This window comes from Panthera leo, chromosome C1 (assembly GCF_018350215.1).
Source record: "Panthera leo isolate Ple1 chromosome C1, P.leo_Ple1_pat1.1, whole genome shotgun sequence".
NCBI lineage: Eukaryota > Metazoa > Chordata > Mammalia > Carnivora > Felidae > Panthera > Panthera leo.
In genome coordinates this window covers 75530987-75819344 of record NC_056686.1, presented here as the reverse complement: position 1 = coordinate 75819344, position 288358 = coordinate 75530987, and the positions used below count along the sequence as shown (strand labels likewise).

The 288358-nt window shown below is 41.8% G+C and overlaps 3 protein-coding genes and 2 pseudogenes across 8 annotated transcripts; 2 read left to right on the top strand and 3 right to left on the bottom strand.

Annotated features, from left to right (window-relative positions):
- Positions 1–18271: 18271 nt before the first annotated feature.
- On the bottom strand, positions 18272–53418 carry ZNF326 (zinc finger protein 326). Of its 5 annotated transcripts, none has more exons than XM_042952729.1 (12): positions 53266–53418; positions 50691–50735; positions 42240–42275; positions 42033–42144; positions 39481–39886; positions 36909–37107; positions 31271–31382; positions 27426–27573; positions 26021–26120; positions 23472–23602; positions 21331–21426; positions 18272–19426 (listed from the first exon to the last, which is right to left on the bottom strand). In XM_042952729.1, exons 1-12 carry the CDS (start codon positions 53279–53281, stop codon positions 19058–19060), a joined length of 1770 nt encoding a protein of 589 aa, XP_042808663.1. In that variant the 5' UTR covers positions 53282–53418; the 3' UTR covers positions 18272–19057. The 5 variants fall into 5 exon arrangements, with proteins under 5 accessions (XP_042808663.1, XP_042808664.1, XP_042808665.1 ...); XM_042952730.1 differs by having other exon boundaries at positions 39481–39622; XM_042952731.1 differs by lacking the exons at positions 50691–50735; positions 53266–53418 and having other exon boundaries at positions 39481–39597; positions 39726–39886.
- Positions 53419–55616: 2198 nt separating this feature from the next.
- On the bottom strand, positions 55617–55985 carry LOC122228665 (thioredoxin-like). Its single transcript, XM_042953836.1, has one exon. The coding sequence runs from the start codon at positions 55983–55985 to the stop codon at positions 55668–55670; it is 318 nt and encodes a 105-aa protein (XP_042809770.1). The 3' UTR covers positions 55617–55667.
- A 7569-nt stretch (positions 55986–63554) lies between these two features.
- Positions 63555–64279, top strand: LOC122225917 (annotated as a pseudogene).
- A 25381-nt stretch (positions 64280–89660) lies between these two features.
- On the top strand, positions 89661–89895 carry LOC122228875 (annotated as a pseudogene).
- A 20530-nt stretch (positions 89896–110425) lies between these two features.
- On the bottom strand, positions 110426–234068 carry LRRC8D (leucine rich repeat containing 8 VRAC subunit D). 2 transcript variants are annotated; one of them, XM_042952727.1, is made up of 3 exons: positions 233712–234068; positions 211552–211703; positions 110426–113371 (listed from the first exon to the last, which is right to left on the bottom strand). In XM_042952727.1, exon 3 carries the CDS (start codon positions 113367–113369, stop codon positions 110793–110795), a length of 2577 nt encoding a protein of 858 aa, XP_042808661.1. In that variant the 5' UTR covers positions 113370–113371; positions 211552–211703; positions 233712–234068; the 3' UTR covers positions 110426–110792. The 2 variants fall into 2 exon arrangements, with proteins under 2 accessions (XP_042808661.1, XP_042808662.1); XM_042952728.1 differs by lacking the exon at positions 233712–234068 and adding an exon at positions 211870–211887.
- Positions 234069–288358: the final 54290 nt, after the last annotated feature.

Genomic DNA, 288358 nt, shown 5'->3' with positions numbered 1-288358 from the left:
CGGGGACTGCCTGCCCCTCCACCCCTTCTTCCTGCCTTAAATGTAGATATATTACTTGAGGCTGTAGCAGCATCTTGAGATGATGAGGGAAGGCCAGAAGAAGCAAGATGCTGACTCAGATGACACTGAGCAGCTGTACCAACATCAGCAGTTAGATCTGACCCCAAAATCCATGGTAGGTAGTGGATTTCCCTGCCCTTTGACTTTGGTCTTGGCCACATGTCTTGCTTTAATCAATGACATGTTTGAGAACATAACAAAAGCAGAAGTTTGAAATATGCTAGCATGATTGGGCTTGCCTTTTTGCACATCTTCTTTTCATCATGAACATGATTCAGGCAGTCACTGATCTAAAGAAAGTGAGAATTTGGAACAGACCTGATCAAATCTGCAGTTTGATCTCAAACCTTGCCAAGCCCAACTAAGATCATCAGCCCAATCCCAGCAAAACTGCAGGTGCACGATTGAGAAAAAACAAACAAATATACATATATAGCTATATGCCACTGAGATTATGCAGCATTAATATAAAAATGGCCAAAACTGTATCTCCAAAACTCTGTAAGAAACAGGTGCACAAGTTTCCCTGCTTTGGATCTCTCTAAAAAGTAGTTTCCAACTGGAAGCGATTTTGCCCTTAGGCAAACATGTCTAGAGACACTTCTGGTTGTCTTAAATTGGGGAGGGGAATTACTGGCATCTAGTGGGCAGAGGCCAGGGATGCTGCTAAACATCCTACAGTTCACAGAACCGACCCCAACAACAATGAGTTATCCTGTCCAAAATGACAATGATGTCAAAGTTGAGAAATTTTGTCCTAATACAATATGATATAAATAGGAGTATCTGGGTGGCTATCGGTTGAACGGCTGACTTCAGCTCAGGTTCTGATCTCATGGTTTGAGTTAAAGCCCCACATTGTGCTCACTGCTGTCAGTGCAAAGCCTGCTTCGGATCCTCTATCCCCCACCTCTCCCCCACTCATGCTCTCTCTCAACAAATAAACATTAAAAATTAAAAATAATGTTTTTTAAAAATATAAGACAAATAAGGATGAGATATTTTTTTCCCATTTTGCCACATACCTCTGCTCAGCCATTTATCACATCGATTGATTGATTAATTAGGTCAGTAAGTATTTACTGAGTGCCCACCACCATTCTATGCACCAAGGATCCAGTGCTGAATTAAAAGAAAATATTCCTGTTCTCACAGGGCTTCTATTCTAGTAAAGGAGACCAGTGATAAACAGATAAATATAATGATTTTAGATGGGGTGGGTAGTAAAAGAGTAATACAGCATAGAGAATGACTACGTGGGAAGTCATGTCTGAGAAAGTTGCACTTTAATGTAGCTGAATGATGGAAGAGACCCAGTCACACAGCAGTTTGGGAAAAGAACATTCTGGGCACACAGACAGAAGCAAGTATAATGTACGAGAGGAGAAGAAAGAAGGCCGTTCTACCTGTGGCACAACGAGTAAAGTAGGAGAGGAGGTCAAAAGATATCTGCAGGATCACATATGGTAATCTTGGTATGGTACCAACTGTAGACTCAAGTGAAGTTTTTAGAGATGTCATGCAGGGGGGGACGTCAGCGTCTGGCAGAGACCACATGCAGTACAAGCAAATATTCATGAACACATGTGAGACACTCCTTAGTGCATGTGGAAAGCTGGAGTGGGGAGGGTGGGAAACTTTACAGGAAAACTAAGAATAAGTTAGTGAGCAGATTTGAACTATTTTTGTTACTATGTCCCATCAGCACCTACAGAGACAGCTGACTGATCCTAATCAAATGTAGGGATACATTTGTAACTAGAGGAGAAAGAAAGCTATTCAACACTTTTTTTTTTCCCCACTCAAAATCTTGTGCTTTCTTGGAATGTTGCCTCTCTAGGCTCCTGGCAGGAGACCGGGAAAAGGTTTGTTAGGAAGACACCCGTTGAAAACCAGCATTACTTCCTAATGATAATCCCACCACAGTTGACCCCAAATTTCCCCCTCTGGTGTTCTAGAACATGGGAAAAGCTATAAAGCAGAATTTAGGCTCTCTGAATCAGAAGGGAGAGCCCGGCAGCCTACAGGCCATGATCCCACTGTGCCATGTATCTACAGGAGGTTTCCAGGCCCCACATAATTTTGACCTGAATGAGCAGGTCATTCCTGGATCGTAACTGTCCCTTAACCATCTGTAAGACTCCAAAGGACAAGGATCCTGTCTGTTTTGTTCATAACTGTATCCTCAGCTCCTAGTGTCTGGCACATAGTAAGCCCTCAATAAATATTAGGTGAATAAATAATGATTCATGAAAATAAAGTCTCACAGGCTTGGAACAATCAAAGAGATAACACAAAGCAAAATAAAATAGCTAGACACATCTATTTTTTTCTTAAAGGTCTGTCATTTTATAGATATATACTTCCAAGAGAAAAATAACTATAACATCCATTCATCCATCCAGTTCATTTTTTGGGCATCTAACATGTGCCATCCACTGTGCTAGAAGCTGGAGGTAGGAAAAAAAGAGGAAGATACAGACCTTTCTGGAAGCAAAGGCCTATGGCATAGAGTGGAGAAAGAAACACCTACAGCACATTTTACTGGTGAAGAGAGGGGAAAAAAGTCAAGAAAGCCCAGAAATACTTCCTAAAACAGTTGAATTGAAGGCAGCTTTTTTTTTTTAATCCTAATATTATCAAGCAGATCATTTAGAGTTCAAATTCCACACCCAACTGCTTTTAATATATGTAGACTAGTGGTTTTCAACTGAGGGAGATTTTGCCTCTCAGGGACATTTGCCAATGTCTAGAAACATTCTAGAAGAATTAGGAAGAGCCATGAAAATAAAGACACGAGTACAGCTGACCCTTGAACAACACAGGGATTAGGACTGCCAATCCCGGGGAGCCTGGGTGGCTCAGTCGATTGAGTGTCCGACTTCGGCTCAGGTCACGATCTCGCAGTCCGTGAGTTCAAGCCCCGCGTTGGGCTCTGGGCTGATGGCTCAGAGCCTGGAGCCTGCTTCAGATTCTGTGTCTCCCTCTCTCTCTGCCCCTCCCCTGTTCATGCTCTGTCTCTGTCTGTCTCAAAAATAAATAAATGTTAAAAAAAAAAAAAAAAAGGACTGCCAATCCCCCATGCAGTCGAAACTCTGCATAACTTTTGATGCCCCCCCAAATTAACTATGATAGCCTATGGCTGACCAGTCAATTAACACAAATTGACACAGTCATCTAAAATGTATGTTGTGTGTTATATTATATACTGTATTCTTATAGTAAAGTAAGCTACAGAAAAAAAAATGTTGACAAAGTAATAGGGAAAATACATTCACAATACCGTAAAAAGTCTGTAAGTGGACCCGCACAATTCAAACCCGTGTTGTTCGAGTTCAGCTGTGTACCATTTAGGCAAGTTTTTTCTAATGCAATTAAAATCATAATAAGAATCATTTAATTGCTGCCTCAACGGTAGGTCAACAAAGTACAAATAGTAATACAATCAATTTTTGTGATGACTATGAATAAAAACCTTAACTCTGATGCACAAAGGTGTATATTAATCAGTCATGTTCTTAGCATTACAGATCAGATGCAGGGTCTCAGCAACACACTGCCTCATTAGAATTCCAAATTGAAGAATGGCATACTTACATAGGAATTTGGTTTCTTTTATAGTTTTTAGCTCTAGGATAGAAAAGGCTTAGCCCATTCCCTTTCAGTTTAAAATTAGTCATATGTTCAGCATCCTTTAGCTGGATACGTTTGTTCCCTATAGGAAGTTTATAACTTGTAAAAGGAGTTTTATGCAGAATACAAATTGGGAGTATTACATGACGACCTCTTGAGGACACTGAGTTGTGCAAACAACATCACTTTATCTGACGTAGCAGCTTGGGATTGGTCTATCTGCCCACCCCTGGGCTGTCTGGAATTATAGATCAGGGACATCACTGTCATACCCCAGCTGCTGCAGAAAGCTACTGGAAGAAAGGAGATTTATGAGTATTTTGGTTGTACTGAACCAAGGATACAGGAGCTATACAACAGGGAGCCTGGTGGCTCTAAATTGTAGGCATTATGCAAAAAGAAAATGCAGACTTTGGTGTCAAGGGAGTCCTCCAGGAGCAATAGGACATCTTTGTAAAATCTCTAAAGAATAAATTTAACAGTTATTAAAGAACACCACCCTGTTGTTGCAGACACTGAACTTTATATGACAAGAAGAGATATGAGGGATTTTCAGGAAAACATCTGTCATTTAACAGTGATAGTGACCTCAGCACTGACAAGCAATTCAAATCCCAGTTGAGGAGAGTTATTTACCTCTTTACAATGGCTGAGTTTGGAGCTCTTATATTAGCAGGTTATTTAATATCCTGGTCAGTTAAGCACCTCTGATGCTGAAGGAGAAAGTTGTTTGGGATAACCATGATTATTAGTTCTGTATATGAGACACTCATGAATTACTTCCCTTCAATTATATTAAATTATCAAGTGATTTTGTTAATTTTGACCAAAGGACTGTGCAAACCTATGGAGAAGCGTAGATGTAATCTTCAAAACACATCACGAAAGATCAAAACTATGTTAAAATGAATGTGGAAAAAAAAAAACAAACCCTAAATTTCTGTATTAATTTTGCCATGGACTTACCCAGCCAGTACTTCCACTTCTCTTTTATCGCTACTTAAAAATAAATAAGTGTGCAGTGATATTTAGGTAACAATAAGAAAAATAAAACTTCAATGCTGAGAGCTAACTAAGCGCTCCAGACGATGGTAGGTGTTTTACTTATACTCATTCGATTTTTACAACAGTCATGAAGGTAACAAACATTACCTTCATTTTATAGATGAGAAAACAGAAGCTTTTTTTCATTTAAATGTTTTTCCCTGAAATGGACAAATGGACTGAACTAGAAAATGATACAGCGGGGGTAAGGGGAGGGCAACAGCAGGAGAGGAAGATCTATTGAATTCCAGGGCTAATAAGCTGTGTTACACTATGCTGCCACAAGAAATGACATTTTTATTTGTGTCAGACACATGAATATTAAAACCCATCACTTGAAAGAGAAAGCATTAATACTCTAAGTTGATCACTGAGCTCCCCTGGCCCCCATACCCATATATCCAATTGCTTGCTTGATATCACCGTATCAGTGCCCTACAGGCAATGCCAACTAAACATGCCCCCACATTGATTTACCTAAAACCTGACATTCCTGTTTCTCTTACCTCAAGGAACAGTGTCAACAACTACGGAGTTGCAACGAAAAATGGAATAGAAAGAAATACACAAAAACTGCTAATGGTACTATTACTTGGATGGTCGTATTCTAGGTGTTTTTTATTTTATTCTTTATACTTCCCTGGGTTTTCCAGATTCTTCTTAAACATTTACATTATAAACGTGACACACAATTACATCCTTGTTTAAAAATCAAAGGAAGGGGGCGCCTGGGTGGCTCAGTCGGTTAAGCGGCCGACTTCGGCCCAGGTCACGATCTCGCGGTCCGTGAGTTCGAGCCCCGAGTCGGGCTCTGTGCCGACAGCTCAGAGCCTGGAGCCTGTTTCAGATTCTGTGTCTCCCTCTCTCTGACCCTCCCCCATTAATGCTTTGTCTCTCTCTGTCTCAAAAATAAATAAACGCTAAAAAACAAAAAAAAAAATTTTTTTTAAATCAAAGGAAAAAAACAGAAATAAGCAGTTAAAAAAACACATCACATTCCCAGTGCAACTTCCCTCCTCACATGTAAACACTATGTATCATTTCCCACTTTTCTTCTATGTAAATATATTACTTTTATTTTTATGCATTTCTCTACAAATATATAGTTTGGAACTTATATAGTTCCTCCAAGTAAAACTCTAATGCATATATTATAACTCTTTTTTTCTTCTGAGCAATATATCTTGATGTCAAAACATAGATCTCTTACTGTTTCCAATGGCCAGAGTATTCGATTGTCGTAACAATCAACCTTTACCACGTTTTATTCATTCCCTTATTGCTGAATATTTAGGTTCCCAATCTCTCATCATTACAAATAATGCTGCAAAGACTATTCTTTTAGATACACTGTTTCAGCATTTCTTAGACACACTCTCCCCACCCCCACCCCCATTTTATCATCTCTCAGGCTAGAATGCATCTTACAGTCGATGGCATCTTACCATTGCTATCAGCCAGGTGGTATTTGTTGTGTTAAAAACCCTTCCTGACACCTTCTGGTAAAAGCAAAAAAGTTATTAGCCTCAATACATTTTAGATAAGGTGAAATGTTATCTTGGAACTCAAGCACATTTCAGGCATTTGTGATTTCAGACAAATGAAGAGCTATTTATAGGTTGGATGGCTGGACCAAATAGTACGTGCATTTTAAATTTTGCTAGTTACTTCCCAATTGCCCTCCAAATAAGATGAAACAGTTTATGCAGCCATCAATCATATGAAAAAGGGACTTTTTTTTTCACCAATAGTGGCTATTGTTAGGTCTCTGAATGTCTATTAACATAATGGTTGATAAACTGGATCTCTTTATTGACTGACCTAATCTTTGGTCTCTTGTACATATTGCAAACATTTTCTCCCCTTCAACCACTCTTCTTTCAACTTGAGTGTCTTTCACCCTATGGTAGTTTATGTACCATATTTGTCAATATTTTCCCCTATGTCTGCTGGAAGTTGTAACTTACTGAGAAAAAATTGTGTCCAAAATTACAAATAAGTTTCTTAGATTTTAATACATGTGGAGGGGGTTTTACCTTTATCTCTTTAATCCACTTGAAATTTACTTTTGTGCATAGTGTGACTTGGGTAGGTCTTTTCCCAGTGTAACTATTCTGTCTCCAAATCATTCATGGGCTACTTTTATCTTTTACCCATGATTCAAAATTATACCTTTATCTGTACTATATCTACATAATATTCACAGTTTCTTCAGTGTTTTACTTATCTACTCATATTTGATATATTGTTTTGTTACGCATTTCTAGTAAGAAACATAAGCTAAATTTTCGTTGTTTTTTAAATATTTTTCTTATTTGCATATGAACTTCTCAATCAGTTTAAATGGCATATACTGCTAGTAGCACCCTAATATCCATTATCCCCTTTCCCCAAATAGAACCCCTGCTTTTCAGCTGGAAAGATGGCCACATAGAATAAATACAATTCCCTGCCTTCTTGGCAGGTACGTTCCCATGACTGTTGTAAGCAATGGAAATAATGTAGAAACGTAAGTGCCATCTTCTGGTACCTCTTCCTAATGAGAAGTTGTGTCACTTTCTTCTCTTCTTCCTCTCCACTGACTGAAATATAGACAGGAAGACTGAAGATGAGGTGTTTTGAAGATGGTGGACTATACAGGGAGCTTCAGTTTCTGATACCTGGAAGGGTACCACCAACCCTGCATTACTTACCTGAACTTTTATATGAAAGACTTCAATCCTAAGTGGCTGTTATTATTTTTTAATTTTTTAAAAAATTTTTTATTTTTGAGAGGCAGAGAGAGACAGAGCATGAGCAGGGATGGGAGAGAGAGAGGGAGATACAGAATCCAAAGCAGGCTCCAGGCTCTGAGGTGTCAAGCCCAACGTGGGGCTTGAACCCATGAACGAACTGAAGTTGGCTGCTTAAGCGACTGAGCCACCCAGGCACCCCAATTGCTGTTATTTTTAACTTTCTCTTACAGGCGACATTAATTCTAAGTAACAAAATCCTATTGGAATTTTAATTAATTTGATGAATTTGTTCGAGGATAATTAACATCTGGACAATGTTAAGTTTTTACAAACAGGAATATAGAATGCTTACTATTTATTCAGGCATTTTATGCCCTTTATTAAAATGTGTAGTTTTCCTCATATAGATCTTATACTTTTCCCATTAAGGTTTATACCTAGATAATAGTTCAGATTTTTATTGCAAATAAGGGTTTTTTTTAACATCTTATTTTATTTTTTGAGAAACAGAAAGAGACAGATCGCAAGCAGGGGGAGGGGCAGAGAGAGGAGACACAGAATTTGAAGCAGGCTCCAGACTCTGAGCTGTCAGCACAGAGCCCAACACGGGGCTCAAACCCACAAACGCAAGATCATGAGCTGAGCCGCAGTTGGCAGCTCAACCCACTAAGCCACCCAGGCACCCCACAAATAAGGTTTTTCAAAATTACATTTCAAATTGGCCATACTAGTCTATAGAAAGCTACAGGTTTTTATATGTTGACTATTAAATGAAAGTACATTATTTGTTTTTCAATTAATCCTCTTCAATTAATCCACTATCTCCGTATCACATTGCCTGAAATAATGACTGTGTTCTCTCTCCCTGGTATTTCTATTTCTTGTCAGTAAGTGATTGTACAGCCAGTAGGCTTGATCCTGTCTCAAATGTGGATGTTTGATGAAGGCTTCTGTTGATGTCCTCAGCCAAGTTAAAAAGTTTTCTATTCCTAGCCTGACAAGATTTAAATCTGGATTGAGCGTTAAATTTCAGGGAATGTTTTTCCAGCATCTGTTGAGATTATGTGACTTTTTCTCGTTTCATCTGCCTTTTTTTTTTTTTTTTTTAAGTTACAATAATAGACTTCCTAATGTATTGAGTTACATTAATAGATGATGCTCTATGCTTTGGATAAACCCTACTTTGCCATGACACATTTTCTTGGATTTAATTTGCTAATGTTTTTTCAATGATTCTATTTTCTCCTAAGTGAGATTGGTCTATAGTTATCTTTGCTGGACATTATGGAATAAGCGTTCTGCCAGTCTCAGAGACCAAATCGAGAGGTATTTCAGATTTCTGTATAATCTGGAAAGGCTTAAAGAAATTCTTCCTTAAAGTTTTGTATGGTTTTGTTTCATTTTAAATGCAAGCATTTGGAGGACCATGTGTTCTGACTAGATTTTATTAATTGATTGCTACCCATAATTTCTAGCTTATTGCACTGTGATAGCAGGACAGAGCCTGTACATAATTTCTTGTGGCCTGCTTCATGGTCATTTCTCACAGTATTTGAAAAGAAGTTCTCTGTAACTATTGAAGTTTCTGAATTATATAGTTCAAAACCTGTGTCCTCAATTTTAAACTCTTCAGTCAATAATTTCTAAAAGAGTTGTGTTCAAATACCTCGTTCTAACTGCAAATTTGTCAGTTTCTCACCAACAGTTTTTCATTATAATTTGAAATCATGTTGTTGTGCATAGTTTTGAGTTAATTTCTGAATCCTTCCATGTTCTTAATTTTTTTTAATGTCTTTATTGTGCCCTCTCTCTTAAAATGACAGTTTAGCTCAAGATAGAATTCTAAATTCAAGGTAATTTTCCCACACAACTTTAATGTTTATTTTTGAGAGGGGGAGGAGCAGAGAAAGAGGGAGACACAGAATCTGAAGCAGGCTCCAGGCTCCGTACTGTCAGCACAGAGCCCAATGCAGGGCCTGAACTCACAAACTGCAAAATCATGACCTGAGCCAAAGTCGGATGCTTAACCAATTGAGCCACCCAGGACCCCATTCCCACACAATTTTAAAAATTAACAGTTGTCTTCTAGCACGCCAACATACAGATGACAAACCTGAGACCAATGTGATCCTTTCCCTTTACAGGTATATTGTTTCTCTTTAGAAATTTTGAGATTGTTCTCATAATCCTAGGATTACACAAATTTAGTCGGAATATGTTTTAAGTGTTCGTCTCCTTTTTAATTATTTTTCCTCAGTACGTAAAGCTTTTAATATATGGCCAGTCTTTTATCAGAAAAACATTTTTTTCCTATTATTTCTTTTCTTTACTTTTTCTGTTATCGACTTCTGAACCTCCTATACATATACATATATTCAATCATTCAAAAGTATTTACTGAGCATTTCATGCACCTGGTACTGTGATAACATGCAGGATTTTCAACGCTAAACTTCCTACACATATGGCTCCAGACCTCATGAAGTTTCATTTTATCTTTTTTAAACATTTATTTATTTTGAGAGAGACAGCACACGTGCAAGTGGAGGAGGGGCAGAGAGAGGGAGAGAGAATCCCAAGCAGGCTCCTTGCTGTCAGCACAAAGCCCAATGTAGAACTTGACCCCAGGAACTGTGACATCATGGCCTGAGTCAGAGTCAGACACTCAACCGTGTGAGACCCACAGGCGCCCCCATGAAATCTCTTGAAATGACTCTTGAAATCAAGAGTCAGACACTCAACTGTGTGAGACCCACAGGCGCCCCCATGAAATTTCATTTTAAATGGATGGTGTTTATCTGAATCTTCTACATCTCAACTTTTCTCATAATTTCCACCTATTTGACCTATTCTTATATGAGTCTGGAAGTATCCCTCAGCTTAAAATTCTAGCTCAGTAATTTGATTTTCAGCCATGTTTATTCAACTACTTGGCCTAAAATAGATTTTTATTTCAGCAGTTATTTTTTATTTCCAAGATATTTCTTTCTCATAGCAGTTTGCATTTTTTTAAACTAGTGCAATAACCTCTAAAATTTCTTTGGAGAGTATAATGATATGTAACACTGTATCTAAGAATTATATAGAAAACTTATACTTATTGCTATTTTTACATATAATACTAAATTTACTTTAGTATGTACTAAAATATTTTAAAGTTTTGTTTTCCCTGAATTGTATCCTCAGGATTATTTCTGCTTATTAAGTATACTACCTATTTTTCATGTTGCTTTCTTCCTTAAACGTCTGTTGCTTCTGTGTTGTCTATTATTGATAAATGAGAAACAAGGGGTCAGCAACTTTTCTGTAAAGGGCCAGTTAATAGTATTTTAGCCTTTTAAGGCCGTATTAGATGTCTGTCACATATTGTTGTTTCCACAACCCTTTAAAAATGTAAAATCCACACAACAACAGGCAGTAGGAGGCTTACAGATGGTAGTCTGTGAAACTACTAGATTTTTCAGTTTTAATACCTGGAGTTTATTCTCTCAATTTGAGTGAAATACCCTGGCAGATTTTGATTACAAGTAACCTGGCATTTTAATTGTATGAGAGAGGAGGGAGGGGCAGTCAGTAAGAAAATGGGAAATGGACAGCCACCAAGTTTTTCTGTTTGTCTGTTTTCTAAGTATGAGGAATCAGAGCTCTTTGTGGGATCCACAAAACACCTAGGGCACTACCACACTTTGATGGCTGCTGTATATATGCTCTGGGAGTCTACTACATCAGAAGTTACGCTCTGATGGGCAAACAGCAAGCTGTGCTATGACTTTATCTTGGAAGAATATCCTAGACTAAGGCTTCTGAGCCAGGGACTAGCGTAACTATTCAAGTCCTTTAATAACATGGCTTACCATGCTACAGCCAGCCACTCTCACAGCTACCTCTAAAACATGGAGGCACTCACTTCCTTAACTTTCATCTCGATGTGACTGTGCCTCTCTGTTTCACCAAGATCTGGTTCCTTCTTTTATATCTTGTAGAAATGCTTCGCAGCAACCTTGTTGTCTTTCCATTGTGGTTATGAACTTACTGTTATTACTTGCATTTTTTATCATTGTCTGTTCTGTAATTTTAATAGAACTTCAGAAGATAATGACTTGATTCCAGTATGCCATTTTAATCTGGACCTCTCCCCAAATTCATAAATTATATTCCTCTAATAACTAAGCAGCTTATAGTTGTTCCCTTACACACTCTTAGTCACCAAGAAAGCCATCTCTTATCACCATTAACTCTGCCTCACCCCTACCTCTAACAGTCTTTTAAAAAATTTTTTTCTAAGGCAATCCCTATCAAAATAATGCCAGCATTCTTCACAGAGCTAGAACAATCCTAAATTTGTATGGAGTCAAAAAAAAAAAAAAGAAAAAGAAAAAAAAAAACCCGAATAGCCAAAGCAGTCTTAAAAAAGAAAACCAAAGCAGGAGGCATCACAATCCCAGACTTCAAGCTATACTACAAAGCTGTAATCATCAAGACAGCATGGTACTGGCACAAAAACAGACACTCAGATCAATGGAACAGAATAGAGAACCCAGAAAAGGACCCACAAACGTATGGCCAACTAATCTTTGACAAAGCAGTAAAGAATATCCAATGGAATAAGGACCGTCTCTTCAGCAAATGGTGATGGGAAAACTGGACAGCGACATGCAGAAAGATGAACCTGGACCACACACAGGTTCTTATACCATACACAAAAATAAACTCAAAATGGATGAAAGACCTAAATGTAAGACAGGAAGCCATCAAAATCCTAGAGAAGCAAGCAGGCAAAAACCTCTTTCACTGCAGCTGCAACAACTTCTTACTCAACACATCTCTGGAGGCAAGGGAAACAAAAGCAAAATTGAACTATTGGGACCTCATCAAAATAAAAAGTCTGCACAGCAAATGAAACAATCGGCAAAACTAAAAGGCAGCCAATGGAATGGGAAAAGATATTTGCAAATGACAGATAAAGGGTTAGTATCTAAAATTTATAAAGAACTTATCAAACTCAAGACCCAAAAAATCCAGTGAAGAAACGGGCAAAAGACACGAAGACACTTCTTCAAAGACGACATCCAGATGGCCAACCGACACATGAAAAAATGTTCAACATCACTCATCATCAGGAAAATACAAAATACAAATCAAAACCACAATGAGATACCACCTCACACCTGTCAGAATGGCTAACATTAACAACTCAGGAAACAACAGATGCCGAGGATGTGGAGAGAAAGAGGAACCCTTGTGCACTGCCAGTGGGAATGCAAACTGATGCAGCCACGCTGGAAAACAGCATGGAGGTTCCTCAAAAAATTAAAAATAGAGGGGCGACTGGGTGGCTCAGTCGGTTGAGCATCTGACTTCGGCTCAGGTCATGATCTCACGGTGTGTGAGTTCGAGCCCCGCGTTGGGCTCTGTGCTGACAGCTCAGAGCCTGGAGCCTGCTTCGGACTCTGCGTCCCCCCCTCTCTCCATCCCACCCCTGCTTGTGCTCTGTCTCTGTCTTTCAAAAATGAATAAACATAAAAAAAAAAAATTAAAAATAGAACTACCCTACAACCCAGCAACTGCACTACAAGGTATTTATCCAAAGGATACAGGTGAGCTGTTTGGAAGGGGCACTTGCAGCCCAATGTTTATAGCAGCGCTATTGCCAATAGTCAAAGTATGGAAAGAACCCAAATGTCCATCAATGGATGAATGGATAAAGAAGATGTGGTATATATATGTATGTGGAGTATATATATATATATATACAATGGAGTATTTCTCGGCCAATCAAAAGGAATGAAATCTTGCCACGTGCAACAATGTGGATGGAACCAGAGTGTATTATGCTAAGCAAAATTAGTAAGAGAAAGACAAATATCATATGACTCACTCATATAAGGAATTTAAGATACAAAACAGATGAACATAAGGGAAGGAAAGCAAAACTAATATAAAAACAGGGAGGGGGCAAAACATAAGAGACTCTTAAATACGGAGAACAAAGAGGATTGCTGGAGGGGTTGTGGGAGGGGGAATGAGCTAAATGGGTAGGGGGCATTAAGGAATCTACTCCTGAAATCATTGTTGCACTGTATGCTAATTTGGATGTAAATTAAAAAATAAATTTAAAAAATAAATAATAAACATTTGAAAATAATAATTTAAAAAAATTTTTTTTAATTTAAGAAAAATTAGGAAAATCAGATGGGGAAAGGAAGGCAGAAAGAGACTACCATAACTGCTTCTGAGGAGGTCCAAACTGATGGCAGCAGGGACTGAATTTACCACACCCAAGGGTCTGCCCTCCAGCCTTGCAGTCCCCCTTGATTTTATTTGCGTATCAAATAGAGAAGTTATCAGGGTAAGGACTATCTACCAAATAAAGTCACATTGTTAATTTATAATATGAACTATTAACTGTCACATGAGCTAAAATACTTCTGGCCGGCATGACTACTCCATTTTCTGTCCATCAGCAGAACTACAAGGGATTCCAAATGTGAATCAAAAGTTTGTTGGGGGACCTGGGTAGCTCAGTGGGTTAGGCATCTAGCTCTTGATTTCATGGGATCAAGCCCCGAGTTGGGCTCTGTGCTTACCGTGTGGAGCCTGCTTAGGATTCTCTCTCACTCTTTCCGCCCCTTCCCCACTTGTGCGCTCACCCATGCTCTCTCAAAACAAATGTTTCTTTTAAAAAGTTTGTCAATGGGGTGCCTGGGTGGCTCAGTCGGTTAAGTGTCTGACTTCCACTCAGGTCATGATCTCCTGGTCTGTGAGTTCGAGTCCCACCTGGAGCTCTGTGCTGACAGCTCAGAACCTGGAGCCTGCTTCCAATTCTGTCTCCTCCTCTGCCTCTCCCCCACTAACACTCAGTCTCTCTCTCAAAAATAATTAAACATTAACAAATATTTTTTTAAAAATAAATAGTTTGTCATTAAAGCCTCTGAAATGTACACTCAAAAATGGTTGAAAGTGGTAAGTTTTAAGTTTTGTGTATTTTAAATACATATAAAGTTTGTATTCACAGTAAGGACAATTTGGTAGGCAAAGTAAATGTCAAATAATATAAGCCTGATAATAAGATAACCTGATACTATGTATCTCTAAATAAGAACAACCTTGCCAATAAAAAGTGAATTCTCAGATACTTTTTAACATGCATAACCAACATTTGCCTTTGTAGTTCTTTTTTCTGTATGTCCATGATTTTTGGTACACAAATTTCTGCAGATATTTTCATCTCATTCTTCGGATTAATGCTTTTTTTTTTTTAGATATATTACATAATATACTATTATAAAATATAATACATATATTTGAAAATATAAGTATATTTTATAATAAGCTATAGTATTATGAAATATAAATATAACATCTAGATGCTATAACACAGATTGTAGTTAAATCTTGGCAATTCTAGGATCCACTCTGCCTCCTGATGCAGGATCATAAATTCAAATGTTTACAGGCACAGGCAGTTAATATAAATAAGTCAAGACTGACATACAAGGTTAGAGAAGCAGGCAAGGTACAAAACATAGAGAACCACAGATGTCACACTAAAAGGATCTCTGGATGTTACACTGACATGTATAAAAAGCCACTGAAGGATTTCAAGTAGGGGAATGATGCAACAGAGAGCTGCTTGTTATATGGAAAAACTGTTAGTCCTACTATTAGAATTTTTTTTTCCTACTATTAGAATTTCATGGGGGCACCTGGGTGGCTCAATTGGTTAAGCATCTGACTTTGGCTTTGTTGGTTCGTGAGTCTGAGCCCCACATCGGGCTGTCTGCTGTCAGCACAAAGCCCGCTTAGGATCCTGTGTCTCCCTCTGCCTTTCCCCTGCTCACTCATTTTCTCTCTCTCTCTCAAAAATAAACAAACATTAAAAAAAAAAAAAAAAAAAAAAAAAAAAAAAAAAAACTTCACATACTTGTGTAAGAATTACATAATCCAACGGGAGAAAAAGAACAAAAACAAGAACAAGACCCGGTTTTCTCACTCCTAGAGATTTGAAACAGGCCATTCTAATGCTTTTGTAAAATATTATGGAGAGAGGTGCCTGCATGGCTCAGTCCACTGAGTGCTGGACTCTTGGTTTTGGTTCAGGTCGTGATCTCACGGTTCGTGGGGTCAAGCCCCACATTCAGCTCCACCTGACAGCACTGAGCCTGCTTGGGATTCTCTCTCTCCCTCTCCCTGTGCCCCTCCCCCACTTATGCTCTCTCGTTCAAAATACATTTTTAAAAATGAATTTTTTTAAACAGAAGACAACCGTGGCTGGAGAGAAGAATAGCATGATATAAAGCAGGAATGCTAGGCCAGGCCTGATTGCTATAAGGAGTTTAAATTGTACAGATACAAAAAGAAGCAGGAGACTAGTATTACCTGAATTCTATTTTTAGAAAATTACACTTGTGTGTGGAAAACTGAATCTAGCAGGGCAAGAGTGGAAACGAGATTAGTTAATAAACTATTTTAATAATCCGGGTAAGAGATGATGGGGACTCGAACTGGGAATGGTAGTCAGATAAAATTTGGAAGTAGAAAACACAGACTTTCCAGTAGCCTGGAGGTAGGAGGTGATAAAAAGGGAAGAATATAGGACAATCCCTAGGCATCTGGCTTAACCAACTGTGTAAATCATATATAAATTTCTTTGGCTATTGTAATTACATGCTTTCTTTTTCTTTAATGTTTATTTATTTTGAGAGAGAGCATGTGCATTCACATGAGCGGGGGAGGGCATCTCACATACTATGAGATCATGACCTGAGCTAAAATCAAGAGTCCAACACTTAAAACAACAGAGCCACCCAGGCGCCCCACGTTTTGTTTTTTAATAAACACACAAGTAACACTTGGATAACAGAAGTTGAAAGTTAAAAGATATCATACAAATCCTTATCAGAAAAGTATTGAAAATATAAACTTTAAGGATCACAAAAATCAATCTGCCTGCAAATTAAATTGCCTAACTACAGGGGTGCCTGAGTGGCTCAGTCGGTTAAGGTCCCACTTCAGCTCAGGTCATGATCTTGCGATCCAGGAGTTCGAGCCCCACATTGGGCTCTGTGCTAACAGCTCAGAGCCTGGAGCCTGCTTCAGATTCTGTGTCCCCCCCTCTCTCTGCCCTTCTCCCACTCACACTCTGTCTCTGTCTCAAAAATAAACATTAAAAACATTTAAAAAATGAAATAAATTGCCTAACTACAAATTATCTAACAGGATATACATAAATTTGAATTTCTAAATTAAGTACAATTAACAAAATATACTTTATTAATAATACTTTGCAAATAAGCTAGTCTGAATGAAGGTTTTTGTATGTTTCCCACAAGTATTGCTACCCACATGTTCTTTCTCTCTTACTCTACATTTATAGGTGACCTGGCTGGCTCAGTAGGTGGAGCAGGCTACTCTTGACCTCAGGGATCGAGCCCTACACTGGGTGTAGAGATTACTTTAAAATCTTTAAAAAACAAATAAAACTGGGGCACCTGGGTAGCTCAATTGGTTAAGTGTCTAACTGTTGATTTTGGCACAGGTCCTGATGTCGTGGTTTGTGGGATTGAGCCCCGAGTCGGATTCTTCACTGACAGTATGGTATATGCTTGAGATTCTCTCTCCCTTTATGCCCTTCCTGCACACACATGCACACTCTCTAAATAAACATTTTTAAAAATTAGTAAAATTAAATTTAAATTAAAATAAAACATTTACTTAGAAGTTGTTATACAGATTCTTGTTATTCAGGATTCTTTCCAAATGTTTAAAACCTCAAATTGCTAGGGACATTCTTTTTTTAAAAAAACACCCACTTAGTGCCAAGAGAACCCACTAATTATACCTCAGAGGGATCTGTTCTCTTTTTACCTTACCCTTCCACAAGTATTTTTAAATAAAGTAGAAACCAAATAAATGAGAAACAGAAGGTCGATCAAGTCCTATTATCCTTAAAATTTTAACTCCTGAGCGCAAAAGCTTTCTGAAGCCTATTTAGGTAAATACAGACTCTTAGATAGGATCCCAATTTTCTCCAGTCGTATTTGGCTCTAAATCCCTGTAAATGGATACAAATGACTTAAAGCTTAAAGATAAGCAAATCTAGCCCACAACACAGCCTCCAAAAATGTAATTTTAAAAGTTTTGTTGTATGCAAAAAAGTGAAATTCTACAAATGCCTATATATTCACACACTCAATGCCTTAAGATTACTTAATATTCCTATATACTCATCCATTCAATGCCTCAGTATTTTGAGAAGCTATTTTATTTCACTGAGTCCCCCTCCAGAGTAAAGATTCAAAGAAATAAGAGCACTATTTTTCAGTGACATAGATGGTCATTTGAAAATAGGCTATCTGGGGGCAGCTGGGTGGCTCAGTCGGTTGAGCTTCCAACTTTGGCTCAGGTTATGAGTTCGAGCCCCACGTGGGCTCTGTGCTGACAGCTCAGAGCCTGGAACCTGATTCAGATTCTGTGTCTCCCTCTCTCTCTGCTCCTCCCCTGCCCTCACTCTCTTAAAATAAATAAACATTAAAAAAAAAAAAAAAAGTTAAAGAAAATAGACCATCTGTCAGTCTCATCTCTTCTTCAGTATGTAAGCTGAAAGAAGTTTTTTTAAACTATAAAAAGTTTTTTTTTTTAAAGGAGAGAAATATTCAGGAAAGAAATACTTGTTTTTTAGAAAAGTGATTACTTTTGCTTCTTGGTTCTTCAGCTACAAACAGACATGACAAAAGAACTAACACAACTATAAAAAATCATTTGTATTCAAATGTATTTTCAAGATTTCAAGATCTGACATAGGCACAAAGAAAAGAAAGGAATTAAAACAAGTATAAACAAGTCAGTTATGGACTGACCTCAACTTGAAATATGTTAAAAAATATTTTAGTAGTACTTTTAAAATGATGGAAGTAAATTTCTTCTTCAACTCGTCTCAATCATCTCGAAATATCAGTGAGCTAAACTCCTACATTAAGGCAAAATCTCATTTTAAATACTAATTTAATTGATGAATCATTTCATTTAAAATTGCTAATCCAGGGAAAGAGTTTTTGTAAAAAACGTTTTATTGCTACAAAGGGAAACATGGTCACAAAAAGCCTTTAAGCGTATCTTAACGCAAATTACTATTCAATGTCCAATGCAGTAAAAAAATACACAGTCAGAGCACAAAATACTTGCCCAATTTATCTCTTCTAGGGTAAGTATTGAAAACATTAATGCACACTTGAATATATACTCCCAACAGCAGCATTTAAGTTCAAATGATTAGAATAGATATACTAACAATACACATCTGTTATCCTTAACACCAATTAAAGTAATAAAAATTAAGCTTAAAAATTATACAAACAATTTATCTAATCTAAGTTGGTAACTATAAAAACTAAACTAAAATAGTCTTACCCTCATTTTATTAAACAAATGCCAAACATTTAGAAATTATATAAAACAAATCTGAATGTGTGGAATGCATGCAATATGGGTGTTAACTCTCATATTTTAAACTATTAAAATTCTTACCCTTTTCCACATTACAAGAGAAATTTAAAGCTTCTTTTAAATCTGACTAATACCTTCTATTTAATTTTCTTCAGGTTGGTCAACAGGGAAGTCAACAGGCTTTTCCTTTGCTGCTTCTTCCTCTACTTCCTCTCCTTTCCCCACTCCTCCCTCCCCCACTGCTTCTCCCTCCCCGGCTGCCTCTCCTTCCCCCACTGCCTCCTGGTCCCCTGCTTCCTCTGTGTCTCCAGCTCCCTCCACTCCTCCTCCTTCTCCCACTTCTTCTGCTTCCTCCACTTCTTCTACTTCCTCTACTTCCCCCACTTCCTCCACTTCCTCCTCCTCCTCCTCCTCTTCTTCAATAGGTTCATCAATCTTTTCTTCCTCCTCCTCATCTCCTTCTATTTGTTGATCTTGAGAATGATCTTGAATTTCAAAAGGATTCTCACCCTAAAAACATGAGGAAAAACAGCTTTTAAAATCAGCATATTCATTTTTGTTACCAGTGCAATTTTTATTTGCTGTAACATCAAAAATAAATACACTCTGAAGCTTTTTAACTTATGACAAATCATGACATATTTGTTCAGTACCTATTTCATACCAAAGTGGATAAATAAATTACTGAAGTCATTTCTTTATATTCCATAAACTGGAACGCTTAAAGGCCACATTTTCCTAACCTAATTTCTAAAATCATATGCATATGACAAAAGCAAATATGTGGGTTCTGGTAGAAACAGATAGAGATTTATGTCCTACTCAATTACACCAGGATTCAATGTACTTCTGTGGTAGGATCTCTGAAAACAGGTTAAGAGTGGAAAAGCTTTGGGGCATCTGGGTGGCTAAGTCGCTTAAGCGTCTGATTTCGGCTCAGGTCATGATCTCACGGTTCATGGGTTCGAGCCCCCGCGTCGGGGTCTATGCTGACAGCTCAGAGCCTGGAGCCTGCTTCGGATTCTGTGTCTCCCTCTCTCTCTGCCCCTCCCCTGCTCATGCTCTATCAAAAATAAGTAAACATTCAAAAAAAATTTTAAAGAAAAAAAATGGAAAAGCTTTGAAACAGTCACTGTAGGAAGCACATTACATCGGTTGGTAATGCGCAAAATCACTGTGAACTGCAGCGAAAACCTGGCAAACACAGCAATGGTACAATTCCATAATACTTGCAGTGAAGACAGTCTAACCACAGAGGGCATAGTGCTGGGAACTGGTAAGTGGTGGAAGAATGAGTGAGGACTTTTGGAATGGCAGCACTGCATTGTTGGAAGGACTGACCATGAGTATCCAGGCGAGGGGGTGAAGTAGAAGCAGTTGAAGAAATGGGATAAATTGATGAACTGATTATATCTTCATAGGACAAAGATTTAAAAAGATATTCTGTCAGACTGAGAGCACTTGAAAGTTGAAAGAGTTTTTAAGACATGACCAGAGCTGACCATGGGCAGAGGATGTTCTGGGGAATAACATCAGGGAACACAGCAGACAGGAAAGCTGAACAAAGGGATACCATTGAGTAACTCGACACCAGTGCTTCTTGAATTTTAACATGTTTCTGAATCAATTGGGATCTTGCTCAAATGCAACTCTCCATTTCTAATGAACTCCCAGGAAATACCAATATTGCTGGTCCACGGATCACATTCATAGTAAAAAATTCTAGAAGAGTTCTCCTTAGTTTAGGTACTTTCTACATAATATGCACATGTGGTAAGCTAAGGAAGCCTACTGCTGTCTGGCTGAACCAGTTAACAGAAGCTGGGGAGATAAAAGTTTATCTAATTTGGAAGTGAAATACAGGGAGCACCCGGGTGACTGAGTCAGTTAAGCATCTGATTCTTGGTTTCGGCTCAGGTCATGATCTCACAGTTCGTGGATTTGAGCCCCATTATCAGGCTCCACAGCTGGCAACTCAGAGCCTGCTTGGGATGCTCTCTCTCTCTCCCTCTCCCTCTCTGCCCCTCCCCCACTCACACCAGCTCTCTCTCTCTCTCTCTCTCTCAAAATAAAATAAACTTAAGGTCCACAGTAACTACACATGTTAAGACATATCCCTCAAGTCCTCCTTTGTTTAAAAATCAAGAATAAAGCTAACATTATGATCTGCTATCAGACTCCTGAATCTCTCTCAAATGATCCACGGTGAGAAAGAAATGAGAGAGGAATGACTTCTTGTTCCCTCTCCCAACAAATCCCAACAATTAGGAAAAACAATGTTTTTACCTATATGCAAGATATTAAGTAAAAGTCTTCCTAATGTTGCACTATATTTTAATATCAGTTACTATGTCATCATTTGATTATAAAGATATTACAATGTAACCTAAAAAGGTTTTGCCCTAAAGTCTTACCTTAACGAAACGTTCATATCGCGCCTTCACTATTGGATTATTTAAAATGCTTGTAGCAGTCAAGACACTCTCTCTTTTTATTTGTTCTTTATAAGCCTATGAAAAATAGAACACAGTGAGGTACCTGAAAACCATGCCATGAATATTTCTATAATTAAAACAACATTGTATGCTCAAATTCCTAGATTTAAATTATTTCTCTCCTGGCAAATTAAGCTATAAAGCAACAACTACTGTGACACAATCTAAACCATCCATGATTAACATAATGAAGATTCAATAAGCCAATCAGACTCATTCACTCAGTTACTACATATGACACATCTAGGTCTACTAAACAGTTGCTCTCCTTTCTACTATACATGCACTTTCCCCCACCCTAACTATTCTAACTACTAATTTTCATGCTATCAAAAGAGAAAGAACAATTTTTCATACTGCTAGAATAGTCTTCCTCTGGGCTATAGTTAGCCTAAGACTGCATTATACAAAGGAGGACAGGTTAATATGAAATGTCTAGTTGCCAGGGCGCCTGGGTGGCTCAGTCAGTTAAGCATCCGACTTCAGCTCAGGTCATGATCTTGTGTTCCATGAGTTCAAGCCCTGCGTCGGGCTCTGTGCTGACACTTCAGAGCCTGGAGCCTGCTTCAGATTCTGTGTCTTCCTCCCTCTCTGCCCCTCCCCCACTCACGCTCTGTCTCTGTCTCTCAAAAATGAATAAATGTTAAAAAAAAAAAAAAAATGTCTGGGGGCGCCTGGGTGGCTCAGTCGGTTAAGCGGCCAACTTCGGCTCAGGTCTTGATCTCCTGGTTCGTGAGTTCAAGCCCCGTGTCAGGCTCTGTGCTGACAGCTCAGAGTCTGAAGCCTGTTTTAGATTCTGTGTCTCCCTCTCTCTGACCCTCCCCTGTTCATGCTCTGACTCTCCCTGTCTCAAAAATAAATAAAACGTTAAAAAAAAAAATTTTAAAAAAAAATGTCTAGTTGCCAAAAAAGTGTCAAGGGAATGCCAAAAGAGAAGAGAAAGGACGAAGATTTTTAAGAGATTATATGTGCTCAAAGTGACTAACAAAGTCTAAGTTAAATGAAAATCACATCAATACAAAATATGAATTTAAGACCCAAGTATGCTCTATTTAAAACTTAAGCCTGTAATATTTGAATTTTTAAGTTTGCTTCTCAAACAAGCTAGTTTCTCACAATATAAACATTTGAAATAAACTGGACTAAATAAAACCAACCAATTTAGAAGCAGAAATATGCCAATCAAAAAGAAAACAGTACTTTTTTCCTAGAATATTTTAGTAAATTCTACTAAAAAATGTAACAGTAGATAGTAACTGGTAATGCTAGTTTTTTTTTATTTTTCCCAGCCATCAGAAAAATGTAGGTTATGATTAAATCTTTCCGTTTTGTTCTAAAACACACACTCTCTCTCATAAAACTGTTTTGAACCAACTTAAAAAAGTGTTAATGAAAAAAACAGTTCAATAGCTATGATTTCCTGAATGCTTACACTATGTGTCAGGCACTATTTTTTTTTTTTTTTTAATTTTTTTTTTCAACGTTTTTTATTTATTTTTGGGACAGAGAGAGAGAGAGCATGAACGGGGGAGGGGCAGAGAGAGAGGGAGACACAGAATCAGAAACAGGCTCCAGGCTCCGAGCCATCAGCCCAGAGCCTGACGCGGGGCTCGAACTCACGGACCGCGAGATTGCGACCTGGCTGAAGTCGGACGCTTAACCGACTGCGCCACCCAGGCGCCCCTGTCAGGCACTATTTTAAGTGTCTTTTCTATTGTAACTAACTTAATCTTTAAACAGTCATGCAAGAGTAGAATGATTATCTATCCCCATTTTACAAATAAGGAAACTTGGACAAAGAAAAGCTAATTTACTTGCTTAACACATCACGTACTGGACCAGGATTCAACCCAGGACTTCTTGCTCCAGAGCCCAATCTTAACCACCATGTTTAACTAAACTACTATGCTACACTGCCTCTCTAGTTATCTTTACAGTTTTTCACACATGAGATTAATAGGACTGTATGTAAGCGGGTAGGTGTGAAACAACAGACGTTAAAGGACAATAAAGGATTAATGAACATTTCAATGACTTCATCAAGACAGGTCAAAACTTACCTGCTTCCCTTTGATATGATCAGGAGATTTTAAGTGCTGCTGCACTGAACTATGCAAAGCAGGGATATACACACTGCATGCACTGCAGTGAACAGTCTCCACTTTCATCATGTGATCATCTGCAGTAACACCTACAAAAGAAAGCAAGTTATTAATAAGTAATGATTCATATATTCTTATTTTTGACAAAACGAGTTTTTATTATTTCGTTTCTATGGTTATTTATACCCCCTTCTTCCAAAAAGAAGATCAAGATATGTAGGTTGAGTTTTTCTACTACGTTTCATAAATCTGCATATATAGATTAAAACTATGGATAACAGATTAAAATTATAAAGCAGAATTACATTATATTTCCTTGCATATTCTACAATCCTGCTCTGAGTCCCAGGAGTCTGTCCCCCAAATATATAATATGAAAGAAGACAAATGTTGATTTTTGTACTAAAAAAAAGAATTTCCATAAAAATGAATATGGGTAGGCAAGGATAGGGAAAAAGAGGTCAAAATTGGGATTCACAAAAAACAAAATATATGTTGGACCTTGAAAACTGTGATCAAGATTTATTACAAGCGAAGTTATAATGTATGCAAGGGAAAGGTGAGAGAAAATGGCACTTTGTGGGAGTTCCAAGTAATTCAATATAGCTGGGGCACTGAGAATAAAGAAGGGACAAAAGAGACAAAAAGAGCAGGGCCTATATCATGGAGAACTTTGCATGCCAGGCATAGGAATTTGAAGTTTATCCTATAGAGGATGGAGACCCAGTTAAACTTCTTGAAGTACTACAGTCATGTAGTAGACTTAAGAGATAAGACTGAAAGTAAGGGCACTAGTTGGGAAAATAATACAACTGCCAAGAGAACGATAAAGACTTGAACAGATGCAATATTTAAAGAGGTAAAGAAGCAGACTTGGAAGATATTTAAAAGACAGAACCAATAAGATACAATGTTATAGATATAATAAAGTAAAATTACTTAGGACTAACTTCATACTTGTGGCTTAGATGGTGGGGCTACCTTCCAAGGAAAATGAAAGACCAGTCTTCTGAGTTTTTGTTTTCTTAATGGGGTGGAATAAGCCCAAAGAGCACACAAAATTTTTTTGATACGTTCCTTTTGTAAGACTGCTGAAGAGAAAGGCCAATAAGCATCTCGATGTTCAAGAGAAGAGTTCAGAAGATAGATCTGTGTTAGAGACAGAAGTATGTAAGTAATCAACACAGAGGAGATAGTTTTAAGCTCTGAGATTAGATGAATCATAAGGAAGGAATATAAAAAGAGAAGATCATGGAACTGAAAACAGAATACTGGGAAATATCAACTTCTAAAAGCTTCATAGAGAGGGGCACCTGGATGCCTCAGTTGGTTGAGCATCTGATTTTTGATTTCAGCTCAGTTCATGATCTCAGTTCAAGCCAAGTCAGACTCGGTGTGGAAAGCACAGAGCCTGTTGGGGATTCTCTCTTCACCCCTCCCCTGCTTGCTCTCTCTGTCTCAAAAATAAATAAATTCTTAAAAAAATAATAAAAATAAAATAAAATAAAATAAAATAAAATAAAATAAAATAAAATAAAATAAAATAAAAACACAATGAGTAAGAAAAGGAATAAAGAACCTCAGGACAGTGAGCTACCACAGAAACTAGGGGTGGAAACAGATTCACAAAAAATAGTGGAAAATGTTAGAGAAGTAAAATAATGATTCAGAAGAACCTACTGAATCACCCTACTGGTATCGGGAATCTCTGTCAGAGCAGTTTTGGTAGACCACTGGTAACATCAAGTGGTCTACTGTGGCGAAGTAGTAATGGGTAGTGAAGACAAAGATCAGTATGGACTATGCTTTAAAGAAGAATGGTTGTTTAATAGGAAAGCAAGTTTTAGGGGAACTAGTATCTGTTTTTCTTTTCTTTTTTAAAGATGGAGATTTTGGGGGGCACCTGGGTAGCTCAGTCAATTGAGCGTCTGACTTCAGCTCAGATCATGATCTTGCAGTTGATGAGTTCGAGCCTTGTGTCTGGCTCAGTGCTGACAGCTGGGAGCCTGGAGCCTGCTTCAGACTGTGTGTGTGTGTCTCTCTCTCTCTGCCCCACCCCCGCTCGTGCTCTGTCTGTCTCTGTCTCAAAAATAAAATAAAATAAAATAAATTTTTTTAAAAGATGCAGTTTTTTTTTTTCTTTTTTAAAGATGAAAGCATAGGCTTCAGGGACAGAATCAAGAGGAATAAAAAGACAGAAAAACAGAAGAGTTCACTATTTGAGCAAAAGTCCTTAAAGAGATGAGAAGTGAGAAGGCAGAATGTAAGAATTCACTTCCACCTAGAGGAAAAGCTGATTTTTCTTGTAAAACTGAAGTGAGAAACATAATGGTAGGTAGTGATAAATTCGTAAACATGAGAAGAGGAAAAGGAGGTCACCTCTGATGACCTACTCACGGCTACCACATATGATTCGATCACACTAGTGGGCAGCATCTACACTGAAATAGATTATGGTAAGTAAAATATATGTGTTAATTTCTAATACACTTTGTTTAAATACTTACCTTCCATAACATCTTTTTCAATTATTTTAACTACTTCTGTTTGATTATTTGTCTGCTGTTTACGAATAGATGTTTTCTTGAATTTATTCACCATACATTCCTATAAAACAAAATAGGAAGAAACACAAAAAGTTTTCACTGAGCTTAGCATCAAACTCAGCCTATGGAAGATAACATCTGTTATATAAGAACTAATATCTGTCCTCAAGGAGTTTATAATTCAGTTGAAAAAGACTATCGTTAAATACAAATACAAATAAATTACTGGGATACTTACAAAAAATATTCACTTTCAAAGTGTATTTTAGGCATAAAGAACAAGAGAAATCAAACAGAGCTGGAAGAGTTAAGAGAGGTCTTCTCAGGGCAGGTGGTACATTAAAGTCCTAAATGACAGGAACCAGTTAAGGAATGAAATTAACAGAAAGAAATTTCTGTAAAGGTACACAATTCTGCATGGATGGGGAAGAATGAATGATCACTGTGTTTCTAACCTCCTAACAATTCCATGTCTTTTGCCCAAACTAACTATATGTACAATTAGCAGTCCAGCTCTAGCCTCTTCCTTAAACATCCCTGGCCCCAACTATCCTCACCTTTTCCAAACCCCCCTGCCTACACCCTCACTCCTGGCCCTCCGACTTAACTGTGTCATCTGTGTATAAATGAGTGTGTTCTTTCCAATTACTCTGAGTTCACTAAGGGTGGTATCTGTGTCTTCAGTCCTTGCATAGCACCTTTTGTTAAACAGTCAAGAAAAACTGTTGAACTAGTGACCACACACTGATAATAGAAAGGACACTAAACAGACATCAGCTCTCTAGCTCTGAATTCAGACTGCCACTTAACTGGAAGAGTCACTACACTGCTCTGAGCATGATCTTTCATGATAAAAAAGAACTGTGATGACGCTCAAATGAAATAATGAATGAAAGTACCCAGCACAACACTAGGTACACAGTAGACTCTCAACTTATGATAGCTGATTCTGCATCAATAATCAGGTGTTAAAGGAATTCTTTTTCCTGACACCTCTGCCATAAACTACTGTAAAAACATAAAATATTCTTTCAAATTACAAATCTAAAATCTTTACAGAGGAATTCACATCTAGTTTTTTTTTAAAAAACTCTCTAAGTGACTCTTAAAAACTGAGAACAAACTGAGGGGTGATGGGGGGTGGGAAGGAGGGTAGGGTAGATGATGGGCATTGAAGAGGGCATCTTTTGGGATGAGCACTGGGTGTTGTTTGGAAACCAATTTGACAATAAATTTCATATATTAAAAAAAAACTCTCTAAGTAGTCAATTAAATTTTTAGAAACTTGGAAGAGAGGTGGGAAACTGAAAAACTAAGAAATTAAAATACAAATAAAGTGCCTCTTGATTTAAAAACAGCTACTTACATGCAAAAACTCCATAACTACTTTATCAAATTTGGTTTGTTTCTGAATATGATCCAATGTTTCCTGGTGTGAAGAACTTTCCAGATGTAGCTCAATATCTTTTTCTTCAAACGTTCGGAATTTACAAAATGAACATGTGAATGCCATTCTATAAAGAAAAAAAAGTTTTCCTTAAATATTGCCTTATTTACTGAGAGTTCATAAGACCATGCCAATAAAACTAATTTTACCAAAATAAATGATTTCCTTTATACCATCTTATGGTTGATCTAAATTTAGCTGAAGTCAGAAAAAACAGTATTTCTTTAAATATTTGGCCAACACTGCTATTATATACCACGTTGCAAATAATGGAATCAGTGGATCTATTTAATCTAGTCCTAAGCTATCCACTTCAAGTTTAGAGTTATAAAGCCAAAGCAAACTTCCAAAAATACCAAGTTCCGAAGTTCCACTACTTATTTTTATACTCTGTTCCACTCTCAAGCTTGCAGTCCACTAAGGTAATAACCAACAAAGCCAGGTGAACATCAGACAACCATAATTCACTCCTTTGGAGCTGTTGGGTGACCAAAAACCCTACCTTCTAAGGACCACTTCAGGATGACTGACAAGGCTAGATAAATTTAGAAGCTCAGAAGCCACTCCAATATGAATTTCCCTTTGTTCTCCTATAAAGTGTTCCTATCTTATGTATTCCTTTTATTTCCTTTTCCTTGAATTATAACAATAGTTTCTTCATTGGTTTGTCTCTAGTCTCCATTTTCCAATTCTTTTTTTTCTTAATGTTTGTTTATTTTTGAGAGAGAGAGAGCGAGTGCACGCAAAAGCCAGGGAGGGGCAGACCGACGGAGACATAGAATCTGAAGCAAGCTCCAGGCTCTGAACTGTCAGCACGGAGCCCAATGCGGGGTTCAAACTCACCAACCGCAAGATCACGACCTGAGCTGAAGTCAGATGCTTAACCAACTGAGCCACCCAGTTGCCCCTCTAATTAATTCCTTATATCACTATTATATTAATTTTCCTAGTTAAAACTTTGGGATCTGGAGCCTACTGCTGGGTTTATATCAGAGCCCCCTTGTGAGACACTGGGCAAATTACTTGACTTCTCTGGATCACAGTTTTCTTATCTTAATGCAATGAGAACCCTTACAGAAGTATCATTGAGGATGGAAAAAAAAATGTATATAAAGCCCTTAGAACAGTTCCCGCCACACAGTAATAATTCAATTAATTAGTCACTTCCTAAAAGAGACAACAGCACTTTACTGGCTTCACTGACTTAAGCATCATAAAACAAAGTCAAAACACTTTTAGCTGCCCTTAAAAAAAGTTTTTAATCTCTCCTATATCTTGTTGGCTTTACCCACTAAATACTTTTATTTTTTTTTAAGTTATTTATTTTGAGAGAGAGAGAGAGAACACAAGCGAGCACAAGAAGGGAAGGGCAGAGAGAGAGGGAAGGAAAATCCCAAACAGGCTCCACACTGTCAGCACAGAGCCTAAAGTGGGACTCGATCTCACAAACCGTGAGATCATGACCTGAGCCAAAATCAAGAGTCAGACATTTAACCAACTGAGCCACCCAGGTGCTCCCCTACTAAATATTTATAAAGAAAATTTTTTTAAGGTTTATTTACCTTTGAGAGAGATGGAGAGACAGAGGGGCAGAGAGAGAGGGACACACAGAATCCGAAGCAGGCTCCAGGCTCTGAGCTGCCAGCACAGAGACCGATGCGGGGCTCCAACTCACAAACCAAGAGATCACAACCTAAGCCGAGGTTGGACACTCAACCAACTGGGCCACCCAGGTGCCCCATCCCCCTACTGAATGCTTTTAACAGTATCTGGCACACAGTATGTCTTCGTTAAATATTCAAATTAAATCACACTTGCCAACCCCCACTAGAGCCCTGTTCAATCTACACAGCTTTCCATATCCAGAATATGAATGAAAGGTCCCTGTTTCCTTGCTGTAACCTCGAGCCATGCCCTCTACCAGGGCTGCCTAACAGCTCCTACCATTTATTTTATTTATCCTACCATTCCCAAGTCAGTTCAAATACTGCCTCCATCCATTTCCCTGATTTTCCTGCACTCCTACTGAGAAGTCACCTCCTGTAAGATCATTTTGTACTTCTCTTCTGGCACTCTTCCCTTTATACTATTGTTTGTTTATAGCTCTCACACCCCTGTCCCCTCCCCCCCGCTCCCTCTACTCCATTATATTGAAAGCATTCAAATATCCAAAAAGAATGTATCGCAAGAATAGTTATTTATTGTCAGTCTCTTACCTTCCTAACTCAAAGCAAAACTGCTCTGATAAATTATGATAATTTTAGACTATTGTAAAGGATTCTTATTCTAAAATGACAATTTAATTGAACTGACATACTTTAGCTTATATGAGATTTATATTTACAGCTAAATGAAAGTTCAGTTCTTTCATTTTCTCCAATTCACACGTGTATATTAACACAGATATATCATATCCAAAGCTTTAGTTTTTTTAAACTTTTTTTTAATGTTTATTTTTGATAGAGAGAGAGAGAGAGAGAGCACATGCGCGTGTGCAGCGGAGGGTCAGACAGAAGGGAAACAGGATCTGTAAAGGGCATCTTTTTAGATTAAACTCTTCTACTTTTACATTATCTTCCTGGAGAGATCATGCACTATAAAAAAATTCAAGACATTTTTAAGGACTGTTAAACTGCTTCCCAGTAAGTAGTTAAAACCATATTATTTGGTTACCAGCAATTATAAGTGTGTGCTTTGATTGTATCCATGTTAGTCAATCAATGTTTCTTTTCTCCTAATAAAATGCCATGCTATTATTTAAATTCCCAGTTTATCTTACAATGAGTTTCAGCGTTTCCCCTAAAACTATTAACTAGCTATTGTTCCTTCACCCAATCATATATTAGGCATCTTGTTTTTACTTTTTAAAACATACTGGTTGGGTGATATTTACCTTAGATATTAATCATTCTTGTGTTTATAATATTTTCCAAGTCTGTCTGTTTTCAAGGTGTAAAGTTTTATTGAAACTAATGTGGTCATTATTTCCTTTGTAATTTAATCTACCACTTTTAAGCTTAGAAAAAAGACTTCTGCAGCAATTAAAATATTCTATTTTATTTTCCTGTTATTTTCCATTTTGTAGGTTCTTTAATCCAATGGATTCATCTTCACTGGTGTAAGAAAGGGTCTAAACTATTTTTCTTATTGTTCAGTTGTTCAAGCAACCCCCCCCCCCTTTTTAAGCAATTCTCCTTTTGTTTGCAACATCTGTATTATATATTACATTCTTACATATAACACATGTATTTAGAGGTTAATAATCCTATTATACTAATAGCCTTTTTTTAGTGCCACATATTTTTAACTATTACAGCTTTCAAATGTTTCGATTATCTAGAAAAGCTAGTACTTACTCATCTACTCTTCTTTTACAGAATCTTCTTTGGAATCAAGATTGATGACACTTGTTACATTTCTACTATTTAGTTTTTCTATCCAAGAATATCACTATGTCTCCATGTAGTCAAATCTCAAGACTTTGTGGTTTTCTTCATGTCATGATGCATATTTCTTTTTTAAGAATACTGTATTTCTAGGTATTTTTTATTTTTAAATTACCATTAGGGATGGAACTCTTTTTTCTTATTTTTCTCAGTGGTGACTGCACATAAATACCAAGAATCAAAAATATTCCTATGTATCTTTGATCAAGCCTCTTCATTTGACCCCATAAATTTTCTCACATTCCAACTGATGTATTTGCATTTCCTAGGAAACTGTTTTTTAATAAGACCAATTTTCAGACTCTACTAAGCACAAACCTGTATCCATCTCCATATTTCTCACTGTTTTTTTCTCTTCTGCGCCTTTGTTTTTCTCGCCGAGCCTCAATACGTCGCTTTTCTTCTTCTTCATTTTTAGGATCAGTTTTTGCTAGGATATCAACAAGAGTCAAAATTAAATATCATTTTTCCATCCTCCCTTTTCAGTTCCCACTTCATAAACCATTAAACATGCAAGGTATATTTGGTGATCACAATCTAAATTGAACTCACCAGAAAAATCAGTTTGAGATTAACCAGTATTTCTTAAACTTCTTTCATTTGAATATCATTACCATGGCTTCAGTGTTTTGGTTTTTTTTTTTAATTTTTTTAATGTTTGTTTATTTTTGAGAGAGAGAGAGAGAGAGAGAGAGCGAGCCCAAGCTGGGGAGGGGCAGAGAGAGAAAGATGAAGACACAGAATCTGAAGCAGGTTCCAGGCTCCGAGCTGTCAGCACAGAGCCCAACGTGGGGCTTGAACCCAAGAGCCATTAGACCATGACCTGAGTCAAAGTCGGACGCTTAACCGACTGAGCCACCCAGGCACCCCTATGGCTTCAGTGCTTTTAAATACGTTTCTCATGTTCATGACAAACTGCATAGTAATTACAACTGTAGAAATTAGATCCTTTGAATCACCTAGTGTAGTCACTAATCACTCATAAACATCAAAATTACCCAGAGACACTTTTTAAAAATGCACATGCCCTGGTCTACCCCTCTTCCCTAAATCCTTATTTAGGATGGAGTCAGATCATCTATATGTTTTAAAAGGCTTCTCACATGATTTTGATTCAAAGTTTTGTCTTGGATATTACATTTATTTTTGGAAGGTACTGTTGAGGATGTAGTATTATCATATTACACAGAATCCCCTTTATGAGGACAAAGGGAAGAAATTTTTCATGGTTTTTGGTACCAGGAAAAGGTGTATTTCTTCTGGAAATTTAATTTGCTTTTAATCTTGTGGACTGACAATTAGAGACAGTCACATTTTCCATCTGTACATTGTTAAAAAATTGAGAGGCAAACTGAAAATGAAATTAAGAAAACCATTTCATTCATATTAGCATCAACAAAACTAAATAGGAATAAATTTAACAAAGGAAATGTAAAACTTACACAGTACTTAAAAACTACAAAACAGGGGTCCCCGGCTGACTCAGTTGGAAGAACATGAGACTCTTGATCTCAGAGTTGTGAGTTTGAGCCCCATGTTATGTGTAGAGATTATATACATAAGAAGATAGGTAGATAGACATATAGGATGAACTTACCAAAAAAAAAAAAAAAAAACCACAAAACATTGTTGAAAAGAGGTTAAAGAAGATGGAAATAAATGGTTCAGAGATTAGAAGACTTAACGTTGTTAAAATGGTTGTACTCCCCAAACTGATCTACAGATTTAATGCAATCCCTATCAGAATTCTAACTGATTTCATTGCAAACATTGACAAGTTGATTCTAAAGCTCATAAGGAAGGGATCTAAAGTAGTGACAACAATCCTAAAAAGAAAAACAAAATAGAAAGACTCACCCTTCATGATTTCCAAACTTACTACAAAGCTATGATAATCAAGATACTGTGTTACTGGCACAAGGACAGACCTATAGATTAGCAGAACAGAATTGAGAGTCCAGAAATAAACTCATAAAACTCTGGTCAACTGGTTTTTAGCAAGGATGCCAAAATTATTCTGTTGGGAGAGAACAGTCTTTGCAACAAATGGTGCTGGGCAACTGGACAGCCACATGCAAACGCTAAAATACAAGACCTAAATGCAAGAACTGTAGCTAGAAAACTCTTCCAAGAAAACACAGGAGTATATCTTTATGACTTTGGAATTTGGCAAGGAATTCTTAGAACTGGGCAGCCAAAGAAAAATAGATAAATTAGACTTTATCAAAATTAAAAGCTTTTGTGCTTCCACACCCCTCTTCCCCCAACCTTTCTTTTAATGGAGGAAAGACGAAGAATATGGCAGATCTTACTCTAGACTCTCAATGTCTTCTATAACTTACCTGGACCTAATATTCAGGAAAATAGTGACTGTTGAGAATGAATTTGGGAAAATACAAAGACACAATTAGATGGTCAGAGTTTAGATTGTCTAAGCAGAATTAGGGACTTAGAAACTATTTCTGGTCTTCCAGAGAACACACATTCCTAGTTATTCAGTATTTTTATCTTAACGACATGTCTATGTCTAGTTCTTTTTCTCTTAAGTAAGTAATGCACTGCACCATCAGCGCAGAGCCTGACGCAGGGCTTGAACTCACAAACCATGAGATCATGACCTGAACCGAAATTAAGAGATGCTTAACCAACTGAGCCACACAGGTGCCCCACATAATATTTATTATTTGAATTTGCTTTTGTTGTCACATGTACAATAAAACACGGTGTTATCATTCTGTCATTGAAACTTTTTGAAATTAAGTTCTGTACTATTTTACCTTGTAAATTTTTACTTTCGATGTGTCATGTCTGTGATTTATATTGTTTATATCTGTCACTGAAGTTGGCATTTCCTGATTTTCAACTTTTAAAGAAATATTTTGAAGTAGCTTTGGCAGTTTGACCTCTTGTTTCTAAAGTGCTTTCAAAGAGATCATTTTTAATAAATACTAGTTAAGGGGCACATGGGTGGCTCAGTCAAATGAGCATCTGACCCTTGGTTTTGGCCCAGGGCATGGTCCCAAGGTCGTGGGATCAAGCCGCACATCAGGCTCTGAGCTGAGCATGGAGCCTGCTTGGGGTATTCATTCTTTCTTTCCTTTCTTTTTCCTTCCTTCTTCCTATCTATCGATATTTTCTCCCTCTCTCTCTCTCTCTCTCTCTGCCTTGCCCTCCCTCTCCCATTGCCCCTCTCCCCCACACACATGCTCTCTCTCACAAGAAAACAACAAAAACTAGGTGAGTAAATGAGCTAAATCCTTTTTTCAACATTGCATATAATTTTCTTAAAGCAAAAGTTTATTAAAATTCATCATCAATGATCAAAACAAACAGAATTAAATCAGAGTACCTGACAATAGCCTGACAGTATTTAATTTTATCCTTTTTGTTCTTATTGTCTAAGTTTTAAATTTTTGTTTCATGTAAAGGTTGACTGGGTTTTTTTGTGTTTTTTTTTTTAATATGAAATTTATTGTCAAATTGGTTTGCAAACAACACTCAGTGATCATCCCAACAGGTGCCCTCCTCAATGCCCATCACCCACTTTCCCCTCCCTCCCACTCCCCCATCAATAAAGGTTGAATGTTTAAGTCTGTGTTTTTATCTCTATAAGTGAGATAGAGATGACTAGAATATATAAAGAATATTTTCAACTCAATAAAAAGACAAATAGCCCAACTAATAAGTGAGCAGAACATCTAAACGTGCATTTTCCCAAGAAAGGTATATGAAGAGCCAATAAGCACGAGAAAAAATGCCCACCCATTAGTTATTAGGGAAATGTAAATCAAGACCACAATGAGATACCATTGCATACCACCTGGATGGTTTGAATCAAATAGATAACAAGCCATAGCAAGGATATAGAAAAATCAGAACTCTCATCTACTGCTAGTGGGAATGTAAAATGGTGCAGATGCTTTGGAAAACAGGTGGTTCCTCAAATGATTATACTATATGATCCAGCACTTCTCCTACATATATATCTAAGAGAAATGAAAACACATGCTCACACAAAAACTTATACACAGATGTTTACAGCACTATTCAAAGTACCCAAAAGGTAGATACAACCCAAATACCCATCAGTGAATGAATAAAGAAAATGTGATTTGTTCATACGGTGGAATATTTCCAGCCATAAAATGGAATGAAGTACTAATACCTGCTGTAACTTGAATGAACCCTGAAAAGATTATGCTAAGTGAAAGAAGCCCATTACAGAAGTCCACATTTTATACAATTTTTTTTTTCATATGTAAGTTTAGAATACAGGTATCTATAAAGATAGAAAGTAAGTTAGTAGTTGCTCTGGTCTGTGGGGTATGTTGGGGGTAATGACTAAAGGGTACCAGGTCTCTGCGAGGAGATGAAAATGTTCTCAAATAGATTAGTGATATTTGCACGTATCTGTGAATACACTAAAAACCAATGACTGGCACGCTTTAAATGGATGAATTACAAGGTGTGTGAATTATATCTCAATAAAGCTTTTTTTATTAAAAAAAAAGTTCAGAGCCAAATTACTGTTACTTATCTATGCTGTTTTATTTTTATTTTTTAACTTTGTAACATATCTCTACACGAAATCAAGTACACTTGACTAAACTAGATGACAGTCAAGGATGTACCTAAATAAAAGCTAACAAAAGGTCTTCTTCAGACTTCTTTGTGAAAACACATAACAGCAAAATAATATACACCAAATATTTTGTCTATTTTTACATGTACACTGAATTACTTTTTGTTTTTTTTATATTTATTTTTGCCTTGATGACTGAGAAGTGTTGAGTCTTTCCAAGTAAGGTGAAGTGTAAATCTTTCTATTTTGTTTCACTTTTTTAGGACTGTTTTCACTATTTTAGATCCCTTGCAACTCCTTATGAGCTTTAGAATCAACTTGTCAATTTTTGCAAAGAAGTCAGGTGGAATTCTAACAGGGATTGTGCTAATAAATCTGTAGATCAGTTTGGGGAATATAACCATCTTAACATTAAATCTTCTGATCTTTGAACCATTTATTTAGTTTTTCCATTTATTTAGATCTTCTTAAACTTCTTTCAACAATGTTTTGTAGGTTTTGAATACTGTTTTAAGTTTTATACTACTTTTGCTAAATTTACCTGAGTATTTAGTCTTCTTGATGCTAATATGAATGAAATGGTTTTCTTCATTTCATTTTCAGATTGGCTCTCAATTTTTTAACAATGTACAGATGGAAAATGTGACTGTCTCTAAGAGTCGTCAGTCCACAAAATTAAAAGCAAATTAAATTTCCAGAAGAAACACACCTTTTCCTGGTACCAAGAACCATGAAAAATTTCTTCCCTTTGTCCTCATAAAGGGGAATCTGTATAATGTGAGAATACTACATCCTCAGCAGTACCTTCCAACAACAAATATAACACCCAAGATAAAACTTTGAATCAAAATCATGTGAGAAGCCTTTTAACACATATAGACGATCTGACTCCATCCTAAATAAGGACTCAGGGAAGAGGGGTGGACCAGGGCATGTGCATTTTTAAAAAGTGTCTCTGGGGGGGCGCCTGGGTGGCGCAGTCGGTTAAGCGTCCGACTTCAGCCAGGTCACGATCTCGCGGTCTGTGAGTTCGAGCCCCGCGTCAGGCTCTGGGCTGATGGCTCGGAGCCTGGAGCCTGTTTCCGATTCTGTGTCTCCCTCTCTCTCTGCCCCTCCCCCGTTCATGCTCTGTCTCTCTCTGTCCCAAAAATAAATAAAAAACGTTGAAAAAAAAAAATTTTTAAAAAGTGTCTCTGGGTAATTTTGATGTGTATGAGTGATTAGTGACTACACTAGGTGATTCAATGGATCTAATTTCTACAGTTGAAACTACTATGCAGTTTGTCATATGAACATGAAAAAATTATCTAAAGCATTAATTTTTTTAAAAACTAGAAGTACCATAAGCCATAGCAATTATGTTTTCTCACTTACTGGGTGATTTGCTGAGGCTCATCTTCTCCACAGGCTTTGCTAGCTTGGGTTTCTTGATAAAGGTTCCACCAGGCTTATTAAATGGTTGCATCATTTTTCTCTTTATTCCTCTTGCAGCAGCAACTGTCACATTGGTGGGTTTGTTTTGATAGTCAACAACAATTCCAGGTCTATGAATGCTTCCAAAATCACTCATATGCTGCAAATTTGTGAAATCAAGAAATATTAGCATAATATCTAAAGATAAAGTATGAATTCACACAAATTTTACCTGTTATCTATCTAATAATTTTCACCTGAAAATTACCCAGAACTGAACTAAATTTTACATGTCCGCTCTGAATAAACACATGGAAAACCTTTGTAAATTATTACATGAACTCAAATCCAGTGAATTAGCATTTTTATTTCCAGTAAAACAAATATGGATATTTCCTACCTATTTTTTTAATTTTTACAATTCAAAATTGAGATCATAAACAGCAAATGTGCCTGTCAGAATATTACCACTTGTACAACTCTCTGACAACTCCTCTTCAGAGTTCCTAATTGATGTTTTCCCATGAAAAGACCTAAAAAGACATCTTTATTTCACTAAAACCTGGCTTAAAACTAAGATGCATAAAGAAGACCATATATGAAGTTTGAAGTAAAAAAGATCCAGAAATCATTTAGGATTTCTCCCTGTTGAAAAAGGGAATGAGAAGGCGAGATGGAACATTAGTATGAGATAGGAGAGTTAAAGCATAACCATGCATCAACTTCCAGGACACACTTCAGATAAAGAATTACATCTGACGTTCCATTCACATTCTTACCTAGAGAAACATATTCTGACCCAGAAGCCCAAGAAGCAAAAGTTTACAGACGAAGAGTCATGCAACCAAACGACTCTTGTGTCCCTTTCTCTTCTCTTATCATTAACAAAATCCACTACACCAAGAGGCTACATGTCCATAGAAATTTATTCTGCTAACCTTACTTTTAGAAGATAAAGACTGAGGAGTAATCTGAAGAGAAGGATCCAATGGGAATTGTACAAGTGAAGATTAAAAAAGAAAAGTCCTGTTGGTTCATCTACTTCATTAACAGGAGGAAAGAAAGAAAAGTCCATTCAGACTAGAATGGTGAACACAAAGTACAGGAATACCTGTTTTTCTATTGTGAAAACAAAATTGATATTTGAAGTCTCATTAAGAAAAAAATCATTTGCCTAAAGTAATAATACAGCATGAAAAGTGTTAAGTGTTTTCCAAATTTTCAAACTGGAATCGATTTTCAATTTCAAAACCCAAAGCCTACTAACCCCAACAATTTTCAATTAACCTATAGTCATTAATTATGGTGGAAGAGCAACGTATCAGTTGCTTACATTTATATATATGCTTAGGAATCCCTATCTAACCTAGTAAACTTGAATAGTTTAGTGTTTCCAGGTAACTTATAGAGTCACATTAGAAATATCTTCATTAATTATCCATTAAAGGTGCAATGCATTTTACATCAGTAAAGGGTAACTGTTATCAATGCAAAATTTCTACACAAAAAGGACACACTACACTGATGTACCAAAAGCCAATGAAGAGACAAAAACATGTGCCCTACTACATTTTTTATCAGAAGTACTTTCCTCTGCAAAGAGAATATTAAGAGTAACTGACTTAAGTAAACCATTTCTTACATTAAGGCAAAAATACAGAATCTTTCATATGACCAAACTATATAACTCCACAATCTACATACACTTACTAGTAAAATTTCATGTCAGTCAAGTTACCTAAGAACATAAGTCATTCTCTTTATACTATGTCCTGAAATAAAACACTTGAAGACTGGTATATTTACTCATGTAAGCAATAATTTACAAAAGATTACTTCCTAGGAAGGAGCCAGAGACATGTCTGTACAAGTAGGAGCTTATTTCTCAATAGTAAAAACTAGTGACACAAGGGAAAACGAAACACCCAGCAACAGGACATATTGCAAGAGAGTAAGTTAGTAATTATATTGACCACAAATCATTCTACAACCTATTAGACATATCAACTTCTTCACCATGTAAACATAGCTAAGCTACCCTCATCTATTATTACCGACTTTTAGTCCCTTGTGTTATATGTGAAATATGGAGCTCTGAAGAAATTCTATGTGCTAGAGTTAGCAGCAAAGTATAAACATTTTATCATACATTGCACCTTTAACCTACTCAAAAACTCCAAAGGGTTGGTTACCTTTTACAATAATCCAAGAACTGTCCCACCAGCAAAACTGCTAGTGTTTTACAAGGAAAAATGCAACTCCTTTTAACCCCTTTTAGACCAAAACCTAATATCCTCACCTTTTTAATAAAGGGAGATTTGGCAAAACTATGAACAATCATCTCACACTGCCACTTGTTTTCTGAAGTGCTGGAAAAACTTTTACAGGCAACCTAAAAATTATGCTTATGATTCAGCTTTTCTTCAAAATACACTGGGATGAACAGTGTTTATTCTAGTTGAAAACCGTGGTCTTGAAAGGGTTTAAAAGAGTGACTAGTGAAAAGAATCTGAAAAGATTCTGTTGTACTTACTCCTCGGCCTCGGCCTCTGCCTGTTGATGGTCCTCCAAAAGCATCATAGTTTCTGCTTCCAAACGTACTTTCAGGATAAGCAGGCGTTCCTCTCCCCCGAGAGCCTACAGGTGCAGGCTTCATATGGGGTGAAGAAAAACTGCTGTAGGAAGAGTAATTCTCTCTTCCTCTGTCCTCCATAAACCCAGGCCTCAATTTTGAACGGGAGTAAGGTGCTTCCCAGCTAGACCCGCCCTGGTTTCTACCTCCGAAAGAGTCAAGGCTATTCCGGTAGGAGCTCTCAAATCGACCACCATAACTACCTCCGAAGCGGCTTTGTTCGGGTTCATTAAAACCATAGCCAGATCTGTACAGATCTCGCCCACCCAGAGAAGACCTGGAGTCGTAAGACTCATAAGGTCCAAACCTGGAAAAGTTGCACAGTGAGGGAAAAAACAAAAGTAAGCTTACTAATGTTAGACAATTCAAAAGACAAATTATCAGATGACATTTATCAACTAAAATTCATTTATACCATACTGGTTTGCACAGTTCTACTTTTATTCACACCCTGATTAGGGCTGGGCAGTTCAACATGAGACCAGATAGAAAGCTATCTGAGTCAGTTTTTAAATATGAATTGAGTTAAGTAAACCTTAGCTTAAAAATCTGCTTTGTAGCAGCTTTTCTATTTTATTAAAAAGATTTGTCTGTCAGTATTTAAGCCCAGCCCTAGTCTTGGAAAAAGTCATTTGCTAAAGTTCACAAACTACTCAAACTTTCTTTGAATCCATCCCTAGTACTGGAAAATACCAAATATTTACAATATTTTGGCTTTCAATAGGGACATAAATTGAAGACTATACCAATATAGGCTATTTGTGACACAGAAGAGATCCTTTTTGCACCCCTAATAATCTATGTAACAAAACTGCTTATGTCTGTAGCAGTCAAAATTTGGAGAATTATCTCTGCTTACAAAATTTGATATCCTGCCCAACTTTGGATAAGGTCAATAATCAATCCTCAGTCACTTTCTACTTGTAGACTAGCAAATCTAACAAATCTAGAAGAATAAGCACATAAAATAGAACATAAAAGTAAAAGACCACGAACATATATCCTCTGCATATGAATTTTCAAGGCAGATGAAAAAGAGTACATTTTATATCTTCAATTATTTAAAAAATTATTTCCTGGTAGGAAATTATCACATAAAACTACTCTAAAAAAGGGAGCACACCGTCTCCTCAAGGTTTTAATAGAGTCAACAGAAGAAACAAATCATCTTACTTCTCACAAATCCAAAGCATGGATTACAAAAGTTGCTTCATAGCTTACAACATAGTTTTATAAAGGCCCACAATTACACATGAGATAAACGATAACATCTACATAGTTTATCCACATCACATTTACAATGCAATAGGGCAGTAACGGATATATTAAAACAGTTAAATGTGTTACATTACTTCAATTATTTACAGATCACTAAATAGAATGTACTATTTATTTCTGAATCCTGGTAACCGTATAAAAATTATTCCTCTTTCCAGCTCTTTTTAAAACATCTATCACATAAGCAAAATTGTTCTATCTGTTCATTTTCTTGATTTTCCTCTACTATTAAACCATAGTGGCACATTTGAAGCAGAAAGAAGGAAAGTAAAGCATCGTTCAGTCCATCCTTAAGGAATCCGGATCCTTCATTTTATGAAGAAGGAGGATAGTTTCAAATGTTACCTAACTAGTTATACTTAGTAGAAATATCTGTGCCTTAAAAGGTATACGCTCTTTGCCTGAAATGTGGTCAACCCTAAGGCCTGAGTAGTTCAACTAGTGTTAAGCTTTACACAGTATCAACAGTAAAATATAAAAATAATCTAAACTCTAGTGCATTAAAATAAGCAAAGGTATAGTATTCATGGCTTTAATACAATGCTCCTAGCTTAGAGCACAAGTGTTTTTGGTCTAAGTAGTATCTGCCAATAAATAACCTCGATATGGACTTAAAGAACATTTTATTATTACAATTTGCTCCTACAACTTACTCTAAAATTAAAATTAAAAGAATAACTACCTTAAATGTTTCTCAGAAAACTGAATGTTGCTAGACTGGTTCAGTTAAACCCATTCCAGTCAAAGACTGCTTTGCTGCTTTACAGAACACCCCACATCAGAAAAGACACTTTTAAAAATCATAAAGAAAAAGGTTCACAGATAATATTTCCAATAACATTTTTATATCATTTGTTCAGAACATTCTGACTGATGAGGAGTTAAAAGGAAGTAAAAAAAAAAAAAAAAAAAAGAGTTCACTACTAAAGACAGAAAAGCTTACTCTATTATAGTGAAATGAAAATAGCTACTTGAAGTTTTCCTAAAATAATGTCTGCCAGTAATCCTGAGGTAATTTTTATAACCATTAATTAACACCTCTAAACATTTAAAGTGATTATTCAATACCAAATAGTGAAATTCAAGCATCATAACATGCCTAAGGAATACTTAAATTAAAATATCCAGAATCTTATAGTCATCTAATCATTTGGCCAAGTGATTAAGCAATTTACCTGCTACCCCCACCACCACCACTGTGATTGTCCATGCCATATGACTGGTTTAGGTAGGAGTCCATGGATCTTTGACCCCCATAGGATCCATGGCCATAGTCACGGTCCATCCCTATAAAGAGTTTAAAAAGAAAAAAATTAAATGATGCTCACCTTTACTGGCACTCAAAAGAAGAATTTTTAGATAAATATCCTTGAATGTCAGACCTCCATAAGATCCGGGGCCATAATCACGATCCATTCCTAAAACAGAGTCAGTAACAAAAGGTCAGTAAGATATACCACCCTCTTCAGGAATCTTTGCATAAAACACAAGATATTCGTATCAATGATGTGAGATAATAAGTCATCATTAACATTTAAGCTAAACTCACAGTAGACGTGGAAGGAAAAAACCTCACAAATGATAATCTACTGAATAATCAGATTTGCTAATAAAACCTATTTTTCAAAAAAACATTGTCAACTAAGAAAGTTCTATATTAGAATTATTTTTAATTTAATCAACATCTATTTGACTAGGGTGCTACTTTAAGGTTCTATATTAGCTTATTACATAGTATATAATAATAATTCCTACTCTCAAAAAAAATCATTTATTAATGTCAAGAAGAAAAACTTTGTTGTAAGTATACTTTTTTGCATCTAGCTGCTCTCAAAAGATCTAAAAACTCAGAAGCAGCCACATTTTCAATTAGCCTAATTTAAATTTGTTCATATACTAACCGAAATAGACATTTTTAAAAAGTAAAAATCATGGAGTAGGGGACCAACCTGTGGTATTACACCTATAAATAACAACTCAACAAATATTTAAATCCTCAAATACTCTGAATAGGGAATGAATGTGAACTCTAGCAATACAAAACACACACAAAACAAATTCTAATACATTAAGGGTATTAAGTATGTCTTATTACACTGCAATTCCATTTATATCCCAACCTCTGATGTAAAAAATACAACGAAAGAGGTAATAAAATAAATTTACTATGATTATAAAAATGATATTTTTAAATCATTTAGAATGTGTCCTATAAAGTCCTTTAAAATCCTTTATTGTCACCCTCCTCAAATTTTATACACTAATAAATACAACAATATACAAAGAGCAAATACCTTAATTTATATTTTTTAAAACACTAAATTTTAATTACAACCACTTAAATATTTCTGGTCCTAATAATAATGACAACAGCAACAACTTCACAAAAATATCACTCAGAATCTTGCGACCTTAAAGCTGGAAGCAACCTAAATGATAAAATTCAATCTTCTTGCTTTATAGATTAGGGAACTACAGTCCAAAGAGATGACATTATTTTCTCAAAGTCCAATATGTATCCACCCTTCTAGCTTTATGCTGTTGCTTCTATGTGAAACACTCTCAGCTAACACCCCAAATATCTGCTTCTTAAAATATTCTCACTTTTAAGGGTGCCTGGGTGGCTCAGTCAGTTAAGTGACCGACTTCGGCTCATGTTATGATCTCACGGTTTGTGGGTTCAAGCCCATTGTCGAGCTCTGTGCTGAACACTTGCTCTGAGCCTGGGACCTGCTTCAGATTCTGTGTCTCCTTCTCTCTCTGCCCCTCCCCCGCTTGTGCTCTGTCTCACTCTGTCTCTCAAAAATAAATAAATATAATAAAAAACAATTTTTTTTTAAATCTTCTCATCTTTTAAAAGTCCATTTCAAATACTAACCCTTTTAAGATCAAATTTAATGATACCATCTCAGTTGATTATCATCTCTTTCTTCTAAATACCTAAAAGTCTATAGCTCTTATATGGAGCTTAGGATACTCTGCCTTATGTTCTGCTATTTGTGGCCTCATCCTAAATGTACACTCATCTTGTGGGCAGGGTCTGACTTCTACTAATTTTGTATATACCCCAGAACCATTGTTCTCAAAGAATAGTCTCTTCACCACTGCGAGTTGCTAGGACCTTTTCAGGGATCCACAAGATCAAACTATTTTCATAAATAACACTGCAACATTATTTGCCTTTTTCACAGTGCTGACATTTGCACTGAAGACGCAAAAGCACTGGTGGGTAAAAGTGCAGGTCCCACACCACAAATCAAGGCAATGGCACCAAAGGATATTAGCAGTCATTGTAGTCCTTAATACTGCACACTTGCAGTAAAAAAATAATAAAAAGGGCCATCTCTACTTAAAAATGTCCTTGATGAAACAGTTAAGAATTATCAATTTTATTAAACCATGACTTTTGAGTACAATTTCTTTCTGGTAGTGTCTGTAGCACAAAAAGCAATTTTGCTGCATACCAAAGTATCACGGTTTTTGCCAGGAAAAGCCATTGTGCAAGTGCTTGGTTGTGAAATGAAATTAGCCACTTTTACAAAGAATACTATTTTTACTAGACAGACAGACTGAGCATTTGGCATTTTCTCAAAAATGAACAAAGCAAAACTGTCACTTAAAGGAAAACAACTAACAGCATTTGCTGCCAATGATAAAACTTGAGCTTTTCAGTGAAATTTAGAATTACATAAAACTTGTAAGTACCAATAAGCATAACAGAACACAAAAAGTTTATTAATACATTTTTTATACTAAGACTTCAAATGGGGCGCATTATTCACATTTATAGCTCATCTAAATTCCAACTGTCCACATTCAAGTGTGCAGTCACATGCAGCTAATGGCTACCATATTAGACAACACAATTCTAGATTAATAAAATAGTCATTTATCTTTTTTTTTTTTTTTGAGAGAGAGAGAGAGCACAAGTGGGGGAGAAGGGTATTGGGGTGGGGGGAGAATGTTAAGTGGGCTCCACACTCAGCACAGAGCCCGATGTCAATTATCTGTCTTTAGAGTTGGTAATTTATTCTTATATTATCTCAGAGGACAATTTTGAAATTAAAATAAAAATTTCAAAATAAAAAGCCTTCCTCTAAGCCTCATATTAAAAAATAATCTTAGAGCTAAGTTCAGTTAGATAAACAAAGCAAAAAGTTTCATATTGTTATTTCTGCGAGTTTCAATTTTGAGCTCGCAGAGGCTGCCTTCAGATACTAAATCTTTTAGTTTTTTATTCTGTGTTTTTATTTCACTATGGAGTCATAAATTACTACTATTGAACACCCACCTTATGCCAGGCACTGTAGAGTACACAAAAATTAAGAAAACTACATAGCAATGATTTTGGCTTATTATTCATAGTATAGTACTATTCAGTTAATTAAAAAGGAAAAAAGGAAAAGTCTTTATACTGTATGTAATCAGTATGATTATAGGGATATAGATTCTATAAGATGACTGCTTCTATATAAACAACATTCTTCCAGGTTACCAAATGAACTTAGAAATCACTTTAAAAATAAAACTGGAACAGGGCGCCTGGGTGGTTCAGTCGGTTAAGCCTCCGACTTCAGCTCAGGTCACGATCTCGCGCTCCGTGAGTTCGAGCCCCGCGTCAGGCTCTGTGCTGCCGGCTCAAAGCCTGGAGTCTGCTTCAGATTCTATGTCTCCCTCTCTCTCTGCACCTCCCCCGCTCACACTCTGTCTCTCTCTCTCTCTCAAAAATAAACATCAAAATATTTTTTAAATAAATGAATAAAACTAGAAGAATATAGCATATCTTTATTATTATTATAAAATGAAAGTAATTCACTCAAAAACCGACCTCATGTTTTAAATCAAATCTATTCTATTGCTTTGATCACTCTATAAGTTCAACAAATGTTAAAACTCAGTTACAATTAAATCATAAGGAAGGAGCTGAGGAGTAACAGGAAAAAACAACCGACTTATCAAAATAATTAACAAGCTGTGTCACACCAACTCTTGAAATAGGACCTCTGTTCACCACCTCCATACTACTAGCATTTTGATACAGGCCACCAGCATCTCAAATCTACATTACTACAACAGCCTCCTAACTAGTTTTCTGCTTTCACTTTTGCTTCCTTTCTGTTTATTCTGAAGAAAACAGCCAGAATAAATCTGTTAAAATGTGAATTTAAATCATGTTCAGGGTACTTGGCTGGCTCAGTTGGAAGAGCATGCCAACTTTTGATCTCGGGGTCATGAGTTCAAGCCCCACACTGGCTGTGGAGATTACTTAAATAAATAAACTTAAATAAAGTTCAATGCTCAGTAACTTCCAATGGCTTCCCATTTTGCCTGAAGTAAAAGCCAAACCCTTAAATAATCCGTAAGGCCCTATACCAGTGGCTTTGAACCAAGGACAATTTTGCCTTCCAGAGGACATTTGACAATCTCTGAAAGCACTTTTGGTTTTCACAACCAAAGGGCAGGTGCTGCTCACATCTAGTGCACAGAGGCCAAAGATGCTGCTGAACAGTCTACAATGCACAAGACATCCCCCCACAAAGAATTATCTAGTCCAAAATGTCAACACTTGTAGGGCACCTGGGTGGCTCACTTGGTTCAGTGTCCGACTCTTGATTTTGGCTCAGGTCATGATCTCACGGTTTGTGGGATTGAGCCCCACATCAGGCTCTGTGCTGACAGCGTGGAGCCTGCTTGGGATTCTCTCCCTCTTTCTCTGCCCCTTTCCCAGCTCATGCTCGCTCACTCGCTTGCTCTCAAAATAAATAAATAAACATTAAAAAAGAAGTCAACTGCTATATCTGACAAATACTGCCCTGTATGATTTACCTATCACTTCTTAACTTCATCATCTACCATTCCTCCCGTTATCGCTCTACTCTAGGTATACTAGACCCTCAGCTGTTCCTAGAACACAGTATGCACACACCCATTTTTGCACCTGCTGCTCCCTCTGCCTGGAATGCTCTTTCTCTGTATCTGCACTGCTCAATCCCTCCACTCTTTCAGGTCTTCATTTTCTATTGTCTCTTAGATATAAACAAGTTATCTTTGATTTTCAATGCCTTTGGCTACACCTCACCACTCTAACTCTGTCTTAAGACTGCTCAGCAAAAATCATCAGCTCTAGTCAAAACATTTTTCTTAAGTCTCTCTGAAGCACAATGTACTCAGCTGTACCTTTATTCCTGCTTTCCTCTATCTGGAATGCTCTCCTTTTTTTCTCTGCTGTTTATATAAAAAGAGTTATTGTGAGGCAGGAAGGAAACATGGAATCATTGAAAATACAACTTCCTTCCAGGAAACGGTGTGGAGGAACTTTGGAACTTGACATATTTTCCAGTACCTTCTACTTCATTTCAGTCGCTGGAAAAGACAATGCTAACAATGAATTGTATTGTTGGCTTCATTTGGCTTCGTATTTGCTAAAGCCTACAGCATTCTCCCTTTAGATAGCCATGGCTTGCATCCGCACCTTCTCAAATCTGTGCTCAAAGGTCACCTTAGCAAGTCCTTCCCCAACACACACACACACCACCACCACCACCACCACTGCCAACATCCTCTGTGGCCTTTTTCTTCTAAGCAATTGTTACCATCTAATATACAATATGTGTTACTTCTTTATCTTGCTTATTCTCCAATTCATCCCACTAGATTGTACTCCCTACAAGGGCAAGGATATTTTCCATTTTGCTCATTGCTATATTGCCAGTTCCTAGAATAGTATCTAATACACAGCAGTCACTCAAGAAATATTTGTTAAATGAATAAAGTCAAATTACATCTCTGAAATTAAGTTCCTCATGTATGAAGTGTAGATAACCTAGACCTCAAAGTGTTGTCAAATAATGATCTTTAACCAGCAATGCATTCCAAAATCATTCACAGCACTTTTTCATCACATGCACAACTAGGGATCCCTTATTTAAAACTAAGATTCAAGAGGACTAGAGTATGACCTAAACAAACACACTTTGGAAAAGCTCCCCAGGGGAATCTAACAATCACCCTCAGATGAAAACCACTGTTGGAACTAAAATTAAGAGAAAAAATAAAATTCACAACATTGGTAAAACATTAATCCAAAAGGATATATGCACCCCATGTTCGCTGCAGCTTTATTTATAATAGGAGAGGTATGAAAACAACTTAAGTGTCCACTAAAGGATGAATGGATAAAAAAGATGGGGTTCACATATACGAGGAACAGGACTCAGCCATAAAAAGGAATGAAATCTTGCCATTTGCAACAACATGGATGGACCCTGAGGGCATTATGCTAAGTGAAATAAGTTACAAAGCAAGACAAATACTGTTATGTGGAATCTAAACAAAACAAAACAAAACAAAAAAGCCAAGCTCATAGATACAGAGAACAGGTTAGTGGTTTCTAGAGGGGAGAGTGCAGGTGGGCAAAGGGAATCAAAAGGTACAAAAGTCCAGTTATAAAAAAATAAGTCATGAGGAGAAAAAATAAGTCACAGGATATAATGTATAGCATGATGACTTAACTGTTAAGAGATTAAATCTTAAAAGTTCTCATTATAAGAAAAAAATTTAATTATATATGGTGATGGATGGTAACTAGAATTATTGCAGTAATCATTTTCCCAGTGAAATCATTTCCTACAGTGAATCATCATGCTGTACCCCTGAAATTAATGTAATGTTGTATGTCAATTATACTTCAATAAAAAATAAAGTGCATCTCTTAAGCAAAAAGTCACCACTGTGATAGAAATTGCTAAAGTTCTTTTTGCATCACTATACATTAAGAAAATAAACTTCCGGCCTGGTATGACTCTACATGTCAAAGTCCTACATTTAGACATTGAATCCAAATCTCTGGTAAACACTACTAGAAATTGAAGCCTTTTATCATTCCAAATGTCTCTCTTTGGTGAACGTATTAGTCCTACTCACTCCAGTTTAAAATCTTGGACTCGTTTTTATTCATCCTTCTCAATTTTCTACTCATTACTAGTCAGTCAGCCTGCAAGTTCTGTTAATTTTCTCTAGAAACATCTTACTATTTTCAAAATTACTAGTCTTCTCCCAAGTTCAGGATCTTTAAATCCTAACACCTAAATTTATTAAATGGCTTTTTAGCTTATTTTCCAGTTTTTTCTTTTCTTTTCCTTTTTTAAGATTTTATTTTTAAGAAATCTCTACATCCAGCATGGGGCTTGAACTTACAACCCCAAGAGCAAGAGTCACATACTCTTCCAACTGAGCCAGCCAGGCACTCCTCTAAGTTTCCAGTTTTCAATCTACCTAAATGTGGATACAAATTAAAGTTCCTCTGGTAGTTTTATTATGACATTCTCCTGTTCAAAACTGTGTTCTTCAAGGGCAACTAGCTGGATCAGTTAGTAGAGCGTGCAACTCTTGATCTTGGGGTTGTAAGTTTGAGCCCCAGGTTGGGTGTAGTGATTAGTCAAAAATACATTAAGAAAACAACAACAACAGCAACAACAACAACCAGAGGCATGTGGATAGCTCAGTCAGTGAAGCATCCAACTCTTGATTTCAGCTCAGGTCACAATCTCAGTTTGTGAGATCAAGCCCTGCAAACAGCTCTGGGCTGACAATTCAGAGCCTGCTTGGGATTCTGTCTCTCCCTCTCTCTCTGCCCTTCTCCTGCTCATGCTCTCTCAAAATAAATAAACTTAAAAAAAAAAAAAAAGGTATTCTTCAGCACTCAATATATACTACTTCCTACACATAGCCCACATCAAATACAAAGTTTCTCTAAATTCTTAAAGATGATACACAGAAATTAATTGGACAGCAATTATTCTCATAAAATGGCACATGGTTTTATTTAGTACACCTGCTTCAGTTTTATTTTGTGAATATATTATATTCTGTACACAGCTGAATTTTCCTTTTCTCTGGCAATCAATATGTGTACTTCCACTCTATGGGGGTCCTTTTTTACCTCACTGAATTCTTCCACGTTCTTTTTTGTGTTATCATCCTGTCTGGCAGAACTTTAATAACTATCAAAATAACATCCAACTGTACTCTGCCTACCTCTTATGATTTTATCTAGCTCTGTAGTCACAACTCTAACGTCATGCTTAAGTCAATGAACAATCAGGCTTAGGGACTCCTGGGTGGCTCAGTCGGTTGGGTGTCCAACTTCAGCTCAGGTCAAGATATCACAGTTCATGGGTTTGAGTCCCACAATGGGCTCTGTGCTGACAGCTCGGAGCCTGGAGCCTGCTTCATATTCTGTGTCTCCCTCTCTCTCTGCCCCTCCCCTGCTCATGCTCTGTCTCCCTCTCTCAAAAAGTAAACATTAAAAAAATATTTAAAAAAAATAAAATAAACAATCAGGCTTCTTCATGTGCTCCTCTAGACAGCTCTTTATACACAAACACATTTAGACACTAAAGCAAATGACCTCAAAAACAAGGTCAAAATGTATTACAATAGAAGCGATATAAAACCAAGACAATAATCCACTTAATCTACATTATTCAATACCAAAGCTTCTCAGTCAGCAAAAAGAACTCGACCAGTTTCTTGTAACTCATCACTCAGAATGTAGTCAAGGCCTTTTGGAATAAAGTAAAGGAATCATAATTCTAACAAAAGAGTCAAACTATACGGAATAGCCCTGACTTTTTCTGATTCCCAAATTCCTTAATTCAAAAACTATACATAGTGTGACACATTAACACTGAGCAGTGATACATTAAGAGACAAAACAATGACTGAAACAAGGTAGAACTGGCTTTTTACATTGTTACTTTATGTGCATGTAGAGAAAAACTGAAATGCATTCCTTTAACATTATTTAAGAGCAAACAAAAGAGGATACTCACCATTAAAGCCCTGATAAGTATTTCTGCAAGCAGAGTGTGTATAATCTATGAAGACACATTTAACAGAAAGAAATTAGTGCAATATTAGCGAAAGTCTGAAATTACATACTCATCTATTCAAATCAAACACAATTTCTTAAAATGTCATTAACTCTATTATCTACAAAAATGGAGTGTAAATAATTACAAACATTTAATATGGAAAAACATGTATCTCTCTTCATTATCTCCCCAAGAGGCAAATCATCCAAATTACTAAAATGTAAAAATTCGCTTTAACACCTGATATACAATAATTGCCAAAAAAGGGAATCCAGTACTGATTTATACAGGGAAACAAAAGGAAGGCAGATAGATTAAATTATGTATCAAATATTGCAAAAAGGGCCATGTGAGAATTGATTGTATGTAATATGTAATTGTTTCAAAGTTAAATATATTTCTTTTACCTACTCGCTCTCTAAAGTTTTCAAGATCTTATTTGAGAATGCATATACACAAACATATATGTTTGCCTTCACTGTATCTCTCCAGGATGTGACATCACCAAAAACCATATTGGCAATTTCCGTTAAAACGGATTTGGCAATTGTTAAGTCCTTTAATTAATTTTACTAATAAATACTAAAAGAAAGAAAGCTGATACAGTGATCCCTTGAATGCAACAGAATCCAGCTACGCTGCATAGGATTAGATTCAGATGTATTGTTAGTCAAATTCCACTCCCAAATATAGCAGTAAAGGAGAAAAGGAAGCAAGAGAGAGGAGGAGTGTTTACTCACTGACACTGTTTATAATTTTATTACTAACGCTGGAGTTGTAGGCACATGGTGACAATTAAAAGTAAGCAAACTAAGTTTTATTGTTTTTCAACTCTCTACAGAAAATGGATTCCCTTGGTGGGGGGGGGGCGGGGGGGGGGGGGAAACCACTCCCATTGTTCCCTCCCCCCACCTGGGTAGATTCTGCTGTACCCTGAGTGTTGGTACTATCATCAAACTTTGGTATGAAAACATAGCAATATATTTTTAACTTTCATTCCCAGCTTCGCTACTTCAAATAAACATAGTTTTAAGGTATCTGTATCCAAATGAGTCAAAGTCCAACCAAAACAAACAAAAACACCGGAGTGTGCTACTCTTAACAGCTGGACTTCCTATTTCAAACTAATTGAAAAGGCTCCACCAAAGGGTTATCCCAGGGGCGCCTGGGGGGCTTAGCTGGTTAAGAGCCCTACTCTTGATTTCGGCTCAGGTCACGATGTCAGGCTTCGTGAGATCAAGCCCCACATCTGGCGCTGCACCGACAGCTTGGGATTTTCTCTCTCTCTCTCTCAAAATAAACAAATAAACTTTTTTAAACATGGGTTCTTTCAGCCCCCTTTCATATACTTAGATTTGGCAGCTTTAATTCTTTCTGGCATGAAATCAAATCAAAGATCAAAAGATCGTCTAGTCAGACTCATGCTGAGATCACAGTACATTCAATGTTTAATATAATTGTTTCGGTTGGGTGAGGGGCTTACAACTAGTTAGCGAGCCGGTTTTAATTAGACACGTCTGGTTACTCAGGATTAAGACCACTTTAATCACTGAAACCCTTTTCCACGTCTCCCTAACGCTGTCGTTAACCGACTCATTTTATCTTGACACCAATTCCTATAAAAAAGTTGGGCAAGATTGGAAGACAAGGTGAAAACCAAATTAATTTTACTCTGGGAGCCTGTGAAAATGGTTTAAAGAACTAGCGTGAGAGACAGCTGAAAGGTATTGCTGGAATACGGTTTCTTTAAACGTTAAGTCCAACGCAGGCGGCTGGGCACAGAGCTGAATTTGAAGGGCATGTGATGCCGTGCCAGAATTCTAACTTAAGTCCCATCCATACACAATCCAGAGGAAAAAATGCTTAGGTTCACGCAGCTATTTGAAATTAGGGATTAACGACCAGGTAATTTTGGTGGATAAACAGCCCAGTTTGCTAACCAGTAATATAGCTCAGGTTTCCATTCGGCACAGAGATCTACCTATACTTGTCACTTACAGACGCCCTTTAAACTCGTCTTCAAACTAAGACGAGAAACATCACCGTGAACAAGCCTCTGGAAATTGTATCTGTTAAGAAGCAACCTGGTTGGGGATTTACTACACGGACGAGCTGGGTCGCCGCCCTGTGAGGCGAACGCGACGCGAGGCCGGGGAGGCCCCACCCGCCCCTCTGCCCGAGACCGGGGAGTTGGGAGGCGTCGGGGCAATTTCCACGCACCGGGGCCGGGGCGAGTCCGGAGCGCGAGTCCGGGGCCCGAGACCGGAGGCCGTGGCGCTCTGGGCGCGCCCTTCCCCTCACCGAGGCCGGCACGGAACTCCCAGGTCCCCGGCGGCAGCGGGCGCCGGGCGGGCGCGACAAGGCGCGCGGGTTCCCACACAGGCCGATTCCGGGCACTGGGCCCGCGGCGGGCGGGCGGCCTCCGGGCCCGCAGAACAAAGCCCACACGGCCATCTTGAGACCGTAAACAGACCCCCGGGGCGGCCACCCCGCCTCCCGCCCGCCGTGGCGACCAGCCAGAGGCGCCGCTTACCGTCTTCGAAGTCCATGGCGGAGGCTCGGGGCTCACAGCCTCGGCGACGCTGGGCTGAGCTGTGGCAGGCGGCGAGCGCCCGCGACCCGCGGTTCCACACCACCCGTCCTCGCGACCGACAGCGGCGCTACCGGCCCGGGAGCCGCAGGCCACAGCGAGGCTGAGGGGCGGGGCCGGCCGGCGCTGCCAGCCGCCGCAGCGCGGCCTTCGATTGGCTGGCGCGGGCTGGTGGGCGGGCCCTCGAGTGGGGGCGGGAAGGAGGCCCGCTGTCGCGCTCCCGAGTGCTGACCCTCTGGGAGCGGCTGAGGAGGAAGGAAGGTAGAAAGAGGAGCGTCGAAGACTGACTAGGGTCACGGGAAAGCGAACTGGGTGTTCGGGAAATTCTGGCTGCGGCCCGCCATGTTTGATCCTGGCAAGAGCGAAAGGATCTAGTTGGAATACCTCCCTCCTGCCCAAACTAATAAACCACGTGCCGACCTTTTGCTTTTTATTGGCTGGGGATGACTGTACCGAAAATGTTAACGTGTTTTTGGACTTTTTGCTGTGGAGACGCTGAAGTCCCAGACGATTTTTACTCTGTGAGCAGAGAACAGATTGCAAAATAGGAAATAATTATGGAAATGATCCAAAACAAGCTATTACCAGTTTCTGAATTTTAAGGTCCAAAATGAAAGTGCTGTAAAAGTTCAAAACCAGGGATGATTTGTGGCAGAAGTCCTCCAGAACCTGACGAATGACCACAAATATCCACACACCTTGGCGTTGTATTATCACTACTTTGGAAGTAGTGTTGGGGAAGTGGCCAAAATTATTCACCCCACAGGTCAATATGGAAAAAGACAACTATTCATTCTGACCCTGGAGCAGCTTGAACTCCAGGTTTAATTTTTTTTTTTCTTTTAGTAGAGGAAATGGTGTCAACAACGAGTTGATTGCAGGATAGGAAACCATGAATCAAAACCATTTGCTCTTCTTTGAGATCCAACCAGTTTCTGGAACCAGTTCCAAGAAGGCAGCTTGTGGAAATAGGGCTGGGGGAAAAACTCACAGATATACTATGTATATTACCATAGCCCCAAACCTGGACAGGGCATTGTTTCTTCCTCATCACTTTCCTTCTCCACCCTGATTGATTCACCCATTCTCCACCCTTGTTTTCTTTTTTTCCCCCATCCTATACATGTTTCCTAGTCACCTGAGCTGAACATGTTGAAAACTGAACTCATAATTTCCCTCCTCAAACCTGCTCATCCTCCTTTATTCTTTCATCTCTGTTAGTGGTGTCGTGAGCAACCACCCACTAATCCTAGCCGGAAGCCTGCCCCATTCATCTAGTCAAGGCACAGCTCTCTCCCATTCTCTCACGCCAGTTCATACTGAAGTCTTTCATCTGCTTATTACCTCTTAAAGTTTCTTAAACTTGTTCCCTTCTCTCCATTCCCACCGCACTACCTGCAGTACCTAACTACTCTCATTCTCTCTCTCCCAAACTGTTGCTGTATCTTCCTAAATAATTTCTCTGCCCTTTGGCCTTGATTTCTCAGGCTTCTCAGGGCTGCGATGTTCTAAACACTAATCCAAACATCTCATCATGCGTCTCTATCATGGATTAGATCAAGGCAAAGCTACGTAACCTAGAGCACGTGCGTCCGGATCTGGCCACGGCCTGACCTGCCATCTTCCTACATTTCTCCCTCCTCCTCTCTCCTACACTCTCTCCCTTTTGTGGATCAATTTTAAGCCGCTTCCCAAATCATCCCTATGCTTCTTCATGCCACTAAACTTTTACTTATGCTTTTGTCTCTGCTTGTGATACCACCCAGTTAACCCTACCCATTCTCAAAACATAGCTCAGGATTTACTTCCTCTAAGAAACACACCCACATCCCATCCCCGCACCCTAGGCCAGTACTTCTCAAATATTAACGTGTATATGATTCGCCTAGCAATCTCATTAAAACTCACATGCACACTCAGTCAGACTGGGTTGGAGCCAGAGTCTGCATTCCTCACAGGTTTCCAGAAGATGCTGCTGCTGCTGCTGCTGCTGCTGCTGCTGAAACCATACTTGGAGTAGCAAGGCCCTGAGCTAACCTGTTACAGCACTATCTCCCCTGCAGTAAATACTCTGTTTGGCTTTATGTCTACCCACATTCGAAGCCCTTTGAGATTAGAATCAAGTCTTCTTTGTATCCTAAGTGCTGAGCACATATATTTGCTAAGTAAAACTGAACTCTCTTGACTTTTTTTTTTTGAAGGGTAGACTTAATATTTTATTGCCACTTATATAATCAGATGGCAATTGGGTATACAGTCTTCATACTTGATCTTTCCTTTTGGTAAATAAAAAAATTTACAAGTTTTCAACAGCCAATGGCTGGTTATGTTTTCAGAAAACATAATTAGATTAATTCATTAATGGTAGCTTCAAGTTTTTCCGTACTAGCTCCAGAAAGTTCACCCACCTTTTGTCCTTTTTTAAAAAACTGGAAGGTTGGCATGCATTTGACTTCACGCTCTGAAGCAACATCCCAACAGTCATCCACATCTGCTTCAAGGAACGCCATGTTGGAATACTTGTCAGAGAAGGAATGAAAGAAAGGCTTAATCGTTTTGCAAGGCCCACACCACATGGCTGAAAAGTCAACTACTACAAGTTTTTCCCCTGCACTGTTCAAGGCTTCCTGAAAAGCATACTTGCTCTCAATCTGCTTCACCATTTTGGCGGTTGGGGTCTGACAAGCGGCTGTAAGGACCATGTAACTGGATCCTAAATGCTGGACAGAGCTCTCTCTTGACATTTTTAACTTTTTATTTTTCTTGGTATCATGACAAAGGAATGGTTTGTAACCCGTGGTATTCAGGCATGAGTGTAAGGAAATAAGTATTGGGAACCACACACACACACACACACCCTTCTTTCTCTCCTAAAAGAGAAAATTACCAATCATGGAACTCCTAACTCAAGAAGAAAACTGGCCTCAGCACAAATGCCTGGAGAGCCAGAATACATAGATATCTTCTCCCCTTCCTTCCTCTTTCCCAAGGCAGAAGCAGGTGGTATACCTAGATACCCCACAATACCTGAGAGGCCTTGCAATACCTGAGAGTCCCTCAAGCCATCCCTTAATTCCTTTACCAAACAAATATTGATTGAGCACCAACTATGTGCCAAACATGGTTTTCTTCCTTCACTGTCATCTCTTTCCAGTCCCCCAGAAACTGGCCAGGCAACCGGGCCTGTTCCCACTTGTTTAGGCTTAGATTTTTACCCTGAGGGGCCAAGGTTTTGTACAAAGTCTTAGACTATTTCATTCTCCATTTATTTTGCAGTAGGTGGCAGGTTAGTAAATGCCAGAACAGCTAAGCCTATTGGAAAACAGAAGAGAATATGTTTTATTAAGTGCAGAGGTTAAAAGGATGATGTGCTGATGCCAAGAGAAGTCTGCAGGGAGAAGGAGGAAATGGGGAGCTACATCTAAGACCTGATCCTGAGGGAGCCGTCAAAGAAGCCCTACCATTGCCCTCCCCAGAACCTGAGAAGAGCGAGGTGCGTGGGCTCCCTGAGGACCCAGGGACCTCTGTTCCTCATCTCCTGACCCTCCACATACATACCTTCTGCTCCAACAACACAGGACCATCTGCTGTTCCCCAAACAAGTTGTGTATTTTCACAAGCTTTTGCTCACCCTGTTCTCTCTGCTTCTATTGTGTTTCCTTTCCTCCTCTGCCATTCTTCAAGGTTCAATATTCATGTCGCCTCTTTTTAAACCTCTCCCTAAGCTCTTAGTCAGAATCCCCTTCCCTCTGTGTCACATTAATAGTGGTTAGCACAGTTGGATTCTTGTTGTAAGTTTTTTAGTTGTATTCCTTGTCTAGTTCTTTGTTCATACTCTTTGGGAATGGAGACCCTTCTATGTACCCCTTTTATATGGCCTATAGGTAGCACAGTGGTGCTGTATGTTAAGGAGGAGAAGCAAAATCACCACTGAAGAAAAGACTGCATCTGACTGAAAGTGAGTGCCCAGAGCTTCCTCTGCACAAAACCACAGCATCCAACAATTATTTTGGAGAATAAGTGACAGTAGGGTTACAAAGGGGAGTTCTGATTTCAAAATGCCTTCCCAATTGGCTCCAAATAATTCTTCTTCTCCATGTTCTTTAGGGAATTCATAAATACTTAGAGAGGGAGGTCAAGTACTAAAAATGACTGTCTTAAGGCAGAGCAGCCAAACTTAACATAAGCAAAGTAATTCCTACTGAGGGTTCTGAGGACTTATCCAAGGAGAGCTGGTTACAGAACCACAGCAATAGAAATCGGCTGAAAACAGATAGTGTTAACAGCACTGAATGGATGTATTTTATACATATGAGAAGATGTCTCTCTCCAATTTTAATTTACAACTTGAAAAAGACACAGGTGTCTCTAAAAGCTAAAAGAAATAGCAATTAAAATAATAATTAGCTTTTATTAAGCCCTATATATTAATAAATGTTCCAAAGAACTTTACATGTATTAACTCCTTTTATCTGCTTAAGAGTCCTATGATGTAGGGGCACCTGGGTGGCTCAGTTGGTTGAGCATCCGACTTTGGCTCAGGTCATGATCTTGAGGCTCGTGGATTTGAGCCCTACATCAGACTCTACGCTGACACCTTGGAGCCTGGAGCCTGCTTCAGATTCTGTGTCTCCCGCTCTCTCTGCTCCTCCCCACTTGCGTGCACGCACATGTTCTCTCTCTCTCCCTCTCTCTCTCTCTCTCTCTCGAAAATAAATAAACATTTTTTTAAATTAAAAAAAAAAAGAATCCTATAATGTAGGTAGTACTATTGCCCCTACTTTACTGCTAAGGAAACTGAGACCCATAAAGGTAAAGTTACTTGCCCAAGGACACACTGTTAAAAAAAAAAAAAAAAAAAAAAAAGAAAAGAATAGAGCCAAGATTCAAACCCAAGCAGCCTGGCTCCAGAGCCCATATGTGCATCTCTATCATTCTGAAGTGCCTACTGTGCTCTACCGAGCAGCTCTTGCCTGCCAAGGATTTTGATGGACTCTTTATATGCCTTACTTATATCCTCACAATAAGATAGGTTATATCCTTTCCGCATGAGGTAAATTAAAGAGAAAGTTAGGTTACTTGTCCAAGACTGCACAATGAGAAATTACTGGTTCCATATACATGACAAATATTATATAATCATGGTCTATTGCTGTTTGGAGCCAACCTTGGAGATTCAATATCATCACCAAAGTTCTCAGGTTAAAAAAAAAAGAAAGAAAAAGAAAAAAAAAAAAGGAGAGGGGCGCCTGGGTAGCTCAGTCGGTTGAGCATCCAACTTCGGCTCAGGTCATGATCTCGCGGTCTGTGAGCTCAAGCCCCGCATCAGGCTCTGTGCTGACAGCTCAAAGCCTGGAGCCTGCTTTGAATTCTGTGTCTCCCTGTCTCTCTGCCCCTCCCCCACTCATGCTCTGTCTCTCTCTCTCTGTCAAAAATAAACATTAAAAAAAAAGGAGAGGGGCACCTGGGTGGCTCAGTCAGTTAAGCATCCGACTTCGGCGCAGGTCATGATCTCACTGTCCGTGAGTTCAAGCCCCACATCGGGCTCTGTGCTGACAGCTCAGAGCCTGGAGCCTGTTTCAGATTCTGTGTCTCCCTCTCTCTCTGACCCTCCCCCGTTCATGCTCTATCTCTCTGTCTCAAAAATAAATAAACGTTAAAAAAAAAAAAAAAAAAAGGTGAGAGATTTTGCCAATCTCCCAATCTTGCATAATTGTACTAATGCAGTCAAAGAGAGTTATGTAGGAAAAGAAGTGATCATGAATGCTTTGGAGATTCCCCACCTCATCCTGTGCTTTAGGCCTTTCTCAGATTAGAAAAACTCAATTAGTTTCATGTGCATTCCCTTCCCCAAAAAGCAAGGTGAAATTCCAAACACAGAAGTGCTTTCTTTAGGTATAAATTATATAAAGTATACATTTCTAGAAAATGAGGTTTATTCCCTATTAGGGTCTCAGTTAAACCTCTGAATTATCGCCTCTCATTTCATCTTCTTAATGTGTTTAGTCCATCATAAATTTTAATCTTCTAAGTAAATTGAGAGCAAGCTGTCTGCGACATCTGTCAACCCCATTGATTGCCAGAATCGATTTGGTAGATCTGCCCTGCTGGAAAGGTGTCCCCTTTCTTCCTGGCTCTGCCACATGTGTCTCTCCCAAAGCTGCACGCTTCATTGAAGAGGATGGTTTTCCTAGAGAGGGGAGGACAAGGATCTACAAGGAGTCAAGTTCTCCTGTGGGACTATCCAGGCCTTGGATAGTAGGGTCTCTGCCACCAGACAATGAGCCACTTGAAGGTGGAGATCTCATCTTTGTGTCTCCAGCCTGCTAGAACCATGCCTGGCACAAGGTAGACTCTAAAATGTCTGTTGAATGAATAAGAAGGAAACAGACCCATAGTCAGCTTCTGTATCTAAATAGCTTCAATTCTACATTAGGGAAACAAATGTAAATAAAAATACAAACATACAAAATTCAAACATGCACACATACAATCTAACCCCCATCTTGAGAGTCAACCCAACACATAGAGTTTACAAACAGAAAAAGGGCACAGTCCTAGGAGACCCAGTAGAGGGCACCACACACCAAATATAGTCAAGGTTTGGCTACAGAAATGGAGCACGTGTCTATCTAGTTCCTGCTGGTCTAAGATGTTGTGAAAGGACACGGAGCAGAAAATATTCCTATGGGCCTGTGCTCTAAAAGTACCTGAATTTCTATTTTGGTTCAATTGTGGATATAAATTTCCCTGTTTGCCTCATTTCAGTAGATTTTGTTTTTAGAGATGATCTTTTAAAGCATGGAACAATGGAAAACACTGTAGTGGTAAATTTGAAAAACAGGATACAAAATTGTATGTGAAATCTGATAATAGCAATACCAATATTTTTTTTAAAAGACAAAGCATAAAGATAAGATGGAAAGAAAAATTGTAAAACATGAACTGTGATTCTTTTTCGTGATGACTTTTTATGTACTCACAGGCATCCATACTTAGTCTTCTATATTCTCCAAATTTCTTTCGCACTTTTATAATGTAATACATATATAATATGTATATATATACACAATATATATATATAATATATATATTTGATATGTAATATATATATATATTTGATACAAAACAAAATGTAACATGTATTAACAATTAGTTCTCCTTAGCCAAATGTTGTATTTCATTCTCTTTGTAGATATTGTTGGGAACAGAGGAAGGAGCCTCTCTCTATTGGTCATTTAAGTCAGTGGTTCTCAAGTCTGGCTCTACTCTAGAATCATTCAGGCACTTTTAATAAATGCCAGTATTTAGGCTTCACTTTGGAGATTCTTATTTAATGACAAACCTAAAACTGTTACCAGTGCTGATTTTCGAGACACTTGCAAGACAAGGTATTGGAATAAGTTCTCTTCTGTTTCAGTAACTTGTACTTATTGAGAAAATGTCAAGTCTAAAAAAGGAACTTTAGAGATTGAATAACCACACATTAACCAATCGATCCATGTGTGGGAAATGGTGTAACAACTACACTCTGAGTTGGGGCTAGTATAGACACTTGTACATCTTACAGCTCTAAAAGCTGGCTTGGTTCCAGTATTCCCTGTAACTACCCTGCAGCCCTTGGGAGATAATTAACTAATGACAGTAAAGGGCTTTTAAACTGAAACATGCTGTATAAATGCTAAACACAGGAAACACACAGAGGATTTCCACTGACTGCCAATACTTTTGAACCAGAGAGTTGATGCATCTTGAAGCCAATTTCCCCTTTGCAACTAAAATCTTCCTAATCCTAAATAAATAAATAAATAAAAATAAAATCTCCCTAATCCTTATTTCAAGGGAAACAAAAGGAGTTCTTTCTTAAATGTCTTTCCCACCAATCAAAGACCTAAGATTACCCCCTTTACTTTCTCAGAAGTAAGTTTCTGCCTCAACAAAACGTTGCATGGTAGTGTGGTTTGTGTGAATGGGTGGTTGGATTGGATCACTGAAGGTAGGTTCTACACAAAAGAGGTCATATTAAGTGGTCTAATATGAGTCCTGGCACCACCCTTCACATCATCTTTGTTTTTAAAGCAAAAGATTTGTGCAAATGGTAATAAATGAAATACTATAAAAGGACTTCCGGTGAAAAGCAACAGTATTTCCTCTTCTTGTTTAACTCTGTTCCCCTCTAGAGATGAAAACTCTGGTTTCATCTTGTAGTAGGTTCCCCTCCCTAAGGAGAGAGAAAAAAAGGGAGAGAAAACTTCAAGGTAACCTGGCTATGCACCTACATGATACCATCCCTCATGACCTTGTAAACTGAGACTGCTTAATCAAACTACATGTTTGTGTGTGTTACCAAATATGGGAGACAAAGAAATAGAAAATAGATTTAAAAAACTATGCCATGTGACGTTCAGTGCTCAATTCTTCAAGCACAAACCCAACTGAGCAGTACCGGCAGGAATAAAGTTGCTTCCTGGAAATTAAAAAGCCTCAGTGTCATGACTGTGTAAGAATCCTGCTACAATCTGGGGTGAGATCATTTGGTGTTTCCTTTCACTGCACTCTGTATCTCTCTTCTTAGATTACCAACTTCAGTCAATATCAATTGATTCCACAGTATGAAAATGAGCATGTATCTCATACTACCCTTCTCTTCCTAATATTTAATGGCAATGATGGTTTTTTATTTCCTCTATTAGAACTAATCACTTATGTTTCCAAATAAGGACTCAAATTGCTATTTCTTTTTAATAGAGCATCTGTGCATTTCTTCCTCTATAAAATGAAGGCATTGGCCCCTTCCCATTGTTCTACTTCTCCTCTCCCTTTCATTTTCATCAGCAGCCCTGTACCACCAACAGAATTCTTACTGTTTACATTCTTCGCCGCAACCATAAAAAGTCTTTTCTACTTTGCCTATAGGTTTACTTTAGAAGTTAAAAAGACTATATACTTTTTTCCAAAGAGTACAGTGTGAGTGAGAGAGCAGGTAACTTTACATTAGAGAAAACCTGGCCAACGCAACCTCAGCCAGGTTATCAAGTTCAACAAGAGTGTTAATTCGATATGTCATGTTGATAGCATGTGCTCTTGGTTTGATGTGACAAAATGGCACTTGACCTTTGTGGTCTTCCCTGAAAAACCCATAACCCCAATCTAATCATAAGAAAAACATTAGACAAATGTCAAATGATGGACATTCTAGACCTGTACTCCTCAAAGCTATCAAGGTCTTCAAAAACAAGGAAAGTATGAGAAACTATTACAGCCAAGAGGAGCCAAACGAGACAGAATGACTAAATGTAATGGAAATAGAAGACATTAGGGAAAAACTAAAGAAATCTGATAAAGTATGAACTTTAGTTAATGACAATGTATCAATATTCATCCATTCATTATAGCAAACGGTTAATATTTGCATAAGATGTTAATAATAGTTGATCTGTCTACTGTATTTACATTTTTCTATAAATCAAAAACTTGTTAAAAATAAAGTTTATTAAAATACAAAATAATGGAAACAAGTCAATATGCCACATATACTTTATTATTGATATAGACATTATTCAATATCAATATGCTAGGATTACATTTTCCATGAACCCAGTGTTATAACCCCTGGGTCTCTCAAATGAGGCTATTTCTAGCATCAAGGTCAAATTGATTGCCTTTTCTCTGCACTCTTTTCACCGCTTATATTCATGCCCGAATGTAGTTTGCTTCATGCGTGGTCTGTGACTCTGTTGTTCAGAATTTGCTTTTTCTCAAATTTCTAATTGTCATTTTATCTTGTATATTCTAGCCTGTGGCACTTTCTCCTTAATTCAACCATTAATCCTTCCCTTTCACTTTTTATCTTTCAGACATTTTTTGAAATCTCCACTCCAGTGGCTTCCACCCTTTCCCCTCACACACTTTTTTCCCCATGTTTGTTTACTTTTATTCCAGTGGAGTCTTAGCAAGGAGGTTAAGTGCACATAGGCTCATGCTCCTGTCTTGAAAAAGAAGCTTACTTTGCCTTTCATAAGGCAAAGTACGGTTTCATACTCAGTCCTGACGCAGAGTGAGCCAGCTAAGATCTGGCTCAAAGAAAGGAAAGTAGTTTCTTCTCTGAGAAAACACCCAATGGCAGATGTTGCCCGTGCTGTGTCCAGGGTCCAGGAGGGCCTTGGGGCCCTGGCTGCAGTGGCTTCCACAGAGGCTTGGGCAGCTGCATCTGTCACCTTGGTCAAGGCCAGGCCAAAGACAGAGAGTAGAATCTGGTCACCAAGATGGGGTCACCTGATCAAGGACATGAAGATCAAATCCCTGGAAGAGTTCTGTCCCTCTCCTTGCCCATCAAGGAAACTGAGATCATTGACTTTTTCCTCGGGGCATCCCTCAAGGATAAGGTTTTGAAGATTATGCCTGTGCAAAAGCAGATCCATGCTGGCCAGGGGATCAGGTTCAAGGCATTTGTTGCCAACAGAGTTTACAATAGAGATGTTGGTCTGGGTGTTAAGTGCTCCAAGGAGGTAGCCTCTACCATCCATGGAGTCATCATCCTGGCCAAGCTTTCCATCATTTCCATGTAGCAAGGCTACTGGGGGAAACACTCAGCAAGCCCCACAGTGTCCCATGCAAGCTGGCCGGCTGCTGTGGCTCTGTGCCGATGTGCCTTATCCCTGCGCCCAGAGGCACTAGCATTGTGTCAGCCCCTGTGCCCAAGAAACTACTGATGACGGCCAGTACTGACGACTGCTACACTTTGGCTGCACTGGGCAACTTTGCCAAGGCCCCTTTTGATGCCATTTCCAAGACCTACAGCTAACTCACCACTGACCTCCAGAAAGACACTGTGTTCACCAAGTCTCCCTATCAGGATTCACTGACTATCTATAAAGGCCCACACCAGAGTTTCATGGAGAGGACCCAGGCTCCAGCTCTGGCCACCACATGGTTTTATACAAGAAAAATGAAGTGAATTAAAGGCTGTTAAGAAAGAAAGAAAAAGAAAGAAAGGGAAAGAGAGAAAGGAAGGAAGAGAAAGAGAAAGAAAGAAAAAAAGAAAGAAAGAAAGAAGAAGAAAGAAAGAAAGAAAGAAAGAAAGAAAGAAAGAAAGAAAGAAAAAGTATATGGAGTAGTACTCTGACCAATATGTAGTCCTTAAGGGGAAACAAGTAGTGCATTTGATCAATCAGTGGCCTTCCTATTACCAGATACTTCTGGAAGCACATTATTCTAACCAATCAGTCCTCATACTTGTTTTCAAAGAAACACATGAGTATAGGAAAATGAGTTGTTTATTTTTTTATTTTTTTAATGTTTATTTATTTTTGAGAGAGAGAGAGAGAGAGTACAAGGAGGGAAGGGGCAGAGAGAGAGAGAGAGGGACAGAGGATCTGAAGCAGTGTCCGTGCGGACAGCACAGAGCCCAATATGGGGCTCGAATATGCAAACCACATGATTGTGACCTGAGCCGAAGTCCATCATGTAACCAACTGAGCTACCCAAGTGTCCCAGAAAATGAGACGTTTTAAAAAGAAGGTGACTGGGCACACCTGGGAGGTACGGACAGCTGAATGTCCACCTTCAGCTCAGGTCATGATCTCACAGTTTGTGGGTTCAAGCCCCGCATTTGGGCTCTCTGCTGTCAGCGTGGAGCCCGCTTCAGATTCTCTGTCTCCCTCTCTCTCTGCCCCTCCCCTGTGAGCTCTCTCTCCCTCAAAAATAAACTGTTTTTTTTTTCTAAAGGCAGGTGCCTGGATCTTTTTACACAGACCCCTACAAAAAGCACATGCTGTTTCGCCTTGTCTTGGATGAAGCAAGTGTAAACAGTACCAAAGAATTACAGAAGAGAGTCCTAGCGGTCAAGTCTTAAAAGGCATTTGAAGACCATCTAGCTCTAATCCAAATGTTTGACTTTTCAGATGAGGTCAAGGGGGTACTTCTCCAAGGTCACTTAACTAACAAGTGGAACCAATAAGACTAGAAAATGAGCAAGGTTAACCCAAGGAGCTTTCTGACACACACCTCATGCTGAGTCTTGAAGAGCTGTTTTCCACTTGCTTCTCTACAATTTCCTCCCCTCCAACCACATCCTTTCGGGAACTCTAAAAAGAGGTCTGGAGAGAAGGGCAGGATGGAGTAGGAGGATAAGAGGGCTATAGCTGAGAAGGGGTCTGTCTCATTTTTTTCCCCAGGGATCTATTTGCCCTGGCTGGGATCGGTGGACAAAATTAGGAACTCTGGGGATTCACCCTTCTTCCTTCTCTCCTTCCCTTACTCCAAACCTGCCTGGGAGAGGTAGAACGCAGATGGCATGTTCGGCTCCACTTGTTTGACAAAATAAGTGTCTGGCCCTAGAACTTGATGATGCTCTTACAGAAGGCAGCAATGTCCTATGTACATAGGACACCATTCTCCCAAAAGTTGTTTTACGACCTAAATATTTCCACTGATACAAATCATTAAGGGAACAAAGGTCATAATTTTATGACGTTGAGTTCAGTAATTAATACAAGCAAGGCAAAGGCATCTTTCCCCCATACCGTTTAATTTCTTTATTGTTTTTTGCTTCAGGAAACTGAAGAAGAGAAAAAAAAAATGTTCACAGTACACTTAACTTTACTTAATTTCTAAAGCTCAGAGTAACAAGGAAGAGGTCCTACCACATGTCCTACAATTGTCCTCTGTAACCTTACTCAGACATTTCCCCCCAGGACAACCATCAGAATAACTGTGGAGGATATAACTACAGAATCTAATAACAAAGCCACATTCAATCACCAAAAATCATGGTGCTAATGTGCGAATGTGCGATACCATGTTGAAAACGTAGCACCCCTTCCTAGATGCCAGCTCTGTGATGCACGGAGATCTCACCTCTGCATGCCTCCACTAATTCTCATTAATTTTTCTGGAGATGAAGAAGGATAGTTGTGACTCAGCAGCTTTTCTTATTTATGAGGGACAACCTTCATCTCCCTTAGCAACTTCTCTCTAGCCTTCCAGATTCATGTCTTTTGAGCTGTACCTTGCCAGAGAGTGAGAAGGTTCATTACTAGAATTTTCTAATTTTTTACTTAAGAATATTGTCAAGTGTGAGTTCAGTTTTGTTAATGTTTATCTACTTTTGAGAGAAAGAGAGACAGAGCGTGAGTAGGGGAGGGGCAGAGACACAGGGAGACACAGAATCTGAAGCAGGCTCCAGGCTCTGAGCTGTCAGCACAGAGCCCAACACGGGGCTTGAACCCACGAACCACGAGATCATGACCTGAGCTGAAAGAAGTTGGACCTCAACGATCTGAGCCACCCAGGCACCCCTGCAAGTGTGCGTTTTAAAAATGAAGTGTCTACATTGAAAAAATGTATTGTGAGGCTGAAATTAAATATTCAAAAATCTCAAAAAGATCCACCCTCAAACCCAACAAATGCCTATTTAAGGATGATAAGACAGCCATATAAAAGCTATTTGAAAACAAAAATATATGGTTGAGATATAATAGCTGGTTATTATAGGTCTATTAATGGTATAAAACATGCTATTTAATATGGGTTAAATATTGGTGTTGAGAAATATGGGGAGGTACGTTGGGAAATCAGAGTACAGGTTGGATGGTAAATAATCTTAGGATGCAACAATTTAGTTACATTGCTAAGTTAACTGTATGATTGACATATAATACATATCTTTTAATGTACCAAAGAAAACTCACAGAATGAGTAAAGTGTGGCTGGCAGTTGAAGCATATAGGCACTTTTATAGCTGGGGTTTGATCCTAGCTCTGCTTTCAGTTCAGTAAACTTGAAAAGTTTCTTTATCTATAAAGCAGAAATAACAATGGCAACCAATTCGTAGAGTCATTATTGTAAGGATTAAGTGAAAGAATCCATTTAGCACAGTGCCTGACACATAGTAAGCACTCGATATTTGCTTTTATTATTACTCTTGGTAGACTTTTACAGATTACTCATTTAGGGAAAAAGTATTCTGGTATAAATGATCAGCAGAGATCTGATGTATTCCTTTTTCTCTACATTGCCCAATTAAGTTACTTTAAAAGGGGAAAGAAGCTTAAGATGACATATAAATTTCAGAGTCACTGCATGAGGGTACATATAGATAGCAAATTCTGTTATCCAAGGTAATAAGAAAAAGGGGTGTTTTGATTAATCCAATATTCTAATTAACACACAGTTGACAATTTCCAAGGAATTGAAATATTGTATGCACTCAGGGCAAAAACTACTCTAACCACTATTTAATCTCTCTCTCTCTCTCTCTCTCTCTCTCTCTCCCTCTTTGATGTTGCAAAAGAATAAATCATGGACTTTATTAAAATTTAAATATTTTGCTCTTTGGAAAACACCATTAGAAAAGAAAAAGGCAAGACACCAATTGGGAAAAAAATACTTGCAATGCCCACATCTGAAAAGGAGTTGTATCTAGAATAAATAAGAAGTAATAAGCAATAAGAAAATAACCTAATTTTTGCAAATGGGCAACATATTTCAACAGGTGCCTCATAAAGATATACAAATGGCCAAAAGCTTATGAAAAGATGCTCAACACTATTTGTCACCAGGAAAATACAAATTAAAGTGATGAAGATGATGTGCTATTGTGCATCCAATACAATGGCTCTAATTAGAAAGACTAAGTCAAATATTGAAAAAATACAGAGTAGCTGGAACTTTGCCACAATGCTGGTAGGAATGTAAACAACTCCTTTGGAAAACAGTTTGGCAGTTTCTTATAAAGTTCATACGCAATGGAAACAAAAACATATGTCTACATAATGACTTCTGCACGGATTTTCATAGCAACTTTATTCATAATAGCTACAAATTGGAAACAGTCCACATTTTCATCAGCAATTGAATGGATACAGTGTGGCATACCCATACAATGGAATAGTACTTGGCAATACAAAGAAAGGAACTACTGACGCAGTCGATTATGTGGACAAATTTCAAAAACATCATGTCAAGTAGAAGAAGCCAGACTCAAAAAAGCACATACTATATAATTCCAGTTATGTGAAATTATAGAAAATGTAAACTAATCTATAGTGATAGAAAAGAAAACAACAGTTACTTGGGGCCAGGAGGTGGTGACTGTTAATGAGCACGAGGAAATTGTCGAGGTGAGGGAACTATAGACCTTAAGTGTGGTATCAGTTACATGGGTGTGTACTTTTGTCAGAACTCATGGAACTATACACTTTTAATGAGTTCAGTTTATTTGTTTAAACAGTATTTCAATTAAGTTAATTTTTTAAAAGGAATAATACAGTTAATCTTTTTTAATAATACAGTCTAGCTTTAAAAAATAGTCAGAGAACTGCTAAAATGTCATTGCAGAAGTAGTTTTAATAGCAAAGAAAAGGAAGCAATCTAAGTATTCACTAATAGATACACAGTAATCAATTATAATGAGTCTATATTACTAAATACGGTGCAACCATTAAAAAGACTGAAGTAGTTCTATATGTTTGATATAGATGTTTATGACCTATAAAGTGGAAAGCTAGGATACACAACACTATGTATGGTATGATAAATACTCATTTGCATAAATATATTCTATGTACGTGTGTATATTTATATACATGAAAACTTCCAAAGGATCTATACTAGTTTTACAGACTTTATTTACCTTGAGGGCTAATCATGGGATGAGACATTTACAAAAGGATTTTTCGCTTTCCCATTTTTCAACATTGAATCTTTACAGTAAGCCAATTTTACATGTATAATCGGCAGAAACAGTAGTGATATTTCCAAACGGGAAAAACGAAAGGCAGTTGGAACCTTCCAGGTATCATTATGAACACCAATCTTTTTGTCCTCTCCAAGTGGGGAAATGTTGAATAACAGAGATTTCTAATTAACTAGATACCAATAAGGATGGATTTACCGTATGTTGCGAAGGAAAGCATTCTGCTCCATTCTTCCACCAATAGGCTGAAGAGTCATTGAATTCGTGGAAGGGAAAATATGAGATCAAACCTGGCAAGGTGGGAGTTTTCCATCCTAATCACTTGACCTCTCTCTCCAAGAGAATCAATGTCTTCCAGTCTGGGCAACAAACTGAGAGCACCTGCCTATACCACATCTTATGATGACACTCTCGGAGGGTAAAACTGATAAAGGTCAGAGTACTACAGCACAGCTTTTTCTGCAGATCCTTGGAATCTTCCTGAGAAAATGAAAATTTTGATAACCCTAAATGCTCAGACAGAACATTCAAGAGTCCCCTTTTTAATCTTTATTTATTTTTGAGAGAGAGGGAGAGACAGAGCTCAAGCAGGGGAGGGGCAGAGAAAGAGGGAGACACAGAATCTGAAGCAGGCTCCAGGCTCTGAGCTGTCAGCACAGAGGTCAACACAAGGCTCGAACTCATGAACCGCAAAATCATGACCTGAGCTGAAGTCGGACATTTAACCCACTGAGCCACCCAGGCGCCCCCAAGAGTCCTCTTATGTAACCGGCAATGTCAGGGCAATCCCAAGAAATACAGATCAGAGTAGCATTGTTCTCAGAAGAGACTTTCAAAATACTGTCGTCTACATGTGTCTTCTCAACTCTGCAATTAAATATTCACTTACTGCTTCCCATAGTTCCCCAAGTCTAGACACTATAATTATCATGACAATTTCTCCAATGTCCTAATTAACAGAGAACGAAAAGCCTGGGAGAAGAAAACAAGGACCCCAGGACTTCGATTCAGCAGTCAGATCTGCCAATGCCAATGAGGGAATTAGCCAAATATAGAGGAGAATGATTCATCTCTTTCTTCACTTCCCTATCTCCCCTTGTTTGCCCTTCCTGTACGCTTCTCAAAGGAACATATCAAAACTTTGCTTCTACTTTTCCTGGTCCCCCAGTTAATCTTCCTGCCCCATGAGGCCCTGCGCAGGCCCATCTCAGTCAGCAGAATTCAGTAGGTAGTCTGCTGGACCAAGACATTAGAGCTTGCAGTGTGTTTGGAGAGTTTTGTTTCTATGAATACATTTTGAATGTTTCCTATACGCTTCAGTATATTTTTGCATGACAATTCGAATGTGAGCAACCTGAGCCTCCTCAAGCAGGGCCCAGGGTTCCCATCCAGGAGACCTGCTGAGAAGGACCTCAGTAGGCTGTTCTCCCTACCTTTTCTCCTGTGCTTTAAGGAGGGTCCCAGTGAGTTCAGCAGCAAGGCCACTGCACTTATCAGTACCACACCCTCATTCAGCTACCTCAGCAGTGAGTCAAGGAGTTCCAGGGGTGCCCAGATGCTGCTCTGCCCAAGGTCAGGGCCACTTTTCATACAATGGGCTTGATACTTACTGGCATCTACAGGATGTTTAGTTATGAGCCAGAATTCCCCCACAGTTTAGTTCTGTGGGCTGAACCTCCCAGCCCTTCTGGGGAACTCATACTCGGTATCATGTGACTTCTGCCTATTCACTGTCACCTCTCTCTTTTCAACTCTGATATTTTAATTTCCTGTTTGCTTGTCTGCTGGTCTTTAAAGAAATTTGGAGAGGTTAATGGCAAAAAGGGAACCATTGAGGGGGGCCTGGCTAGCTCAGTTGGTGGAGCGTGTGACTCTTGATTTTGGAATTGGGAGCTTGAGCCCCACATTGGGTGTAGAGATTACTTAAAAATAAAATATCTTGGGGCACCTGGGTGGCTCAGCCGGTTGAGTGTCCGACTTCAGCTCAGGTTGCCATCTCTTGGTTAGTGAGTTTGAGCTACACATCAGCTCGCTGCTGTCAGCACGGAGCCTGCTTCGGATCCTCTGTCCCCCTCCCTCTCTACCCCTCCCCTGCTCATGCTCTCTGTCTCAAAATTAAATTAAATTAAAATATTTTTTAAAAGAGAGGGGGAACTTCAGTAAAGGGGAAGAGAGGCTCTGAAGATATAGAAGAAGGTTCTCTGTTCTCTGCCACTTGTTTTACAGATACACACACACACACACACACACACACACACACACACACCTGCTCACAAGCACACGTATACCAAGCACCCAGAGCCTTGTGAGACCCTGAGGACCAGGACTGTGGCTAGCTAACCCTGGACACCCCTTAACTCACAGTGGCAGGGGATTTCTGCCCACCTGCCCCCAGCACTCCCCACTCCTTATTTCCTGTCAACTGTTCTCTTTCTACAAGAACCATTAACCTTTCTGAGAAGCCAAAATGGCTCACAATGTCTTCAGGTTATCTCTTTCTGGTAACAATGCCATGAATATAATATTTAACAATTTACAAAGCCCTTTCACCTATATACACTATCCTGTTTAAGTTTCACCACAATGCTGTGAAATGGGTTAAATTATTACACCCTATTTACAGAAAAGGAAATCTGAGTGTAAATCTGGTCAAGCAAAGCAGGCATATGACGGCACTGGGTCTTGGTCTAAATGTAAGTCCCAGAAACTGTGTTATCTGACACCTGCTTCTAGTGTAAACTGCCCCGTCTGCAGCCCCCTGGATCAGGAAAGTCAGATCAGGCTGATGTCTGTGCATCAGTGATCACTGAGTGGACTAGAGGTGGACACCTGGCCTGAGGCAGCCTGTCCATCAGCTGGCTAATGGCTCATGAGGATGCCTGGGGCAAAGAGTTCTTCCCCAAAGGAACAATGTGATTAACCCCAGTCATTTGGACTAGCTCTTTTTGGCATTTAGATTGAAGAATTGGCCCATTAATAAGTAGAGGAAAATAGGGCATGCATATCTTAGAAGAAAGGCAGAGAGATCACAAGAGGGAGAAGGCACATACCATGGGAGAGACAAAGGGGGAAGCCAGTCCCTCATGCTGCCTTGACCCCTGATCAGCTTTCTGGTTCCAGTTTTATTACTGTGATAAATCTTTCCTAGGCAGGCTCAATGTTTCTCTGCTCCTTGAAACCAAGGGAGACTTTCCACTTTCCACCTTGCAGCGTTCTTTGCTGACTTAGCCCAAAGCACTAGCCCCTGTCAGGTACCTGAAAGGAAAAATGGGGCAAATGGGTCTCTCAAACCTCAGTAGGAGAGGTGGATGGTCTTATTTCCAGATTTTCTGCTACTCTCCTTTCCCTCTGCCCACAAGGCAACCAGCTAGTCAAGTCAATAAACACAGTTCATTGCAGTCTCCCCAGTTCAACTGGTGAGACCAACAACACACAGAATACACCCCTGAGTCCAGGTGGCTAGTCTGGTTCTTTGAAGACCAACTTCACAAAGATCAAAACTTCTGAATCAGAGAAAGTCAACTACGATAAGGTAAACATGTAGTTTTGATTTACAACTCTGAGGCTGTGTTCCAAGGGGGAAAGATTCTTGTAAACAAAAGGGCAGGGGGTTTTTTCATTAAGAAAAATGCTTTTGAAATTATACTGCAGAGCAGTGTGATTGCTTTAGAAAATCTGTTCTGTAAATACTTCCCTATAACTAAAAGATGTAGCATTTGGAGGAAGGGAGGTGTCCGGAGGAATTTTCTACCCCAAGGAAAGACTTTCTTTGGGAGAATATATTTCCACTCATCTAGATCTCACAAAAGGGAAGATAATCTGATCTACTACCCCAAACTAGTCTTTATACTCTTGCCTTTTTTTTCCTCTCTCTTCAATTTTTCCCTTTCTATTTTTCCTTCAGCTATAACTTTTTGCACAGTTAATGTGCATCATTTTTATTGTGTTCAGACTTTGGAGAGGAGCCACTCCCTAAATACTTTTTACCTGTTTTAACACGAAACACCCGAATACAAGTGGCCAGGTGTTTAAAATCAGTGAATTTCAGAAGGCAGCTGGCTCTGCCATCCAGAATCCAGGTGTCTAAACACCATGTGATGAGCTTGAATTTCTGGCAGTACCTAGAACTTCCCAACCAGGCATATCCTGACATGAAGCAGAATGTAGAAAATATCTACAAGCCTTCAAAGCTAAGGTAGAAATGTCCAAGCCCCTATTTTTTGTTACCAGGGAGAAAGGGCAGTGGGTAAATCAGTTAGGGATGTGTTTATGTAGCAAATAAGAACAACAGGGGGGAAACCACCTAAAACACTAAAGAAGGGAAGATTCAGTAGCCTCTCAGACAGTGAAGTCAGGGCATAAATAGGGCCTTTCTTTACAATTCAACATCCTTAGCAAGTGTCTTTCCTGCTCGGATCACAAGGTGGCTATTGCACTTCTAGTTCAGGTGAACCTGTCCCTTTAAAAAAGTTCTTTCCTGGGGTGCCTGGGTGGCTCAGTCAGTTAAGCCTCTGACTTGGCTCAGGATCTGATCTTCGGGGTTCCTGAGCGTGCCTGGGTTTGAGCCCCACATCCGGCTCTGTGCTGGCAGCTCAGAGCCTGGAATCTGCTTCAGATTCTGTGTCTCTGTCTCTCTCAGCCCCTCCCCCACTCATTCTCTCTCTCTCTCTCTCTCTCTCTCTCTCAAAAATAAACATTAAAAAAAATGTCTTCCCTTAGGGCACCTGACTAGATCATGTGACTCTTGATCTTGGGGTTGTAAATTTGAGCCCATGTTGGGGAGATTACTTAAAAGTAAAGATTACTTAAACATAAAATCTTTAAAAAGAAAGAAGGAAAGAAAGAAAGAAAGAAAGAAAGAAAGAAAGAAAAGAAAAGAAAAAGGAATTAAAAAGTTCTTCCCAAAAGCTTACCCAGTAATTTCTGCTTATTGGCTAGAACTGGCCCACATAACCAAACATTCCAGCAAGGGAGTCTGGGTAAATAAATATATTTATTTTCTGGCTTGTATAGCAGAGGGCAACAGGAAAAAGGCTTTCAGTAAGCCAACCACCAGTGTCTGCCACAGAAGGAATAGTAGAGGAAAGGAAGTGCCCTAAAGTTACCCACTGAGATGGGAAGTTCTTAGTTACTCCCACAGGTGAATGTCCCTTTCTAGACAAGACTGTGTAAATAGCTCTTGGTTACTGCCCAATGTTCTATCTGAACAACTTGTGTATGATCAGGCAGAGAAAAGATGCCTTCTGAGAAAGTCTATGGGGAGAAAAGTACTATCTGAACTGGAGATAGTCCGACTGGAAAAAGTTTTGCATGCCTCTGCTTGGCTAACTGCTACCTGATTCTTCATTCCAGTAAGTATAGCAATTCCTCCAGAAGCCCACCTTGATTTCTTATACTGAATGACATGCTTTCGCTATGCCCCCAGGTAACCTTGAAGTCATCTCTCATAACATCTCTCTCTCTCTCTCTCATTTGTAAGGCTGGTTTAATGTCTTCTTTTCCCACTAGACGTGGAAGTTCTAAGAGGATAGAATCCATATCTGTCATTTTCACTGATACTCCCCAAGCACTTAGCACAACATCTGGCATATGATAGATGCTCAGTAAATTTTTATTAAATGGAATTAAACTGATCTGGCTCTCCTACTGTGTTGTGCTCCTTTGTAAGTTGTCACATTTATAATGACATAGTTATTTGTGTGATTATCTTTTTAAGTAAACTCTATCTCCAACTCATACCTGAGGGCTCGAACTCATAACCCTGAGATCAATGCTCTACCAACTGAGCCAGCCAGCCCCCCCATGTGATTATTGGTTTAAAATCTGTTTCCCCACTAACCTATTAGCCCTTTGAGAACAAGGAGTAAGTCAATTTGATTCACTGATGTATCTCCAGCCTCTTTCATATTGCCTGGTGTATAGGTAGGGGTATATATATGTTCCATGAATACCTGTTGAATGAATGAATGAATGAATGAATGATTACTTTAGTAAAGACGTGCACCCTCTCTGACCCTCAGTTTCCTAATCTGTGACTTGCAAGTTATCATGATTAAATACCTGGCATGTGTAGAACTCAAAAATATTAATTCCTTTCCTCCCCATTGTGACCACAGACTGAATCTCCAGGGTTTGCCATAAGGATGAAAGAAAAGAGAACAGGGAATTCAAGGAATTTATCTGGGATTTGGAACAAGGAACTTTAATCTGTGACAGGAGGAAGGGGGTGTGACAGTCTGCTAGGGCTGTCTACCATGGACTGGGTTGGCTTAAAGATAGAAATTTATTCCCTTAAGTTCTAGAGGCTAGAAGTCTAAGATCAAGGTGTCAGCAGCACTGATTTCGTTTGAGGCTTCTCTCCTTGGCTTGTAGATGGCTAAAAGTCTTCTCTCTGTGTCTTCACATGGTCTTCTCTCTGTGCACGTCTGTGTCCTAACTCCCCCTTCTTATAAGGACACCAGTCACATGGGATTAAGGGCCATCCCAGTGACCTCATTTAACCCAAATTACCACTTCAAAGACCCTACCTACACATAACAGTCCCATTCAGAGGTACTAAGGTTGGGGCTTCAACATATGAATTTGGGGAGGACACAATTCAGCCCATAACAGGGAGCACTAGAAAATCTGTTACTACTTCTCTCTCATTTCTAAAAATAGCTCACACACAATCCTCCAGTGGTGGTAAATAAGCTTTAAAATGCAGGCAACCTTCACCTTAATATGAATCGCTTCCTTAAGTGGAATGCTCTCCAACTAACTGTGTGCAATCAGTGACACAGGTGGGAGATGAGGTGCAAGAATGAGAAATAAGTAAATTGGCTCACAGGTTGCTACTGGGAAGGGCAGAGGTAGGTAGCCCAAGGGATAATAATAAATAGAACTTATTAGACATTTACTATGTGTCATGCTAAGAATGAATGACATTAGTCCTCCTATTTATTCCTAACATTAACTCGATGCAGCAGATATATTACCATCATCCTCATTTTACAGTGGAGGAAGCTGAAACACAGAGTGATCGGGTCAGAGAGGAGATCTAAATCAAAGTTTGTCTGAGGCCAGAGCCCACGGTGCTGCTGTCTGGGGACAGTTTTCAACATGAGGACACAGACAGCACAAGAACAGGAGTGTCAAAAAGAGGTACGAGGGCCGGAAAAAACAAACTTCTGCTCTACGATTTTCCAAAAATAAAAATTCTAATTGTGTGCATTAATTTAGACATGCATGCTGGAGGCTGCCGTGCAAGGAATAGAGCTGCCAAATGCCCTGGGATTTACCACCCCACCCCAACACACTAGCCCCACTGTGGGGGTGCAACTCTTATCTACACAGGAAGGGCTGGACTCAGCCCTGGGTGTTCCCCATTCTGGACAGCCTGTGGAAACAGATCCTGTCCTTAAACTCCTCCATGACTCAGGGCTTTCTCTAGGGCATGGTTCTCCACCCCGCCAGACCTAATACTCCTTTCTTACAACAGATATTTTGTAACACTTCCTTTGCCATCATGGAATTAAATCCTTAGATAATAGAACCTACCCACACATAATTTCAGGGAAAAAAAAATAACACTACCTAGGGTGACCAACAGTCCTGGTTTACCTGGGACTGGAGAACTTTCAGGGACAGTGGATTTTCAGCACTAATTCTTTATTATAATATATGGAAGAAATAAAGTAATTTAAAATGACATGTATTAGAAGCCTTTGCTTGGGACACATTACATTAGAATACCCACTGAAGTAGTCAGTTGACTTATAATGAATAAGTTAAGAAATAAGAATGCATTTTATGCCTCTCTGCTAACAAAAAAGTTGGATTTTAAGTCTTAGAAAGGTTTAATTTTAATTTAATTGCAAGAAGCATCAGATCTCCTGTGTTACATATTTGCACATGACAGTTACAAATGCAGGCTGATACAGTTGTGTCATTCTGGTGACTCAAATGCCACGACCAGCACTGCAGCAGGTAGTGTGATTTTCTGCAATGGTGAACATTTCTTGATAAAGTTCCAAATAAAATAAGTATGATCTTCCCTTCATTTAGTTGGTGACTGAATTCCTAAACACTTCTCTGACACCAATCAGTTCTCCAAAGGACACCTGGTTATCCTGCAATTCTGACACTGACTGAAGTTAGCACAGACCTCACAGGTTAAGGGCTCAGTCCACAACACCCACCCCACCCCCCGCCACCCTGAGATGCCAGTCACAAGCTGTAGGTCCCCAGGTTACCTGTACTTCAGTCTGAGTTGACAGCAAATCAGAGGTGCACCAGGAACCCCTCCTTGGATTAGATCATTTTCCAGAACAGCTCACAGAACTCAGAGAAACACTTACTTATGTTTACTAGTTTATTATATAATTAAGGACATGATAAAGCATATCAGTGAATAGACAGTTGAAGAGATACACAGGGTAATGTATGTGGGAAGGGGTGTGGAGTTTCAGTGTCTTCTCATGGCACACCACTCTACATGGCACCTCCATGGGTTCACCTGGAAGCTCCCCAAACCTTGTACTTCTGGAATTTTTATGGAGGCATCATCACATAGGCATGATCAATCATTACCTCAGTCTCTAGGCCCTCTTCCTTTACCAGAAGACAAGGAATGTAGCTGAAAGTTCCAAGCTCCTAGTCATGTGTGATCAGCCCCCATCCTAAAGCTATCCAGGAACCCACCAAGAGTCACCTCATTAGAACAAAAGACACTCCTATCACCTAAGAAATCCCATGGAATTTGGGAGTTCTGTGTGAGAAACCAAGGTCAAAGACCAAATATTAGAACAAAAGATGTTTCTAGTGCTTTTCCCAGTTAAGAAATTGCCTTGATCTGTTGGTATATTTGAGAATCAGGTGTAAAGAGGGACAATTCTTTGTTGTGTGAGACGTCTTACTTATTGAAACAGGTGTCTTCCTCCCCGGTTACCGCCTACTAAATGCTAGCTAAATTCAAGAGCCCAGTCTTGAATTTTCAAATAGCCCCAGTTGAGATCCACTTCTCTAGGGTGCCATCATGGAGGTGAGGAAACCCCTGGTGCCAACAGAACTAAGGATTCACCTAGACTGGAGATAACAGCTACCTTGTGGGGTATTGTGATGAATTAAAATGAGATACTATGGAAATGCATAGCACAGTGCCTGGGCCATAGTAACCACTCAATGAATGGTAATCATCCCAGCTTTACTCTATTTCTTAAACATCCCAAACTTACTCCAGTCTGAGAGCCTTAGAATTTCTACTCCCTCTACTTGAAATATTCTTTCCCAGTCCGGCTCCTAATCATTTACATCTTAGCTCAGAAGGTCCTTTATCAGAGAACTTTTCATAGCCATCTATCTAAAGTAACAAACTTAATAAATAAATAAATAAATAAATAAAGTAACAAACTTTATCCCTTCATATACCCGATCACATTACCTTGTTTATTTCATTCACAGCAATGGTCACAATCTGAAATTACCAGGTTCACTTGTCTACTTGTTTATTGTCTCTTTCTTCCCAGGCACCTTGTCTGTCTCACTCACTGGTCGTCACCAGCCTCTAGAGGAGAACCAGGCACTAAGTAAGGTCCTCAGTAAACACTGACTCAATGAGTGACTAGTGTGATTGTTAAACTAACGCATATGTGGCTTCAACTTAAAACTGATCTAGTTTGGGGCGCCTGGGTGGCTCAGCTGGTTGAGCGGCCGACTTCGGCTCAGGTCATGATCTCGCGGTCCGTGAGTTCGAGCCCCGCGTCAGGCTCTGTGCTGACAGCTCAGACCCTGGAGCCTGTTTCGGATTCTGTGTCTCCCTCTCTCTCTGACCCTCCCCCGTTCATGCTCTGTCTCTGTCTCAAAAATAAATAAATGTTAAAAAAAAAAAACAACTGATCTAGTTTATATGGACCTTAGAACTAGAAGGTCAACCATGAGATATTCCAGTCCAGCCTCTGGCATCTCCCCTTGCTACAGCTAAGGCAGGGAAAGGAGAACCTTTCATAGCATGGACAAGTTAAGACCAGCTCAGTTGGTTAAGTGTCTGACTTCAGCTTAGGTCATGATCTCACAGTTCATGAGTTCAAGCCCTGCATCAGGCTCTGTGCTTGTAGCACAGAGCCCGCTTCAGATCTTCTGTCACCCTCTCTCTTTGCCCCTCCCCTGTGCAAGTACATGCTCTTTCAAAAATAAATAAACATTAAAAAAAAAAGATGTGGGGGTAAATAACTCCTCACATACTTAGCCTCGAATACCAGGAACCTATGTCTTTTCATTCCCCAGAGGGACCGGAACAATTAATTTTTGAAGCAGTGAAACAGGAGGAGAGCTGGAGCCAAAGGCCAAGAAGTTGGTTACCTAGTCCGTGGCAGTCCAAAGAAGTGTTATTAAAAAGGTTAAAAAGGAAAATGCAGAGGCCAAAAATGCCCATCTGGAGGACCAGCCAAGTACCCATGCCTGCCTTGAAGCTAGAAGCTATGGAGGCTGTGTTTGTCTACCACAGGCGTTGAGAAGCCCCTAGAGAATTCAAGTTTATAAATAAATAGACACTGGGCACTTTCTACATGCAAATCAAAGAATGGAAATTAAATGACCATTTCCAGGGGTGCCTGGTTGGCTTAGTCAGATAAGCGTCCGACTTTGGCTCGTGTCATGGTCTCTTGGTTCATGAGTTCAAGCCCCACATCGGGCTCTGTGCTGACAGCTCAGAGCCTGGAGCCTGCTTCGGATTCTGTGTCTCCCTCTCTCTCTGCCCCTCCCCCACTTGCACTGTGTGTGCCTCTCTCAAGAATAAATAAACATTAAAAAATTTTGAGAAATGCCCATTTCCAGCTGCTCTTGTTCCTGAACTTTTCTCCGAGGAGATCGGAGGGTCCTGTTTTCTCATGATGATTGGATCTCTGGATCTTTGTAGACTCTGGGCGACCAAAGGCCTAATTCTTGAGAGAAAAGCCCAAAGAGGCTGAAGCGTGTCTTAATCCAACTTTGTTTTTATCTTTCCCCCATAAGGATTTAGATGCAGGGAATATCATTGTGGGAACAGACACTGGAAACAGCAAGAGGTTTGGAGTCAGGTGGACACAGGCTTGAACTCCACCCACCAATGATTACTAACTAAGACCCTAGATGATTTACATAACTTGCCTGTGCTTCAGTTTCCTGTTTTTAAAATAAAGTCAATAATACTTTTGCCACAGGGTTCCTATATGGACAAAGTAAAATTGCAATATGCATAAAATGTTTGGTATACCTTTGGGGGGCTGCATGCCGAGTATTTATTTCCTCACCACTAAGGGGGAGGGGGACAATGACCTCAAACTGGGGGAGCATGATGAGGATTTGTGTAGAAAATAGAAAAGCAGAGACAAGAAGGAGGAGGCAAAAGTGACTAACGCAGGAAGAGGTCACAGCTGAGTTATCATGTAGGCTAAAATTACTTTAGTTCATAGTCAGTAATAGGAGGCCCCAGTACACTTCAGTAATTCTGCTTAGGTTTTAGCTTCAGAAAACCTGGCTTCTTGTCCCAGCTCTGCTGCTTGCCAGGGAGCTGGGGCAAGCCATGTCACTTCTCAGGCTCCTTACAGGTAAAATGGGGTTATTAATACCTGGCTTATTGTGAAAATATACTGAGACACAGGATCGAAGGCACCTGACTCCCAGCAAGACTCATACTCTTAGTGGCTCTCCTTAACCAGTGAAGAGCTGCTGAGCCAGCACCTGACGATACAAGAACAATGAACGTGAGCTTCACTTACTTATTAGCATTTCAGCGGGCATAGTCTAGATTATGCTGTGGTTACAAGTAACCCTAAAATTTCAGTGACCTAAATATGAAGATTTCTTTTTTTTTTTTCCTTTAGTTTTTAAGTAGGCTCCCACCATGGGGCTTGAATTCATGACCCTGAGATCAAGAGTCACATGCTCTACAGACTGAGCCAGCAGGCACCCTGAAGATCTGTTTCTGATTCACCCTGCTTTCTAGCATGGTCAGCCGGGGCTCTATGCCACAACACTGTCATCCTCACTCCAGGCCCCAGGTTGACAAAGCAGCCACTAGCAGGAACAGTGCTGGTTGCCATGACAAGGAAAAGATAAGATGGTGAAGCATCCTGACTTTCAAAGCTTCCACTCACATTTCACTGGCCAAAGCAAGGCACATACCTTCGAGTGGGTGAGAAAGTACAACCCACCATATGTCAGGAAGGAAAGAGAATGAGAATATTTGTGAGCAGCCTTAATGACTACTGTAGTTAGGGAGCAGAGACTTCAGAGCGATTTAATTATCTCTTTTCCCAGAGAAAGACTTGCCATGGATTAGCTTGTTGAGAACTGGCACGTTACCAAGGATATGTTTCTCTTTTCTTGATGAAAATAAATTATTAGCAAATAATCTTGCTGAGCTGTTGCACTTTTTGCAATATTTTTGTGTTGCTATGCCCACTGCTGGGTTTCAGTACACTAAATTAATTTCTGTAGGCTTCTTTATTGTAGTCGAGAAGATCTTCCTTTCTCCCATGTCGTAAACGTGGACCTCCTTTATATGCTGCCTAATCACATTTTGAAACCCCAATTTCTGACGGCATCAGATGCATTGAACATTCTATCAAAAACCATGGATTTGAAATGGCCTGTGTTTGTATGTGTGTTTCCCACTAGAAGTTGGTTCTCTCGACCCAGAAATGCGGGAAAATAATGCTTCCTTCTCACTTCGTAATATGCATGTGTTTTCCAGATCCTTCTTTTGTAGGAAGCCTTCCTAAAATTCAGGAGTGTATTGGTTATCTACTGCTGCATAACAAATTAGCCCAATACTTAGTGGGGTAAAAGAACAATAACCATTCGTATTTCCCACAATTTCTGTGGGTCATAAATTCCAGCAGAGCTGGAAGTTTTGAGTCAAAGCCTGCTGTGAAGTTGCAGTTAAGATACCAGCCAGGGCTGCAGTCACCTGAAGACTTCTCAGAGGCTAAAGGTCTGCTTCCAAGACACAGCCAAAGAGCCACTTCCAAGTGACCTTCCAAGAATCACTCACATGGCTGAGAAGTGTTCACTGTTGACAGGAGGTCTCATTCCTCCCTACACGCGGCCTCTCCACAGAACTGTTTGGGGAACTGTTTGGGGTCCTTTCCCCTGTGCAAGTGAGCCGAGAGAGGCAAAGACAGAGGCTGCAATGTTTTTTATGACTGAAACCCAAAGTCACACACTGTCACTTCCACGGCGTCCTAGCACACATTCAGCATAGGATACCACAGGAGGGCATTATACATGGTGTGAATACCAGGAGGCAAGGATTATTGGAGGCTGGCTTTCACAGGAAGTAATGCAAGAATTCTTTCAACTGACTCAAAGTCCACTCCAAATATAAAAAATAAAAACTACGAGATAAATTCTGTGAAGGCAAAGACTTTTTTCTTCTGTTTGTGGTGCTTACCTTTAGACATGACCTAACATAATCGATTCTCAATAAATATTGGTGTAATGAATAGATAAGATGAAAAATCAGGAAAACTTTTTTTGAAAAGCTCTCAATAAAACATTATAAGTACTATATATTTTTAAGTTCCAAGTAGATACCAAATAAACATTGAGAATATAAGACAAGTCCACTGCAAGTTGGTCCAAGCTCATCAACTTTTAGTAGTAGCAGGATTTCATCAGGAAGGCAATGTAGCACAGTTTGTAGATTCTGGGTTAAAATCAGGAGAACTCAGCGATGCCTGGGTGGCTCCGTCGGTCAAGCTTCCGACTTCAGCTCAGGTCATGATCTCACGATTCGTGGGTTTGAGCCCCACGTCGGGCTCTGTGTTGACAGCTCAGAGCCTGGAGCCTGCTTCAGATTCTGTGTCTCCCTCTCTCTCTGCCCCTCCCCTGCTCATGCTCTGTCTCTCAAAAATAAATAAATGTTAAAAATAAAAATTTAAAGAAATCAGGAGAACTCAGATGAGAACAAGCCATTTAACGTCTCTGGGCCTCAATCCCCCTACCTACAACAGTAGAGGTTTGGACTACATGATATCAAAGGTACTTCCAGCAAGAACATTCTAACATTATTTGAATGTCACCATACATTTGAAACTAAGCTTATGAGAAAATATTTCTGATCAACTTTATTGATTAGACAGTTCTTCCATATGTGCTAGGTTTGAGGCTAATATGTGTACATAGGTCTGGGTTTGTTTAAGGTTTGCAGGGTGAATTATTAAGTCTATTTGTATAAAAATTCTAGAATTTCTTTCTGGGAAAGAATTTACTTTAATGGAAGTGAGAGTTTTGTTCAAAAACAATTTCTTAAAAATTAGATGTATGGGGCATGTGGGTGGCTCAGTTGGTTAAGTGTCCGACTCTTGCTTTCAGCTCAGGTCATGATCTCATAGCTTGTGTGTTTGAGCCCAGCATCGTGCTCTGTGCTGATAGAGCAGAGCCTGCTTGGGATTCTTTATGTCTCCCTCTCTCTCTGTTCCTCCCCCACTTGTGCTCTCTCTCTCTCTCAAAATAAAAAAAAATAGACTTAAAAAAAATTGGGACAGGTGATTTTAGAAACAGCCCCATGTCTACCTATTGAATTATCTAATTTCATAGCACCCATTTGCTCATGTCTGCTACCCAAGAGATGGGCTGAAAATAAAATGGATGCATTAAAATTTGGGGCACCTGGGTGGCTCAGTCAGTTAGGTGCCCGACTCTTGATTTCAGCTCTGGTTAAGATCTCGTAGTTCGTGAGTCCACACAGACAGTGCAGAGTCTGATTGGGATTCTCTCTCTCTCTCTCTCTCTCTCAAAGAAACTCAAAAGAAACTCAAACTCTCAAAAGAAACTCCATATTCATTCTTGTTCACCCTTCATTCCTTCTCAATAAATAAACTTGAAACAATTAAAAAAAACAACAACAACAAAAAAAACAATGGATGCTTTAAACTCTGCAGCAGTTTCTTCACACATCACCTAGAGCTGAACACAGTACTTCCAAGCGTGCTCTGACCAGAAAGGAAGAGAATGCAAACATTCCCTTATCTGGGGCTTCAGAATGTTAGAATTTTATTTAGGGGGTGTGCATTTCTGAACTCTTGATTCACAGTGAGTTGGCAATAATGAAAACTTCACCTGGACTTTTATTAAACCACATCTTCACCTGGACTTTGTATTAAACATTCTCTTGTTGGAACCACCCCGTTGTTCTTAGTCTAGGTGTCCTCGGATCCTGCTTTATGCCACATATGCATCGGTGGTGTTTTGGTTAACATCCCCAAATTCCTCCTTCCCCTCCTTTCCATTCGATCTCCTGCAGGATCAACCATAAGCCACAGGAGCCCACTGGCCTAGTTCACACAAATCAGCCTCCACAGAGAGCCAGGTGGACGGTGGAGACTGGATCTGGAGGAACAAGGTCAAGATATTCAGCACAGGTGGTCTTTTCTGGGTCATTAATGAAAATGTGGGACATTCAGGACCATGAATGGAAATCTTCTGCATAGCCGCTAGACATTTTTCATTTGATAGTCATCTACACACAGACTCTCTGGTATAATAGAACAAGGAATATTCTTTTTTGTATATGTTAAAATTTTTATTTTAAGTAGACTCCACACCAACGTGGGGCTTGAACTCACGACCCAGAGATCAAGAGTCACATGCTGCACCCACTGTGCCAGCCAGGCGCCCCTGACAAGGAACATTCTTAACATACTAATATCTCCTTCTAGTACTGTTTTTTTTTTTTCTTTAGTTTTATTAAGATATAATTCACATCATACAATTCACCCATTTAGTGTATAAATCGATGGATTTTGGTATATTCACAGAGTTATGCAACCATCACAACCGTCGATTTTAGAACATTTTCATCTCCTCAAGAGAAACTCCATATCCATTCTCGTTCACCCTTCATTCCTCCTCAAACACCCCGAGCCCCTGGCAACCACTAATCTACTTTCTGTCTCTACAGATTTTGCCTATTCTGGAGATTTCACATAAATAGAATTATACAAAATATGGTCTTTTTGTGTTTGGCTTCCTTCACTAAGCATAATGTTCTCAAGGCTCATGCACGTTACAGTGTATACCAGTGCTTCAGTTATTTTTATTTTAATATTTATTTATTTTTGAGAGAGAGAGTGCAAGTGAGCAGGGGGCAGAGAGAGAGAGGGGAGAAGGGGACAGAGGATCCAAAGCAGGCTCTGCTCTGACAGCAGAGAGCCCGCTTCAGGGCTCAAACTCACGAACTATGAGATCATGACCTGAGCTGAAGTTGGACGCTTAACCAACTGAGCCACCCAGGTGCCCCCATTTCATTTTATTGCCAAGTGATACTTCACTGTATAGATAGACCACATTTTCTTTACCCACTCACCAGTTGATGGACATTTGGGTTGTTTGGGGCTTTTTGGCTGTGATGTATAATACAGCTATGAATGTCCATGTGCAAGTTTTTGTGTGCACACAATTTTCATTTTTCTTGGGTATATGCTCAGAAGAAGAATTGCTCTACTCACACAGGCCATATGGTAACTCTATGTTTAACCTTGTCAGAAACTGCCAGACTGTTTTCCAAGGGGGCCATACCATTTTACATTTCTACAAGCAGTGGGCGGTGTTTCCATTTCTCTACTCCCTTGCCAACACTTGGTACTTGTCATTTTCGTGACAGCCATAGGGTAAGTGAAGCAGTGTCTCCTTGTACTCGTGGTTTGCATTTCTCTGATTGGTAAAGATGCCAAGCATTTCCATGTGTTCATGTGCCACGGGCATGTCCTCTTTAAAGAAATGTCCATTCAGGTCTGCTGCCCGTTTTGGAAAATTAAGTTGTGTGATTTTTATTATTGAATCGTAGGGGTTCTTTATATATTTTAGATATGTCTCTTATGATATATACAGTTTGCAAAACTTATCTCCCATGGTGTGTGGGGGGTGTCATTTTACTTTGTTGATGATGTCCTTTGAAGCACAAAGTTTTTGGGGCGCCGGGGTGGCTCAGTCGCTTAGGCGTCCGACTTCAGCCCAGGTCACGATCTCGCGGACCGCGAGTTCGAGCCCCACATCGGGCTCTGGGCTGATGGCTCAGAGCCTGGAGCCTGCTTCCGATTCTGTGTCTCCCTCTCTCTCTGCCCCTCCCCCGTTCATGCTCTGTCTCAAAAATAAATAAACGTTAAAAAAAAAAAAAAAGATTTATGAAGCACAAAGCTTTCAATTTTGGTGACATCCACTTTATCTATTTTTTCTTTTGTTGCATGTGCTTTTGGAGTTATATTCTAGTGCTGTTTTGAGAGCTACTTTTTCTTAGCTTCCTGTTCAGGTTTAGAAAAATAGTTCTGATTTCCCTTTCCTGCTCCAAATGACTTAGAATAGTAGAAGCTAATATTTACTAAGCACTTACTATGTGCCAGGTTTTTAGCTAAGAGTTGAGACAGCTTGGGTAAACCAGCCCAAGGCCCCAGGGTTAGGGGGATTAATCCAATCCGATTCTGGAGCCCATACTTCACTGTCCTACTGAACGTGTGTCTTCCTCATCTTGACATTTGTTTCATTTTTGCAGGAGGAAAACAGTGTATCTGCTGTTAGTGTTGGACAAGTTACTCTGTCCATGTTCTTTGTTTCCTTCCCTTCCCTGAGGTGAGTCCTCCGCCCCACCCTTTCTAGAACTGCCAGAATCTACAGAGTCTCCAACACACACACACACTTGTCCAAAAGGGCAAAACAACAGTCTCGTTCATGACACAGAATAAATACCAAGTCCCTGATGCCACAACTGAAGCTGCCCTATACCAGAGGTGCCGAGTCTTTGGTCATGACAGTCTAGGGACTGACAGGCAGGAGCAGCTCTGACACCCCTCGAAAGGGAATTCTGAGCTGGGGTTGCCCTGGAACTCACACCTAAAGCCCCAAATTTAAAACACTTCGCCTGTCAATTCAGTCAAGTCGAATCATGTGGGGCGATAAATGACAAGCTGGTCAGAGGAGTTTCTCAGTTCTTCCTTTGACTCGGACAATATTGACGTTCAAATTTCAACTTTAGTTTCTCTAAGTACACGAGGTCAGAATTATGTAACAGGAGCCCACAAGCTTCTTCCCTCCACCCTCTGCCCCCTTTCCCACTGTGTCCAGCTGCCTAACGCAAACATTTGGAATTCCTTCAGAATGTCTCTCAGACTCAGCTTCCCTCTCTAGTTCATCCTTTTTGCCGCTGCACCTGCTCAGGTGGTTCTCATCTCTTGGGTGAACTAACTGGACTTATTTCATAGTCTCCTCTTCAATCCAATTGAGTTGAAACAAATGATCCCATCATGGTTATCTTCCTCAATCGATTATGAGATCTTTAAGGTCAGAGACCAAAAAGAATTAATTTCCCCAGAACTAAGCTTGGATTCTGCCATCTCTAGACATTTAATTAGCATTTGTGGAAGGATTGCTCAGTGCCAGAATGTGCCCACCACCTGCAATAACAATTAAATGTCACATGAACCAGGTGTTCCAGGAACCCCTCTCCTGTCCTGCTGTCGTGTGCATGGACTTGGCTAGCATTCAAAGGGGGAGGTCAAGGCAAAGTAGGTATCTTGTCTCACACAACTCGGGAGGGGGGAGGCCATCTGCTGGCCTGTAAATTCCTCTTTATCTTAGTGATGGGAAAGAGTCTGGCCTGTGTCCCTCCTAGACCCATGTCTACCCAGGCCCACCAAGTGACCAGGAAGTTTGTTGTGTTTCCTAGATACAACCACACCTAATTTCCTGAGCCTAAACACCCCTGAACACCAACGAAGGAGTAACCCCAAAAGTTAGGTAAGCATTGCAAAATCATTCCTAGTAGCACAGATAGTGATATCCCGTCTTAGTAACCTGCTCCCTGTGACCTTGTGGGGAAAGGTGGAGGTGAGCAGACAGGACAAGGGATCAATCACATCGAGCTTCAGGAGCTACACCGAATGGATGTTCCAGTTGCCCTCTACTTCTCTCTCCCCAGGCCTCTGTCACCCTTCTCACATCCTGTCTCTAAGTTTCCTAGGTAGCATCCCCATCCCTTAGCCACAGAAAGCTGCCCCATTCCTCACAAGAGGAAGCCATCCTAAGTTGTCGCTGTCTCTTCTTAAGTGCAAAAATTAATGCCTTGGACTTTAGCTGGATGTTAATGGAAGATTTCCTCTGCCCAGCCTGCTGCTTGCTCTCAAGTAGGAGGAACGTGGGCTGGTCCTGTAGTGGAACACAGTGTGCACGTTCGGTGCCTTTCCCTCTCAGGCAGTGAGGGTGGCCAGCAGAGGCCAGTTTCCTCCTGAAAAACCTAAGGACAGATGTCCACCCCCCCCCCCCCCCCCCACACACACATACACACCGTGGTCAGTATTACTCATCTGCCAAAGAGAATGCAGGCCAGTAACACAGAGGCAAAGTACTTTTCAGCCATTAGCGTGTTTTTCACCTAGCCCTATGATGAAAACTTTGGCATTATTGTGGTAAAGTCGTTTTTGTTTCCTTCCTGGATCCATGTCATTACAAAGGTCCCTGTAAGTTGAGAATGTTTGTTTACTTCCTATGATAGAATTTGTTGATCCCCACATCTCTCCCCAGATGGAGCGGGGGTGGGGAGGATCTTTGCTTATCCTACCACAGCAGTAAAGAAAAAACTTAGAAGTTTGCCTGTAGAAAGAATTAGCAAGATAATTGCAGGGGGATGTTTATGGATTCAGGGCCTTGATCTATAAAGTGTCCTTAAGAAACTGGCATCTTCAATTTCAAAGGAAATGGTGAGATTCCTAACCCACATGTGTCCTTTTGCCCGGGGGCCAGACTCTCAACTAGTCCTCCTTGGCTTCCTGCTCACTATCTGTAAGATGAAAGGAACTGATCTAAGATTTCTAGCAGATTCTTAGAATTCAATGTAATTCAATTAACATCTACTGAGTATCTGCTATGTGCGGTTTTGGGTGGTGAAAATGCAACTTTGTATCATTCAGGTAGAAATTCCCAGGGATCCTATAACCTGCTTTGAGAAATTGTTCTAGAACAAAGGTCGACACAAACAGTATTATTTCTTTTGCCTCGTCAACTTAACAGCAAAGGAAGAAAACATTTTCCCAAAATGATTTATCCTAAAAACCCTGAGATCTACTGGGGATTCTTGAGATAGGTCACTGGGGTTTATGGAAAAGCATTCCAAATTCCTTCTGCTTTTTCCTTCAGGAGTGACTTCACTTAACCTTGACAGTGACAAAGAAACTTCTTCAAGGAAAAATAACTTTGAAAGGAAAGAAAAAAAAGGATTTGAATAATCATTCAGATCTTAACCAGTCTTCCAACAGGAAATATGAGCATATTAACGGTACCAGAAAAATGTGTCAAAAGAGGCTCAACTGGAAAAAGAAAAGGTAACTTTTTCTTAAACTCTTTCCAGTGATGGAAATTATTCATGGGAATCCAACAGGGAGAAATCTCTGAGGGTAAAACACTGCTATTTTACTGGTGGGTCTTTAGAAATACCCTAACTTTCCATCCATCCCCATTCTAAGAAATCAACTTCCATTGGAAAATTCCAGGCTCAGGCAAAAAAGTCTACTTAACTTACATTCTAATGTAAAACACTGTTTGCCAGACAACTTCCATCACTCATCAGGGTAGCACTGCTTCTCTCTCTTTTTTGTAATGATACATTACCGAACGATTCTAAACTTGCAGACGCAAGACTATACTTTCAGGCATCATTTTTATAGTTCGTTACTAGACAAGTTTCTATGAACATGTAGAGTACTGGAAACCATGAGGGAGAGAGGAAGTGTTGTCTCCTGGAGTGAAACTGGCCCTAAGTTTGCTTCTGCAAAGGCAAGGCCATTTGTCACTGATGATCTATCTTTCTTCTCTTTCTTTGTGACCGGGAGAGGGAGGGTGGATTTGTGAGAGAGAGCCCCCTGAATGGCTTTCTAATCAATTAATTAATCAAGGAATTCTCAGATGCATTTGCCTTCCTACCTTGATTCTAATGTCAGATTCTAAATGAAATTTGCACCAGCACACATACAAACAGAGGCTTTAGAAGTAAGAGTCACTCTGGATGATATTCCCTTTCCACTTACCAAAAAAGGTAAGTTTTTTGTTTTTGGTTTTTGTTTTATTTATTTACTTACTTACTTATTTACTTTTGGTTTTTGCTTTGGTTTTACATCTCAGGACACGGTGTCACCTGCTATTTGCTGATCAAAACGTAAATCCAGTTGACATCCTTAATGTCTCTTTCCTACCTCCTCTATATCTCATCCATGCACTTGTCCTGCTGGTTCTGCTACCAGCTCACCATCCAAGCCTTCCGCTGCTCTCGCTCTCCCCTGCTGCCATCTGGGTCCGAGCCGCCGACATCTCACATAAGGAGTGCCACTCTGGTTTCCTAAACTCTCTTCTCCTCCTACTCTTGCTCCCCTAAAATTCATTTTTCCCATAGTTTTCAGGTTGATCTTCAAGAGCTTCAATCTGACCGTCCTCTTTGTCCCCTTGACATCTTCCAATGTCTTCCACTACCCTGAAATAAAAGGAAACCTTCTGGCCTTGAAGGTTCTGTGTGATTTGGCCCACTTCTTTGAACTTGCTGCATATTCCTCATCTCTTACTCACCACTCCTAGCCTCTCTCTACAAAATGGTATTTCTCGAACCCAAACATCAACCTTCTTCTCACCTCAGCATCTATTCAATTGCTGTTTTCTCTCTCTGGTGTTCTCTTTAGATTCTTCTCACTGGCCTTTCTTTCCCACAAGTGCTCCACGAACAAGCACCATAGGGATCACACGGGACCTTGTAAGAAATGCAGAAGCTGGCACACAACCCCTCACCTACTAAATCATAATCAGCCCTTATACAAGATCACCACGTGATTCATATGCAAATTGTAGGTTGAGAAGGTCTAGCTTAGGTCTCAGTGCAATTGTCACCTCCTCTGAGAGGCTTAACTGACCCTCGATCCAAATTAGCTTCCCAAATCACTCTCTATTACACCATGTATTTGATTTTTTTCCGATGGCCGTTAACTTTTTTTTTTTTAAATATATGAAATTTATTGTCAAATTGGTTTCCATACAACACCCAGTGCTCATCCCAAAAGGTGCCCTCCTCAATACCCATCACCCATCCTCCCCTCCCTCCCACCCCCCAACAACCCTCAGTTTGTTCTCAGTTTTTAACAGTCTCTTATGCTTTGGCTCTCTCCCACTCTAACCTCTTTTTTTTTTTTCCTTCCCCTCCCCCATGGGTTTCTGTTAAGTTTCTCAGGATCCACATAAGAATGAAACCATATGGTATCTGTCTTTTTCTGTATGGCTTATTTCACTTAGCATCACACTCTCCAGTTCCATCCACGTTGCTACAAAAGGCCATATTTCATTCTTTCTCATTGCCACGTAGTATTCCATTGTGTATATAAACCACAATTTCTTTATCCATTCATCAGTTGATGGACATTTAGGCTTTTTCCATAATTTGGCTATTGTTGAGAGTGCTGCTATAAACATTGGGGTACAAGTGCCCCTATGCATCAGTACTCCTGTATCCCTTGGATAAATTCCTAGCAGTGCTATTGCTGGGTCATAGGGTAGGTCTATTTTTAATTTTCTGAGGAACCTCCACACTGCTTTCCAGAGCGGCTGCACCAATTTGCATTCCCACCAACAGTGCAAGAGGGTTCCCGTTTCTCCACATCCTCTCCAGCATCTATAGTCTCCTGATTTGTTCATTTTTGGCCGTTAACTTTAGATGAAAGTACCTTATTTGTTAACTGATATATTTATTTTTTTCCCCACTAGACTGTAAGCTCTATGAAAGCAGGAGGCATGTTTACATTGCCCACTACTGTTTTACCACCTAGCCTATGTCATCAATACATATTTGACAGATAAATGAATATTCACATATGACTTTAATCTTAATGCTCAAAGAGATGGTGAAATAGAATAAGTTTTTGACCTGTATTTATCTGGCTTTATCTGACCTAATAACCAACCAGAAAAAAATATGAATCGAATCAATTGTTTTGGCATAAATCACTTGCTGTACTCCAGTGGAATTTAAGGAAGGAAGGAAGGAAGGAAGGAAGGAAGGGGGGAGGGAGTGGGGAGAGAAAGATGGTTGGCCTTGGAAGATGTCAGGGTAATAAATGAAGTGACATTGCAAAGGATTCACAGGGTAGGACTACAGAGATAAGTAAGAGATTATGGCAGGCTCCCCAACATGGTGTAAATTATGCTATTATTGGTATTTCTCACCTAGAGCTTGTAAAACATTGAAGATTGAAGCTTTATATTTTGTATTGTATTCCCAGGAATATGTCACTAACTAGTAGCCCTTAAGAAGGAGAACGTATGTTAGCAATATGTGTGGGGTGAAAACCCTCAGTACTGTGTTTCTCCTTTATTCTCACAGAACTACCACACTCATAACACGTCTGACACCAGATGTGCAAAAATTTTTTTTCCCACATCAAGCAATTCTGTGACACCAGCTTGGCGTCCTGCAAATGAACTCAATTCTGACATCTACCTGGAGATGGGATCAGATCAGGTTAAGGGCTCAGTCCCAAGAGACCGTCTCCCATTTCAGATGCCAATTTTAAGTAGTAGGTCTCCAGGTAACCCACAACTTCTGTTCAACTTGGCTAAAATCAGAGGTTCTTGGGGCGCCTGGCTGGCTTAGTCAGTGAAGCATGTGACTCTTGATCTCAGGTTGTGAGTTCAAGCCCCACACTGGATGTAGAGATTACTTAAAAAAAAAAAAAAAAGTCTTTTTTTAAAAAAATCAGAGGTTCCCATGACCTCCTCTCCTGTGGATTTGATTATTTGCTAGAACAGCTTACAGAACTCAAGGAAATACAGAGAGTTACCAGTTTATGAAAACATGATAAAGGATACCCATGAACGGCCAGATGAAGGTCTACATAGGATAAGGTTGGGAGGGTTCCAAAGGCTTCATCCTCCCAATATGCAGAGGTGTTCACCAACATGGAAACTTTCCAAACCCCATACTATTGAGATTTTATGTACACTTCCTCATGATCAATTGTTAACTCCATTTCTATTGAGATCAAATTGGATAATTAAACATCAGGAGTTTGTGCTTTGCAAACAGGAGGGAATCAATACCTATGTGCTGAATGAATTAAGAAAAGAACGGTTCCCTGTCCTGATCTTTTGGGATGGGTAACTCCATAAACAAATATTAACCCTCTCCTCACCAAAGGTGGAGATTGTATGGTGAGAACAATAGCACAGTCCGAAGGGTGTGTGTTACAGCTCCTCGAGCAGACCGTCCTTCCCCATGGTGTACACAGAGCAAGGAGCAAGGCCTGCTTTAAGAGCGTAAGAGATGAGGGGCCTGGCTGGGTCAGTTGGCAGAGCGTATGCCTCTTGGTCTTAGGGTTGTAAGTCTGAGCCCCATGTTGAGTGTAGGGATCGCTTAAAAATAAAGTCTTTAAAAAACAAAAAGAATGCAAGAGCCGTATACTCACACCACACCTGCTTTAACGCTCTATTGCCAAGATTTTTAATAATTTTATCTTTGTATTGGATTTTTACACTACATTGATGGGAGCATGTGTGCAAGTAAAGACAGGTATAATATGAGTATCTACTCTTCCTTGTTGTTCCATTTGCATGTGACATTCTTGATGTCCCATGAGCGCAGAATTGCCATGGATCCCCATGATGTCAGGGAGTTCAGTGTTACTCAAGGCAGACACAAGGTAAGTGAGTCCCATCTATAACAGAGGGCGGCAGGCACACAGAGCCCTCAGAGGACTTGCTTTCTGCTTGACCCAGAACTTGATTTGAATGTAGAAAGAAACTAATGGTGTTCTAAATATAAATAATGTTGGGGCGCCTGGGTGGCTCAGTCGGTTGAGCGTCCGACTTCGGCTCAGGTCATGATCTCATGGTCCGTGAGTTCAAGCCCCGCGTCGGGCTCTGTGCTGACAGCTCAGAGCCTGAAGCCTGATTCCGATTCTGTGTCTCCCTCTCTCTGACCCTCCCCCGTTCATGTTCTGTCTCTCTCCATCTCAAAAATAAATAAACGTTAAAAAAAATTTTTTTTAAATAAAAAAAATCAAACACACGTTGAAGGGGTGGGGGGTAGGCAAAATGGGTGAAGGGGAGTGGGAGACATAGGTTGCCAGTTATGGAATGGATAGGTCACAGCACAGGGAAGAGAGTCGGTGGTAGTGTAACAGCATTGCAAGGTGACAGATGGTAGCTACACTCGGTGAGCACAGCATAATGTATGGAGGAGCTGAATCACTGTGTTTTACACCTGAAACTAAGGTAACGTGTGTCGACTACACTTCAATTTTAAAAAGTGGAAAAAAAGGACATTACATAATATAAAGATGAATGCTAAATGTTATACTAATCTAAAATTTTAATTTTTACTTAGAATGACATTAAGTCGCAAATGAAAAATACCATCACAAATCAACAGAATGAGGCAGAAAAGAGCAAACTTTCTACTTTATTTGTTTGTTTATTAAATATTTATTTTTGAGAGAGAGAGAGAGAGCACAAGAGCAGGCTAGGGGCAGACTGAGAAGGGGACAGAGGATCCAAAGTGGGCTCTGTGGGGCTTGAACTCACAAACTGTGAGATCATAATCTGAGCTGAAGTCTACGGCTTAACTGACTGAGACACCCAGGTGCCCCTAGCTAGCTAGCTAGCTGTGTTTTAAGTAGGCTTTACTCCCAGCACAGAGCCCAACCCAGGGCTTGAAGCCACAACCTTGAAATCAAGACATTGAGATCAAGACCTGAGCTGACATCAAGAGTTAGATGCTTAACCAACTGAGCCAGGTGCCCCGAAAACTTTCTTTCTTTCTTTTTTAAAAAATTTAACATTTATTTTTGAGAGACAGAGACAGAGTGTGAGCAGGGGAGGCGCAGAGAGAGGGGAAGACACAGAATCCAAAGCAGGCTCCAGGCTCTGAGCTGTCAGCACAGAGCCCCATGTGGGGCTTAAATTCACTAATGGTGAGATCATGACCTGAGCTGAAGTCAGATGCTTAATCGACTGAGCCACCCAGACACCCCGTCAAAAACTTTCTATTTTAAAAATGACTGCTTTTAGAGTCCCTGGGTGGTTCGGTTGGTTGAGCAAGTGGCTCTTGATTTTGGCCCAGGCCACAAGCTCGCAGTGGTGAGACTGGCCTCACGTCCGGCTCCACACTGAGCTGAGTGCAGAGCCTGTTTGAGATCCTCTCTCTCTTTCTGCCCCTCTCCCCTGCTCACTCACCATCTCTCTCTCTAAAATAAAATAAGCATGAAAATGACTGCTTTTACAGTAACCACAAACTTGCTTCTAGCTAACAATCTGCAAGCTATCTCTCAAGGGGCTTTTCTTAAAGGAGACAAACCTTCCTCTCCACCCCCTAAAAGTACCACAAAACATTTCAAATGTACCGACTTGAGTACTTTCTCTGTCTGGTGCCATTTCCCTTTGATATGAACATACACTCATTCACTAGACATTCTCTGAGTGGAATAGCAGCTCAAAGCTTGAAAGGAGCATATGTTCTGTTCCCTCTGGGCTAAAGCAAGGCTCATCCAGACCAGAATGACCTGGCAACCACCGGTTAGACACGCGGATTTAAAGTTTAACTTTACACCAACAGTGCAGTGCAGTCCAGGGCAAGGTCCACAGAGATAGATCCTGACACCCTTACCTTTTAGTGTCTTCATGTCTCTGGGTCATTGAGACCTTTAGGTTTTGGCCTCCACAGGAAGACTTCAAAGAGATAATGCTGCTTCTGGCCTGTAGACCCCATGGCCTGTAGCCAGTTGGAAAACTGCAACTATTTACCCAACAGAGCTTCTCAAGCCCAAAGCCCTGGGAAGGGAAATACAAGAGGCAGAGGGTGCATTTCTGAATGCCCCCAGGAAGGTTGCACCATAGCTGGTGGAAAGCCTGGCCTGCCAAGTCAGAAGCTCTCTTCTTATCAGCCATGTGACCTCAGGCAAGCAACTCTCCATTGTCTAGGCCTCTCTCTCCTCATCTATAAAGTGGGAGCAATGAGGGGTACCTGGATGGCTCAGTTGGTTGAGCATCCGACTTCGGCTCAGGTCATGATCTCACGGTTTGTGGTTTGAGCCCCATGTTGGGCTCGGTGCTGACAGCTCAGAGCCTGGAGCCTGCTTCAGATTCTGTGTCTCCCTCTCTCTGCTCCTCCCTTGCTTGCACTCTGTCTCTCTCTCAAAAAAAAAAGAGAAAGAAAAAAGAAAAGAAAAAAGTATGAGTGGAGTAGCAACTTAAAGTAGGATCACGTGGCAGATCGTTGCAGGCACCTGACAAGTCATACTGTTGAGTGTCCACATCCCCTTGTGATGGACTCTGCTCTTCCTGACTTGTTCATCAGGAACCCAGGCCCTTAGGAGCCCTGAAGCCTCCATTCTTGACTTTTTGAAGCATTCATGCTGGACTAGACTGTAAAAGAATGAGATTTCTCTGAAGAGATAGACTCTCTAACAGCAGCACTGAGGTCCAGGCAGGTGGGTAAGGCAACCCCACACCCTTTGGTCTCAGTCAGATGACTGCAGCTCTTGGATGACCCCAGTGACCCCAGTTGACCCATGGAATTGTGAGAAATAATCAATCTGTGTGTTGTTTTTTCTAAATATTTATTTATTTATCTATCTATTTATTTATCTATTTAGAGATAGAGAACATATGAGTGAGGGAAGAGCGGAGAGAAAGAATCCCAAGCAGGCTCTGCACTGCCAGCACAGAGCCCGTCGTGGGGCTCCATCCCACGAACCGTGAGATGGGGACCCCAGCTGAAATCAAGAGTTGGACACTTAACCAACTGAGCCACCCAGGTGCCCCTAAATCTGTTTTTTTTTTTTAAGAGCAGGCCACAGAAGGCCTCTCTGATAAGGTGATGTGTAAACAGGAATGGAAGAAGGAAGTGGTTATGGATTGAATGTTTGTGTCTTCCCAAAATTCATGTGGGGAAGCCCTCTCCCCCACTGGGGCTATGTTTGAAGATGGGACTTCTAAGGAAGTAGCTAAAGTTAAATGAGGTAGTGAGCATGTGCCGAGGAAAGGCCAGGTAAGGACATAGCAAGCCAGGAAGACAATTCTCACTAGAAACCATATCGGCTGCAACCTTGATCTTGCACTTAAATCCTCCAGAACTGTGAGAAAATCCATTTCTGTTGTTGAAGCCACCCAGTCTGTGGTATTTTGTTATGGCAGCCCAAGCTGATAAGACAGAGCCATGTGGGTATGGCGGGGAGAGCACTGCAGCAAAAGGAGGGGCTGGTGCAAAGGTCCTGGAGTGCAGGCAAGCTGAATGCGGTAATGCTGGAGCACAGTAAAGAGGGCCAGATGAAGGATAAAGGGTCAGAGAGGGGAAGATGTATGCAAATCAGAGGGCTATTGAAAGACTTTGACTATTACTTGAAGTTTAAAGGAAAGTCTGTAGTTTGGAGGGACGGAGTGATATGTTTTCAGAGGACATGCATTTCTGTCATATTTGACTTTTATGTAACAATGAACATGTGCTAACTTTTGTAATCAGAAAAAAAGACTTCAGGACATTTAGAAGACTACATAAGAGAGAGCTAGCAAGTAGAAGCTGTGTCCTTTAATGCCAACATGTGGGTACAGGGGAAAGCAGGGAGGGGCAGCAAGAAATGAAAGGGTGGGGGAGACTGCAGCTGATGAGAAGGCCTTGGCTTCTTTGAGGACTTGTCCTGTTCTTTGGGAGCTGCACCTCTGTGGGACGGTGGAGGGCAAACATGGGGGCAGACGGTGGGGCAAGAACAGAGAATAAAGTGTGGGCTGAATTCTTTTTTTATTTTTATTTAAAAAAAAAAAATTTTTTTAACGTTTATTTATTTTTGAGACAGAGAGAGACAGAGCATGAACAGGGGAGGAGCAGAGAGAGAGCGAGACACAGAATCTGAAACAGGCTCCAGGCTCTGAGCTGTCAGCACAGAGCCCGACGCGGGGCTTGAACTCACGGACCGCGAGATCATGACCTGAGCCGAAGCTGGCCGCTTAACCGACTGAGCCACCCAGGTGCCCCTCTTTTTTTAAATGTATTAGTTTTTTAAATGCTTATTTATTTTTGAGAGAGATCAAGCGTGAGAGGGAGAGGGGCACAGAGGGAGACAGAGGATCTGAATTGGCCTCTGTGCCAACAGCAGAGAGCCTAACGTGACACTCGGACTCAAACTGTGAGCCCATGGCCTGAGCCAAAGTCAGACACTAAACTGACTGAGCCACCCAGGCGGCCCTCTTTTTTTTTTTTTTTTTTTTAAATGTTTATTTTTGAAAGAGAGAGAGAGAGGAGGGGCAGAGAGAAGCAGGGCACAAAGGATCCAAAGTGGGCTCTGTCCTGACAGTATTGGTCCTGAGCCCACTTCAGGGCTCGAACAGGGCTCGAACGAGGCTCAAACTCAGGAACCGTAAGATCATGACCTGAGCTGAAGTCAGGTGCTCAACCAACTGAGCCACTCAGGTGCCCCTGAATTCTTTCTTGATAGGGATCAAGTACATCTGATTTGCCCCAGAACTTAACACATTGCCCAGCTTCTATAGGGCAAGAGCTGGATTATTTCTTACAGAAACAGATGACCTGGCCTGAGCAGTTATTGTGTACCCCGCCCCCCATTCTCACCCCTATTCTTTGTTAGTATAGCCGAAGTTTAAAGGGGATCTTTAAATCCCTTTAGTGTAGTAGAGGGCGGATCTTTGGCATAATGAAAGGGTTAAAAGTCCACTGGATTAAGCCCTGCATACCTTGTGATTGGTTCCTAGTCTTTCAAATGTAAGAAATTGGGGCACCTGGGTGGCTCAGTCGGTTGAGCTTCTGACTCTTGGTTTTGGCTCAGGGCATGATCTCTTGGTTCATGAGTTCAAGCCTGTGATGGGCTCTGCACTGACAGCCTGGAGCCTTCTCTCTATCTGCCCCTCTCCCACGTTCTCTCTCAAAAATAAATAAATGTAACAAATTGAGCTGAATCTTCAAGTAAGGCTGAGATCTCACAGGTTCTCAGATAACACTTTACACCTCATCATCATGGGCTGGGACTAGCAGAGTTAAAAAAGCAACGGAAACACTGCCTTTTGTGTTTTCTTGTAAAACCTCCATTCACTTCGTTTTATTCTTTAGTTGGCAGAGGAGTAGATGAATAGACAAAGATGCTCAATGCAAGCCTGGACAGAGAGTACTTTTTAAATGAGCATTCTGTTTAAAGTGCAAATGTGCTTTGCTATCAGCAACAGATGCATTTTCTAAACATTACGTATAACCCGCTTCTTTTTCTGAGTTCCAGAGGCGCTAACTCTGATGAACAGAAGGAAAGATTCTTTGTGTTTTGTGAATGATCACCCCCTTAGTCATCTGTTCTGTAAATCTGGTATTTCATGGATCAGGTATTTTAAAAATCCTTTGAAGGAAGCATCGGCCAACTATTTCTGATGATAATTTTTTTAAATGTTTATTTTTGAGAGAGATAGAGAGAGAGAGAGAGGGAAAGAGAGAGAGTGTGTGTGTGAATGGGGGAGGAGCAGAGAGGGAGACAGAGAACTCAAAGTGGGCTCCAGGCTCTACGCTCTCAGCACAGAGCCTGACATAGGGCTTGAACCCACAAACTATGAGATATTGACCTGAGCCAAAGTTGGACGCGTAACCAACTGAGCCACCCAGGAACCCCTGTGATCATAATTTTTTATCTTCTTGAATAGATTATAAAAATTTGAACATGTTTAGCCCCAATGACCAGTCTTAATGAAAGTTTCAAGTTAATGAAAAAGAAATGCAGAATGATGATCAGCACAGTGAAGGGAACTAGAATATGCCATCCTCAAATATGCCACTTTGGCATAAGGATAATTTTGAGCTGAAGGCAACTGAGAAGAAAAAGATACAAAAAAAGCTCTCTGCCCACCCCTATTTGCCTAAAAGTAGGATGTAAATTTGCAAAGGTGTCCCGTCTCTTTTCTCTACCAGGAGGACAGAAGTTCACCACTGGAGATGACCCTAGACCTTACCAGCTCAGAGATAGCACCAGAGAAATCTACAAAACAATCTTTGCTAAAACTAGCCTTTATCTACCATTAATTTCCCCATATATTTGCCTTCCTACAATTTGTTGCTCCTAGAAACTCGAAGCCCTTTTTTTTCTTAAGATTTCACTAAACATGTATTGTTCTTTTGCTAAAATGCTATGCAACCAACAAAACAAAGACAACCTACTGAATGGGAGATGATATTTGCAAATGACAGACATATCCAATAAGGGGTTAATATTCCAAAATATATAAAGAGCTCATACAACACACACCAAAGAAACCCAAATAATATAATTTAAAAATGAGCAGAAGACATGAGCATACATTTCTCTAAAGAAGACACACAGATGGCCAATAGACACATGAAAAGATGCTCTATATCACTCATTATCAGGGAAATGCAAATCAAAACCACAGTGAGATATTACCTCATACCTGTCAGAATGGCTAAAATAAAAAACTCAAGAAATGATAAGTATTGGAGAGGATGTGGAAAAAAAGGAACACTTGTGCACTCTTGGTGGGAGCCAACTGTGGAAAACAATATGGAAGTTTCTCAAAAAATTAAAAATTACTGTATGATCCAGTAATTCCACTACTGGGTATTTACCCAAAGAATACGAAAACACTAATTTGAAAAGACATATGCACTCCTATGTTTATTGCAGCATTATTTACAATAGCCAAACTATGGAAGCAACCCACATGTACATCAATAGATGAATGGATAAAGAAGTTGTGGCATGTATGTGTGTGTGTGTGTGTGTGTGTATATATATATATATATATATATATATATATATATATATATATGGAATATTAGTCAGCCATAAAAAAAGAATGAAATCTTGCCATTTGCAACAATGTGGATAGACGTAGAGGATATAATGTTAAGTGAAATAAGTCAGAGACAAATAAGTACCATGTGATTTCAGTCATATGTGGAATTTAAGAAACAAAACAAATGAACAAAAGAGACACAGTGGGGCAGTTGATTGAGTGTCCAACTCTTGATCTTAACTAGGGTCTTGATCTTAGGGTTGTGGGTTCAAGCCCTGCGTTGGGTGCCATGCTGGGCATGGAGGCTACTTAAAAAAATAATAAAAAAACAAGGCTTTATATATAAAAGAAAAAAGAGAGACAAAGGGGCAGCTGGCTGGCTCAGTTGGTAGAACATGCAACTCTTGATCTCTGGGTCATGAGTTCAAACCCCACATTGGGGGTATAGCTTACTTTAAAACAACAACAACAACAACAACAACAACAACAACAACAACAACAAACCCACAACAGATTCTAAAGTATAGAGAACTGATGGTTACCAGATGGGAGGGGAGTGGGGGGATGGGTGAAATAGGTGATGGGGATTAAGAGTATGCATATCATGATGAGTACTGAGCAACATATGGAATTGCTGAATCACTATATTGTACACCTGAAACTAACCTAACACTGTAGGTAGAATTGTAAAAAATGCTATACCACGCCTTTGAATGACTCCTCTCTGGGTGCTCCCTTGTATATGCATCACGCACTTGTTAATAAACTTCTGTTTGATTTCCTCTTGCTAATGTCTTGTCAGTCTAATTTACAGGGCTGGGTCTATGAACCTAAGATGGGTAGAGGGAAAACAATTTTTTTTTCCTCCCTTATATCAGCAACCAATTCCTTATCCTTATGTAACTAAAATAGTCAGCATTCCTTATTGAGGACCCAAAAAACTAGCTCAAGACACAGTCCTTTATTGCCGTTCTTCGGAAATTTGTCTTCCGGCCTTTGGCCAGATGGGTCACAGGGTCTGACCCAAGTTTAGAGAACTACTTAGAAACATTCATAACCAACCAAAGAGGGTTCCTAATGATACAGAGTCTGGTTACTTTGATTTGCTGAGCAAAATAAACAAGTGAATAAATGTATGAAAAGCTGCTTGTAAGGCATTAAGTACCCTGTGACTTGTCTTTGCTGACTTTTGAAAGGAGAGAAAGACACAATTCGTTCATAATCGGTCAGTGTCCATTTTCCTAGCTCTACCATAATATTACATTATAGCTTTATTTTCCAGATTTTTTTTTTTTTTGCTTATGGATATATCCTCCAAATGTTTTAGAAACTTTATTAATGAAAACCATTAAAATGTATGAAGCCCTCAACATGCTTAATCCTGTTCTAGGTGCTTCATACGTGTTAACTTACTGAATCCACACAATGCCACGAAGGAAATACTATCATTAACCCCATTTCACAGATGAGAAAGCAAAAGCACACCCATGTTAAGTGACTTGTCTGTTAGGTTGCAGGCTGGAACCCTGACCACCACACTGCATTCCCTCAGTTCCAGTGACAAAGAGCAAGTGGCTGAACTATTGGCAGAAGGCTCTATTTACAAACAGGGACTTACGTCTGAGGCCACGAATTAATTTAATTTCATACAACCAGGAAAGCAACTAAGTTCTAGCAACTAAGAACTCAGTGCGAGTAGTTAACTTACAACCTCTTGCAATCTTCCCCAAAGCGACTACACGGGGCCTGATTCATGGCAACCGAGCACACGTGTTATTTACCCCGTCTTCAGCTCCGGCTGGTGGAAGAACTGAGGCCATACTTAGAATGTGTCATTGGGCTAATTTTATTCTGTAAATAATAGAATAACTGTTGACAATATTTTAAAACATCCCCACCTATTTCCGCCTCCTCTGACCTCCTTCTTATTGCTCCATCTGCATACTTTCTTGGTCACTCCCGACCAAGAAAATTTTGGTCTAATCGAGATTAATTTTAGTCGTCGTGAATGACAAGATTTTTCTGCTTATGGTGTCTGTGTATTACTTGTGTTATATTGTAAAAGTTCTACTCACTTTTACAAGGAGTCAGAGATACATGACACACATAAGTGTTTTTCAAATGACAATTCACGTTTTGGTTAAAATTAACTCCGGGGGCGCCTGGGTGGCTCAGTCGGTTAAGTGTCCCACTTAGGCTCAGGTCACGATCTCATGGTTGGTGAGTTCGAGCCTGCATGGGGCTCTGTGTTGACAGCACAGAGCCTGCTTGGGATTCTCTCTCTCTCTCTCTCTCTCTCTCTCTCTCTCTCTCTCTCTCTCTCCCTACCCTGCTTATTTTGTCTCTCTCAAAACACCTAAGTCAACTTAAAAAAAAATTTACTCCCAGGAAACTGAGCTCACTTTAGGTAAGATATTAGAACAAATTACAACGGATAAGGAACAATCACAAAGGATAAGAAATGCCAAAAACAAAAAACAAAAAAACCAAAAAAAACCCAAATCAAAACATTCTAGAGGCTTTGAAAGGTAAATCTGAAGTGGGATGGGTTACAAAGGTACCAGCAGGGGTGGGAATGTTAGCTTCCTCAACTTTATACATTCTTTCTTTCTTCTAAGCAGTTTCTTCCAGTAAAACTGGTTCTTTCTCCCCAGGGACCACAAATATCTGATTCTTGTCCTAGCCCAGATGGTGGAGGGCAGGGACCGTCAACAGAAGAAGAAAGAGATCCAGTAAAAATAAAGGTCAGGACAACGCAGGCGCCGGTGCCGCCCGGGTTGGTAACAGCTTGAGAATCTGTCTCAAATGCCATGCTGGAAAGAAAAGTCACATCTGCCTGGAGGGCCCAGCAAATGTTACAGTGTTTTCCTGCACCCACCTTTCTGGACCTGTTGAATGTCACTCTTCACCACATTTACTCTGCATCAAATAGTCCAGACAGAGCTTTCTCATTTCGGAGTAAATGACCATGAGTAAAGACGGCCATGCCTTGAACATTTAGTGAGGGGAAAATAATTACATTACCTTGGGTGGATTGCCTTTTCATGACTGTCAGACAGCCTACCAGAGGAAACAAGTCGTAACGCTAAGGACAGATGCTGAGACACATCAAAAACTCCTATTACTAAAGAATGAAGAAAAGCCTTGGCTTGGGGCAGATTTATACAACCAGATGTCAACACAGCTTTCACAACCTCTTTCTGAATTGCTGACAGAGCACCAGACATCTGCCGTGTCGTTTGGTGGGAGAGCGTGACTCTGGTTGTAGACACACTTGAGTCTGCGGCTAGTGTCTGCTACCTACAATGTGGAACCAGAGACAGGTTAGCTTGCCTGAATCTGTTTTCTCATCACTGGGGACAATGCTTTTCTCTTCCTGGTCTGGTGAGGATTGAACGAGATAAGCTAGGCACATCCTCTGATTTAACAGTGCCCTGGTCTCCTGTTGGCTAGGTGGCCTCAGGCGGATTGTCTAACTCACAGTTCCCTCATCTGTCAAATGGGGATAATTCATACCACCCAGGTTTGCTGGAACAAGTCAGTCAGTCAAGTGCCCATCTAGTATACAGTCTGAGCTGCTATTGCTACTTATATTGCTCAATCCACGTTCAAAGGTGTTCTTTCACCTTCAGAAATGGAAACCTGAAACACATAATCCCCTAGATAATAGCAGTTACATAGAACTGATAAGTGGAAGGCGTCATCTTGAATATGCATCAGCTACTTCTTTGGCAGGAATGAAAAAATGGACTTGGGCTAAATTGTTTGCCTAGTGTGATGATAAATTAATAGCAGGCTGTGTTTTCTCACCGTTTATCTCCAGGGAGCTCTGAGCACCATGCTGACATAATCTTCAAAACATCCTGGCGAAAAGCTGATGAGTGATTGAATCACCATCTTCAAGACGATGAAGGATTGTCGTCTGGATGGTGACCAGCTGTTCCCACCACAACCAAAGCAGATAAAGAGCCGGCAGGCCTAAGTCATAGGAAAGATTGGGGTTAAACCCTGGGAGATACATCTTGAAGAGGTTTCCATCCAGGCAGTATTTCATTTCAAAGTACTGAATTATGTGGCTACTATTGAATTATAGCTTCCCACTGGCAAATTGAAAACACAGATTTCTCTACAGTATACACACAACTTGGCTTAACACCTGGGTGATTCCTTTGGGCGGGTCTTCCCCTGAAATGACTCCAGCCAATTTCCATGCCAGGCTATTTGGCAGTTCCCCAGGGACATTCTGGAAAGGCTCAAATGAGCAGGTTATCCCACGGTTGAGTGAGCTTTAAGCAGCTAACCCAGACGCAGTCTGAAGGTGAAACAATGGAATGGGGTTGTTTAGCCACCTGGGCTTGTGAAGAGTGTCCATGGCCTGAACATGGACACATAGGTCATTAGAGCAGTTATAGGACCTTCGAAACTTCAGACTCCTCCACCATCTCTTCAAGCAGTCAACAATAGTAGGACTACACACTGCCTTCCTGTGGTTGCCATAGTGATAGGAATGGTATGGTTGCCAGCAGGAGCAAAGGGGAAGCATGGAAGTTGGCATAAGCCACAAGCATCAGCCCAACTCTGGTTTCCTCCCCAGTGAGAGCCCAGCGGCAGGCTGAAGGGAGAGGCAGAGCCCAATGGTGGAAAAAACACTAGTCATCGGCACCAACCTCTTCCCAGCTCCTGATGATGGCCAGCCAACTCGTTTTTGATAGGTGTGCTACTTCGGACAATGCTTCTCAAGTTTTGACATGCCTATAAATCACCTGGATATTACTTTGTTAAAATATAGATTTTGATTCCATTGGTCTGGGTAAAGGATCTGAGATTCAGCATTTCTGAGAAGCTCCTTGCACAGCAGCTTGAGCAGCAAAGTCTCTGGGACTTGCATGTATGAGAGCCCCCTAATGCACAGAGGCCTCCACAAGACAGAATTTACTCCTCCTTTATGTAATCCTGCTCTCTGAATTTGTCAGGCCCACCCAGTCTTCTGTTGCAGGCCCATGCCTGCTTTGTTTCCCTGGGTCTGCAGTCTACACTGGACTCCCTTCTAAAATCTGCAGTTTAACCAGAAGCAATGGGGAAAGGGATGGCAGGCCCTTCCCTTAAAGGGCTCAATCCAGAAAGTGCACATTCCCTTTCCACTCCCACTCTTTTGGCTAGAATTTAGTCACATGGCCACAGCCAGCCCCAAGTAAGGTTGGGAAATATTTTATTTTGTACATATTTTATGCTGTGTTCCCGGTGTCCACTGAAAATTCCATACCAAGGAAGGGAAGGAGAGAATGCGTATTAGGGGACACGAACAGTCTTTTGTGACGGTTGGGGATAAAAATAATGGTAATGATGCAGTTTTGGGGGTGATGGCGGGGTTCGTAGCTGATGGCCAAGAAAGAATTCTTGAAGACGTCGTTGGTGCAAAAGGTGATTTTATTAAAGCACAGGGACAGGACCCGAGGGCAGGAAGAGCTGTGAGGCAAGGGTGGGGGTGGGGTGGGGGCTGGTGACCGGTTTAAGGAGTTGGGAGAGATAAAGTCTAGAGGGAGTTTCCAAAGAGGCTTTCACATGCTAAAGACTTACTGCAGGCCTAGCTATTGTCAGGCTAAGGTTGTTTTTCCCTCTAGCAAAGAATTAAGACAGTAGGGAGTTCCTGGACTTTAGGCCATTGACGGGATTGTCTTGTTCTTGTAAACTGGTAGAGACTCCTATTTGTTTTTTTTGTTCTTTCCTGTTTTGGGGTAGTGGGAGTGTATGTATGGAATATCATACAAGGTAGCGGGGGTGCTGTTAGCCTGTACTTTGCCCTCAGCTTGCCCCATGTTCCTCCATCAGTAACAGTAATCGTTATTGAGTACTTACTATCTGGCAGGCACAGCACCTTAAACGAATCACCTCACTCTTTACAAAAAGCACCGTTGGGAGGCAGTATTATTATTCCCATTTACAGATAAAGAAATTGAGGCTTAGAGAGGTTAAGTAGCCTGCTGCGGTCATACAGCTGAGGCAGTCAGGATTCAAATCCAGCCACTGTCAATCCAGAGCCTGGAATCTTAGTAGTAGGGAAAGGATTGATTATAGGAACAGCAGGTGGGGCTAGGCCATTTCAACCCTCAGAGGTGCGGGTGTGGGTCCTGAGTCTGAGACGAAACCCTGCAAAAAATTGACTGCAAAAAATCTTGTACATTCCACGAGAAAGACTATGCTTACCTGTGACAATGTATACGTTGCTATTCTTTGGAGTTGGAAAATTTGTGAACCAAGGAGCTTATTATTCCCCTGATAGCTGTGACATGGTGGTCACCTCAGGCTATACCAGACTTGAAAGGCGATGGTCTGTGGCCCTGCTGTTGTCTCCCCACCCCCCAAGCCCCCCAAGCAGACACTACTCCGAATACCTGGTAGGGTTGTCCTGGGAGAGCCACAGCTGGCCAGGACCAGATGGGACCACTTCTTGTGTCAGTCACAAGTTAGAGGACATTTGAAAACTGTTTTCCAAAGTTCACCCCCTCCTTCTTCTTTCCATGAAAGCGCTTTTTGTTAGTTCAGGCTTTGTTTGGGGATTCAGTTGATAAAGAGACCATTTTATTGTAATGAATTACTGGCCAAGTGGTGCCAGAAATCCTAGTGAGAGGCCAGCACTCTGGCTTTTATTCAGCAAGGTGAATGGAAACAGCTACTGGGCGTGGGTATCAAGGGCACTTTGGAGTTCACTGCCATCAGCAACTTCGGGTTTAGTTGCTGGTTGCCTCTGAGTTCAGAGGGGGCAGTCAGAGAAAGTGCTAGCAATAAAATGTAAGACTTTTCCCTTTATCTATGAAAAATGTCAAATGGGCAGGAACTGTGGGCCAGGACTTTTACAGAATGAACTCTTTCTACCTATTATTAAATTGCTAAATCTCCACTACAAAGACTGAGGTCCCTGTGACAATTTCAGCTCATTCTGAATCCCCCAAAAAGCCAGTTTTCTCCGTTGAGCCAACTGAAAGTGGGGGGAGGGGGGTCAAACAGGCACTAGTAAACCTCAGACTTTGTGGGACTCACACAGACATGGAATATTGAAAGTTTCTTTAAATGAATTCTCTCCAAATGGTGCTCAAGGGGCTTTGGAAAAAGAAATGAAAATACTGGTAAGCCAAAAGTCGTACATTCTAACTTGTTTTTCTCCCATGTCTGGTACATGCGGTGGCAACGTAAATTTGTGAAGACACATGGACTGACAGTATATTTCATCATCTCATTTGTTGTTTTGTTGAGACTCCAAGATCCTGTATATTTAAAGTTTGCAAGATGAATCAGCATTTCTTGGGAAACCTCTCTTAAAATATTGCTACGTGCAAACAGTGGCAAGGAATGAGGCACTTAAATCAATGGACCATGAACTCTTCAGAGTTCAAGGAAATCATTAAGGGCTGATAAAGTCAATAGAAGTTTGGGTATGTTTGAAGGCATGTAACACCAATCAGTTCTAAGCGACTGAACCTCAAGTATTGATTAGGAAACGGGTACCCACGGGCCAGGGCCAGCTGTCAAGCTTGGGAGTGTCACAGACTGGTTCCTACAGAAGACCTCTCTGCAGAGCACGGTGACCAGGGGGTGTCTTGCCATTTATGACCTTCAAAATAACATACACTTGTTTTAAGAAAGGAAAGCAAGTTTCCTAGTCCATAAAGCAAGGATCGTTGAGATCTGGCCTGTTCACCTCACAAGCAAGATTATGAGGCATCCTTCTAAAAATGCTGTGCCCATAGTCTGCTGGTGGCATTACTATGCAGGGAGGATAGTGCCCTATGTGGCCGGTGGGAAGGAAACGTCTGTTTACAGGCAGAGTTGATGGGTACAAAACCTCCCTGAAGCTCCTCTTTAAGTGTTACCTCTCCCAGCCGTAATTCATTCACGTAGATTCTGCACACCTTCTAGATTACAATTATAATTAATCATTTGTATAACTGGCATTATTAGTATTCTCTTCCTCACTTTGCTAAAAAGCTGCAGTAGCCAGGGACTTTGACTCGTTCCAGCAGTGAATTCCCAGTTCCCTGGGCTGGCTAGGTGCATAGTAGAGAAATCAAAGGTGCGTATATGGAAGACAAATGGCTTATATATCCCAAATTTGCCCTTGTCCTTTGATTTTCTGAACCTGGGATTTTATACACTTGTCTTTTAGGAAGAGAGACAGTGGCTGGGATGCTGGAGATAGGGTCAGTTCCTAAGGCAGCCAGAGAGGACAAGGCTTTCTCTATTAGTGGTAACACTTCCCAGAGTATTTGTAAGTCTACAGCCAACAAAGATTCATCACCACTTGCAACGGGCCAGTACTCTGAGACCAGTTTGGGGAGGAAAAGCAAGGATGTGAGTCCATATTTTCACATTCTCTGCAAAATCCTTCAATTCACGCTAAAGTGTGACAAGAGAATGTCCAGTTTCTTTTTAAGTTCATTTATTTTTAGTAATCTCTATATCCAAAGTGGGGCTTGAACTCACGACCTCGAGATCAAGAGTCACATGCTCTTCTGTCTGAGCCAGCCAGGCCCCTCCAGTATCTTACTAGATGAGTCCAGTCTTGTCTAGAGAGGACATTATTTTGTCATCAGGAATGTCAAACAATCCTCTTCTCTTGAAAAAACACCCCTGTAGAAAGGCTAAGAAACACCTGCTGACCAATACCTAAACAGATGGCAGCGAATTTCTGTACACTTTGTAGGTTAAAGAAGGAAAACCATCATCCAAAAAGTACATTCTGCCAGCATTTCCTTGGACATGACCCCTCCTAGGTGCAGACAAACACAGGAAATACAGCTTGTCACTGAAATCAATAGGGAAAGTCAGTTTTCCAATTTAATGAACTTTAAGTCCCGTTTTCCCCCGCAACAGTGAAAAGGGCAAGAAATTAATGATCCTTGATTTTGTGTTATCGTCCAAATATTCATACATTGCAAAGTTTTTTTCAAGATTAAAAATAATGTTTATTTATTTTGAGATTCAGGGGAGAGGGACAGAGAGAGAGACAGGGAGAGAGAATCCTAAGCAGCCTCTGTGCTGTCAGTGTGGAGCCCAATGTGGGCTTGACTCTAAGAACCGTGAGATCATGACCTGAGCTAAAATCAAGAGTCTGACGTTCAACCAACTGTGCCACCCAGGTGCTCCTGATATACTGAAAAGTATTAATCATTAAGCCATTATAATTTTTGTCCTGGTTGTAATTAATTTTTACAAAAATCATTTTCTATTCATTGGCAACCTTATAGTATTGGTAGAAAAATGTATTTCATAATCCAAACTCCAGACTATAGAAAAATAGCCACTAGTAAGGGGGATGTTATTTTACTTTTCCTTGTTATTTTTTTTAAATAATGCCCCCCCCCGCCCCACAAACTGAAAGTCTACACACCTTTATCGTGTTCCAGGCCTCCAAGAGTATAAAATCTATAAAATGGGATTCTCAGAAGCAGTAGCCCTAGCCCAGTATTATAAGAAGTGCTTATCTGAGGCACTTTAAATTAAAACAGGAAGGAAATCAGTATTTCAGCAAATCTACATTTACAAGTTGGGACCCGATGTGTCTTTAAGTGGTCTGAGTTAAAGCAATATTGCATCGGTCAAGCAAAGTAAATCAAGACACCTCCCAAAAGGTGGTAGAGTAAGAAAAATGCCAATTTAATCATTTACTTTAGCAGGCAAGCAATTTGTAAACATTCAGTAGCGGCAGCATCCAAGTTACAAACAATTTAAAAAGAAACCAAGATTAGTGATTATAATCGTTCCTTCCCTTTCCCCAAAAGAAAAAAAGAAAAGAGAAAAGATCTGGAAAGGAATGCCTGAAAACACTACAAACATGGAACATTCAGTTATGTCTTCTATCAGCCTTCTATGCGTCCTCTCTGTGTTTTATTTTTAAAGATGTATCTACTCCTAAAATGCATTATCTTGCAATAACTTGTACGTGAGTGTTTGCAATCTAGGAAGTGGTTCCTGCACACGGATGTGCACGTATCACCTCAGTTCAGATCCCATTCGCGAAGGGAATATTTATGTCTTGATTCAATGCTTCTTTGACTTCGAGTGGCAGGGTGTCAAAAAGATGGTCTTCTACAACAAGCCCGCTTTTCTTGAGCAGGCGACACTGGCCCAGCTGGGCTGGCAGGCGGTCCAAGCAGTTGCCCTTCAGCTCCAGCTGAGTGAGCTGGGAGAGCTGACCAATCTTCTCGGGGAGGAAGGTGATGCAGTTTTGCCCCAGATTCAAAGTCCTCAACTTCACGCATTTGAACAACTGTTTTGGCAGAATGTCCACTTTGTTCCCGGTGATATGCAAATGCTGCAGGTTCTGAAGCAATCCTATTTCTATGGGAATCGCCGAAATGTTGTTGTAGCTCACGTCTAAGCATCTGAGTTTCTGTAAACTGAACACTGCCACCGGTAAGGATTCGAGCTTGTTGTTAGAGAAATAAAGTGACTCCAAGTTTTTGACGTGGGTGATGGAGGGAGGAATGGTGGCAATCTTATTATGCCATAATTTTAAACATGTCAGTCGTTTTAAATGCTGGAAACTGATGATCTCCTCAATTGTGCGTATGTTATTCGATTTTAAATCCAGTTCCTGCAAATTTGAGAGGCTGAAAATAGCATGGGGAATTCTCTCCAGCTCACAGTTCTGAAGTTCGAGCTCGGCGACATTCATCATTTTCTTAAGGCTGTTCAGTACCAAGAGTTTAGTGCCGTCATTGTGAATGACTAACTTTGTAAGATGCGGAGCCACATCTGTAATGTTGGAGGGAACTTTGGTCAAGTTACTCTTCACGTGGAGAATCTTAAGGTGCCGCAACTCTCGGAGAGATTCGAGTCCGATCATCTTATTGTTTTCAGAGTTCAAATTGCCTATCAAGTACAACTCTCGAAGGTTTTTGAGCAAATATACCCAGGCAGGAATTTCTGCCACATCGGTGAACTTCACGTGAAGGCATCTCAAGTGATCTCGGAGAAAGCTAAAAGCAGTCTGTTCCACTTTTGCAGGGCAGTGGCAGAGGTGAAGCTCTTGGAGGTTAGTCATCTGAGAAATCTTAGCGGGAATTTTAGCTTCCGGAATCAGTTCAAGTTTGAGCACATCCAGGTCTGTGAGGTCAAAGACAGCATCAGGCACGCCTGACAGCATAAACAGATGCAGCTCCTGCTTGTCCTGGGCGTTGCGGGACACGTGCTGCCTGAGTTTTTCAAACGTCCACTCATGGTTCAAACTGATTTCCCTAAGTTTATTTTCACTGACTTCCGACAAGAACACACCAAAGCGCTTCGAATACAGCTGGTCATATTGGTCTACCATGTGTAGAAGGAACGCAAAATCATTCTTGACATCTGGAATGTCACTGAAGCTGCTCTCTTCTCTGACTTTTTCAAAAGAATATTCCTTTAAAGGTATCCTGAATAACCAGAAGAGAGTGTAGAGGCAGATAAAACCATAAACACAAATAATGGATATGTAACTGATGAGAAGCTTTTTCAGCATGTAAGCCATATTGTGGGTGCACTCAAATACCTCGTAACCAGTCAGGTGCTCCACTTTGGGCTTGCAGACGTGTTCAAAGCTGATTGCGTTGACAAAGTTTGCGGTATAGCAGAGGATAAAAATGAATTTGGCTGTTTTGATAAATGTTTGGACCACGTAGAGCTTATAGATCAAGTCACTGTCTTCCACGTGAGCACGGAACTTCCTTACTTTCTCAAACAGGGCTTTGGCCTGCTCCCCATCTTTTTTATCAAGGATGGTCATGCTGGGGACTTCGATCACAGGCTTCTCGGCTGAAAATTTGAAGCCTGTTTTGTTGATCATCGGGGTACTGGCACTGGGGCTCCCTTCATCACTGCTGGTAGACACATGCTTTGGTAGAGTCTGGGCACCTGTTATTCTCTGCTTGTTTTCCTCCGAGTCTTCGCACGCTGTCTCAGACAACGCTTTAGTAGTCCACGGAGACTCAAAGCACTTTCCTAATATTGAAACAAAATGTTCTACCTTTGAGCATGTTTTTGGATATTTGAACCAAAAGTTGCTACTGACCATGAGAATAATAGTATGTATAAGAGCAAGGTATGGAAAGTACTTAGAATACCACGGAAGGGCCAGATGGTAACACATCTGATTAATAAATACGTATTGCTGAAAATCCAAGTTTGTTTTTCGGCCTGTTGGATCCTTCTTCTCTTTCTTTGTCTCCTGATTTGAAACTGTCGAATCTGTGTGAGGGTATGTGGCTCTGAGAGGTATGTCAGGTGTCACAGCAGATGTGCCAAAGGAAATGTCACTTGTCGTCCGCCCATCTTGGTCTTGGTCAGTGGCTGCTTCCATCTTGGGGATATTGGTGGTAACGTCGGCATTTCCCGGTGGGGTGTGTGCCTTTGAATTTACAGGAGATGGCAATACCGGCAAGCAGACCACCTGATCTTTGGTAAGTTGCATGGTTCCCGCAAAGATGGCTACCATCAACATAACGACAGCCAGGTAATCCATAAACACGTCCCACCATGGTTTCAGGATTCGGTAAGTTGGTTGAATGTCATTAAGTGAAGCAACTTCCGCAAGGGTAAACATTCCTAGAAAACAAGGAAACGAAAGACTTTATTACAAAGATACAAGTGAAAACATTAAGTAGAATACAAAACAAGATAAAACCCAACACTTTACTTGCACCAAAGTAAAGTTTTCTCATCCACATCCTAGCTTTTAATCCAAGATAGGTATAGTAGTAAATAAACTAAAAGGAACGAACATATATGAGAAAAATCGCGGTCTGTTGTAGCTTTTCTCTCCTAGCCCAAGAGAAGAGAAAAAAATGGGAGAGGAATAATAAGAATGCCTACTAGGTAAGAAATTACAACACTTTGCTGAAGGTCTACAAGGGTTAGAGTAGAAACGGAGGCAGGAGCGGGGGCAGTTTGAGAACTATTTTAGGGACAGAACTGAAAAAGTCTTGTAACTTCCTGGACCATGAAGAAGGATATGAGAACAAGATGGTATTTGCTGTGGACTGGATTGATTTAAGGTTAAGACTGGAGTTTTAGGGAGAGGAGTGAGATGACTTCTATTTTGTTCAAGCCAAAATGGAATGGTCCGTGTACACTATTAACTTCTAGATAGCCTGTGTACCAGACTCAGGCTTACTGTTTATGAATGGTGAATGGTGTGCTTCTCCAAGCCTGGGGATGTTTACTTCTAAGGGTTATTCGGAAAGCTCAGATTAAGTAAGGACTATAAAGCTCTTATCACTCTGGTGGAAATGTGCCACAGACAGTTGAAATTAAGGGTCCAGAGTTTAAGAGAAATCTTACTATACATACTTGGGATTTATCAATATATGTAAACTGAAACTATGGCCTTGGATACAGCACCTGTGGAAAGCATGTGGAAGGAGAAGAGGGTCAAAGACACAGGTGGAATGATCAGTGACATGACACCAAATAGGTCAGGCCCAGTAAGACCTTTGATCTCTCCACCAATGTGGGTGAGCCCAGAAGCAATGAAGGGAATTCCAGCACCAGGACACCTGAAAATGTGGTCACCATTCACTGACAGCTGGCAGCTTTACAGTCTTGAAACTATACAAAGAGTCAAAGTACCAAGGACAATCATCCTGGAAGTAACCAAGAAAAACACAATGTTTATAGGGCAAGTAGTGGGAATGGGTTTCTGTAATCATATATGTGAAACAGGTGTTTATCTTCTTGAATTTGAAGTTTCAATTTATTTTATTTCTTATTATTTTAGAGAGAGGGAGGGAGGGGCAAAGACAGAGGGAGAGAGAGAATCTTAAAAGCAGGCTCCACGCTCATTTCAGAGCTCAACTTGGAGCTTGATTTCATGACCCTGAGCTGATGACCTGAGCTGAAATCAAGAGTCAGATGCTTAATCGACTGAGCCACCCAGGCACCGCTGGAAGTTGAAACTTCTTGAAAAGGAACTTTACTATATTCTACTTTCTCGAGATGCTCTCAGGTTCCAACGTTCATATATAAAATGACTTATTTCTTTGAGAAGTTAGTAAAAAACAAAAAGATAAAAGGCCAGGTGAATACCTAAAGTTCTGGGAATACATTATACATTATTTTTTTAAATAAAGGAAGAAACATTTTTATCTTACAAAAGTTGCCTGGTATGCTGTGTTGAAAAGGATTCTGAGGCTGACTCTGACTGTGGCAGGAAATACTGTTACATGACAGGTTACTGGTGTCTCCCTTGGATGATATCAGTACTTTGATTCTGCTTGTTCTCTCTGTTGTAGAGTAAATCTCTGAGAGTTGGGATGGGCCATACCTTATTTTTTCTCTCCACATATCTGGTACTGTACAGAGGAGTCACGTAATTTTTCTCAATAAAATACAATGAATATCTATTCAATTGTAACAGCAATTCTCATATTTGGAGTTGTTGTGGTTTTTTGGTTTGTTTTTAAATTATTTTTTAACATTTATTTTTGAGAGACAGAGCATGAGTGGGACAGGAGCAGAGAGTGAGGGAGACACCGAATTGGAAGCAGGTTCCAGGCTCTGAGCTGTCAGCACAAAGCCTGATGTGGGGCTTGATCCCATGAACTGCAAGATCGTGACCTGAGCCGAAGTCAGATGCTTAAGTCAGATGCAAGTAGTGGGAATGGGCCCACTGAACCACTGAGGTGCCCCTTGTTTGTTTAAAAGTACGTGCACACAAGCAAGAATAGGGCGGGGGGGGGGTGGGGAGAGAGAGAGAGAGAGAGAGAGAGAGAGAGAGAGAGAGGGAAAATATCTCTTAATAAGGCTCCAAGCTCAGTGCAGAACCTGATTCGGAGCTCGATTCCACGACCCTGGGACCACAACCTGAACAGTAATTGACAGTCGGATGCTCAACTGACTGAGCCACCCAGACACCCCTGCAGTTTTGTTTTGCTTTTTTAAAGTGAAATGTCTTTTATTTAATCAGGTAAACATAAGCCCAAGAACCCCAAATACAGCCAGACTATTTACTTTTATTTTGTGAAAATTGGTAGAAATCACATTTCTAGATTTCAAGGGCTTAAGTATGAAATGACTGGCACCCAGTCTTTATTAAAAAAATGATCAAGGAAGTGGGAGACAACATCCCCACTGGAATCCTTTTATTCTGAGCTCTTGTATCTTGTGTGTGTCTACAGTTTTGTGAGTGGCTGGGAATTTAAGCAAAAAGCAAGATTATTGCAATGCACAGTGGGCCACACTAAATGAGAAACTGTTCACCCACGTGTCACATTGAGCTCTCTGGTCCCTGTAGAGGATGCACAAATCACAGCACCGAGCCACAGGCTATGGAACGGCTCTTACTTCACATACAGAGACTGCAGAACACAGCTCACAAAGTTTCTTCCTGGCAAAGAACATCATATGGTCACACCCAGGGACGATGGTCTTAAAGGGCCATCAGTATAACTGATAGAAAAAAATATATATATATTTTTTGCACAAAACACTTCTTTCTAGTAAGATTTTTCTTTACTCTTCAAATAGCTGTATTGGGCTCTAAAGGAGTCAGGATGTTTGGGTTGGAGGACGGAGGGGAGAAGGGAATTTTGAAAGTCACCCTGCTGAGAATACTGGTTACTTCTCTGCCTCCAGTCTTTTATCTACTTATTATTTAATTATTGTTACAGAAGTAGAGTTGACACTAAATGCTCTATTAGTTTCAGGCGTATAAGATAGGGAGTCAACAATTACATACATTACGGAATGTTCACCATGGTTAAGTGTAGTTACCATCTGTCACCAGACAATGCTATTACAATATTATTGTGGGTTTTTTTTTTTAATGTTTATTTATTTTGAGAGAGAGAGAGAGAGAGCGTGAGCAGGGGAGGGGCGGAGAGAGATGGAGAGGAAGAGCATCCCAAACAGACTGTGCCATCAGCACGGAGCCCAATGTGGGGCTTGATCCCATGAAACGTGAGATCATGACCTGAGCCCAAATCAAGAGTTGGACACTTAACCGACCCACCCAGGTGCCCCAGCTATTACAATATTATTGACTATATATCCTACATTGTATTTTTCATCCCTGTGACTTATTTTATAAGTTGAAGTTATACTCCCTAATCTCCTTCACCTATTTCAGTCATCCCTGCTCAGCCACTCCCCTCTGGCAATCATCTATTTGTTCTTGCATTTCTGAGTCTATTTTTCTGTTTTTCATTTTGTTTTTTAGTTTCCACATATAAATGAAATCATATGATGTCTGTCTTTTTCTATCTGCCTCCATTATTTTTTTTTTAATTTGAGAGAGAGCGAGAGAGAGAGAGAGAGAGAGAGCGTGAGCAAGCAGGGGACAGGGCCAAAGGGAGAGGGAGACAGGGAATCCAAAGCAGGACCCATGTGCAGAGTAGAGTCTGACATGGCATAATCCTACGACCCCAGGATCATGATCTGGGCTGAGTGAGCCACCCAGGCGCCCCCGTGTGCCACATTCTTGACTTCCTTCAATCCACCTCCCACCTGCAGCTCGCCCTTCAGTTAAAACTCCTCTTCTCCCAACATTCTCTATGCCCTAGGTTGGTAACGTCTTCCAGTTTCTCCAAACAGCCGTTCTTCCCTGTATGTAGGACCTCCCACGCATTATTTCCTCTACTTCCTTCCCACTTCCCTTCATGAGGCTATCAGGTTTCTGTCACCTTTTCTAGGAAGCCCTCCCTGACCTCTAGTCTTCTCTGATGTGTCGCACAGGACTCTGTACCTCTACCCATAATAGCCCTTATCACACTGTGGTGGGCTGACTGATTACTTGTTTGATCTCATACTAGATTTAAAATTCAACGGGGCCAGGGACCATGTCCAGCCTCCTTATTCCCATACAGCCAATTCCTGCCACCTAGTAGGTGCTTAATCAAGGAAAGACTGTATGGCTCTTGATGGTCATCTTCAGCATCCTCCTCCTCCTCCTCAAAATTCCTCAAGGACATTTATTAACTATCTACACATGGTATTGGCAGAAGAGCATTTTATTAAACTTAACTGTCACATTGCAACTTAGGCCTACAAGAATAAAAACTACAAGTCAGGCTTCCACATAAAAATAAATAGCTAAAAACACAAAGTAAAGAAACTATGGCATTCTTGTAACCAGTGATATTCTGTAGCTGTTAAAGCTTCATCCGTGGTTTTAAAGCACCTGGGGCTCAGACTCAGGACAGGAGTCCCGAGACAGAAGAGGAAGTTGATCACTTTCTCAGAGGAGGAAGAAAAAGCTAAAAGGAGAAGACAGAGCATTAGAGTACTATAACTTCACAATGACCCCGAATGGTCACTAGCTCAGCCCCCACATCACCCCAGGGTGATGACATCGGAACAACTGAGATCGGGCATGCAAGGGTGGGCTCTCCTCCTCCAGCATGCTGTCTTCTCTGCCACTGCCCACCAAGGGTTCTGGGGCTCTGCCATTTCCTCCAGCCCACCTCCCTTTTTCCTGTCTGTTGAACTCCTATTCTTCAAGTTCCAACTCAAACTTTCCCCAAACTCCTGTCACATGGTCTAATAATAATGTTTCTAATGTTTGTCTCTTCATCCAGATGTTGAGCTCCTTATGGGTACAGACTGTGCCTTATTATTCACCTTTGATCCACCGTGACCTGTTCTCTCCCCTCTAAAGAACAGAGAAGGCATTTGGTGATGACAATGATGAGGATGAGAGTAATAATGGCAGCTGTCATGTTGCCATCTTCCTTCCACACACCAAACACTATACTGGGGGCTATGTATCTGGTATAATTCCCTGCTTTTGTGCAGGATGCATTCCTGAAAATGAATGTATGAAAGTTCAGAGTTTTAAGTTCTGGAGGATGAAGGAACAGTTCTACTTCCAAAATGCTACCTAGTATCATAAAATCCACCAGAATTTCTAAAATTAAACTGACAGATAATACCAAATGCTGGTGAGGATGTGGAACACTCAGAACCCTTCAACACTGCTGTCAGGGGTGTTAAATGGGCATAACCACACCGGGAAACTTTTGAGTGAGTATCTACAAAAATGGGACATATGCATATTCTACGACCCAGCAATTCCACTGTGAATTACATACCTATGAGAAACACAGATCTTCATCATAAGGCATGTACAAGGCCATTCCCAGCGGCACTCTCTGCAATAGCCCTAAAGTGGACACCAGCTAAATGTCCACCACCGGTAGAATGAAAAGGTGAAATGTGGTAGTCACAAAGTGAAGTATCAGGCATCAATGCGAATGAATGGTCTGGTTACATGGGTCTGGCCAGTTTATAAAATGCGATGCGTACACTTAGGCCATAAGCCTTTTCAGGTATACATGTTTTAACGTCAATAAAAAGTTTCAAGAAGAAATAGGAAAAGAAGCTGCAGCACAAACCCCCGCTCCACGGATGTGCAGTGACAGCGGACGGAGGCTTTGCCTTATGCCCACCCCAAGGCACACACCCGCTGGCTGGCGTCACAGGCCAGGGAAGCCCGTAACCTTCTGGCAGCCTCCTCTCACTGACTATCCTGCCTGGCCTGGGAGAAGTATTCCTCTCCCTGGAGTACAAAAGACCGAATCTGCTACGGAAAAGAGGGTGCGCAAAATGCGCGAAATGTGCGAAAGCTGGGGTTGGGAACAGTCGAACGTGCACAGATGGAACACGAGTGGAACACTGCCCAAATTCCATCTAACCTTCACAACGTTACTCTCATCTGCTCAAGTGTTGTTATTTTCCCCTGACAGACAGAGGAATAGGCTTGCAGGAGTGACGCTGTGGAAGTCAAATAATTAGCGGTGGAGTCTGGATTGAAAAATCTCATCTAGGGCCAAACCGCATGTTCCTTCTAGCAGACTATCCTGCCTCTCTTCCTTACTTTGTGTGTTTGCAGTTTGCAAACTACTTCTCTATAAAGTTCCTTGGTTGATTTTCACAGTAACTCCCAGTGAATTAGGCACTGCTATTGCCCAACAGTATGTAGAAACCTGAGGCACAAAAAGCTTAAATGACCTCCCTGGGCTGATTAAGTGACAGAGCTAACAGAATCTTTCATCTCCAAATCTCATTCTCCATCACCCAGTCCTCCAATGGCTGTGCTGTTGGCTAACGGCTGGCTGCTGAAGGAGGGAGCCAACCACTGTCTTTGGCTTTGAGGAGACAGAGGAATGAAATTATGTAATCATAACCTTCCTTAAGATAACCTTTCATGACATTCACTCAGAATTCAAGAAAACCATGAGCCAGGCACAGCCAAGGGGAATACAGAGATAACGTAACCCAGTCTGTGCCCCCAAGGAGTTCCCAGTCAAATGGGGATGAGAAGCATTAAGTGTGCTATTACAACACTGTAAGAAAACTGCTCTGACCGGGTTAATACAAAATACAGGAGGAACAGCACAGGACAAACCCATGTCTGCATCTGATAACTGGGATAACTGGGAGAGCTCCACAGAGAGGTGGTTTCCAACTTGAGATCAGAAGGAGGGGGACCATCATGCGGTGGTGGGGAGGGGAGGAAATATAATTTTGACAGAAGAAACAGTGCAAAGGTGTGGAGATATTGGGAATTATCTGTTACAGAAACTACAAAGTAACTACAAATAATTCTAATGTTATCCCATTATTAGTCTAGTATGCTCCTGTACAGATATCACATTTTACGGGTAAGTCACGAGATAGAAACAAACCAAGGCATGGATGGTTTAAATGCAGTCTTAAGGAAGTGCCTGGACCATAGGGCAGGAAACCAGTACTTTCCTGCAATGTCAGCCTCTTGATAGCTCTTATCTCAAGCACTGGGCTTCAATAAATGCATCTGTTATCCTATTTTACCCATCAAAAACTTAGTAAAAACTTCCTACCTCCCAGGGAGTGTTTCAACCATTAACTGCCCCAGAACGCAGTTAGCACTTTGAAAACAGAAGTTGCTTTTCATATACACGAGTGCACACAAAGTATATGAAATACATACTCCTATAATATAGCGTATTAAGTACATGATGATCTTCAAGGACTTTCTCATGTGAAAGTCAAGTCAATGAGAGAGAAGATCGGTATGTAACTTCTGTATCTTTGATCTCTTTAGTGAATCAAGACTCAAAATGGATATACACAGGGGTGTCTGGGTGGCTCAGTCACTTAAGCATCTGACTCTTGATTTTGGCTCAGGTCATGATCTCAAGGTTCACGAGATTGAGCCCTGCATTGCGCTCTGTGCTGACAGAGCCCACCTGGGATTCTCTCTCATCCTCTCTGCCCCTCCTCACCTCGTGTGCACTCTCTCTCTCAAAATAAATAAATAAATTTTATTTTATTAAAAAAATTTTTTTTTTCGTAATGTTTTTATTTATTTTTGAGACAGAGAGAGACGGAGCATGAGCAGGGAAGGGGCAGAGAGAGAGGGAGACACAGAATCGGAAGCAGGCTCCAGGCTCTGAGCCATCAGCACAGAGCCCGATGCGGGGCTTGAACTCACAGACTGTGAGATCATGACCTGAACTGAAGTCGGACGTTCAACCGACTGAGCCACCCAGGCGCCCCAATAAATTTTAAAATAAAGAATGGGTATACATGGTTATCAGCAGATATTTTTTTAACCCAAGGAAGGCACATTTAGTAAGTAAGTACATTCTTTGGGCTCTCCTTTATAATATGTCTTGTAAAGGACTTAAAGAATTACATTACGAGGATGAGGATTTCACATTCCAAGGCTTCTCTGTTTATGGTACATGTGAAAATCAGCTTAACATTCCTGTAAGCAAACATTTCTCATGGAAATTGAGAAAGCTCTTGTACTAGAAGTGAAAGAGGGAAGTTAATGGACTTTGGCTGAACAAAGATGAATCAGAAAAGATTCAGTCTAAATTCTTTTCCGATACACGATTCTATTTTCTTACATGAAAGTATGACCAATAATAATGGAATAAACCAATGACCAATAGCCAGGCTCAAAAATTAGAAGCTATGAGATTGGACAACCTTGTGAATATACTAACACTGAACTGTATACTTAACTGGGTGAATGGTATGGTATATGAATTATATCTCAGTAGAGCTGTTAAAACTGAGAAGCCAGACCTCAATCTTTGTTTATTTTACTCCCTCAACTGCCTTTCAACAGAAACAGGATAGTGAAACTAGATAGGGTTGTAGCCTAATTGTAGGTATTCAAGCTAGGCTGCATTCTAGGTTCAAATATGTTCTAAAATGATTGCTATTGCATTTGATTACATTGAACTGGTTCTGGAGAAAAATCTTTAGGACTTTTCTTATCCTCACTGAGCATCCACACCTCATCTATTAAATCTTGGCAACAATACCTATCTCTTAGGGGCATGTATTGGAAACAACTCAGTTTTTAGGGTCTGACACAAAGGAAGCCCTAAAGATGTCTGCTGAATCTGAGTGTGGAAAAAGGATCACACAGGGGAAAAGCAAGTCCATTTTAATTAGTCTTTAACTGAAGATGATCAGGTAAATTTCTTGAATTTTGAATAAGCATATAGCACTATGTACAAAGAAATAATCCTGAAATAAATGACAATATAACTTTGTACTCAACTTCATTTCTTTCAAAAACATTTCAATTAAAATTACTTATTTTTTCTTAAGATTTTATTTCTAAGTAATCCCTACACCCAATGTGGGGCTCAAACTTACAGCCCTGAGATCAAGAGTCACATGCTTCACCGAGCGTGCCAGTCAGGTGCCCTACAATGGAAATTACTTGTATTAGGCAGTGGCAAATTATACTAGAAAGAGCGTAACTTTGATGCCAAAGACAGCAGGATTCAAATGTTGCTTTTTGTTCATGTTTATTACCAGTATAAACATGGGTAACTTAGGGTCTATTGGAAAACTTACATTAATGGGATTATTATTAACATACAGCAAAATCCCAGCATCAAAACAGAAAAAAAAAGGTCACCTAATTTAAAACTTTAAAAATTAATTCCATTTGCACCAGGAGGAGGCCTTCAACACCCCTATTAAAAGGAATACAAACGGTTCTCAAATGTTATTTAATGTAGAGTGTAGAGTAGGAAGAAGCATAAGAGCTTAATTAATTAACCTAATATATATATTTTTCACAGAGGAAGGAGTTTCCTGTCCAATCAGATACTAATTTTCATTTTCTTTCTACTGTGTTCTATGAAAACCCAGTCAGTTTTCTTGGCCAAACTGGGCAAATGGGAGAACACTCAGACTGTTGAGGATCAAATTCTCAAATCCTTCAGTGAAATAACTCAAAGCACAACAAATTAAAGTTCATAAAGAGGTAATAAACTATCATCACTACAAGTAACCCTTCCTCAATATCCAGTGTGCATGTAGACACAGCAGTGTATGTATACACGCATGCACACGCATGCCACACCCAATTCAGACATCAAAAATTCATATTATTAAAGAAAATAAATGGTTCAGATGCATAACAAGAGAGAAAGAATGTTTTAGTTTTTTCAGAGCTCTGTATCCCTGGTATTATGTAAGTATTAACTGCAGATGTTACATGGTATTAACAAATATTAAGGGTTTGGTATTATAATTATGCAAGACACTCTATAGCTGATGTAATTCCATATACAAATACAACTTACTTAGTGTTACTTCCTCTTAAAAGATTACGATAAGAAATGTTCTTTTAAAAATAGTTTTCTTTTGGGGTGCCTGGCTGGTTCAGTTGGTAGAGCATGGGATCCTTGATTTTGGGGGTTGTGAATTCGAGCCCCATGTTGGGTGTAGCAATTACTTAAAAATAAAATCTTTAGGGGCACCTGGATGGCTTAGTGGGTTGAGTGCGCCTGACTCTTGGTTTTGGCTGAGAATCAAGCCCCATGTTGGGCTGAGCATGGAGCCTGTTTAAGATTCTCTCTCCTTCTGCCCCTTCCCGGCTTGTGCACGCTCTCAAAAAAGAGAGACAGAGAGAGACAGAGAGAAAGAAATTTAAAAAAAAACATTTTTTTTAAACATTTATTTATTGTTGAGAGGCAGAGTGAGACAGAGCACAAGTGGGGGAGGGGCAGAAAGAGAGGGGGGCAGGACACAGAATCCTAAGCAGGCTCCAGGCTCTGATCTGTCAGCACAGAGCCCAACACGGGCTCTCGAACTCACAGACCTTGAGATCCTGACCTGAGCTGAAGTCGGATGCTTAACTGACTAAGCCACCCAGGCGCCCCGGGAGAGAGAAATTTTTAAGAAAAGAATTAAAAAAAGAGTTTTCTCCTAACACGACTTTGGTCTAGATACCCCAAAAATAATTGAAAGAAAAAAAATGTTTAGGGACCCCATCCCTTGATTTTACAAACCACTTGCCATATAAAACTTACTAAAATCAAATTTCACATGGGGCAAAATTCACCCATTTTGCTAATCTCCAAAGGCTTTTAATAAATCCATTTAACGACTGAAAGAAGAGGACTTTAGAAAATTCAGAACTTCTGAGCTACAAATTCAAACTTACACAAAAGTATATTTTAGTACTTATTTGGAGTTTCTCTCTACAGTACTGCTATTCACAGAGAAAATCTACTTCAAAGGTAAGGAATATAACTCTAAATACATTTTAGTAGACCCAAGGCAAAATATCTTAGGAATTAACAAAAAATGTGCCAATACACTGTTGTGTATTTTCTTGCTTTTTCTTCTAGCTCTTAATTATAAAAGTCATGGCCCATGTTTTAAAGCTAGAAAATGAGATCTTATTTGTGGAACAAAAAGATCTTGAAATCAAAGGTTCCCACACTTCATTTTAGGCAACATCAGAGTTTCTTTCACAATTTATCACTAGCATTGCCTTGACCAGGAACTCAGGCCACCAGAATTTCACGAATCCTTTAGTACCTACATACCTCGCTTAGTGTACTCTCTACTAGAAACTTCATTTCATTCAACAAATATTTACAAGGTATCTATATGCTAGGTACAAGTGCTGGGGATAAAAAGGGAAATAAAAGTAAGGAAAAATTCGTAGCTGTCCTTACTGAAAAAGCAGCTGAGAGGAAACACCAACAAAGAGGTATGGTAATGGCTTGATTAGCCCCTAAAAAGAGAGTCGACAGCTAATGGAGCTCAATAAAGGCTCCACAGAAAGCCATCCCGCTCAACGACAAGTGTTTGGTCAAATGCTTTTAACACTAACTTCATCCAGTTTGTGAGGCAGCCAGTGGGATTTCTGAGGGGAGTTCTGTTTGCTTTTCTAAATTCTTCCCACCTGTAAGATAGTCATCTTAGCCCAAACTGACCATTTTCTTTTTTCTTTTTTTGATTTTCATTTTTTAATGTTTATTTATTTTGAGAGAGAGGGAGACAGAGTGCAAGCAGCAGAGGGGCAGAGACAGAGGGAGACACAGAGTCTGAAGCAGGCTTCAGGCTCTGAGCTGTGTCAGCACAGAGCCCGATGCGAGTCTTGAGCCCAATGTGGGTCTTGAACCCATGAACCGTGAGAGCATGATCTGAGCCGAAATCAGACGCTGAACTGACTGAGCCACCTAGGTACCCCTGACCATTTTCTTTTTAAGTTTACTCACCTTTAATATTGCCTCTCCAGAGTATGACTGGCACATGCCTGGGACTGACTGAAGGAGAGTGAACTATCAAGGAGTTCCCTGATCCCCTTAGTACCTTTCCATGGTCCTGGAAAGTCTTGCCACATTCTGTTCCAGTTACCTTTAGGACAGAAAGCCCTTCTCACCACAAACCCACGGACATCTGCTGTGCATACAGACAGCTGGGAGCCTACCAGTCCTTATTCCTGATTTAGTCATGACTGCTAGAAAGCACCTGAGTACCTTGCCTAGTGCTCATCTTAATAACCCTGAGAGAACTTCTCAAAGTTAGTAACAGATACTCAGGTATAGCTACACTATTAAAAGGCTACTTGGCAGTTTATTAGGAGACCCCAGCCATCAGGACTAAAAATGAACACAGAGTTAGACAACTGTTGCTCATGATCGCGGCTGAACTGTAAGTTTCATCTGTCTCTCTCCTTTTCTTCCTCCACTTGCATCTGAAGTCCTAACCTAAAGAGGAGAATTTCTTTTACCTGCATGTCCCCAGGCATGACACGGGAAAAAAATTAATAAAAGACGGAATCCTGGGGACCTATAACAGCATTCTAGGAGTGGGCACAGAAGGCACCGAACCTATGAGCCAAATACTGTTAATGACAGTGACATATAATCATGCCGAAGTCAACATAATCAGCTTTGACAGGAGTTCTTCAAAGTCCAAATGGACAACACTATACAACTCTTTTCAACGGGTTATTCTGAAGGTAACTCGTTTTGATAGACCATGCAGTTTGGCTCATGATTAAACATTCTGCAGAAAAACAAGAAGACAAAGGTAGGTTTGGGCACGCCCTCACCAGGAGATAAGACCAAGGTCTGATTCTTGACGGAGGGCAGGTGATAAGCCAGTGTGAACTTTGGGACAGAGGTAAAGAGGCACCATTTTAGCACATAGCTAGGTGATATAAAGGCCACGCGGGAATGGGCCTGCGAGAGGCAGACTCCCTGAGACAATGAAGCTGCCAAAACCTGACTGTCCTTCTCCCTGTCCTCCTGAGGTTTTCTGCCCTTCCGACCATGTACTGGATGCAGATGTTCTGCCCATATCTAACTGTGTGCGCAGTTTGCCGGAGTCAAGAAACACTTCAGTCAGAATACACGTCAAAGTGCTGAATAAGTACCTAGCACATGGTAAGTGCTCAGTGAGAGCTGCTGCTGTTATTCACCGTGTTGAATAAGGCATTTTGGATAAAGAACCCTATAAACATTCTTTACTACTAGGTAATAAGAGAAGTTTGTCTTTCATGATGTGCCCATGTAAAAGCAATGGAATCCAGATGTTCTCCACTTAGCTGTGGCTTCCAAGAAATTCAGCTAAATTTTATATAGGCATTATAACCATTAACCCTTGGCCTGAATCTTTGTTTACGTATTCACTCCCTCATCCCTCCATCCATGAAAGAGGTCTGTGTACTCAAGCGTTAACATGATGTAAGTTCCTGGAGAAACTCTGGTGAGCACATCCGGACAGATTTCCTTTCTCATAGAGCGCACAGTGTAGGAGAGACAACTATTCATGGAATTGAAGATACAAAATGGTCAACCGAGAGGAGCTACGCAGCAGAGGACCAGACAGGCAGATTTGCCCTGCAGGGAGAGAAGAGTAAGCTTTGTGACCCCTTGCTTTAACAGGCCCCTTTCAAGGTCCTGCACCTACTTTTCCATCTCTAACTCTGTGTTCTTTTCCTTAAAGACAGCTCCCCAGTGTCAGATAACAGAAGATCCTGACCTTCCCCTGCTTGCATGGCATCATGAAGGTGAATAGGGGCTTTTCCTCCAGCTGGCAAGGTCAAGGAAGAAGTCCTGAGTGGAGCCAGGTGTGGACAGAGTGCGGGGGTGCTAGGCCAGATGAGGAAAGAGCCTCTGAGGAACTGAGGTGTCGGCAGCCAGCAGGCAGCCTGCAGTAAGCCATAGGGAAGTTTCTGATGTTATCAAACTAAGGGCAGCAGGGAGCCACTGATGTGTTCTGAGCTGGAGATGGGGGGTGGGTGAAAATCGGGATTGTGTCTTTTCAAAGATTGCTGTGGGCCTCAGGGAAAGGCTAGTGATGGAAGACGTGAGATTAGGAGAGCAGCTACTGATTACTCTGGGCAACAGATGATGGTGAAGACTGGACTGTGGGTGGACAAGGGGCGGAGACGGTAGCCTGGATGACTTATGAGCCAACAAGCTGAAGAAGTAACAATCGGACTTAATGGACTGGGTGAGGAAGGCAAAGGAGAGAAAGATGTCAGGGATGACCCCCAGATTTCTTTCAATTCTCTACTTCATTGTTTCATATGCCTGTTCTTTTATATCCATTTACAGGATTTCATGTTTTCCTAAACCCTTCAAATCTTCTTTTTCCCCTGCACGCATCTTCCAGAATCCTTTATTTCTTTTTTTTTTTTTTTTTTTTTTCCAAATCCTTTTTAAAAGTAAGCAGATTATATATAAGTGAAAAGAAATATAAGCCCTCACATGCTAGGGCATGAAATCTATAAGCAATGTTTGAAAAACACTGCTTTAGTGCTATCAACATACAGATGATTGGGAACTATGTTTTTACTGTACTTCTGGGTTGAAGCACAATTTCAAAACCAAAAATAGTTCTGCCTTCATCTATATTTAGAGAACACATACATATAATGCACTGTACTCTACAACACTATATGCAATATAATCAAGAGAAAGCCAGCATATAATACTGTAAGAATCCTATAGTCAAAGCTTGTGATTTTTTTGTGCTAATTAAACCTGTTTTCTGTAATAAATTAAAATAGGAACTAGTAAAAAAAACAAACAGGGGCACCTGGGTGGCTCAGTCAGTTGAGCATCCAACTCTTTTTTTTTTTTTTTAAATTTTTAAAAATTTTAATGTTTGGGAGAGACAGAGACAGAATGCGAATGGGTTAGGGGCAGAGAGAGAGTGAGACATAGATCCGAAGCAGGCTCCAATCTCCGAGCTGTCAGCACAGAGCCCGATGTGGGGCCCAAACTCATAAACTGTGAGATCATGATCTGAGCCGAAGTCAGACTGAGTCACCCAGGTGCCCCCTTAACATTTTTTTTTAACTTAAGTAGTCTCTGCACCCAACATGGGGCTCAAACTCATGACGCTGAGATTAAGAGGCACAGGCTCCACCGACTGAGCCAGCCAGGTGCCCCTGATATGTGGCCTTTTCTAATTGGTTTCTTCCAGTGAGCATCATGTCTTTCAGGCTGTGGCACGTGCGTCAGCATTTCATCCCTTTACGTGGCTGAACGTTGTTGCATCGTACGCGTGGATCACGTGTTGTGTATCTGTGGATCCACTGATGGACGTTTTGGTTCTTGTGAAAAATGCTACTGTGAACATCCACATGCAGGTTTTTATGTGGATGTAGGTTTCCATTTCTCCGGGGTTCACGCCTCCTGGTGGAGTTTCTGGCTCGTGTGTCGACTTTGTGTTTCATCGTTTGAGTATCTTCCTGGATCATGTTTTCCTTGGGGCCTTCAGTCCCTTTGTATTTAACATACTTACTGATGTATTTGGATGTCGGTCTGCCCACTTATTCAGGGCTGAGTGTTCCACGTATTCTCGTATTCTGTGTTCCTCTTTCTCCATCACTTCTCATCCTCGGTCACATTATTGTTTTCATTTCCCTACAGTCCCCCTCTGTGGCTTATTCCTGGCCCCCATTCTTGTGATCGGGGAGGAGCAGAGAGAGAGAGAGACAGAGACAGAATCTGAAACAGGCTCCGGGCTCTGAACTGTCAGCACAGAGCCTGACACGGGGCTCAAACTCATGAGCTGTGAGATCATGACCTGAGCTGAAGTCGGCCGCTCAACCAACTGAGCCACCCAGGCACCCCGAGTGTCCAACTCTTAAAAATATTTTTTTAAATGTTTTTATTTATTTTTGAAGGAGAGAGAGAGAGAGAGACAGAGCATGAGCGGGGGTGGAGTAGATCATGAGATCATGACTTGAGCTGAAGTCAGATGCTCAACCAGCTGAGCCACCCAGGTGCCCTATCCCAAGCGTCCAACCCTTGATGTCAGCTCTGGTCATGATCTCAGAGGTGTGGGATCAAGCCCACACCTTGGGCTTGTGCCCAAGCCCTTGAGCCCATGTTGGGCTCCGCGCAGAGTGGGGAGTCTGCTTAGAATTCTCTCTTTCCCTCTGCCCCTCCCCAACTCACACACATGTGTGCGCTCTCCTTCCATCTCTAAAAAACAAACCCCCCCCCCCCAAATACCTTCATTAGACCTTTCACAGGAGATACAGAAAGGCAGCAGAGTTTCATTCTGTACTGTTTTCTTTAGGTTAATATTAAAATGAGTTTATATCTCATAAGTAAACAATAGCCAGGGAGTGCAATGGCAGTGAAGATGGGGCAAAGATATAAGGGGGAACAGTATGAGAACACAACCAAATACTTTAAACCTGTACAAAAATATTCAAATGGCATAATTTATGCACAAATAATCTAGAGTCTCTTTTTACTGAACTAATAATTAAAAAAAAAATTTCAATTCCTGTAAGGTGGTAAGCATAATGGAGAAGAATGTGGCTTTAGGAGGTAGCCTGCCTGAGTTTTCATCCCAACTCTACCTCTCACCGCTTCATCTGTAAAACAGACACACAATTAATGTCTCACCCATCATTAGTGGTGTAAACCTGGGCCTTCATTTTCTTTTTCAATGAAGTGGGGATAAAATACCACTGTGGCAAGAGAGACAAAACATCCAGTATAATCTTGAACACACAGTAGGCATGCTAACTGAATGTTCCCACACACACCACTCTCCAAACCTGGCTCTAGATGTCCAGAAAAAAATTAAGGAAGGTTGGAGCCCCTGAAGAAAGCCCTGAGAGAAAAAAGGACCATGAAGGATTTGAGGGAAAAGAAAAAAACAAATGAAGAAAAAAGAGAATAGGGGAAAAAAAATCAACAACAACCCAAGATAAGAAGGAGAGGACTTCAAGATAATAATAAAGGTGTAAATCAAATACCATAAAGGTTAAAAACTATCAAAATTCCTGGGGCGCCTAAGTAGTTCAGTTGGTTGAGTGTCCGACTTCGGCTCAGGACACGATCTCATGGTTCGTGAGTTTGAGCCCTGCATCTGGCTCTCTGCTGTCAGAGCAGAGCCCGCTTTGGATCCTCTGTCACCCTCTCTCTGCCCCTGCCTCGTTCATGAACTCTCTCTCTCTCAAAAATAATAAATAAACATTAAAAAAAAACTATCAAAACTCTTAAGAATCATTAATGACCTTTGACAATCTCTATTACAGTGGAATTCATTACTGACATTCAAAACCATCTTATTAGGTTTAACAAAAAAAATTCTCCCAAAGGTCAGCCTTCTAAAGTAATAAATATAAAACTTTATTTCAGAATTAGTGATAAACTGGTAAACTTGGCTGAATATAACTTTTGTCCTATTTCAAAGGGTTTGATAAAACAATGTTTTATTCAGATTCAATTTACTTAATCTTATTTCTAAGTGGTTAACATCTATTTGGGTAGCTCTTGTAAAAATTACAAATCATCTCTAGAAAAGCAGATCTGATAGGATACTTAACTGGTAGCCCTTCACTTGCTATGGTGTGTATGGAATTAATGGTCTTTTCCTTTTCCCAAATTATGATGAATTAGTGGAATTTTCATAGAAAGCCACAATCATGATGATATAATTTATAACATTCCCCCTAGTTATAAAGAATTAGTGAAGCTGTAAAGCCAAATCACAATTGAATAGCCCATAGTTTGTAAAAAGTCCTGAAACTTTTCGGATTGGGAAGGTACAATGAATGACCTTAACTATACGTACAGTTACCTTAAGTATAAACAAGCATACTTTTTAATTTAGTACACTGCTACTTATCTTAGATGAGTTGCTTCTTTAAAGATTACATGAAATTACGGACCTTAAAAAATTTGGGGTATTTACTTTCTGAAAAAGCATGACATCTATTCAACTCCAAAAAAATGGCTCAAGATAACATTTTTGAAAAAAAGTGTTACATACTCAAGTACTAACGTATTTATTGAAGCATCTGCTGTTTTAATTGTAGAGATCATAAACAGTGTTCCTCAATCGATTTCATGTCATGGCCCACAGAGAAAAGGACATTTTTGCACGCCCTTGGGTAAACTGAAGAGGGTAAACACAATCAAGGCTGTGGGCTTCGGGCTCCACCCAAATGAGCGGATATTGGTACCCATTCCTGGCACAGATTGGGAACTGCAGACTAAAGTATATATAAGATATTTGATGTAAATTAAGGTCTAAAATCTTCCAAGTGATAGAATTTGCCCATCTGAGGTGTGATAATTTTTGGAATGATTAAATGTTATTTTCCATTCTTCCTTATAAGAGCCAAACCCCAGTAAAAACAGATCATTATAACCAAGAAACAATTTGCTCATTTATCTAGTTTTACATGCGACACTTTAGAACTACAATAATGTGTAGTGTCTTGATGGACCAATATCATTAGGTAGAGGCCTGCTAATGCTAAAATGGAGGATGGCTGCTCAATCGCTCATTGACTCAGCATCAAGCACTGTATGTTGCATGAAAGTATTAAGGATTTGTAGTTGAAGTTAACTTACCTGGCCTACCACAGACTTCAGGAAACCTTTGTTGTCATTAAGCCCTCGAGCTCCCATCACTACATGTTATCAACAAATACTTGGCTTAAGTAATGTGATAGGTGCTGAGAATATGTATATACTAGAGCAAGACACATACAGTCCTTGACCTCCCAGAGCTTAAAGATCTGCCCATGCTTACTTTAAGTATGTATACTGGAAAACAGGAAGCATGAACCACTACCACCATTCTGCCCAGAATTATTTAGGGTCAACGGTCCTAACACATCCTGATCTAAAACGGCAACAAAGTGTATGGCTGTTAAGAAACCTGTCAGAGCTGAGACCAGTACTATGCAATGAAAGTGAAAATATACTTTGCTTTCTGAAATGGAAAATGTTTGAGTGACAAATGCTAAACACAAGAGGATGCCAGGAGAAGGTATAACTGGGACTACCTCAGGAAAACCGTGAGTTGTCACCTTTACAGGCCACCTGAGCTAGAAATATCTGAGGCTGTTATGCGAGGCTGATGTATAAACACGAGTCCAGATTTTCGTTAGGCAAATAATCTGTAGACACATCGTATCTTAAATATTTCATTCTATAGCAGTTGATTGAAAGTAGTTGGTATGTCAAGACAGTCTTTACAACTTTATGAATGGGGACTGATCTTCTATCATGGTAGTATGTTGTGTATTATAATTATTTTCCAGCAAGAAATCTAAAATTTTTACAAAGATGAAATAGATACAAACCATCTAAACAGTATTTCCTATCCATTAGGAAATGTGCAGAGAATGTACAGAATATTTGTCCTATACGAAGCAGAAGGCCGCTGAAGCTGCTCGTAGCTTGGAATGCCCTGCAAGGTGGGCTGAGAGCAACTGTATTTTGGCAAACACGTATGTAATTGTGCTATTAGTGTGCCACACCACACCAGCTGAGAAACTGACCCCAATTATCCAACACATTGATGGATGATGTTTGTTTAGTCATTTGACAGTGAAGAATACAGGAGGGCAGGATGAATGATAATTTCTCTTAGGAAGAGAATGTATCAATATTATCTTTCAGAAAACGCTCTGTAGACGGTGATGAAAGGCTACCTGGAGTTGTACTCAGTGTGAAAATATAAGTGCCGAGGCAAAAAGCCTGGAGGGAAGTTCCATGCTGTCTATGCTTATGTGTCTGGTGTCACCAATTTTTACCACAAATCCATTGGTTGAGGATAAGAGCTACAAACTGCCCTTTCCATGTTTATGCTCTTAACCGTGGAAGGCACACCTTCTGGAAAGGGAAGGAAAAAAGTAAGAGGTGTTGAATCCCATTACCTACATATGGCAACTGCTACATCTTCCAGAGTAGGTCCAGATGGGGAAAAAAAAAATCCCAAACACTCATTTTCTCCCAGTTTGACTCCCCTCTCCCACAGCTTGACTTTTAATCGACATAGTTCTTTGTTCCTGTGGTAGAGACAACTGACTATCCTCCAGAAACCATTCTCCCTTCCTACTTTTTGGTAACAGACACCTGCTACCATCACCACTCAGTTGAGCCACATGTACTGTCCAGGTAGAGATCATATTTTCTAGTCTTATTTGCAACCGGGTATGGCCATGTAACTGAGCTGGGGAAACAGAATGTGAGAGGTGCCCGTTCACTTCCTGGTAAGCTCCATAAAGACAAGGCTACTTGATTCAGCCTTCCTTTTTCCTTTTTCCTGCTGGCTGGAAAAGGGAAGCAGGCACAACCTTAGAAGCCATGGGTAAAGCATAGCAGAGCTGTGCGCCAGCCGCAGGCTGCTCGCATCTGGACGGAGCCATTCTATTTAAGATGCAGCTGTTACAGCAGTTTAACTGGTACCATAATTAATAAAATTTCAAACTACTCCAAAACGCCTCTTAAATACGAGGGTCCAGAAACAGATTTGGATGGACTCATTTGTGAGTACTTCTTTGTGGTTTCCCAGAACACGGAAGAGTGGAGGCTTTCCCAAAAGTAGGGTTCAGGGAAAGCATGACACTGTCAGATCCAAATTATTAAAAGGGCAATAAGGAACCCCTGAAGGGCCTGAACGAGGAGGAGGGCGATGAGATCACTGCCCTGATTTAGAAAGAATTCTGCCCAGAGTATGGAAGTAGGACTTGAGGTAGAAAAGACTGGAACGGGGGAAGTGAGTGTGAAAGTCATACTAAGTTGAGGTGACTTCCAGGTAAATTTAGTTTTTCAGCTTGAATAGCTAGGACTGGTGTAATACACTAAGTAGAGATTACTAGAAGTCACTTGACTTAAATCTCAGGGGAAGGATCCAGGATGGAATTATTCATTTGTGACTAATCAGTATATGAAAGATGAGAGTACGCAAGGGGAGTACAAATGGAGAAAAAGATCAAAGAATCCTGGGGATCACTACCATTTAGGGAACAGGTGGGAGAAAAGGATTCCGTGAAGGAGGAGAAGGGGGTCAGAGAAAGAGAAAGAGAACTATGTTCTGGAAGCCCAAGGGGGCAAGTCAAGGATGTTAAGGAGTAAAGAGTGACTGGTGGGTCAGCAGTCAAAGTCACTTGAGACCTGAGCCCAAGCACTGCTGGCAAAGAAATCCAGCTCACTGAGTGTAAGGATATTAGTGGGAATGGGAATGTTTGCTTCTGGAAAGTGAGCTGGGAAGAAAAACAAAAGGCTGGGACAATAGCAAGAAAGGGAAGCAGGTTTGATGGAAGGGTGTACTTTTTAGGATGGGAAAGGAGTGGGGAGTTGGAAGTGAAAAATAACAGGGTGCGAAAGAACAGAGATGTTTTTTATATGGCTGTTTGTTACCCGGAACATAAAGTTAAAAGATAGTGCAGTAAACCCATTTCTACAAGAAGCTTCAGCTCAAGGATGTAACATGCTGTTCTGACTAAGTTAAGGTAAAGAGATTACAGAATTCATAGTTCTACAGAAATTCTTTAACCGAGTTTGGATATATATTGTTTGCTTTTTCTCTTCAGTAAGTCGGTAAACATTAATCTCGCTATCCACTATATTACTTACCCAGTTGTAAAACTTTAAAGGGCCCTTTGTGGGGAACGTTGAAAGAAAAAAAGAGTTCCACAACTCCTCTCACTTTGAAAAGAAAACACCACACACAGACCTGTGAGTGAACAGCTCTGTGTACGTTCAAGTAATCTAAACAGCATCAGGAGCTCTCACCCCCCGAAACTATTAAGGTCGAGCATTAAAAGAACTCAAGTCAGATTACACTGAAAGGAAGAAGGTGGTCAAAGAACTATCTATCATTGCTGAGGAGAGTGTTAGTGACCTAAAGCAGCTTAATTTACTTCTCGTTTCCTCGGCCACAGCATGGAGGGGAAGACGGGGTGAGGAGGAGGTAGTGTATGATGCTGGCATCTGTCAGTGACAATCTTTTTGTTTTTACTTGAGAGGGAGGGTGAGACAGAGAGAGACTCCACTGATGTGTAACCTTAACTGACTGAGCCACCCAGATGCCCCTGTGAGTGACTATCTTGGCTGTGAGATACCATCACATAACAAGGAGACCGCTGCACATTCACAGGAGACAGGAGGAAAACTGCCCCCACTGAGGAATCAACACACACCCAAGCTCATGAAACTGTCACATCCCCCTGAACAGTTTTAATGCCTGTTCTAGTTTTATTGAGAAAAAAAAAATGAGGTTTAGAAAGCGTGAATTACTAAGATCACACAGCTAACAAACAAACAAACAAACAAACAAACCAGGATTCAAAGCCCCATCTGACCCTACCAAGCCCATTCCTATCCCCTTGAGCTTGTTTTAAATTGGAAATCTGGGGTGTCTGGGTGGCTCAGTGGGTTAAGTGTTCGACTTTGCCTCAGGTCATGATCTCACAGTTGGTGGGTTCGAGCTCTGCCTCGGGCTCTGTGCTGACAGCTCGGAGCCTGGAGCCTGCTTCAGAGTCTGTGTTTCTCTCTCTGCCCCTCCCCCAGATTGTGTGCGCACGCGCGCGCGCTCTCTCTCTCTCTCTCAAAAATAAAATAAACATTAAAAAAAATTTTTTTTTTAAATTGGAGATTGGCTCCAATTAAATTAAAAAATGTCCCCCTATTTATGAATTATTAGAAGGAATGCTTAAGTAAAGGAGACATCACCCTGGTGTTCAAAGGCTGCCTCAGGACACAAGGAGCAAAGTCTAAAAAGTGAAATGACCATTTACAATCCCACTGCCATTTCATAACAGGATTACCTAACACCTTTATCATCATCTCAGCTTTTAAAAGCACTTACGTGGATTCCAACTAATCTGATCCTTACAAACCCCTGGGAGACAAAGAAATAGTGTCAACTATTCTTTTTTTAAAAAATTCTTTTTAAAGAATTTTTTTTAAAAAATTCTTTTTTTAAAAAAACCAGTCATTTTTTTAGCCAAGAAATTGTTGCAACAAGGCAGTGGCCCAGCTGATACTGGAAGCCGAGAGCTCTGTAATGTCAAACAGCGTACTTACTAGAATAGATGGTCTCACAATTTTACATAATCTTCAGGAGTAGCTAGTGAAGTCAGACCAAATATTCACTAGAAACTCTTCTTGAACTGCAGTTTATGAAGCTTTCCTTTTTATTCTGAATTCATTTACTATAAACTGTAACCGTACTTCTTAAAGAGTAAATAACTCACTTGAGCCTGCCAGCTCTTGGTGCAAAATATGTACTGACTGCCCAGGGTGAACAGAGTACTGCTGTAGCTATGACTGTAGGAATCCTACGGGAAGGTTAAGCGACTTCAATCAGTGCTAAGAATGTTAGTCAGTGGTGGGACTGCCTGCATTTACTACATTCTTATAATTCTACCTTGACAAATCAATTTCCTTCAGTGCTTCTGAAAAGATGCACCTTTGGCATGCCCATAACATTCTCAGTCTCTGAGAATGAAAAATACTGGTATTAGGGAAAATATTTCTACCTATTATTTTTAATTCAATGGTTACACAATCAAGCCCATCAAGTTACATCCTAATAATCTATACCTAATGGCTACTTTCCATAAAGTATGGTATGTGAGCAGGTAGTGTGTTTCTCAAGTAACTTGGGTCTTTATTCACTAATAACATAATCACAAGGAGAAGAAAACCAGACCTGAATTGCAAAAGTGTCGCTGAAAGATGGTAATACCACCAATACAAATTACAGTCCTCCTATAAATCAGAGACCATCCTCAATCTCACAGAGAGCTTCCTGCCCAGTAAAATCTGCCTTGACTGGTTTTCTTTCTGTTGTTGCTGTTGAAAAACCGACAGAGACGGGTGCCTGGGTGGCTCAGTTGGTTAAGCGTCAGGACTTCAGCCTAGGTCATGATGTCGCCATTCCTGAGTTTGAGCCCCGCGTCAGGCTTTGTGCTGACAGCTCAGAGCCTGGAGCCTGTTTCAGATTCTGTGTCTCCCTGTCTCTCTCTGCCCTACCCCCACTTAGGCTCTGTCTCTCAAAAATAAACACTTAAAAAAGAAGAAAAAAAAAAAAAAAAAAAAAGAAAGAGTGAGCCAGCCCAGGCAGCATCATGAGAATTACACACACACACACACACCCACACACACCCACACACACACACACACCCACCCACCCACCCACCCACCCAAGCAGCAACATGGGAATTTCAGGCACACACACACATACCGTTTAAAGCCCAAGTGAGTGCATCTAGTTTTTAAGGAAATACTAACAACAAGAAACAGGTTGAGGGTATTTTCCACTGGTTTAAAAATAAAGCGTTCTACCCTTTAAAAAAAAAAAAAAGAATCTTAGAATTATAGCAACAGGAAGCAGCAGCTGGATTTATCATCCTTCATTTCCTCTGAGAGTTGTAGTAAGGAACTCCCCATTGAGACAAAAGCAATGGACGGGTAGCCTACCCCTGCTTGGACCCAGAGCCACATGCTGCTCTGGACTGGCTGGTCACTTCAAAATCAGCCTGCTCACTTTGTCTTCTAAAGCTTTCCGTGCCCAGGTCCTAGGCTTTGACAGAATGAGAAATCTGACCAGAAGTTAAACACACATAATGTAATAGCCCAGGGTCTAGGAAAGCCCAGGAACAACCCCCCTGCCCCAGGTCTCTCTCCGGGGCTCCAGCAGGAGAGCTGGGCTTGGCTTCCTTCAGCCACTTGTGCGTAGCACAAGTTCTTTATTTCTCTTGGCCTCGGTTCCCTCATCTGTGAAGTGGCAACGGGACCGCCTATTTCACAAGGTTGTACATGGGCAAAGAGACAATGAATGTCAAAATACCCTGCAAGTCCCCGGTCAATAATAACACCCCAGAGTAACAGCAATACATACCCTTGTAGAAGGGGTTTTACCAGTTCCAAAGCTTGCACAAATATTATCTTTCCCTTTGACCCTCAAAATGATTCAGTAGCTTAGGTGGTGGCGGCTGCATCATCATCACCACCAACACTGTTATTAGTAGTGTTTTATAAATGAGCTGGTCTAGAAGAACATCATAGGAAAACTGCGTCTTCACTCCCTAGCAAGCATCCAAATCATTGGAATACACTTCTGGCAGCACATGAGAGGTAAGTACGAGGCTGGGAGTTACGAAAGCTGTGCACAATTCAGGTCTGCTACTCTGGGCAAGTCCCTTTAACCTCTGCAGGCGATATGATTCATCCATCTGTCATCGGGCTGGTGGGAGACAAAAATAAAATTAGACCTGGTTCCAGCTCTTGAAGAACTCACTTGCAGGCGAGAGTGGGGGATGGAAAAAAGTGACATATAAACAGGATTAATTACAAAATGGTATTTGCTTAAAAGATGGAGTTGAACAAAATGCCTTGGGATCACAAAGCAGGAAATGACTAACTTTGGGGAACTCATGGAAGAATTCCTTTCATTTGTCAACTGGGAAAAGAAGGAAATCAGACCACACATTTATCAATGTCTCTCCGAGCTAAAGCTCTGAGAAAACTAGGCTTAGAGAGGCTGTCAGCAGTACTGATACACAGAACAAGTCTTCCTGGACACCTGTGCACAGCTGATACTGCATGTAAAACGATGCAGGTGGGGCGCCTGGGTGGCTCAGTCGGTTAAGCGTCCGACTTCGGCTCAGGTCATGATCTCACCGTCTGTGAGTTCGAGCCCCGCGTCGGGCTCTGTGCTGACTGCTCAGAGCCTGGAGCCTGTTTCAGATTCTGTGTCTCCCTCTCTCTCTGCTCCTCCCCCGTTCATGCTCTGTCTCTGTCTCAAAAATAAATAAACGTTAAAAAAAATTTTTTTTTAAATAAAAAATAAAAAAATAAAATGATGCAGGTATCTTAAGCAGTAGAAAAGCATACTTTAGAAACCTCTGAGGGGCATCTGGGTGGCTCAGTGGGTTGAGCATCTGACTTGGGCTCAGGTCATGATCTCCCTCCCATTCATGAGTTCGAGCTCGGCATCGGGCTCTGGGCTGACAGCTGGAAACCTGGAGCCTACTTCAGATTCTGTGTCTCCCCCTCTCTTTCTGCCCCTCCTCCACTCGTGCGCTTGCACAGGCACATGTACACGTTCTCTCTCTCTCTCTTAAAAATAAACATTTAGGGGTGCCTGGGTGGCTCTCAGTCGGTTGAGCGTCCGACTTCGGCTCAGGTCATGATCTCACCATCCGTGAGTTTGAGCCCTGCGTCCAGCTCTGTGCTGACAGCTCAGAGCCTGGAGCCTATTTCAGATTCTGTGTCTCCCTCTCTCTCTGACCCTCCCCCATTCATGCTCTGTCTCTGTCTCAAAAATAAATAAACGTTAAAAAAAAATTAAAAAAATAAATAAACATTTAATTAAAAAAAATAAATCTCTGAGCAACAAGATTTTTCAGAATATTACTCAAATACAAATCATATTTGCAAGTCTGTAGAAGTCTGTGGGAGCTGGGTCTATAGTTAGCCCTATTTGTAGTAGTTATAAGACTTAGATCCTAGAGCCAGACTGTCTGGGTTAAACTCTGGACTCTACCTGTTCTCTAGCTGTGTAACTAGCTAAGCTACTTGACCTCTCTGTGCTTCAGATGAAATGCTGGTGGTGGTGGCAGGAGCAGGAGAGGAGGAAGAGGAGTAGTAACACCATCACCTACACCTACCTCACAAGTTTGTTGTGAGGACTGAAAGAACTACTATAGGGCTGCCTGGGTGGCTCAGTTGGTTAAGTGTCTGGCTCTTGATTTCGGCTCAGGTCACGATTTCAAGGTTCATGGCATTGAGCCCTGTGTGGACTTTGTGATGGCAGTGTGCAGCCCGCTTGGGATTCTCTCTCTCCCCGTCTCTCTGCTCCTCCCCCTGTCGTGTGTGTGTGCGTGTGTGTGTGTGTGTGTGTGTGTGCACATGCATGCACTCTCTCTCTCTCTCAAAATAAATAAACATAAAAAAAAGAACTACTATATACACATACTTAGAGCAATTCTTGGCACACGATAAAGGCTGAGTTAGCTACTATCATGATTTTCAGAAGTATAAGAATTGGCATTTTTTGGATTGCACTTCTACAGGTACTCTCTTAAGCCTGAAAGTTTCCAATTTGGTCTCGATCCACAATTTTCATCTTTCAGAAACTTATCAAAAGTTCAATTAATCAAGAATGAAATAGGGGTGCCTGGATGGCTCAGTTGGCTAAGCGTCTGACTGCCTTAGGTCATGATCTCACAGTTTGTGAGTTCAAACCCCACATCAGGCTCTGTGCTGACAGCTCAGAGCCTGGAGCCTGCTTCAGATTCTGTGTCTCCCTCTCTCTCTGCCCCTTCCCTGCTTTCACTCTGTCTCTGTCTCTTTCTCTCTCTCTAAAAAATAAACAAAGATTTAAAAATAATTTTAAAAAAAGAATGAAATATAGGTTATCTGCTTCAGAAATATATACCCCCAAATTCTGCTTGAGACACACTAAGTATGATTTAAAAAACTGATTTCCAGGGACAAATCTAAAACTAACATAGGCAATACAGGTTTATGGTGATAGAAATGCTTGTACTTTAGAAAACCAGATGCCTTTAAAGGGACTATACCAGAGTTTTGAATGATACTTTGGAATTATAAAAAAGCTGAAAATGAAAGAGGGAGAATGCCCATATTCTCACAAAAATTTTTTTTAATTTAGTTTTATGTTTAAAACATTTTAATGCTTTAAAATAAATATTCAAGGAATATTAAATATGCAAATGTAGCTACCCACTGAAAAATATAAGCGTTTAAACGACAAAGCTCTTTTCACTTTTCTCACTGAATTCACTCAGAATTTCAGGAAATTATTTGGGCTGCTAACAGTATTCATCATTTTTATGTAGTAGCCATCACGTGAAATGGATTGTATCCAGATAAAATTAAACTTCTGTAAATCAAACTGCCATATTTTAATTGGTAGCATTAGCAACACTCACCAAACCAGAAGATTCTGCATTTAATATTTAATATATTAAACATCATCATCCCATTGGCTCTCAACCAACATCAATACTTGCGGACTCTTGGGGCCTGTGGTTTTCATCTTAGTCAATAATGCTTAGCTTCAGGCCTCAAAATTAATCATTAAAATCTGCTGCTGCAAAAAATGTTCACTAGAACCCCACAAAAATAAAGAGAGGCAGGATATTTATCAGTCTTATGTTCTAGAAAGAATGGGATACTTTTTCTCAATACAAAACAGGTTTGTTTTGTGATTCTACTTGATGCTTTATAATGTATCCATAGGAAATGAAGCAAAATAATTCAAGCTATAATTTACTTAGATTCAAGTACACGCTAGGCACATCTGAGGAGGGGTTTTACAAAAGTCTGTTTAATTGGCACAACTCTTTGAGACAAATTATTTCCCTAATTTTACAGGTGAAAAAAAAAAAAGGCTTACAAATGTTAGGTAATATCCTCATAAAGTCACAGAGCTAAAAACTGAAAGACTGGGAAGCAAAACTAACCCTAAACACACACACACACACACACACACACACACACACACACACACACTTGTAGGTTATCCAGGTAATCATTTTAGAGACAGATAAAGAAGACTAAAAATGTTTCTTAATGAGGGAATTAGATGAGTCTACTTCATTTTGCTAATTAAGAATTACAAATAATATAAAACGAACCTAAAAGTGCTCTGTGGACATATGGTCAAAAAGTTAGGAATAAACCTTATGAGAACAGAAATTTTAGGTGCCCCTGTAAGGTCAAAAGGCCATTCTCTCAACTAACCAATCCTTATAATCAAAATTAATTAAAACCGAAAAGTATAGTGATATTTTAATAATTTTATAGAAAAGGTTTACTTAAAATAGGGCTCAACATTCAAACAATTCAGTGCCATTAAGTTTCTTTGATGTACATTGAGTATGTTCACTGAGTATGCTCAGAAAATAGAGGAGTAAGATTCTTTCACGCTTTTATCTGCCTAATTATATTGTGTGACGTTCTGCTATATTTGGTGCAATGATTTATAACTCCTAGCGTACCTGAGGGCCATAAACTCTTCCTATTAGCAGGTTTCCAGACTGTCCTGCCTTTTGCTGTTTTATAATAAAATATTAAAATAATGTAACTAGTTTATGCATCAGGACAGCTGTTAACTTTAGGCTCATACAAAAGAGAATTTAATAGTTAATCAACCCATCTAGGACAGCTTTATGATAAACGTGACTCTAAAAACACTAGGTTGTTCTAGGAGAAACTATGCAAACTTGACCGCATATTCCCAGAACAATGCATTCTTTGGGTACTCCAAATTCTACTTCTAGAAGCAACAGCAAAGTGCTAGTAGAACTCTAGTTCTGGCCCTGACTAGCTATTGGATCCTAGCAATCTCTAGGTCTTAGGTTCTCTATCTGTAAAACAGATAAGACTGTATTAGATTATCTCTTCCTTCCTGACATTAAATTTTAAGATTCAGTTCACACTTAAAATCCAAACTCTAATATATCCTTCAAAGAGAGCCATCTGCCTCCCTTCCTCACCCGGAGGCACAGTCAGCTGCTCAGAGTAGCTGAGTCCCCACACTGCTTTATTCACAGTTCATTAGGGTAATCATTAGGATATAATTATTTGTTTACCCAACAGAGTATAAGTGTTTCCAGAGGAGAAACTGTGCCTTACTGATCTTCGTGTATGTCATATAAGACTGAGATTCTAATTGCTTGGTATATAAAAGATATGCAACAGATGTTTTAAAAATAAATTCTTTGAACTACCCTATGAAGCAGGCATTCATTTGGTACCTCCTTTGTTTGGGCTCTAGACCACATTCTGGAGATGAACCAAAGTTCCTGCCCATAAAGCACTTGCAATTTAGAAACAGGGCAATCATGTGTGATGATGAATAATAATACAAGTTTAGTACATTTTAAGTCATAAGTTTTAAGTGAGGTTTATAGAAAAAAACATGCTCTTGGAGTTTAATATATCTAAGACCCTTTGATGCTTTAACATTGTGTGAGTGACCTTGCAAAGGCTTACCATTTCCCCTCCTCCAACCATTCTCCATATTATGGGTATGACTCTGTAGGCATGCTCTTTTTTAAAAAAAAAAAATTGTTAATGTTTATTTATTTTTGAGAAAGAGACAGAGTACAAGCGGGGTAGGGTCAGAGAGAAAGGGAGACACAGAATCCAAAGCAGGCTCCAGGCTCTGAGCTGTCAGCAGAAAGCCCCAAGTGGGCCTCGAACTCACAAACCACGAGATCATGACCTGAGCTGAAGTCAAACGCTTAACTGCCTGAGCCACCCAGGAGCCCCTGTATCATGCTCATTTTTATTATTTTTTAATTTAAAAAAAATGTTTAATGTTTATTTTTGAGAGAGAGAGAGAGAGAGAGAGACAGAGACAGAGACAGAGAGACACAGAGTGTGAGCAGGGAAGGGGCAGAGAGAGAGGGAGACGCAGAATCTGAAGCAGGCTCCAGGCTCAGAGCTGTCAGCACAGAGCTCAACGCAGGGCTCAAACTCACAGACTACAAGATCATGACCTGAGCCAAAGTCAGACACTCTACCCACTGAGCCACCCAGGCACCCTTCATACTCATTTTTTAATGATTCAATTGTTCAGAAGACAAAGTGATCTTGATCTCAAAAGAGCAAGAGACTGATTCAGAGTGGACAAAGACTTAGATACTTGAAGATAAACAAAAGAAAAAACATTTAGGGAAGACTAATACAAATTTGTAATGGGAGGTATAAGTTAAGTGTGAAGTTACCTCACGCTGGAGCACGGAAAAGAAAAGGAGTAAAAAGGTATGTTTTTTAGTCTGAAGTGTTTAGCTTTCAAGTTCCAAAACATCATTTTGTGTAGTACTCGTCTGTTTTCTGGTATTTATTTCTCTTGTTCATGCACATCCCCGGCGGTTAGCAACAAAAGGGAGTAAAGGCTGCTAGCACTGGTACATAAAGGCACCGTGGAAGACAGGAAGCCCAGCACCTGAAGGATGGCCAAGAAGCCCTTCAGACCCTTTGCTGACAACTCATAATAGGCTCTCTGCATGAATAAATGCTGACACATTTGCATGGAGGAGACTGAGGGGAACCGCTCTTTGCATTTCTTAAGTAGCACCTGAATCGAGATGAGCCGGGGTGCACACTGCAAACCCAGATTTCTGGGCTCTGCTCAGACGTCTCCCTTTCTACATGAGCCACACCACCCCATCCCACGTTCCAATCTGTGAAACAGCCTTTTTACAGGCTGAAATACAATGAGCAGTAAAGCAAACTAAATGCAGCTTGGGAACTCTGGCCAGCAAGGCTGAGGTGAGATGACTCAGCAGGTTAGAGCTGTGACCCTTTACTTCTGGACTCATTATTCTGGTTCTTATCCCATGGCTACTACAAATGCACAAGCACGGACTGGTCTTACTCCAGAGCCCATCTGAGAACATGGAGTGGCTAACACAGCTTGGCATGAAACATGGGCAGGTTTTCCCGAAGAAAGCCCCAATTCCTGGTTGACAACCAGCTCCCAAGAGTTTGGCCGAGAACACTAACAAAAAGGTCACTGTCCTCCTTAAACTCTGTACAATTCTATTATTTAGAAAAGGCACAGAAGTTAGGGAAAGTAGAAAAGTTGGGTGGGAGGTGGGATTGTGGGGTTCTGTCAGCTAAGTACTACAAATCAATTTCCAAAGCTATGAAATTTATCATGGTAATAATAATGATAAAATTTCTTTCAATGAGACTCTACTTTTTTCTATTCTTCAGGAACTGCAATGCACTTGCTTCTGTCTGAGCTGAGTGTTGCCACACAGGGTTCTCTGCATGTTGCTTATTCACCTGGGCTAAGTTATATATGCCACCAGATCACCAGGAAAAAAATGTGGCAGCCACATAAATCATGTGTTTCTACTCTACATCTGAAGCTTTAGCTGAAGGGCAGAGAAGGGCAAAGAAGGGCAATCTCAGGTTCAATCACACTGACAGATGTCGTATCTCCCTTCCTCGCTAAATGTCCCTGGTGAGCAGGACCAGGGCTAGCCTACTTTTGAATACAAGAACAGGTGTTGCAAGAGGACTTTCATTTACCCTCCCCATGTTATCACCCAGACAAAATTCCCCATAATAATAGACCCGGTCTCTCTCTCCGCCTTCCCCTTCCTTTCTTCTCTTTGGGACCTGCCTGCCTGCAGAGATGGTGCATTCCGGACTCCTCTCTTGTTGGGTGTTAGGAGGCTTTACCTGCTGGCTGCCAGCTTCCGCTGTCCTGCTATGTTGGGGAAAAAGCGGGTAGTCTATCTAATTCAAGGATGAAATTTCAGAAGACCCACTTGGCTGCAGGCCCAAAGCCACGTTCTCCAAAAAGTACTTTCAGTAATAAAGTTGGCATTTTGCTGCCCATCAGCCTGACTCCTTTATCTTTCTCAGTGGCTTTTTAATTTGGGCAATGGAGGAGTTATTTCCAGCCCCCCTCAAACCTCAAGAGTGGGTAGGCCACTTGGCCTTACAGTTCGTGGCAGTTATTTACTGAAGATATATGTACAATACACAATGTGGCGAGAAGGAAACGAAAATAATCTGTCTGGTCTAATCTGCTCATGGGTGGCTCTGTGACCATATTCCATCCCACCAGCTTCTCGGGAAGGTAGTCCAAAACATGGTATCCAATTTGTGTGAAATTTAGAGGGAAACAATTCATCTAAAATATATTCGAAAGAGAAACAACTCTATCAAAAATATTACCGATGACTTAGCCCACGGAAATAGGTTTTTGACCTATGAGAAGCATGAACCACCTGGAAACTTTCTTCCAAATACTTTACAAGCCAAATGATACAAGTAAAAAGTTTATTACCCTTAGTATGATTTGTATGTTCTGAAGGGCACCACGAAATGTCTTCAAGTTCTTCCTTGTTTCTAACAGGTGAATATTTTACACTCTCAATCCTTTATAAGAGCATTATTAAAAGCCTTCAAAATGAAGTGTTTCTGTGTAAAAGTTCTACAGCTAGCCATTTGCTTGCAACTGAAAAAGCCAGTCATGGGTAGAATGGTAACAAGCAGAGACACTAGACAGCTAACAAAGTGACTTCAATATGTGTCATTATTATAATTCATCTCCACAAGTACTCTGTGAACTAAGTACTACTATCAACCTCAAGTGAGGGGAGAGAAAATGGTGTTCAAGTGGTTTACCACCCCGCCCAAGATTACTCAGGTAATTAACATTGGCAGCAGGGAGACTTAAACCCAGGTCTTCTGATGGTAAAACGTAACTGCTTTCTATGAAGTCATGATGCTGGAATTAGGATACTAAGGTGCCTACACCCTCCCTCCAGTTTTCCAGAGACCTGGGCAGCAACAACCAAAAGAAGTAATCTGAAGCAGACAGAAGAGCAAGCTAGCTCACTGAGTTCAGATTCCCCTGACCTTCTGTATTCTTTCTCAGCCCTTTTAAGGAAGAAAAGTGAGTGAACTCATTTCATTTAATTTCCTTCCTTCCCTTCCCCATGCCTGACCCACAAAGACACAGCCCGGGAACCAGACCAGTGGGGAGCTGAGATCTCTAAAAACAGTTTCACATCTGTTAAACTATAGGATGCTCTGCTAACTCCAAAGGGAAGCTGAGGGTCCAGCTTTCTTGAATTCCCCAGTGGTCAGATGGTCAGTACAGCTGTGATGAAAACCGCAGCTGAGCCTGGGGGCTCTTGAAGGAGCCAAGCTAAGGGTGAAAAGCCTTTGGCTTTGAAGGGAGGGGGTGGGGGGAGGGTAAGAGAGCTCCTCCAGAATGCTCCCAATGACATCTTTATTGTAAAGTTTTCATCCTGTCCCCTCACTTATTTTCGAGACCCCACCTTCTCTGGTTTGTCCTTGGAAAAACAGCAACAGGCTTGAGTCCTGAGAAGGGGGAAGTTGGGTGGTCTCAGGCTAATTCCATGGGAATTCCATGATCACAGTTCTTCCTGGGGGCAAAAACAATGACGGACTGGAGCCACTCAAGCCACTAAATAAATAAATGACTAGTGAATGTTAAAATACCAGAGTTATTAAGATAATCTTAAAAGTATACTTATAGAGGCACCCGGGTAGCTCAGTCGGTTAAGCATCCGACTTCAGCTCAGGTCATGATCATGTGCTTTGTGGGTTCGAGCCCAGCGTCGGGCTCTGTGCTAACAACTCAGAGCCCCGAGCCTGCTTCAGATTCTGTCTCCCTCTCGCTCTGCCCCTCTCCTGCTTGCACTCTGTCTCTGTCTCCCCAAAATAAATAAACGTTAAAAAAAAAATTTAAAAAAAGTATACTTGTATTTTGGAAGAAATCAATTCAAAGCCAACTATAAAATTTCTGGGCTCAATTTGAGGCACCAAATTAGTCTTAAGAACTCCATTCAAGGGAAGTAGCAGACTGAAATATTCATAAAATAAGAGACTCCTTTTTATGAGTCATGGTTATCACCACTATTACGAATGCCAGCAAATAACCTCAAAAGTCAATGGTGGTAAAGCACCAGAGAAAACAGTGTTTAACTTTTAGAAGGTAACCCTCCTTTTTATTTCTTTCTTTTCTTTTCCTCTTTTTTAAATAGGCTTCACGCCCAGTGCAAAGCCCGATGCAGGGCTTGAACTCACAACCCTGAGATCGAGACCTGAACTGAGATCAAGAATCCGATGCTTAACTGAGCCCCCCAGGTGGCCCGGAAACCCTCCTATTTAGAACAAATCAATCAACAACACCAGAATGCTAAAAAAGCACATTTCAATGTGTGTAATTTTGGTCCCTTGAAGAGTGAGAGGTAAGATACCTAAAACCAGCCTTTCTGGCTAATCCTGCCATTTCTCTCAGCGGTGAGAACAGTGTCACTCGAGTGGAAATTACACTTGGCAATGTGATACTGTGTACCTCACTGAAAAGGCATCCCCATCAGACAACTTTTATTTTGATCAAATACAGGGTAGAAAAACAGGAGGAGGAGAATGAAAAAAAGATGGCACTGCAGAGAAAAGACATTACCTAATGTATTTAAGAGGAAGCACTTCCTGGAACTTCTTGCCAACAATTCACACCACCTTCATCTCGATGAGAATAAATCCAAAATCAGTTCTTCCTCTCCTCAAACAGAAAGCACTGCCACTTTCCCTGTGCTGTTCCCAGCCCACCAAACCTCCCCAACTCCTCTTCCTTTGAACACATAGTAAGCAGAATGGTTAAGAGCAGGGTTCGGGAATCCCATCACTAGAGTAAAAATACTGGCTCTGCCATGTATTAGCTGTTTGACCTTCAGGTTGGTTACTTAACATCTCCGTCCCTCCCTTTCCTTATCAGTAAGATGGAAAAAAATAGCACTCATCTGAGGCTGTGGTGAGGACTGAATGAATCCGTACATGTACTGCGCTGACACAGTGCCTGGCACACGATAAGCACTCTATACATTTAACTTTGATGATGGTGGTGATGATGGCAATGACAAGGACAGGGGCTTAACCAGACTGTGGTGCAAACAAGGACCTGGGGATCACATAGTTCCCCCAAGCAAGCACACAACCCACTAGAAAAAAGCCTTCTTATTCTGTGGACCCAGGGGACTCAAAGTGATTCTTCTCAGTGGCTACAGCAGCTTATCAGAAGGGTCAGGCTCAAAGGACCAAAGCCAGGGCAGGAGAGATAGGAGGAACAGAGACAGAGTGCTTGAGTCTGGGAGAAACTCGTTTGGGGCAGTTCCGAGAAGTGGTAGCAGTCAACAGTTCACAATCATGGGATTTAGAACTTAGAAAGAAAGTAACAGGCCAGTCAGATATGCACGGTTTTGTTAATATGGCAAAACTCTCCACCACCCTTCCCTCAAGGTCCATCTTCCAGAAACTGCTCGAAGTTCCTAGAGCACTTTTTCACATTTTCATGGCTACCTTTGGCATGTAATCATTCTGGGGAATAACTGATGTCTCAATTCAATTATAAATTCTGAAAGGAGGTATGTGTGTGCCTTATACTCTCACATCTCTCTTCCTGGCCTATCCCAGCACCTAACTCCCACGATGGACATATTCAGATGGGAAGTACACAATGTAAAGGCTCTGAGTGAGCCAGTGCTATAGAGATACATGGTATTATATTAAAATAAGCACACACATGACTAGTACAGAGAAAAAGACACAGAGCAGCATGCCTGCCCCTACCTTTTTGAGGCTTCAGTGAAAACGCTGAGTCCCTAAAGTTTAGAGGTAGAACATTAAGCTGTCAGTAGAACTACTGAAAAGATTCAGTTCCAAGGAGAATTTGAATTGAATAACAAACCATAAAGTAATAAGGAAGTCCAGCAAAACTCTGCTCTCCACCCCCTCCCCCCACAGCCATGATGGCCATTTTGATTTTTTTTAAAACAGTGAACATCAAATTCTTTTAAAAATTTTCTAGTGGTACCTTTGCTTTGCAGGTGCCCTAAAAGCACGTTTGACCTATCTGGTAATCTAGCCCTACTTGGGCACCAAAGGATTCCCTGCGGACACTGAGAGGCAGGCGTGGAAGGATGGAGTCGGGCAAGAGTCGGCAGGTGGAGAGGGAGGAGTGAAGACAGCAGGAACCAAAGCAGAGGGGCAGAGATGGCAGCTAGAAATCGGGCAACGATGCAGTCAGAGTGAGGTTTGTGAGTTCAATTCCTGCCAGTTTCAATCTAGAGAGAACTGCAATCTTCTCCTTTTACTGGCCAGAACTGACAACCCACTGATGACTTACTCAACGCCAAAGCTGCCAGAGTGGGGTGGAGCAGGAACTGGAATCTGGGTCTCCCAACGCCTCCTTGGAGCCCTACCTCCTGGGCACTCACAGGGCACGAGGGATCAGGGCTCAGAACTCAAGCAGCCACGAAAAAGCTCCCCAGTCTCCCCTGCCTCAGTGCCACATGTTCAAAGAGCCAAGAGAAGAGGCGAGAGAGATTAGGCTCCTGGTTATCCACTGTTTTGATGAAGCCATCTGCCCTTCAGATCAGATTTGCTGGACTAGAGATGCATGGGCACAATGTTTCCCAGCCAGGAGGACGTCTGGCTGGATCAGGCCCAGGCTTGACAACTGATGGCGTGAAAGCACACGGCACAAGAAGTACGCACCATTTTCATTCCCAGTGCCCCTACTGCCTCCACTGGTCATTGTAGAAGAAATGAAATCACCACTGGATACATGGCTTTGTGGTTTCTTGATTCCTAAGAGTACAACTGTGAAGAACACAGGGTGAGTATAGGACATGTAAACCAACAGAAGAAGCTGCTTTAAGAACAGTCTTGAAAGGGATACTGTTTTGGTTTTACTGGCTATAAAATTAGGGCAGACACAGAAAATGACTGTGAGGCTCAACAGATGCTCCTGCTAAGTGCTCTGCATGGCTTGTGGACCATCTCTCAGTTTAATTACAATCCAGACCTCCTGAGCTATAAAAGCCATCTTTATAAAATCCAGCCTCCTTCCTCTGAGAGCAACTTTCCGCAAGTATCACTATGCTTCAATGCCCACTGCAAGTGTTAAACACATATATGGTACCTGACCTGGACACAGTGTTCTTTTTAATCTTGGGATTTTGACGATGTACATAAATCACTCAGTCGCATTCCTGTTCCCTATTCCAAACACCTACACAAAATCAGGCAAATGAAGAGGAAAATAGATGACTCCATCTCTTGCCTTCTTTCTCCTTTGACAGCTCTCAAAGGCACCCTACTTAATAAAAAGGTCATTTCTCCGGAGGGAAAGCAAGTGAGACTTGAATAAAAAGCTTGTCTTCATTAGCATCACAATGTCCCCCTTCTTGGTCCTCACCTACAAGCCTCTGCCACTCCTTCCCTCTGCCAAGTATATCCAGAGAACATCCAGCTTTCCTGCCCTCACCTTGACTTCCCCTTTATCACCCATCAGTGCCTGTGGGAAGCCTTCCCCCAAATCTCTATGCCAGTAACCTACTCCTTCTAATTCCTTCTGTGAGGCTCTCAGAGTATCCTGTGCATTTTGGCACCTCCACACCCTTTTACAATTACCTGGCTTTGAGTCTGTCTTCCTTACTGAACTGTAGGCTTCTCCAGGGCAGGGATCACTACTTAGTCATGTTTGTTTCCCCAAGGATGAGTAATGGCACCTGGCACACAGCAAGAGCGCAACACTTACATGGTTGTAAGCCAGTGTCACACACATTCTTTTTTTTTTTTTTTTTTTGTAAGTTTATTCATTTATTTTGTGTGTGTGTGTGAGAGAGACAGAATCCCAAGCAGACTCTGCACCATCAGCATAGAGCCTGACGTGGGGCTTGAACTCATAAACTGAGAGATCATAACATGAGCCAAAGCCGGATGCTTAACTGACTGAGCCACCCAGACCTCCTGCCCCCATTCTTTAACTGGATTCTTCTTCTTTTTTTTAATGTTTATTTTGAGAGAGAGAGGGAGAGAGATAGAGAGCAAGTGGGAGAGGGGCAGAGAGAGAGGGAGACAGAATTCAAAGGCTCCCGATGCGGGGCTCCAACCCACGAACCGTGAGATCATGACCTGAGCTGAAGTTGGACACTTAACCGACTGAGCCACCCAGGCGCGCCTCTTTAACTGGATTCTTAAAGTGACACTTAGGAATTGTTAGTCTCACTTTACAAAGAAACTGACGTTCAGAAAGGTTTTATAGGCTCCCAAGGCCACCAGTTCTGGCACCTTCTGGCTCCAGGCTTTTCACTGGACCCCATTACCATCAGTTACCTATACAAGTTCTATATAGAGGATGAAAGAGAAAGCTCAGATCCTCTGATGTAAGCATATATGCAGTGACCTGCTTATCTGAAGAAATAACACAGAACCTTCAAATGTGGATAAAATCATTGCTCTGAAGGGAGGAACACTGATCTGATCTGGAGATGGAATTTACACTCATTCTTTTCTAAAGCACCTTTCCATCCTAAATCTCTGCAGAAATGTCTGGTGGATGTGAGTTAAAGACAAACAAAAGTTCATCTGATTAAAAGGTCACGAGACAAACTGTCTCTGGTTAAACTGCCAACACTGCCTCAGACTTCTTGAACGAGCTGGACGTAGGGCTGCAGCAGCTGCCAAGCTAGAAGTCACCTGGGTGTGGCTGATTCACCATTAATGCTCTGAGAAGCAACAACCTGTAGGAACTGTGGCTGCTTGGCAGGACGGGGCTGGTTTGGTCTTTGACCCTTCATGACTCTCTTAAGTGCAGCTGAACTTCTCCTCAGCTGAGGAAAGCAGTTTTCAGCACAGCTGTACCCTAGAATAATGTGAGGGAACCTCTGAAGTGTGGCCAAGCCAGGCCCCAGCCACAGAGGTGCTGACTTAGCTGCGCCTGGGGTGTGGCTTTCATATCTGCATCGGAAGTGTTTAAAAGCTCCTCTGTGGGGCACCTGGGTGGCTCAGCTGGCAGAGCGTCTGACTCTTGCTTTCGGCTCAGGTCATGATCTCGTGGTTTGTAGATAGAGCCTCATGTCGGGCACCGTGCTGACAGTGCAGAGCCTGCTTGGGATTCCCTCTCTCCCTCTCTCTCTGCCCCACACTCCCACGCCCCCTTCCCACCATATGTACTCGCTCTGTCTCTCTCTCTCAAAATAAAAATAAACATTAAAAACAAATAAAAGCTCCTCTACAATTCTAGCGCACAGCCAAAGTTAAGACGATAAACACAACCGAAACATCTTCTGGGCCCTTCCTTTCTCATGTGTCCATCCAAGTTTAAACCACTGAAGCGAATGGTTGCCAGCACTCTGGAGGTGTTGAAACCGCTCTTTCATTACTTAAACGTTTCTAGAGATGGAAGCAGAACATTCCTCTACAATATCCTGGACTGGGAGATTTTCCAGCCTCTTCTGGTCAAACATTTCCAATGACAGGGAACTCGCTACCTTTTGAAAAGGCACTTTGGAATTGTATGCTTGTAACAGGTGACCGTTACAGTATGTAAATTACAGGTCTTCCTCAATCCAGGATGGTGTTGAGTTCTCACACACCCACCATTAAGCTGAAAATATCTTCCGTCCGTGAGTTCGAGCCCCGCGTTAGGCTCTGGGCTGATGGCTCAGAGCCTGGAGCCTGCTTCCGATTCTGTGTCTTCCTCTCTCTCTGCCCCTCCCCCGTTCATGCCCTGTCTCTCTCTGTCCCAAAAATAAATAAACGTTAAAAAAAAAAAAAAGAAAATATTGTCCGTCAAAAATGCATTTAATATACCTAACACACCAAACATCGTAGCTTAGCCTAGCCTACCTTACATGTGCTCAGAGCACTTACATTAGCTTGTATCTAAGCAAAATCACCTAACACAAAGCCTACCTTATAACGAAGTGTTGAATGTCATGTGTAATTTATTCAATACTGTACTGAAAGTGAATGGCTGTGTGGCACAGCACGGTAGTCAGTGTATTAGTTGTGTGCCCTCGTGATCCTGTGGCTGACCGGGAGCTGCGGCCAGCTGTCTGGCATCATTAGAGACTACTGAACCAAGTACTGCTAGCCCGGGAAAAGATCTAAATTCACAATCTGAAGCACGTTTTCTACTGAATGTGTATCACTTCATACCATTGTAAAGCCAAAAAATCATTAAGTTGAACCATCATAAATCAGGGGTTGTCTGTATATCTCAGTAAAGGTGTGTGTGTGTGTGTGTGTGTGTGTGTGTGTGTGTGTGTGTAAGTAGTCCACGGTAAATGATCTCTCTCTAAGCATCAATTTCCTGATCCATATGGAGTGACAGTATTTCCTTTGTAGGACTTGTGAGGATTGGAAAGCACCTAGTAGCTGGAACATTGTAAGATGCTCAATGAATAAAGCTTCCTTTCCTCTCTCCATAAAGGTGGAATGGAAGTCTTCCCCCAAAGTCCTTTTTTTTTTTTTTTTTTTTTTTTTTATGTTTATTTTTTATTTATTTTATTTTTTTTAATATATGAAATTTACTGTCAAATTGGTTTCCATACAACACCCAGTGCTCATCCCAAAAGGTGCCCTCCTCAATACCCATCACCCACCCTGCCCTCCCTCCCACCCTGCCCTCCCTCCCACCCCCCATCAACCCTCAGTTTGTTCTCAGTTTTTAACAGTCTCTTATGCTTTGGCTCTCTCCCACTCTAACCTCTTTTTTTTTTTTTTTTTTTCCTTCCCCTCCCCCATGGGTTTCTGTTATGTTTCTCAGGATCCACATAAGAGTGAAACCATATGGTATCTGTCTTTCTCTGTATGGCTTATTTCACTTAGCATCACACTCTCCAGTTCCATCCATGTTGCTACAAAAGGCCATATTTCATTTTTTCTCATTGCCACGTAGTATTCCATTGTGTATATAAACCACAATTTCTTTATCCATTCATCAGTTGATGGACATTTAGGCTCTTTCCATAATTTGGCTATTGTTGAGAGTGCCGCTATAAACATTGGGGTACAGGTGCCCCTATGCATCAGTACTCCTGTATCCCTTGGATAAATTCCTAGCAGTGCTATTGCTGGGTCATAGGGTAGGTCTATTTTTAATTTTCTGAGGAACCTCCACACTGCTTTCCAGAGCGGCTGCACCAATTTGCATTCCCACCAACAGTGCAAGAGGGTTCCTGTTTCTCCACATCCTCTCCAGCATCTATAGTCTCCTGATTTCTTCATTTTGGCCACTCTGACTGGCGTGAGGTGGTATCTGAGTGTGGTTTTGATTTGTATTTCCCTGATAAGGAGCGACGTTGAACATCTTTTCATGTGCCTGTTGGCCATCCGGATGTCTTCTTTAGAGAAGTGTCTATTCATGTTTTCTGCCCATTTCTTCACTGGGTTATTTGTTTTTCGGGTGTGGAGTTTGATGAGCTCTTTATAGATTTTGGATACTAGCCCTTTGTCCGATATGTCATTTGCAAATATCTTTTCCCATTCCGTTGGTTGCCTTTTAGTTTTGTTGGTTGTTTCCTTTGCTGTGCAGAAGCTTTTTATCTTCATAAGGTCCCAGTAATTCACTTTTGCTTTTAATTCCCTTGCCTTCCCCCAAAGTCCTTTTTCAGGCTAAACACTGCTCATGTTTACAATCCACAGATAGTTAATGACTCATCAGGCTGTGGTTTTTCCATTCCTCATCCTCTCAGTTCTCCTGCTCTGAATCCTTAGATTTGGTTTTGTTTTTTTAAGTGAGCTCTACACCCAACGTGGGGCTTGAATTCATGATCCCAAGATCTGAATTCTCACGATCTACCGTCTGAGCTCAGCCAGACCCCCGTGAAATGCTAAGCTGTGACAACTGTTTGTGGTGGCATCGCTTCCAGGCATCAGTGGGTTCCAGTACAGTGACGGTGGCATAACATCAACTGCGGACTGGTTCACGCTAAGTATTTTACAAGTTTTAGGAGCTCTAGATTCCCCCCACCTCCCACCCATATACTCGGTATCAGTTGCCAATGGGCACTAAACCATATGTGCAGGTTCAGTGACATTTTGGAGGGATGATTAGTCCTCTTTACTTAGCTCCTCAGGAGTAAGTACAGGGATTAGGTGGGAATTCTTCCCATTGTCTGCTGTGCCTTTCTTATCTATAATTCTGGCTTGGCAACATAAAACTGCAGAAACCAAACAGATATGGCTATGACAGACAGGTTCAAATCATGGCACTCTCTCTCAAAGCAAGCCATGGAACTCTGAATATCAGCACACTTCTCTGAAAATGGAAACACAGCACCTTTCTACCAGGGTTACTATGGAAATTAAGTGATATGTTACAATAAAACACACAGCACAGTGCCTAGTACTTAACAGGTATCCAAAAAACTAGAAGAGTAATTATTATCAACACTGTGGTATGGCAATTTCCCATTTTTACACTAGACTGTCCTGAATGTTAATCTATTTGGCTAGGGTCCTGACCTCTCTGCTTAGTTCTTGCCATCTCTGTCCTCTGGGGCAGGTAAAATCTGGTCCTCACACAGGAGCTTCCCCTGCCCTCTGCCCTTCTTCACAGCCTCTCTCCCCACAAGCCCCAGAATGTGGACTTCTTGGCTCCTATCAGCACCTGCTGGTGTATAAATTGAACTGGAGTCGGGAGACCTGGATTCTAGGTCCTGCTCAGCCACTAGCTATGTGACCTTGGGCCAGCCACACAGACTTCTTGGATCTCTGTTTTCCCTTCTGTAAGACGATGGCATCACACAACATGATCTCCAAGGCCTCTTCCTGATCCAAAGTTTTATGACCCCCTTCCTCTCCCCCCGCACCCCCACCTCCGGGCCCCCTCCCAGCTATCCTTGATCATTCCCAATGCACTCCTCTGCCTTCCCGCCCACCAAAGGGAAGTTCATGAGTACTGACCCTCTCCCCACATTCTGACTTCTGCCCAAGCCCTGGAAACACACTATTAGTGGCAAAGAATTTATAATAAGCCACTTAAGACATAGATTTCTGGAGGCTGGTCTGGAAACTAAAACTCATGTATTACATTATGTTTATTAGAGAATGTATTCATAAACCATTTTGAGATTGTATTAAGATGATAATCTCCACTAATGATTCCAACTACTGCCTGTTAGAATAATATAGAATATATATATATATATATATATATATATATATATATACACACACACACACATACATACATACTGTGGAAATGTTTCATAAACATTTTCTGGCACACCTTTTTTTCCCTTGTGTTTCCCATGCAAACACTGCCCCTCCCAGGGCTGGAGAGGACACTGAGGAGTTTCAAACTTAGACATTCTATCCTCGTCTCATAGATTGTATACAGAGATGTAAACTGCTTTTAAAAATATGATAAAGACATCACTAAGATCACAGAAACATTTAGAGATGATTATTCTTTTTAAAGAGCTCTTGGAGTGCCTAGGGGGCTCAGTGGTTAAGTGTCAAACTCATGATCTTGGCTCAGGTCTTGATCTCACAGTCATGAGTTTGAGCCCCATGTTGGGCTCTGGGTTGGGTGTGAAGCCTACTTTAAAAAAGAAAAAAAAAAAAAAGAGCTCTTTTAGGACATTTAAAAAGAATTTCCCTTAAAATTTTTTTTAATGTTTGTTTATTTTTCAGAGAGACAGACAGAGAGAGAGGCTGAATGTGAGTAGGGAAGGGGCAGAGAGAAAGGGAGACACAGAATCCAAAGCAGGTCCAAGCTCTGAGCTGTTGGCTCAGAGCCCAACACCAGGCTTGAACTCAGCAACCACAAGATCATGACCTGAGCTGAAGTCGGATGCTTAACCGACTGAGCCACCCAGGCGCCCCAAAAGAATTTCCCTTTTAAAAGTTCAAAGCCTCAACAACTTTTCAGAAGCTCAACTGAATTGCTATATAAAATGAAACAGATCTTATATGAATAGAAACCTGCGGATACAAAGATATTTTACATAATTTAAAAAATTACATAAGTCAAACCTGTTCACATAGAAAATTAGAAATGAAGATAAACCAGAAAAAGAATGAACAGATACACCTTTATATATGAGTTTTTAAAATCAACATATATGTCACCTAGAAGATACATGTACTACACGGAAAATTTCACTACACACATATTTATATAGTTTTCTGACTCAAGTGGCCTTTGAAATTTCAGCAGATATTTCGGATACAACTATCTCGCTGTGAATTTCTCTAAGCTATTTGCTTATTTACAATGATAGCTGAAAAAAACATACCAAGTCTGCCAAATCTTGGCAGAGATTTAAAACGTTCATCAAATAAGAGAAACAAACACATTTAAATGCCATCTAACAGATGTTTAAAATATATTCCATGAATATGGCAGGCTTATCTTTTTGGGGAAGTAACGTAAAAGCCCTGCATATGTTCCTAGTACACTCAGTTATATATTTAGGAACACGTAACAATTGTGCTTCTCAAAAATTTTCACTATATTATCATACATGTTGTTACTCATCATCCAGCATACCTATCTATTCTCAGACAAGCAAATAGAGGAGTTAGTCAATACTGCTCACAGGAGCACCCGCCTGTTTCCTGAGTGATGGAGGGGAGGGTGGAGGACACACCCCGGTCCTGAGGAGAACAATGAAAGAACATGAGCAGGTTGCAGGGAACACAGCTTTTCCCTTTGGCAACTGCATGGTTCTTTCTGAACTTGACAGAACTTTCCATAACACGTAAGCCAAGAGCTTCCTCACCTACATGGGAGAGCCTGCATCCTGACGAAAGCAAGGAGACAATTCTTTAAGTGGTTATTTATCTCGTCTTTATGTGTTTTTGTTTTTGTTTTTAAGTAGACTTTACACCAGTGAGGAGCCGATCTTCAGGCTTGAACTCACAATCCTGAGATCAAGACCTGAGCTGAGATTAAGTGTCGGACACTCAACCCACTGAACCACCCAGGCGCCCCTATCTTGCCTTTATGAAAATATACTTATGTCACTCACATACAAATAAGGATAAGTACAGATTATTTTCCTACACTTCAGCTTACTTAATATTGTGCTCCTTTTGCACACAAACTCTGTTAGCATTATACATAAAATAAGAATAAGCAGGTCGTAAAAAAGACCCTGAGGTATTCTCCTATGCCAACCTATGAAAAGACCTTGAATGCCAGTGCACAGGGCTCTCTGTCCTGTTCCTGTCTGGTCCCACGTTTTATTTTTTAAAAACGTTTATTTATTGTGTGTGTGAGAGAGAGAGAGAGAGAGTGCAAGCAGGGGATGGGAAAGAGAGAGAGAGGAAGACAGAGAATACCAAGCAGGCTCCATGCTATCAGTGCAGAGCCCAATGCTGGGTTCGAACTCATGAACCTTGAGATCATGACCTGAGATGAAATCAAGAGTTGGACACTTAATTGACTGAGCCACCCAGGTGCTTCCAAGTCCCACATTTTAAATTGGTGGTATTGCTGCAAAAAAAGTTTTGATTGCACAAAGCTTAAGAGGAGAGCAAAAGAGGGGCGCCTGGGTGGCTCAGTCAGTAAGGCATCCGACTCTTGAATTTGGTTTGCTCAGGTCATGATCCCAGGGTCGTGGTTTAGAGTCCATGTTGGGTTCTGCACTGGATATGGAGCCTGCTTAAGATTCTCTCTCTCAAAAAAAAAAAAAAAAAAAAAAAGAGAGAGAGAGAGAGAGAGAGAGCAAAAGAGAATTAGCAATTAAAACACCTCAAAAAGGCTGAAAGATGGGCCAAATCAAAACAGATTATAGTTAGAAGGAATCAAGTTAAATAATTTAATCCAAAAGATTTCAAGAGCACAGATCAGGGTGAAAGAAAGAACTGGCTTACCAGTTAGTATATCTATGAGAAAGATGTTGATGTTTTCACAGATTGGGACCTTAATACGAGCCAAAGAGGAGACCGGCCACCAAACAAACATTACCAGGTAGACAATGACTGGGACAGGAGAGGAAGTGGTCCCACTAATCTTTCTGCTTCTCAGATCAAGCCTGCCCTTCTGTGTTCAGTTCAGTTCTGGGTATAAGTCCACATGTGACATAGCTAGTAGGTGAACCAGGGTTGTGTAGAGTCTCGAAAAATTAACTCGAAAGCATTTAGGTGAGTACTATGATTTGTGCAAGGTACTATAAAGTGTGCTAGTACCCAGGGATGATAATGAATGAAAATGATAACAATGCAAATAACTAGCATATATCCTAAGCATTGCTCAAAGCACTTTCTATGTATTCATTCATTTAACCCAACAGCTTACTTTGCTTCTTGGTCATCTTCTAGATACCTGAGGTTTCCCCATTTCTGCCCAAGTGAACCATCCCTACATTCAACAGGTTGTATTTAATCACTTATTCTTCCACATTTTGTACCATGTTTCCCCCCACTTTTCTTTTGTTAAAAATAAAACTCTGGGGCCGGTGGCTCAGTCAGTTGAACGTCCAACTTCAGCTCTGGTCATGATTTCACAGCTCCTGAGTTCGAGCCCTGTGTCAGGCTCTGTGCTGACAGCTCAGAACCTGGAGCCTGCTTCGGATTCTGTGTCTCCCTCTCTCTCTGTCCCTCCCCCTCTCATGCTGTCTCTCTCTCTCTCTCAAAATAAACATTAAATTTTAAAAATTAAAAATAAAATAAAATTCTAATAAGCACCAAACTGGGGCATCTGAATGGTTTAGCTGGTTAAGCATCCAACTCTTGATTTCAGCTCAGGTCATGATCCCAGAGTTGTGGGATCAAGCCCTGAGTCAGGCTCTGTGCTGAGTGTGGAGCCTGCTTGGGATTCTCTCTAGACTCTCTCCGTCTGCCCCTCTCCCTCACTCATGCTCTAAAATAAAAAAAATTAAAAACAAGCACACACACACCAAACGGGTATATATCCATCATCATTTGACTTTTTAAAAGTGACTTTATTATAAAGGTGATAAACACTGAAAGAAAAACTGGAGAACACAGACACATGGAGAGAAGTAAGAGAAAAACAAATCAGATGATTTTCTGACCACTGTTACCATTTGTGGAGTTCCCCTCCACTTTTTGCTGTGAATACATTTGTGGCTTCCACTTTACATTGAAGTCATCATACTGCACATGCATATTTGTTATTTGACCTGGTGAAATTGAGTAGCATTTTTCTCTTTTACTAAATAGGCTGTTACCATCAATTTATGGGGCTGTGAATGTACCATATGTTTTGAGATAAAAACCAAGGAAAATGTTTCCTCCTCCGTGCCCCCCACTTTAAATCGCTCATTAGTGAGGGCTTTAAGGCCTCTGAAAAGATGTCCTTGTCCTTGCAAATCAATGCTAATAGAAAAAGAGAAGTAGTCTCTTAATTGCTGCTGTGATTTAATGAGCATTTGTTAGATGAGAAATCTTACTGAGTGAGCTAGACTATAAGAGCTGCTAGATCCTTTTTCCACTACTTAAACTTCTAAGAAGAAACTTGGGTAAAAAATAAAAAAAAAAAAAGAAAATCCTACATGTGACTACTATCTCTTAGGCAGTTATAAATCACTACTCCTCCTTGTCCTAAGGCAGTCTCTCCTACTCTTAAATGAACTGGCAAAAAGAGAAATCTTCAGATATTGAAGTTCCTGCTACCTGCTGCGGATGAGGTACTATACTTAAGAAAATGGGAGACAGAACTTCAAAGATTGATGAAATTCATCATGGATGAGGTGTGACAGGGAACAGATCCTCTCATTAATATCCCTCTCCCTTCCCTCACCTCTTCTTACGGAGATAAAGGGACAGAAGGAAAAATGCAAGCCAGTCTACATGTCCAAAAAGATATCTGGTTAACACCTAAAGCCAAGTGATGGGAGGGAACCTGGGGAGTGAACTTAAGTGCCTTTGTGACTATTCTGCCTCCACAGCTTGAGATCTGAGGCCTGGCACTCTTCCCATGCGGGGCTCTGCACACAAGTTCTTCACTAATGCCTAAGTGTGATGTGCTTATTCCATCTAAGTAAAAGGTTAAGCCATGGCAGTAAGTCTAGCAGTAGTAAAATAAGGATTCTCTGGAAGGTTGAGGAAACGGTTTCTTAGTGCCATAAACAGCAAACTTATTACTACCTTCTTGTTCTTTCCAAATCCCCTAAATCAAAAACACCTTCCTCTGGGCAGTTTAATACTCTGGTACTATCCTCACTAGGATGTACTGATGTCAGTATGAAGGTAACATATCCCAACAGTGTCAGAAAATTAATTATCGAGGCAGAAACAAAATGAAGAGCAGAGGGCTATGTGTCAAGATATTAAGCTCCTCATCATTTTTGAGAAGAAGATAGATGTCTGTGTTGACTGGAGCACAGCATTTGTACTGAGTCGTAAGAAATGAAGTCAAAGGGTTAAGGTTTAGCTAGATTCCAGAGTACACTGAAATCCGAGAGAGTATGGTTTTATTTAGTAGGGCAACAGAGAGACTGTGCAAATTCACAGTAACATGAAACAGCTTTGGAAAGCCTAGTCACGTCATGATATATGAGATACAAGGTAGAGGGTAGCAGCCATGCAGGGGGCGTTGAGAGACACTGGAGACTGGCTGGGATTGTGGTCATTATTTAGTTGGAGAGGTCATATATGGTATCAATGGGACTGAGAAAGAAAGAGCAGGTCACAAGAAACACAGGTGAGAACTGTAATCGTGTGGCCATGGGGAACAGAGGGGAGGACAGTTCAGTGACACAAACATCTGAAAGCATACCGGCAAGCAAGCCACATCCCAGTTAGGTATTATCAGCCACCGCACACTTCTGGTTCAGGTCATGTCCCACAAGATTTATGGACCTCATTTCTTTCCATCGTCACACCAACTCTGAGAGGAATTATCACCCCACTTTACAACGAGGAAGCTTGGACCCAAAGACATTGAGGCCACTGGCTGGAAGAGTTGGGATGTGAACCCATGTCTGTCTAATGCCGTGGCTCTTATTCACTCTGTTGCTTCCCCACTGTCAAGGCTTCAAGAAATAGAAGCAGCCCGCTCTTCACAAGTCCCGACCTAACGCAGCAGCCTCCTATACACCCAAAAGCTACAATTATTTTGCCTTCACCAGTTCACAGTATAATATCAAATACACGATTTCTGATATTTCGTTGTGAATATATATGGCACCTGGGGGTCTCTAAAGTGCCGAACAGATGTTAGGTATTATTTTTATTATTATGTGGGCGTTTTCCTACAGTGACTAATGTCAGGAAATAGAAAGGGCTCCATTACATAGTGTGTCTTACCTACAGCCCAGCCCAAAGATGAACTTATTAAGGCTTACTGTGAGGTCATTTTCCTTTATACCAAGATAGACAGAACAAATGAAGCATCTGTGTCCACGTGCTTGGGATTCTTACAGAAAGGCCCATCTGCGATTTTGGGTACAGGCTGTAGCACGACCAGATGCTGTGCAAACAACATGCCCTACTTTCTTTAACAACGACAAAGAGAAAAAAGGTTAAAGTGAAACACTCTCAACTAGCTGGTTTGTTTTCCTATAAACTCTACCTACAAAGTATTAGTAATGAGTAAGCACGAAGTGGATCAAAGTAGCCACGTTCTGCCAGGTTCAGATGCCCTCCCCCACCCCAGCCTTGCCCGGTGCTGGCAGATGGTGTCTGGCTGGGCTTTCAGAAGGCACCCAGCTTTTCTAAAGTCCCTTATGTCTCCAATGACAGACTCATAGGCTGCTGGGGCTGAACAGGATCTGAAGAGTTATTTGACAAAGAAGGTAATTAAGGTCCCAAGAGATGAATGCACAACGTTCTGCATTTTCTGCCCAATGGTCAATCTCCCAGTTACACCCACTGAACAACATGCTGGAGGCTACAGAACATGGAAGGGGTGGAGAATTTGCCTCTTCCTTCTTCCTTCCCTCCTTGTTCCCCTGCCCAGCTGAAACCCCATGGTCAGATATCTTACGAGGGCCTCAGAGGCTCAGAGTCTGCAGCCTGGGCCAGCCCCTCTAAGAGCATCTCTTTCCAGTGGGGCTTTGCCAAGCGGTCTCGCACAGGCCTTCCAAAGGCATGCTGCTCATCTTACCCTCTCTCAGCATGTCAGAGGGATCCTACACCTTAGAAAACCCGCCTCGGTCTCCCCCGACCCTAAAAAATAAGACCCTATTTTGATTCTGCAACTCCTCCAATTTACCCATCGAACTGCCACCAATGGTAGTTTCTGGAAGTACTCTCTGGAGCAACCCTTTAAAAACACTGTAGCCTATTAAAGCCTAAACTCACTTGCCAGGCACTCGATGTCCCACCATTACCTGCCCCCATCCTTTCTCGTCTCTCCACATTTTCCCATATGCCCTGTGCTCATCACCAAACAGAACCCCTGTTGTTTCCTGGGCGTAATGAGTGGCTCATGCCACTTCTGATGTCCGGAATACGCCTCGGGGCACCTCCTCTCTTCTCATGTGGAGCTGCCCACCTATTTTCCCAGGCCTGGCTCAAATGTCACTCTTCCTAAAAGAATGGCTCTCTATTACAGCAACAAGCTAATTTCTGTCTTGCGAAGAATACTCATTTATTCTTTATACATTAATTCAACCAATGTTTATTAGTAAAGCACTTGGGCACCAGGTACCCTACTGGGCATACAAAGACACTTGGAATCAGAAATACAAATGATCAACTAGTAGTTATGTGCTTCTGGAGGTACTGTGGCTTCCCTTCTTCCAAGCAGACCATACACTCCCTGATGACAGGGAATGAGCCCTCTTCTTCAGTATCTCCCACAGCACTTAATGCCATCTGTGGACCCGTAAAAACTCTCAAGCTCTCTCAGTCACGGAGTGTAAATGTACCGTAACTTATGTGCTTATCCTTGAGCAGACTGACATTACTTTTTTTAATATTCCCAATAGCCATTCTGATGCATGCCATGTAGCAGTCTCTCAGTAATTCTGAGGAATGAATGAAGAGAAGGAGGCAAGAAGCAAGCCACCGTGACAACAGGGATGTCTGTCTTGTTCACATCTCTGTCCCTGGGGTCCAGTACAGGGTTTGGCCCATATGGGAAATAACAAACATTTAGCAAATAACCATAGCCGCTGCCCTGGAAGAACTTGTCTCTTTACCTACGGTCAGGTTTCCAGTCTCCTCTCTCAGCACATGGCCAGAGGAAGCTCTTAGGCAAGATTATAAGGAGAAACAGAAGTCCTGGGCCCAATTCCCACAGGAGCAAGGTCTTAGCTTCATGACTCCTTCCCTGGCAGCTGCTCTGTTGGGCAGGTCTTTAGCACCCGATCTTCCAGAGACATCACCTATGCAGAGGCACAGATGAACTGCTTCCAGACTGAGACCCATGAGCAGCTCACAGAAAGGCATAAAGTGACCAGCGCCACCTCCATCTCTTAGCTCCTGGCCAGTGGTACCCCCCCCCTCCATGGCCTTGCCACTCTGGGCCAATGCTTCTGCATTCAGTTATCAATTTGGAAATGAAAAGCAGAAGCTAAAAATAAAGTTCAGTGAAACTGTTCAAGGTCAATGGGATGGAAACCACAAAAGAATTTGTGCCTGAGGGCAAGGCCCATGGTTCTGGGAGATAGCACATAATCAGCACCACACTGGCCAGCGCTTTGTAACCTCTCTTGGGCCCCTTCTCAGAACTGCTCTCCCTGTGTGGCCTGGACCACACAGCTCGGCACCCAGTTTGCCTCTACCTCATGTGGCTTCCAATTCTCTCTTTTTTAAAGCTTTTTTTTTTTTTTTTAAACTATTTATTTATTTATTTACTGAGAGAAAAACAGAGAAGGGAAGAAGGGGAGAGTGCCGGGAGGGGTACAGAGGGAGGGAAATCCCAAGCAGGCTCTGCACTGTCAGCGCAGAGCCCGATGAAGGGCTCGAACTCACATACTGTGAGATCATGACCGAGCTGACATCAGACGCTCAACCGACTGAGCCATCCAGGCGCCCCGCTTCAAATTCCTTCTTAAGGTGAAGTATAGATGCAGTTTCATGTACATAATAAATCTTTCTTTACTGGACAGACTGTTCTCAAGGGAAAAGGGATCTGGGATCTAAATATAATTTACCATTGTATAGTTAAGAAAAAAAATGTAGTCAGCATTTATAAACTGAGAGATTGCACATTAAAAATCTGACTCTTGCTTTTAAAACTGGAAGATCTAGCAGTCTGGGATCCACTTACTCCACGGCAACAACCACCCCAGCTGAGCTGTCCCCTCTCAGAAGGACCACGTGTCTGCCAGTTCACAACAGTCCCAGATCACTCCTGTTTTCTGATACTCACATCTGCTTGGCCTGGTGAACACCTGAGTTTGGAAACCATATTTAATGTAGTCAACCCAAGCAAGCGCCTGAATATCATCTCTGACTTCACTCTTTTCCTCACTGTTAGAGCTAACTGATAGAAAGCTCTACTCATCTTTTAAACATTTCTGAAACTCTTAATTTTCCAATTCGCTCCCTCTAGTACTCAGTCTAATAATCTGTTAATGCCACTGGGACTAAATTCCACGGATCCTATACTTCCTAGCTGTCACTCAGCCTCCTCTCTTTCCTGCCATTTTCAACCCTTCCTTCCACCTACCCCCCGCCCCCCCACCTCTCTCTCCTTCATCCCAGTGATCTGGCAGACCGTAACGTAGTCTTGTTCTAAATGCAAGTCTCTGCTTGCTCTGCACATGTTCCAAAGCTGCTGACTGTGGCTGGAGAAAAACACATAATCATGGTAACTGACAAGTTCTATTTTTTTAAAAAATGTTTATTTGTGTGTGTGTGTGTGTGTGTGTGTGTGTGTGTGTGAGTGAGAGAGTGAGAGAGTGAGAGTGAGAGTGAGAGTGAGAGAGAGAGAGAGAGAGAGAGAGAGCTCAAGGAGAGACAGAGAGAGAGGGAGACAGATAATCCCAAGCAGGCTCTGCACTGTCAGTGCAGAGCCCGACTCAGGGCTCGAGCTCACAATCCATGAGATCATGACCTGAGTCACCCACCCAGGCGCCACTCGACAAGTTCTATTTTAAATTCATGACCACTGGGGCGCCTGGGTGGCTCAGTCGGTTAAGCGTCCGACTTCGGCTCAGGTCACGATCTCGCAGTCCGGGAGTTCGAGCCCCGCGTCGGGCTCTGTGCTGACTGCTCAGAGCCTGGAGCCTGTTTCACATTCTGTGTCTCCCTCTCTCTCTGACCCTCCCCCGTTCATGCTCTGTCTCTGTCTCAAAAATAAATAAACGTTAAAAAAAAAAAAAAAATTCATGACCACTGATCTCGGCAGGGTCCTTAGTTTAGCCTCTGCAACCCGACCACCTTTTTCCTCATTCCATGACTCTTCCTCTCTCCTAGGTGACTATTTTGCCATTTCTCCTCTTTATAGAAATCTCCTCCCTACCCATGGCTGCAAAACTGTGCACTCTGTGTTCCACTGAGCAAAGAAGAAGCAACAGAAGGAGAATATCTCCACACTCCCGTTTCCACCTTTACCAACTTTCCTGCATTTAGACATATGCTCCATAGTCTGCCATATCTAAAGCAAGTCCTGCCCTTGTAGATACCCCAACAACTTCTCTGACTTCATCAGTCTTCCAGCAACATCCTCTCTCTTAAGTCACCGGATTTTCCCTCGCCACTGGGTCGGACCTGTCTGGAAACCTCATGCTGCCATTTTCTCCATCTTTAAAACCTCTCCCCATCACCTCATATCCTCTTCCAGGTTCTCTTTTACTCGTCTGCTCCCCTTTAAAGGGAAACTCCTCAAGAGATGCCCACACTCATTCTCTTTAAAAGACACAGAACAAGGCTTTTGTCCCTCACTCTGCCAGAACGCTCTACAGCAGCTACCCAGGCTCCTCACTGAGCCTCAGACGGGCCAAGCATTGTTCTGTCTTGGAGCCTCTGCCCAGGATGCCCTTCTGCCTGACACACTCTTCCCGGAGATATCTCCACACGGTTCCTACCATCACCTCCCCCAGGCTTCCCTGCCTGCCACCTTCTCACACACACACCTTCACAGTGCCTAGTCCCCTTCCTGTGTTTTATTTTTCCCCACTGTCCTTACTGCCACATGGCATATTCTAAATAAATTTGGTTCTTACCCATCTCTCTCCCCTCTCATTGGCTGTCTCATTATTAAAGTTTTAAATACGATAATGTGTGTGGCTTCTGTTCTGTACGACCTGTGGATGTTTCCAAGATCACAGAATGCTCCCTGGATTATCATTTGAAGCATATAATTTGCACTCTCTAGCAGTTTCCCTTCTGTGGGGAGACCCGTCTGCAACTCTTGGATGAGTGTCTGGGAAGGCTGCTAGGAAGCACTCAAGGGGTGTCATTTGACATGGTCGACACCCGCAGTTGGGTGACAGTCTTCAGACACCTTGCAGTGACGGATTACACATAAACTTGCCACTTACTAAGTCACATGAATAACAAAACTCTATTCAATCAGATGCTTGCCAACAATGTCTTCAAGGTTATTTCCTTTTAAATATTTTTTAAAATGTTTTTATTCTTGAGAGAGAGAGCACAAGTGGGGGAGGGGCAGAGAGAGAGGGAGACATAGAATCTCAAGCAGGCTCCAGGTTTGAGCAGTCAGCATACAGCCCGACATGGGACTCGAACTCATGGACCACGAGATCACGACCTGAGCCAAAGTGGGACACTTAACCGACTGAGCCATCCAGGTACACCAGTCTTCAAAGTTATTTCTTAATCACTCAAATGCTAAAGTCACTTGGAGACACAGACATAAAATTTCTTTTTACCAAATCACTCAAAGCTGTGGTGAATTGTAATACATTCAAACTACTGTTTGGGTAAAATGGTGCCACCATCTCTTCATCAATTGTCCAGGGAGGGGATAAGTAAAACAAGTCCTGTGTTTTGGGGGGAAAAATGATTCTATCAAATGGTTCTGCTGTTATTTTTAACATTAGAAAGAGAAGAATAGTCATTTTGTAAACCTCACCTAAGGAAATATGCCCAAATCTAGGAAAAAGTACAAGCACAAGATACCCAGCATCACAGGTTAGAGCGTTTTGCATGACAGTGAAGCACACGATCTTCCCACCACAGTAAAATGATGTGTGCCACTAAATGGAATATTGTATAACAATGGTGGTTAAATATTGATATGGGGGGGCACCGGGGTGGCTCAGTCAGTTAAGCATCCAACTTCAGCTCAGGTCATGATCTCATAGTTTGTGAGTTTGAGCCCCACATTGGGCTCTGAGCTGACAGTGAGGAGCCTGCTTAGGATATTCTCTCTCTCTCTCTCTCTCTCTCTCTCTCTCTCTCTCTCTCTCCCCCCCCCCCCAACTCACACTGTCTCTCTCTCAAAATAAATAAAGAAACTTTAAAAAAATATATCACTATGGAAAAATGTAGTATCCCAAATGTTCTGCATACTACAGAACAACTTTACATTTTTAGAGACACAGAAAGAGGTCAAGATTTACTGTAATAATTATGTGAGGCTATTTTTTTCTTTTCTCCACGTGCCAAAATTTAGCATATTGCTTTTATAATTTAAATGTAGGGGCACCTGGGTGGCTCAGTCAGTCAAGCATCCAACTTCAGCTCAGGTCATAATCTCGTGCTTTGTGAGTTCGAGCCCCACGTTGGGCTTGGGCTCTGTGTCGACAGCTCAGAGTCTGGAGCCTGCTTCAGATTCTGTGTCTCCCTCTCTGTCTCTGCCCCTCCCCTGCTCGTGCTCTGTCTCTCTCTCTGTCTCTCTCCCTCTCAAAAATAAATAACGTTAAAAACATTTTTTAAAAAAAGTATATCTAAATTTTAAAATTAAGAAAAGGCAATTTTGACACATACACGAAAAGGCTCAACTGTGCATGCTGTTTTGTGAACTAGTGGGTCTTGAGACTTGACTCCACATCCTGTGCCAAGTCCCCACTCATTGCTGACTTCCTCTTTCCATAGTTTCAGATAATCTTCTCTACGTGGTAACGTGGTTTTAATTCCCAACTAGTTTAGATTTCTATAAAAGTTACAACTTAAAAATACATACCGAAAAACACAGATACCAAAGGTACAGACACCTGAATCTGTTGCCTCTCTCAGCAGACTGAATTACGTACAAATACCTACCAAAATCGCTTTCTGTGTGAAGAGTCCAAAGAATAGCTATTTCTTTTACTGGCCCATCATGTTTTTAATTATAAAGGAATGATGTACTCATTTTGTAAATGCAAAGACTGACAGTGAGTGTTCACTGTTTCACTAAAAATCCCTCAGTGTATCCAGAGTTATACAAGAAATCGGAATATTTTTGTTAAACTAACTTAAATTCAACCATTTATTCAACAAAATTTACACATCACTAATGAAGATGCCTAGTGCTATATGGAAATGTGTAATAAATACAGAGTTCTAGTCCTCGGGGAGCTTGCGGTCTGGAGGAGGGGGAAGATGTTTACACCTGCAAATATCACTCAGTGATTCAAATGGGGATGTGACTCTTATCTTATTTACCTGTGTGTCTTCACCACCAGAGTTTGTGACTCATATCAGATGCTCAATAAATGTTGGCTGAATAGATAATTGAGGGGAAAATGTCACAGGCTATAAAGTGCAACAAAGGAAGGAGAAATTAGTTTGGACTTGGGGCTTGAGAAATAGAAATGGAGATGGAAATGAGAAAAGGCCAAAGACAGGTGGGTGAGAAGGAGAGATTAATGCTGGAATAGTTGGAACCAGTCGGTAAGAACCTGTTTTTCATTCTGTGGGAGATGAAACGCCATTGCAGATCTTTGAACAGGGCAATAAAGTGATACAGGTTATACCTGAAAAAATTAGTCTGACAGTCTACATTTAGGAGAGCAAGTGTGGAAACTGGTTCAGAGACTTTTGCAATAGTCTGTGCAAGAGGAAATCAGGTGCTAAACACAAGAGGTTGAAAGGGGATAGAAAGGAAAATATATTCAGGGTATCTGGCTGCCTGGGCAAGAGCTGCTGCTTTATTTTTAAAATTTTTTTAACGTTTTTATTTATTTTTGAGACAGGGAGAGACAGAACATGAACAGGGGAGGGTCAGAGAGTGGGAGACACAGAATCTGAAACAGGCTCCAGGCTCTGGGCTGTCAGCACAGAGCCCGACGCGGGGCTCGAACTCACGGACCGCGAGATCATGACCTGAGCCGAAGTCGGCCGTCTAACCGACTGAGGCACCCAGGCACCCCAAGAGCTGCTGCTTTAAATCTCATTTTCTGATTTAGATTCAACCGATATTCTATTAACTCCTTCAGAGATATGCATATATGACACCAAGCTTAGATCCGTCACATGCTCATGGAGCAGTATTATTGCCCCTCACATTATGGATGGAGGATGGAGACAAAGTTTCTGCAGCACACTCAGCAAGAAATTGGGGGGGGGTGGGGGCGGGGAGGAGGGAATCAAGCCCTGGTCTCCCGGGTATTCTTTCCGGTCATGACACATGTTCAACCTAATGAGATTTCTCTGCATTCCAGGCTAGAACTGGAATCTAAAGTTCATCATTCCAATGTCAATATATTCTGCAGGAAACACTTTGCTTGTGATGGTCCTAGAAGTCGACTCTGGAAAGTCAACTTTTTCATTTGGATTAGATAATATGCCTCCAATACACCTCTTTCCCTTGTCTTACCCAGTTCTGTGTCTCTACAAACCCTGTGTTCAGCCACGCTAGACTCTTAACATTCCTTGCCTCACATATCTGGACCACATTTTCCTTTACACAACTGCTTTTCTGATCTGTAGAATGAAGAAGACAGTACCAAACATCACAGAGACATACAAAACACACACAAAAGTCTCACACGCAGTAGATACCAAAACAATGTGAATTATTACATCTGCCCCCCCCCCAACATATTTGTTTTTATTTATTTTTGAGAGGGTGAAAGAGAGAGAACAGACACACACACAAGTGAGGGAGAGGGGCTGGGGGAGAGGGAGGGGGAGAGAATCTCAAGCAGGCTCCATGTTCAGTGTGGAGCCCAATCGATGTGAGGCCCAATTCCACGACCCTGGGATCATGACCCAAGCTGAAATCAAGAGTAGGACGCTCAACTGACTGAACCACCTCAGTGGAGCCTCCTCTTATTTGTCTTTTAAAGTTCAGTCCGCATCGACTCCATGGATTGATCCAGGAAGAATTAAATGGCTCCCTCTGTTTGCAATTGGATTTTAGTTTAGTTTTGTTTTTTTTATAGTCTCCTTTATGTTCTGGCTAAAATGCTCATGTCTACTTCTCCAATTAGAAAACGAAGGCACTATCTCATTTACATTTTTATCCTCAATGAGGCTGGAATAGTGTGAAGGATACAGTAGGTCCCAAATAAATAGGTGCTGAATCCATCCATGTATACTTTCATTAGTAAACCGCTAATTAATCTTAAAATGGATTTGTCAGGAAGATGATTAGACAACACACATCACTGGAACAAATGTACCTACTAATGCGTCACATTTAATAAGTCAGTCTCATTCACATACAATTTATCTAAAAAGAAATAATTCCTTCTACAAGACACTTTAAGGTAACATCACAGATTTCACAGGAAAATATTCATTTGTGTTCTAATATCTTTGAAGTGTACAATATCACAGCAAACACCACCATCTCATCCAGCTTCCTATCCATTCCCTCATCCCTAACAGAATGGTCTGATTGAGCTCATCCAACGTCTATGAATAGCAGATTGCTGGCCAGCACTGGTGCTTAACAAATGTTTCCTTTTACTGAGCTTACGTCTGTAACTTCTACACGTTAATTCTAGCTCTGCAATTTATATTACTAAGGTTTCCATCCCAAGAAAACTTATAATTGGAACCACAGTCTTCTAAGCTGCATCCTCACTCCACAGTTCAGACAAAAAGAGAGGGGAAGTACTGAATTTAGAGCAGGAGAAAAGTTTTTATTGCTTACTCTCTTTCAATTCAAGTGATGCAAATGGGTGTCAATGGGCTGTAGATAAATATGCTAGAAGAGCAGTAGATAGAGTTGAACAGGCACATGCAGTGGGGTGATACGGAGCAGGGAGGTGCAGACAAGCGCATGTAAAAACCGAGCAAGTCCAACAGCTGTGCTTATTGTACAGCCTAATCCCTTAAGGGCCACATCGCATCGGAGACTTTGATACTTCCATATCCTCCCTCCCTAAGATGACTAAAGTTTCAGACCACACATGATTTTAAGCTAGAGGATATTAATAGTTGACTATTTTCTCATTCTTTCTGCTCTATGTCAAATGGGCCATGGAAACTTTCAGCAGGTTCACTGTATTTCAGATATATTCAAACACAATCTAGAATTTGAAAACGGAAAACAAACAGCACACGATGGCCTAAAGATGGGATCACTACTTGCAGAATGAAACAGTGCCTACCATCTGGGCAAGGTTTTCTCCTTATATTATTTGCTTATCGAGGAGTGTTGCAACATGGTCTTACAGATCAAAAAGGCAGCCTTGGAGAGCAACTGCTGAGCACAGAATATCTGCTGAACACTGATGTTCCAGCCTTGGAGAACAGATCTAAGGGCTAAAAAGTACTGTCATATCATCACCATCTCAGAAAGCCTGAAAGTAGATTTTTTAAGAGGCCACATTCATTGGCTTCTGGGAAGTCTTTAAAAGTGGTATTGTTTAGCCACGGCAAGTATATATATAGCACTGGGTTATTTATTAGTAGACACTACTGAAGATGAGAAAGTTACCAAAGAGTCAGTTAAAAAAAAAAAAAAACTCAAAGTGATCTTATTCTGAATTTTTTTTCACTTTTGGATTTCTACTACTATTATCATCTACAAACAATTGCCAACTCCCCCCTCCCAGCAGGTTCCTGCTGGTTCTGCTCACGGTTCTCTAACAGGGAAGACCATGGTAGGAGATTCTGACATGTCTCAAGATAAAATAGAAACATACCTCCTTTCAAATGTTATGAGGATTTCTTCAACTTAGTCACTAAGAAATGTTCTGCTTCTAATTAAACATACCTAGTTCATTTGTGAAGAGTTTCTGCAAAACAATCTGGCCATCTAGCTATCATCTATGATAGATATATCTATCATCTATCATCTGTCTGCAGTGACCCATCAGTAAAACTCTGACAATACCTTGCTGCCTATGTCACATACTGGATCCATCTGGGTTAACCGTAATGAACCTACTGAAGCACAGCTGGTCTCCAAATTAGAAACAAACTACATTAGTCACATTAGCGTGCAAGTTATCCTGGAATTCAGAATCCACTTTCCTTTAAAAAAAAAAAAAAAAAAAAAGGAGGGGGGTGCCTGGGTGGTTCAGTCAGTTAAGCATCCAACTTTGGCTCAGGTCAGGATCTCGAGGTTCATGGATTCGAGCCCCATGTCGGGTTCTGTGCTGACCGCTCAGAGCCTGGAGCCTACTTCCAATTCTGTGTCTCCCTCTCTCTCTGCCCCACCTTTGCTTATGCCCTGTCTCTTTCTCTCAAAAGTGAATGAACATTAAAAAAAAAAAAAAAAAAAAAAAAAAAAAAAGGAGAGGGGTAAATAATAAGGATTATTTTGCTAACCTAGGCCACAAAAAAACTTATGAAATAATGATAAGGGCAGCAAACACAAAGATTTTACTATGTGCAAGATGCTGTTTAAGCACTTTAACTTCATAACAGTCTTTGAAGGTAGGTACTATCACTATCTCTTTTACAGGTGAGAAAATTGAGGCAAAGAGAAACTAGGTAACCTAACCAAGGTCAAAAAGCTGATTAAGTGGTACAGAGGTAGATCCTGACACAAGTAACTCCTTAAAAATCACAATGGAAAAAATGAAAAGGAAACAATGCATCCTTTCTAGACTTCTTTCCCTGGTCTCCCTCTTCCCAGTGGCCTGAAGGAAACTCTTGCCGGTATTTAATTGACACCTCAAAGCCAATCCCAATCTGAAACCTTTGCTCTAGTCCTGCACAGTCTGATACAGTCGCCACCAGTGAAAGGTGGCTATTTAAATTTAAATTAACTTTTTAAAATCAAATTAATTAAAACCAGATAAAACAAAAATTCCAGTTACTCGATCATATCGCTCACTCTTCAAGTGCTCAATGCCCAAAAGGCAAGTGTTGCTGGCTAGCAGAGCAAATATTTCCACCTTGACAGAAAGTGCTACTGGATAGCTCAGCTGTCTGACAAAGTTTCCTATAATGGGCCAAATAGTAAATATTTTAGGCTTTGCAGGCTGTACGGTCTTTGCAGCAATTACTCAACTCTGCCATTGTAGTGCAAAGCAGCTGTAGACAATACATGAAGAATGAATATGGCTATGTTCCAGAAATGCAGCCAGCTGTGCCACAGGCCACAGTTTACTATGGTTACTACAGGTCACTTTGCCACAGGTTTGCCCTCAAGGTTTGATTTTCTACCATCCTGCAACTTCTCTTAATTAGCAGAGAAAAAACTGCAGCAAGACTGCCCTGCACTCCGTGGAGGGAACCTTGGGTCACATAACTCTCTTTTCTTATCTCATCTCTTTCCCCTCACAAGAGCAAGGGGGCACATCTTCCAACACGGTAGCTCTTAAGAAGCCTAAAATACAGATTTTGGGGCCCCATCTGCAAAGCAGGCTTTAGTGGGTCTGAGGTGGAGCCCAGGAAGGTGCATGTTAAATGAGCCCCACAGATGGGGGGGGGGGGGAGGGAGTTACTCTGTGCAACACAACATGAAAAATGCTAAGCCTTTGAAACACCAGGTGGGAGAAGGGAGGGAGGGTTAGGAGGTAAATTCCCCTCTAGAAGGTGTAATCCCCAAGCCAAGCAGAGAGAAGCTAGCACTTATACCCAACAGCCCCAGTAAAGTGCAAATGTCAACTGAGGAGATGAGGCACCAAACAGGCCAGCAGGAAAGAGCTCTGGGCAGGAGCAAGGGGAGAGAGTGCAGTTGGTCTGGCAGGGACGGCAGGGGACAAAGCAGCCTTCCTAAAGGACCTCAGGAGTGGACATACTCCCCAGCACGTGGACTCCCACCCTGTCTGCTGTTCCTGGAACCCAGCAGCAGCACAAAGAATTTTCGATTCTTTCTTTACATATTTTTTTCCTTTATAAATGGATTCATTCAATATTAGCTGTGACCTTGTGCGAATCCCTCAGCTTCCCCCTAAAATGAAACAAAGTATACAGAGGGTTCTTGTGAAAATGAAATCAGTGAGTATGTGCAATGCACTTAGAGCACGCGCTCAGAGTTAAGTGCTCTAGAGGCGTTTGTTAAATGAAAAAAATGCCATTTAACATTTAATGATCGCCTCCTGCCCGTCAGGTACAGTGTTAGATGCAAAACACAGAAACAAAGAGAACCTCAAATGGAAACACTGCTGGATATGCTATCTGTATAAATAAGGGAGTGCTGTGGGAACACAAGAGATACAATTCTAGAAGTGTGTCGCACCACAATGTGCATATAAACACAACTGCACTGTTCACTGAAAAATGGTTAAGATGGGAAGTTTTAAATTACCTGTTTTTTTGTTTTTTTTTTTTTTTAACCACCATAAAAAAAGATCACAAATCAAAATTAAAAGGAGGGCACGAGGAGAAAGGGGAAGAAAAGTTGATGGGGGTAATTTGGGACTGGACAAAAGCAGGAGGGATGCAGAGAGGATGTAAGGGTAGACCCAGTTCCTAAATGGAAGACTGCATTCCTGGATACATTGGGGATGCAGCTCAGAGGTGTCACATGGGAAGCACAGGGGTTAGACTAGTTGTTTGAAATGGCATCTTAGTTTGTTCATCATTAAATCTCCAGCAATTACAAGAAACCAAAATACAAAAAACAAAACAAAACAAAACAAACCCCAAACCCCTGAATGTTATTTACTGGGACTTAATATTATCAATCAGAAAATGGGGGCTTTTTTTTTTTTTTTTTAAAGGACATCAAGTACCTGATTCTCCTGTTACAAACTAGTCATTTTGCTTCCAAGAGACTACATTCTACGAAGACTCTTTAGTCACGACTTCCACTGTGGATTTCTGTGGTGGTGTTTTATGACATGTGGTATTATCTTCCTAGGTAAGAATGTGTCATCTTATTGAAAAATAAAAACTGTATTATTACTCCAAAAAACACAGACACAACAACAAAAGCTCAAATGGTGAGTGTGTATGGTAGCCCAGAAGACCCTGGCGGATCCGCTCACCTCCTGAATCCTCCTCAGAAAGGTCTCCTCTGCTCCACCCCCATCGCTAGCCCTGCTCTGCCAGGGTGCCGTCCTCCACCCCACAGCTGCCAGATGCTTCCGTACTTGCGTTTCCTCTGCCTGGAACGTTCGTTCCCTGATACCCTATCTGGCACATACCTTCACTTCCTCCAGGTCTCTGCTCATGTCTTCTGACTAACACCCCCTTCTCCCATTGCTCTGTCTCTTATCCTGCTCTATTTTTCTTATTAGCACTTGCTATAGGATAGATAACTCTTATCGGCTCCATCCACTACATGGTCTCCTTGAGGATAAAAACTCCGTGATGTTCCCTACTGTATCTCTAGCTCTAAAACAGTGCCTGCTGTAGAGTAAATGATCAAAAACTATTTATGACATGAATTGGAGTGTGTATGAAGAACACTTAACAAATCCTTATTGTATTACGGTATTTTGTAAGGGCCAAGTAGTCAAATATTTTGGAGTGTCTCACCTTTAATCACATGCATATTTTTAAACTTTTTTTTAAACTTAAAAAAATTTTGAACATAAAGACTTATTCAAAAAATTTTTTTAAATAGTAAAGCCGGGGGCGCCTGGGTGGCTCAGTCAGCCAAGCGTCTGACTTCGACTCAGGTCATGATCTCACAGTCCGTGAGTTCGAGCCCCACGTCAGGCTCTGTGTTGACAGCTCGGAGCCTGGAGCCTGCTTCGGATTCTGTGTCTCCCTCACTCTCTGCCCCTCACTCTCTGTTCACGCTCTTTCTCGCCCTCAAAAATAAATAAACATTAAAAATTAAAAAAAAAAAATGGTAAACTCTCTGATATTAAAAAAATCAAATTGCAAGATCTATCAAAAGGATGTTTGTATTTTACACAAGCCCAAAGATTCTACTTGTCTATTTAACATATAAATCAACATTGTTTATACCTTTATTCAGGTCTCTTGTATATCCTCACAATGTTCTCAAGGGGTAGGGATGGGACAGATATTTCCTCCTACTTAACAATGAGAAAACAGTCCAGAGAAATTTCCTTGTCCACACACACCCAGATCAGCAACAAAGTTGGCAACATGGACACCCTTCCTCTCTCACAAGTTCTACTGAATCATTAGGGCCAACTGATTCCAGTTCCACTTATGAGATATTCCTGTTATAGAAACTGCTGAAATGACAGACAAAGCAGTCTTGGAGCTAAGAATTAAATGGATCTATGAATAAACATGATCACCAACCAGTTCAGCCCCAGCCTTCTCTTCTACCAACCTCCTCACATCTTTGAACTACCACTTAAGGCACTGTCCTTACCTTTATCTAGGAATGGCAATTATACTCTTCAAATGCCACCTTTGACTACTAAATTAAACGTCTATAATTCAGATTATTGCATACTTTGTCACTACTAGATTCTATGGACACCCCATTGTCAATATATACTGAGTGGAGAAGAAAGCAGGATCCACTGACAAATGGCTACAATGTGACCCCAGTCCTTAGTGAATTTTTTGTTAGGTGATAAAGTCATTGCAGTATAACAATGATCCTTATTACTCTGAAATAATGAGAAACATCCAGGTATAATATCTCTCATTAAAAAAAAATAGTTTATAGGAAAACAGATTCATTACTCAGGAGTCACAGAGTCCAATTCTATCTTGTTACAGATGAGAAAACGGAGACAAATAGTTTCAAAGACTTGTCCAAAGCCACACTACTAGTTTTGGCAAGAGCCAGAGCTAAAACCCTTGTCTCCTGCCTCCCACTTCAGAGTTCTGCATTTACAAGCTTGACAACACACATACACTGGGATCTTTTCCTCCTAGTTTTTCCTTTTAATGATCTTTTCAGTTTTGTGTAGAGGAAAATTAGTCATTAAACAAAGTACCCACAGACCTTTTGATCATTAAATGCCCCATAAATATTTGAGTGAACTGAACCGAATCTGGATATGACTTATCCCCGTAAGAAGCAGAATGCTTAATGCTTAAGACCATCCATTTGTGATTTTTGGTTTCCATAGAGATACATAACATTTACTGCTACATGTGGTCTGGCTTACATCTATGAACAAGCATTTCCTGATGAATGGCAACTCCCACAAGATATAATTTCCCAAATATTTTAGACAGCTGATGAAGAAAAAGCATTCCCCATAGAAAAGATTAACAACCTATTACGTCATTCAGCACTGAAAGGCACTCCAAGTTTGCTATGATATAGCTGAAGCCCTTAGAGATTTGTTTTAGGCACATAAGGGTAGACATCTAGGCTTCATTAACCAGTTTAACAGATGGGATTATAAAATTCAGGATTGAAAAACCATACCATCGATTTGATTCAACAGTCTAAATCAAGATAGTTTCCAATCCTACACAATGACAAGGAGGTCTTTGGTATTTTCATTCTTCAATGATTAGTGTTAGCTTTACAGAAGGGCCCTATTTTATATGATGGTGAGTCCCCTCCTCTACCGTATCCAGCATATCTGCAACATAACAATGCTGTCCGTTCATTCTGGGCATAAACATGAGAAGCCATGGGAAAGAGCCATGAGCTTCAATAACCGCCTGGCTCTTCATTGCTTCCAGCTGCTTGCCGTGGGGCAGGGTGGTGGGGGTGGGGGTGGGTGTTGGAGTTCAGTGTTTCTGTTAAGAACTAAACTTATCAAAAATGTTCCAGGTTAGGTCATTAAAAATACAAGAGCAACCTAAGAATGGCTTATATGAAACGATACATTTAGAAATACATATATTTTCTCCTAGCATCCTCTTCCCAGAGAGCTGTAACACAGAAACTGGTTTTGATCTCTTTCCTATTTCGGAACTTTGTATCAACAACTTTGAGGGGTTGTTGAGTTAGAGCAAAGGGGTCAAATATTTTTCAAAAAGGACAGGTTGAGTCAGTATCTTGATGTTCCCTACATCTCTCTCTCTCTCCCCTATATGATTACAGAAGCCTGCACACATTGTTTCTAAGAACATTTCAACAAATTGCCTTTAGTGAGAACAAGACAACTGTTCACAGTCTGGACAGAATAACTAAATCGTTTGTACTAGATGCCTGGTTGTAATGTGGCTTACAAAAGCCATCTTTATTCCTCTTAGGTTATTAACTATTCCCACCTAAATTCCCAAGACTTTATCCTGATTTCAACTCTAACCCTCTCCCAAACTTACGGAAATTAGGCAAAATAATTAAGAGTTAAATCTCTTAAAAGTAGTCATTCATACAAGTTTGAACAAACACCATAAGCACTTATTATATACCTGGCACCGTGCAGGAGGCAGAGTAGGGCACACTGTAAGGTCACTTCCTGAAAGGGGAAGGGCTGAGTTGGGGAAGGGAACAAAAAACACACCAACACCAACTTCAGGGAAATGCAGTTGTATTGAGTAAGCAGATGGAACACACAGCAAAGTTAAAACAGTGAAATACAGACACTGCTTGGTTTCTCCAAAGGACCGCATAGAGGTAGCCCTTCGCCATCAATAGGATGGACTTTTCATGACAGCTATCATGGTAGTTCTCTCAGAGATGCGGAATGAAGAAACAGAAGGTGGGGGAAGCAGAATAGACTGTGAAAGTCTTTGTACAGAATATGACTGGGTTGGTTCACGTCTTGCTTCCTCTGTGACAAACGGGAGAATAGTGTCCTGGTCACCAGAGTAGAAGAACCCCCATAGAGACTAAGGAAAGCATCGACAGCCACCTGCCTGCCTCCACTCCCCCACCCACCCCTCACTGGGCAGGTTCAGAACTCGTGTCTTGGCAATGAAGTGTTGCGACCTGGAATGGATATGCAACATCTCTGAAAGCTGCTAGAACACTCTCTACATTGCATGCAGATAATAAGGCTGCCCTTCACGCACGCAGGGCAACTCGACTCAACGGGCACTTACCATGGCAGTACCATGTTGTTAACGCCATGCTAGTTTCTGTCAGTGGACAATTTACATTTAAACTATAGTACTTGTCCCCAAAGAACTTGCACTTAAGTCAGAGACAGAATATACTCTCGGGAAAGCAAATATGTATAGACCTAAGCCATATTCAAATTTATAAATTCTAAGTTTGAAATTCTGCAGAATATTCCTAGGTAGTGAGGAAGAAATCATTCAAGGGACTGAGCTATATAAACCAGGTCAAGAGAAATAGAATGACCCCAATGATGAATGAAGGTAAAAGCCATAGGTGCCCAAAAGGAAAACTGGAGAAACATAAGATAGCATTTAAAAGCAAACAATCCGAAATGAAAACAAAACATAAAAACAACCCCACAATATTTTCAGTGAAGCTTTACTGTGGAAAAGAGTCACCAAAGGTACTGAAATAAATCTGTCTGCCACCTGTACCAAACCAAACCAGATAGGATAAGTCACCAACATCTTCCAACTGCAAATCACCAGAGCACTTTATAATGAAGGTGATTGACATAAATCATTAATTCTTGAGATGATACTTAAGGTATCTTGTTAGTGGACCTCTAAGTAGCAGAAAGAAACAAGTGTTAATGAAAAAACAAAAACAAAAAAAGGAGCCCTACTGCTATCAGAGACCTAAGAGTAATTATGCCCTATGTAAATTAATGTAAATGCAAGCAGTCTAAAAACTCTAAGCGTTGAATTCTGTTCAAATGTATTTTAAGTCTAAGAGTAAACATTTCTTATGAGGCGTAAGAGGATATCTTCTGAATATTTGAACCCTCAAAGACCGTTAGGTACAGGTACTTAGAAAAAAAGCACTTCTGTATGTTTTAATTAATCATTAATGAGGCTCCAAATACCAATTCAACCTCAGGTAATCATCTACCCACTTTCTTTAACAAAGTACAAAACAGAAGCTATGCTACACTGTATTACCCATGAGACTACGACCTTTAACCCTAGATATGGGTAAGATAACTCGACCCTGTAAATATAAGACAGCTGCAAGAAAAGGCCAAAGATACTCATCATGCTAACTGCTTGGGGCTCGTACCTTCTAGCAGTGGCAAATGAACTTTCCTTCACTAGCGTTTTATCTGTAAACAACTTACATAACTTTGCAACCTTGAGGCATGAATGAACCAACACAGGAAGTAACTTCACCATCCATCGCTTCAATGCTGTGTTTATGAAATATCTCATCTCAGGAACAGATTTTGAAGCAGAATTGTTAAAGCGTGGTTCTATGCCCAAATGGAAGGTATGGAGTGTCCTACGGAAATTATCTAGATTTAATTCTTCCCAGAAGAACAGAATAGTTCCGTTGAGAATACTACTCGTTTACTTCCAGATTATCAAACTGGACCAATGTTCATCAAGCTGAACTGGGAGGGGTACCCAGTCCCAGGCGGTCACTGCTCTCTGTCAGCTGTTCTTCCATTATAGCTTAGTCCTGAAGAATCGTACAGCCAAGGAGGGGGCGGATGCTGGGAGCTACAACCATGAAAGCACCTATGACATCAGATTGGATTCCTCTGGGGAGTGGCAGAATGCAAAATGCTTCTCATTTCCTGACAAAATGGTGTTTCTTGAGTTTCCCTTCTAAATGTCCATACCTAAAAGGAAGATTTTTTTTTTTTTAATGTTTTTATTTATTTTTGAGAGAGAGAGAGACAGAACATGAGCAGGGGAGGGGCAGAGAAAGAGAGCGACACAGAATCCGAAGCAGGGTCCAGGCTCCGAGCTGTCACACAGAGCCCGACGCAGGGCCCGAACTCACGAACTGTGAGATCATGACCTGAGCCGAAGTCAGATGCTTAACCAGCCGAACCACCCAGGCGTCTGGGTGGCTTGGCTGGTTAAGCATCTGACTCTTGATCTCAGCTCAGGTATTGATCTCAGGTTGTGAGTTCAAGCCCTACGTTGGGCTCCATGCTAGGAGTGGAGCTTACTAAAAAAAACCTTCAGTGTTCATCAATTTTCTAGAAAAACTAAAAGGCAAGCAAACACAATTTAACTGCTTTTATCTTCTAATTGACTTAAGCACCCAACCAAGCTTAAGAGAACCACTACAGTTCTCAGACCATCAGGGCAGAGCTTGAACCTAAGTCTACCACCGGCTTTGATATCCTTCACCCTGCTTCCTTCCCACTCCTTTAACTCTGCACTGATATGGCACCTACCCTACGTCCCCCAGCTAGAATTGTTGAAGTCCTCTTCAAGTCATCTGTCAACTCTCATATCCAGAAGGTTGCTGAGTCCTAACGGTTTTAGCTTAGAAACTGTTCACCCGGCCTTCTTCTCCCCACTGCCCAAATCCAGGCTTTAACCACAACCAAACTCCCTGCCACCTATTTCTATCTACTGCAGCCTACTGTCTTTAGAAAAGAAAATGGAAATCTAATCATACTTTTCCCCTGCTGGTTCTGGGATCAAGTCCAACCTTCACAAGTGTGCACAAAGCTGCAACGACTACTTCAGGTGCACCATGATCACATACCCTGTGAGGTTCCTGAAACCCTCAACTATACCTACAGTGAGCAGGCCAAGAGAGCAATGACAAAATCCCCATCAAAATAATACGGTGGTGATATTTGCACCAGGTTCTTCTTCTACACCTTTCCCCAATTCCTGTTGCAAAGGCTCCGACGGGGGAGGAGGACTTTTTTTGTACTGAGTACAGTGGCTGAGAGGACGGGCTGGAAGCCTGGACTCCTCCTGGCGTGCCCCTTGAGAGCTGGTGTGATCCTGGACAAGTTACTTATTTGTGCTGAGCCTAAACTTCCTTTTCTGTAACATGGGACTAAGGAGGGCTGACCTCACCTCAAGCGTTGTGTCAATTAAGTGACACAGTGAGTGTCTGGGTATTGATGTGCTTTATATGGGGAGGAATGAAGTGAGGTATGTTTACATAAATAAACCTCACGGACATCACAGAATTCACAAATACTCTTCAAGCACGTGTGATGGGGTGTGCAGCAGTTGTGGGCAAGATGACGCAGATGTTTTTAAAGACACCCGTGTGATCTGAGGAGGCCTGTCAGCTTTTAAGGACTTGATCTAGGGACGCTTTACTTTGCAACCCCTTTTTATTTTTATTTTTTTATTTTATTTTTAATGTTTATTTATTTTTGAGACAGAGAGAGACAGCATGAACAGGGGAGGGTCAGAGAGAGAGGGAGACACAGAATCCGAAACAGGCTCCAGGCTCTGAGCCGTCAGCCCAGAGCCTGATGCGGGGCTCAAACTCACAGACCGTGAGATCATGACCTGAGCCGAAGTCGGACGCTCAACCGACTGAGCCAACCAGGTGCCCCATTGCAACCCCTTTTTAAATGATGTAAAGTTCCCTGGAAGAGATCGGTAGTTTCTGATTCTTACATTTTAGGATCTTAAACTCTTCTGATTTGTCTGCTTCATTACATCTTCTTCAAAACCAGGAATAAAAACTCTGTGCCAGACACCAAGCAGAGTACTGGGGAATATAAAGTTGACTCTTATATTATCCCACTATTAGAAGGTCATTCTTTGGCTTGGTTGTGCTGGTAAATTTAGTACCTTTAAAAGAAATCTCTTACATTTGGGTCCATTTTCCACCTTTTCGTGTTTCCTTTGCTTGTCACAGACAAGGATTCTACTTAATAGGTCCCTGAAAATGAGAGACTGCTCAACCCCTTCCACTTAAATTCTAACCCATCAACAGGCAGTCCTGCCAGTCAGGGCAGCTATTTTCTCTCAACCTTCCAATCCCTGAAGTCACAGGGTCAAAATGTGGGTCATAATTTGTACCTTTTAAGAATTCCCAAAGCATGTATTTCTTAAATGTATTAGAATTCCCAAGAACCTAGGAAATCTTCATTTTAAGGGAAAAAATTTTAGTTAAATGTCTTTACATGAAAAGATGTTCTATATCATTAGTCACTAGAGAAACATAAATCACAATGAGATACCACTACACCCCTACTGAGATGGCTATAATCAGGAAGACAGATAATAACAAGTGTTGGCCAGAATGTGGAGAAACTGAGACCTTCATGCACTGCTGCTGGCAATACAAAATGATGCAATTTATTTTATTTATTTGTTTTTAATATTTATTTATTTTTGAGACAGAGACAGAGCATGAGTGGGGAAGGGGCACAGAAAGGGGGAGACACAGAATCGGAAGCAAGCTCCAGGCTCGGAGCTGTCAGCACAGACCCTGACATGGGGCTCGAACCCACAAACCATGAGATCATGACCTGAGCTGAAGTTGGACGCTTAACCAACTGAGCTACCCAGGCGCCCCTAAATGCAAATGATGCAGTTTAAATGATTAAAGTCTGGCAGTTCCTCCGTATGTTAAATACAGCATTACTACAGGACCTATCAATTCTACTCCCAGGTATATACTAAGAGAAAGGAAAATATAGGCCCCCACAAAAATGTGTACACAAATGTTCATAGCAACATTACACATAACAGCCCAAACGTGGGAAACAACCCAAATGTCTGTCAACCAAGAAGAATGGATAAAATTTGGTATATCATATCTAGTTTCAGTTTTGCAAGATGAGAAAGTTCTGAAAATCTGTTTCACCACAATGTGAACATAATATGGCTGAACTGACACTTAAGGATTTTTTTTTTTTTTTTTTTTTTTTTTTTTTTTTTTTGCCATAGGGGAGCCTGGGTGGGTTCGATCAGTTAAGCATCCAAGTCTTGATTTTGGATCAGGTCGTGATCCCAGGGTCATGGGATCAAGCCCCACACTGAGTGTGGAGCCTGCTTAAGATTCTCTCTCTCCCCTTATGCCCCTCTCTCCTGCTCTCTCTAAATAAAAAAATTTTTTGGCATATCTAGACAATGGAACATTATTTGACAAAAAAAAAATTGAAATACTGACACTACAACATGGATGAACCTTGAAAACATTATGCTCAGGGAAAGAAACTAATCATAAAGGTAACATACTATATGATTCTACTCATATTAAATGTTCAGAACAGGCAAATCTACAGAGACAGAAAGTAGATTATTGGTTGCCAGGGGCTCGGGGAGAATGGAGAATGACTTGTAATGAATTTCTTTCCTTTTTTTCTTTAGTTTTATTTATTTAAATAATCTCTACATTCAACATGGAGCCTGAACTCACAACCTGAGATAAAGACTCACATGCTCTTCTGACTGAGCCAGCCAGGTGTTCCGAGTCTTTTTTAGGTGATGAAATATTATAAAGTTGATTGTGGTGATGGTTGCACAATTCTGTGAAAGTACTAAACACCATTGTACACTTTAAATAGGCCAATCGTATGTCATGTGAACTATATCTTAATCAAGCTATCAAAAATATGTAAGCAAAAAAGAAAAAACAAAAACAAAAACAAAGGACAATTAAGTGAATTACTTGGTCCTTAGGCTAAAGCCATGACATTCTGTTTAGCTTAATAAAAGGCCTTCAGCTATGCAGTCTATATCAGTAATATTTTTACCAATTTTTCTTTTCAGTGTTAAGTATAAGGATCTGATACACCTCAAGTCCTCACGGCCTTTCCTAGCTGCTTTGCTGTGTTCTTACTACACTCCCTCCTCAACAGGTGCTCCTGAGTGACAGGGCTTCAGGGTTACCTGGGTAACCACAAATCACCTACAGACAACAATAGAGAGCCTTGAGCCCTTCGTGAGACAAGAAAACAAGGTTTCTCAGGCGCCTGGGTGGCTCAGTCGATTAAACATCTGACTCTTGGAGTTGGTTCAGGTCATGATCTCACGGTTTTGTGGGTTCGAGTCCTGTTTCAGGGTCAGAATCTGCTTGGGATTCTCTGTCTCCCTCTCTCTATGCCCCTCCCCCACTTGTGCTGTCTCTCTCAAAATAAATAGAAACTTAAAAAACAAAAACAAAAAACAAGCCTCTCCATTCCTCTCGCCAAGCAGAGGCTTTGTAAGATACAGATATAGTTTAGGAGGCTAGAGAGGTAGAGACCCAAGAGGATGACCCACCGGAGCCAAAACACCTTTGGAAATCCAATGATATGTTTGTGCTTGGTCTGCAGTATGTTATGCGTGCCATAAGCAAGTGTTCTGACATGGGGGTCTAAGGAGCTCTAGAGGACCAGAGACATTCAAGAGTCTGTGACTGCTCCCAAAGAATCTATTTTGTTTTCATTTCACTGTTAATCTAAAAGAAACTGATATAAATACACAACGGGCCATCTGAATTATTCCCCTTACCAATACAGTGCCCAGGTTTGCATTTATCATCACAGTGGTTCCGAGTGATCCCCATCACTAACAGCACTTATAAATATGGTAGCAAGCACACAGGGCAACGATAAAGGCCATTGTTAAGACACTGAACAAGACTTTAATTTCATGACACAATGAAATAACAAACAGTAGAGTATGGTAGTATATTAACTGCTATAGACTAATAAGGAAAGGACAGAGGTAGACTTGATACATAAATGATGCAGTCACACTAAGTGAAAGCCAAATGATATTACATTAATGCTTTCATAATCATGCCTTCAAAATAGCATGAAAGTATTGTAAAACAAAGGGTTTGTTTTTAGTGGTTCAAAAATTACAAAGTGGAGGCAATTGTAAGAAAAAGAGTTACGTTCAAGTTGTTTTCAAAATAGTGTGAATGAGTCATTTCTATTATCTATTGACTTCCTTCAACAGTCTGCCACTGAGCCACATGCTAAAACTTTAAAAATTTTCCACATCTATAAGAACTAAAATCGACAAACATATCCCTGTTCCTGGTTTTAGTAACAGTTGAGGTAGGTATATGCTTGATGTTGATTTCAGTAATTCTACAATGCTAACCTTATCTTTAAATGTACAAGAAATTTACAGCACTAGCAAGAAAATGAGAAATCGTTAAAATCATCAAAATTGTAATTCAAGGACTGCTCACTGACAGATGTGTTCCGATAAGGTCTCACAGTTCTGAGATAGTAAGCAAGGCCTTCAAGTCCATAATGGGCTTCTGAATAACAGATTATACTACAAACAAGTATTCCCTGCATTACTATTATCAAAATCAAAAGACTTATATGCACTAATTATTAGGACCTAAGGAAAACAAGTTTATATTATTTTTTTTTTAAAATCAACATAGGTGATTCAGTTTCAGCAAAAAAAGCACTCATCATATGAATATTTTTCATTTAAATTTTAATGGTTTTAAAATATTGTTTGCATTTGTTTGTGACTTTTCAAATGTTTCAATAGTTGCCTGAGTGCTATCAGCATAAGGAGTATATATTTTGTGACTATACACATTTAGTGTAAGTAAGGAAAGCGAATTTAAATCATTAAGAGGAATTTACTAAAATCTCCTTGAAAGAAATTCACACGTAAGCAATACTGTATGTAATAACGTGAGCATGATTTGGAACATGTTCATTCATTCAAAGAACATAGCAGATCCTACTGTGTGCAAAGCATGAAGATACAGAGGGGAAAAAAGACAGATCTATCTATGCTCACACGGAACTTGGAATCTATCAGAAAAGGTAAATAAATGTAGTAAGCGAAATGTTAGGGAGGTACAAGGTACTGCAGAAACAAACATCAGAGGGAGCTAATTTAGTGTAGGGGTTAAAGAGGGCTTCTTGAAGCATATGACATTTAAGGTGAGACGAAAGGAAGAAACAGGAATTAGCTAGATAAAAGTGAAGCAGCAAAGGGAGAAGAACATTCTAGGCATCAGACACATCGAGAAGGCTCACTGTCATGGAAGTGTAGCAGATTCAAGGCACAGAAAGACATTCTCGGGGCTGTGAACAGTGTGTCTGGAGTACAGTCAGGGGGAAGGGAAGGCAATAGCCATGAAATGGAGACTTTCTCATGCAAGGTCTTAAAGTCTTCTTAAGGACTCTGGCTTTTAACTTCTTATGAAGAAGTTCTGAGGGCACTGAGAAGTCACTGGAAGATTTTATGCAAGCCACTTACATACTGTGTTTGGTCATGTAAAAGCCCCTAAGACAGTGAGTAGAGAGCACTAGAGGTCAGACACAGGGAGGGGGGCTCGAGGTAGCTTCAGCAGTTCCAGCAAGACTGGGCAGTGGCCACTCTGGAGCTGTGTGTTGAAGAAGTATATGGGAGTTTCAAGGGACAGCAGGAAAAGATTAAGAATTTAAGTTTAAGATTGAATTGAGACTACTTGGCAACTCATTGCAAGTGGCAGGGAAGGAAGAAGGTTATACTAAGAGAAAGGGCCAAGTGGTAACTGGTGGACAGAGGTGTCTTTCCCAAGATGGAGGAAGAATTGCAAATCCTTAGGAGTTGAGGACCACCTGCATTCAAAGACTGCTTTGTACAAGTTGTCTTAAAAAAAGTACTTTGTTTTTCTTGCAATTTCATACCTCTAAATCTATTATGAATAGTTTTTCTTTTTTTAAACAAAAATACTACTGACTTGCATAATCACTCACACCCAGGGGCGGCAATATTCAAAACAACTCTGTGTTCTTTTTGGGAAGTCTTGGTTCAAAGACAAAAATCAGAGAACAGACAAATCTTTTGATCCTTCCTACTGACACGGTGCTTCAATGCAAACCCCAAGCACTACTAAGACCTTTCTTTGATGGGACAAAGGGCAACAGCTCAACATAGGCACTTAGGTTTAAGAGGCTCACTCTACATTTTAAGCCACAGAAAAAGGATTTAAATATCAAAAGAGCTGGGAACTCAAGTTCAAGTGACCAATGCACCTGGCAGAATTTAACCCAGCATTAAACCTCTCCATGCAAATTCACAATTTTCTAGGAACAAACAACTCTGGGAAAATTTTCCCATGACCCACCTCCTCATGAACATTTTTAATATTTCAAAAATGCTTAAAAGCCGGAACGAAGCAATTTTTAAATCTCAAAGGGTCAGAGCAACTGGAATTAGTTTAAGAATGCATTACACATGAAAGACACCAAGGCTCTATAAACAGGGCATCTTCTTCACACCAAAGCACAAGAAAACAAAGGAAGAATGAAACTAACACAGACCGCAGAAAATATCACATGAAAGGAAATCATGTCTGGCCGAGCCTACACCAGAAAAATCTCAAATAAACAGGCTTGGTTTTTATTGGCTTCCTAAAAGCAAGGAGTACAAAAAGAAGAATCACAACCATTTTGAACACCTCGCAAGTAGAATTTTATTAATATTCCCGGTTATTAGGATTCCTAAGGAGACAAACAGAAGCAGAGGATCCAGGGCCACCCACCCTGCCTGGTTGTGCACAGGTTAGCCCCATTACCACTCACTGTAGTGCACAATCTTTTGGGTCTGTCTCTACCTCTTCCTCCAGGGGCCAGAAGTGGGAAGACTACAGATGCCCCTTGAACAACATGGGTTTGAACTTTGTAGATCCAGTTACACCCAATTGGTTTTCAGTAAGTACAGTACTATAAATGTACTTTCTCTTCTTTATGATTTTAATACTTTTTTCCTCTAGCTTACTTTATTGTAAGAATACAGTGTACAATACATCTATAACACAGAGAATATGTGTTAATTGACTATGTTGTCAGTAAGGCTTCCGGTCAAGAGTAGGCTATTAGTAGCTAAGTTGTGGGAAAGTCAACAGTTACACATGGATTTGTTTTAACGTTTATTTATTTAATGTTTATTTATTTTTGAGAGAGAGAGAGACAGACAGACAGACAGACAGACAGAATCGGAAGCAGGCTCCAGGCTGTCAGCACAGAGCCCAATGTAGGGCTCGAACTCACAAACCATGAGATCATGACCTGAACAGAAGTTGGATTCTTAACTGACTGAACCAAGCAGGCACCCCATCAGTTACACATGGATCTTTGACCACATAGGGGCTTGTTAAGCCCTTAACCTCCATGTTATTCAACGATCAACTGTATTTTCATGGGTGATCATTTATTTTATTTAATCAACACTTGTGTATTTACTACGTGCCACACACTGTTCTAAATGCTTCACAAATAAGAACCTAGTTAGTCCTCATTAGAACCATATGAGAGAGGCACTATGATTATTCCTGTTTTCCATGCAGAGAAATGAGGCAGGGAAAGGTGATAAAATTTGCCAAAAGTCAAAGTGCTAGTAAGTGATACCTCTGAGATATGAACCCAGTCTTAATCATCAGACTGTAGAGCTACAAAGGTTATTTTAATTTTCTCCTATAGTTCCCATATTTTCTTTAAATGAGGATTTACTGCTTTTATAATAAGGAAAAGCTAAAAGATCATTTCTACTTTGAAATACAAAACAAAAAATAGATAAATACATAAATAAATAAAAACAAGGCCTCAAATACCTCTTCTATGAAATCACAGGAATAAACACCTCATCTGCTGGAAACCAAGGGGTTGGGCCAGATGATCTTCTTTGGATTACCTGCCACAGATCTTCAATTCCACACTCTGCTCCCCCATTACACAGGCAGCACAGGGAACAGAAAGTGTAAAGAAGAATACCAATTAAGAACATGTTGTCTGGAAAACTGACCTGGATCTAGTTCCAGCCTACAAGCTGTATAAACCTAGAACAAGTGGCTTAAGCCCTGTAAGCCTCAATTTTCTGACCTGTACAGCTACACTTGTCTCCTAGAATTAACTCACATGTAACACTTAAAAACAGAAGAGTGCCTAGTATAGAGTAAGAGGTCAAAAAACTATTAAACATAGAGCTAAACTCTCATATTTGCCTATTTAGATCATTCCTGGGCCAGGGCAATCAAATCAACCAAAGATCTCATGAAATAATTAAACATGGGCACAAGAAAGAATCTGAGTCGGAACCAGAAAGGTTTTCATCCATGCCTTACTTAGCTGTCAGCAACAGGACTAACAGGGTAGAGAGCATCTCTGAGCCACAAAGAAATGACTTCTAGGTCTACAGGCTACGGTTATGGTGCTGTGTTGGAATGTATGAAATAACTACAATGTTAGGTACCAGGTCTCCAACTTGCCTTTTTCTAATACGAAGAGTTAAGTTTCAAGGAACAAGTTACTTCACCTGATTCTCCATTTCATTGCTTATAAAAGAAAACTGAATTGAGTGGCCCCAAAGATTCCTTCCAGCTCTAACAATCTGTATTTCTTTGATGGTATAAACCTGATATCACTCTTTTAGTCATGAAGTCTGTACTGATGAGATCTATCAAATTTCTAAGTGATACCACTCTGTCAAGCAAGTAGATCTTCAAATAGCTTGTAATGAATAAATTTTTTATGTTGCCGGTTTAGTTATCTACAGAGATTCCCCAGTTATCTTGAAAATGTTCTCTTAAAATAATGCTTCTGGCCCTTCTGGACCTATTCTTCTTCTCTCTCAAATACAATATCTGCAATTAGGAGCCTGGCTCCAAAAAAAGAAACTTAGAGGAAAAATTAAATGTTACCAATATAGATTTCTACATTCATAAGCCCTTGTATAGGGAGATTTTTCTCTATCCATATCCAACTGCCATTTAATGCTTTCGTGACCTTAATGATGAAGCAGAAAAAGCTCACAGGAAAGCTAAAGTAGTAATGGATCTTGGCTTCATCAAGGGTTTTATGGCTGTCCCTTGTGCCAAATCCAAAGGACACAGAGGATCCGTAGCTGTTCACTCACTGAGTTGCCCAGGTATCAGACACTGATGGCAATGTTACCCAAGGAGCTCAGGGCATCCCTGGGCACACTGGTGGACCCCAAGGCTTAGGTATAGAGAGTAGGATGAAAAAGGAAGAGAAAAGAATTAAAAGCTCTACAAAATTTAACAGGAGGCCAGAAAGGGAAGAGAGAGAAAGGAAAAGGGACACAGAATGAAAACCTATAGAATCATATTCATTTGGAAGGAATAACTACACCAAAGTACTTTAGGTACATTAAATTCACATGACAAGCCTCACATCATCTTATCCTCATTTTATCCTCATTCTAAAGACAAGCAAATGGAAGCTTAGAGATTTTAATTTAAGACTGAATGGTATGTGTGCACGTTGTGACCTCAGAGAACTCACTTTGTGCCCATGGGAGGCGTTGGTCTACTCTGCAGCCATGACTGAGGATGGACAGCCTCTCTGAGGTGCCCTCAGCGCTGGGACCCTGGATAGGACAGGGCAGCTCAGTCCGGCTCTGCATAGCTTTGGAGATTTGTTTTTCATATGAAGCCAAAGTCTGTCGCCCTGCAACCTCAACCTGCCTTTATCCCAGGAAATCAACACATTAGCAGCTATAAGGTTTCCTGTCAAAGCCCCCATCAGTAACTAAAATTTTCTAAATGTCAGAAATTTTTCAAGGAAAATCTCAAAAAACCATATATATATATATACGTATACGTATATATACATATATACGTATACGTATATATATATACGTACACGTATATATATGCATATACGTATATATACGTATATATACGTATACGTATATATATATGCATATACGTATATGCATATATATACGTATACGTATATGCATATATATATATATACGTGTATGTGTATATATATATATATATATATATATATATATATATATTTTTTTTTTTTTTTTTTTAAATAAGACCTGTATGTAAGGTAAGAGTTAAGAGCCTTGGGATTTGTAAACTTACTACAGGAAGGTTGAACATGGGTCTATCTTTGATTAGGTACTTCATAGAGGATGATATACATCTATTTCTATTAAGAAAGGAATCAGAGTTGCCTTAAGTTTTAATGTAAAAGATTTAGTTTAAAATATTACTGACTTGAGATCAGAGAGTACAGAGATTTTATCTCTTCCAGAAAAGCTTACATTGTACATTTCCTTTATCCTGGAATGGTTCAGATAAAAGCCTCCCTTAAGTATGAGATTTGTAAGCTTTCTTTCCCAGTACTGATGAAAGCTTACTTAAAAATGAAAAGCTCATCTAATGTGTGACCTTCAACTTAAACTGCCTGGCATTTAAGTTCCATCCATAAAGTGGGAATACTACTTGGTACACTGTATTTTAGGACTGTTGTAAAAATGTTGCCTTTTGGTCTTACTGTTACTGCCCCCTAAAATATACAAATTACTCATCTAGAATTAAATGCTAAAATAAGCAGGGAAACTTAAACAAATATAGAAAAGATTTCATGTATTTATATATTATATGTATATATTAATTTGGCAACTATATATTTTAATGCTCAGTATTTGTAAAAGGTACTGACAAAATCATTGTTTCAATTTTTGAATTTTCACTTCGCTATTTGTAACCACCTCCTGAAGGCACAAAGTGGGAGTTCGCCTCTTTGTGAGAACACTGCTCTAACGTCTCCATCTCATACTGGGCATTTGTGGCACCACAGATCACAAGCTCACACTTCCTTCAAAGAGCAAGTGATCAGGAAACACATAGGGGAATCGTCATGAAATACATGGGTGGTAAGGCAGACCAAAATTAGCGCCTACTGACTCTTCCCTGAGGGTACTTATTAAAGCATTATGGTTTACATTTAGAAAGGCAAAGATAACCTATTATGCTATCAGTTCTTTTGGGGGTAAAAGCTCAGGGTTGCAGATAATCCTCTTTCCCCATATTTAAAATAATGAGGGGATTATTTCTTTCTTCCATTCAGTTCTTAGCCCCAAACCATTTCTCACTTAAGTAATTTTCACAGCTGTACCTGAGAAGCAAAAAAGGCAGATAGAATGTCACAGTGTAGACAGCGACAAGTTAAAAACTGAAGGAACCAATGGCAACTCAGGTCAAAGGCAGCAAAGCCAACACAGGTAAGTTTTAAATAAATGGGCAACATAGAAACAACCACTAGAATTCTCACCATTGTTTCTCCATTAACATTTCCATGTATCAAGTCTCTCACTCAGAAATGAGGTTTTTTTTTTTTTTGTTTTGTTTTAAACATTTATTTATTTTTGAGACAGAGAGAGAGCATGAACGGGGGAGGGGCAGAGAGAGAGGGAGACACAGAATCGGAAGTAGGCTCCAGGCTCTGGGCCATCCCAGAGCCTGACGCGGGGCTCGAACTCACGGACCGCAAGATCGTGACCTGAGCTGAAGTTGGACGCTCAACCGACTGAGCCACCCAGGCGCCCCAGAAATGAGTTTTAAAAAAGAATCAAATTACTTATCCTTAATCCTATACCTAACTGAAGAGTTTACTAATATGGTTTATACTGCAAATGTCAATTCATTTCAAGTTTATCTTAATAAGCATCACAAATCAGAAACTTGACTTCTGACCTCGCTACTTCTTATAAAATACCAAAACATCAAAATAATATACAGGAAATGTATTCAATTCTACTCAGAATCCCTTCAACAGCGATATTTATATTTTTGTATTTCCTTCGAAATCTGTACGTATTTCAGCACAGTTGCAATAATCAATATGTTCTGAATGAATTCTTTTTTACACTTATTTCATAATTTTTCCAACTGTCTTTGTTGGATTCTATTAGCTTTAAACAGAATATGACAACTAGTTCACTTCTTACCTTAAGTGAAATTTCCCAACTCTATTAATAGACTATATTAGAATGGAGACCTATAATTTTCACCTGGAAATACAGACAAAACTGGTTTGCTTTTTTAAAATTCTCTTTCAGAAGACACAAAAAGCCTCACTGGTCTTTTGCTTACTTGGATGCAGCAGGCAAGCAGCAAGAGATAATGATCCTAATTTTAGAGGCTAACGAACTACTACAGTACTTATAAAATTTATGGCTTTCTTGAAAACACCTGGCAGATTAGTTGGTACTAAAACCATTTTTTATTTTATACATATATATTTTTAAGTTTATTTATTTATTGGGGGGGGGGGGGCAGAGAGAAAGGGACAGAGAGAGAATTCCAAGCAGAATTCCAAGCCGGCTCTGCACTGTCAGTGCAGAACCCAATACAGGGCTCAATCTCATGAACCCTAACAAGATCATGACCTGAGCTTTCAACCAAGAGTCGGATGCTTAACCAAATGAGCCACCCTAGAACCATTTTTTAAACAAATCTACATTTATCTGTTTACACTGAGCCATGCAATTTTTAAGTTTTAATGTGGGTTTGATTTACATGCAAATCCAAATAGGTTGAGAAGATATAATCAACACCGAAAAAACAATGGTTATTTTCTCTACTACGGCAATGAGGGGAAGTTTTCTGAAATAGAAACAGCAATAGCCTCACATTAGTTACAAGCTCTTCACCTACTACTAGAGATACTACCTCTAACAGTCTCTCCCCACCCTGCCCAACACAGGTTTCATACCAGGAAACCAAAGAAAGATTACAAATTTTACAAGGAAAGCTCCACTTCAATCTGCTTTTCAAGTGTTCTTACACTGCTCATTATTTTGTGAAAGACACTTAAGAGGCATAAGGACATTCCATGCAGAGGAAAACTTAATTATGCAGAAACAGAGAAGTATGCTTAACTCTATATTAAGTGAAAACCTTTTTTTACGTCAAACCACATGGTGGATTGATCCCTAAGTCATTCTCACTGTGTAGGCAGAGAAGGTACAGGGCAGGAGTGACAACCTTCCCAGCGCAAGGGGAGCAGCAGCAGACCCCTTCCCTTGTTCCTACCAGTGCAGTGATGGGGCTGTGAGGCAGTGTGGTGGTCTCAAGCTGGAAGACAAGAGAGGGTAAAGCACAGAATAGGAAATTTTCAGCTTATTTTGCTGTCATTTGCCCTCTCCTCTCCCTTCGAAAGGAAAAGAGCCTTTTTTCTTTCTGATTATAAAAGCAATACCTACTTGCCATGAAAAGAATCAGATAATACAGAAAACTATAGAAAAGAAAATAAAGGGGGACCTGATTGGCTCAGTCAGTTGAACATCCAACTCTCGATTTCAGCTTGGGTCATGATCCCAGGGTGCTGAGATCAAGACCTAAGTCAGGCTCCACACTGAGTGTGGTGCCTGCTTGAGATTCTCCTTCTGTCCCTCTGCCGCTCTCTCCTGCTCGCATACACTCTTTCTCTCTCTCAAATAAAAAAAAGAGGGGCATCTGGGTGGCTCAGCTGACCAGGTGTCTGACTCCTGATTTTGGTTCAGGTCATCATCTCACAGATTGTGAGTTCGAGCCCCACGTTGGGCTCTGTGCTAACAGCAACGAGCCTGCTTGGGATTCTCTCTCACCCTCTCTCTCCCTGCCCCTCCCTCATTCATGCTCTCTGTGTCTCTCAAATAAATAAGTAAATAAGTAAACATCAAAAAATACTTTAAAAAAAGTAAATACTAACTATAATTCTTCTACCCAAAGATTAACTACTCTTAATGTCTTAGTATATATAATCTTCCAATTTTTTTCTATGCATATGCACACAAACATGTTTTTGCTTTTAATAAAAAATTTAGAAAGTGAAATCAATTGTAAACTCTACAGTAATCACCAAAAAAAAAAAAAATTGTAAAGTATAACTGACATGCTTAAAGAGGAGATAAAATAGAATCATATAAAATGTTCACTTAAAAACCACAGAAGAAAACGGAGAAAAAGGAAACAAATAGCCACTGCAACAAATAGAAAACAGTTACAAACATGGTAGATATTTAGTCCACTAGATCAACAATCACCTTAAATGTGAATCATGTAAAGACACGAAGTAAATGATACAACTTGGGGTGCCTGGGTGGCTCAGCCGGTTAAATGTCTGACTTCGGCTCAGGTCATGATCTTGCGGTTCATTAGTTAGAGCCCCGTGTTGGTCCGTGCTGACAGCTTGGAGCCTGGAGCCCGCTTCGGATTCTGTGTCTCCCTCTCTCTCTGCCCTCCCCCACTCGCACTTTGTCTCTGTCTCTCGCAAAAATAAATGAACATTAAAAAATTTTTTAAAAAGATACAACTTATCAGATTTTATCTTTAAAAAATAAACCCAAATATATACGGTCTATAAGACACCCAGTGTCAACACAGACCTAGGTTAAAAACAGAGCAAGAGGGGCGCCTGGGTGGCTTGGTCGGTTAAGCGGCCGACTTCGGCTCAGGTCACGATCTCACGGTCCTGAGTTCGAGCCCCATGTCGGGCTCTGTGCTGACAGCTCAGAGCCTGGAGCCTGTTTCAGATTCTGTGTCTCCCTCTCTCTCTCTGCTCCTCCCCTGTTCATGCTCTGTCTCTCTCTGTCTCAAAAATAAATAAACGTTAAAAAAAAAAAATTTAGGGGCGTCTGGGTGGCTCAGTCAGTTGAGCGTCCGACTTCGGCTCAGGTCACGATCTCGCGGTTTGTGAGTTCAAGCCCCGCGTCAGGCTCTGGGCTGATGGCTCAGAGCCTGGAGCCTGCTTCCGATTCTGTGTCTCCCTCTCTCTCTGCCCCTCCCCCATTCATGCTCTGTCTCTCTCTGTCTCAAAAATAAACAAACATTAAAAAACAATTTTTTTTTTAAATAAAATAAAAAAAAAATTAAAAAAAACAGCAAGAAAGAGATCAAAGCTGTATGGAGCTTTGAGATCTGTTCTATCTTTTCTTGAAAGACAAATGCAGAAAAAAACTGGTCTATTGAGAAATTCTGTAAAGTTCTCAATGTTTAAGTCATTTTCCCAGTATATATAAGTATTATCCAATATTTCAATTTATTGACCTATTTTATAGGTCTGACCAAATATTGACCTATTTTATAGGATCTGAGGAATACAGAATTGCATATTATTTGAACCCACAAATTAATGGTAAATAAATACTTAACACACTTATTTCTCCCTAATCTTGCTTGTATCTAACAAAAATCTGCCAACCATAACACAACTGATGCCCTTCCTTAAAGATGAGCTCTCATTCCTTGTTTCTGGAAGTAGAGAAATATTAACAAATGTTCTTACTGCTACTTGAGAATGTGTGTGTGTATAATAATTCTGTAGATTCCTTCTTCCATGCAGTTTCATGACCAACGGGAGCTGCTAAGCTTTTATTACTAGCTGAGCTCTGCAATACTTCACTGATCTAGCATGTTTAAGTTCAAGTTTAGATGCTGTATGTTTGCAGAAACTCAGTGGGTTTTTCTCTGATCTTCCTGAATTGAATGCCCAAAAAAGGACATTTTCATTGCTGCATCTCTAGCATGGCCCACACTGACCAAACACACGTTGGAAGCGGACTCCACTAAACTAGGAAGTGGTCCGGTGATGACAATTTCACATATGCCAATGGAAGTTTCTGAATTCCACATACATATCCTGGTTCCGCATGTTAAAAGGGGAAAAAAGGCAGCATTCAATTTGATTTTCTGAGGTTGGAAAAAAATAACTGAAACTTTCCCATTGTGTGATGATGCTGGAATCTTTGATCTCCACTACTCTAAGTTCACAGTCAGGCTACTTAGTTTATTTTGAGAAAGCAAACCTTTCCTGTTGTTTCTCAGGAAATGGAAGAACACATTTATAGACTATGTTTTAACTTCACGTTTAGACGGTTTTAATTTTTTTGAACTATGTTTCACTTAGATGAATATTTAATTATGTGGCGAAATTAAGACTTTCAGAAAGAAACTAGAACAGTTGCCTGGAGAGAGAATAGTATTCTCAGACTTAAGCTAAAAGGGTGAATTAAAAAAAAAAAAAAAAAAGTCTCATGCAAACTGTTACACCCTGTTTCTTCCTGTGAAGAATTTTCCAAGCATTAAGTTGTGTAATAGCTTAATGAAGAAAAAAGGAAATGCCCAAGTTTCTCTCAAATATGTAATAGCATAGAGAAAGATTAGAGACTTAATTTTAAAAAGAGTGTCCCATTACCTGTTTAGGCTTGTTAAATTATTACAGTAAGTTCTGGAGCTACTCACCTGATCTGGATTCACTTTTCTTTTCTTTTTATTTTTTTTAACGTCTATTTGTTTTTGAGAGAGACAGAGACAGTGTGCAAGCTGGGGAGGGGCAGCGAGAGAGGGAAATACAGAAACTGAAGCAGCTCCTGCTGCTCCTGAAGCAGGCTCTGTCAGCACAGAGCCCGACGCGGGACTTGAACTCACCAGCCATGAGATCATGACCTGAAGTGAAGTTGGATGCTTAACCGACTGAGCCACCCAGGCACCCCATCACATTTTTTTAAATCTTTTTAAAAAACTTTTAATGTTATTTATTTTTGAGAAAGAGAGAGAGCGCGAGCAGGGGAGGGGCAGTGAGAGAGGGAGACACTGAATCCAAGCAGACTCCAGGCTCTGAGCTGTCAGCGCAGAGCCCGACACGGGGCTTTAACTCACAAACCATGAGATCATGACCCAAGCTGAAGTCGGACGCTAAACCAACTGAGCCACCCAGGCGCCCTGATCTGGATTCACTTTTTCTTTTTAATCTTTAAAAATTTTTTTTAATGTTTATTTATTTTTGAGAGAGAGAGCGCGAGCAGGGGAGGGACAGTGAGAGAGGGAAACACAGAATCCAAGCAGGCTCCAGGCTCGGAGCTGTCAGCACAGAGCTGGATGTAAGGCTTGAACTCACAAACCATGAGATCATGACCCACGCTGAAGTTGGATGCTCAACCAACTGAGCCATCCAGGCACCCTGATCTCGATTCACTTTTTATTTTTTTTTTTTAATTTTTTTTTTTAACGTTTATTTATTTTTGAGACAGAGAGAGACAGAGCATGAACGGGGGAGGGGCAGAGAGAGAGGGAGACACAGCATCGGAAGCAGGCTCCAGGCTCTGAGCCGTCAGCCCAGAGCCGGACGCGGGGCTCGAACTCACGGACCGTGAGATCGTGACCTGAGCCGAGGTCGGACGCTTCACCGACTGAGCCACCCAGGCGCCCCTCGATTCACTTTTTAATGCTAGCTAGAACTCTAGGGCTTTAAGATGTCATTCCTGTTTGTTTAAGATTTTATTTTTAAGTAATCTCTATGACCCAATGTGGGGCTTGAATTTACAACCCCAAGATCAGGAGTCACATACTCCCCTGAATGAGCCAGCCAGGCACCCTGTCATCCCTGTGCTTAACAGGAATCAGACAGTTTAAACAGCTTTGAAAAGTAAATGTTCATCCAGGGGAAGAACATTCCCAACTGAGCCTTCAGTGATGAAATGCTTCAAACTATTTCTGGTTTCTCTACTAGCAAAAAAATCAAGGTGTAGTGAAGGAGATGGGAAGGAGAAAAGTCTTTTGAGGCAAGATGCTGGAAATAATGCTCACCCTTCTTCGACTGTTGAATTCTCTTCCACAATGCTATCTTTTTGATGAGGAGGGAGAAATACACCCAGTGAAAATAAAATGCAATCATACAAGGGAAAGAAATACCACAGATGACGAATGCAAAGACCTCCTACTGCCTTTACAAAGTGCCCTGTGAGGTCTTGGGGAGCCAAGGTACACACACGCAGCAAACCTACCCTGTCATCGCCCTGCACCACTCACAGCCCCATGCCTCTCTCCTTTCCTGCTGAGCTCCTGGGTGCAGGCCTGCAGTGGATCCCGGGCATGCTATCCAACAGCTGGCCTGTCAACTCCCCAAAGGCACTGGTGAGGGCTGGTATCAGAGGGACTCCTGAATGATAAATGACAGGAACCTAGCTTCTCTTACTCTTCTGGCCACTCATTTTTGTCTAATAACGAACAGGTCTCGCAGATGTTCTGGGACCTACGGGAGACTCGAGGGGACATGAATTGTAATTTTCTCCCCTGAAAGATGAGGACGGCGAGGCTCAGTGAGATTAGTGGACTTCCCCAAGGCCGTTGCCTGTTGATGGGAGAACTCAGACCCCAAATCGGGCTCCCTAACGTTCAATCTCTTAGCTCCTTCTGTGCTCCTTTTCCTTCCTTCCCCCTCATCCTTAGGTTCCTTAAATCACCATCTAAACCTAATGTTTCAGGCAAGGCTTTTGGGTTTTATTTTAAAAGGTCAGTCATGGTATTTATCTTACTGTATGAACCAGAAGAAAACCCCACCATCAGCACCTAATGCCAGCTGACAAAACACCAACTGATACATTTACTCATCCTAAATCCGTGAGCTCCTTTCTCCAAGTTTATTGTTACCAAGTCTCAACTATCATCTCCAGGCCCCCACACTCCCAGATTTCATCGGCTCCTACTCTACTAAGAAAACCCAAGCCATCAGGAACGAACTTTCTCAGCTTCCTCCTCTTCCACTAGCACTCATCTATAGTTACACATATCTTCTTCTTTTTTTTAATGTTTATTTATTTTTGAGAGAGAGAGAATGTGTGCATGAGTCAGGGAGGAGCAGAGAGAGAGGAAGAGAGAGAATCTCAAGCAGTCTCCATGCTGACAGAACCCTCCCTCCCGACGTGGGGCTTGATCTCATGAACTGAGATTATGACCTGAGCTGAAATCAAGAGTCAAGTCACTTAACTGAGCCACCCAGGTGCCCCCACAGTCAGATGTATGTTCTCTTCCTCTCCCATCCCAAAGGAATGACTGTCCCTGTTCCCTCTCACGATACCTCCTTTGATCGTGCATACACTCCAGATCATATCTTTTCTGAAGCCTTACTCCATCACTCATTCTCTCTTCTACTTTTGGTTACTCTCTCCGCTTATTCTCAAACAAAATACAAGCTCTGGTCACAATTACACCTGAAAAATATTCCTTCATGGACAAACGTGTGCACACACGCTCCAATTGGTGCCTCCCCCTCAGTCCTTCCTCACCCTTGACTTAAGAACTCTTCCGACTACCGAATACCAACTGAATTTCTCATGGCCAAATCCAGGCTCCCACTTTCAGTGTTTGCACTACCTGGCCTTCCCGAGGCCTCCCACAGACCTGAGAGCTTTTCTCTATTTACTACCCGGGTGCTTTGGCCAGTTCCTTACCAGAGCTTCAGAGAACTTATCTCTAAAAGCCAGTAACGGGGCTACCTGGGGGGCTCAGTTGGTTGAGTGTCTGACTTCAGCTCAGGTCATGATCTCATGGTTGGTGAGTTCGAGCCCCGCGTCGGGCTTTGTGCTGACAGTTCAGAGCCTGGAGCCTGCTTCGGATTCTGTGTCTCCTTCTCTCTCTGCCTCTCCCCTGCTCGCACTCTGTCTCTCTCTCCCCAAAATAAATAAACATTAAAAAAATATATTTTTTAAATAAGGTAAATAAAAGCCAGTAACAATGATTTCAGGGGGTTTTATTCAAAGGACCATATGACAATAGACAGAAACAAGACAAAAACCCTAGTGCTCAAGCTTCCCATCGGTTTTGTTTGTACCATTTCCTGATCTTGTTTCGTTCTCCCCTTTTGTCTGTTGGTCTCTGGTCATAGGGCCATCCATCAGTGATCTCAGCTACATTCACAGCTACAGTCATCAGTTCCAGTCACTCCCCAAAGCACATCTCTGGCTGTGACTTCTCTCTAGGGCAAGGCCTCTCAAGATCAACTGAACGTCCCAGGGGCACCCCAACTTGACTCCAAACTGAAGTCACTACTCTCTCTCCAAACTTGCTCCTCTCATACTTTCCATTCTGACTAATGACACCATCAGCGAATTTTCCCAACCAGAAACACCAGGAGCCATCTTTCTTTTCCCTCCCCTCCCACTTTCCATTCAATCAGTAACCAATTCTCTCTCCTAAATGAGTTTCAAACCCATCCTCTCCTTTCCTTTCCCACCATGGTCAACGTAATTCTGGTCCTCACTACTTCCACCTGTGTTGTTTTAATAGTCACTGGACTTCTCCCTGCTTCCTTTTCATGTACCTTAAGACCGTGACTTAAGCATTTATTTCATCTCTGGTCGGGAAAAAACACCACTACCAGAAATAGCATGTGTAGCCCTGGACATGGCTGGATCAAGAATCGAGGCCAAGATGTACCTCCAGCCCCCTTTCCCCTGCACCATGACCTCTCTGCTCCAGTCACTCATACTCTATGTTCCTCGCACATTGAGCTCATCGGGGCTCCGAACCTGGACTATTTCTTTCGTTTTTTCCCTTCTCTACAGCCTGGTAAGTAATCCTATCCCTCTAATAATCGGCACCAAAATCACCTCCTTCATGAATTCTTCCCTCACAAATAAGAAAGAATAAATCACTGCCTCCTTTGTGCCCGATTCTATTATTATTTATCACAACGTACTGCGGTAAAGTGCCTCACTTTCTAAGTTCCAGTTAATGATTTATGTGTCTATCTTCTGAGGTCGGGCACTGTGTCATATTCACACTATATCTTCAGCATTTAGCACAATGACTGGCACACAGCAGGTAGGAGGAAGAGAGAGAAGGGAAACTAAGATCTAGTAGTCTGGAGCTCAGCAAATGTCTGCTGAATGGATGAAGTAGCTTTGCTGTCAGTTATATTAGAATAATTGAATAAGAGAGGAGGCTGGTAAGACAGGTGGATCTGACAGCTGGTGAGGTGAGCATAAAGGAACCTGAATGAGAAATGGGAAATGTCAGCACAGATGAAGACCTCTCCTGAGTATGTAAGTTCAATCAGGTCAGTAGCTGGGGTTGTTATCATCAAACTTAGGTGAATACCTAATGAATCCTGTTTAAAGCACACTGGGAGAACAACTCCAACAGCCCAAGGGCATGGTCTTATCTGTCTAAGCAGGTTTTAGACTCTAGAACATTCTATATTATAACTTTATTGGACTTTGTGTAAGCTTAGTAAATTTCAGTAGACTGCAACCCTACATCCACAAAGCACCTATAAATAACTCCAAACAAAAGAAAAATAAAATATAGCCTATCACCCATATAATGCTAGACCTGATGGCCAAGAAGAATATCTTTGGTCCAGGCAACCAAAATTTGTCCCCCACAGTAATTTCACATTTACTTACAATAATATAAGCCATGTTATATACAACATGGTTTCATGCCATTTCATCAACTAAGGAAAAAGGACACTATTCTGCATAGGCATGCAAATGTTTGTTTATCAAATCAAGTGATCCAGCATTCAGGGTGACATGTATTAGAGCCTGGAAGAGGGATGAGACCAAGTGATCTGAGAAGAGTGTGGAGCAAAGTAAACGGGGAAAACCAAGTCAAAACTGGCAATGTTTTCCCAATAATAAACAGACATCTACAATCAACAGGTTTTCAAGAGTTTTCAGCCATGTATTACAGCATCACAAACGTTCACTCAAAAGCCATACTAGGAATGCACATCCCAGATCTATAAGTACATGCAAAGCACTAAAGAGGAAAGAGAAGCCTTTGAAGTGAGACCCCCCTGCCCTATATAGATAACCAAGTGTGGAAGGGAGCCATGTTGCTAAAAAAATAAAACTGAGAAAGAAATGTAACGTAAGGAATGTTAAATTACATTACTAAATAATGCTCCCAGTGAAGTAAACACATTTCTAGAAGACGTCTGCAGGTGTTAAGAGTTAACACACACAGAAATAACAGCAAGAAATCTACCTAAAATAATGTATTTTTTGAACTTTATTTTTTTAATGTTTGAGAGAGACAGAGAGAGAGCGCGTGCATGAGTGTGCACAAACATGAGCAGAGGGGCAGAGAGAGAGGGGGAGAGAGCAGGCCCTGTGATGTCAGTGCAGAGCCCAACGCAGGGCTCAACCCCACAAACCATGAGATCATGACCTGAGCCACCCAGGTGCTGCTATTTTTGAACTTTTAAATTTATATCAATCTTGGTAATATAAATGTACATGTAACAAGACATATTTGAAAGCCATAATAATTTTAAAAGGGTATCAATGACCCAGGAACACACAATTAAGTCACTTAAACAAATGAGAGATCTCAGAAAGAGATCTCTATCAATATACACTTATATGCTAGAGGCAGCACCAACTGTAGAGAAAGAGTAGATTATTTCGGAAACAGTGTTGGTCAAATTGACTCACAACATGACCAGTTTTTAAAAAATAAAAATGCGCATGCTGGTGTGACTCAGTCGGTTCAGTGTCCGACTCTTGATTTTAGCTCAGGTCATGATCCCAGACTCGTGAGATTGAGCTCTGAATCTGGCTCTACGCTGGGCTTAAGATTCTCTCTCTTCTGGGGTGCCTGGGTGGCTCAGTCGGGTAAGTGTCCGGCTTCAGCTGAGCTCATGATCTCACGGTTTCTGAGTTTGAGCCTCACGCTGGGCTCTGTGCTAACAGCTCAGAACCTGGAGCCTGCTTCAGATTCTGTGTCTCCCACTCTCTCTGTCCCTCCCCCATTCATGCTCTGTCTCTCTCTCAAAAATAAATAAACATTAAAAAAAAAATTTTTTTAAAGATTCTCTCTCTTCTTCTCCCTCTGCCCCTTCCCCACTTATGCTCTCTCTCATTCACAAATAGTTTCTACCTCATATATTAAATTCCAAATAGTTTAAAAACTCAAGAGTAAACCTATAAAACTTGAATAAAGTGAGGGAAGACTAAACCATGGTATGATCCTAGAACAGGGAAGGATTCCTGAAATGACTCAATCACAGACCACAATAACATTAAAAACGGATGGGTTCAGGGCGCCTGGGTGGCTTGGTCGGTTAAGCGTCCGACTTCGGCTCAGGTCATGATCTCACGGCCCGTGAGTTCGAGCCCTGCATCAGGCTCTGTGCTGACCGCTCAGAGCCTGCAGCCTGTTTCAGATTCTGTGTCTCCCTCTCTCTCTGCCCCTCCCCTGTTCATGCTCTGTCTCTCTCTGTCTCAAAAATAAATAAACGTTGAAAAAAAAAATTAAAAAAAAAACAAAAAAACCGATGGGTTCACCTACATTAAAATTAAAGATTTTTGTTGTTGTTAATGAAAGTCACCCTACACAGTTATCAGGCGAGTGACATACTGGGAGAAAGTGTTCACAATACCCAAAGCAGAGAAGGGATTCATTTCTAGAATATACAGGAATGCTAGAAGAATTCTTTCAAAGAACTTATCAGAAAAGGGCAAGAGACCTGATTCACAGAAAAGGGAAATTAAATTAAGCAAAAGGAAGGGATGCTCAACCTCACTTGTAGTCATAAAAAGGCAAAATTAAACTATGAGGTACAAATAACATCTATCAGATTGGCCAACATCAGGAAATTTGTTAATAAAAAAAGAAATCATCATGCAGTATTGGTGGCGATACAAACCTGCCAACAAACTGCAGAGTTCCCAGTAAAACCAATACGCTTACAGCCTAACATCCAGCTGGGCTGCTTGTGGCCAATATTGCCTCAAGACACTCTCACCAACAGAGTCAATATATCTAGGCTTTTTAGGGCAAAAAATGAATACATACTGTGCGAAAGCCAAAAATATTCATAAAAACCTTAACTCTTCCACGTCCCTAATTTCCTAATGCCTTTATATGCTCTGTGGCTGTAACTTAACCCCTGCTGAGAGGGCAAAGTTAAACTTAAGACTAAACGAAGTGTGATCATTTCTCTTCACTAGGGAGGTTAAGGACAGAAAGAAGCAGATATGAAGGAGGGACAGTTTTAGCATGGGGAATCAGAAATCTGGATCCCAGTCCAGGGCTTCACTTGTTTCTGTGAATGGGTAAGCTATAATTTCTGCCTGCCTCAGTTTCCTCACCTATAAAACAGGGAGATTATCCACTGTGCACAACACCAGGAAGATTAGAGACAATCCATGTAAAGGTCTAGCACACATGAAGTGTTCATTAAGTAGGAAGTGATTTTTTGTTGTTGTTGTTTAATCAGAAAAAAAGACATTATGCACTAACCTTAATAAGTTTTGGTGCTCGGCCTATCCTGTCTTTAACAGAACACCAAAACCACAGAAACAGGCATGGAAACCAAAGAGACCGATTCAGTAGGAACTTATGTGTCCATTTTTTCCACCACAAAATAAGGAAAAATAATATCTCTTTCCACGTACTTATCAAAAACTGTAAAGGTTAAGGTTGAGAAGAAGCTTCTTTTAGCTTCTGGGAAATGAAAATAAGGCTGCTGCTGGTGGTACTTAAACCAGTGGCAATTATGCAACTGGTGTCAGAGTCCTGACTATATTAACGTAAGGAAAAGATATGCACAGAAGTAATGTAGGGAAAATGGTCTTACAAGAATTCCAGTTATCCATAACTGAGTACTTCTAAGACCTCAAAGTTGACCATGAAAAACAATTAACCTGGAAACAAAATCAGATTCAAAGTCAGGACTTTACACATCATCTATTTAATGTACAAGAAAGACGGAGATTGGTATCTTGATAATCTGATGGCTAACAGACTGTACATTTAAATCACCATTTCGCCAGCCCTAGCCCGGAGCAGTTGTTTTACTTTGGTCCTGATTTTCCAGCCCATGCACTTCAAGGTGCTGGCAGATTTCAGTGCACTGAACCCACGTCTCACATAGATATATACTCCTACTGTGTAAGTACAAGAAGATTTTATAGGCATTATTTACACTATATATTCAGCTGAGTGACACATAGTACCTCTGTCACTCAAAATTAGCAATCATCAGAAATAAGAAGTAAAACTCTAAGCAAATCAAAATCTTTGAAATCTTTAAGTATTAATAAAAGCTTCCCAATTTGTGTGAAGGGTTGAGAACCACTGCTTTAAAGCTTGCAATTTCCAATAGAAGACAATTTTTACTATATAATGGACATGAAAAAACCAGAGGGTTTTGAAAAAATGAAAATGCTAACACAATCAATCTCTACTCTAGCCCTCTCTTGGTCACAAACTTCTCCTTGGCATTTAACATCAAAGCTAGTATGCTTTCATTCCTATTCACAAGCTACTGGAACTGTCCCAGACAGACAGAAATGGCAGTCCATTGTTTATTAAGAAAAAATACATATTTCATTCCTCATTTATAAAAGAAAGACCACTTACTTTTATCTCTTTCCTCTCCCACCTTCTCCCCTTCTGATACTTGGTACAATTCTAAGGAACAGAAGTTATAGATCACTACAGATACTCTGTTGAAGACAAAATAAATATTGCATGCAGCATTTCCCAGTAAAAACGTACTCTCAATTTTATGTTTTTCTTAATGCCGCATAAAATATTAGCTAAAGAAAACCTTAACTTTAAGCATCACAAAGATAAGAAGAAATAAACTTATTTCCATCTGGAGAATACTACAAAATTACTCAACATAGAATTTAAAGCATACATGGATTTGCTATTGTTGTTCTGTAATATGACCTTTTCTTTCTTTTTTATAATCTCTATGCTCAACATAAGGCTCAAACTCACAACCCCAAGATCATGCTCTACTGACTGAGCCAGCCAGTCACCCCTGTGATATGACCTTTACTGTGGGTATCCTGAACTGGGGTGGGAGTTGCAGGGCTATATACGGTGGTAGTACGTTATGTATGGTAGTGGGCTGTAGAGACAGTCCCACACATCATTTTATAATTTATTATTTCTTTTCTGGGACATAAAGTGTTCTAGGGTTAAACCAGAAGTACTGCTTTTCTGTTCTAAAAAACAATCTGACCCTTCAAAAAGAGACAGTTTACTAAGACTTGACATAAAATATCTGTAAATTAAAATATGCCATTAGAATTCTGGCAGCAGAAAACAGATCAGATTGATACAAACACAGCTAAATCTAGTGACTAACACAGAGGAAGTGTAAATGTCAGATGCGGGAACAAAACAAAACAAAACAAAAACCCCTCAGCTCTGGGTAGAGGTTATGGGAAAAGATCCAAAGACGTAGGTAAGGCCAGTCTGGAGTCGGTCATTACCAGCTTGCTGGGAACAGCGAAAGACCACCTGAATCAGCATGGACATCCCTTTCTCAGGCAGCAACTTTCCAGATTACAGATGTGCCAAGGACGTGTTCATCAAAAGACGTCCCAGCATCCCCATTTACGTAGTCCCATTTTACAAGTCCCATTTCCGCAGCCTCAGTTTCCTCTCTCCACAAAACAGAGTGAACAAGACCTGTTTCACCAGACTATGAAAGGGAGTAACAAATTATAAATGCGATCTAGAAAATGTGCTCTGTCAACAGAAAATGAAGAGCTCTTAAGATCAATTATCATTATTTCTGGGTTACTACTTAATATTAAATTTTCCTAGGGTGGGAGCAAATCCTGTCTCTAAACAGGGTATGAGTTTGGAGAGTCACAAAGGCTGTTCTATTTTATCTTGAAGCAGAGCGAACTGAAGACACTCCTCAAATAAATTAACGAACTGGAGAGCCAGGAGTATACTTGGGTATAAAAAGAGAGACAAAACACTACGGTTGTACAGGTCTTTCAAGAGTCCCTCTCACTGACTTGTTTTAATCATGTCATGTATCTGGCAAAGAGAAGAGGCCTAAACACGGACATATCACAATGAAATTCAAATTTAAGACATCCAAGTCCATCTATCTAGAGAAAGATGAAATTAATTGCTCAGTTCTCACAGTGTATCTTGGCTATTTACTGCTAACGCAATTATGCCAATTACTGATACTATCGCAACACTCAAAGCAGCTGCTTTCTAAAAGGGATTAAAGTTCTGAGGGACTATTGGAATAATGGGATCACGGAATTAAAATCACTGATGACAGGCATTAAAAAAGGGAGAGAGAGGGCAGTACAAATTTACCAGGCTACCTGACCACAGAAGATTTTCCTTTCAAAGCAAAATTAGTTATGTAGGGGAATATATTTTATTACAAAAGGTACAAATTAGAATAGGATAGCCAGCATATGACATCACGAATTTAAATCTACAGCGAACGCTGCTCCCTGATGAAGCTTAGCCTCCCCATAAGGTGAAGGAGTTAATAAGTGCACATGGTAGTGGGATTCTACACACTCCCTCCAACGCTGTAGAAAGAGACCCTTCTTGACTTGCCTCCCCTTTAGTCCTCTGCTCACATCCCTTCCTCTAAAATAAGAGTAGGAGGACGCTACTGACTTTAACATTGTTCAAACATTGCATTTGAGGCCAATCTTGCCATTAAACTGATTCTTCTCAACTATCCAACCTCCGTTAGTGGCTCTCCACCAGACTGGAGTTTCACCAGGTAGATAAATATAGGCGGAGAAACAAGGCCAGGCTTTCATTAGGGGAGAAGTCAATTTGACTTAGTCTGCAGAGACCGGAGCTGCCAGGGAAATGAAGAAGCACTAAGCCTGCGCATGAAACCACCCTCTTCTCGAGCAGTTTGTGCTCTCCGCCTGGGAACATCCGAGAGGCAGCAAGACACAGATGTGAAATTATAAACTACTTGGTGAATGCGAGAAGTCATTCTCCATGTTCCTCTGATGGAAAATGGAATATAATGAATAAAGACGTCTGGCTCATACCTTTAAGAGTACCTTCTGTCTGAGCAAGGGAGCCTGGCTGAGAGAAACCACAACTGGAGTTAAGCAGCCAGACACCAGACTAAACACCTCAGAAGTAGCTGTCCCTCATTCCTGGTAGCTACCTTTCCAGCGCATGTCTACATCACTAATTCCCTCTGTTCTGAAAGCCTGGCTCCAACCACCCCCCCAACCCCCCCAAAAAAACAGAAACAAAACAAAACAAAACAAACACACCAACAGACAGCAAGGCTCCGCTGAGAAGGTGGGCTTTCGGAAGCCGCGCACCAAGACTCTTGCTCCCCTTTCCACCTTACACCTCGCTCACCGTCTCTCTCTCTCCCTAGGTCCCCACTTCTCACACGCTACCCTTCGTAACATCCAAGCCTCCCAGAGACTTCGGAGCAACAGAGCGCCCCGCGTCGGGCAGCAGTGGCGGGAGGAGGCGGCGGTGAGGGCGGAGAGGGCAGCTGGGGACTCGGGGAAGCCTCCCGGGCAAAGGCAGCCCCGCCTGGAAAGCGCCTGCCTAGGCTAAGTAAGCCCGGGCAGGTCCCGCAGGCGTCAGGCAGCCCAAAGCCCTCCCGCCCTCCAGGGGCGGGGGACCAACACGCCCGGGGCAGCAGGCCACAGTTGGGCAGAGACCCCTGGGGACGAAGGCGGGCAGGGGGGGTGCCACCAGGCTACCGCCGCACGCGAGTGAGGCTGCGGCGCGGAGCTGGAGAGCAGGCTCGGCGGCACCCAGGGGCGGCGGCCAGTGACAGCCCAGCGCCCGGCCCGCGGGCTCCCCGACCCGGCCCCACGCACCTGGACCAGGCGGCCACCCTGCTCCCTCAGGGCGCTCTCCGGGGACTTGGCTTCCGGGGGGAGGGGGGCGCTCCGCAGGCTGGCACCAGCGGCGACAGAGACTTCACTCCTCCATCCTGGGACCCGGCACGTTACAGACAGCCGTGCACTTCCTGTTTGAAAACACAGGGGAGAGAAAGAGCGAGAGATCCGAGTGTTGGCAGAGTGGAGGGAGGGGCGCAGACCCGCGCGAGGGAGGACACAGGGGGGCTGCGGGTTGCATAACTACCGCCGCCCCCGCCCGCCTCGCCATGGTCCCTCCGGGCGCTGTCCTCTGACCCGCTACACCGGCTTCTGGCGAGGTGGCTCCCCGAGGCCCGGGCCTCCCCCTGCCGGAGGCCTCGCGGCCGGAGCGCTCGCAGCCCTTCCGTTTCCAGCCCCTGCCTCGGTTCTCCCCTCCCCACAAGTACCGAGTCAATGGACTGCACGCTTCCTCCCGAGCGCGCAGAGCGCGGTGCCGCGTGTAGTCTGCCTCCGTTTTCCTCCTTTCCTTTCCTCTCCTCCCCGCCCCCGCCCGTGGAACAAAATCGCCTAGGGGAAGGTGTAAAGACGGGACCCAGCCTTTCCAGGGAGTGGAGGATGGATTTATGCAAAATTGTAAAGCGCATAGCCACATCCCAGTATATTCACTCCAGCTCAGCAACTGAAAGACCCGAGGATGGGAGGAAATTACTTGTCTTGCGCCTGGCTGAGTCAAGAGAGCGTGCACACTGCCGCGAACTTGGGGTGGAGGGGCGGGGAGAGCGTTCCAGGGGGGCTACGGTCTCTAGGCGCACCAACCTCAAGCTCACAGTCCCCTAACATGACGGATACCAATCCCACACAGAAGACAGTGGTATAGTGCGTTCTTTCAATGAACAACTAAGGATTTCTCTGTGCTTATGAAATCAGAAAGCAGTTCCAAAATTCTGAGTTTGGGTTGATTGTGCTACCCTCTGACTTTGGTGAACTTCGGGGTAATGTTTAAAAATTAATAAACAGATGGTTTAAGAATCTGCTATATGCAGAGCATGCCAGCCCTAGGAGTTTGTATGTGCGTTTAGTGCCTGGTTTCTGGACTTCCAGATGTGGATGGCTTCATCTGTACCCTCTCTGTCCTTGCACACAAATCTCTTGGGTTACAAGGTACTTACAGGCCTGTCTTGGATAAACAGCTCCTTTTATCACAAGCTGATGGCTTAAATAAAATTTATTCATGTTTCAAAACTCAACATGGAGAGTAGGGCAATTATTCTATATAAAAAGCCAAATTTTGACTGAAGTAGAAATTGATGGACATTAAGTTCCTACTCTTGGCTAGACAGCATCTCATTTTAATCAGCTCTTAGTTTCAACATTTCCCAACAGATCTATGAATGTCCTATTCTCTTATTCCCAACTGAGGAAATAGGGTCAGAGAAGTTAAGTAACTGTCCTGATGTCTCAGCTAGAAAGTGGTCAAATGGAGAGCTGAATAACAGGTCTTTCCTAAGTATAAAATCTGGGCCATTTCCTCTACACTCTGCTAATTCTCAAAACAATAGTGAATCCTGGGAGACAAATCAAGCCCAGTGACCATCTGTGATCCATTTCTTCATCTCTAAATGATTCTGCAATTTACATGCTATAACCCTGTTCGACTACCTAGGGTCCTTACCCACCTCAATAATATGTACCTTTATTACCCAAGCAGAGGACACAGTGCTCTTCCCCAGTGCCTACGACTGGCTCTTTCAGCCTTTTCAGAATTACTCAATGGCAAAAGTTCAAAAGGTTCTAGGGTAGCCACTCTTATGCCAAGGTACAAAGTCTGTGCAAGTTCAGAACCTAATCAGCTGACTAATATTTGTTCCCTGAATTCTTTTCTCTAACTGGGATTTTTTAAGAGGGAAAATAAAACAACATACACATGACCTCAGCTTTGAGTGAAACTGTTGAAATTCTCTCCTTTTCCATTCCTCTCTGCTTCAGCGCTTAGCTCACACTCACCTGTAATAGTGTGCTATTGCCCTCCTGACAAGCCAAGAAATAGAGCACATATAGAAAGGCGATTAAGAATCTTGGCAATGGCAAGACCCCAGGCACTTGCAGAGTGAAGGAGAAAGTTTATCCTGTCTCCAGATGAACTGCATCTCACCTGCCCTTGCCTGCCCCCTCCCTAAGGAGCACACTCGGCAGTAGGAGCATGCGCAGGTGCACGGCAAGAGCAGTTCAAGAGGGGCAGCGGGGGCTGGGTGGGGGCAGAGATACATCCCCATCCTTCAGGCATGCCCAGTCTAATGAGGGCTTGTCACTACAAACTTCTGAGGGGTCTCAGCATCCTTTCAGGGTCCCGCTGGGCCCTGGCTGCCACCTTTTCCTTCTCCCAGTCCTTTGCCTCCCTAGACTTGTCAATTCTTCATCTCTTTTCAGATCTCTTCATGTCTTTCATCCTTTTTCCCAAAGCACTACCATATCCCCCCCTCCATAAAGTACACGGTGGGAAGGCAACAGAAAGGAAGGCACGTAGCTCAGAACTGTTCTCACTTCTCTCTCATTTAAAAAAAAACTGTCAATGTTACCATGTTTTTGAGGACACAATCTATTTTAAAATACATTTTTGGGGGCTCCTGCGTGGCTCAGTCAGTTAAGCACAACTTTGACCGAGGTCATGATCTCAGGGTTCATGATTTCAAGCCCCATGTGGGTGTATCTGCTGTCAGTGCAGAGCCTGCTTCAAATCTTCCGTCTCTTCTCTGTCCCTCTCCCACTCGTGTGTGTATTCTCTCTCAAAAATAAACATTAAAATAAAATAAAATAGATACAATACAATACAATACAATACAATACAATACAATACAATACAATACATTTTGGTATCCCTACCTTCATTTCTGTTACTCATTAGGACTCCAAGAGCCTAGAAGGAAAACCTCTGAAGAAAAAGCGAATTCCTAAGAAAATCCAAAGGAAACATGCTTAAATTAACTTGCATGGATCCCAAAGTTTACAATTTGGATAATACATACAACACTCCTATGACTGCATCAGTCCCACACATACTTCCTAAGAGCCACAAGGTCTAAGTACCATATCATACTTTCCCATTTGTTCAGCTATTCTCCTGTACCTTCTGTGTGTCTGTGTTTCATGGAGAAGTGTTTCTACCTTATACCTGTTGAGAAATAAATACACACACACACACACACACACACACACACACACACACACACACACACACACACATTATGTATATCACAACCTCCTAGGAAGAGAAAATATGCTCCCTAGTAGGTACAAATCATGCCACAAGAGATAAAATTGATTTTGGAAGGATATTGGAAGTTCATTTTGAGAGTCTCCACTCCCTAGGTATGACAGTCCATGGATGAAGATGGCAACATTGTGAAAGCCATTTTGGAAGCTCCAAAGTAAGTGACGAGAGACAGCTTCTCTGAGGACTAAGAGGTGTGGAGGAGGAGATGATAAACTCATGTCTCAAATGATGCTGCTTATCTTCCTTCATCATAAAAAAGAAAGACAAAGACCTTACTTTGGTGGTTAAAAATGTTTGCCACAGATTTCTTTGTATGAGGACTCTTGGTCATTATTACGGCTGGATTTTGCAAACAAGAAAAAGAAAACTGACAAGCTGTCTGGTCACCTAAGAGACGGTCTCTCTCTGTACTCGCAGCCTTCAGTCAGTGTCCTTGTCTGTCTGCACTTCCAGGATGGCACCTGGAACAGGCTTTTCGGTGAAGGACGTCTCTGGCACTCACACTCACCTCCCAGCCTTTGCAGAACCTGGGCCATGGCTTTCAAGGAAGACGTCCTCGGAGCCAACTGGCTGCCTAGACTGGCATCTACCCACAGAGGGGTATGAGCCATTTTCCAGGAGCCAGAGTGTCATTTCCCACAGCAGAAATGTAGTAAAGGGGTACACACCATTTTAAAAAATTCTGCCTGCATGATGGTTTAGGGTCCCTTCTGGGCACAGGGGTTTCCTGGCTTTGAAGGAGCTGAGAAGGAAAGCACTGCTTGGAGCACCCCATGGCAGGACTTCGAAAAGCCAGCCACAGAGGAGAAACACAGGGCCAGGGTGACTATAGACCTGGGCTGGTAGACCTCTCAGCCCAGTGCCCCAGGGTCACAGGCTTCCAATCACACATAGGAACTCACCCAGGCTGCACAGAATTAGGAACTTGACCTGGGGGCCCTCACATGCCCTGCCTCACTGAATTTGCAGAACTGCCTTTACAGGGAAGGGTCGCTAACCCTATGTGAGAAGAAGCAGTGGGGCTCACAGATGTTAAGTCATTTTCTCAAAGCAGCAGGTAATGGAGCTAAAACTCACCCTGGGTCTGTACTTCCTCCTTTTAATTAAAGAGAAACGAGTGGGTGCCTTTTTGGCTGTGGAGTTATAGTTCTGTGCTACACAACTTTTACTCAGAAGACTCTTACTTACTTTTCAAACCCAACTTGTAATGTTCTCTTAGCTGCATCATGTGGCTTCATCACCTTGCCAAATTTTTGTAAAGTGTAAATTGTAAATGTGTATTTTGCAACAGGCCAACTCATTTTAAACCCTGGCAATGCAAGTCCATACAAATTAGGTTACATATGCTCTTGGGCTGTGGCTGAATATTACTTCATGAAATAATAAAGAAGACAGATCTACAGGTCATACTGTGATGATCAAAATTTCAATACATTTTTTCCTAGTCTCCCTCTCATTCTTCAGTTAGTATGGAAATATATAAGTAAAGTAGGCCATCCTGGCTGATGGGCAGTCACTTAAAGAGCGTAAGTATGAAAGAATAGCAAGAAACAACGTAAGTTTGACTACATGCAAATACCTATACACAAGTTAAGAGTATTCAAAATGGTTCTGGCACAAACTGTTAGCCGTGGACAGCCGTGGGTTATTTACTGACTGCTGACTGTGATGTGTATTGTGTAGACTAAACACTGCCCTATAAGACATTTTTCTTTGGAAGGCACGTTTTGTCTGTTCATCTTCTGTAGTGAGTATTTCTGCTTCCTTATTAAAAAAAATATTTAGGGGCGCCTGGCTGGCTCAGCCAGGCCAGCATGTGACTCTTGATCTTGAGGTTATAAGTCTGAGCCCCACGTTGAGTGTAGAGCTTAGTTAAAAACAGTCTTAAAAAAATTTAATTCTCTTTGTGCATCCATTTAAAAAATAATATATGAAAAATCCAACAACTTAAAAGGATTGCTCCTAACAAGTCAAACAAATAAAACTTACACTACCAACAAAATCGTGTTCTTAAAAAGGATTTAAAAAATACATAAACATCATAAACATCTGTACACATCTGAAGGTACCAAATTATAGGAGCTGAGAGGGAATAATTCACACACATCACTGTTCTAGTGAATATATCAATTCTCAGTTATCTATTATAAAGAAATCCTTTTTAATGGGGCGCCTGGGTGGCTCAGTCGGTTACGCTTTAGACTTCAGCTCAGGTCATGATCTCACGGTCCATGAGTTCGAGCCCTGAATTGGGTTCTGTGCTGACAGCTCAGAGCCTGGAGCCTGCTTCAGATTCTGTGTCTCTCTCTCTGCCCCTCCCCTGCTCAGGCTCTGTCTCTCTCTCTCTCAAAAATAAAAACATAAAAAAAATTTTTTTAATGTTTTTAATGTTTATTTTTGAGAGAGACAGAGCACCAGCAGGGGAGGGGCAAAGAGAGAGGAAGACACAGAATCTGAAGCAGGCTCCAGGCTCTGAGCTGTCAGCATCGAGCCTGATGTGGCTCATGACCTGAGCTGAAGTCGGAAGCTTAACTGAGCCACCCAGGTGCCCCTATTATAATGGAATCTTAAAGGAAAAAAAGCAATTTATGAATAACCCTAAGGTGGCAAAATCGGATAGTTTGATTTAGTTTTCTTTCCTTTGCTTGTAATGGAATGGCTAAGGCAAACAGCACAAAAGAGTAACAAAATGCCTAGAAAACCCAGAAACGTTATTATAAACTTCTGAAAGATTATTCACCAAGGTTTAAACTAAACCTAACTAAACAAATTTTAGCCACTTACATACACTGACTCAATTATTCCTGATAACAACCCTATGAGGTAGGAATTACCACTACCTCTGTATTACAGATCAGGAAACAGACAAAAAGTTAACAATTTGTCCAAAGTAACACTGTTAGCAAATAGCAGAACTCGGGCAGCCTGGCCGGCCACAGAGTCTACTTTTAACCAACACATTTTACTACCAATAAGGTACAATTAGATGGGGCTTGTTTCCAGCATGAAAGTTCGTGGGGAGAATAGTCCCATGGGTATGGCACATGAAAGGCTCAGAGTTTTTCCTTTTTGCAGCAAAAAGTGGTTGAAGGGGCTCAGAGATACACAGCCCACTACATGTTGCTAAATAAATGAATACAGGAAAGGAAAGGATATCTGCAGAATGGAAAAGCCAGGGAGAAGAGCTGCTTCCTCGCCTTGAGCAGAATCCTGGACTGCAAGGCTCCAGGACTGCCTGGCTACAGCACAAGTGAGTTAGCAACGGAAGGGAATCCAAGGATCCCCGTGTACTTTGATCTTTCTGAAGCATTTGATACAGTGTGCCATGAAATCAGGATCACTAAATCAACTGAAACTTATGTGGCAACAAGAACCACCCAGGAGTTAAGCAGCTAGAAAGAAAAACACTGGCCAGATCTACTGGTATGGTGAAGAAAAGAACCGTAAGGAACAGTTTTCAAAAGCGACTCAGAAATTACTCACACCGTTCTAACCAAAGGCGCACATAACATTAATTTGGGAGGTGTAAAAAGGGCAAATGAGGGCGAGCCAATGGAGTCCGTTAAATTAACCGAGGGGTGAAGAAAAACAAGGAATTCAGTTTCATTTTTGTGCTCCTTTTAATTTTCAGGGAGGGGCTGGGATGTCCGATGGGTGCTAACCACCTCTAGACCTGAAATGCCAAAGTATAAAGTAAGCAACAGCAAATTGGAGAGGTTTAGGATTTGGGGGCCTTAGGTCTGAACTTTAAAAAGCATGCTCCTATTATTCCACACACCATCAATACAGTTCCATGAGAAATAATATTCCTTTCAACAAGAAGACTTTGTTAGCAAAATTCAAAGAAACGAAGGGGCTCGAAAGCTGAATTTGGAGGTCAGATGAAAAAGTCAGTCAGTGGTGTATGTATAATCTGGCCCCACTACAAATATGCCACACAGGCAGGAGGTCATGAGAATGGTTTGCAGACACCCGGCAGGATAAAGAACAGTAGAGAAGGAAGAGAGAGGAGAGCTAAAACTTGGACTAACATTATTTTTTTAAGCATAAATTATAATTTCAAATTTCTTTAATCTTGAGAAATCGCTTCTCCCTTGGTAGAACTGTTTGCCTTCCCAGCAGAAACTAAACTTTAAACGTCAATAGTTGATTTAGAACTCAAGAAAGGGGAGTAAGAGAGATCTGCAACATTTGGAAAAAAGGCTTCGGTTCAGGCTGGGTCCCAGGAAATGGACAAGTGAGCAGCATTTCGGCCAACTCCTAAGAGACTGTAGTGAACTGTGAGCACTGAGCCACCCTGCCTGAGGCAGTGGACTCCAGAACTCACATCCTGAGAGACTGCGCTGATGAACAGTCACCGAGAAAATCCTACATATTCCATTTCCCTCTAAATAAAAGAAAAAGGGCAAATAGAACACACAGGCATAAAGATTAGAGCCATACTACATTCTAGACATGAATGGGAAAATTTATGTGGAAATGACCCTGTTCTGAGATTATTATTTAAGATTTATAGAGCATATACGACAGATCTTCTCCAAGGTTTGATCACTGGCCCCCTCGCATCGTTTCAAAATTATCCACACAATGACTGTTGGGCTCGGTCCAGCCCCAGTCCCCGATGTTCTAATGGCCACAGGACCTATTCCTGGATCTGGCTGCACTCAGAAGCACCTTTCGAATATAATCCTCCAGGCCAGGCCCCACCCCAGATTTACACCATCAGCATCACTGCTGGGGGTGAGTGCGCCATTCTGTTCATTTAAGGAACTCCCAGTGACCTAAGGTGCAGCCCAGTTGGGGAATCCCTGCTGCAGACATTTACTCCTCTCTTCACGCTACCATCGATGAAGTCAGAGACTAAAGCAAATAAAGTCCCTTCTCGTGAACCTTTAGTGGAATAACCTTCAAAGGCAATGGAACGAAGTCCAAATTCTGTAGCAGGACACTCCAGGCCCTCAGTAACCTGTCCCAAACTGCTTTTCTGCTCTCCTTTTCTCCCACATCTCTCACTCTGTCACAGCATCAATTCCCCCAAACACACTGCATACTTCCTTTGTCATTTCCATACCTCACCACTCCCACCCTGACGGTCCCAGTCTATTGCATCCTTCAAGGTCCTTTCTGAAACCATTCTTCTGTGTGTATGAAATCTTCACTGGTCTTTACAGTCTCGGGGCACCTGGGTGGCTCACTCAGTTAAGCGTCTGACTCTTGGTCAGTCTCTCTTTCCTCCAAGCAAATGTCCAAAAACTTTAGCTCATGCAGGGGTTACAGCATATACTGCATGCACACTGTGCTCAATTATACTACATTGTTCACAAGCCAGTCTCCTCCCTGAAAGCAGGAGGGAAATGTAACTCATGTTTTATTCTGTGGATGAGAGACAGATCCAGGTTCAAAGTTTAGTTCCTCCAGGTACTTACTAGCACTGTAACCCTTGGTATGTTATTTAATCTTTATTTATTTTTGAGAGAGAGACAGAGAGACAGAGCATGAGCAGGGAGGGGCAGAGGCACGGAGACACAGAATCTGAAGCAGGTTTCAGGCTCTGAGCTGTCAGCATGGAGCCCAAAGTAGGGCTTGAACTCACAGACTGTGAGATCATAACCTGAGCCAAAATCGGACGCTTAACTGACTGAGCCACCCAGGTGCCCAGACCCTTGCTAGGTTATTTAAACAGAGTGAGCCTCAATTTTGTAATCTTTGAAATGGAACAGCAACAACAAATGATACCTATCTCCATGACTGAAGTGAGGATAAAACATGAAAAATGTTTGGCTCAATATGGACCACCTAAAAATTCACCAAAATGACACCTGTTTTTATTATTTCTTATTAATTTTTGTTTGTATCCTACTAGAATGTACCACAAGACACACTGCTCAAAAAGCATTTGCTTTCACCAAAAAAACAAAAAAAAAAAAAAGCATTTGCTTTCAGAGTAATAGGCAGTGATTTCCTAAAGGCCTCTTTTCCTCACCCAATTCCGTTCCGTTAGGAAGGGCATTTCATAACGTTCCTAGTGACAAGTCATGTCTTATCCCCCTTTCTTTCCTTCAAAAACCAGTGTACGAAATTCTAATGCACAAGCCCCGTCAGTGTCCCTCCTACTCCAGCCTGGCTTTTTGCTTTGAACTACAGTAACTGCCTGCAGCCACAGTGTCGCTGCCCAGAATCGCCCGCTTCACCCTCACAACAAACAGTACTTTGTAGGCAAACTGGAGGCGAGCCCAAAGTAGGAGGGGGAAAAGCCAAGGAAATGGAGTTTGGGCCAGAAACTGAGTCCACACCCATACTATCGTCCACACTAGAACACAGGTAAGGGAAGAACAGGAAAGGGAAGAAGTTCAGATCAACACAAACCTTCCCAAGTACTCCCAAGCATCCACCTCACTGCTCACCCATGGAAAATGACTTCCACGGCTCACAAAGGACACACCGGTCCAGTCACTGCCTAACACACACAACTACTGTTGTTGATAAACTACCGTCCTGTATAATAGCACCTTACCCTCACGAAACCAGTCATATTGCCACTATTCACCCCCATCACTCCCAAGGGCATGAAATCCAGGTCCTGTGAAATCCAAGGTCACATGGTCAGTAGAAGAAAGGGCGAGGACCAGAACTCAAGTCCCTAAGCTCCAGACTCATGGACCTCCCACTGCCTTACGTTAAGTGTGAAAAATAATTTTTTTTTTTAGGGTTCTCAGAAGCATTCCAAACCCACTAGTTGTAAAGGTAAACGTAAAACAGCTTTTGTGCTCTTAAAAACGATTCTGGTGCCAAGAGTGAGGGTTGTGACAGCAGCAAGGCCCCAACGGCAGCCCCGAGGATAAGCGGTCCAAGATGCTAGAACATGGTTCCAGGAAGATCATCAGCTTTCTGTTCCTGGATGGAAACAGCTCCTGACAACTCTGTTCATTCTGTTTGTGGAGGAGCAATTAGGGAAGGAGCATAATATTCATTCTTTTTTAAAATCCCACCTTGATCCTGAGTTTAAAGCTGAGGTAATGTGGAAAGCAAAAGAGTTTCTAACGCCAATCTGAGGCCCTTGCCGGGAGAGAGGGCAAGAGGCAGTAATGCAATCCTTGAAAGGACGGATCCTGAAGCAGCAAGGGCTTTGGTTCCCATCACTGCCCTGCTACTACCCCCAATACACGCCGGAGCTCCTTGACTGCTGCCCACGGTCACGGGGAAGTGCGTCCACACTGGGGCACTCTGCCCATCGTGAGGGGCAAATGAGCTACTACATGCAAAGTGCTCCAAACAGTGCCAGGTGCGTGTGAGTACTTCATAGATGTTTCCTATTATTATTTCCAGAAGAGAATCGCTAAGATTGTGGTCTTTTCAAAGTGTATTTCATAAGAAGTTTCAAGAAGACTTCTTGTCCCATTTGTTGATCCATGATGCCCCACACCAGCACAAAGATTATTTACAAGTTTCACTTCCTGATAGGATCTTTCTGGGTTCCCATCTGTGGACTGGAGGCACTGGAAGAACAAACAGTGGAATTCGAAGAACTGTTCTTTTTCCCAGCAATAGTGCAAGGAAATCTGCACCCATTCTCTCAATACTACAAACTGGCTTCCATAAGGAGAAAAAACCCCGAAGACCTTCACTGCATTACCCTGATGCGAGGGCACGTTTTTAAAATGCGTCTTCTATTCTGAAAGCAACCAAAGTGTTAAAAATTTAAAGTTTCACCAGCTGAGAAGGACATGGTTCAGCTCACCCAGGGATGACAGTCCTAAGGACTGGAATAGAACCTGCTGATGAATCAAAAGAGTTCTTTCCCAGAAAATGCTGAAATTCCAGGAACAATGTGCTATGCTCGGGATGATTAAGAGAACAATGCTTTTAAAAATCCCCCTCTCAGGCTAGGAGTGTAGCCTCCGCTACCAACAGAGATCCGCTAAAGTGTCACCTCTCTGAACCTCTCCACTTTCAGAGAGGGCATTTGTTCGACCTATTCTAGGCGAACGACGGAAGGCTTCTCCCCAGAAGAGCAGATAAACCAGGCGGCAGCGTTAGTGGGGGTCACAGTGCAGGTCTGAGGTCGTGTCCTGCATGGAGGCACCCAGCCGGGGAGAAGGGGCAGCAAGTCAGCCTCCACTGTTCCCCAGCAGCAAGCCCCGACTGGGCAGATGCGGTCGTGCTGTCGCTAACTTCATACGCGGGGGTGTGGGGGCTGCCGCAAGCCACGCTGAGCATGCGAGCCCTCCACAAGCAAAACAAGCTGGAGCCCCGGGGAGCCGCGTGCGAGCTGGGGGGCCACCTCGCTCTGGATCCCAACACAGCCAACTTTCTGCAATGCAAACGCTTTCCCGGGTTTCCTTTTTGGTACTGGCTGCTGTGCAGTGTCCTCTTCTGCTTCTACATTCTCCCTTCTCACATGAACCCTTCACCTTCCTTCTCACTCCGGTTCTCCTTTTGCAGAAGCCACAACACAAATTAATGCGCACACACTAGCAATGGCGAAATAATGGCACTCTGCCCACCCACAGAGATCCCACACTACTTCTCAGTATGTATCAGGTCATGATTTTCCCTTTCTTGGGTAAGGACTCTCCTAACCCTGTCTTTCCTATCACCCCCAAATCAATTTTGAGATATAAATAAATGTTCCTCTTCCCTTATCTTTGGGGGGTAGATGATCTCTTTCTTCACTTCCCAAGTGGTACTCACCCCTCATTCTCTGCTCTTCGGCCCACCTGCCCCCTCAGCCCCCAACTCTGAATCACTTTTGCCTAGCTCCTTCCCTCCCAAACTACACCGTTCTCCCTGAATCTGTTACTCCTCAAGCAAGACAACCCTTCAAATGCATTCACTTCAAACATACCAAATTTAAAGGGCAGAAACTGTTACCATCATTGAAAGTATGCGGCTTTTGAGTTTTTCTGCTTTATGCGTACATGGCCAGGGAGGGGGGTGGCGGCGGCGGGGGGGGGGGGGGGGGGTGCGCGAAGCACAAAGCAATGAAATCAAGTTTTGATTTGTTTCCACTTAAACTGATTTGCCAAGTGTGCTGTGGTTTTATTCACATCCTATGCTTCTGTTTACCTGGCCCCTTAGGGCTATCCATCTCTAAGGGCCTAAGGTTGCAGGCTGTATCTCAGCCCACAAAGCCATTTTGTTTGGTCGGCAGGAAGTTCTTATTTAAAATGTTGAGTTAGCTGATCTTTTAAAATCAGGAGATTTTAAAGTAATAATCCAGATTTTCTGGCTTACGGTGAAAAATCAGAAGATCTGGCAAGACTTGCCCACATTCCCATATGGCCAACAATTGGCTGCTGAACAGATCAGCTAAACAGAGCCCCTTCAGGCAGACCTGCATTTTCCAGTTCAGCCCAGGTCCAGCCCCCTCCCTCCTGACCACCCTACCCTGAGGCTGAAGACCAGCTGCTGCACATCATCTTCCCTGAGGCCTGCTGCAGGCAGTGCTTAGTATTTGCCTGAGACCCAAGGCAGAGCTACCACCCACTCTAATGCTCCCTCTAGTTAGTGCAGAAACTACAGATGCAATTACCCAATTTTGGCTCCATACAGATTTTGCCAGGTACAAACGACTTATAAGGAAAAGAACTTAGAACCAAGAGAAATGGGAAATGCCCCATAATAGAAAAATATTTGAAAAGAACTAGGCTAAAGAGAGAGAAAAGTGTCCCTCCCTCTGCCTTTCCCTCCCTCTCTGTACCTGTGTGTATAGGAAGGGGTGCATTTGTGAAATCTGTGTTAGTGCTGCAGACCATTTCCTAATTTGTACTTTATTAGTGGCCAAATGCTAGTATGAAAAATAAAACCGTGAAAGGAGAGATTCTAGCAGGATGAATTCACTCCGCTGAAATAATTATACTTGATCATAACAAATCTATATTAAGACGATATAGATATTTGGATATTGATTCATGGTCTATTTAGAGGAATACAGATATGATTATTTTTTTAATTGCATATATTTGTGATAGCAGTTGTTCAGCGAGCACTTGGGTATTAACACCTTAATAAATATCAGCTACATCTTGACATATTTGTGTCCAGCTGTTACTGTAAGGCTGATCTCTTTAGGAGAAGGGGGCTTCATGTGTATGTACTATTACAAGTGGCATTCCATCACCAATACTGGTGACAAAACAGAACAGGGCTAGAGAAGTCACCAAAACAAGTGCTTTTAAATTACCCTCTCAATTCTAGGGTAAAGTTTCACTCAAATGGTATTATTTTGGTTGCTATTTTCTAAAACCCTGTGTGCTGGCGAGAATGCTGTCCTAGAAACCAGAAGATGCAGGTGTCACTGGGGCTCAACTCTCTACGGCCTCTGTCCCCACATTTCAGATCTGACCCCTGAATGAGGAGCATGACCTGGACAAGCTGCGAGGTCCCTCTAGACCTCAAAATCCCATTCTCTTTCTTGGCGTTTTTTGTTTTTTGTTTTTGGCAAGAATATGAATAGGTATTATAAAATGAATACAAAGAATACAAGAGTAATGAGAACAGTAGATAAGAGAATGGGCTTTGAAATAACAAGGCTAATTTCAAATTCCACTTCCACCATTTCTGTGTGATTTTTTTTACAAATCACATAACCTCTGAAGCCCCAGTTACCTCATCTGTAAGGTAGGATGTAAGTCTACCTTCCACTCAGGATTGCTTCGAGGATGGAATGAGAATGCATGTAAATTTCAGGGCATACATTTGGACAATCAGAAAATGCCTAATTAACAGTTGTTAGTATTAATTTGGGGTAGTCCACACATTGTCCAATTACTTCTTGACCAATTAAGTTAAAAAACAAAACAAAACAAAACTAGTTACATCTGGTAATAAATTGATTTTAAAAGCTTATTTAGTGGGGTGCATCATGGAGACCATTTTCCAAACAATTTTAATTTTTAAATATCTCTTAGAACTAAGCTTGGAACAATCAGTAAAGAGGATTTTGACTGATGGTATTTCATACACAGTGGGATGGCATGAATGTGTCCTGTCTCCACTGCATGAGATCTGGAGATCTGGTGCTTTCTGGTGATCAACATCCTTCAGAGGGGAGGGTGGTCTTGCGCTTCCTTTCTTCTCCCTCCTTTGTAGAATTTATTGCGGTGTTGGTGATCTGTTGACGCTAAGATTTAGCAATGGAATTTATGGGTTGCTGGGGAAGTGAAGCCTTCCTTGGCAGTGTTCCTGACTATTACCAGCAAGCAGAAGAGGAAAGTAAAAAAGGGTTTTAAGAAATGTTCATAATGGCATCTACCATGGATATCTGTGAGCCTTCACAACAGCAGGTGTCAACAGGAGGATATGGACATCTTGAAAACCTCAGCAGTAGTAGTTCCCACACTTAATTTCATAGACCAGTAGAATCTTACAGGAAGGCTGTCATAAAACTGCCAGGGTTTGGGTGACCAAGAGAGGACCTCAAAAAAGCGATCATCGCCATCCTTCACAAGAGGAAACAAAATTAACACCTCAAAGTAGGAAGTACCCAAGATTTTTTAAAAAGACCTTTGAAATTGAATAAACTTAGCATTAAAATCAAAACTCAAAAGCTTGCCGCATTGCTTTTACTCTTTTACCCCACAGGCTGGTGCAACTGTCACCATGGAACCTGGAAACAACTGCTCAGGAACAGACTTCAAGTTGGCTCATTATGCCATCCAGTCTGGGGATGCAGCACCTCATGAAAACACCACGGGCCACCCTGTGAACCATCCACTGCCTTGGTCATCACCTTCCAAGGACACAGATGTATCCTTAAAGTTCTTTGTCTTAGTAACTAACTGTGAGCCTGTCAGCCACGAATGTTTCAAAACCTTTTGTCTTCAGTGGGTACCCAGACTTCTGTGTACAAAAGACAGTGAGTGGTTCTGTCTCGGCTCTACACATGGAATCACTTGGGGGGGTGGAGGAGAGCTCGTTTCAACACGAAACTCCCCCCGCCCCCCCGAAACTCCCCCCGCCCCCACTCCCCGGAGATTTTGATTCGATAGATGGGGCTTGAGTAACTTTAAAAATATTCCCCAGACTGACTCTGATGATAGCCAGGGTTGAGAAAAACTGGTGCCATATTTTTTTGCCTTCATCCTGAACTTGCGTATTATAAAGCTTTAACGTATACCTCTTCATGCATTCCTTCTGGCAACAGATATGAACAGAGGACCTGCCATGCATGAGGCAGTAGGAAATCCGTGCAGAACAATACAGATATCTCCCTGCCCTTGCCACACTGACAAGTACTGGACCATGGAGACAAGGAAGCAGGCAACTGAAATACCACATTCAGGTTTGCTGGGATTAGGGGAACAATCAGGTTCTCCTATCCTTATCCTAACGGTTTCATGGGTTTCAATAATATCTCCTTGCAGTCTTCTTTCCAGATACTAAAAATCCCATTATTTTTTATTTTATTTTATTAAGTCCCAATATTTTTATCAAAAAACAGACGGGGAAGGCCCTGTCCTTCTGGAGCTTCCATTCTAGCAGGAATGTCTACATTTTTTAGGTACCATTCCATTGGTCATTCCGGCTCCAGGGTCTTTCCTAAAGACAGGTGCCCATGCTTTGAACAAAGCACAGTGAAAAATCAAATAAGATTTTCTGTTTCGTTTCCAAAATCTTTTGTATGAAGCTTACCATTTCCTGCCTTTTTTAACCTGCAAGAGCAAGTTGGGACAACACTGTGAAAGTGTTTTTGAAGTCCTTTCCCGGGTTTTGCCAGCAAAACACCCACACTATGACAGTTCCATAACTTCTAAGTACCTGACCTCATACTGCCCACAGAGAAACTCACCTGCAAATCTGCTGATGACTCATATATCCTAATACGGTTTCCCTGGAGTAAATCCCCATTGGTTACTTATTTCATAATTCAGAAGAGCTTGCTGTCATCTGTAAACTTAGAAATTCCACTGTGCGCTCCTTCTTCTGGATCAATTATGTAAATAAGGCCTGAGGGACCCACTGTTTACACACCTTCAAGCAGAGGAGAAATCTTTATCCTTAGCCTTTATTTGTGGTCTTTAAGGCAGATGAATTCTAATGCCTGCTCTGTCACCTCCTGGGTAAGCTACAGCTAATCACATCACCTCCCTGGGCCTGGATTTCCTCGATTTTATGGATATAAAATTCAACTGTTGATACCTTCCATCTACAAAATTCTACCTTTCTACTCAAAATGATACATCACATCTTTAATTCCAAGGTGGCTTCAAGTTCGGTATAGCCTTTGAAAGTCTACAAGGACAATACCTAAGGGCTTTCAAATATTTTCCCTCTCAAGAAATCTCATACCTTCACAAAACATCCCTTCTGCTCTCAGGAATATCTCTCACCTCCAGAGGACATGGAGAGGTTTCCCATGTGGACCAGAACAGAAGTGAGAGCGAACAGACCATCTGGACAGACAACACACCAGCAGGGGACCAGGGCATGATGGATATTCATAACAAAGAGGCTGTACTTGTTAGCTACAAGATCTGGAATTTTGTTCTAACACTCTCAAAACTGTTGGATGGCTACCATCCCAACCAAATCATTTGTTTAAATCTAGTTTATTGGATAGATCTAGAACATTTGAAGAACTTGGCACTAAGTTACTTACGCTTTCTGAACTGCCTGCTTCAAAAGACATCTGAGCGTGGTAATTTCCTAATGTCATTTCAGTGAAGACACGTGAAATCTGGTAAGTATGAAATCACACCAATGACAAGCTAAACCCTAATTCTGGGAAAAGGGCTTGTTTCTAAGCCCTAATCCTCTCTCCTGCCCCAAATGTAAACCTGTCACTAATTAAGTATTTTGAGCATACTAGCAAAAAGAAAAGGAAAAAAAGCTTAGCCCGAGTGGGAACCACGTTCATACGTGGTTTTTTCAATACCAGTTATCCTATTTATGTCCGCACAAATTTCAAAAGCAACTCTGATCTGGTAAGCTTCAGATTTGCACAGAACATTAGAAATTCTCTTTCAGATGTCTAAACAGAATTACAAAGACCTTAGAGGATGGAGTACAGATTTCAGAAGCTTGCAACTGACTCAAATAATTTCAAAAGGGCACCTCAGGTGCAAACATTTGCAAAAGCTAAATGCAATGTAGTCTGACCACAAACATAGATTCCTTAGAAGCCCCTGACCTAAGGGCCAATCAACCCCTAGAATTTACCTCCATCACTAAACACCTCAGCTCTCAAATAGGACCAGCAGTGCCAAACTACTGGGTTTCGTGCAGTATTAATACAAGTGACTATAAAGCTTTTGGCAAAGTCATCCTCTACTCCTCTCTCATAGGATTAGAAGGCAGAATCAAGACTTTAAAATCTCAAAAGGCCTGAGACTGGACCAAAATAAATAGGATACCACTGAACAGGGACAAAAACTAAAAACCGTCCACTCAATCTCACCTACACATACAAAAATCTGCCCAATGAATAGGGTCGCAGCAGCTCAACACCAAATCTGGATGTTTTAACAGTTTGACTGGACAGAACCTACAGGTGAATCTGTGCTAGGTGCTGTTTTTTAAAAAAGGCAGTTTTGGGGATGCCTGGGTGGCTCAGTCGGTTGAGCGTCCAACTTTGGCTCATGTCATGATCCCACAGTTCGTGAGTTCAAGCCCCACATCGGGCTCTGTGCTGACAGCTCAGAGCCTGGAGCCTGCTTCAGATTCTGTGTCTCCCTCTCTCTCTCCCCCTCCCCCGCTCACACTCTGTCTCTCAAAAATAAATAAACGTTAAAAAAAAAAAGGCAGTTTTGTGGGGCACCTGGGTAGCTCAGTCAGTTAAGCATTCCACTCTTGATTTTGGCTCAGGTCATAATCTCACGGCTCATGAGATCAAGATTGAGCCCCGTGCTGGGCTCAGAGACTGCTTGGGATTCTCTTCCTTACTCTCTCTCTGCTCCTCCTCTGTGTGTGCACTCTCTGTCTCTCTCAAAATAAAATAAAAACTTAAAAAAAAAAAAGACAGTTGTTTAAATTGCAGTAAGTAGATGTTTATGCCTTGGTCTTAGGAAAAAGCTGTCCTACTATACTCTCTGTTGACCAAGCATACCTCAATTACCGTATTCAATTCCAGATACCATTACTCTCTATGAGAGATGCTGACAAACTAAAAAGACATCTAGAAACCATGTCCCACACAGGATTGTGAGAAGAGGTTGACTATTTTGCATTGAGAAATGGGGAGAGAGACATCATACCGTCTTTGTGAATTCAAGGGGCTGTCCTCTGGATATGGGAAGTTCCAGAGGCACAGAATCAACGGAACAGTTTCGAGGAGGCAGCCTTCAGCTCAAATAAAAATCACACATGGAATCCAAAGATATAATGACATGTCTTCCTAACTACAGGGTTCCCTGTACTTTCTAGGGGTTATTTAAAAAAAAATTTTTTTTAATGTTTATTTATTTTTGAGAGAGAGAGCTAGTGTGAGCAGGGGAGGGGCAGAGAGAGAGAGAGAGAGAGACAGAAGCTGAAGCAGGCTCCAGGCTCTGAGCCTGACAAGGGGCTCCAACTCACAAACCATGAGATCATGACCTGAGCGGAAGTCGGTTGCTTAACCGACTGGCTTCCCTCTAGGGGTGTTTAAACAGAGGCTGTCTAGCAAGTGTAAAATTTACTAAAGAAGTTATACCAGGACCTCTCTCAAATTCCAGTTCTGACTCCAAGATTCCCCACCTACCCAGTATTATACTGCCCTGCTAACTCATCTGCCATGATTTCTCAAAAATGCCCTTTTCTTCTGATTAGGCTTTGCCCAGATCCTACTCACTTCAGGCAGAGCAGAGCAGAGGTCTCCTAGATTGGCCTCCCAAACTTGACGTCCTCGCTCACCAGTCAAGAACCACCTCCTTCAAGGCCCATTCTGAGATGTAACTTTCCTTCACGGTGACCTTAACGTTTGCTGTTAAGGTCGAGCAGGGTTTCTCAACCCTGGCACTACTGACATTTCAGCCGGGATAGTTCTTTGTTGTGGGGGCTGTCCTGAGCATTGCAGGATGGATGTGCAGCAGGATCCCTGGCCTCTTTCCACTAGATGTCAGTAGCACCTGCCTCCCGGCTATGACAAAAAAAAAAAAAAAAAGTTTCCAGACATTGCCAAATGTTTGCTGGGAGGCAAAATCACCCCTTGTTGAGAACCACTCTTCTTGAGGCAAATGATTAGCATCACTGACCTGTGCTTCACGTTTTCCACTAACTAGATCTCCCCTAACTCCATCAGTCTTGTTCTCTGCTCCAGCCAGGCAAACCTATTTACTATATTTGACTTGGGACAAAGCTCACTGCTTCCCCTAAAACATGCTCCTTCCCCCTTCCCCAAAGCACACAATACTTTTATCTGGCTCCAAACACCCTTTCCATTTCAGTATTCCTTGACCTCCTAGAAAAATGCAATCCTTTGCTTCTGGTGGTGTCCTCACTTGTATCTGTCTTACCTGCCCTCTATTTGTGCAAGAATCTTCTCCTTCCTTGTTAGGGAACCACAACACCCACTCTGGTTTTCCGCTTGCTGCTGGCACTCAATAAAGTGACTGGTGTTTCTTAGAATGTCAAGAATCAGCTCCAATTATGTATGAAAAGTACGTGAAATCCCTTACCAACTACCATTTCAAGAGCATGTGTGATCATGAGTACACAGTTGGAACAAAACTTTTGACTTCTTCACAGATAGTGCCAATTTACCTGTGTTACTGAGATTGAACCAAGTGTAACTTCCATCATACAGCTACCAAAACAGTTTAGCTACCAGGACATGACAAACACATCAACATTTTGTGAAATTAATTTTAAAAAGCTCATCACAGTATAAAAGTGAAGGGAAAACAGCAAAGTGTTGATCAAGTTTTTGAATTCTGTAAACCTTGGCAAGGAGAAAAAGATATGAACATGGCTCAATACTTTAACTGTTGCATCATACACTACTCAACGTGGTAACAGAAGAGACTGGGGGACTGGGTCACCTAAGGACACTTCCCTCTGCAAACTTCTAACGTGTTGAGTTTTAATCAACAAAGTACACACTCACACACCGTCAATAAAAACGAGACAAACCTAAGATAAAATGTTCAAATATGTAAGTAAACCATGCCAATTCAAGATTTGCATTTTCTTTCAGCTCCGTGGATTACCTAATCATTTTACAGGAGACTTCCTAAATAACCTACGGAGACCAAACACTCCAAATCAACTGTGCTGGATCCTTATTTTAACTCATCTCAGGATCTTTTCTCTCTTGCTTTTGCACTTTAACAGGATTTTAATCAACTGATGTGGAATACAAGAGAAGTGACAACTCTAACCCTTTCCTAGCTGATGGCAGGAGTTTGGCCAGTATTTATGGACAGTAAAATGAAATGCTGTTTACGGACCTCCTTTACTAGCCATGGATTCTTCCCACAGGTCTGTAAAGAGCGGCGGAGGTGGGGGGGGGGGGGGTCCCAGAAGCTTTGGTGGGGAAGGTCTGAATCACTGTCATTCTTGGCACCTGGAAGTGCCCTTTGGTTGTTTATGAGGCAAACAGCGGTCACCATTACTGCAGACAGTAACTCCTCGCCTGTCCAGACTCTTCCAAAGTCCAGCACAGAACACAAAATAGGTGCTCAATAAGAGCGGCCTGAATGGAATTTTATTTTCAAAGCTCAGGAAAGTTTCCAGAAGCCTGCTCTCTTTTTACTCAGTTATCTTTCAAAATATATCCTCACAGATTTGCCCAACAAGAAATATTTTTGAAATTCAAGGAAGAAAAAGGAGGAAATTTGCAAAGCAGGAGCCATGTATGAGCCCAAGTAGCTCAAGTTGGGCCCCACAATTGGCTAGGACTCCCCAGTACTATTCCCCATCTCTCGGCCTACCTCTTGAGCGCTCGCTCCCTCACACCTTTGCGTTGTTTCTGTCCTGAAGCCTCACCTCCCCACCTTCTGCCACACAACCCCCAGCTGCGTACCCACTGGGACCGCAAATCCCACCTCTTCCTCTCCAGCAGGGACCTACCTCTCCTCCCTCGACCTGCGGCAGCTCTCCTTCACTGCGGCTGGCTTTTTAAGAAACACAACACAGAAAACAAAACAAAACAAAACAAAAAAACAGCCCTCCAAAAAAACCAAAAGCCTAATTTGTTTATCCCCACGGGAGACCCCAAATGAGGGGGGACATTAGGAGGAAGGCCTCTATCAACCCTCCAGTAAGCAACTTCCCCCAATCCTCCTTCCCAAGCCCCTGGCCAGGATTCGAGCAGAAGTCCAGTTCCCAAGTGCCCACGCCTTCAAACAAGCTAGAAGCGGATTATACCGGTACCCAACCCGGAGATGGCCCGCGGCGGGCAGGGTGCACCTGCGGGCCCCCGGCTCCCTCCCTCCGGCGCGGGGGGCGGGGCGCGGCCCTCATTCCCCGCCCAGCCCACCCGGCGCGGGAAGCAGGCGAGGGGGAGGCGTTTCACGAGAAGTTAAAGGGCTCACCTTCTGGGCTCCCGGCCAGCAAGGCCAGACACCAAACACCCACCTCCGGGAGGAATCAGCGGAGCCGAAACCGGGACTCCCCGCCCTCCCGACTGCGCGGACGGGGGCGAGGGGAGGGAGCGCGCGCGAGGGGGAGCTGGAGGGAGGCAGTCCACACTCTCCTCTCTCAGGGCCCACCGCCGGCGGCCGAGGCTTCGGCGGCGCCCGCCGCTCCAGTTGCCCAGAGCGGCGCAATCTTCCGGGCCCGGGCGGTCGCAGACGGGAACCCAGCGCGGCCCCGCGCGCCGCCCGCGCCCCCTCCTCCCCCCCCCCCCCCCCCCCGCCCCTCGCTGCCAGTTCCGCGCCGCGGGGCAGGACGCCTGCGCCGGGGGCGCGCGCTTCGGCTCCGGGGCGGCTCCCACCTGCGCGGCCCCGGTCCCGGCGAGGCTAGCACTAACCTTGGGGGGCAGTCGGGGCAGCTTGGCCGCCGAGCCACGGCTTATGCTGAGGCGGGAGGTGGCGGCATCACCTGCGGCGGGCGGCGGCTGCACCGGGACGCGCCGGGGCGGCGAAGGCGCGCGGCGCCCTGGACCCTGCTCCCGAGGCCCCGCCCGCGGCTGCCACCTCGAAGCGCGGCGGAGGAGCCGGGGCACCACGGGCGGCGGCAGCGGCGACGACGGGAGCAGCAGCACATGACTCTGTAACGGGGGGAATTAGACAAAGCGTAACATGGACTCCGGGCCCGTGCAGGCGCTGCAGCTCCGGGACCAACCGCAGCCAGCGAGCGCCGCGACTGGCTCGGCCACAGCCAATGGGGCGGGCCGGGGCCTCCATGTGACGGCGAGCACTTTCCCCTGGCCGCCCTGCCGCGCCCGCGGAGGGTCGGGGCTCTTCCGCAGCGGGCCGAGCTCACCGGAGGGGGCTAGCGGCCAGTTAGGTGGCCCAGGGTCGGGGATTGGTGGCGGGAGGCTGCTGGCCGCCGAACAGGTGCATGGGGCGGGGAAGATCGCTGTCGCCTGAAGACTTACCTGTCAAACGCCTACCTGAGCAGGGCGCGGAGCCAGGCAGACGCTGTCGCCTGGAGGGAGCGGGGCAAGGTCAGCAACCTTCGCCCTTCCTGGGTCTGTCCTTTTGACTAAAACTCTGATATTAAGACATGGGGAGAAATGCAGTGACATGGTAGGGGGGAACTGGCGTAAAAGTCGTTTAAGCAGGCTCTAGTCTAAGGAGCTAAGTACCTGCCTCGGATTCGGGGCACTCACAACTTTATCTTGGCACGAATAGCTTCTCGGCTTCATTTGTTCCGTCTCTGCTATTAAAGATATATTGGAGAGTCGGTTCTTGTTTTAATCCGAGTCTACTCTCTTTTCCCCATTCCTTTTTACCAAAATTATCTTGTGCCTGAAGCCGGCAGGTGAACGGCTGCCCTCTGCTAAGGACTGTCCTGCTAAGGCTGTCCTGTTCCCCAGCCTGATAGTTTTCCCTCTTGTTTTTGTTGTAATATTGAAATGTGTTTCCCCTGTTTCTCATGGGGAGAAGCAGGGATAAACAAGTAAAGCCAGGAGGGATGTTTGGAATTGGTGCTTTATAACAAGTCAAGTGGCTTCAGCCCAGTACTTCAATATCTCATTTTATCTGAATCCACCCATTTCTGTGAACAACGGAAAGTCCCATCTCTGTTAAGGTCTCTCCATGTCAGTGAATGTTCAGTCACCATTAACTCCGCGTCCCCATGTTTCTTGTAAACATGCGGCACAAAATGTGACAGGTACTCGGGTGGATGTGTGTTTAGATATAGGATATAGGCAGGCCTTAGAAAGAGTGGTTTTCTAGGTTTCAGGAAAGGCTTCCGAGAGAAGAGGGTGATTAGAACCGACCCTGGAAAGGGAGCCCTTGTTGATCAGGCCCTGGAAGTGAAGAAGACCAGCCGTGGCAGGGAGGAGCATGAACAGAGGTCCAGAGCACACTCAAGGGACTGTCCTAGATGAATTACCACATGACACTAGATTTTGAACCCTTCTGACCTTCTCTTGCTTTCTCACTTTCCTTGCCCTGTCCCTCATACCAGCAACCTCTCCTATTCCACACACCCAGCTGAGAAGGAGGTATGTGGGCAGGGGCTGTGCACTAAGCGATTTAATCACAGAACCAGATTTGCTCTTCTGGACGTTAGAACAGTTTTAAAACTGTTAACATCTAGTGGTGTAATAGTTTGATTGAAAACACCCCACTATTGTAACTGATTTGGAATGTTTTGCTGTTTGTAAAAACACTTTGTTCCATGTTTTGATCTTCCTGGGGCTTTAAACTATGGTTTGAGATTTGAGAGAAATAGGATTTCAAGATTGGTATAAACTAAGAAAAAAAATAATACTTAGAATACAGTTAAATGTGGAGAAGCAGGCATTCACATACACTTATCAGTACAAATTGGGTAAATCCTTTTGGAGGGCAATTTGGCAATTTTGGAAAAAATACGTATGTGTGTTCTTTTTGACCAGATAAGTCCACCTCTAGGAGTTTATACTTCAGGCTTATATATGCAAACAATATATATTTCAGAAATATTTATACATGTGTCTAAAAATACATGTACAGGTGTTTATTGCATTGTCTGTAATAACAAAAACATGTAATGGTGTACAAGTCTAACAAGCCAGTAGGAAACTTTAAGCAAACTATACTAGATCTGTAAAAGGAAACCAAGTAGCCACTAATATAAAAAAGATAGATCTATTTGTACATGGAAGAACATTCAAAATCTATAAGTGAAAAAAGCAAACTGCAGAACAGTATGGATGCTATGATCTCATTTTTATTTGCATTTTTTCTTGTCTCTAACAATACATGCTATTAAATGTATGCTTAGTGGAAATCTGGAAGCATGTGTAACAAGCAGTTAGCAGTGGTTATCTCTGGCTGTGGGATCACGACGGCCATTCGCTTTCTCTTACAAAGTTCTGTGCGTTTGCATTGTTTTTATGTCGAGCACATATTACTTAGATAACAAGAAAAATAATAAAAACATTTTTAAAGGTAAAATTGGTAAGAACTCTCCCAATAACAAACAATGAAAAATCACTGTGATGGTCCGGGATGTAAAAGGATGTCACCTTCCTTTATTCCCCAAGGAAAACAAATGGGAAGGAGACGAAGGACAATAATTGATGTAACATTGGATTCAAAGTTAAGAAATATGACAGAAAAGGAACCTGGGGCTACTCTAGGCATGTCTACAGGGATGAGGTGGGGGAAACAGACTTCAAGAAGTTCTGTTCAACAAGAACTTACAGAACAGTTACTATCCTTTGCTGAGTTGTTACAGTCAGGAATCCGGTAGCCGTTCAGGCACACGGTAAATCTGTATCTCGCTAATAACAACAAGTGCAGTGCTTATGATGGGCCAGGCACTGCCCTAAGTACTGTACATATGTTTGCTTAGTCCTCACAGCAACCCTAGGAGATAGATACTATTCCTAGCCTCATTTTTTAAGACTGGAAGCAAAGGCCTGAGGAGGTTATGAAATTAGCTCAAGTTTACGCAGCCTTTAAGTGGCTCTAGAGGTAAGCACTTACCATATTGTCTAAAAGGACCTTTTAAAATAAAGGCCATTATACATTATTACCTGAGCATCTGTTTTTAGCAAGTATTGTAATTCTAGGTTGATTTGTGCTTACCTAAACTATAGTGTTTGGCATGGCCCTGAGGCACTCAGTAATACCGAATGAATGAATGAATAATTGACTTTCCTATGGAGAAGCCTCTAAGCTCCTGGGAGGAGCGAGTTTGCATTGTTCCCCTTTTTATCACCTAGTAGAATGCCCAACATGTGGTAAGCAATATGAATTCCGATAATCTGTAAACATGTTTTTGAAATATTGTACGGGAGTCAAGCTTTATAAATTGATCCTAAATACACTGGGGTAGCTTATGAATATAATAGCATGATGAATTCCTTGTAACATGAAGAAGAGCCGTGGGGCACAGGGCTAAATCTGGATACACCTGCATAACCACACATAAATAAATATAGACTATATTTGCTTGGAAAGTGGCAGTAATGCCAAAGAGCGGAAGGGATACAAAATTGCACATTATTTGAGCCTCTTTTTCTCTCATCTCTCTTGGTTTCTGAAATGGGGAGGAAGATACATACCTCAAGTTATTGTGAGGCCCAGGACTAAATGACATGTGGAAAGGGCTTAGCTAAGTGCCTTATAACATAGGCATTGCTCAGTAAATGTTACCTATTATAAGTGTGTCCATTTATTATAAATGTGACCCGATTTCCAAATCTATTGTGACTATAAACTCTACAGCTAACACAGTGGGCAATGTGGGGGAGCTCATATGCATATCGTGCTTTGAAATGGTAGAGTAGGGGCTCAGTCAAAGCAAATGGACACTCAGTCTCCTCTTCTTCTGTCCCACTTCCACTTTTCCTCTTCTTTTTATTATTTTACATGGGTTAAACCCATTTCACGTAGACTTATTTAAACTCTCAACCTAGGAGGTAGAAAGCAAATTGTCCCCTTTCCTCACAGCTGAGGAAATTGAAATGCTGGAGACTAGATTAGACATGAGCAGGTCGAGGAAGGAGAACAGTGAGGGGTGGAGGAACAGAACTGGGTGGGTGTGTGGGGTAACTCTCCATAAGAATTGACATAATACGGGGTCCAAAGAGGAAGGGAATTTGCTAGGCTGTTATAATTAGAAATAAGACAGTGAAATCGAAACTAGAAGAACTAAGGGTACATGTCTTACCCACAATGAGGAGAAGTGGACCTATCCCTTCTAAGATAGATTCATAGAGTGAAAAAAAATTAGGGTTGCCTATCTAGGCACACCAGTGCTCTTTGGTAGCCCTAGACTGTGTTTTCTTCACTGGGGAAAATTTTTTTTTGAAGCATTTAAAAAAACACCAAATTTAACTAGGTGAGGATTGGTACCCATATCTTCTGCTTTCCTGCCAGCCACCATTAGGGATGGACTCTTCATGTTCTTAGCGAAAGCCAGTTTTTCCGCTCTTGAACCCCATCTCAAATGATAATTCCAGCAAGTCTCCTATATTACTAATTTACCCCTCTCTGCTGGACTATTGCCATCAACATTTTTTAATTTTAATTGTTTTTTTTAACGTTTATTTATTTTTGAGAGAGAGATCAGGGGAGGGACAGAGAAGGGGACAGAAGATCCGAAGCCTGCTCCACACTGACAGTAGAGAGCCCGATGCGATGCTTGAACCCACGAACCTTCAAACTATGACCTGAGCTGAAGTTGGAGGCTTAGCCGACTGAGCCACCCACGCGTCTGACATTTTTTAAAAATATTATTTCTTCCATCTTAAGGAATAAACTGTCTCTTGACCCTACTATCCCTGCTCCATTTCTCATCTCTCCGTTGCATCTAAACATATTGTTTCCAATTCCTTTCTTCCCATTATCTTTTCCACTCAATCTAATTAGGGTTTTACTCCCAAAGCATCACAGAAACTGATCTGACCAAGATAACCGACAACTTCTACTTCACTAAATATAGCAGCGAATCCTTAACTGACCTCTCAGCTGCATTAGACTGCTCCCTCCTCTTTGGTAAACTACCTTGTCTGGACTTCCAGGACACCACACTCACTCTCTCCAAGGAGATCATCCACTCTTATGGCTTCGAATTCCCTTTCTATGGCCAACAACCCGACATATGTGTCTCCAGTATATTTCTCTCTCCTGAGATCCAATTTGCATTTCTTAAAAATTTTTAAATGTTTATTTATTTTGAGAGAGAGAGTGTGCGTTAGTGTGAGTCGGGGAGGGGCAGAGAGAGAAAGAGAGAGAGAATCTCAAACAGCCTCCAAGCTGAGTACAGAGCCCAACACTGAACCAACTGAGCTACCCAGGTGCCCCCCCCCATTTGCATTTCGAACTACTTTTTTGGTTTTCGCACTTAGACTTCTAACAGATATCCCAACCTTAACAATTTCCAAACCAAACTCCTGATTTCCCCCCAAAATCTGTGCAACCCACACACCTTTCTCCCTTTTAGTAAATGGCAGCTCTGTCCTTCCAATTGCTTGGGTTAAAAGCCTTGGAGTCCGTCATCCTTGGCTCTTCTGTCTTTCTCTCATAACTTATGTTGAAACTGTCTGGAAATCCTTCCAAACATGCACCATATTGTTACGCCTTGGTTCCATCCACCATCATCTCTCTCCTGTATTAACTCATAAGCCACTTAACTAGTCTATGTGCTTCCACTCATGCCCCATCCCTCCCCACAGTTGGTTCTCAAGAGCAGCCAAAGTGAGCCTTTTAACACATAAGACTAATCAACTCATTCCTTGCTCAAACCCTGTGATAGCTCCCTTTTTCATCCAGAGTAAAGGCTTAGTCCTTACAGTGGCTTACAAGGTCCTTGCACAATCTGTATCCCTCCCTCCCAACATCACTTACTCAGGGAAGCATACCCTGACAACTGTATCTAGACTGAAATTTCATGCCTACCCATTCCTCTCACCTTTATTATTTTCCTCTGAGCACTTATCATTGACTTATTATTTTTTTTCGTTTAGTATCTATCTCCCCCTGCTAGAATATAAGCCCTTTAAAGACAGGAAATTTTATCTGTCTTGATTACAGATGTATTCCATGCATTTAGAATAGTGTCTGGCACATAGTAGGTTGTCAATAATTATGTTTTAATGAATGAATGAATGTAGTCCAGATTTCTAATCAGTATAAAGTCAGGAAAACTTTTCATAGGGAGAGATTTTATTTGTATCATGCCGTTCTCGAAGTATTTGTTAACGAGAAAAGGCATTCGTATTCAGTCTCCAAATCTGGACCTTTTACTAAAATAGCACCTGGCACCTAGGAGCTTGTGTGGCAAAAGAAAAACTTAATGGAAAATATTACCTTTTTTCTAGTCTCCTAGCAAAAAAGGAAAAGGAAAACAATCTGCCCTGAGTTGACAAACAAAATTGCGAACTAAGAATTCCAAAGTTGTCAATCATATTCTTATTAATGAAAATATGTAAGGAACATAACACAACAATGAAAAGAATAAGTAAGGACGAATGATACATTCACTTCCTCGTAACTTACTACTTAACCTTAAGACTATCTTACTGTGTAGTAAAGTTGTTATGAACTCCAATCTGGCTAAAAGAAAAGGTTTAAAGGAAGTGGAGGAACCTAGATGGGACATAAAATAGCAAGCGGGACTCTTAATTATAACTTTGCCATTTGAAAGTTGAAATGACACAAAAATCCGGAGGAAAAGCACCGTAAAAAGGAATTGGGCAATACTTTAAAACAAAACAAAACAAAACTGGCTCCCAAAGCAAACTGATTTGTGTGGCCCTTTGAAAAGAGGAAGGAGGAGTAATGGCTGTTTCCAAATGGTGAGTTGAATGTTTAAAAACCCACACGGAACTCACTCTGTTAGGTTGTCTCCTGAAAGCTGTCTTCCTTGGGAAGAGAAGACGAGCACAACCAGAAACCTTAAATGTCAAGCTGAGGCTGAGCAGTGCCTGAGCCGAGGAGAGGAATGCCGAGGACAGGGAGACAAGCCAGCTGTGGGGTTTTCTTACTCATGGGTGAAATCCTAGCATTCTGGGGTTGAAAGAGTAATATGTCTGGGTACTGTCTGAAACTTCATCCAACAGTTCTTCAAAACAGTGTGGTCTAGAGATGATTGGAAAGTAAAGGTGAGCCCGAGAGGTTAGAATCATGGAACTAAAAGGCAGTGTTGCCCTAATGCAAGCCACTTCTTGGGCGCTGCAGACGCACGGAGGAGACAGCAGCCCCGTTTCCTGTTCCTGGGCCTTTGCCCAGCCTAGACATAGCTCCCCGGCCAAAGGGGAGCCCAGGCCATGTGTCTGGATTTATATCTAAATCTAAATACATGAGACTAGGAGATCTTAGACGTCTCAGATTCTGTGATATCCCCTGGAAGTTTATCTCCAGTGCACTAATGAATAGTTCCTCTTGCCACTTTCCTCATTAATGTTTGCCTCCTCTCCCTGAATCTCTATTCTTTTCTCACTTTCAAAATGAGTAATGTTTTCTGCATTAACTGTGTGAATCTCTTCTCTTTTTGTGCAACAATTGGGTGACAACCTGTAAACCCAAAGCCTACGGATGTGTTGTAACTGCATAGAGTTTTCTTGAAAAAATTTTAATTAGATGCCAATATTCAATAACTGGGAAATGTCACAAAACTACCCAGATTTCCAGCAGTTTGAACAACCAGGCTATCTGGCAAACCTGGAGTAATTCCTGTGTAGCAAAATCCTGCGAGGGCTGAGAAGTTGCTGCTTCAGCTGGTTCTCATTCTGCAGGTCACAAGTGGCCCAGCCACTCCTATGGTTCCGGGTTCTGAGGCAAAGAGGAGCAATTGTCCTTTGTCGTTTTGTGTACACTATTGTGTTTTCTATAACAGAGACATACTTCTTTCCACCATGTTTTAATATTTCCTACAAATGTGCTTCACATTTTCCAGACCCAACCCACATTTTAACTGCCTGTCTGGTGACTTTACGCATTTGAGTCTGTGATCCATGGTTTGTATTATCGGGCTGGCCTCCCTGGTTTTCAACAACAACAACAACAAAACTTCTAAATGGTGTTCAAAATGAAGTGGTAAGAGCCCTGAACAACCCAAGACATTATATAATTAATATAATTATCAGGTGGTTAAGACTGAGGAGAAACTTCTAACCAAGACTCTGATAATCATACTTCATAAATCATTATAAATAATTTTCATGGAAATTTAGTCCTCAAGCAATTCTGCTAGGTATGTATCATTACCTCCATTTTTACAAATGCAAAAACTGAGGTGCAGAGAGAAGTGAAGGAATTTGCCCACAGCCACCCAGCTAATAAATGCCTAGCCTAGGAACAAGCCCAGAGTTTTCAGGCCAACCGCAATGCTCCTTATGGCACATTGTAGCTGTTGCATATTGTCCTTGAAAGCCAATGTGCTGTGATTCTGAGAAATCTTTAGAAAGTCCTCTGCCATCAACTCAGTAACATGTTTCAATGCTTTACAGCCCAGCTAGTTAGGAGAAATATTGGAATCATCTTTGACTTATATTCCTCCAACCCCACCTCTAATTGGGTGGATGGTCTTGTCTGTTTTTCCTTTAAAACATCTATTCTACCCAAATGTTTGTCTCCATTCCCTGTATACAATCTTCACCCCAAATCCACTGACTCACTCTTGGATTAAGGTAATGGGCTCCAGCTGAGGCCCTCACACAGCACTCTGTGTCCCTCCAGACTGTATTTACAGGCAAAGAAAGTGGCTTTGTAATAGAGCTTCCCAGTTACATTGTCTGTCTCAGAAAGTAGCAGTGGTTTTCTAAACAATTATCTATCAACTACTGGATCTGGTGTTCAAGGTCCATCCTTCTCTTAGCTACAATACTGCTCCCAGTATCTGCTGTCCTTCTCTATAGGAGAATTATACCTCCCACCCAGTGACCTCAGACTTGGCCATATGACTTGTTTGAACTAATGAAATATAAGTGAAAGTGACAGGTACCACTTCTGAGAAAGAGTTTTAAGAGTCACTGTGGGTTCTCATCTTTTCTCTTTTCCCTTGAAAATGGCAAGGTGCTGGATTATAGAACTGCCTCTTCAGCTTGAATCTTGGAATGAAGAAACTGTGGAACAGAGTCCCAATGAGCATGGGGACTGATCCTCGGGCAATGCGGACTTACAGGAGGAGACGGTCCCATCTCCTATTTGTATGAGATGACTTATGACATGAGCAAGAAATCAACTTTTGCTGTCGTAGCTACTGAGAGTCTGGCACTGTTTGTCATGGGGATGACCCAGAGAAAGCTGCCTGATACAACCTCCACAAGCCATCTGTTTCCTTCAGGCCACACACTGTGCTCTTTTTTCAGGGCTCTGTGCTGGGGTATATGCTGTCCACAGCTTTTCTAGTCCTGCTGAATTAGAGCTGCTTGGACTTATCATTTTGCTTGGTATCAACTAATCCTCAAAGATGTGCTCAGTTAGAGATTGATGGCTCTGCTTATGGTTCTCTAGGTTATGGCAACAGTAAACCTAGAACCTCGTACATTGTCTGTTAGTACACACAACAGAAGGATCAAACAATCTGCCCCTTACTACAAGTGGCTGGGGTACTAATCAAACAGCAGTTCCCTTAAACATCCAACCATTCAGGATTACATACGGGGTTGTAGGCTTCAAAACCTACAACTTCTTTCTTAGAGAGGTATAAATAATGTAAGCAGTGATTTGCCCAAGTTAGACATTTTCTATGACTTCTTAAACTCTAGCTCTACCCTGGAGGCTCTTTTGAACACTATGGTATCCCCCATCTAGATAGTGGCATTGGCAGTGGCACTGGTTTGGCCCCACGATGAGACCCTCAGAAGACTGATCCAAAGGTCCCCATCTCACCAAGATCCTGTCTTCTTCATTCCCATTTTTTGCTGTTCTCACTACCTGCCAACATTTGCTAGTCACCCTTCTGCATCTGACCCAGTCTTTAAGACTCACCCTTCTCGTGAAGCCTAGCACTTTTTAGGACACCGGGAGGGAGGGTGGGAGAGTGCCCAGGGAAAGTGATAAGTAGCAATTCAGGGGCCTTGTTAAACCCCAAGACAGCTGTCTTGGACTGGTCCTCACCGAGGAGGCAAGGGGATGCTCGGAAATTCCAGATGCCAATTAGGATCAGAAGCCAGGGAGAATGGAATTGGGCATCTGGAAGGCAACACTACATGAAGCTGTAGACAGCAGGCAGAATCCTTGCTGAGAGCCAGTGTACATGGGTAGTGTCAACAGTTGGGACGTCAAGTCTGCAAAGGCTGGGCTTGGGCTTCTTTTTTTTTTTATCTTAAAAAAATTTTTTTTTAATGTTTATTTATTTTTGAGATAGAGATGACAGAGTGTGAACAGGGGAGGTGCAGAGAGAGAAGGAGACACAGAATCCAAAGCAGGCTCCAGGCTCCGAGCTGTCAGCACAGAGCCCCGACGCAGGGCTCAAACTCATGGACCATGAGATCATGACCTGGGCTGAAGTCAGACGCTCAACTGACTGAGCCACCCAGGCGCCCCTGGGCTTGGGCTTCTTTATGTGGAGCCTAGAGGGGATGGTGTTGTGAAGCAACTCTTCCTTCAGAATCTTCCATAACTACTTTGGTCTCTCAGAGAACACCTCCAGTGCCAAGGAAAGGGAGAACCCCAGGCCACTGGGCCAGACCCTCCAGGTCTGCCCTCACTCCTGAGCAAGGGTTCTGAGGTCACGACAGGGAAGGCACCTGCTGGGTGTCAGTCTGAGCAGGGGCAACCAGGAAGGAGGAGGGAAGTCCCAGGCTAGGAGTTGGTGAGGGGACTCTGGGCTGGAGGAGTAGGGAATTCAAGGGAAAAAGCAGGAAGGGGTGTGAGGGATTGGGGGAGATGAGAAAGGGAGTCCTCTGTTGAGAGAACAGGCAAAGTAGAACAAGGTGGGTGCAAAATGAGGTCAGGAACACTCTAGAAAAGAGATCTGACTTGACTTTTAAACATTGCTTTGGGGTAATTCTCTTGTGTGTGCGTATTGGAGGGGGTGGGTAAGAACTCACAGTGCTGAGCTGATTCCCACTTCCTGCTACTCTGAACCATTAACTGTATCACATACTGTTTTGTGTTTCCCCTGCTATTTCATGTGTGTTTCATTTGACTCTTCCAACCAGGACCTAAACTCTGTCTTATGCTTCTTCACTGTCTCTCACTGCCTTGCCCAGTGATGAGCTGATTGATGGTTATTAATTTATGAATCAATACCTATCATCAACTCTTTTCATTATTTGTTCTCCTGCCATTGCCATACATGCATGCATTCAACAAGAATTTCTTTCTTGAATTTTTAAAGTTTTAAAAAAAGTTTATTTATGTGTTTTGAGAGAGGTAGAGACAGCATGAGTGGGGGAGAGGCAGATAGAGGGAGAGAAAGAGAGAGAGAGAGAGAGAGAGAGAGAGAGAGAGAATCCCAAGCAGACACCATGCTGCTAGTGTGGGGCTGACATGGGGCTCACAAATCCGTGCGATCATGACCCAAGCCAAAACTAAGTCGGACGCTCAACCAACTGAGCCATGCAGGCACCCTAACAAGAATTTATTTCTATACATAACACATAATAACAACATTTACTGAGTACTTATTAACTGTGAGCCAAGCATTGTGTGGGGTGCTGAAACACATTCATCAGTAAAGCCTAATCCCAGTACCTGGAGGGAAGGGCAGAGATGCAAACAGAAAAATGATACCCTGCCAGGTGTATCAGGGGAGGCTTCATGGAAGAGGTGATCATTTTGCTGGGTCCCAGAGGATGAATAAGGGTTCACTTAGGAGGGCAGGGAAAGTCCCACAGACAATGGGAACGGTATGAGCACAAATGCAGAGCTTAATTCTCCACCTTCATCCGCCCTTGTAATCACAGAAGGGACAAGCCCTCTTCTACCCTAAATTTAATGAGTCCCCGAATGAGGATAAATACACAATTTCTGTTCATATTGTGTATAAACCGAAAGTATTGTCTTTATTCTTTTGCCTTGCTAGCAACCGTGTACGTAAAGACCTCAGCCAATTGCTTTTTAGATGGGGCTTTGCTGAGTTGTAAAGTTCTTGTCAAGAGTCTAACCATGAGGGGAGCCTGGGTGGCTCAGTCGGTTAAGCGTCCGACTTCGGCTCAGGTCACGATCTCACGGTCTGCGGGTTTGTGCCCCGCGTCGGGCTCTGGGCTGATGGCTCAGAGCCTGGAGCCTGCTTCCAATTCTGTGTTTCCCTCTCTCTCTGCCCCTCCCCCATTCATGCTGTGTCTCTCTCTGTCTGAAAAATAAATAAACGTTAAAAAAAAAAAAAAAGTCTAACCATGAGATTCTTTGCCTTTTTCATTATGAGCACTAGATTTGAGTGTCAACTCAAAAGACCTTCTCTTTTCATCTTGGCTGCTTTTGATTAATTAACTGAAGTTGTATATATCATGTATAAGTACCTCACATTCGTTTTGACTGCAAATAACTTCTTTTTTTTATAATAACAAATTTTAAAAAGATTCTTGGTATTTACAAATTTCCCTTTTACTTCCCAGCAACCTAAAAATCTTTTCATTTAGCCAAGATGGTCCAACAGCACTTTATCCAGCTCTGAGTAAGCATTTTTATCTTGTGAGTTACCATGGAATGCTTGAAATAACATGGATTCTGAAGAATGGTGCATTATAACACTAACGCAGCTCAAAACGTGGGCTATGGCTGGCTCAGTCAGAAGAGTATCTGACTCTTGATCTCAGGGTTGTAAGTTTGATACCCACATTGGTGTATAGATTACTTTTAAAAAAACCTTAAAAAGAGAGAGAAAGCAGAGGGGGGGGGGGCAGTGGCTATTTACCAGAAGGAAGTTTTTCCTCCAATGAAGTAGAAGTATCTCCCTCTCATCTACAAGACCTTAGACCACTAGCAGCAGTTACAAAGACCGAATTTATGTGCCTCTAACTGCATGCAGAAACTTTGGGCCACAGAGAGCATTTGTACTGAGTCTGTTAAGTGAAGGCATGGCCGAGCCCCAGTGAAGAATGCAAGTGCTATGCCTGGGAAGGTCATCTGCAGACTTTGGAACAAACGCATGGCTGGGTGTGAGCATCAAGGGGAGTGAGGCTGTACTTTCACCCCTGGAAAGGCCTCCGTGATGTTTTACCTTAAAAGTCCAGAAGGCCAATGGCCATGTCCTGACAGCTTTGACCCTGCTGGGGGCAGTCAGTGCTATAATTTGTGACTTGGACCTGTTGCCCTGCAGAACAGCTGAGAACCTTTCCTAGAATCAACTTTGACCCAGGGGGACCCTGGGGTTTGGGTGGATGGACGGTGGACACGTTTATTGCCATCATTTCATATGCCCTGCAAGAACACTAGAGCTCTTTTATTGTTTGTTCTGTGGTTGTTGGTAGGGTGGTGGCGGTGGCGGTGGCAGCAGTGGGGTATGTGTGTATGTGTGTGTCAGTTTGATGTGACAATGAACACAAATTTGAAATCTCACTCCTTCTCCCACTTGCTTCCTATCTGAGGCACAGCTGGCTGGCTGGAAGCACAGAACAGCAGGTGAGAAAACTGAAGGCAGCTTTGGGCAGCCAGGACCATGCAAGGAACTCTTCCCCTCTCCCGCCACTCCCTCCCCCAACGCCCCCCCCCCCACACTCACACCTCTGGGTTCTTTTTCTGAACCTCTCATCTAACTCTCTACCTTCTGTTGAGTTCACCAGAACCCCCAGTATGGCATGTTTGTGATGTGGTGCGGAGGCTGCTGTCCCAAAATAAACCCTTGTACTGAGGAGGGAAAGCTGGTTTTAAGAGGCGTGCTAGCCAGCCAAGGCACTTAGCGGTACTTACTGGTTAATGTCTGAAAATTTTCTTTTTCTACAAAAAGCTAAATGGGGCTCATTAAGCTCCTCTGGTGTAATTTTTTTTTTTTTTTTTTTAAAGAAAGGACAAGTTAAAAATAGCCTGAGCACAAGTCTTGGAGACAATGAAAGCTTTGGTTGTTAGGAAGAACTGGTGATGAGGTCCAGGGAGGGTTTCTGCAGCTGAAATTCAAAGCCCAGCAGGAGCCGTGGGACCCCAGCAGGAGGGGGTGGCTGGGGGGGGGGTCCTTGACAAAGGCTGTGGGGGGCAAAGCTCCTGTTCCAGTAGGGACTCACATTCAGAGTCAGCGTGATGTTGCTTTTATCAAGCACCTATCAACATATAACACATAAGCTATCAAATGGTCATAACATAAATTCCCGACTCACATCTGCTTGGGATGTCAGGGTCCTGGTACAATTTCATGAGACAGTTGGGGCTGAAAAACCCAAAGGGTTGCTCCAGTTTGAGGCAGCAGATCTTTGAAGAAGACAGCTGTCCTGACTCATCAGGGGGATGATAAGGCCTTGCCTGCTGTGTGCCTAGAGAAAAGAGAAGGCAAGACAAACAGGTACCCAAGTGTGAATACTGCAGGAAGTGGAATTTTATCCACTGTTCCTTCACTAACCATCCCTTGTGCTGAGAGCCAAACCAGGAGGGTTCTGGAGGCAGCAAATTAAGCCCCCGACACCTCCCTCCCCAGGTTTTCAAGTTGGCAAAAGGAAAAGCGAGGGGAGCCATGGAGATGGAAATTAGTCATCAATGAACAGTCTGTAGCCCAGAGCTTTAACAAGGGCTCGTGCCAGCTGGGGACGTGTTGCTTCTGGACTCGGCGGGTGCATTTGTATGTTCCAGGTTCCGAACGCAGGAGCGCTGAGCCAGTTCTTCTCCTCCGACAGCTCCTCCAGGCACCCAGCGATGGTGCCCCGGCCACCAGGTCCCCGTGACTTGGGCCCCTTCTGCCTGCACCAAGGTTAATTTGGATTCACCTTTCCTGCCCTCCCTGTCTCCCAGATGGAGGAGTGGAGCTGCAGTGGGAAGGAATGTCTAATTCTCTAGGAGGGAGGGAAGATCTCCAGTCTCTCCCAAGGTTATGTCCCTCACTGCAGGCGCACCATGTGCACAACATACAGGGTTGACTTAAAAGGTCTTGACAGTGCTGTCCAGCGGTGACTTTTGGGGCTCAGGCTCTATCCCCTGCCCTCACTGCGGGAGAGCACTAACGAGGTGGTGTGAAAAGGGTGGGTAAAGTGGGCACGGACATTTAGGCAGAGACAGCTACTTGGCAGGGATGTGGTTGGGGCATGCATACAACAGATCGGGACCCTGACTGGGTGGTCTGTGAGTTCTTTGTAACCCCAAGATGTTCTGGCTCCCCAGGTCTGAGGTCTGGGGGTGATGGCTCCTGAGTCTGGGAAGCACAGTGTGGGAGGAGTTGCAAAAGCACTGGGGCTCCTTTCCTCCCTCTGGCTTGTGTCACCAACCCAGGAACCCAGCCCTCCTCCCTATCCGCTGCACTGTCCTCCTAGGGACTCACCTCGACAGCAATCCTTCTGTGGGTCCCACTTCTTGAGTACAATTACAATAAGAATCTTAGAAACCGTGTATTGAAGACTTATTATCTGCCAGGCATCTTCCATTATCTCATCTCTCCATCAATCGGCCAGTCCCAGGTTCAAATCCTGGCTGGGCCATTTATTACCAGGTCACTTTAGGCAAATCACGTAACCTCTCTGAGCCAGTTTCCCCAAGTAGTAAAATGTGGATAATAAAAGCACTTATCCTGGATAGCTGAGAGGAGCAAGTAAATTAATACATGGGAAGGGCTTAGCAGAGTGCCTGGCACAGTGCTCACTACTGTTAACCACTGCGATTCCATGTCAGGAGTATTAGTACTATTGCCACGCCTATGTTACACATAGAGCCCAGTCTCCCTGCGGCCCTGATGTTCCAGCCTGTGTTCACGGGGCATTAAAGCCTGGCTCTTTTCCGTTATGCTGCACTGCTCTTTAAGACTTCTCTTACATTATGTGGCACTTACAAGACTCAGTCATTTGAACTCTCCTGAGAGTGGAATAATGTCATCTCTTGTTTCCTATTAATAGTTAAACACACTGGCATATAGATCACAAAATGGTTTTGCTTTAAATATCCCATCTACAAGTTCAGGCGCCGTGTCTGGCAGAGTACCTGTCACATCTAAGGCACCACTGCATATGTATTGAGTTGAATTGACTTGCATCCATAGGGAAAACGAAGCTGGTAAAGTAACCAGGGCTTCACAGCTCCCCTTGGCCATCTCCTAGGCACCCCATTTGACTCCCAAGTCATTGCCTCCATGCATCCCAGCCCACTGTGAGTTAAGATGCTTTTAAAAGTTTCTTTTCTCTCTTAGTCATTCTTCTCAGTTTGTTCATGCACTTACCCTACAAATGATCATAAATGCTTACTCTACAAATGAGCATTAGCCTTCTATGCATCAGACCCTGTGCTAGATGCTGACATCTAATCGCGAACCAGAAAACCAAAGTTCCTGCTCTCACAAAGGGATACAGCAAATATCCAACAGATGAGGTTGGGCTACAGTCACTAAGGAAATACAGAATGATGCGCACACGGGACAGAAAGGTGTGTGTCCCATGTGCCATGCTCTGGTGGGAGAGGTGCGGGGTGCCATGGGAACACATCATAGGAACGTCGCACCCAGACTCTGGCAGCAAGATCATTAGGAGCAGCCTAAACTGAGTGATGGAGGGGAGTGGGAGCTACACGGGTAAGGGCTAGAGGGAGGAAATTATATTTTAGGCAGAGAGAAGCTCTGGAAAAGTGCTAACCCAATAGGAACCTACTGGGTATGGGGGAGGCAGGGAATAGGGCTTCTGCTCTTGAGAAACAAAATGTATAGAAATGAGGTAACTTGAGGAGCACCTGGGTGTTTCAGTCCGTTAAGCATCTGACTCTTTTTTTTTTTTTAATTTTTTTTTTTTAACGTTTATTTATTTTTGAGACAGAGAGAGACAGAGCATGAACGGGGGAGGGGCAGAGAGAGAGGGAGACACAGAACTGGAAGCAGGCTCCAGGCTCTGAGCCATCAGCCCAGAGCCCGACGCGGGGCTTGAACTCACGGTCCGTGAGATCGTGACCTGAGCTGAAGTCGGACGCTCAACCGACTGAGCCACCCAGGCGCCCCTAAGCATCTGACTCTTGATTTCAGCTCAGGTCATGATCTCACGGTTCATGGGATCGAGCTCCGCATTGGGCACTATGCTGACGGTGCAGAGCCTGCTTGGGATTTTCTCTCTCCCTCTCTCTCTCTGCCTCCTCCCCACTCTATCTCTCTAAAACTAAATAAATAAACATTTAAAAAAAAGAAATGAGGTAACTTGAGAAAATGTCTGAAGTAACAGCGGCAAATGGCAAATCACATCAGGATGATGTGATATATGAGTGTTAATATATTCAGAGTATTTTGTCAAAATGAAATTCATGAATGATGTACATCAGAGTCACTCAGGATGCTTGTTAAATATGCAAGGACACTATCTTCAATCTCAAGTATCATAACGTCTGGAGGGAGGGCCTGGACATTTGCAAGTTCATCAATCACCCTGGGTGACTCTGGTGCCTTTAAAGGTTTGAGAACCACTGTGAACCAGTATTTATGTATTCAGTACCCATCAAGTCTCAACCAGCCCTAACAATCAGGATGGAAGAGAAATGGCCTAAGGCCAGATACAGCCTCACAGACTCTGGGGCATGAAGGCATGGTGGTCTCAGAGGTGGATGAAGAAAAGCAAAGATGTTTCTAGCAGGTGAGATTGGAATAATCATAGGGAGTCCAAAAAGACGTGGCATGGAACAGCAAAAATATTGGACTGGCTGGAGTAGAAGGGCAAGGTTGTGCAATTACAGAGTTTTAGCTAAAAAAAATTCTAAGAAAGTCTGCAAATGAAGGGCATTTAATTAGACAGGAGGAGGGGCGCCTGGGTGGCGCAGTCGGTTGGGCGTCCGACTTCAGCCAGGTCACGATCTCGCGGTCCGTGAGTTCGAGCCCCACGTCAGGCTCTGGGCTGATGGCTCGGAGCCTGGAGCCTGTTTCCGATTCTGTGTCTCCCTCTCTCTCTGCCCCTCCCCCGTTCATGCTCTGTCTCTCTCTGTCCCAAAAATAAAAAATAAAAAAAACGTTGAAAAAAAAAATTAAAAAAAAAAATTAGATAGGAGGACATTACATGGTATCCAACAGAAAAAGCCCCAGTGCAATAGAAATACCATTGGAAGGATGGTATCTTAATAGTAAGGTACTTTTGCATTGCATATCTAACTTTGCATTGTCCATGATTGAACGCCTCACTTAATTTCACTGAATGTCAATTTCTTCATCTATAAAGGGGAGATAATAATATCTACTTTTCAGAGTTGTGAAGATTGAATGATATATATGCGAAAAATCAGTCCTATTCTGGACCAAGTTTATATTAAAACAATAACAAAAGCTAAAACCAAACATGCAGACACACACACACACACACACACGCACACGCACACGCACACACATACCTTTCCACAATCCATCATGTGGTTTGTGATGTCTGGCCCCATGATAATTGCTGAACCTGCTTACCGTTTATTTCCCTTCTTTTTTCCCCTCTGCCTATCTCTAGCTGCTCAGGTGGCTTCCTGGGAGTCTGTGTAGCCAGCCTTCTCCTAGCGCGCCCCCTAGTGCTGGATGCTATAATGACTCATTCAGTCTCTGAAAGGAGGATAACGTTTTCTGATCTTACAAGAAACTGTTCTTTAAAGCTAATATAGCCTACATAAAAATAACATTTTTAGTAGGAATCTACCCATCGTCATCAAGGGAAAATTACTTTGTAATATGTAGCTCTCACAAATGACTGGTTCATAATTTTCTTCTCTAAACAGAATCTTTCAGGAAATACTTTGGGGTTGAAGATAGAACCAAAGACACGAAGGTTCTCCATCCTGAGTCTTCTCCTTCCATGCTTCCAAAGCAACTGAAGAAGTGCTTCCTTCAAATGTTTTTTATTGATTGTTTCACTTATAAGTTTCTTTTGAAAAAGTAGAACTGTCATTACATTGGGAACATTAGCAGTCTGATTTTTGGTGCCAGTTCTGTTGTTGGCTAATTGGGTGACTTTGGCTAAGTAACACTCCTTCTCTGGATCTTGGTTTCTGCAAGAGTAAAGTGAGAGCCAAACTTTCTGTGGTCACTCAGGTCTCTTCTAGCACATGGGCTCTTTGCCTAAATAGAGACTGTGAAGGGAGGACATATCATTCCGGAGAGGCGTCAGAAGACCTACATCCTCATTCCTGTTCCAGTATCTACCACTTCTGGGACTGTGGCCAGCCATTTAACCTGTCCGGACCTTACTTTCCTCATCTGAAAAGTGGGAGAAAGAACTGCTCTGCCTTATTTACAGTTCTTATAAAACACACAAAAAAGAGCTGTTCACAAAATACGTTGGATACTGTAAAATTCAAGTTTCTAAAATACGGACCCCTTTCTAGTCATCTCTTGTAAACAACGTATGGCAGTTAATAACTTTAAGGACAAACACGTCTGAGTTTCAAAGTCACTGGTTAGTAGCTCCTGTAACTTTAGGTAAATCTCAACCTCAATTTTATAAACTATAAAGAAAGAGAGGTCAATATTGTTGTGGTCATTAAATAAGAAATCTATGAAAGGGCTGAGTCCATCCTCTGACCTGCTTCCCCTGGCCTTTGAGGAGAATGATACCACCCTCGTGCGGATTTTGTGCTCAATAGCTCGGAGGCTCCCAGGCAGACTACAAACTGTGACAAATGGTGTGGAGTGTCTCATCTATACAGACTGGATGTGTCACAAATTTACCAACTCAAGAATTGCAGATAGCGTGTTTCAGCCTTCACCTGCAGATCATGAAAAATATGGTGGGGATCCACAGCACCCGCGTAAACTGCATATTGTTACCAGAGTGAAAAGTACAAAAAGATGTCCATATTGGGAAAAAGAACGAAGATGCCTGGATTAGAAAAAGCCCATACTTCTCAAGTTCCACAAGAATATTCCTTCAGGGAATGCAAAACTGAAAGTGGTTAAACATTTTAAAAAAATGTTTATTTTTTTGAGAGAGAGGGAGAGGAGGGACAGAGAGAGAGCGAGGGAGAGAGAGAGAATCCCAAGCAGGCTCCACACTGTCAGCACAGAGCCTGACACGGGGCTCGATCTTACAAACCATGTGATCATGACTAGAGCCAAAACTGAGAGTTGGATGCTTAACGAACTGAGCCACCCGGTGGCTCTCATTCTCTATCTCTCTCTCTCTCTCTCTCTCAAAAAAAAAGTAGTAGGAAAGTGTTCTCATGAAAATATATTTTAATACTTTTTCACTGGAAAAAAAAAAGAAATATATGAAAGGGCTGAACATAATAACTGCTTGCTCTTCTTTTTCTCTAATCAATTTCATTGTAGCATTTAATGGGTAAAGAAGCTAAGAAAGAAAAGTTACATTATTTTTCAGAAGTAGTCAAAGATTTTATTCTGAGGCCATTGAATGGAATTCTTTTTGACCTGGTACATGCTGTACATCTTGAATTCTAGGAACATGTTAACAGGAAAATCATCAGAAGGGCTCAGACTGTAGGAATACAGTTAAGGTGCGTGCTTGGCTGTGAAACTATTCTGGCAATCAACGTGAACAGCCAACTCAGAAATTCAGTATCCTGACGGATTCTAGAAGGCCAGGGATACATGAACAGGATGATTATACAAAATGCTCCCAATCTCTGGATTCTCTGGGCTTGAGACATCTCTACCCAGCTCGACCATGCCGCTCCCAGAGCTGTCACCCGCCCGCCCCGAGTAGGCTTCTACATTCTGCCTACTTAAAGGCAAAACATTAGGACGAGTGGCAGGACAGACACTCCTTATCACTGGGTCCTTGACCTATATTCCGGTCACCATATTGTGTTCTTCAAAAAATAAAACCAAAGACAAAACGGGAAGCCCAATTAAAGACCACAAACCCCTGTCAGAGCAAACAGCTGTGGGCTCTGGGAGGTACTCCTGGGGCCCAGTTATGATGCTGAAAGTAGGCTTGCTGCCTTTGATTTCCACAACCGTCCCTCCCATCATGGGTAAAGAAGGTTTGCATAAACAGCTGAGGAAAATGCCCCACAAGAGCTGGCTGGCCTTATCTGCCGACAGTATTTGGAGAACTGAAGGAAGTGGTACCCACCACATCGATGAGCCAACGTCACGTCAGCATTATTTCCCCTGGATTTTGAAAAACAATTTTGTTTTCAGGCCGTGTGACTGCAAGGGGAGAGCCCAGGTTGCACAACAAAACTGATGAAAGAGGCTCTGTGTCTCCCTCCCCTTCCTTCCCAGCCCAGGTGCCCGGAGGACAGGGGAGTCCCGAGAGGAGGGCAGTGCAGGCACGTGGGCAGACAGGTGTGACAGTCCTGGAGTGGGGAGGCCAGCCGGCTCATTCCTCCCACATTTCTCTTGTTTTAAAAATTAAGACTCCTGCCAGGGATCTATTTAGTGCGGTGAGCTTTCATCTTAGAATCAGAGTGACCAGATGGTGGTTTTTTACAGCCACACATCTCTAAAGTCACCTGGGGGGTAGGTGAGCCGAAAGCAACGGCTACGTCTCCCTGAGCGGTCCCCTCCACGAAGGAAATCGGGGCTTCTCTGCACATTGTCCCAGATAAGTCAATCCAAGTAGGCGTGTCTGCTTTCTGTGGTGCCTCTTGCTCTGATTGCAGTGTCCCGTGAGATGTGTTGCCGAAGATGGAGAAAGGCGATTGCCACTGAAAAGGCCCTCGTTCTGCGTTTCAGACTCCCTTGTGCATATCATTAGGAAATCAAACACGTTACAGCAATTCAAGGCCCACTAAACTCTTATATCCATGGAATAAGAAAGATGCCCCTTCGTGAAACAGCCCATCTTTTCTGCAGAGGCCGACTCAAGTGAGAAAATCTAGATTAAAATCCCAACTCGGGGCACCTGGGTGGCTCGGTGGGTTGAACGTCCGACTTCAGCTCAGGTCATGATCTCACGGTTCGTGAGTTAGAGCACCTCATCAGGCTTGCTGCTGTCAGCGCAGAGCCCGCTTTGGATCCTCTGCCTCCCTCTCTCTCTCCCCCTCCCCCATTCAACACACATGCTCTCTCTCTCAAAAATAAATATAACACTAAAAATATAGAATATCCTATTTAAAAAAACCAAAACCCAGCTCCTTCACTTATTAGCTCTGTGATTTGGGGCAAATCCTGAAGGCCTGTGAATAGAGAAAGTATAGCCTATGTTCCTTATGGACCTGAAAGGGTGGTTATAAGAATAAAATTTAAAACATGATAGGCTTTCTGCAAAGGCTCTGGAAACTAGAAGGGGACCTTAGGAGTGCCTGCCTGGCCCCTGGTTTGCAGCCAGCAAATATTTGTGGAATTGGCTGCTGGAGGGAGATATGTGGGATGTCAGGCACGAAGCAAGCAAAGCTGATGAAGAGATATTTGGAGCTTTATCTTTGCTTACTCTCTTCAATTATTTACTCTGTCCAGACATGAAACTGGCTTCAGTTCCCTTCAGCCACACTGTCCCCACCTAACAGCCATCCACAAAGGGTACACAGACCCGATTCCCTGGCACCATCACGGCAGCCTGGGCCCATCCACCTGTGAGTGACTCTGTACCTCCTAACATGTATTTCCATACAGTTGGAGGCCAGTTCAACAGCCCTTTGTAAACCTAAAGGAGAAAGAATATCCGGATACATGTGAAAACCTCAGGTGCCACTTCTAGGCCGTAGTTGGGTTACGTTTGCCATAATCTAGAATTCAACTTTAATATGCATAGCACCAACTAGGGATCTTGTAAAATGTGAATCGGATGCAGACAGCCTGGAGCGGGGTCTGACATGCAGCTCTCAGGTGGGGCCGCTGTTGGTGGTTCTCAGAGCACACGGAATGGTGAGGCTGTGCTGAATCACCTCTGCGTCACATCCCCGTTGTCACCGGGTGACCCACGGGTGTAAGCCCCACCCCATGACTTCACCCACGACGAATTCGGTGCTCCCTCTCCTCCGGCTGTTTCCCGCTCACTTCCTCTCTCCCAAGCCCTTCTGGAGATCCATCTGGACCACCTATCTTCTTAACTCTTGCTCACATGTGTGGAACCCTGTCTCTCTGAGGTTCTGGCAGATTCCTGTCTGCTCTTCTTCACTCACTCCTCACTACGGTCATAGCCCCTCTCTCTGTCTCAAGTCCTGCCATCATTCTGGATGGTGTTCACATCTCCTGGGTGGCCCCAGCCCCTGGCTTCCTTGGTTCTTCGTCTTTATCTTACCTTCCTCTTCACTTAGCCCAGGCACTACTTCCTATGACCACACTCAGGTTCTGGAAGCCACCCCAAACTATTCCATCTCTCAGAAGAGTATTTCAGAAAGGCCACTCTGACCTTAATTCCTACACCTCTCCTCCTTTACTCTTCACCTCTCCTTTCATTGTGGCTCTGAACTTTCAAGCTTTCCCAGACTGAGCCCTGTCTGTTCTCTCTGTGCTCTCTCACCTCCTCCCTTCTTAGGTCAGACCCCTGCTGAAGGCACTCCTGCACAAGTCTCTCCTTCAGAATGTAACTGAAAACGTAGGAATTAAAGAGCTAATCACAAAGCACACTTATTTCCTCCCTCTCACACACACAATGATTGCCCTTGTAAATCACCCTGAGGGGAGAGTTTCCCTCGGATGAGACCCTTGGTGGGGCCCGCAGCTTACTGATCCCTCACAGACCATGAAAAGTGCTCTGGTCGCTTTGGGATCTCAGTCTCAGGCATAATCATGCCCAGCCCAGAGGGATAATACAAACGGGATTAAAGCTGGCCCATTGTGGATAGGAAGCCTACAGTGGGAGAGGGGGGTGTGGGCAGGTTCGTTATGATGCCAGTGCCCCCCTCCCTCCACCAGGTGCAGCCTCTGACCCCTCCAGGATTAGAGGGGAAAGTAGACAGAGGGGGCCAGAAAGGTTCTACTGACTAGTTGATGAAGGGCAGTGGTTGATGCTGTCTGGGATGGGCAAGTGTCCAAGGCGGGTCCTTGGTCCTAGGGGCTGCTCTGTGATTCTTCGGAGACCCAGTGCCCGGGACTCTTTCAGCTATACTACGTATATACTTGAGACTCCCCCCTTTAGCCTCTGGTCATGGGGGTGTTCGACTCTGCCTGTGGGAGGAACTTCAGGAATGGCCCTTTGGGGCAAAGTCCCTTTACGGAGGTTCCAGGCCAATTCCCAGCATCCCCTCCCATGTCTGTGCTCTTGTTTCACAGAAACACGCACCTTTGACCTGCTGTCAGTGGAGAGAACTTACTTCCTGAATCGCACCTTCTACACTGTTGCCACAGGTGGCTTCAGTCACATTCCTGCCCTTTGGATTTCTTTTTTTTTTTTTTTTTTTTTTTTAATTTTTTTTTCAACGTTTTTTATTTATTTTTGGGACAGAGAGAGACAGAGCATGAACGGGGGAGGGGCAGAGAGAGAGGGAGACACAGAATCGGAAACAGGCTCCAGGCTCTGAGCCATCAGCCCAGAGCCCGACGCGGGGCTCGAACTCACAGACCGCGAGATCGTGACCTGGCTGAAGTCGGACGCTCAACCGACTGTGCCACCCAGGCGCCCCCCTTTGGATTTCTTAGGCAGGAGGCAGACACCAGTCTAAGCCTCACCTTCAGGGACGCATGTCAATGCTCCAGAAAGTCTCCCTGCAGGCCTCCCACCTCTCCTGCATCGTGGATATTTAGGGTGAACCACACGCCATGCACCCACCCCACCCTCCTCCTGCAGGTCCTGGCCTTGCTCTCAGACTCCCCAGCCTCTTTCACAGGTTGGGGTCCCATAGTCAGCTTAGGTCTACAGACCAGTTCTTAGCCTCCCCCTTTGCACATCCTGCACAGCTGAGCTAGCCAACTCCCTCTGGAACCTGAGAGCACTGGCCACCCATTGTCTTGTCAACAGCAGAATCAAAACCCCACGTTAACACCCCTGACAGCAGTGCCTCTTGTGGTAGCAATGCCACATTTATTCTGTAATTAGTATTTTCTGCCCTTCTAAAAGATGATCTCCACAAAGTCTGAGGCCGTGTCTGTGGCATATACAACACCTGCCACATCATCGAGGGTTTCTGTGAGCGGAGCGTATCGAAGGGCTTCTCTGCAACCCCACCTTCTTGAGCCTCTGCCTGCCCTCCTCTCCCCAGTCAAAGGCCTGCCTGTGCTCACTCTCAGGGTCACCTTTCCTAACTTTCTGCCATGAAGAAGGAAGGGCATGAGCTTCCCCAGGAGCTCAGAGCGGTGGTAGTTGACAGCTAAGCGGAGGCCTGGGGCTCAGTCTACACCCGCCACATCCTGGGCCCCACATCAGCTGGCTGCTCCCCAGGCTCGTGACCACTGTCCCCCCTCCTCTTCGTACTTGTTCCTTAGTCTTCCATCAGTTTCACGCAGTTGAGGCAGACTTTCTATGGGAAGGACCTCACCAAGCCTGATCCATCGACTGACACCTGGGCCTCAGGCAAGGGGGCCCTTCTGCTAGGGCAACAAAGTCTCACAACCGGGGTGGGGGTAGGAATTTATTCTCTCAGTTCTGGAATCTAGCAGGCAGACATCAAGGTGTCAGCAGGCACATGCTCCCTCTGAAAGTCCAGGGAAGAATCCTTCCTTGCCTCCTCCTAGCTTTTGGTGGCTGCCGGTGGCCCTGGGCGTCCTTTGGCTTCACTCTAATTTCTGCCTCCGCCATCATATGACCTTCTCTGTGCACACTCCTGTGCCGTCACACGGCCTTCTTTTAAGAATACTAGTTATTGGATTTAGGCCCATTCTCCTCTGGTATGACAACATCATAACTAATTAAATCCACAAAGACCCTATTTTCAAAGAAGGTCATATTCTCAGGCCCTGGTGGATATGGATTTTGTGGGATACTGTTCCACAGAGCGCAGTGAGTATTGGAGCACTAGGAAAATCTGATGAGGTAGGGAATATTATCCTCAGACAAAACAATGGGAGAAGGTCTTTCTCCCCTCAACAGCCTCATCCCCCTTCCAGAGTGGATCTAAGTAATATATATCTTTATTTTAGTTTGCTTTATCTCAGCAGGCAAATACTCTATGAAGAAAAGAAGGTGCATTTGTAACCAGTAGGAGACCCTGTGGCTTCATCGGCTTTGAAGCCTAACTTGTCATCTGAGCATGTCCCAGCCATCCACTGCATGGCATACAGGTCTCCTGAGACCAGCCCAGGACTCTCTCTGACTGTGGCCTTACATACTGTCATAGTCAGAGAAGGAGTGTTTGGGCCACCGAAACATTGTTTTTGACACAGAATGAAAATGTAGCTCTTGCTCCCTAAGCTCCTTTGGTGTTCGAAAAAATATCTGCCTAGATCAAGTTCTTTTCCAGTTATTTGACATAGTAGAGGGTAACACCCCCATCATCCAACTGAGCCTGCCATTCTGACCACCCCCTGCTCCAACTGTCCACAGAGTCCCCACTCTGGGAGGTGAAGGGAGAGCACAGGCTGGGTGCCTACCTCTACTTTCCAGCTTGGGGTGGAGGTGAGAGAGAAGTTGATGGAGCCCTGAGGGGCATGGGCGGTAGCTCTGAAAGTTAGACTGTAAGAGCCCCAAGGGCCGCAACTGGGCCTGTCTTCCTCATAGCGTCTAGTGGCCAGTCTGGCACATAGTGGACACTCATGGAATATCTGGGGAATGAATGATTGGTCACTGGGATGCTGGCTGTCAGTTCAGCCTGTTTCTCTGTGATGATGGTCCTTCTAAGGTCCTGGACTTTGTGAAACACCCACCACTGCTTCCATTGTATTCCGCTGATCAGAGACCAACCCTGATACAATGTGGGAGGGGACTACACAGGGTGTAAATACTGGGGAGCTGGCAACCACAGAGATTAGTTGCCTCTTGTGATCCCTCAATAATAGTGTCATTATTTAGAAATACAAATGAAATGCCATTTTTTCTTATGTTCAGCAGTATTGTTTTTATTTCCCTTACCCTCTCACCCTGTAGGCTTTTATCTGAGTATAGTATGTTATTTTTGTTAGGTTCAGCCTGAATTTCTGCACCAAGAAGACCTCAAACTATAGTAGCTTAAACAAGAGGGGGTAGGCCAACGCAGGATGACCTTGCTCTTTGAGGGCACCGGGAACTCAGGTTCTTTCTATTTATGCTTTTACCCTTAGGGTGCTGACTTCAACTGCATGGTTAAAGCTGGCTCACAAGTAAAAAGAGGGTAGGGAGAGGATGTGGAGAGGTGAAAGCATTCCATGTAAGAATGTGACCTGGATGGCATACATTAATTCTTGTGCCATTGCTTAAGTCCAGTTGGCCAAAGTTACATGGCCATGCCCATGTGCAAGAAAGGCTGGGAAATACAGTCTCCATCTGGCTGCCCATGTGCTCAGCTCAAACTTTTAGGACCGAGAGGCTGAATCATGGGAGATAGTGTTCTCTGTCACCTACGTGACTAGACAGCAAATAAGCAGAGGCCTCATGACGTAGCTCCACCACTAACTAGTGACGAGACTAGATACGAGGTACTTACCGCCTCTCTAGACCTCGGTTTGTATTGTCTGTAAAATGAGCATACGGCACTAAATCAGCAATTTCCAACATACAGGCTTTATACTAAGAGGGAGCTGTGGTGTGAATACAAATAATTTTAGAAAATATTTGAGAATCAAGCATTTTCTATCACTGGAAGAAATAACATGACACATCTTTACATATACTACCAATTTTCAAATGTAGGTGCTGTCATAATGATTAAAATGTGATATTTAAAATTTTACTATGTTTGCAGTTAATTTGATTTCATCAGGTAGTTTTCTTCTGTAAATATCTAGAATCCCAATTACTGTCCTATGGAAGACTGTGAGCTTTTTTAATATTAAGAAAGAATTTTTGGGGGCGCCTGGGTGGCTTAGTCAGTTAAACGTCTGACTTCGGCTCAGTCACGAACTTGCGGTTTGTGAGTTCGAGCCCCACGTGGGGCTCTGTGCTGACAGCTCAGAGCCTGGAGCCTGCTTCAGATTCTGTGTCTCCCTCTCTCTCTGTTCCTCCCTCACTCACACTCTGTCCTCTCTCTCTTTCTCTGTCTCAAAAATAAAAATAAAAAAGATTTAAAAATTAAAAAAAAAAAAAAGGAAAGAATTTTTGTACTTGAGTTCCTGGAACATAATAGATGTTCAGAAAACATTTGTTGTTTGGATTTAATAGATTGCAGGGCACCACTGAATGAGATGAGCTCTTTCATCTCTGCCTACTGTGGAATCTTAAGAATTCTTTACTCTAACTCTGAGGCAATTTTCCAGTTTGAGTTTTACTGTAACCAATCGCTTCTACATAATTAAAACCAGTGCTGGTCCACTGCATCAGTTGCCAAATACTGGGAGACTTTTCCATTTCACATACATATAATAGCCCTGCTCACTTAGTATTCACGTCTTCAAAATCTCTTCCTGGAAATAACCTTCCCCTGTTGTAAAAATGAAGAAGGTGGAACTTAAACGCCACCCTTTAAAGGCCCTGTGTTACAAATTCATTCAGAAACACGGATTATGTCTGCTTGTAGTAAGGAGATGAATGTGATGCATCTTCAGTAGGAGCTTCAGTAGACTCAGTAGGGATTTCCACGGCTTTCACCCACCCCACAAAATTTATTATTTTATGCTGTATGATGTTATTAAGTTCTAAAATGTTTACATCACAAATATAAAATAGTGGCTTGTAGGCAAAGGAAGCTCTCGGTGTTCCCTCCTCTACCTCTGAGGTCAATCCCAGGAGGAGAGATGTTTGTATTGATTGGTCCTGTTCCAATCCAATATGCAGGGATATTCTTGGGCCATGCTTTCCACAGTGTGGGACACTGGACGTGGAGCTTAAATAAGACTTCTGTCCTTGGGGATTGTTTTCTTCTGGAGGGAGAAGGAAGAGGGAGAGTCCTGACTACTTTGTTTCATTCCCTTCTTTCCTCTTTCCCATTTGTCTGGGTGAGTCCAAAGGGCAGAGCTGAACTGAGTTCAGCTGAGGGCTGGGGCTGACTGCCCAGAGTGGCTCTGCCCTGGGCATCAGTATACCCGTGGGCTCATGTTTTCTTCTTGGCTCTCGTTCCTGATTTCCATTGGATTGGTCTTGCCTTACCACCAAGTGTGGGCTTGAGGGGGTGACATTCAGGGGGTGCCTAGACAGGAGGGTCAAGTAGGTTGGGTGATTGGTGTTATTGCCAAGTTCCAGGCCACTTTACTTGGCTCAGCCTTGCCTGCCAGAGTCCAGTGGTATTTGAAGCCAAAGCCCAGGTTTCAAAGCTTTCGTTGTCTCAACACAGTTCATACATATGTAGCTTCTGAAGGGTTAGGGACAACTGCAGGGTTAGGGACTGAAAGGCTCTGATCTTCTCTGCAGGTCATGCGTTTTTCTGCTTTTGCAACAATATATCATAAGAGAAGGATTTTACGTAGAGAACGTGGAGAATGCACATTAATTCGGACAGTCCTGTGTTCGAGTTTATAATACACAAAATTGCTTTGAAATGTAACAGACTACAAATTCAAAGTTAGAAGGGTAGGGGGCACCTGACTGGCTCAGTCGGTAGAGCATGTGACTTCTGACTTCATGGTTGTGGGTTTGAGACCTATGTTGACCGTAGAGATTTTTTTTTTGAAACAGTAGAACAAAAAATAAAGTTAGAAGGCTGGGGTTCAAATCCCACTAACTATGTGATATTGGCTAAGATATGTAGCCTCTGGTTTCTTGGAAGTGTGTGTGTGTGTGTGCGCACACGTGTGCACGTGTGTGTGCATGCGTGTGTGTGTGCGTGATCGTATATATTTTATCAGAGTTAGGAGTAAATGAGCTATAATATCTATCTTATACAAATAGTAATAGGTACTTGGTGAAAACTTACTGAATTTCTATAGTAGTTCAAACATCTTTTACTGGATTTAAGCTTTTGAAATGATTTCTCCTGAGCATTTTCAAAGACTTACTTGTTAAATTCATAGCATTCTTTTAGCTTCAAAGCAAGGGATTAAAAAACTCACATTCCTCAATATGCAGTCTACTATAGGAACCAAAAATTACTTCTTTTATGTTCAAAGACTTGTATGACATACAACTACTTTAAACTGTGGCTTCTGTCATTTAATTAGTCTCATTTAGTTTATTAGAATATGTTAATGCTAGTTAGGTATACTTTACCTAAAGGGATTAAAAACATGTCACAACAAATATTTTACCCATTTTGTGCTTTCATTCTGCAAATATATATTAGTTATCCTGATCTAGGTTTTTTCTATTATTCTAATTGAGGGAGATTTTGTTACACAGCATCAACTTAATATGTAATCATTTTTTTTTTTTTAACAACTTGGCATTTTACTTTGTTCTTGCAATAATGTAATGGCAATATTAAGGGACAGTTAGCCATTTTATCATGGTTCTTGGATGGTTAATGTAAGCTTTTTAAAAGTGTTATATCTGCCCAAAGAAAGCTCTAGTAATTGTGAAGTGTGATGTAGTGAAGTTCTGGTGTTTTATTTTTTTTTATTTTTATTTTTTTTTAAATTTTTTTTTTTAACGTTTATTTATTTTTGAGACAGAGCATGAACGGGGGAGGGTCAGAGAGAGAGGGAGACTCAGAATCTGAAACAGGCTCAAGGCTCTGAGCGGTCAGCACAGAGCCCAATGCGGGGCTCGAACTCACAGACCGCGAGATCATGACCTGAGCCGAAGTCGGACGCTTAACCGACTAAGCCACCCAGGCGCCCCTGGTGTTTTGTTTTTAACAGCAATTTGATCCCTGCTTCAACTTGGGAAACAGAGAAGGACAGACATGAATGCTTGAGCTTGGAGAAAGATGGCTGTGGTCATTTGTAGTGACCTATCTTCCTCAAAAAAAAGCTGCACCGGACTCAAGACCCATGAACTTTTCTTGGGCAGGGCTGCTTCAGTAAGCCTCTATTCGTGTTAGGTAGGGACTTCCAGAGATAAGCAGGTGTCTGTTGAACACAAGTTCTAAGAAAAAATAAAGTGGGTATTTCTTAGGAGAGGTTCATTTGCTGCATTTTTTTTTTTTTTTAAGGTCCATTGTCAGAACTCAAAGAGGAGAATGCTGGTCCCTGACTGCCTCCTAGTGCCACAGGGAGACCAAAGGACTTCGCAGTTCTGACACCTTTTCCCAGTGGATTTCAAATGAAAGGATCAACATGTATGGCAAAGCCTCATTCTGCACTCCTGCACCCCTCCAGCCAGGGTGAAATGGTCCAGCTCACCTGGTCTTGATTCTTAATAAAACTCACAGTTACTCAGAAAAACCATGAGTCATGCTAAGCACACCATATAGGTAATCTCATTTAATCTTCAAAACACATCTAAGGGGTAGGCTTTGCTTATTTTCTTTTAAGTTTATTTATTTACTTGGGGCGGGGAGGGAAGAGAGAGGGAGAGAGAGAGAATCCCAAGCAGGCTCTGCACTTTCAATGCAGAGCCCGATGCAAGGATTGAACTCACAAACCATAAGATCACGACCTGAGCTGAAATCTAGAGTTGGACACTTAACTCGACTGAGCCATTCAGGTGCTCTGGCTTTGCTTATTCTTATCTGAATTTCAAGTATGAGAAAACTGAATCTTAGATTTTGTGATTTGCCCAGGGGCACACAGTTATTGAGTGGGAAAAAGACAATAGCCAAATCTGGGCAGCTGACTTTAGAGCCTGAACTCTGACCGGCACACCGCCCAGATCACATTGCCCGGTGATCACCATGTATCCAGACTGTCTTCAACAGTCCTGGCTTCAAGTATTCTGTCCCTTTGGTCCATGAAGATGCTCTAACTTGTCCACTTGTGTATCCCATTTTCTGGTAATATTTCAAACATAGGTAGCAAGTAAGTACCTACTGAATAGATACTTACATTGTTCTTACTAGTCTAAATGCCCTTTTGAAATCAATTCTTGTCTCAACTGTATAAAATATGTATTACTATATCATCTCCATTTTATACAATGGGAAATAGAAGAACAGAGAGGTTAAGTAACTTGACTGAGGTTGAAGAGCGAATAAATGGTAAATGGCAGTGTTGGGATTCAAACCCAGGACACCTGGCTAGTAACCATTATGCCACATTACCCCTACATTCATGGCATTAGTCACTGGGACATGTATCCCATGCTCAGCACTCAATTAAAGGAAATATAGACATGGACTCTGCTCTTCAGTTGCACGCAGTTGCTATCATAAATAGCTGCTCAGAGAAGGGTAAAGTTCATACAGGCCAGACCTGGCTCTGAAGGGGTGGCAGACACTGCTGATTGCCCGTCTCAACTTTCGTTTCTTCCTCTTGCTTTCTAACCAGATGCCAGTTTTGTTTAGGACAGCATTGAGCCCAATAAGAGGTGGCCATGCAGTCAGGTTCTACCCAGTGAGATGAGCCCCAGTGGGGCTCCCTGGAAAGCTATTACTTTTCTGATACAAAGGCACAGATTCAGCTGACACGGACCTTTGACCCTTTGTCCTTGCCCTTTCTTTCATCCTGGGACCTGGACACAATACCCGGGGTGCAGCAGCCATCTTACAACCATGAAGACTAAAGCCAGATGCTAAGGATGGCAGGCAAGAAGTTAGAAGCAGCCTGGTCCTTGACGATTTCTTTATGCAGCTGTAGCAGTCCTGGACCGCCTACATCTGGACTTCCTGATGTGTGTAGTGAAGCCTCTGGCACAAACAATTGAACAAAATCCTCACTTCTGCAAAAGCCTTCATGGAGGAGAGTTCGACAGCTTTGAAAGAGAAATATTCAGCTTCGCTGGGGGAGAAGAGAAGTGTCCGAGGTATGGAGTATGTCCGACCCAGTGACAGGGAAGCAAAACCAGGATGGTGGCTTCAGGGGAAGGTGGGGAACCAGAGGGTCTGGGCAGAGCATAGTTAACACATCTCCATGGTGTCTAAAGAAGAGCGAGAAAAGTAAAAGAGCGGACATCTGAAACAGCACAGAAGGGGCCAAGGCTCGGTGAGAGATGAATCTTGAGCCACATCATGGATTTTGAGCTAAGATTTGGACTTTATGAATATGGAGGTTGGAGGCACTGAAGAGCTTTGGGCAAGAATCCGATGTCAACCAGCCACTACACACGGGCGAGTGTTCTGTCTCTGCAACTGTATCTTCACACAGTCCTCACACAGTTTCGACCATTCTAATATGTGTCAGTCACTGTTCTCAGCTAGGTGAGAGGTCAAGATTCTGTAGATAAACTCAGTTTCTGGGCCCCTTAACAAATATTTCAGAGAAGGGATCCCTTTATCTTGTTTGAAATAATAAAAAGTGAAGTGTTTTGAGAGGGACTGCTTGGACTCAAATTCTGGTGTTGTCTTTTGACATTTCCGTGCCTCAATTTTCTCGGCTGTGTTATATAGCCAATAAAAGGACTTGCCACATAGTTTATTTATGAAGGTGAAATGAGACAGCACTGATTCAGTATCCCCGGTCTGATGAATAGCGGTCCTAGCTTTCCATTGTTCAGTCCCCAAATCATGGACTATTCTTGACCCCTCTTCTCTCAGCAGCAAATCCTGCTGGATCTAAGTTGGAAACACATACAGGATCTAATTGCTCTGTATCCCTTTCACTGCTATCACCTGGTTGTGGCCACCTTCATTTTTGCAGTGGCTACTGGTGCCCATTTTTCCCAGATGTCCTCTTGAGGACAGATGTGCTCATCCCCACCTGCTGGGACTATTGGTTGTTGAAGGCACACAGGTATTTTCCCCATGGGGACTGCCTTGGTTGAAGAGAATTACTTCATTCAAAACTTACATCATTTCCCAAGGGCAACCCCACCGAAGATGGGCTGATGCAAAGATACAAAGACCTGGCCACCTTGCCTGAATGGTCTCCATGCTTATACTCTTAACTCTCTGTAGTTCTTCTCCACATAGTAGACACAACAACTCTGTTAAAACGTAAATTCAATCAAGGGGTGCCTGGGTGGCTCAGTGGGCTGTGTTCAACTCTCAGCTCAGGATAGGATCTTGCACTTCATGAGTTTGAGCTCTGCATTGGGCTCTGCACTGATAGTGGGAAGCCTGCTTGGGATTCTCCCTCTCTCCCTCTCTCTGCCTCTCCCTGCTTGTGCTGTCCCTTTCTCTCTTAAAATAAATAAATAAACACTTCTAAAAAAAACCCATAAATTACATCAAGACACTCCATAGCTTCCCCCCACTGCATAAAGGTCAAATTCCCAACAGTGACTGAAAGGCTCCTTCATAATCTGCTTAATCACCTTGTCAACACCGCCTCTGCCTCACCTCCTATGATTCTACCCCTTGTTCACTCTACTCCAGTCACTCTGGCATCCTTGCTGTTCTTGGACATGCCAGGCAAACTCCTGCCCCAGGACTATTTTTGTTTGTTTGTTTGTCTGTTTGTTTGTTTGTTTAAATTTACATCCAAGTTCATTAGCATATAGTGCAATGATTTCAGGAGTATAATCCAGTGATTCATCCCCTACATATAATACCCAATGCTCATTCCATCAAGGGTCCTCCTTAATGCCCCTTGTCCATTTAGCCCATGCCCCCACCCTCAACCCCTCTGGCAACCCTCAGTGTGTTCTCTGTATTTAAGAGTCTCTTATAGTTTGGCCCCCTCCCTGATTTTATATTACTTTTGCTTCTCTTCCTTTGTGTTCATCTGTTTTCTATCTTAAGTTCCACATATGCGTGAGGTCATATGATATTTGTCTTTCTCTAATTTCGCTTAGTGTAATACCCTCTAGTTCCATCCATGTTGTTGCAAATCTGCCCTGGGGCTTTTATATTGACTCTTTCCTCTGCTTATAGGCTACCTTTCTAGTGGGGTCCCACCCATTTTTTCTCCTTTTTTTAAAGTAGATATGTATGTATGTATGTATGTATTTATTTATTTATTTTAATGTTCATTTATTTTTGAGAGAGAGAGAGAGTTGAGGAGAGGCAGAGAGAGAGGGAGACACAGAATCTGGAGCAGGCTCTAGGCCCTGAGCTGTCACCACAGAATCTGACCAGGGGCCAGAACCCATGAACTGTGAGATCATGACCTGAGCTGAAGTCAGATGCTCAACTGACTGAGCCACCCAGGAGCCCCCTGCCCACTTTCTTTAAAATAGCAATTACCACTTGTCCTACTCTGGTACTTCTCATTCCTCTTACTTGCACTGTTTTCTCTCCGGGCCTGTAACTTTCTAATATACTATATAATTTAACTATTTTGCCATTGTTTTTCTCCTATTAGACCATACCATCTAAAAAAACACGTGTTTGGTTTGCCAGGACAGTGTCTGACAATAATGGTCACTCAATAAATATTTGCTGAATGAGTAAATGACTCTATGCATTTATACACAAATGTATTTAGAATGGTGTCTGGCACATCGTAAATGCTCAGTGAGTGTTAGCTAGTGTTTTTGCCAGTAGAGAAGGGCTCATGAGAATCCTGGAGTTTCAGAGGCTGGGTATACAGAGACTGATCCTGTGATCCTGCAGGAAGAGGAAGACAAGTAGTATCACACACTGATTAGGGCCTTAGTTCCCTTGCTTTTATGGGTGTGAGCCAACCCCTGGGATGAGCTAAATTCCCTTTAGAACAGATTAAAAGCACAGGTCTGAGTTTCTCACACGGATCCAGGAAGTGATCAAGGACATGAGAGGAGGGTGTGGGCTGGAGCTCTGTTTGGAACCACAATTTGAGTGCAAGGAACAGAGGTCAGATGTCTGCTCTGGCTCTAGGTGGGGCCTGATCCATCCCGGGGCCTCTCTGGGAAATGGTGAATGTCCAGCGGCTACACTGAGACAGAGTGGCTGGTGGGAGTTTATAGTGATTTTAAACTCTTCAGTTATTGGAAGGACTGCCCTGTTTAGATGGGACTCCTATTAAGGGAGAGCTCAGAGCTCTATCTATTTCCTTGTTCACGAGCCTTATCCTTTTCTGAACTGACTGTGTGGTCAGCCCTGGGTACTAGCCAAATGTGAGATGCCTTCTTTTGGTGGGTTTTGGGGAAAGAGGCTCAGAAATGTACTTTGAAACGAGAAGGAGAAGTGTATATGCATGTAAATGTGTAAGATATTCTGATTCCTGGGGAAATACACACTTGTCCTTAAAAAATACCTATTGAGGTGCCAAGGTGGTTCAGTTGATTGAGTGTCCAACTCTTGATTTTGGCTTGAGTTGTGATCCCAGGGTCGTGGGATCAAGTCCTGTGTCGAGATCCACGCTGAGCGTGGAATCTTCTCTGTCCCTCTGCCTCTCTCCACCACTCACATGGTCTCTCTCTCACTCATTTTACTCAATATCAATATAGATTTGTATCTGACCATAGAGCAATATAGCCACTTCTGCCATCTGATGGTTGTGTGAGCACTTTGAAGAAAGAGCTCTTGTATGTGTAAGGTACTTGAAATCGCTCAGTCCTTGACTCCAAAAAGTACAAAATGCCTAAACTGTTAGGAATAAGAGGGGGTTGGTCTTATTTTAAAGATCTTTCAAGACACGAGCTCCGTCTTTTGCTGCTTGTGCAATCCAAAGTTAGACAATAGCTTGGAATGTCTTAGTAGCGTTTAAGCCCAGTTCTGTTTTGATCCCTAATAATGTCAGCACCTCATCAGATCTGTTTACAACAACCCTGGAAATTACATACTTGAAGATTATGAAGTAACTCCTGTCATTTTTTTTCCCCCTCAAATAAGGTTGATCTCTAATGATTTAATAGTTCTTTTTAAGGAGATGGGTTGGGGAAATTTTCTGAAATCTGTGTGGTTATGTAAATCCTATCAAAGTGCCCCATGACTTCCATGCCTATTGCCATAGCACTTGCCTAATACAAGTAGAATTCCTAACTACTGTGCAATTTAACTATCAAAATAAAACTATTCCAAATAGTGAACAAAATGTGACATAGACAATAAAATGCACACGGAGGATTGCTTTTAGTGTTTGCATACCATATGTCTTTCTTTGCCATACTTCTGTTAGTGCATTCTAGTATCTTGAACACTTTTGATGTAGCATGTGTTGATGCTGCATGTCTTTTCAGTCTTGTCTCAGGACCCAAGAGGGATTGGACCGGATATGCAACCTCAGGCCCCTATCCTTCCTGTATGAATTTCATCTTGGCTTTGGTGGGCCATTTTATAAATCTCATGTTGAGTAACAGCCAGATTTTCTAAGGTGTGATAGTCCTGTCCAGTGTTGCCTGCTAATCTCACCTGCCCCTCAAACCTTACAGTCCAGGACTGCTCCTTTGATATGGACTGATAACTGATATTTCTAGTTACCTAGGACTTCATATAAATGATTTTTAAAATTTAATTTCTCCAAAAAATTTAATTTCCTCAAACATCAGGTATTACAAGGTTATTTCCACATTTTCACATACTTTTCCGAGAGGAAAAGTCAGTGAACGAATTACAGCCACGTCCTATCATTTCATGCTTTCTCAATTTCACACCTGAATCTGTGTTAACATACGCATGTGTCAACTTGCACTTATGTTAAAAAAAACAAACAAACTGCTTTACTGCTCATTATCGTTTTGAATCCTGTTTCTTGGTATCTAAAGTATCTTAGCAACACCTTTGAGCAACAACTATAGTTGTTTCCAAATATTACACCATTCAAGTCATCCTACTTGGTTGCTCATTGATATTTTCCAGGGAACCTATTTTTATATTTTAGGAATATAACAGGAATCTAGAAGCTAATGACTTACTGCCCATCTAACAACCCCTCAAGAAAGCTCTTCCGGCCATGGGCACATTTCCAAGACTCCCAGACCATCGTAGGGAGCTTCTATTTGCTGCTGCTGCTCTATCAGCTATTGTTTTTGAGGTTTCCAGACAAGGCAGAGCCTTTTGGAGAGGTAGTTCAGCCCATGTCCTGATGGGAAACATTACCAAGATCACTTACCAATATGAACACTGATTCTCACTATATATCAGAGATTTAATTTTTTTTGATTGAGGGATAACGTAACAGTAAGGCGCACAAATCTGGCATAACCTTGACCGTCATGCATACCCATGCCCCTGTGTAGCCGCTGCCTAGATCAAGATATAAACTATTTCCAATATCTCAGAAGACTTTCTTGTCTCCTTGGGCCTCTTCCCAGTTAATACCTTACTCCAGGTGACCATGAAACGGACCTCTCTAACTCCGTGATAAATGGAGCCCTACGGTATGTGCACTTTTGTGTCTGACTTTTTACTCTTCAGTGTGTCATTGAGAGTCATTCAGGTTTGTACCTATAGCAACACTGCATTCTTTTCATCGCTAGGTCTTCCTCCACGGGCCGATGTTCCACAGTTTTTGTATCCATTCTACTGCTGATGGACACTTGGACTATTTGCATTTTTAGACTATTGTGAATAAAACTAGTTAGAGAATTTTACATATAAAAGAACACTTCGCTATATGTGACTTCTGCTATTTGGACAATCCTTTATATGAGGACAGACACAGAGCGGAAAACCAAATAAAAAAGCCTCTGACGATTTTTGTGAGATATTCAGACAGAACCCATCTGCCATCCAAGTTGAGATGAACTGTAAGAGCATAAGCAACAGCAAAAAACAAAAAAAAAAAGGATAAATTGGACTTTATCAACTTCATGAACATTTGTGGATCAAAGGGTACTATTAAAGAAAGCAAAAAGACAACTTACTGGATGGGAGAAAATATTTGCAAGTTATTTATCTGATAAGGGATTAATATCCAGAATACACAAGGACTTCTAAAATTCAACAACAAAAACTCAAGGGCAAAAATAAATAATTCAAAAAATGAATAAAGCACTTCAATAGATACTTCTCCAAAGAAGATATACAAAGGCCCATAAGCCCTTTTAAAAGATGTGCAATATCATTAGGGGTTAGGGAGATGAAGATCAAAACCACACTAAGATACCACTTCACAACTACTAGAATGGCTCTAACTTGATTTTACAAAAGAAAGAAGTGGAAGAGAAGTGTTGATGAGGATGAGGAGAGATTGGAACCCTCAGACAGTGTTGGTGGGAATACGAAATGGTGAAGCTGCTATGGCAAACACTCTGGTAGTTTCTCAAAGGGTCGAGCATAGAACTATCATATGATCCAGCAATTTCACTCCTAGGTATATACCCCAAAGACCTGAAACCTAGGACTCGAACAGATATTTGTGCACCAATGTTCTTAGTGGCACTATTGACAATAGCCAAACACGGAAACAACACAAGTGTCTGTCGAGAGATGAATAGCTGAACAAAATGTGACATATGCATATGATGGAATATTATTCAGCCATAGAAAGGAATATATATATCTGTGTGTGTGTGTGTATGATATATACTACCAAATGGATGAATTTTAAAAACATGCTTAGTGAAATAAGCCAGACATAGAAGGACATCTACTGTGCGATTCCACCTATGAGTTACCTAGAATAGACAAATCCATAGAGGCAGAGAGTATAATAGAGGTTAGCAGGGGGTGGGGATAGACAGAAAGGGGGAAGTTATTGTTTCATGAGTAGAGTAGGGAGAAGATTAAGAACTTTTGGGTATAGTTGGTGCTGATGGTTATGCAACAGTGTAAATAAAGTTAGTAACACTGAGCTGTACATTTACAAATGGTAAACATAATATTATACTGTGTATATTTTATCACAATAAAAAAATCAACCATAGGTGTAAAACAGTAGTTCTTTGGTATTTACTTATTCAACACATGCTTATTGAATATCTGCAGAAAGCAAGGGCACTTATGGAAACGAAGAATCAAGCATAGTATTCGTTTTCTATTGCTGTGGTAACAAATTGCCACAAATTTATCTGCTCTAAACAACACAAATGTATTACCTTCCAGTTCGGTAGATCGGATGTTCAAAATGAGTCTCACTGGGATAAAATCAAGGTATGGCAGGACTGTGTTCCTTCTGAAGGCTCGAGGGGAGAACCTGTTTTCTTTCCTTTTCTGGCTTTTGGGGGCTGTCCCCATTCCTTGGCTCATGGCCGTCTTCCATATTGAAAGACAAGCAGTTACAACCCTCCTGACTTGCTTCTTTGTAATGTCTCCTCTACCTCCAACCACCCTCCCTTCTTTCACTCATAAGGACCCTTGTGATTACATTTGTCTCACCTGCTTGATCCAGGTTAATCTTATCTCTACAACTGATTAGCAACCTTAGTTCCATCTGCAACTTTAGCTCACTTTCTGTGTGGCCTATCACATTCACAGATTCCAGGGATTGGGACATTGTCATCTTTGGGGAGCCATTATTCCACTTATCATACTTAGCTTCCTGACTTCAAAGATAGGTGGAGAGGGACACCTGGGTGGCTCAGTCAGTTAAGCGTCTGATTTTAAAAGGCGAAAGATTTATACGATCTGAAGAGAAACCAGAGTATAAGCGTCTGATTTTAGCTCAGGCCATGATCTTGCGGTTCCTGAGTTCAAGCCCCACATCGGGCTCTGTGCTGACAGCTTGGACCCTGGAGCCTGCTTCAGATTCTGTGTCTCCCCCTCTCTCTCTGCCCCTCTCCTACTCATACTCTGTCTCTGTCTCTGTCTCTTAAGAATAAACATTAAAAAAATAAAAAAATAATAAAAACAAAGAGAGGCAGATAGAAACAACAAAACTAAATTATGAATGGTGCAGCTGAAACATTCTGAGCTCAGGGTAAGAGTATTCAGGTAGAGAGAATCGAGAAATTCAGAGACTAACAAAACCAGTCAAAAAATATATATAAGGGTGCCCTCTATGCCAAGAACTTTGGGAGTCTCGATACTTCATAGTGTAAGTGAACTAGCTCTGTTCCACATCTGATGGTCAGGCAGGATCACAGAAAAGCAGCTGATCAGTGCATGCCAGAGGGTGATCCAGAGTGCCTGCCCAGTGGCATGATTCCAGCGGGTCAGCTGGGGACGGGACAGCTATGTTGCTGCTGTTTGATGAGGAAGGCTGCCAGGAGCATTAAGTCCCTGCGTGATCTATAGGTGATCTACACAGCACCTGCTAGCAAACTGGAAACCCAGAGAAATGTGAATTCTAGCATTAATTAGCATCAAAAGTGAATGTGAGAGACCTAGAAATGGCAGCCTGGCCCTGAAATTCTCTTACACATAGTGTGGCTACAATTTGGACTACTTATTAGTGTTTGCATTTGCACTGCATTATCAAGAAAATGATCTCGCCGGCTTTTTTATATAAATGGTGCCTGATAAAAAGCAGTGAGACCCACTGTACTTTCCTTTTTTATTACTAAAATTTGTTTTCATGTTTATTTATTTATTTTGAGAGAGGGAGAATCCCAAGCAGGCTCTGCACTGTCAGCACAGAGCTCGATGTGGGCTTGGACTCACAAACTGTGAGATCATGACCTAAGCCAAAACCAAGAGTTCCATGCTTAACTGACTGAGCCCCTCAGGCCCCCCTAGACCCACTGTACTTTCTGATGTAAAAAAATTCAAATAAAATTTTTTTAATGCTTATTATTTTTGAGAGACAGAGAGAGACCGAGTGTGAGTGGGGGAAGGGCAGAGAGAGAGGGAGATACAGAATCCGAAGCAGGCTCCAGGCTCTGAGCTGTCAGAAGAGAGCCCGATGCAGGGCTCGAACTCGAACTGTGAGATCATGACCTGAGCCAAAGTTGGACGCTTAACCAACTGAGCCACCCAGGTGCCCCTGATGTAAAAATAAATTTAATGACATCCGTTGTACCGTTGTACCGTTGTACCGTTGGTAGCACCAAAAAGCACTTTAGTCCCACAGGGAGCGGGCTGGGAAACGCTGCTCTCCAGGTGTGGGACTGATGAGTTCTTTACATCCAACACACAACAGCATGGAACAGTCTACTACATGTCCAGGGCATTCAGCAGTGGCCACTACCATATCCCTCCCCAACCTGTGTGATTTGGTTTTGTCCACCATATTTATCACTGAATAAATGAATCCACTGAAGATATAATATGTGCTCAATAAATGTTTAATAAGTGCAGGAAATAGGAATAAATAAATGACTTCAGGTGCTTAAAATTCTCAACTTGGGCCTACACTGTGGTTCTGAGGGATCACACCTCTCTGATCCCATGTATTTCTTTGCAGTGACCTCATTGTGTGCACGCATTTTTGCTTGGCCAATTTAACGGGTTTGCTTCCAGCCTATGTGAACTCTAACTAGAAAAATGTATTTAAGGATATTAGAAAAAATGTATTTAAAAATTGTCTTATAAAACAAGAGATATTTTCATTAGAATTTTTGCCTTGATCGAAGGAAAACGTTGTTGGACCCTTGCTTGGGTTCTGTCTCTAAGGACACATCCAACCACCAGATACAACTGCCTGCTGAGAGCCCAGAGGTTGGTGCTCCTTTCTCTCTAGTCTCTCTAGTCAGTGACATCAAGAAATAATAACCCCTTTCAGCTGTGTGACTCAAGGTCTGCAAGGTCCAAAGTATGTCACTGTTTACTTGAGAGAATGTCCGGGAGAGCTGCTTGTGGGTCTCTAGACTCATCAAAGATGCCACCCCAGACCAGTAATCCCCTTATAAATGGATATGTGAAGTCCTTAAGATACTAGGTGACCCTATCTTTGTGTAGGCCTTGTATAACCTTTTCTGACTCTCTTTTTTTCTTCTATCTCCTTCCTTCCTTCACCCCTCCCTCCTTTCCATCCATCCTTCCTTCCTTCCTTCCTTCCTTCCTTCCTTCCTTCCTCCCTCCCTCTCTCCCTTCCTTCCTTCCTTCCTTCCACATATTTATTAATTCTACAAATATTGTTGAACACCTACAATGTGCAAGGGGCTGGTTAGGAACCGAGGATTCAGCTGGGACTAAGACCAAGCAGTCCTTGCTTTCGTGGAGTTTCCATACTAATGAGAGGGTGAGGTAATGAACAAGAGAACAAATTGATTAGTGAAATATCCTCAGATTATAAGTCTTAGAAAGGCTGTGAATAGGGTGCTGTGAAAAAGAATATCATGGGGAAAGTATGTTCTTTCTTAATGCGCAGAAATCTAGGTGTCTGCATGTGTGTGAATGAATCTTTGGGGGGCAGCTCCAAGGGAGAAAGTTTGGCTCAGTCTTTCTGGTAAAAGAGGGAAAAGAAAACCTAAAGTGACGGGGTAACCTATCTTGTGAGGAACTCAGGGAGTAAGGGACGTCCATCTTGCTTATCATAGCATGGCCAATGCATAGCACTGTGCTGGCATACAGAAAAGGCCCCTGAAGTAATTACTGATAGGAAAGTCACCTGATCCTGTAAAGCATACATTTATGGAACCCACTCTTTTTGTTTTTTGTCCCATGTAGAAGTAAATCCAGCAGTCTTGAGTGATAGATAACCTTTCCATACATGGCCAACTTTGGTGGCTTGGGGCAGGACCTCCTGTGAAGGCACTTAGTAAGGGGTGGCAATGAGTTCAGGGATGCAAGGCAAACTTTCTTCATGGCCTCATACAGGAGGTCAGACTGTGGGAGGACACCCCTTGGAGGTATTAAGACATTGGTGCCAACTGACTGGGTATTTGAGAGAGGATTATCTCTTGGGGCCAGATAGCTATTTCCGAGAAGAAAATGAGCACTCTTGACCCACCCCAGAAGGGTTCATTAGGAAAACACAATACCCATTACAGCATTTACCCTCTAGTAATTTATTTCATTGTGCACACATCAGTTTCCTACTCCAATAGACCATAAGCTTCTCTTGCGGCAGCTTTAAAAATCTGATGGGAAGACGGGACTAAATCTTGTCTTGAAGCTGCATTTCCGTTAGCTTATGTTTTGAGAATACAGGTTTAGATCCATCAACACAGCCTTTTCACTTTATTCATAAGATCCTGGTGTTAACTGGGTGGTTTTGGGGTGGCTGCTGAAGATTATGGGCAGGCCAAATTCCTCCACACACACCCCTCCCTAAAGACCCCTCCCCCCAGCCTCTTTCTTGTTGATTATTTTAGGCCCCAATGTCCAGCACATAGTAAGCACCTGTGGTATTAAGCATAAAAAACACTAAAATAAAAGAAGTCATCAAAAAAAAAAAAAAAAAAAGGAAGCTTGGAATACAAGTGTCAATCTTATCTCACAATACCTGGACTTTGAATGTGTTTCCCATCATTTTTAGCATTTCCAATGGGATATAGAACAAGCTGCAACAGCATAATAATACTTGATTCAAAAAATTCATTCTGGGCCTCCTGGGTGGCTCAAGAGATTGAGCGCCCGACCCTCGATTCGGGCTCAGGTCAAGATCTCAGGGTTGTGGGATCGAGCCCTGCATGGGGTTCCGTACTGACAGCACTCAAAGCCTGCTTGGGGTTGTCTCTCTCTCTCCTTCTGTCCCTCTCCCCCGACTCGTGCACCTTCTCTCTCTCTCAAAACAAAAAACAAAAAAATCATTTTAATGCTTTCCCAAACAAGGTGTACTGGAGACCACAGAGGAGAGAGTACAGAGGCTTATTATTTTAGAATAGTTCATGTACGGGCTCCTGGGTGGCTCAGCCAGTTAAGTGGCCTACCTTGGCTCAGGTCATGATTTCGCTGTTCATGAGTTCAAGCCCTATGTCGGGCTCTGTGCTGAGAGCTCAGAGCCTGGAGCCTGCTTCGGATTCTGTGTCTCCCTCTCTCTGCTCCTCCTCCGCTCATGCTCTGTCTCTGTCTCTCCCTCAAAAATAAATAAACATTAAAATAAATAAAAGAAAAAAGAATAGTGCATGTAAATGCGTGAATGGCAAAGATGTCCTTCGAGCTGGGTGCAGGTCAGACCTTTGTAACTGCTGCCCCTTCCTGCCTCTCCCAACCCAAATGCTTTGACCCCCAAAGCCTCCAAACCTTCTGTCAGGCCAGGTGCAAGAGGTAGAGACTAAAGAGCCCCTAGAGATAAAAGGCTGTCATGAAAGCCCCAATAAGCTTTTCTTCCCCAGGATATGGCATTAGAGAAGCCATCTGAGCTAAAACGATTATCGCTGGGCTGCTGCCAACAGAGAATATTCTATTCCCAGCTTAATAAAAAAAAAAAAAAAAAAAAGAAAGAAAGAAACGAAAATGTAAGTTGAATCCAAATGAAATATAATTCTATTTCCTTTTTATCCAAGTGATTTCAGTGGACAAAGGATAGGAACTCTGCTGAGAGCAAATTAAATGAGTCCTCTGATGCATCACAGTAGCTTTTAGGGCGGTGAGGCCAGTGGCCTGGAGAGGGAGGTAAAGCCACCTTCCCCCCTCAGAATGAAAAGAGAGGGAGGTAAGGGTGAATTAAACCTCCACCCTACTGATATCTCCTCTCCGCACCAGAGGAGTGTTCATCCTCTGAACAATCATTGCTGTAAGCAGTAGGGAGTTACAGAGGGTTCTTGAGTAGGGGAGTGGCAAGACAGAGGTAGCATTTAGGAAGCTGAACTTGTCAGAGTCTCATTAAATATTTGTTGAATGAGTGATTCAGATTAAGAACAAGACAGAGATGCGGATTTGGCCATTTCTGTATATGGATTTCAGTAAAGCTCTCTGAAGAAAGGATTAGAAAATGATGTTCAATCAATGCCACAAGTATAGCTTTAGGTTATTTATAGTTTTCTATTTGCTTATTCTTAAGTTAATGCAGCAAAAGTGTTGACCAGATTTGACTTACGGAACGTGATAAAACACAGCTTTACTTTTGTTCCTCCTGATCCGATGAAGTTTGTTGTCTGTGGTAATCTTTCCCTGCCCTAGATAAATACGATTTACCCAGAGGCAATATACAGTCAGTCCTGTTGTCCTTTTAAGTCACAAACACACTCTAAGGCACCCATTAGAATACCCAGCCCTGGAAATAATTAAAATGATGAATTTTATATAATGTCAAACCTCCCTTTGTCAGACCACACCACTAGTAGCTCGTAGCCCATATTTTTCCTTTATTTCTCTTTTCTTGTTTCTCTTCATTCATTGGGCTCACCCCTAGGGCTGGAACAGAGACAAAGGGAAGACAGGAGCAGAAAACGGTCTTGCTTCTGTTGTATCTGCTATCACTTGGCTTTGTGCCCAGTTAGGCTTGTGTTTAAAGCTGATACTCTCTTGTGGCTCCGGGGTGGCTCAGTTGGTTAAGTGACCTGATTCCTGATTTCAGCTCAGGTCATGATCTCATGGTTCTTGAGATCAAGCCTCAAGTCGAGCTGTGCGCTGGGATTTTCTCTCTCCCTCTTTCTCTGTCCCTCCCTCACTCATGCTCTCCCTCTCAAAATAAATGAACTTAAAAAAAAAAAAAAAGCCGATACTCTCTTGAGCACCCTTGTAGGGGTCCTCCTGGTGGTTTCTCTGTAGATGTGTTGATACCCCTTCTTTAGCTGGTTGCTCCCAGCCTTCTCGGAGGACCCACTCCCACACTGTTGGAACCCCACCCCCCTGTAGATGGTCTTCTAGGCAGACCCTAAATCAGCCTCGGGAGGGCAGTCCTTGATCCTGTGCACCGTTGTGTCCTGCTGCAGGGGTAGATGAGGTCATTTTCCACACGAAGCTGTTACTTGCCCTGACTCCACCCCCACCCCCCAATACCGCTCACCCCCGCCTCTTCTACCCTGCATATTTTCTGGGGCAGCTCGCCATTCCTCAAACTGCAGGCCACACATATCCGACTCTCAAAGTGGCCATGTTGAAGGGCCCCCGAGACTTGAGCGGGGAGGTTCAGACACCCGCCCCCCACCTCTTATTTCCTCATGGGATATAGGACTTGAAGTTCTCAGTACAAATTTCCCCCATCCCATCTTTCCTCTTTCTTCCCACTGTCCAAAAACTTTTTATATTCTTGAGGTACAAAAGAAGTCCCTGGATAAATGTCCTGAATTTTTGAAGCTCAACCTCAGAATTTTTTTTTTTTTTCTTTTTAAGATTCCTCTTACGGCACTCTGTCTCAGATATACTTTGGTAAGTGAGAGCTAGACTATCAGTCCCCCTGGAGAAACTGAAGAGAGAGTGTTCTATTTAACATCAGGTTACGTTCACTTAACAAATTCTATGTAGGGCATGCTACAAAGTAAGTTCAATTTTTCTCATTTAATTTTCTTGTCCTTTCAAAGCTTGAAGTTAAAAGAACTTCCAAAGTACCCGCACTGGTAAATAACATTTGCAGTCTTTACTAATCGCAGCAGTTGCTCTGGGTTGTATACATTTCACAGTTCAAGAAGACACTCTTTAAGGACATAAATGCAAAATTAGGAATACAGAATTGGTATAAAAACACATATTTACTTAGAATGAGAAAAAAAAATTATAGCAAATCACAAATTTTGAAATGCTGGCTATACTGCAAACATCAAAAACCCAGGAAGATTACATAATGCGTTAATGAATGAATATTCTTAAATACATACCTCTGGAAGTTCTTTTGAATTTTGATATGGTCAGCAATTCTGGATGAATATAAAAGGTATCTGAAAATAAAACATACAGAGGAGTAATTAAATTGCATTAAAAACCCCCTACATTGCATTAAGCTACTTGATCATGTAATCACATTATTCTTAACACTATACGTTGCTTTGTTTATAAATAGGTACAGTGATTTCATTGTTTTGTTGTGCTCCATTGATGGGTAATTTTTCATCCCATTTTGTTTAAAACTGCTGTCCTCTTCAGGATGTGATCCAATATATTGGATTAAAACAAAATTTTTTTTTAACATTTATTCATTTTTGAGAGACAGAGTATGAGTGGGGGAGGGGCAGAGACACTGGGAGATAGAATCTGAGGCAGGCTCCAGGCTCTGAGCTGTCAGCACAGAGCTGGACACAGGGCTTGAACTCACAGACTGAGAGATCATGACCTGAGCCAAAGTCAGATGCTTAACCGACTGAGCCACCCAGGCACCCCCAATATATTGGATTTTTTAAATACGTGACTAAACAAACATAGTCACCATAGAACTGATGTTGCTTTGTGCCCTACAAGTGCAGGAATGCCGATAAGTTCTATTTTGTGTGAGTTACATAAAAGAATACTGTGGGTTTATAACTGCATACAGTGCTTATTGAGTATACTCCAGGCAGGACAGAACTTTTGTTTTGAACGGGCATGTGTGAGAATCAAATCCTCTGCCTATAATTTTGCATATTTGAAGACTGGCAGAATTTTTTACAGACTAGCTTCTTGCTTCATTATTTTGGAAACTTGTTTCTTCTTCACTATCCACATACTTTCGATGCCCAGTGCAATAGGTCATGTTCATATTGCAATATGACCCCTGGCATTGCTGAAGTGGGAGGTGGGAAGAATGCCAGAAGCCATTCCTGCACCAGAATAGCTAGCAATAACTTAACTAGATGTGAAAGTAAACCACATAAACCTAACCTTCTTAACCTAAACTCCACGGATCTTCAACTCAACTTCCCCTTAGCTGAACCCCAAACACCCCATGGTCTCTCTAACACCAGCCTACAGAAGGGCAAGTATAACAGAGGGTGGGTTGGAGAGGAAAGGGACAGAGGTCCTGATTGTGGCCAATATACTTCTAAGTTTTACAAAAACATATTACCATGTCAACACATTGCTTGGGCCCCAAACAGGGCCTTGAAAGAGGTGTGGGCTCATGAGGGCCCTGGGATGTCATTAACTTATCTGCCCTGCTAAGCGCGAACGAGTCCTGTTTGGGCACACCACCTATTCACAAGACATTTCCATTTACAGTGTTGGCGCATGCGGGCAAATGCAGGTTAGTATGTGCTACCACCAGCATTTGGCAGTTGGCTACCCTCCAACAAATTCAGCAACTGAATAGAGTTTTCCTGTGTTTTAAGTTTCATTCCCTAGCCTCAAGGCATAAGGAACCTCACTGACCTCATTAGTATGTTCACATGCAATTGAAAGGTGTTTGCCTTAGAAAGTAGAGGCAGTTTAGTAAATTGGCACGGAGGAGACTCATGGAAGGACAAGAAAGGGGTGGGTTGTGCTCAGACTTTGGGCAAATTAAAGAGAGCACGATAAGATGTCCGAATGATCAGTTTAAGGATTTTCTTTGTCACACGTGTAGTCTAGAAGGGGGTCGTCACAGGAATGTTTTCAGCGGGAAGTAATAGAATACTCAACTAACAATGGCTTAAGTAACAGGGCTTAAATAATAAAGATAATTACTTCTTAGAACAAAAGCTTTGAAGGTAGGTGAATTGCTAATTCTGATAAGTTGGGGCTATTTGTCCTTTTCTCTATGATTTTCTTGATCAAAAGGTGGTTGCTTCAGCTCCATATATCATTCATCCACAAGGCAGAAAACGGGAGGGGGGGAGGCAGTGAGAGAGTGTGTGCCTTTCTCCTTTTAGAGAGGAAAACAACCCTTTTCTAGCCAGTTTCCTATCAGAATTCCTCTTTAGGTCTCATTGGCCCAAACTGGGCACATGGGTGCCCCTCGGTGTAAGGGGAAATTGGGAAAGTGGGTCTGGCAAAGGGACATGGGAGTTCCATGGCTTAGTCACGCTTCATCACTTTGGGCTGGGCGTATGGCTTCTCTGAACAAAATATGGACTCTATTATTAAGAAGAAAACGGGATGGGGGCCTGAGTGGCTCAGTCAGTTGAGCGTCCGACTCTTGATTTCGACTCTGGTCATGATCTCACAGTTCATGGGATCAAGCCCCAAGCTGGGCTCCATGCTGACAGCACGGAGCCTGCTTGGGATTCTCTCTCTCTCTCCCCCTCTCTGCTCCTCCCCCTACTTGCTCACTGTCTCTCTCTCTCAAAATAAACAAGCTTTCAAAAAAAAAAAAAAAAAAAGAAGGAAAAGGGAATGGCTATTGGGAGGCAACTAATGGCATATATAACGGAAACTTTTGTGTTGAGTATCATAAAACTATCTTTACTTGACAATTACTAAGCTAATGTAAATCAAGGACACACATGAAGACAAACTATCGTTTAGTTAGCCAATATTCTGTGCCAGGATCTGGTGCTAGATGTTAAACGTAAGTTTCCTGCAGTTAGCCTTGCCCTGCAAGATGGATATTATTATCATTATTTTCAGAGAGATTAGATTACCTCCCCATTAGGGAAATAAGTAGCTTCATTTCGATTTTATCATTAAAGCCATTGCCTTTCTTGAACATCAAATAAATCATATGCAATATTCTCTTTTGTTTCAGACTTATCTTGCTCAATATTAGGCCTGTGATTCATTCATGTTGTTAAGGGTACTATCATGTGCCTCTTATTGCTGTGTATTATTCCATGGCTTGAAAATATCACATTTTGTTTATCTACTGCGCTATAGGTTGATATTTCGGTTGTTTGCCGTTCAGAGATATTATGAATAAAATTGCTTTTAACATTCTTAATATGAGTCTTTTGGCATTCCTTTCTGTTGGGTTTACACACAGGAGCAGCATAGGGTATTTTTAGCTTTGGTAGATACTCTTTAAATTTAAAGATTTAAAGATTTTTAAATCTTTAATTAAATCTGGAAGACTTAAATATTTTGAAGTCTTTAAAAGATTTCCAAAGTGGTTGTACCAAGTTACACTCCCACCAGCAATTTGTGAGAGAACCATCTGCCAATGTTTGGTGTTGTTATATAGAAGGTGGTAAGACATATGGAAAAAGAAAAGCTGGGCAAGACAAGGGGGATTGTTGGGGCTGGGAGAAAGTGGAGCAGGTTGAAATTTTAAATACAGTGGTTGAGGGGTGGGTACCTGGGTGGCTCAATCAGTTAAGCATCTGACTCTTGATTTCTACTCGGGTCACGATCTCACAGTTCATGGGTTGAGCCCTACATCGGGTTCCACGCAGACAGTGCAGAGCCTGCTTGGGATTTTCTCTCTCTCTCCGTTTTTCTCTGCCCCTCCCCATTCATGCTCTCTCTTTCTCTCTCTCAAAAATAAATAAATAAACTTAAAAAAATAAATACAGTAATTAACATAGTTTTTTTTTTTTTTTTTTTTAGAAGGTGACATTCCAGCAAAGTCATAAAGAAGGTAAGGGCATGAGCAATGCAGGCATGTGGAAAATGTTGGAGGCAGGGGCCAGGGCCAGTACAAAGGCTGTAAATCGAGGCCCTGTGTGCTGAAGTCAGGGTAACAGGTCAGTGTGGAAGAAGAGCGAGTGAGGGGGAAAGCAACAGAAGATATTATAAGAGGCAAATGGCACCAGATCACGCAGGATCTTTGAGGACACAGGGAAGACTTGGCCTTTCACCCCGAGTGCCAGGGGGAGTCACAACAGTGTTTTGAGCAGATGAGTGACATAATCTGACTTCCATTTTAGAGAGATCATTCTGGTGTCTGGGTTAAGGACAGGTTGTAGGGTGGGAGCAGGGAGAGCAGTTAGTAAGCTACTGCAGGAGGTGACGGTGGCTTTGGGGCCAGGGTGGTGGCAGTGGACATGCTGAGACTGATTAGATGCTGGGTGTATTTTGAAGGTAGAGCAATCATTTTTATTGGCATCACTAGCTTTAATATTAGCAATGCTATGGTAATAATAATAGTTATCATTTTCAATCTCTTACTATGTCCGTACTGTATGTTTTATTATTCTCGTAAACTGAAGCTCAAAGATGTTAGGCAACCTCCCTAAAAACACAGGTTTCATAAGAGATAGACCAGGCATTCTATCTTAGCTCTAGCAGATTTCAAAGTTAATGCTCCTAAAACTGCCTCATCACTAGGTTCTGGTTTCCGTTTTGCCTCTACCCCAGGCAGCGCCTTATACATAACAGGTGATCAATATATTTACATTGAATTCATTGACACCACTTTTCCCTGAACTTTGTTTCTGGATTTTCTTAAAAAATAGGCTTTTACTGTTATATTTACATACTGTAAACTTTACTTTTTGGGTATATAGTTCCATGACTTCTAACATGCATAGATTTACGTGAGCACTACCACAATCAGGATATAGACTATTTCCATTGCTTCTGCCTGCCCCAAATTCTCTCATGCTGCACCTGTGCAGCCAAACCCTCCCCCACCCAATAATTCCTGGAAACCCCTAATCTGTTCTTTACTGATTATAAACATGAGTGTACAGGTTTTTGTGGGAGCGTAAGTGTGCAGTTTTCTGGGATAAAAGCCCAGGCATGTGTTTGCCAGTCCATGTGGTTAATATTTGTTTAACTCTATAAGAAACTACCAAATTGTTTTCTAAAGTGATTACACCATTGTGCAAGTCAACCAGCACCATATGAAAGTAACATTTGCTCTGTGTCTTTGTCAATGCTTTTTGAAATTTACAGTGAAAGTATTTTGGACTCCAGAATATATTTATAGGCTAAATTCCATATTCCATATTTTTTAATGTGTCACATAAATATAGTCTGTGATATTTTCCTCATTGAAGATATTTTACAATACATTAAAATACATCAATATTTCATGAAAAAACCTAGTAGAAGAATTTAGATAATACCTACGATATATGAAATTTCACCCTGGCTATACATTTTTTTAATTTTAAGCATCAGTTTTTAAAAAGTAACATCAAAATGATAAGGATTGCTGTATTCTTCATATATCCCATGTCTCATAAATTTGAATTCAACTGCTAGTTCTTTTCCCAACCATATATGTTAATGGTATTTGCTTCTGTTTTTGAATGGTAAGAGTATCCATTTTCTGTTCCTTAGGAGTGATACTTAGGTCTTATTTTTCTGATTCTTCCAGAAAATGCTGCATGTTGTGTTTGAATAGGAATTGAGGGTTCAGAAAGGGGTGGGCAATTACAGATCTCTCTAATTTTAAAAACCTGAGGTATGGGTCCAGCCAAGTGCTCAGCTTGATTTCCAAGATTTCTAAATAAACATGATATAGGCATACTTTACAAAATTTACCACCTGCCCTTTTTGATCCAGATACCTTTCCATTTGGAGACTGTTATTGTGATGTAATTAACACATATAAATAACACAATGTGCTTGCACGACTTCCAATAAGGAAGTCCCTATGAAACAGGCCTAAGCTTTTCTTTTCTTTCAGGGATGTTGTAGAAGTTAGATAATCAAAGGTCATAAGGTAGTGAATGAAAATTTGCTTTAAGGGACAAAAACATGTTACTATTATTATAAAAGATAAGTCACTTCTTAATTAAATGAGTACTAAGTACCTAACATAGTGAAAGTATCACATAAGATATGTTCATGGAGAATATAAGTATAAAACAGAGCTCTTACCCTCATGTATTTATAATCTAGTTGGCAGAGAAGTAAAATGTTTAAAAAAATTTAGGGGTGCCTGGGTGGCTCAGTCGGTTGAGCGTCCGACTTCAGCTCAGGTCATGGTCTCACAGCTTGTGAGTTCAAGCCCCGCGTCGGGCTTGGTGCTGACAGCTCAGAGCCTGGAGCCTGCTTTGGATTCTATGCTTCTCTCTCTCTCTGCCCCAACCCACTCACATTGTCTCTGTCTCTGTCTCTCTCTCTCTCTCTCAAGTAAATAAAGAAATAAATAAACAAACATTAAAACAAAATTAAAAAAAATTTTTAAGTATTCCAGTAACACATGAATACATGTTACAAGGCTTTATCTAATTTTTCAGAGTAATTGCACAAACGGTAAAATATCCCACACATTGGTCTATTACATACATATATAAGTTCAAATGGTGCACTCTCACAAAGTATTGGTTTCGTCTCACAGTAGATAATGTGTGAAGTCATAAGCCCACTATTCTTATCTCTGTTCCCTGAGCAGGTGAAGAAATTTGAGCTGGGCTCAGCAGAACATTAGAGAGGAGGGAGACGACATTCCAAGCAAATAAAGTGTCAAGAGCCAAAGTGCAGAGATGGAAAGTGCAAGCATGTGCCTGACCTGTGAGCAAACCCGTTGGCTTGTTAACAGATGAGTAATGATAACAGCAGTCATTAATTGAGCACTGAGTGTGGCAAGCAGTGGGCTAAGTCTGATACATGGGCTACTTCACTAAATCTCAACAACACTGGAAATAAACTGAGGATTCGGAATCTTCCATACAGGCACACAGCTAATAAGTTGTAGACCTGGGGTTCCAACCCAGACGGTCTGATTCTAGTCCTTAACCTCAACATTATACTGTAACACTAAGGCTAGAAAGGAAATTTGAGGACACATTGTAGGGAGCTGAGATGTTTGAACTTTAGCCCAGAGGACTAGGGGTTCTCCATCTTTTCCCCAGCCCTCTACATTTGACTGATAGGATATCTTGAGGAACAGCCCCTTGATAAAAATGGTTCAACATGAGCATGGGCTGGGGAAGAGCATCGACATCTCCAGCCTGTGTGTGGAAATGCTGCTCATTCTGTCCTGAGAGAGTGAGGTGCTTCTCACTCTCCCTTTTGTCTCCCTTTTGAGAGTCACCACTATAGATGATGGGGGAAGCCTGGAAGTCTTAAAAAGAGAATGTAGAAGACCCAACAATGAGTGTAAATGAATTTGGCAGCAAGGTCCATAATGGACTGGACACAGAGGTCCAGGCAATGGACCACTGCAGCCCAACTATGCAGATAAGGGAGAGCTAAGGTGGGGCAATGGGGACGGCTGTTGGGAAGGGAAGATTGATAGGACCTGGTTACTAGAAGGATCTAGGGGCAATGGAGTGGAGGAGTTAGTCAATAAAGATTGTATAATTGTAATTTCTTTCCTGTGCCTTCAAGAAGAGCAGACTGGTCCCTACAGCATCCCTGAGCTCTCAAAGTCTATTGTCATATC

Coding starts and splice junctions, on each gene's coding strand:
- ZNF326 (XM_042952729.1), bottom strand. Junction 26,121..27,425: donor TAGTTATGGAGTTTTTGCAT/GTAAGTAGCTGT, acceptor TTTGTTTTATAG/GAATGTATGGTGAATAAATT. Junction 23,603..26,020: donor TGAAAAAGATGTTATGGAAG/GTAAGTATTTAA, acceptor TTTCTTTTGTAG/GTGTTACTGCAGATGATCAC.
- LOC122228665 (XM_042953836.1), bottom strand. CDS start 55,985: ATGGTGAAGCAGATTGAGAGCAAGTATGCTTTTCAGGAAGCCTTGAAC.
- LRRC8D (XM_042952727.1), bottom strand. CDS start 113,369: ATGTTTACCCTTGCGGAAGTTGCTTCACTTAATGACATTCAACCAACT.